The 286,847-nt window shown below is 54.0% G+C and overlaps 2 long non-coding RNA genes across 4 annotated transcripts; one reads left to right on the plus strand and one right to left on the minus strand.

Moving 5' to 3' along the window:
• Nucleotides 1–2,853: 2,853 nt before the first annotated feature.
• LOC125326874 lies at nt 2,854–234,484 on the minus strand. The gene is made up of 3 exons (XR_007204050.1): nt 234,451–234,484; nt 132,444–132,446; nt 2,854–2,916 (listed from the first exon to the last, which is right to left on the minus strand). It is a non-coding gene; the product is annotated as an uncharacterized LOC125326874 (long non-coding RNA).
• A 26,780-nt stretch (nt 234,485–261,264) lies between these two features.
• LOC125327754 lies at nt 261,265–265,777 on the plus strand. Of its 3 annotated transcripts, none has more exons than XR_007204357.1 (4): nt 261,265–261,684; nt 262,406–264,074; nt 265,233–265,463; nt 265,583–265,777. It is a non-coding gene; the product is annotated as an uncharacterized LOC125327754 (long non-coding RNA). The 3 variants fall into 3 exon arrangements; XR_007204359.1 differs by having other exon boundaries at nt 263,967–264,074; XR_007204358.1 differs by lacking the exon at nt 262,406–264,074.
• Nucleotides 265,778–286,847: the final 21,070 nt, after the last annotated feature.

Consider the following 286,847-nt stretch of genomic DNA (forward strand, 5'->3'; position numbering starts at 1 on the left):
GAATTAAATTCTAAGAAGCCTGTGTTTTGTAGCTATTTTTAGAGCTATTTTCAGAAGGATGAGTAAAAAGCGGCAGCCTCATTAACTAAACCAGGAGGGTATTTTTTTTCTCTTTAATGGAAGAGAATTTCCTGTGCTTAGCTGGTGCCTAAATAAACTAAAAAATGAGCCACATCAGTATTGTTCACCTCATAATTCCCATAAACTCAGCCATAACAGCTTTGCAGTTGGATTTTATATCTGGACAGGCCTCTCGCTGGAGAGCAGCGCCAGGACACCACAGCTCCCTCTCATCCCAAATATTTCAAAGGTTTGCCCCAACTTTACATTCCCATTTTCCTAGTTTACAACAGGCCACTTTAAAGAAACTGGCTCATGTGAAATAATCTCAAGCCTATTTTTCTTCAATTTTTTCCCCAATTTCTTGACATCCTGTGATCCATGTGTGGAACAGGCTGTGGAAAACTCTCCAGCTTTCATTTGCAACCACGTTAAGCTTAAAAGGAAGAAAAATGAGCCATAAATGCTGGAATAAATTCCATCAAGAAACAGTTGAGGAAAGTGCACAGTAGCTGAGAAGTGTGGTGTGAATTATTAATCCAGCTCTTTGAAGTGTTTCTACAGGAGAGCAACCTCGGAGCGACCCCCCACACCTGGGGTCACCCACGGAGCCACCAGCAGTGACTCAGAACGGGTTTGTTCTCATTTCGATTTCCTGAGGTGGATTCCTCTTCCAAGAGGAGCTGAGCTGAGGCTGCAGGAGCAGTGCAGGGCTTGGGATGCAGGGAAAAGCAGAGCTCTGCTCACTCCTTGGGGATCAGGGCTCAGCCTGGAGCAAAGGAGGCTCAGGGGGGACCTTGTGGCTCTGCACAAGTCCCTGACAGGAGGGGGCAGCCGGGGGGGTCGGGCTCTGCTGGCAGGGAACAGGGACAGGAGGAGAGGGAACGGCCTCAGGCTGGGCCAGGGCAGGCTCAGGGTGGGCAGCAGCAGGAATTTCCCCATGGAAAGGGTGCTCAGGCCTTGGCAGGGGCTGCCCAGGGAGCTTTGGAGTGCCCATCCCTGGAGGTGCCCAAGGAATTCCTGGAGGTGGCACTCAGGGCTCTGGGCTGGGGACAAGGTGGGGATCAGTGGTCTGGGAGGGCTTTTCCAACCCAAACGATTCTGTGATCCTGGCACTGCCCTGCTGCACACGTGCCACCCCTTCTTCTGCCCGTGCCTGACTCCTGACTTCCCCATAAGCCAAACAAGGCCCTGGATGCCGTGGATGCCGTGATCCCCTCGGGGTGTGGATGCCGTGGATGCCATGGATGCCGTGATCCCCTCGGGGTGCGGGTGCCGTGGATGCCATGGATGCCGTGATCCCCTCGGGGTGTGGATGCCGTGGATGCCGTGGATGCCGTGGATGCCGTGATCCCCTCGGGGTGCGGGTGTCGTGGATGCCATGGATGCCGTGATCCCCTCGGGGTGTGGATGCCGTGGATGCCGTGGATGCCGTGATCCCCTCGGGGTGCGGGTGCCGTGACCATCCCCGCTTCCCGCCCGCGTTCCGCCGCCTCCCGGGGCCGGCAGAGCCGCTGGGAGCTGCGCCCGCCGCCAGCGCTGAGCTCTAATTGAACTTGACCCTGGCAGTGGAAGATGCTGCCGGGAGCAGAGACACCAGCTCGTACCCACCGAGAGCTCAGGCGTGTCGGTGAAGCCTCACTTGACCAGATTGAGCTGTTTTCCAGCTCATTTGAGCCACATTCCTTGGAGCTGAAAGACAGGCAGCTTGGCTCACTGTGGGTGAAGGGGCAGGCAGCAAGCGAAAGGAGAAGGATTTCTCCCCCTCCACCTGTTTTTTACTCCCAAGATCACTTATCTCCAAAGAAAATTACCATGGTAAGTGTGTTCTGAAAGTAAATTAATGGGTATAAATCATGAGAGTGACACCAGCAGTTCTGCTCTATGGCTTCAGGGGGTTCAGCCTGGTTCATGTGGATGATTTTTATTTTAAATATGTCACTAAAAACAATCCACATAAAATATATGCTGGGATTCAAATCAGAATAAACATCTACCTTCCTTGCAGAAAGGACAAGTTTTGGTTAGGAACTGGAAGTGCAAATCTGCATTTCAAACGAGCTGGTTAAAGATGTGCCCTGCTCACGATGCACAGCAGAGGCCCTGGTGAGAAGGACCAGAATTATATTTGGGAAATACGGATCTTTTCTGAGGGGGCTTCTCACGGCAGCACCCCAGGGCGAGAATTACTGGGGGAACTTGGGAACCGCCAGAGAAAAGGCGCTTGTTACCAGAGGGCTCGGGGCTTGCTATGACCCAGTGTTAAGGTTCCTAGAAATGCCTCTGGCCAGATTAAGGTGCAAACGAGACCATATGGCAGTGACAATAGTAGGGGTTATTTGATGGTAAATATGAGAGAGAGGGAGAGAAAGGAAAGGAAAGGAAAGGGGGAAGGGGGAAGGGGGAAGGGGGAAGGGGAAGGGGGAAGGGGGAAGGGGGAAGGAAAGGAAAGGAAAGGAAAGGAAAGGAAAGGAAAGGAAAGGAAAGGAAAGGAAAGGAAAGGAAAGGAAAGGAAAGGAAAGGAAAGGAAAGGAAAGGAAAGGAAAGGAAAGGAAAGGAAAGGAAAGGAAAGGAAAGGAAAGGAAAGGAAAGGAAAGGAAAGGAAAGGAAAGGAAAGGAAAGGAAAGGAAAGGAAAGGAAAGGAAAGGAAAGAAAGGAAAGGAAAGGAAAGGAAGAAAGGAAAGGAATAGGTGGGAGAGACAGAAAGAGTGACAGGGACAGAATAAGGAAAATATCAGCACTCCGTGGATCCTGAGATGTCCTGTTGATCCTCTCCAGCTGGTCTCTCGCTAGTGAAGATCCCCCCAGAAGGCACAGAGTCCCATGGGTGAATATGCTCAGGCTAGGTAGGCATGTCTGGCCATGTCCCCCTGGGGTGGGGTCAGTCTCTCACAGCAGACTCTGGGTCTGTTGCATCAGTGCAGCCCCTGTGGGGCCAAGCCTCTCATGGGAATGCCCCATGGATGTGCCCTGTGGGGCTGGGGATGCCACAGCTGGGCCGGTTTGTGTAACGGAGGGTGGGTGTTCATTGCCTCTCACCAGAGGTTACGCCATGCACCCAAAACCTCCTTCTCCCCCCTCCACTGAGGGGAGTCTGTGTAAACCTGGCTTCTGGGAGCTGTGCTCTCCCCCCCCACCCCAAACTCAGCTGGAGGCTTTGGCCTATTGTGGGTGCACACCTTTCCCTCAGCCCGAGGTGCCTGAACAATGGGCTTCCTTTTCTCTAATCAGCAGTTCGACTTACAGTCCAAAGTTCTTCAAGGAGGTTTCTGTGGCTGCAGCTTCTCTAAAACTTTATACCAGTGTTCGAGGCATGAACCATTTCAGTCTCTGACAGGGCTCAGCAGGCACTGCAGGGCAGTCCCAGCCTCTCCTGACCGGAGCCACTGGCGGGGTCGGGGAGAGGGGCACCGAGCCCAGGGTGTCCCCAGGGTGTCCGTCCTCATCCCGGGGAGGGTCACTGTGCCCAGCAGAGATGCAGCCACTGGGGTGGGCACCCAGAGCCAGGGGATGCGCGGCTGCTGTCCCATCTCCCACCCTTCACTTCCCACAGGAATGCAGACAGGGAAGTGGGAGCATCTGGATGAATCATTTCACAGCCAGAAAGCATTTAAAGGGATTCCAGGAGAGCTGGAGAGGGACTGGGGACAAGGCATGGAGGGACAGCACACAGGGAATGGCTTCCCAGTGCCAGAGGGCAGGGCTGGATGGGAGATTGGGAATTGGGAATTGCTGGCTGGGAGGGTGGGGAGGGGCTGGGCTGGAATTGCCAGAGCAGCTGGGGCTGCCCCTGGATCCCTGGCAGTGCCCAAGGCCAGGCTGGACATTGGGGCTGGGAGCAGCCTGGGACAGTGGGAGGTGTCCCTGCCATGGCAGGGGTGGGGCTGGGTGGGATTTAAGGTCCCTTCCCACCCAAACCATTCTGGGATTCCTGCTCCTGTACAGAGAAGGATGTTACTGTAGGGTTTTCTTTGTTCTTATGTTTTCCTTGGGGAATATTCTTCTTAAAATATTTCCAGTTGCAGGGTAATTTTCCATTGGAAATGGGAAATTATTGGGAGCTTTACACACACAATGAGGTTTCCATTTCAGCTTATCAAAAAGAGCAAAAGCAATCACACTGCAAAAAAAATAAATCCCAAAGTAAAGAGTAAGAAGTGGTTGTGACTAAGATGGAGTGCATTATGCTGAGGTAGGGTGTGGGAGAGGATTTTAGAAAAATCAGTCATTCCTTTTCCTGGCTTTTGTTTGTGACTGCTGAAGAAAGAGGGGCTGTTAGGGCAGCCTTTAGAATGGTTTATGAGGCAGAACGGCACGAGCAGAAGTGCTGGAGAGGCCGAGCTGGATCAACCTGTACCCTGCAGCCTGGCAGGGCTCCTGCCTTCCCTCACAGCTCCTCCTTGGGTCACACCAGCTCTCACACCCCCACGGAATCTCAGCTGCCCAGCGCATTCCCTTTATTGGGCAGGACTACGGGCACCTACAAGTGATGAGGGTGACTGAGACCTCCTCAGTGCAGACACGGAGCCTGCCGGAGCCCGGAGCTGGCTGAGCACATCCTCGCGTTCCCTGCGCTCGGAGCTGCAGCAGCTGCGGGACACGATCCTGCCCTGGGCATCCTCCTGCCGGACACGGCCAGGACAGCGGGCACGGCTCGGGCAGGGGACGGGACGGGAGCTGCGACTGCCGAGGGGAGGGACAGGGGCTGCGCAGGGGGGTGACAGCTCCGGAGGTGTGGGACCAGCGCCCAGGGGCTGCACAGGGGGGTGACAGCTCCAGAGGTGTGGGACCAGCTCAGCCCCAGCTCCAGAGGTGTGGGACCAGCGCCCAGGGGCTGCACAGGGGGGTGACAGCTCCAAAAGGGTGGGACCAGCGCCCAGGGTCTGCACTGGGGGGTGACAGCTCCAGAGGTGTGGGACCAGCTCAGCCCCAGCTCCGGAGGTGTGGGACCAGCTCAGTCCCAGCTCCGGAGGTGTGGGACCAGCCCCCCACAGACGGCACAGGGGAGTCCCAGCTGTGCAGCTTCCCGAGCCAGCCAGCCTTTTCCCATCGTTTTTCCCCCTCTCCCTTCCCTCGTGCTCCTGCCCTACCTTATGTTTGTTTGTTTGCACACAACGCCCAGCACAGGGCTGCAAAGGCCTCGTTAGCTGCTGCTGCAGCAGGAGCTGCCCGCGCTGGGCTGTCCAGGAAGGATGGTGTCACAGAGGGAAGGAACATCAGACAGCCTGCAGTGGGAGATCCACCCCCACACGCAGCTCTGGCAGGACTGGGAAGGTTGGAACTAGAACTGAACTGGAGCTGGAGCTGAGTGCTGAGTGCTGTGAGGAGCCCTGGCCTTGGCTCTGGCCGGGAGAGCCCAGGGCGTGGGGCTGGGCACTGCCCACGCTCCTGCAGCCCCGGCTGGTTCCTGCACCACAGGGTGCCCAGAGCAGCTGGGGCTGCCCCTGGATCCCTGGCAGTGCCCAAGGCCAGGCTGGACACTGGGGCTGGGAGCAGCCTGGGACAGTGGGAGGTGTCCCTGCCATGGCAGGGGTGGAATTGGGATGGGATTTAAGGACCCTTCCCCCAAAGCATGTGGTGACTGTGATGGGCACTGGGAATATTCCTGTGGCATTCCCAGTATCTGATGCTTTGAGGTCTCACCCTGGCACAGGAGCCTGTCAGGAGGATGAGGCTGGGGTGATGTGTGACATTTCCTCTCCCTTCAGCAGCCCTGAACTGGGAGAACAGCTGTGATTTTCAGGGCCAGCTCTCAGAACTGCTCCCTTTAGCACTGACCTGACCACGGCTGCAGCACCAGGAGTGGGACTGGGGCTGAAGAGAGGCTGTGGGAGACAGGGACACAGGAGAGAAGAGCAGGGCACTGTGAGCGAGCCTCCCAGAGTGCCCAGTGGAACAAAGCCCAGCTCACACACCTGTCACACGGAACTACCAGAGCACTCAGGGACTGTGGCATCCTGTGGGGGAAATTGAGATAATCCCCGTTTTTCAAATGCAGAACAAGAAGCACTTGCAGAGATCTGAAACCTCACAGAAGCCCCAGGAAGAGACCTGGGGCAAAAGCCAGGCTGTGACATGGCACTGCAGGAATCCCTTTCTAACCCCATCTGCCCTAATGTGAGCAGACAGACGTGAGGACCTCGCAGAGGAGGGAGCTGGCAGCCTTGCAGGAGAGGCTCCGTACAGCCCAGAGGCTGGAGCTGGTGGGGCACAAAGCCATCTTGGAAATAAGATGCAGTTTCCTTGGGATCAGAGTGATAAAAAGCAGAACTCTGTTCCCCGGAGTAATGGATCTGCCACAGCTTGGCAGCTGGAAAATGGGCTGGGACATCCCTAACCCAGCACGGGCAGGAGCTCCATGGGGGGCCACATCAGTTATTCCAAATTATCAGGAAAGGCTCTTCCCCCAGAGGGTGCTGGGCACTGCCCAGGCTCCCCAGGGAATGGGCACGGCCCCGAGGCTGCCAGAGCTCCAGGAGCGTTTGGACAGCGCTGCCAGGGGTGCCCAGGGTGGGGTTGTTGGGGGGTCTGGGCAGAGACAGGGGCTGGGCTCCATGACCTGTTGAGCCCCAGTGTATCCACAGAACCACAGAACATTCAAATCAGGAGATTGTGATTCTCTGAGATCTCACAGAGAGGAGCCAGCCTGCCCTGCCCCCTGTGCATCCACACGTGGACAGAGCCCCTGCCCAGCCCCATTCCCTCACTGCCCGGCCCTACAGCCCTTCACAACCCCTGTCCCCTGGGCCATCAGCAGCTGGGACACCAGGCACCCCCAGCAGCACAGGGCTGTGCCCTGCTCCACCTGCACGGGCTCGGTTTTCCAGCCAAACCCCCCACGGCATCTGGGCAAAAGGAGTTTGGGTTATTTTTACCAGTAAACCCCACATGGCACTGAAGCACCTCTGAGAGACTCCTGGGCAGTGCACGAGGGCTCTGTGGGGCCTGTGTGTTCCTGTGGCCTGGAAATGACCCAAAGGTTTTGAAGTTTCTTCCTGGTGAAGAAAACCCCACGTCTGACCGAAATAGTGCTGCTGCTAAAGGACTTTTCTGTGGGTGTAGAGCCACCCCCTCAAACTGCCCCGGGGCAGGATGTCCCAGTCTCAGCTCCTGCTCAGAGCAGGATCCACACTGGATTTACCTGGGCTGCTCAAGGTGTAACTTGCCCAGTTGGGTTTCAGAGCAAACTCTGCCCAGATGGTTCCCAAACCCCTCCAAGAATGGGATTTTTTGGCTGCTGGCACAAGCCCTTTCTAGGAAGAGCCTCCTCGTGTGCCAACAGCTCTGCAGCCCCTGTGTCCGAGAGCGAATTCCAGAAGAGGTGAATTCCAGAGCAAAGCCCTGGTAATAATCCGTGTGCTCTGGAACTGCAGCCAGACTGGGCAAAAATGGGGCAGGTTCAGCACGGAAGCAGTAAGTGTGTCCCCAACATTTTCAGAATGCTCGAGATTTTAACGCCCCAAGCCAAATTCATTTCTTGAATGAAAAAGATACAATTCATTTTCCTTGACCTTATTCAGGGGATTTTAGATAGCTTTTTTCCCCGCCTGATTGAACAGCCTCATTTTTGTTTTACTTTGCATTCCTTTGCCTCTTTTTTTTCTTTATTTCTCTTTCAGTACCATGAAAGTCTAAAGGAAGAACCGAGACAGGGAGGAAAAATATTAAATATTAGGTAGCAGTGAAATTAGATCTCTCTATTAAATTAAACAAAACTAATCACTTCTATATCTAACCTAAACTACCCATGCAAAGTTCTCATTTTCTCTGGAAATCTTTTTCCATGAATAATAACACTGCACAGCCTCCGTGGCTCTTGATGCTTGAAGAAACAGAAAAATCAGGCATTATTGATTCTCAGGACAAATAAATCCTCTCTTGGGGTTGCAATCGAGTTTGCACAGATGATTTGTTGTTTTTAGGGATGTGTCCCCCAGCCCTCCTTGTTGCAGGGTTGGCTGTGAGTCAGTGCTGGGGTGGGGGAAGCCCAGGGCTCTGGGGAGCTCCCCCGGGCTGGGCTGGGCTGGGCTGGGCTGGGCTGCCAGGGCAAGGCTGGGCAGAATTTTAATGGAAGGCTCCGTGCTCTCATCTGCCAGGGACAGCACAGCCACTGGGGAGGGATTGGCACCAGCCTGTGTCCTCTGTGGGATGTGGAATCAAAGAGTCATTAGGGCTGGAAAAGGCCTCCAAGAGCAGACTCAGAGTCCCAGGATGGGTCAGGCTGGAAGGCACCTCAGAGGGTCACTGGTGCCACTCTCTGCTCCAGCAGGGCCATCCCAGAGCCCAGGGCACAGGAGCGTGACCAGAGGGCTCTGGAATATCCCAGGGAGGAGGCTCCAGCCCCTCTCTGGGCTCTGTTCCAGCCCGGGCCCTGCCCAGGGCAGCAGTTCTGCCTCCTGTGCAGGGCAATTGCCGGCCTCAGGCCCTGCCCGTGGCTCTGGTGCCGCTGCCAGGCCCCGGAGCAGAGCCCGGGCCCTGCCCTGAGCCCTCCCTGCAGCCAGGGACACCCAGGGCTGAGGGCCCCTCTCAGCTGGGGCTCCTCTCGAGGCTGAGCAGCCCCGGCTCCCTCAGCCTGTGCTGGGCACGGGGATGCTCCAGCCCTTCCTCATCATCAGAGCCTCCACTGGCCCCACTCCAGGAGCTCCCTATCCCCCCTGTGCTGAGGAGCCAACGCTGGACACGGCACTGCTGATCCCAGAGCTGGACATGGCAGTGCTGATCCCAGAGCTGGACACGGCACTGCTGATCCCAGAGCTGGACATGGCAGTGCTGATCCCAGAGCTGGACACGGCTCTGCTGATCCCAGAGCTGGACACGGCACTGCTGATCCCAGAGCTGGACACGGCAGTGCTGATCCCAGAGCTGGACACGGCACTGCTGATCCCAGAGCTGGACACGGCAGTGCTGATCCCAGAGCTGGACATGGCAGTGCTGATCCCAGAGCTGGACACGGCACTGCTGATCCCAGAGCTGGACACGGCTCTGCTGATCCCAGAGCTGAACACGGCACTGCTGATCCCAGAGCTGGACCCGGCTCTGCTGATCCCAGAGCTGGACACGGCACTGCTGATCCCAGAGCTGGACCCGGCTCTGCTGATCCCAGAGCTGGACCCAGCACTTCTGATCCCAGAGCTGGACACGGCAGTGCTGATCCCAGAGCTGGACACGGCACTGCTGATCCCAGAGCTGGACCCAGCACTTCTGATCCCAGAGCTGGACCCAGCACTTCTGATCCCAGAGCTGGACATGGCAGTGCTGATCCCAGAGCTGGACACGGCACTGCTGATCCCAGAGCTGGACATGGCAGTGCTGATCCCAGAGCTGGACACGGCACTGCTGATCCCAGAGCTGGACATGGCAGTGCTGATCCCAGAGCTGGACACGGCACTTCTGATCCCAGAGCTGGACCCAGCACTTCTGATCCCAGAGCTGGACATGGCAGTGCTGATCCCAGAGCTGGACACGGCACTGCTGATCCCAGAGCTGGACACGGCTCTGCTGATCCCAGAGCTGAACACGGCACTGCTGATCCCAGAGCTGGACCCGGCTCTGCTGATCCCAGAGCTGGACACGGCACTGCTGATCCCAGAGCTGGACCCGGCTCTGCTGATCCCAGAGCTGGACCCAGCACTTCTGATCCCAGAGCTGGACACGGCAGTGCTGATCCCAGAGCTGGACACGGCACTGCTGATCCCAGAGCTGGACCCAGCACTTCTGATCCCAGAGCTGGACCCAGCACTTCTGATCCCAGAGCTGGACATGGCAGTGCTGATCCCAGAGCTGGACACGGCACTGCTGATCCCAGAGCTGGACATGGCAGTGCTGATCCCAGAGCTGGACACGGCACTGCTGATCCCAGAGCTGGACATGGCAGTGCTGATCCCAGAGCTGGACACGGCACTGCTGATCCCAGAGCTGGACCCGGCACTTCTGATCCCAGAGCTGGACACGGCAGTGCTGATCCCAGAGCTGGACACGGCACTGCTGATCCCAGAGCTGGACATGGCAGTGCTGATCCCAGAGCTGGACACGGCTCTGCTGATCCCAGAGCTGGACACGGCACTGCTGATCCCAGAGCTGGACCCAGCACTGCTGATCCCAGAGCTGGACATGGCAGTGCTGATCCCAGAGCTGGACCCAGCACTGCTGATCCCAGAGCTGGACACGGCACTGCTGATCCCAGAGCTGGACACGGCACTGCTGATCCCAGAGCTGGACACGGCTCTGCTGATCCCAGAGCTGGACACGGCACTGCTGATCCCAGAGCTGGACACGGCAGTGCTGATCCCAGAGCTGGACACGGCTCTGCTGATCCCAGAGCTGGACACGGCAGTGCTGATCCCAGAGCTGGACACGGCACTGCTGATCCCAGAGCTGGACCCAGCACTGCTGATCCCAGAGCTGGACACAGCACTGCTGATCCCAGAGCTGGACACGGCTCTGCTGATCCCAGAGCTGGACATGGCAGTGCTGATCCCAGAGCTGGACACGGCTCTGCTGATCCCAGAGCTGGACCCAGCACTGCTGATCCCAGAGCTGGACACGGCTCTGCTGATCCCAGAGCTGGACACGGCAGTGCTGATCCCAGAGCTGGACACGGCTCTGCTGATCCCAGAGCTGGACATGGCAGTGCTGATCCCAGAGCTGGACCCAGCACTGCTGATCCCAGAGCTGGACACGGCTCTGCTGATCCCAGAGCTGGACACGGCTCTGCTGATCCCAGAGCTGGACACGGCAGTGCTGATCCCAGAGCTGGACACGGCTCTGCTGATCCCAGAGCTGGACATGGCACTGCTGATCCCAGAGCTGGACACGGCAGTGCTGATCCCAGAGCTGGACACAGCACTGCTGATCCCAGAGCTGGACACGGCTCTGCTGATCCCAGAGCTGGACATGGCACTGCTGATCCCAGAGCTGGACATGGCAGTGCTGATCCCAGAGCTGGACACAGCTCTCCAGGTGAAACAGGCCTGATGCCAGAGCCCCGGGATCGCACAGTCCCACCCTGGATGGGGTGGGAAGGGACCTGCAGCTGTCCCCTTGTCCTTCCCCTGCCCCGGTGAGGCTGCAGCCACACGAGGCCCTGTCGGTGCCTGGCCCCTGGCTGGCTCTGCCTGGGAGGATGGAGCAGCATTTCCCAGCCGTGGGAGCCATGGAAACCTGGGCTCAGCTCCAGGGGATGCTCCTGAGGGGCCCACAGCGTTCCCAGCTCCTGGCCTTGGGCACTCTTTCCAGCTGCCTTGCCCTGTTTGGGATATCCGTGCTCCATGCAGCAGGAAAATGCATTTATTCTTAGAAGGCAGTTCCTACAAATGAAACAACTAATGGAAACTAATGGCAATGGAGCCTAATAGAATTTTCTTAATTTTATTATAAACTGCTTATTGAAGATTGCTTGATTTCCATTCCAAACCCATTTGCGCTGTAACTCGACCCTCCTCGCACTGTTACTCATCTGCAGAGGAGGCTTTATCTACATGTGAGATGGAGAACTCTCCCTGCAGACTGAGGTTAAACGTGCTCACTAAGTTTATAAAATAAATTAGCTCTGCCTTGTCTGTGTTCTACAGATATTGAGCTGATATTTTTAATTGCTGTCACGCAAACAAGTTTTCTTTACAAATTAAAATTATGAGTAGGTTGTTATTTCCAGGGCGGTTTTCAATACTCAGATAACATTAAAATAAATCAGTTTGATATGATCTTTTTTCCAGATTACACTTGAATATGTCTTCCTTATCAACACAATATAAGTCTCTAGTGGCCATTTGGACCTTTGCATTGAACACAGAAAGTTTGTTCATAGTCTGGACTTTCTGGTGAAGAAAAATAATACATGGATTAAAATTACCTAAAGAACATCTTAACCTAATTACACTCCAGTCTGCAAGAGAGAAACTTGAGGCTTCAGGAGGTTTCAGAGGAAGGGTGCAACCAGAAGTAAAGAAAGTGTGTCAAAACATGCAAAGGAAACCATGAAAAAATCCAGGCATTAACAAATCCAATAGCCCTGCCTTGCCAGCTCCAGGCTGACACACAGCAGGGTCAGATCACCCCCTAAGTTATACAGGACAGGAGAAAAGATGTGGACAGTAGGAGATAAAGTAAAGAAATCCAGAAGGAAGTACAGAAACTTTACTGGCCTTTAAGATGTGGTGTGTTATTTTTAACGTGTTTTTAGAATCTGATTTTGATAAGCTGTTAGAGTGTTCTGAGAACTTATAGGTGAGCTTTAAAACATTTGGCACTGTTCGCTTTCACCGCTCCCACCAGGGGATTTTGAGAAGTGACAGAGGAACATTTGAGGCTCAGTCGTGGAATCACAGAAACACCAAGTTGTGAAATCCCCTCCAAGGCCATTGAGCCCAAACGCTTCCCACACCGGGACAGAGACAGCAAAGCTGCTTTGGGCTGCACAGAGTCACAGAGTCCTTGGGCTGGGAAGGGACCTCTGGAGACCATCCCAAGGCAGGGTCACCTGGAGCAGGCGACGCAGGAACACGCCCGGATGGGTTGGATTGTCCCCAGAGAGGGAACTCCACCCCTCCCTGGGCAGCTGTCCCAAGGCTCTGCTGCCCTCAGGGCAGAGAAGTTCTTCCTCGTGCTGAGGTGGAACTCGTTGTGTTTTAGCTTATGGCCACAAAGTCCTTTGAGTGTCTGGACTTGTCTGTTTTAACTCCAGAATAACTGGAATTGTTGCATTTCCTGCCGTGCTGGAGTGGAGCCCCAGTGCCCACAGCTGTTCCGTGTGTCTCTAAAGGGGACTCCTGTTTTCTGTCCCTGCAGCACAGCTCATCTTCCTGAAGCCCAGGTAACGTGGGAAAAAAGGGTGACTTGTGTTTCATGAAAATGGTTTGAATTGGGTAACACTGTCGCTGATGTGAAGGCCATAAAAACCATCGGGTCAAACAGCAGCTCCGGGTGTTCTCCACATTCTGAGAATGCCATTTATTTGTGAAAGGTCTGAGGATTCCAAACCTTTCCTTCACCCAAAGGCGAAACAAAGAGCGAGAGACTCATGAAACTGGCTGGAAGTGCTGTTTCCATGAACCCTTTCTCAGCAGAACACAGTTGTTCATCCAGCAGAGGTGTTTATCCCGATCCCAGCGCTTCCTTCTCTGTGCAACAGACACAGTGTGGGAGTGAGGACGATGGGAACCACAAGTGTAACCAGAATAAATTTGCATAACAGGAACCATTTACAGCAAATGCAGCACCAGGCTTGGAAGCAGCAAAGCGAGGTGCACATTAAATGTGGCCCCCTGTGTCTGTCGGACATTCCCAGGCTGGTTTATCCCACTTTGGTCGGACACACGTCAGCCCAGCAGTGCTAACAGGGCTGGCAAGTCCAGTACCTTATTGGTCCCACTGACATTTTATCTTCCTCCAGCAACAGCAGGGGCTGATGTTTGTGTGTGCAGCAATATTTGTGTGTGCAGAGATCCAAACAGATCCGACTTTAAAGCCTGGGGCTCCTGAATCTTTTGTTTGCAACCATTTTCCCAAAAAGCCTCAGGGATATTTATAAATATTCCATAGTCTTTGGGCAGCTCTAGTGCAGGGACCTGGCCATGAGCAGAGGCTTTGTGCAAAGTTATCACACATTTCTTTATTCTTACTGGAAACCAAGGGATGGTTTTTAGTCTCTAACTGCAATTACACCATAAGATGTCTTTGTTCCATGTCCTGCCCTCCCAGTTTGCCAAAGGTATTCCTGTGTGAGCGCTCTGCCCTGGGCACTGTGACTGACTGCTCCCAGCAGTTATGGGTGACTGGGTGAACTGGGCAGCCAGGAGAGGGGAGAGCCTCACACCTGCTGCAGAGTGAGCCTGAAGGAACACAGTGAGGGCTGCCCAAAGCAAGGTTTCCCTGGGGGAGGTTAGAGAGGAGGATGGAGCACCCAGCCCCTTCCTAGAAAACCCAGAGCAGGGGAATGGGAGCCCAAGCCCCCCTGAGCCCTGGGACATCACTTGGGCACGAGCTCAGCTGGGGCTGGAGTGGTCCAGGAAGTATCTTCTCCTGGCCGTCATTTCAGTCTTACACTCTGGGCTTCTTCAAAATAAGCAATCAAAACCCCACTGTTCTCGTCAGGTTAGAACTGAGTATTCTACAAGACCAGAAGATTTTTCATTCTCCCCTCCAACCCCAAGTGGAATCTCAGGGAAATAAAAATTCATTAAACTCTGCATTCTTTACACCGTGCTTCCTGAGAGCAAATCACTCTGGCAGAGCCTCTGAGCTGCCCCACAGGGAATGGCTGGGCAGAAAGGACAAACACAGAACCCCAGAACCCCAGAATCCAGGAATCCCAGAATCCCAGAGGTTGGAAAAGTCCTCTGAGATCACAGAGTCCCAGCTGTGCCCGATGCCCACCTTGTCCCCAGCCCAGAGCTCTGAGTGCCACGTCCAGGCCTTCCTTGGACACCTCCAGGGACAGGCACTCCAAACCTCCCTGAGGCTGGATTTTTCCTGCAGTAATGAGCTGGAAGTGTTTCCAGTGCTGCACTTTGCAAAGGCCAGGTGGGAGGGGCAGAGAGGGCAGGAGCAGGCTCCAGGTGCCCGGGTGAGAGGTGGGGGCAGCAGGTCAGTCCCCAGGCCGGAGCTGGGGCTGCTGCACTGGTCCCACTCTAAATCCTGAGAGGAAAGCTGGCAGTGACAGCTCTGCCGTGCAGCAACACGGACAGCCCTGGTGATGGGGATTCCTCCTGAGCAGCCTGTCGGAGCTCTGTAAAACCAGATGAGATAACAGCTCCTGGCTGGTTCTGTCTGCCAGAAACCTGTGACCCAGTTAGAAATTACCCAAACCACATCTACCCACGGGCAGAGGAACAGGGACTGCGCTCACCCTCCCCCTGCAGGGTGACACTGGGCAGCAGAGGGGGGGCTCAGTGTTCTCCGAGGTCTTTTCCAACCTTAACAATTCCATGGTTCTGTGGTTATGTGCAGAAGTGCTGTGCAGCCACCTGGATTCCAGCCTGGCAAAAGGGATCGTGCAGCACAGTGTAAGGAATTCCACCTGCCCTGGGAAGGAGCACGGCTCCAGGTGAGACAGCAGCTCCCAGGTGGTGATCCCTGTGCCAGGGTGGCTGCAGCTGGCAGGGAGGCTCTGGGGTGTCCAGAGCAGGGCTTGTTTGTCACCGATTTCTGTGTTTCCCTGCAAAGCGTGCTTGCAGGCACAGCCCTTTACCCCAGCCCGTCATTTCTGGGTTCGATGGAAGAAGAGCTCCCACAGGCCGGCGTGAAACAAACCAGGGCATCTCACTGCTCAGGGCTGAGCTGCTTCACCTGTGCAGCACTGTAGATACAAAAATGCTGCTAGCGAGGACTTTCTTGCTATTTTCTAAGTCAGTGAGAGACTTTTCTCTCTCACAGAAGAGGTAGCAGGGAATGTAAACAACCAAGCCACCTGCAACCTTGGAAAGTCTTGTTTATGGTATAGTAGAAAATATTTTGACAATGGATCTTTTAGGATTTTAGCCAATCACCCCAAGGGGTGGCTGATCCTTTGTCCAATTAGACTATAAAGAAAAAAGTCTATAAAAGAGTTTGTAAAATAATTAAATCAATCAATCTTGCTGCACAATTCCTGCCTGCTGGAGCTTCTCTCCTCCTCCTCCCTGTGGCTGTGGGACACGGTGATATACCGTAGGAACCAGGCCTGCGGTAATGCGGCACCTCCGTCCTGCAGGCAGGGCAAGGCACGACACAGATGGATGTGAGCAGTGCCACAGGGCAGAGCCAGCAGTGAAGCCGCATGACTGATACCTCTTCGGGGAAAACCGGCATCAATTCTCGTCTGCCAGGGAGCAGGCGGAGAGCCGGACAATTCATTTGGTTGATGTATTTGCTGTGGTGTTGTGCTCTGTCGTCTGTGCCGCAGAGCCCCGAGGTGTCACAGAGACCTGGGGTGCCCTGAGCTGCTCACGGTGCTGGGGACAGAACTCTGACACCCCGGGCTGGTGGGAGGGGTCCCTGCCCGGGAAAGGGGATGGAATGAGATAGGCTGGAGAGCCCCTTCCAACCCAAACCGCTCTGGGGTTCTGAGCAGCCGCTCCCGGGACATGCTTACACCTTTGATTTATCCCTTGTCCATCAACTCCGGGCAGCTCCTGCCCCTCTCAGGCAGTAAGGGAGACCTTCCAGGGTGATTTCACCCTCTGGGCTGAGCCTCATGCTCGCAGTGGCTCCCTGGCTTAGGGAGCTCCCCAGTCTGGAAGGGCCGAGTCCCTGCAGGAAAGAGGAGCCTCCCAGGAAATCCGAGGAGCAGCAAGTGTCCCCAGGCATGAATCCTGCTGCATTCCCACAGCCGGATCCTTCCGGAGATATCCATTCCGGATGTGGCCACCCCACGCTCCTGCCACCTCTCCAAGGCCAGCTGATCCTTCCCGATAAGCTGGAGGGCAAATATCGCCCCCAGCTCATCACCGGATCCGGTTCCAGCAGTGCCAGGCAAAGGGAACTGCAGGAGTGACGGAATGATGGCACGGGACCCCGGAGCAGCACGGGGATGTCACTCTCCGTGTCACTGCTCGGGACCTGCTGGCTCATAAATAAAGCTCAGCACGCAGGTCCTGAGGGTCAGTAAAGCAAATCCAACTGCGCTTCCAGGTGGGAAGGAGGAAGAGCTGTGGCTGGGAAAATAAAGGAAAAGAAAGGAAGACAAAAGAGCCCTAAGAACCAGAAGTGGGAATGAAAACCTGCTGGTGTCAACTGCTGCCTCTCCAGCCTTGCTCTTCTGGAGCTGCTTCCAGTCGGGAGATTCCCCGCAGGAAGCTCTGCAGGGCCAGCGCTGAGTGCGGCTGGGCAAACAGGATTTACATGGGCTGAAACTGGAGGGGGAAAGGTCCAGCAGTGCTGGGAGAGCAGCGCAGCTCCTCCAACTCCTGCTCAGTACCAGCTGTCTGCGTCCCACTTTGCTGGGCAGGAAATGATGCTTGTCCGGGTGGGAGGGGTCAGCGTGGGACAGCTGGGCTGACAGCTACTCCCAGCCACAGCAGCTCCGCGCTGAAATTAAGAAATTATGTGGAGAATTAAGAAATTAATGCTGATTTTTCAGGATGCACATCAGTGCTTTCATTAGAAGCCCTTTGTGCCTCGAGTCACACGGCTCCAAGCCCAGAGCTGGTGCAGGAGGGGGTCTCACACTCCATGGGAATGGCTCCTTGAGAGCCAACACCTGCCCGTGCACAGCCCCTGCTTTTTTACTCCGCTGGGCATTATCCAAATAATTTCTTGGATGTTGAATAAATGAATGCACAATGCAATCAGGGCAACTTTCCTCTTGGTGGGAAGTGGAGGGGCAGCTCCGATCTCTGCTCCCTGGGACAGGGACAGCACCCAGGGAGCAACTGGAGCTGGGCCAGGGCAGGCTCAGGCTGGATCTCAGGGAAAGGTTCTTCCCCCAGAGGGTGCTGGGCACTGCCCAGGCTCCCCAGGGAATGGGCACGGCCCCGAGGCTGCCAGAGCTCCAGGAGCGTTTGGACAGCGCTGCCAGGGATGCCCAGGCTGGGGTTGTTGGGGGGTCTGGGCAGGGCCAGGGGCTGGGCTGGGTGATCCCGGTGGGTCCCTTCCCACCCAGGACATTCCAGGATTCCATGACCCCTGTTTGAGGGAATCCCAGCCATGAGCAGCTGCTGTGCTCCGGACAGAAGCTCTGAGGGCAGCAGGTTTTTGCTGCAGTGCTGGGGCAGCCCCTCCTGGGCTGCTCTCCCAGCACACCAAGGCAAGGAGGCTGCAGTGAAACCTCGCTCCTGCCGGGGCCAACAGCCCTCAGTGCCAGCCCAGAGCCCAGAGCTGCCTTCGGGTGGTGGCCAGGCTGCTCCTGCGAGAGGGAGCTGCTCTGAATAAGGAAACACCACGCCAGCCTTCCCAACAAGATTTATTCTCTTGATGATAAGCCAAATTAGTTTTGCTATTCTCTTCTTAATCTGATTGACAGGGCCAATCTGTCATCTTTTATCCTGACACCTCAACTGCACACAAATTAAACCAACAGGCAGGGAGTGTATAACACTTTGTCTCGCCCAGCTCTGCAGGGCCGGGGGCTCCAGGGGCTGGGATGCTCCTGGTGGACGCTGCCGTGCCTGGATCCTGTCAGGCTGCAGATGACAGAACCCCCTGGAACGGCTCCTGAGCCTCCCGGGCGGAATTCCTCGCCTTAGGCTTTTGTGTGGCTGCATCCTGACAAGCTGCCTTCAAATAATTTGATAATTGAAGGTTGTAATTCATGAATCTTAATGTTTACTTGATTTAATTGAGCATTAGTGTTAATTAAAACAAGTCAGTGGCTTCAATCCCAGTTCAAGAGCTTGGCATGAAGGAGAAAGTGATTCCTCCTGTGCTCAGATAAATCTCTGTTATGATAAACCATGGGAATGAGATGAATGAATAATGTTTTATTTTCCTCACCCTCACTTTTCTGTGAGCATGAAACAGGAATGTTATCAAACAGATCAGGAATATGCTGGGCTTTCCTTCGCTGAAAAATACTGCAATAAAATAGGAAACATGTTCTCCATCCTTCCTGCTGCCTCTGGAGAAAAGAGAAAGTTATTCCTCTTCCAAAAAACATTCTGTTTTTAAAGCATTGAGGATAAATTCTGTAACCTCTGGACTGATCCAACTCTAAGTGAATCCGTATTTCCATTTCTACTGATATGAAAGAAAGAAAAGCAGCCAGAGGGTCGTCATCCAAGCAGAAATTCCCTCTGAAATTACAGATTTGCCCAAGAAAGGCAGGACTGTCTTCCAAAGGTCCAAAACTCTGATGTTCCTTAATCATTTTTAGGTTTTGCAGCAGACTTCCCTCAGCAAGGGGCTCATGCTCAGGAAAAGGAACTGCATTTCTAACTGAGAAAAGTGACTTTTCACTGAGGGATGGAGGGATCCATGGGCAGCCCCAGCTGCTCTGGCAATTCCAGCCCAGCCCCTCCCCCCCCTCCCAGCCAGCAATTCCCAATTCCCAATCTCCCATCCAGCCCTGCCCTCTGGCACTGAGAAGCCATTCCCTGGCTCCTGTCCCTCCAGGCCTTGTCCCCAGTCCCTCTGCAGCTCTCCTGGGGCCCTGGCACAGCTTCCCTGGTACTCCTGTCTAATGAAACATCTTCATCAGCCACACTCGGGGCTGGGTGAGGAGCAGGAATCCCATCTGTTCCCATTAAACACAGGGAAGTGAAGAGTGTTTTAAAGGAGAGCATGAAACTTGCACAAAGGAATTCATTTTAAGGTGAGCTATCCATAAAAATTACCCCGAGCTGCTGCCAGTGGGATGCACTCACAGAACTGCTGACACAACTGCAGTTAATTAAACTCCACCTAGATTTATATTTTTTGCTTATTAACTAAACCTATTGATTTAAGCTCGCCACAAATGCACCTTCTGTAAATAATTCTGTTCCTAATTAAATAATTCCTGTATTATGTCAGGGTATAAAGAATAAATTACTTGTAACTACTTCTGTTTCAGCCCTTAATCAATATCTGAGCCGAGCTGTTTTATATCTCATGTAGATTTTTCACGGAAGTGCTCAGCTCTCAGAGAGGCTCTGTCCTGTGCTGCCATTGTCTAGGCTGTAAAATGACACTTCTTTTCTGTTGCTGTGACTTTAGAGCTCCGAAGTGCTTTGCCTGGCACATGCAGGAACCAGAGTCACTGGGGGGACCCTCTTCACCAAGGTCTGGTGCCAATGAGCCACAACCAAGCCAAGCCAGCTGCCAGACCCCAGACAGAGACTGTAAGGTCAGTAAATGAAGCTCAGAATTAACTCCAGACCAGGCAGGTCCCGCTGTCGTCCTGGTCAGGAGATGAGGCGTTTCTGGAGCCTTGGCAAAGGAAGCTCCTGCTCCTCACAGCAGCGTTTTGGGCTGGTCAGACCCCTCCTCATCCTGACCTGCCAGGGACTGCACCCCCCTGGCCACACCCAGCATGGGATTTGGATGTGGAGCAACCAGGAATCACAGAATTATCTGGGTTGGAAAGCCCCTCCGAGCCCACCGAGTCCAACCCTTCCCCAGCCCTGCCCAGGCCACACTGCCCCTGTCCCCAGGTGCCACATCCACAGGGCTTTAAATCCCCCCAGGGATGGGCACTCCAGCCTCCCTGGGCAGCCCATTCCAGTGCTTTGCAACCCCTTCCATGAAGAAATTTTCCCAACATCCAACCCGAACCTCCCCTGGCACAGCTTGAGGCCGTTTCCTCTTGTCCTGTCCCTGTTCCCTGAGCCCCTTTCCCAGCTCCCTCAGCCGCTCCTGGGGCTCCAGCCCCTTCCCAGCTCTGTTCCCTTCCCCAGCCCTGCCCCAGCCCCTCCATGTGCTGTTCCCAGGGACCCCAGCCCTGTCCCCAGCACTGGCAGTGCCCCAACAGGGCCAGCACGGGGGACGGGCACTGCCACTGCCCTGGCCCTGCTGCCACCCCAGCGCCGGGACAGGCCATGGTCCCCGCCGAAGTTTAAAATTAAATATTCTTCAAATAAATCTGAATGAGGGATAAATCTGAACAATAAATGTATCCAAAGAAAAAGGAATAAGCACAAGGATGTTTCGCCAGGAGAAGAAAAAACAAGCAGACAAGATTAATCAAGGAATAGTGGACTATTTGCTTTAATTATTTGCCCAAAGCTCTGTGGGGGCTGTGCACAAAATCCCCATCATTATCTGCTCCAGTGGAGATGCAATCACAGCAGAGCTCAGTAAATCACCTCCTTCTCCCAACCTGGGCTGGGCCTCTCCCACACCTGGGGGTCAGGAGAATTCGGATTCATTTCTGGGTCCCGCTCCCTTGGAAAAGTGTCTCTGGTGATCCCTGAATCTGCAGCCACCCCTTGGTGTGTCCAGGAGGAGCCCTAAGCAGCCAAGGGTTTCCTCAGTGCCACCCTGGGCACCTTGCAGCCATTGAAGTGGAGTTTGGGAAGTGTGGCCACTGCAGTTAATGTGAGAATGATCTCATTTTAATTCCCTGTTTTTAAACCTTCAGAACAATGCTGTTAAACCAGACTGTACCTCATTAGTCAAGGTTTCAAACTGGGAGTCATTATTTTAAAAGTCTGTTTGCTATTTTACTGTCACAGGAAAGCAAAATGAAAGGGGGGGAAAGGTACCTTTTCCACTGGTATTGTGTGCAAATGAGTTGAGAAGGTTCTGGATCAAAAAATGAGCTCTGCTTATAAAAAACCCCAAATGAGCTTATTTTTTAATCTGTTAGTGCCATCTTCCCATTGCCATCACAATCTCCACATTTAAAAAGACAGTGTGAGAATAATATCAGTGATGCAGAGCAGGCAATAATCACCCAAGACAGGTGGAACGGCTTAATTACACCAAAACCTTCAGTTTGGCATTGATCACAATCTTTTGCAAATTAGATTCAATTTGGTGAACAGTTTCAGCCAAAACCCTTCCGATTTTTTGATCTGAATTTCCATTATGCCTTTACTGTATCTCAACATGTCATCTCATTTTGGAAATAGCAGTACACATCTTCAAAGATAAAACAGCCTAAAAGGGCCCTAGCAAAAGCAAACAAAAGCATTTAGAAGCATTTTAGAAGCAAATGACACTTTTCCTTTGAGTGCAGCTGTACCCACTTTTTGCAAGGTGAAGATGAAATATTGAGTGTGGGATAAATCATGGAACAAATAGAGGAGCCAAAACTGAAAAATATATTTATTCAGACTGGGAGGGTTTTGCGTTCAAAACCAGAAAAACAAGAAGTGATCTGTTGCTCGTGTTTGCCCAGGACTGTCTGCCACTGGGTTGGTGCTTGGATGGATCACGCTTCTCTTTCCGTTCATTCCAGGTTATTCCCAGGGCCACTAGCTTATTCCCAGGGCCACCACCATCCCTGTCCCCTCAGCCCCTCCTGAGCAGCGAGTTCTGGTGCTGCCAGGGCGAGGGAAGCGATTCCCAGGCTGCCTGAGCTGCCTGGAGCAGGAGCCTTCAGCAGCTCCCGCTCCTCTGCCAGCGGTGCCCTTCCTGCTGTGAGAAGTGACAAAGCCTTTATCCCATTCTCCCACCAAGCTGGGATTAACTGCTGAGCACATCTTTGGGAAATGGCCTTCGAAATCCTCCTAGAGCCCCGGCAGCTCGCACAATGCTGAGGGTTTAGGGCCACGCTCTCAGACCAGAGCGGTTATTCGGGTCCTTCCCCACACATGTGGCCGAGCTCTCTCGCATCCAAGGCAGAAGAGCAAATCCTGGGTGCAGGGAGCTGTGGGAGAGCTCCTTCCCAGCCTGTGGCAGTGCCCTGTTGGAGCCAGGGAATGCAGAGTGGTGGGCACAGTCCTCTCCTTCTGCACGGCCCCTCTGGAGCAGCTGGGACTGTCCCCGAGCTGTCCTGAGGGCGTGCCCAGGGCACCCTGGGCAGAGGACACAGCAGGACCTGGAGCTGCTGGAGAGATCCAGAGGAATCCATGGAGCTGCTCCAGGGCTGGAGCCCCTCTGGAGCCAGGCTGGGAGAGCTGGGAATGTTCACCTGGAGAAGGGAAGGATCCAGGGAGAGCTCAGAGCCCCTTGCAGAGCCTAAAGGGGCTCCAGGAGAGCTGGAGAGGGACTGGGGACAAGGATGGAGGGACAGGAGCCAGGGAATGGCTTCCCAGTGCCAGAGGGCAGGGCTGGATGGGAGATTGGGAATTGGGAATTGCTGTCTGGGAGGGCGGGGAGGGGCTGGGCTGGAATTGCCAGAGCAGCTGGGGCTGCCCCTGGATCCCTGGCAGTGCCCAAGGCCAGGCTGGACATTGGGGCTGGGAGCAGCCTGGGACAGTGGGAGGTGTCCCTGCTCTGGGGAAAAAGTGAAGAGTGTTCAGATGAGAACCAGAAAACACTGAGAACACAACAAAAGCAAGAATTAAATGAGTTTTGGAAAAAACAGCCTGAAAAAAAGAACAATATGGGATGCAGAATCCCCCACCCCCGTTCAGCTGGAATATTTTAACCCAGAGGAAGTCAAGAGCTGACTCTCTCATGGTGTGCGTGGATTGATCCATGTTTCTCTTTAAAAAAAAGGGGGTTTAATGTATCAGACAAGGAAATTGTGAGCTCTGCTTGGTGGAATTTCAAACAAGAAATTCTGCACACTAGAAAGCAATCTCACAAGGAATCAACTTGGTAAGGGAAATGTAATTACATGTACAGGCACTGCTGTGCTTGAACTCCTGAAATTATGAGTAGCTGCTTCTCTAAAAATTATCCTCTCAGGAACTGATGAAAAGGGACAAAATCTGCATCTTGTCTTTCACAGTGACCCCGCTGAGAGACTGAGAGTATTGTGGCAATGGTCTGAACTCTTCATATCAAAATCAAACCAAATTTTCCCCTGGCACCCTCCAGAACAGAATTATTACCATGGAGACTTAACATAAAAATAGTAATACTGATCCTAATTAATAGGCATTAAGTCTTTCCATCACAAGACATTCAGAATCTGCCACAGTCACTGTTAAACCCAGCTGAAAATGATTAGGAATTGTTATTTTTGAAGGTGAAGCCTCTGTTCAGATGCAGTGACTGAGTCCCAGAGCAGTGACAGGCCTGAGCCAGCCACAGACAGAGACAGCAGCGAGTCTCAGCAGAGCTGCTGGCTTTGGGGACCTGTGCAGTGAAACCTGGCAGGTTTCTCTGCACACACCCATGCTCAGCCCATTCACCAGCCCCGGGGCACCCAGTGCTCTGCCAGGCAGCAGCTCTGCACACAGTCCTGGCTGCTCCGGGGTCCAACTGCAGCTGCAGGGTGGGGACCGGGGGGACAGAGCCTGGGGGCCTGGGGGGCTCCTTTCCCCTCCTGGGGTTTATCTGGGACATGGTTTCAACTTAGTCTGTCAGAGAATCATGGAATCCTGGAATGGTTTGGGTGGGAAGGGACCTCAAAGCCCACCCAGTGCCACCCCTGCCATGGCAGGGACACCTCCCACTGTCCCAGGCTGCTCCCAGCCCCAATGTCCAGCCTGGCCTTGGGCACTGCCAGGGATCCAGGGGCAGCCCCAGCTGCTCTGGCAATTCCAGCCCAGCCCCTTCCCACCCTCCCAGCCAAGAATTCCTTCCCAATATCCCATCCATCCTTGCCCTGGGCCGTCAAGAGGTCACAAAGGAAGACTGACCCCTCCAACACGCTTTAATCCCACGAGAAAGCAGGTGCCCAGAAAAAGAAGGAGAAATTGTCCTTGGACTGAGCTCACATTGTTTTAGTTGACTGCAGATGGAATCTGTTGGATGGGTATTTTTGCCCAGCACCATCGGTGTTGTTGGTGGTTAGAGGCCCATTTCATTATTTATTCTCTCCAAGTCCCTGTCAGCACCTCACAGCAGCTGGGCTGGGGGCACTGGGGGGCTGCACTGGGGGGTGCAGGGGTCCCGTGTCTGGGTGAAATTCAGATTCCACGGATTTAAAACCTGCTAAAGCAGAAGGAGATTCCTCCCGCTCTCTGACATCTCAGAAAAGCTGTTAAATCACCTGGCACCCCAATAAATCCCTGGTGCATGTGAGGGAAAGCAGGTCACTAATGATGGTCATCGGGATTCAATATCCAGTGGAATTTTCTGGATTCACAGGTGTGTTTCTGTGGGGAACACTAATGCCTGGGTGTTTTCACACTGAAGATGGCCATAAGTTTTCCATACTCACCTTTGCTACATTTTTGCTTATGTAGGAATTTTTAAAACGTATTCAAGACTCCTGAGCAAGAAGCTTCTGGAAGAGGACATCAGCATGGGATAGGACTGATAAGATGGAGCCCTGGGGTACAAAGGTTAATTCCTTTTGCATAAAACATAGCAGATCAAAAATCCTGTGGGATTATTCCTTAGTTTGCATTTTTCCCAAGCAGCACCGAGGGCTCACAGGGCCTGACCTCTTGGAGAGCTGTTCTGCCTTGGGCCCTACAGGAACATCCCAGGGGTGACTGGAACCAGATGGGCTTTAGGGTCCCTTGCAGACCAGGCCGTTCTGTGCTGCCCATGGACCCATGGAGGAGAGCCAGGATGGCAGCTCTTCCACTTGTGTTAGACCAGCCAGGGAGAGGTCTGTGGGTCAGCAGTTGGGTGACTGGATACCTCAGGGTGACATCTCGGGGTGACATCTCGGGGTGACATCTCAGGGCCATGATGCTGACAGTGACAGCCCTGTCCATGGAGTGTGTGTGTGTCACCTGTCCTGTCCTCTCGCACAGGTCCCACTTTCCTGCCATTACAGATGTGAATGACGGGGCAGTGCCTGACCCTGTGCTGGCACTGCTGAGGCCACACCTCCAGTCCTGGGGACAGTTCTGGAACATGGAGGGGCTGGAGTATGTTCAGGGAAGGGAACAGAGCTGGGAAGGGGCTGGAGCCCCAGGAGAGGCTGAGGGAGCTGGGAAAGGGGCTCAGGCTGGAGCAAAGGAAGCTCAGGGGGGACCTTGTGGCTCTGCACAAGTCCCTGACAGGAGGGGGCAGCCGGGGGGGTCGGGCTCTGCTGGCAGGGAACAGGGACAGGAGGAGAGGGAATGGCCTCAGGCTGGGCCAGGGGAGGCTCAGGGTGGATATTGGGGAAAAAACCATGGAAAAGTTTGTAAATCATTTAAACAGACTGGCCAGGGCAGGGTGGAGCCCCCATCCCTGGAAGTGAACAGAAAACTGTGGATGTGGAACTTGAGGCCATGGTGACCGTGGAGCTGCTGCTGGGCTGATGGTTGGGCTTGATGGTCTCCGAACTTTTTTCCAGCCTTAGGGATTCTGTGAGTCTGTGGAAACACGTTTGGCCTGGCAGCATTCCTCGTGTTCAGAGAGCTCTGCCTCCCTCCCAGTTCCTCCCAGGAATGTGCAGTGATGGCGGTGGCTCCCTGGTGCTGTTCCATGTTTGGAGTCACAGTGTCGGGAACGCCAGTGGGTAGTGGCTGCGTGGTCGTAGGAAGCTTGGGAAAACACATTTTCTTGGGAATGACTGTGCTTTTTGTGAGTAGCCATGTTTTGGGGTTATTAAACGGAACATCCTGGCAAGTTGTGTCACTTCCATCAAGATTTTCCTGTAACCATTCCATATGTTCTCACAGCAGATTATCCCGGGGAACGTGGGAAAGGGCTCAGCTCATTGTCACGGGGGGAGAGATGAGGGACTTGTCTGTCCTGGAGATTGCAGGAATATGGACAGGAGCTCTGGAGAAGCGATTGGAGCGGAGCAGCTCAGCTCTCTGGGGTCCAGCAGAAGCTCTGGACAGCCCATCCCACAGAGCCCTGGTGCTCCCATACACCCGGGACTGGAGCTGGCCCTGCTCCAAGGGTGCTGCTTTTCCCTAAAGGATGCTGAAATTGGCTGTGCAGAGGACTCAGGAGGAGTTTGTGGTGCCTTTTTCCTTGGTTTGGAATGGCAGATGGGCTGCCAGAGCTGGGGACCAGAGCAGAGGGTGGCAAGAGAGCTGCCATGGGAAGGGAGCAGCTGCTTAAACAAGGCTTGGATGGAACTGATCTCATCCTGGCAGCTTTTCCCAAGGAGCCAGCCTGCCTTTCATCAATCCCTGAATTGGAGAGAGCCTTGGGATGGCTGTGAACTTCTCCCAGCTGGTGGTCAGATGAAATGTGGGCTGATTAAACCAAACCTGGATGGGGTCACATCAGCTGCTCTCGTGCTTAGCCTGAGTGCGCCTCCCCTCTGCTGGAGATCCCCTGGAAAGCTGGGAAATTGCAAAATTTCTGCTTAGAATTAATTCTTTCTCAGAATCTCCTTCGTCACCTTTTGTACAGGCTGGAAAAGGCAGAAAGCTGAGAGTTCAGGGGGTGAACCGCCTGCCCCAGGGCTGGGAGGCAGCTGGTGACACACAGGGACCACCAGTCCCGTGAGTTATTGCCGGGGTGTGCCCAGCCTGCTCCGTGAGCAGACCCACCCTGGGCTGGGACAGCAGCAGCAGCAGCAGCACAGTGCTTTTGCAAACAGCTTCAGTGTCACCCTGCAGAGGGGAAGGCTTGGGCTCTGAAGGGCGATGGCTGCGCTGAAACATCCTGGCTTTGGAATGTGACAGAGTCACTACAGAGTCACAGACTCACGGGATGGTCAGGCTGGAAGGGATCCAGAGGGTCACTGGTGCCACTCCCTGCTCCAGCAGGGCCATCCCAGAGCCCAGGGCACAGGAGCGTGTCCAGAGGGCTCTGGAATATCCCAGGGAGGAGGCTCCAGCCCCTCTCCGGGCTCTGTTCCAGCCCGGGCCCTGCCCAGGGCAGCAGTTCTGCCTCCTGTGCAGGGCAATTGCCGGCCTCAGGCCCTGCCCGTTCCATTTCAGCCGCTCCTCCCAGCTTTGTGCCACCGTCCCTTGCCCTGTCTCCTGTGCTGTGCCGAGCTCCATCACAAGGCCACACACGGCCACCGCCTCTCCTCGGATGAGGCTGCAGGGTCTCGTAGAACACACTTGCAGAAGGATGAAGGCACAGCAAGAAAAATGCTCCTTTGGGATGGGAGATGCTGTTTCTGCTGGGCTCCAGACTCTCCTGTCCCCTCTGTATTTTCTGAATGACCCCATAACAGCAGTGCCCGCTATTAACACAGAGCAGCAAAGAGCGCGTTTATTTAAGCATTAAAGCTCCAAGAGTTGCATATTTTAAAACTTGTTTCCTTTTATTTGCTCTTCCCAGAGTAAACTTTAGAAGCAGAACCATCAGAAGCCATTCATTCAGAAACCATTTTCACCCATCTGCTTTCTGGAATGGTCCCTAGGCTCTGAGCACCTCCTGAGCAGAGCAGCTGGGTCAGCACCCAGCGCTATCCTGGCTCGGAGAAGCCACTGGACTTTGGCTTTGAGTTTGACAGGGTCACATCTGGCTCTTGGAAGGTTCTGCCTGGATGAGACAGGAGGAAATGATTGTCAGCACTTGGATTTCCTGGAAGAGGGAAGAGCCTCTGTCCCACAGCATGTTCCCTGCCAGGAGCGCTCCCAGCTCTGTCCCTGGATGCTGTCCCAGGACACCTGTCCTGTTTCTGTCCTGTTTCTGTCCTGTTCCTGTCCTGTTTCTGTCCTCAGTGGGGATGCTGCCAGGAGAACCCAGCAGGTAAAGAACCTCCTTCAGCAATCTCCACACGAACACACGGCTGGAATGGATCCCTCTTCACGCAGGGCTCCCAATCCTCTGGGGCAACCAGCCCTGTCCCCTCCCCACGGGGCACAAGCCCCACCAGGAGCCAGGGGAGCTGCACCTCATTAAAACGGACTTGGGAAAGCCAAGAGCTCTTGCCAATTATGTTTCTGCCTAACACATCAATGTTTGACTTTTGTCTGTAAAATACCTCCACAGAGCTTAATGCTCATGACATCCCATGTGATACCAGACCAAGCACGTTCTCTCCATCAATACTTTTTAGTTGCTTTTTTTGTCTCCCAGCTTCTCAGTGTTTTTTTAAAGAGTTTGCACAATACAAACTTTTAGGAGTTAAATTAAGCTTTTTTGCTGGCTCACATTGAGCCCTTGCCAATATGAAGTAGGTCAGTCTCAATTTGGTTGAATTTTCTTAATTCTCCTAATTGTGTTTGTTCAGACCAGCAGAGGGGCTCAATTAAAACCACCCTCACCATGTTGGGAAATACAAAACTGATTGAGCATTTGAAGTCCAAGGAGGAACAGAACCCTCCTCAAATCCTCTTCTGCCATCTGCAGAAACAAAACAACCCCAAAGTTACTCCTCACTGCAGGGCAATAAAAATGTTCAGTGCAAATGGTGAGTGAGGATTTCCCTCCCTTGCTCAAAGTGAGGCAGAGATAATCAGTTTGCAGTTGGAGTAACAATTCCAACAGGAATGTGACTGGGAGATCAGCAATGCAGCAAACAGTGATGGCAGGATTTCCTCTCTTGTTTACTCTTTCCCCCAAAGAATTGGTACTGGACACTCACCCTAAAGGAACTGTTGATGGCCATAAGTTGTGTGCATGGACCTTCCTGGGAACAGTCCTCGTGAACAACTTATGTCATTATTTGAAGCCTTCAGAGTCCTGCATAAAAGTGATTTCTATTTATTCCTTCAGCTTTTGTGTCAGCAGGATGGAGACTGAACTGGGACACTCTGAATGAAGGGAGGAAATTCTAAACCCGAGGCAAAGTTTGTCTTTTTTTGTTGCTGTTGTGAAGTGCTGGGATAAGAGGGATGTTTACCTCCATCAGGCTTAAACTTGTAACAGTCATGATCATCATTAAATCATGAACTCACAGGATGGTTTGGGTTAAAGGGACCTGAAATCCCACCCAATCCCAGCCCTGCCAGGGCAGGGACACCTCCCACTGTCCCAGGCTGCTCCCAGCCCCAATGTCCAGCCTGGCCTTGGGCACTGCCAGGGATCCAGGGGCAGCCACAGCTGCTCTGGGCACCCCGTGCCAGGGCCTGCCCACCCTCCCAGCCAGGATTTCTCCCTGATATCTGACAGGATATCCTTGGCCACCTCAAAGCTTGGCTACAGCCAATTCACCAGCCACGGCAAACACTCCTGTAATTGCTGCTATAAATCCAGACTGAGTACTCAGCTGGCTGGCACCTGATCTACTTCTTAACAATAAATTGGCAAAAAAAGCCCACTGTGAAAAATGATTCTATTTCGTGTTTATGAACACTGAAACCAGTTCATTAAATAACAGGTTTAGGTAATTGGAATTTGGAATCATTTGGGTTTGCAGAGCCCTGCGTCCAACCCTTCCCCAGCACTGCCAAGGCCACACTGCCCCCTGTCCCCAGGTGCCACATCCACAGGGCTTTAAATCCCCCCAGGGATGGGAACTCTGCCATTCATTCTGAGAAACTGAAGTCTGAGGGGATTAAAGGTGGGGTTTGCCTTCCCTGACTGCAGAATCCCCTCCCCAAATTAAGTTAAGCCTATGCAGGTGACTGATCTAAATTCCCGAGGGATCTGGGGCAAAGCTGGAAGTGACTGATCCCAGATCTGTGAGGGCAGGCTCTGGGAGTACCCGTGGCTGTGTGGGGCTGATCATGGGCAGTGACAGAAACCTCACAGAATGAGAGCTTCGAGCTCGGTGTGATTTATAGAGAGCTCAGAGAAGTTAATTACAGGCTGAGGGTAATGACGTGAACTCGGAGCACTGGGGGTTTAGGAGTGGCAGCTGTAACTGAAATAAATGTAAAATGCTGCTAATGGACATTTCCAGCCAAGATTTTCTTCAGCTGTTTGGCCACAGCCCTTGGTGCGAATAGGAGAGCTGGAAGAGATTTCCAGGAGAGCTGGAAATCCTCCACAGGGCTGTTTTCCTTCCTGCGGAGGGCGCTGTCCGGCTCTGGCGAGGGTGCTGAGCTGGGAATGCCCCGCGGGAATGCCCAGGAGTGAGGGACAGGGCTCCCTGTAGCGGTCCCGGCGCTTTCCTTTATCCCGCACCACATTCCCGGGTGTGGGGCAGTGCTACTGCCCCTGCACTGATATCCCAGAGCACATTCCCGGGTATGGGGCAGTACTGATATCCCAAAGCACATTCCCGGGTGGTGCTACTGCCCCTGGCACTCACCAATTCCGGCACATCCACTGTGACCCCCCCAGGGCTCTCCAGGAGAACTCCCCGTGTTTCAGTCTCCTGCCCAGGCTCCCATCGCACATTCACACCTGGAACATCGAGCTCCATCCCTGCTGCCACCTCCCACCATCCCAGGCTGCTCCCAGCCCCAATGTCCAGCCTGGCCTTGGGCACTGCCAGGGATCCAGGGGCAGCCCCAGCTGCTCTGGCAATTCCAGCCCAGCCCCTCCCCACCCTCCCAGCCAGCAATTCCCAATTCCCAATCTCCCATCCAGCCCTGCCCTCTGGCACTGGGAAGCCATTCCCTGTGTGCTGTCCCTCCACGCCTTGTCCCCAGTCCCTCTCCAGCTCTCCTGGAGCCCCTTTAGGCCCTGCAAGGGGCTCTGAGCTCTCCCTGGATCCTTCTCCTCCCTGGAAGGTCTCAGAAGCCCCGTGGATCACTTGGAGGCTCTGTGGCTCCTGCAGTTCCTGTCTGTGCTGGGGAAATGCAGCTTGGGCTGGAAGCCCACAGGAGAAATTTCTGTCAGAAAGAATCCACCTTTGAATTGGTGTTCTGGGGAGCAGGGGGAGAAAAGGGGTGGGAAGGGAGGAGGAATCCAGGGGAAGACCCTGTCTGAGGCAAGCACTGGCCTCAGGGTGTGCAGCAGTGCAAAGTTTATTCAGCTCTGGCTTGGTCTTGGTTCTGCTCCAGGACCTCTCCTATGGATGGAGAACTGAACTAATTTGTCTTTAATTAAATAATTGATTGAACTATGAAGTTTCATAGGAGTGGAAGATCTGCTAAGGGAGGTTGAAATCAGCAAAGAGCTTAGTAATGGAAAATGAAAAAATTCGTATAATTCCCAAACATTGGATTTGAACGTTATCAGAATGAAATGTTCCAGACTTTGATATCTGAAAGTGCTTCATCTCCATCTTCAATAAATCCCTTTTTATGTAGAAGTGACACTTTTCATATTAAAATTAACACACATTTACAAACAGAGAGGGCTTTAATGGTTAAATAGACCCAATCTGAATGAAAATGAAGAGCAACTGCAATTCCAGAATCCTTCCTTCATTGTGTCCCTTTGGAAAACTCTGGTTTAATTTAATGTACATTTCCACCCTCTTATTTTTATCTACTTTGGATGCATCTGGAAAGCCTGTTTTCCCTTTTAATGGAAATTTTGGAGGTATCTGGAAAGCCCATCGTTGCTTGTTACGGAAACTGAGCCCCTACAAGCTCGGAGCAGGTGCTTACAAGGGAAGGGCTCCCAGGCAGAGCAGCAGAGGCTCCTGCAGAGGCACAGGGAAATGCTGCTTCTGCCTTGCTGTACCCAGTGTCCGTCCCTAAAGCCACTGGCTGTGGCAGGAGAGCCTCAGAAGTTTTCCTCCATGTGCTTTTATTTCCACTGCAATTTTTATTTGTCCTGCTCATCCCACGTTTGCCTGGAGGCAGAGCATGGGGTGAGGAAAAATGACCCAGGTTTAAAAATCACCGAACAGCCTGCTGAGGTCTGAGCTCTGCTCTCACCACGGGAAGGGATAAGAAAGGCAGGAAAAAGCGATTCCGGCTGGATGATGTGTGTCCTGGAATGACCTTGCAGGAAAGCAGACAAATGGTTCCTGCCCTGGGTGACTTCAGCTCTCAAAGGATTCCTTCCCCATTTCTAATAGAAGTCAAGATATGAGAGATGTCTGAGATTACTTCTTTTTTTTTTTTTTTCCCCCCTCACATTACTCTCCCTTTTCATTTATTTCTGGCTTCTGGAAGGTGGGATTTGTTCCTCGAGCCTTCCCCAATTCCAGTGGAAGTTGCAGTGAATCCTTTGTTCTCGCATGCTCCCTCCAAGTTCTCTGGCCAACAGTGGGATTTTGGTTTGTTCGGCTCCGTTCATGCGGGGCCGCTTATCTGTGCCAGCCTTTGTCTTTGCATCGCGCACCTTCAGTGCCTGCGCCCCGTCCCCTCGCCCTCCTCATCGCCATGGAAACCGCGAACTGCCGGAGAAAGTTTCCTAATCCGCAGCCTGTGGATGCAAATGACCAGAAGGAGAACAGCAAGGGCGGATTCCCACAAATCGGGCGGCTTTTCACACGTCGGCACCTCCGTAACGCTGGAAATCCTCTGGTGCCTTCCAGGATCCCTGGCAGTGCCCAAGGCCAGGCTGGACACTGGGGCTTGGAGCAGCCTGGGACAGCGGGAGGTGTCCCTGCCATGGCAGGGCTGGCACTGGGTGGGATTTCAGCTCCCTTCCCACCCAAAGGTGCTGCTGCTGCTGCTGCCTCAGCCTGTTCTGGGAAACTCCCAGCCTGTACCCCAGGAGCTCTGGGATCCCGGGAGGAGCATCCCCGTGCCCGCCTGGCACCTCAGGCACCTGCGGGAGGATCAGGAGGGAAAAGGGTTTGGTTTTGTAAGGAGGGACTTCCCTCAGAGGGAGCAGCACCGACGTCCCCGTGCAGCAGGGCTTGGGAGAGGCACCTGGAGAGGAGTAAGGACCACCAGGTTAATGCCATCGGGATAGTCCCATCGGGATAATCCCACCTGCCCTGGGGCAATCCCACCCTCCCACCTGGGGCAGACAGACCCCAGCCATGGGAAGCCAAGGGTGGAATCAAAGCCCCTCCACAGCCAAAGGGAAAATATCCTGAGGTGCAGGACAGGATTTCTGCTGCCTAAGGCAGGAAATAGTCTGGGGAAGGGCATTTGCCTGGGCCAGTCTGGATCCATAAACTCCATAAACCTCCAGTTGTGTCCAGTCTCCCCTTTGAGGTCCTGATCTCTGAGCTCTCACTGAGTCTTCTCCAAGCCAGCCTCCTGCGAGGTCGATCCCTCTGAACTCCTTGTTCCAGCTGAGCCTGTTTGGCCGCAGGAGCTGCTCCCAGCTGCCCAGGCACCTCCTGGACTGCAGGTGAGCTCCTGGGAGGTGAATCACGGGGCCCTGGTTTGTGAGGAGCTGCTGATGTTGTAAAGCCCAGAAGGTTCGTGCATGACTCAAACACAGCGCTCTTCCCACTGTTCTGCAGTATTTTCTGTTTATGGATTTATGGAAATTTGGGTTTTTTAATCAGTGCCAAACCCCAAGAACTTTCGGATTCTGTGCCACAGTTATAAATAATTAAAAACCGGGGAAGGAGGGAGCGTTAATGTGCTGGGGAAATGTTGCAGCAGCTCTGCTGCGTTTCCTCGCCTGGGCCTGCGATGCTGGAAGAGCTCCTCGTGAGGAGCAGATGGGCTCGGCCAGGAAAGCACTCCCAGGGCGGAGCACGCTGAATTCCAGGGGCTTGGTCCGTGCCAGGCTCCCACTTCCAGCCCTGAGAGGTGCTCAGAGCCCTCAGCCCTGCTGGAAAGAGGGACATGAGGGGAATAATGAGGGACATGAGGGAAATAATGAGGGACATCATGAGGGACATGAGGGACATGAGGGAAATAATGAGGGACATCATGAGGGACATGAGGGCTGCTGGCGCTTGGCTCTGGCTGGATCCGGGCTCCTCCAGGCCCGCAGCTTCCGTCGGCACAGGGGCAGCTCCCACACGAGTTTTTCAGCTGCACAATAAAACCAGGGGTGCAGGCAGGGGTGGCTGGGGCTGAACGGAGCCTCCTGCACCCAGAAACAGAAATAATTCCAGCAGAACATTTGTTCCCCCCAACACAGAGATAACCACACAACCAGCAGCAGTGCTCAGGGGCTTGGGAGCACAGCTGAGTGTGGGGACACTGAACAGTGGGCAAATCACAGAAACCTGGAATCCCAGAATGGTTTGGGATGGGAAGGGACCTCAAATCCCACCCAGTGCCAGCCCTGCCATGGCAGGGACACCTCCCACTGTCCCAGGCTGCTCCCAGCCCCAGTGTCCAGCCTGGCCTTGGGCACTGCCAGGGATGGGATGTCATTATTTTTTTACATATATATATATATATATATATATATATGTAATTATACAAATATAAAAATATACCCCACTGCAATCCAGGCCTTACAAGACCCATTTCCTATTCACTAACCCTGGAGAAAAACCCAAGACCAGCTTGTTGGCAGTTTTGAATTGTGTTTCTCTGGAGCAGGTCCTGTCCTGGCAGGCCGGGTGAGCCCTCCCCTCACCAGCCACTCTGGTTTTTGGGAAAGGAGCTGCAATCCCCCTCACCGGGGGCTGCAGAAGGTCCCAGCCACTCCTGGCGTCTCTTGGCTGCTCCTCAGCAAACTGGGGAGGGAATCAGGGGCTGCCTTGTTCGAAGAGCAATAAAAAAATGAAGATGAAAAAACAAAAAATTAATGGGAAAAATGAAATGAAGATGAAGAAATAGGCAAAGCCTTTGTGTGCAATTTCCTTTGGGGGGACGTCACCAGTCACCTCTGAGAGCCCTGACAAGAGCTCCTTTCATCACCTGGGAGGTTGCCCATTTGCGTTCAGAAGCCTCTCATTTGCTGTTCCTGCATGCAGATGCAGGTTTCTGTTTCTTGGGGGTTTTTTATTGTTTGGAGTTGTTTTTCCTACGTTTGCCCTACAGGAAAAAAATCAAATGAACAACCTCCATCCAGGGGTTGAGTTCACTGGAGGTGTCCTTGAGGAGGGAGGCTTTGAGAGGCAAAGAATTCCAGAGATTACCTTTTTCCCTTCATCAGTGTGATACATTCCAAATTCAGTATTTTGGGTGTTCTTATAAAAAAAAGCCAAACCCACAGCTGCCCTTAGAGGAGCCTCTCATCGTTACATACTCGCTGTTTCTGTCTGTCACACATCACAGACGTGATCCCTGGGATGAATGCAGCATCACCCCGGCTCCTCGAGTGAAACAGCTCTGACTTGGTTGACTCTGAAGAGCAGAACTGGAGCTGATACTGGGGAAGACGCTTCATAAGAGCCTGGAACCCCTGCTCTGCTCCACTGCCTGCCCAAATGAGGGACAGGGAGAGCAAGGACTTTGTTCCATTTTCACTCTGCTTCCTCTCCCTCTGCCCTTATTTCCTTTTCCAAGATGTCCGGGGCTGTTGTATTTCAAGAACAAATTCATTCCCTGCTTTATTTCTTGTCTACTTTCAGATATAACTGAATCCTCACCTTTCCTCCCTGGAACTGGTCAGAAGCTGTGTGGCTGTGGCACCTGGGGACATGAGTTAGGGTGACCTTGGCAGTGCTGGGACTGCTTGGACTCAATGGTCTCAGAAGGTTTTCTCAACCCAAATGATTCTGGGAACTGTCATTTGATTAATAAATCTATTTTTAGTGTGGTTTGGACTCCCCATCCTGGGTAAATTGTGGTTTTTTCCTTCCAGCCCCTGGAGGTAAACAAATCCAGATGCCTGAGGGAACTCTTCCTCACACCTTTCCCTCCCGGCCCCAGGTGTGGGGCTGTGGAGAAGCGATGTGAAAGCAAACCCTCTCCGTGTGTGTGACAGCTCCGGGGCCACAAATCCCGAGCGCCGGGCTGGGAGGGACCTTCAGGGCCTGCTCACTGCCCTGCCTGCCCAGGGCATCGCTCCTGGTGTGCAACAACTGCGCGGGGGGACCCTCCGGAGAGAAGAGCAGGAGCACGGGAAACAGGGGCAGAGCTGGACAAAGCGGGACAAAGCTGGACAAAGCGGGACAAAGCTGGACAAGGTGGGGCAAAGCTGGACAAGGTGGGGCAAAGCTGGACAAAGTGGGACAAAGCTGGACAAAGCGGGACAAAGCTGGACAAGGTGGGGCAAAGCTGGACAAAGTGGGACAAAGCTGGACAAGGTGGGGCAAAGCTGGACAAGGTGGGGCAAAGCTGGACAAAGTGGGACAAAGCTGGACAAAGCGGGACAAAGCTGGACAAGGTGGGGCAAAGCTGGACAAGGTGGGGCAAAGCTGCCCCTGGCATGTCCTGAGCCACAGCCCCTCCTTCAGACTCAACTAAAAGCTGCTTCCCTTCGGCTAAAGCCGCCTGGCTGCCGGTAACGCTCGCTCCAGGCAGAGCTCCTGCCCTGCTCCCATGGGATGTGCCTGTGAGCTGCCCTGATCCCATGGGATGTGCCTGTGAGCTGTCCCCATCCCATGGGATGTGCCTGTGAGCTGCCCTGATCCCATGGGATGTGCCTGTGAGCTGTCCCCATCCCATGGGATGTGCCTGTGAGCTGCCCTGATCCCATGGGATGTGCCTGTGAGCTGTCCCCATCCCATGGGATGTGCCTGTGAGCTGTCCTGATCCCATGGGATGTGCCTGTGAGCTGCCCTGATCCCATGGGATGCTGCTCCGTTCCTCGGCCCCTCTGTCCCTGCCCGAGGCTCAGCTGCTGGCGCTGTCTGGAGGACCCGATCTGGCTCCTGGAGGACCTGGTCTGGCTCGGGAGCTCCTAGGTGAGCAGACAGATGTGCCAGGGGATATTCCTGTTGATTGGCATCCCGTGCCTCATCTTCCCTCCTTCCCAGGGTCACTGAGAAGTGCAGGAAGCTCCAAACTCACCCCCAGCATGCGCAGCTGGGCTGGGAGCTTTGGGGTTTCTGTACCCCAGGGATTATTCTGTTTGAATGAAGCGAGATCCGCCCGCTCGTGCCTTGTGCTGCGCTCGGACACTCGGGGGTTAAACACTGCAGAATTGTCCTTCATTGCTACAAACAAAAGCAGCTTCGATTTCTTCTGGATATTTTTATTTTGCTGCTGTTTAAGCCAATATTCCGAGGGCGGTTGGTCAGTGCCACTTTGGTCTGACACAAACCTGCTTTTTCTTCCTTGGGCTGACTCTGGTTTGTGTTTGGGACAGGTTTAATGACATCCCCGTCCCTACTGTATTATCCTGTATAAGCAGAGAATTTTTTAAATGGGGTCTTTTATCCTCAGCCTATTGCTCATCCCCGATTATTCACACCCAAACTTTGGTTTCTTTTGTTACTTTAATCAGTTTTTAACACTGGGAGGAAGGAGAAGGGCGAGAAAGAGAAAGGAAACAATGCCTGGCCTGGGCTCTAATGTGGCACCTTTACATTTGCTAAAATCCAGATAAAGGCTTCCTTCTGTCACCCGGGTGTGAGGGGCTCTGTAAGCACTGGGATATTTGGGGTGTGCAGAGGGCTCTGTAAGCACTGGGGATATTTGGGATGTGAGGGGCTCTGTAAGCACTGGGATATTTGGGATGTGCAGAGGGCTCTGTAAGCACTGGGATATTTGGGTTGGGCAGAGGGCTCTGTAAACACTGGGATATTTGGGGTGTGCAGAGGGCTCTGTAAGCACTGGGGATATTTGGGATGTGAGGGGCTCTGTAAGCACTGGGATATTTGGGATGTGCAGAGGGCTCTGTAAGCACTGGGATATTTGGGTTGGGCAGAGGGCTCTGTAAACACTGGGATATTTGGGGTGGGCAGAGGGCTCTGTAAGCACTGGGGTATTTGGGATGTGCAGAGGGCTCTGTAAGCACTGGGATATTTGGGATGTGAGGGGCTCTGTAAGCACTGGGGATATTTGGGGTGTGCAGAGGCCTCTGTAAGCACTGGGGATATTTGGGATGTGCAGAGGCCTCTGTAAGCACTGGGGTATCTCTGATCCTTCATCCCTTCCAGCAATCCCTGATGCTGCTGCAAAGTCATTGGAGAGAAAAGTCGTGTTTTGCGTGTAGAAGGCAAAAAAAAAATACCTATCTCTAAACCCAGCCATTTCTGCCAGGTATTTGTGAAGTGTCCCCCATGGCAAGGTAAAATTTTGCCAAAGGTTTTTCCTTTCTTACTGCGACATGTTTGAAGTTAAAGACACAACTTCAGCTTCCTTTTGCTCTCCCTGCTGCCTTGTTTTAATTTCAATGAGCTAAACTAATTTATTCAACCTGCTAAATGATGGGCTGCCGGTTCTCGCTGTCATAATGGCAATGCACGCAGCAAGAGATTTGATAAATCGTGTGTCACAGGATCCAGATCAACAAATATATATAAGGATGTGAAAATTAAACTCAAGGAGGAGGTTCAGATGCGTTAGGTTTATATCAAAGGCCACAGCAATACCTGCAGGCATCGAGGGAGCGACTTCAGGAACACATTAACTGAAACATTCTCTCTGCACAAAGCAGCCTCACCAAAATAAAAGGATTTCCTGGTAATGTGCTGATTGTGTTAATTTTTAAACAGAATTCTGTTTCACTGAAATAAAGATGTCTTGTTACCTTTACTTCAAGTGTATAATTTCTCAGAGATCTGTCATATTAATTTGATGCTATTTAGTCTTAGATTTGATTATAATGTTTTGACAGATGCCAAATGTCACATGTCAAAGTACTGTAACATTGATCCCACAGGAAACAGGAGCTTTTCATATCTGCATAGCTGTGGATTAAATATAAAACACCTCAGAATGAGGATGGAAATCTGTCTCTGAGTGCTGGAGCAGTCTGTCAGGAGGAAATGCCAGATTCCAGTCCCCAGTCCCTCGGAGCAGAGCCTGACTGGAATTACTGGTGGAAATCCTGATTACCGGGAGATGTGGAGCTCATCGGGGTGTTGTGAGCAGCGAGTTGGCATCACACTTCCCCAAACAGCCAACGGAGCTCCTTCCATGTGCTCTGGGAAGGGAGAGAGTTGGTTTGAGATGCAGAGTGGCACAGTTTGTCTCAGAGCAAATGGCAGGTGAATGCAGGAGATTCCATCCCTAAAGGTCCCTTTTCTCTCAGTTCAGTGTTCCTGGAACTGGAGATAAAGGGGGGACACAGCTCTGACTGGGGGCTCCCTGCACGGAGCAGGAGGTGCCAGGAGGGGTGGCCCAGGTGGCACCGCATGCTTGTCCCAGGGCTGAGCTGCAGCCAAACGTTCCCTGGGATTCCACAGGCCTTGAGCCACGTCCTTTGGTTATTTGGGGTTTTTTGACCCTGAGCGAACCTGTGTTAATTCTGCCCACTATCCTGGACACTGAATCACAGATGAGCTGGAGAGGATCCATGGCAATCATCAAATCCAACTCCTGGCCCTGCACAGGACCAGGCCAAGGATCCCACCCTGCGCCTTCCAGAGAAAACCCCACTCTTGGGAGATCTCCAGGAGGTTTAGTGGTGTATAAACCTCAGATCGACCCCAACCCTTGATCTGTCTCTCCTGTCCCCTCCGAGGAGCAGGCCTGTGCTCAGGTGTGGGCTGGGCAGCACTGTGGGCACTTGCCATGTACACCCTGTGCAGAAAAATTTAAAATACAGAAATACCAGCAAGGCTGAGGCATGAACCAATTGGAACTTGAGGGAGTCCCCCAGTCCCTGTGTCCCACACTGCGCTGTCCCCCTTTCCATAAAGCTGCTTCCCTTTCAGTGAGTTTCTTACTCAGTTGATGACTCCTGTTGCTGCACTTTAATAGATTATTTTCTGTGTGGTGCTTTATTAAATGCTTTATAAAACTTCAGACAGATTAATCCTCTGAATTTTCCTTGCCTGAGAAGCCAGCTGTGTTATCAGCTGATAATGCTGTGTTCATCTGTGCCTTGGTGTCCCCGGGAAGCCCCGGCTGTTTCATCCAGGTCTCCTTTCTCCACGTGGGAACCACCTTCTCCTCCCCAGGCCAAACACCCCCAAAACCAACCCAACCCTTTTGTTGCACACCCTGAGCTGAAGAAGTTGGATTTTTCATTTGCCATTTCTGTTTCTTCCTAAATAAGCCCTTGGGAAAGCACTTGGGCAGTGTCCTTTTAAAGCCACCTCCCTTTTGACAATCTGATCTTTACCAAAGGTCTCTCAGGGGCTTCAGGAAACGGAGAAGATCATGCTGGCAAAACTCAGGTGCTGAGTGGATGCAGTTGTGGATGTTGGCACAGGGGATGGAAATGGGATGCTTGGAGGGTGGTGTGGAGTTAATTTATCACAAAATCTGCCCTCTGCAGACAGGACACAGCCTCCAGTCTGCATTTATTTTCTGCACTTCTAAAATACCCAGAATCTCTTGGATTTATGGCTCTAAAATCAGTGGCACAGCCGTTCCTGTGCGATTTTCCTGATGGCTGTGGGCTCCCATCACTGTCAGGAAGGGGAACCAGCCCTCTGCCGGGCTGCTTTCACATCCCACATGCATATGGATGAGCCACAGCTACACTGATTAGAACTCCTCAGCTTCAGACAGGGGAAAATCAGACCCTGAGAATGTGGCAGCAGCAAAAGGGCCACAGAATCAGAGGCTGGGGGTGGGCAGCCATCGCTGCCATGGGGAAGGATGAAGGAGCTTCGATCGGGGAACACAACCAAAACAAACAGAGCAGTTTTGCATAAGAACGTGGGCAAACATCTGGCAGGGATGCGTCGAGGAGCTGTTGTTGCCTCGGGGCAGGAGCTGGCTCGGGTTTCAGCTGTGCCTCAGCTCCCTGTCAGCCCTGTCCCTGAGATGCCACAACGAGCAGCAGAGCCCTGCCAGGAGCTGGAGCGGGTGCCAAAGTCAGAAACACGGGGAAAAAAGCCATCCCTGCACGGGAAGAACCCCCGGAGCTGCTGCTCCCAGGGGCCTGGAGCAGCCCCTGGAGGGGGGGGTCTCAGTCCCCCGGGTTTCGGGCAGGGATTGCTCTGCCCTGCCCCTGCTGCTGCCTCTGCCCCCAGAGCCCCTCCCGTGACTGAGGGGGATTTGCTGGGTGCTGGGACTGGGGACAAGGCGTGGAGGGACAGCACACAGGGAATGGCTTCCCAGTGCCAGAGGGCAGGGCTGGATGGGAGATTGGGAATTGGGAATTGCTGGCTGGGAGGGTGGGGAGGGGCTGGGCTGGAATTGCCAGAGCAGCTGGGGCTGCCCCTGGATCCCTGGCGGTGCCCAAGGCCAGGCTGGACATTGGGGCTGGGAGCAGCCTGGGACAGTGGGAGGTGTCCCTGCCATGGCAGGGGTGGCACTGGGTGGGATTTAAGGTCCCTCAAACCATTCCAGGATTCCCTTAGTCCCTCTCGTCCCTGCAGCCCTGCCCCTGCGCCACTCTGCAGAGCAGAGCACCATGGAACGATGGCCAAACACTCAATTTACAGATTTTTGCCAGCAGTTACTCAAGTTCTTGCTAACAATTGTCACTAATCTTGGAAAACAGCTTGGTACCAACCAAAAGTGGCCATGGTGCTGTTCAGTCAAAGCTCGGCCTCGAGCCTTGAGGTGTTTTCCAACCTTAATGGTTCTGTGCCTTGACGATTCCATGGACTGCAAAATGCCTGTGAGGAGAGAGGAGCAGCATCCTGTGCAATAAACTCAGAGGGCTCAGAAATGAGCCTTGAAACAGAGCGCTTGGAGAGAACATTTTGGAACTCCTTCCTCTCGTAAGTGTGCAGAGAACACTGATGTGCAGCCCTGCCCTGCGGTGGGCTGGGGATGCACACTTTGAATGTTTTCTGGCTTCCATTGCAAAAGGAAACCTTTCCCCACCAGTCAGAGGCAGAGAATGGACCCAATATTTCAGCTCTGAAGCAGGAGAAATGAGTCTCAGTTTCACAGAGAGAACAATGCACACAGAAATGCACAATCTTGCTAGAATTTCCCGTGTCGAGGGAGAACATTATTCCATATTCCAAGTACCTTGAGATGCCATGAACTCGCCCAAACCCAGCACTTGAGCTCAGTTGCTGCACTTTATCAAACACTTCAGGGAATGTCATTATTTCCAGTGGGACTTGAGCATCAGGAGCAACCCAAAGTGCTCCAACCACCCTGAGCGCTGGCACTGCTGCTCTCACGTGTCCAAACAACCGTGTGGATTCTGGTGTTCCCTTCACTTCCTCAGGTTCTTCATCTCCCTCCCAAGATATCACTGTGGGTTCAAGCCAAGTGCAAGGATAACCACATGATAAATGAATATATTAATGTAAACCCAGAAATAATCTCAGTTCTTACAGAGCCAATATTTTCATGGCAAGGAAGGAAATAAAATATATGTTTGCTATCCAAACCCAGTATCACAAATCCTAACATGCCCAAAACAATTCTAATTTAATTATGCAAAAAAGGCTCCTAACCTTAATAACAAATCATTATCTGAAGCAAATCTGAATTGGCTTTTGCAGTGTCAAAATATGAATTTCTTTACATAGCAAGCAAAATGCAACAAGGGGAAATGCAAAATGTGTCTGGTAAATTAAAAATCTGTTATTAGAACTTGCAGCCAGGAGCTGGAAGAAGCCATGTAGTTAAAAAATGTGTTTTCCTAGATTAATAAATACCAGTTTACCCTCTCCCTCTGTCTTTCATGGTGCCCTTCATCCCTCCTCCTCCCTCTCAGCTCCTTTCCCACTCAGCTTCTCACTACATAATTAACTTTTGGAGTTTAATTTTTCTCCTGGTTCTGGAAGAATGAGCTGTTCAGGACACAATTCACATTTTCTGTGCTGTACAGGGACTATTTGGGAGAAAATCAGGCAGGATCTGTGTGTGAATCAGAGGCTCTACAGATGAAATTGCTGCTGCCTTGTGTCCCAAATCCCTCTTGGCCGTGGCCTCAGCACTTCAGAGTCAGAGCACTCTGTAACCTGTAATGGATTTATAACCTGCCTGGGAAGCCAGGGCTGTTCTCATTTCCCAGACAGGAACTGCCAGAGTGACCTGCCCAGAGCCACCACCCAGGGAGCTGGGCTGGGACAGGGGAGAGGGCACTGAGGGGACAGTCCTGACAAAGGGTCCTGGAAGGGACCTGAAAAACCACCCAGCCCCAGCCCTGCCATGGCAGGGACACCTCCCACTGTCCCAGGCTGCTCCCAGCCCCAATGTCCAGCCTGGCCTTGGGCACTGCCAGGGATCCAGGGGCAGCCACAGCTGCTCTGGCAATTCCAGCCCAGCCCCTGCCCACCCTCCCAGCCAGCAATTCCCAATTCCCAATCTCCCATCCAGCCCTGACCTCTGGCACTGGGAAGCCATTCCCTGTGTGCTGTCCCTCCATGCCTTGTCCCCAGTCCCTCTCCAGCTCTCCTGGAGCCCCTTTAGGCCCTGCTCTCCCTGGATCCTTCTCTTCTCCAGGGGAACATTCCCAGCTCTCCCAGCCTGGCTCCAGAGGGGCTCCAGCCCTGGAGCAGCTCTGTGGATTCCTCTGGATTCCCATATTCTGGGGAAGAGCCACGTTGGGAGCAGCTTTGCCACACCAGAGGGACTGGAAAGGTTGGAATTGCAGCGCTGGGCAGGGGGAACTGACATTTACACACAGCCCAGCCAAGGGCCCGGGTTTAACCAGGACAGACTGACCCAGCAATGGGAGAAAGGGTCTCTGCAGGGCCACAGCACCTGGGGGGTGCCTGAGGCCAATCCCCCTCTCTGGGGAGGCCAATCCCCCTCTCTGGGCAGCGCTGGGAAGGTTCAGTTTTGGTGCTGCTCAAAGGAAGAGGTGATCAAGCACAGCCTGTGAGAGGACACAAAAAACACCTCAAAAAGGAAAAAAGAGAAGTCTGGAAAATCTCACCTTTAAGGAGAGCTTTGGAACGATGAGCGTCAGGAAGTTCCAAAGGACATGGCTAATGATCGTCAGCAGTGTAAAAGGCTGACAAGGAGCAGGAAATAATCAGTTTTCTGTGCTCATCGAGGACAGGCAGCTCTAAAAAGGCAAAGCCAGGCTGGAGGCATTCGGGGAAGGTTCTGGTGCGGGCATGCAGCAGCACAGGCTGCCCAGGGAGCTCTGCTGAGCTGTCTGTGCTGCGGCCAGGAGCAGCTGTGCCAGGAACGGTGCAAGGGGAGCTGCCCCTGGCCCCACTCACCTCCCCTGTCCTCAGCACTGCGGGTCAGAGAGCTGGGCAGACGGAGGCTCAGCCCGGGCTCACAGCCAGCAGGGCTTTGCTCTCTGATTGCAGCCCCCGTGGGAGGCTCTGCTTCCCAAAACCAACATTCCAAACCCACCATTCCCAGTTTGCCATCAGTGACCCACACGCTGCTGTCTGCTTGTGTGAGGCAGGCACAGCTGTAGAACCTGATCCCTGCTCAGCTCCTGAGATCTCTGCCTGCCCAGACCCAGCTTAAATGGAGCTCCCAGCCCAGGGCAGAGGTGTCGGGGCCAGGTGAGGTTTTTGGGGGCCAAGTGAGGCTCACGGGACCCTCACAGTCCCTGAGGAGCACTGAAAGCCCTGGCACAAAGGAGCAGCTCTGAGGCCCGAGCTGGAGGGTGCAGGGGTTGGTGAGGTGCAGACACCGTGGCACTGGTAGTGGCTGCACTCCTGGCTCATTCCTCAGAGAATCAATCCCTGCTTGGGGCAAGTTTTGAGCTCAAATTGCTTGGAGCAGCCTGGTCCTGTGGAAGGTGTCCCTGCCCTTGGCAGGGGCTGAAACAAGATGGGCTTTAAGGTCGCTTCTGTCCCAAACCGTTCCATGAGTCCATGACCCTGTGGGTTGATGAACTCCAGCTGCTGCAGCTGCGATAACAACAGGCAAAGCAAGCCCAGATTTCCGTGGTCATCCCAAGGATTTCTAATCCTCAGCTCACAGTGGTGCATTCCCAACTGTCCCCTGGCACCATGATTTCTGTGATCCTGTCAATGCACACGAGGTTATTAAAATCCTTGATCTTCAGAGCACGTTTTGGTGTGGGATTGACAAGATCTCCAATGTCCATGGGAAAACAACCCCACAGCATCCCCTTAACCCTCTGAGCCCTTTGCTGAGCACTCCCGGGCTGGCTCTGGAGAGGCTGAAGAAGACTCTTCCTCTGGGGAGGAAGATCAGACCTGTCCAAGCCCCTGACTCCTGCAGAACCAGCTGAGGTGGAGCATGAAGGAGTTTTCATGATTAGACCCATCTTGCAGCAATTCCCTGAGCCCTGTTTGGCATTTCCAGGACTCCGTGAATGGCTCTTGAGTCTCCCCTGCCCAGCAGACGGGGTTTGGATGGCTGTGGGTGCACAAAGGGCAATGGAAAATGCTCTTTCTGATGGGCAAATAATCCCACAGATACAGGAAAGGACTGATTTATTTCCCTCTGGTATCTCTAGCTGTATAGAGAATAAATTTATTTGTTTCTGCTGGCACTGGGAGCTCCCAGACTGGGGCAGGGCTTTGTGATGGGAAACTGTCCGTGCCCAGACTGGGATCACAGACTCTGTCTGGAAGCAGAACATTGTTTTCTGCCTGGCTCTCTGCCAACACCTTTGTGTTTCTGGGGTGAAATTATGGATTCTGCCTTGATTTGGTGCTGGTGCAGCCTGTGGTGTCAGGGTTCCTACTGGCAGCTCCTGGGATATATTCAGTAACGGGGCCACGACACAGCAAGGAGGTGAAAACACCAATCCAGTTTATTGTCCAGCATGAGCTGTGTCTCTGAAGAATGTTAGCTCCTGTTGCAGTGGGGATCCTGCAACACGCATATATCAAACCAGGAGTCCCGTGGAAAGGAAATATATATGGACAGACAGATTCTTGCTAGCTGTTTCAGAGATGTTTATTTCTCCAGCTGCATGGCCGGAGCTCTGCCCAGGAACTGTTCCAGTCCCGGGACCAAGGGTCCTTCTGCCCGCACAGGGAACACAAACCAACCAATGGGAACGAGGCTGAGCAGGGACAGGGAAGCCCCGTGTCTGTGCCCTCAGGGCCCCTCTCCCAGGGCTACACGGCAGGGGAGGGACCCCAACACCTCACCCGTTTTATTTTAATAAAAGGAGAATGAAAACAACTGGATAAACATAACAAGAACCGTTTCAAAACAAAACAAGCCACCCTCCTGAGTCTTTAAATGTCCAATCAGATTCTGTGGAACATCTTAGGGCTGACAGAAGGGAGACAGAACTCTGAGCATGCTTTGTGGGGAAACTAAGGCAGGAGAGGGTTTAACTTCTTCCCTCCCCCTTTTCATCCCCCACTCGGCATTGGAAAGGGATTTTTGGGGAAACAATTGGCAAAAGCATGGTTTTGTGAGGGAAACCATGGGTGAAAAAACGGATTAGGAATACACTGGGGGTAATAGGACATAGGGTAAAAGGGAAAGGTGGGATTAGGAAAGGGAGACTGTAGGGGGGCTTATAATGGAGATATTGTCTAACATGACTGCGATTTTTTGCATATATACTGCCTTTTACAGGAACACCATCAGGCCCAGTGACCTGCGATGCTTGTAACCCTTTTCTACCTCGTATAATTTTGAATTCCACGACTTCTCCATCTCCCAAGCTTGGGATGCATTTTTCAGGGTTATTCTTTTTAATAGCAGTTCTATGCACGAATATGTCTTGCTGGTTGTCACACCTTGTTATAAAACCATAGTTTTGCTTAACATTATACCATTTTACTATCCCTAAGGTCTTAGTTGCTATGATCTTTTCCTTTTTCCGAGTGGCTGCTGTTTTCTGTCTCGCTGCGTCTTTGCTGTCTCTTTCGGTCGCTCCCGTGTTGGAATTGTCGGGGCTGCTCGTGCCTGCGCGCTCTTCCCGGGGTCGCGTTCGGGGCTGCGCGGGCCGGGCCGGGCCACGCCGCTCAGTTCTCCGTGCGTCGCCTCCTCTGGTCGCAGCTTCGCTGCTGATGCCTGGCGCTGCACCCACGTCTCGGCCGGGCCCCCGAGCGATGACTCCCCCGCGCCCCGCTCCAGCGCGCGTCTCGGCTGGGCGCGGCTCCGTTCCACCGCCATCGCCGCCAGCCGCCGCCCGCGTGCCGCCCCTCTCGGTCGGGCGTTCACGGGGCTCGCTCCACCACGCGCTGCACGGGGCCATTCGGGCACCGCCGGGTCCCGCCGCTCCCGCCGCGCCTCGCTCCGCCACCGACACTGCGGCTCGCGTGGCTCCGCCCGCGCGCGGGAACTGCCTCGCTGCTGCTCGCAGAGCGCTCGGTGCACGTGGCCTGGGCCGCACGGTCCCTGCGCCACGCTTCCCTTCGCCAGGACACAGCTGACATTGCTCAACAGTCTCGGTAACTAAATAATATTCACGAAAATATTCTTCCATCGGCATATATTTTGACTCCAATATTAACTGTGTCCAAACGGTTTTCCAAAAGCCCTTCGTAAGAATTAAATCCCAAGAAACATAGAAAAAGTTCTTAAACAACCATGCCAGGAAGTGTTTCAGTTCTTTTTGAGCTTGAATCAAGCTAAAATTTACAAATCGTTGTTCAAGAATCATTTTAAGATAAATGTCCATATGCGGCTCTGAGAGCCAAGAGTCTTCCCACGGTTCCTCCATAGTTTAGATATGGAATAGCAAAGCAAAACCAAGAAGAGGAATCCAAAGTTTCCAGGGTTTACTCACACAAATCAGTCGCTTAGGGATCGGGGATCGTTCTGCTCTCAAATCTCCACCATTATGTTGCAGTGGGGATCCTGCAACACGCATATATCAAACCAGGAGTCCCGTGGAAAGGAAATATATATGGACAGACAGATCCTTGCTAGCTGTTTCAGAGATGTTTATTTCTCCAGCCGCATGGCCGGAGCTCTGCTGAGGAACTGTTCCAGTCACAGGACCAAGGGTCCTTCTGCCCGCACAGGGAACACAAACCAACCAATGGGAACGAGGCTGAGCAGGGACAGGGAAGCCCCGTGTCTGTGCCCTCAGGGCCCCTCTCCCAGGGCTACACGGCAGGGGAGGGACCCCAACAAGCTCCCAGTTTGGGAAGCTGGACTCCAGCAAATCTTGGAGAGAGTGGGACTTGCAGCCCCCAGCACAGCCTGGGGTCAGGGTGGGAAGAGTTTGAATTGTTTTGGGGAGGGATCGCTGGGATCTGCTGACGTGGGTTGTTCTCTTCTGTCCTGGGGAGCTGCAGTTATTGGCTAGGCCTGAAGGAAAATGACACAGCACATGGCACTCAGGCATATTTTCAGTCTTCATGGAATAAACTGGGATGTTGTGGGAGACAAGCAAAATCCAGAGTCCGCTGACTGTGCTGGGCTGGCCGCCTCAGGGGCACGCCTGGGAAGGAGCACACCTGGCAGGAGTGGTCCCTGGATATTTTAGAAATAAATAAATTAAATGGAAGTGAAACTCACTCAATGGCATTTCCTGTCACCACTCCCCAAATCTTTTAAACTCAGCACCTCAGAGCCTTTGTAAATGAAGGGTGTTGAGTTCAAAGGTGTTTAACGAGAATTTCCTCCCTTTGGAGTCATGGAGAGGCACCTCCATGGCCAGGCCTCTGTGGGGGACAGCAGCCAGAGCTGTGTCTGAATGCAGAAGGAAAGGGACCCTTCCCCGTTTCCAGGGGGAGCCCACAGCTGTTCCCACATGGGAGGTCTCTGCTCCATGCCTTTCTGCTCAGCTGAACTGAACAGAACCCTTCCAAGCAGCTGGAACACGTAATCTGTAATTGGAGAGTGCCCTGTGTAAAGATGATTTTCAGAAAAAAAGAAGTGAGGAATGCAATTAAATAAATTCAAATAAAAGTTCTGTGCCAGGCCCTGGGGTCCTTTGATTTATTAATGGAACACTGCTCAGCCACTGCCTGTGACTGAGCAGGGCTTTGTGGGAACAATTCCTTTCTAATGCTGGGCCACTTGTGGCCGTGCCCAGCTCCCACAGCTTTGGGAACCACAGACGCGCTCCGGGCTGGGCTGAGCTGGGTGCTTGGGACACGAACAAACCCCAAATGGGCCTCCCCTAAGTGTGAGGAAGGATCCCAGAGGAAACCAAAGTCCTCCTCATTTGCTGAATTGCTTTAGTGAAGGGTTTCTTACTAGCAAGATGAATTCCCCTTTTTTCCTCTTCTTTTAAAACAAACAATTGCAAGTATTGCCAAACCCCTCTGCTACACATTGCTTCATTTATTTACTTGTTTTCTGAAATGGCAGCGTGTGGCTGGAACAAATCAGGAGACTTGTAAAGCTTCAGCTTTGGCTGAGCCCTGCCAAAATGCCATTGTTGGAATAGGGAAAGCTTTCCAGGAGGACACAATGGGAATGGATGTTCCTGTCTGAGCAGACAGCACGGGCCAGAGGCAGAGTTCCCTCTTCCAGCATCGAGGCAAACGTTTCCTCATCAGTGAGCAGGAGGCTCCGAGCGCCTCTGCTGCCACAGCGACGATCCTCAGAGGGAGGCTCTGTGCGAAGCCCATTACCCAGCTCCTGCCACACTAAGGCTGATGGCACTTCCTGAGCTTGCCACAAGCAGCTCCTCAGTCCTGGATGCATCTCCTGTGCACAGCTGCTGTTTGGGTTGTTCCTGACACCAAGGTGGGAAAGCAAATGCATGGAATTCTGGCTGGCATTAATTGGTGAAGAGTCTCAAATCAGTAATGCCTTTGCTTTTTCAGGCACTGCAGGTGGCTGGACAGGAGGTTGTTGCTATTTTTTTATTAAATCAGGGCATTTGGAAGCACTGCTTGTCGTTGGAATATTTGTGTGGAATTAGCAGGAAGTGCTACTGAAAAATGCGTTGGTGCTGCACCAGCTCTGTTTCCATGGTCAGAATTCACAGCCACGAACAAAACTCCTTGGGTGCCTCCATCACACACATCCCAAACATTCCATACACCCCATACACCCCACACATCCCACACACCCCACACATCCCATATATCCCCCACACCCCACACACCCTACACGTCCCACACACCCCATATATCCCACACACCCCACACATCCCAGACACCCCACACACCCCATATATCCCACACACTCCACACACCCCACACATCCCACATGTCCCACACCCCCCACACACCACACATCCCATATATCCCACACACCCCACACATCCCACGTTCCACATGTCCCATATATCCCACACCCCACACACCCCACACATCCCATATATCCCACACACCCCACACGTCCCACACATCCCATATATCCCACATACCCTACACACCCCACATGTCCCACACATCCCATATATCCCACCCATCCCACACACCCCATATATCCCACACATCCCACACACCCCACCCATCCTAGACACCCCATATATCCCACACACCCCACGTGTTACAAACGTAATAATTCATGGACCAGTTATGGTTATCCCGCTAATGAAGTAATAACTGCTGTAACATTAGGAGATGGTTGGATTATCTCGGGACTGAGTTAGTTAGTTAGTTAGTTAGTTAGTCAGTTAATTAGTTGGCAGAAGTTAATTGGGGCCCGCCGAGTGCCATGTACGGCTGGCACGTCTCTCGATGGTGGCACCTCACGGGCACTTCCAGGGAACGTTCCAGAAGGGCTCCCAGGTGCAGTGATGTCATCCCGAGCGTGGACTGGTTCACAGAGAGAGCCAATGGGGTGAGCTCTGGGGATAATGGTCAGGAGCGCACCCTGGAGCAAGCCAATCCGGAGCCCCCTAGGCGAGCCAATGGCAGAGCGGGTTGAGGAGCGGGCCAATGGTGGCCCAGCAGGGCCTATAAGAGTCCCCAATGGCAGAGCGGGTTGAGGAGCGGGCCAATGGTGGCCCAGCAGGGCCTATAAGAGTCCCTGCAGTGTGCTGCAGCCGCTCCTGTCCCGCGACATGCGGCTCGGGGCGCCCGGCGGCTCACGGGCACTGTGTGTCCTCGGCTGTGGCCCTGGAGCCTTGGCCTTAGCGCGAGTCCCTGTCTCCAGCTGTGTGTTCTGCGTTGTTAATAAACCAGTTAACCTGCTCAGGTGACTGACGGTGTTTTTATCTCCACACACCCCACACATCCTGTATACCCTATGCATCCCTCACATCACGCACGTCACACCCATTTCCTCTGGAATCTGGGACCGCCACAGAGACAGGTATCAGTGTTTCCTTCCCGTGTTTCCACATCCAACAGCCTCCCCTGCCTGCTCTGGGACTGGAGCTGACCCCTTGTGCAGGGGCCCGGGACACTTCTCCTCCTTCCTGGCTGTTCCTTGCTCCAGCCCCGGCTGTGCTGTAGATCCCAGGAGAGCTCCGTGTGCCGCAGGGCTGCTCATGGGCTGAGGGTGCTCTGTGTGTGCCCGGCCCCAGGACCTTCATGATTTCGACAACAGCAACCCTGGAACGAGTCGAATTCTGTGAACTGGCCCCTGTGACCTGTTCCAACAACTGCTGGAAAGGCTGCATCCCACTGAGGAGCTGCTGCCGCTGCCTCTGGCCATTACTGGCGCAAGGAAAAGCGACACTTCATGCTCCTCAGCTGAGGCTGTGCTCAGGGAATGTTCTCCCTGCTCTCCTCCCTGAAAGCTCAGACAGGATCTGCCAGCCTGGCAGTCCTTCTTGCCCACACCATCCGGGGGCTCTCCCAGGAGCACAGACCCTGTGGAGCTCAGGGCCCTGCTGCCCACTGCCTGTGCTGTACTCCGTGGCCACGGCACCGATCCAGCAGCAGAGGGATCCATGGACACCGTTCCTTCCGCTGCCTCCCACCCCTGGAGGCTGCCGAGGTCCTGGGGCCATCCTGAGGGGGCTGGGACCAGGCTGGTTCCTGAGGCGATTCCCAAGCACTGCAGCCCAGAGCAGATGTGATGGGGAGGGTTCTGTGTGTTGCCATGTGCATCAGATGTGTGGCAGCAGGTCCTGGTGACAAGGAGCAGCCTCACCTGGTGCTGCCATGGCACCAAAGCCTCGGTCACTCTGTGACCACTGAAGGGTCACTCTGTGACCACCACATGGTCCTTAAAGCCTTCCAACCCAGCCCATGCTGGGGTTCGGTGACTTCCCGTGCCCGCAGAGGCAGGGGCTGGAGGAAGGGCTGGCTCAGCCGCAGGGAAGCTGGGAAGAAGCTGCTCCCATGGGAGGCTGGAAAAACGAAAAAACAAAATGTGGTTTGTGCTTGAAGGAACCAACCAGAAATCCTGCACGGCTGAGGTGTTGGCAGGGTTCAAACTCAAACACTCAAACACTTGAGGCTTAAAGCCACAGGGAGCAGATTCCTAAGGGAAAGGCACACAGAGCTTGGAGGGGAATCCGGAACTCATCATGGGGAAAGAAAGGAAAAAGCAGTGAAGTGTCAGGACTCAAGAAAAGCAAACAGGAGAAGAGAAGAACACTAAGGAATAAATCAGCTCAGTGCTAAGCGTCAGCTCTTCCTTTTGAATTTCTTGAGACCAAATATTTTACAAAGACCTTCAAAATTCCCATAATCGTTACAGTGCCAACCTCCTCTGCCATAATTTACCTCGAGAGACCCGGACAAGGTGTTGTACTGATTTCCTTCTGCCTTGCTATCGATAGCTCAAGTTTTGGCAATTAACTAATTATAGAGAAAATTAACCTGCTCACCTGCAAAGAACAGAGCACTTCAGACTTGACTCATTACGATCTTTGTGTTTTCTGAAGGGAATTGTGCCGTGAAGATTAAATGGAGTTCACAGGGGAAGAGCCAGTTCCAGTGAATAATTGACTTAATAGGTCTCCAGCTCCTTTCCCTGGCATTCCCAGTGCCAGCTGCTCATTCCCAGCCGTGTGTGTGCCGGGCAGTGAGCAGCAGGCACTGCAGCAGATGTTGGAGAGCAGGGTCAGGCCCTGAGCATGGCACTGCATTGAGAACAGTTTCAAAGTCCTTGAAACTGTGAAAACCAAGGTTTGTGTGGCTCTGAGAATGCCCCTGCTCATCCCCTGGGTGCTGGAATCAGAAGCCAGAGACAAGTGGAGATCCAGCAAAAAAAAGTGCTGGCAAAGGCCTTTTCTTTTTTGTTTCAGGAATGAATTCACAGTTCTGCTTTAGCTTGGAGTAAGCAGCAGCTCTTGAGAGGCTGCTCTGTCCTGAAACCACAAATTCCAGGGAAAGGGGTCCTGGGTGATGGAACACCCCAACAATCCCACCCTGAAACCATAATTCCAGAGAAAGGGGTCCTGGGTGACAGGACACCCCAACAATCCCACCCTGAAACAACAATTCCAGGGAAGGGCGTTTTGGGTGATGGGACACCCCAAAAATCTCACCGTGTAACCACAATTCCAGGGAAGGGGGTCCTGGGTGACGGGACACCCCAACAATCCCACCCTGAAACAACAATTCCAGGGAAGGGCATTTTGGGTGATGGGACACCCCAACAATCCCACCCTGAAACCACAATTCCAGGGAAGGGGGTCCTGGGTGATGGGCCACCCCAACAATCCCACCGTAGCCAAACTGGCTGCCTTGGGGCCAGCACAGGGATAAACCCCTGTGTCCTCTGGAATGAGCTGTGGCAGGAAAACTGACTTGGATCTCTGGGGGAAATGCACTTTCCCAAAAGCCCCCAGCACCCCCAGATTTTCCAGTGCTGGAGTGCTGCTGCAGCAGCTGTTTTCCCTCTGGAGATCACGGCCCAATTCACTGAAATACTCAGCTTTGGATTTCCAAGCCAAAAGCACCAATGTCCATCTTTGCAAGATGTAAATAAATGCTCATTTTACAGAATGGGACAGAGTCCAAGGTGAACTTCTGGGGTGGTTTTTTTCCTGGATTGTTTGTGGTTTTTGAGATTTTTGAGAAAAACCCCAACAAACCAAAGCAAACCCGAAGCAGCTCCTTGGCGCAGCTGTCCCAGGCAGGACCAGGGGCTGGCACAGCGCTGGGATTGCATTCCAGGCACAGCTGAGGAGCACAACACTCCCTCTGGGCTGGAGCCAGTCACTCTGTGCAGGTTCTTGGGCATCCACAGCCACCTTTCATTTTCTTTCCTTCTGTATCAAGCTCATGCAACACGACATTAGGATTTAGGAATTCATTTCAAAGAAGAGGCTGACACTCCAAACCTGACAGGTCTCTAAGAAAGATTGAAATAGAAGGAGTCTGCTTCAAGACTGAGCTGCAGTCTGGGGCATGATTAGTGAGCAAATTCCTTGTTAATTCCTGGAAGGATCGGGGGCATGGCAGGCCTGGCATGAGGGGCCTGGCTGAGGGGATGTCACCAGTCCCTGAGGGGTTTTCCCTGCACTTGGCTGCAGAGCAGAGCCAACCATTAATTTCCTGTATTCCCACTGCCCTCTGCAGCTCTGCCCTTTCCCAGCCCCTGAGCGCCATTTCCAGTTCCCATTTCTTGGATCTGCACTGGTGGGAACGGGCTCCCTGCAGCGCAGTGTCCGATTCACTGCTGCCCGCACCGCGTGCCCTTCTCCGGTGGGTAAAACGAGACCTGTGGAGAGGAATGGGGAGAGTATTCTTCCCTGGCATGTCTCTGGGCAAGAGCGCAGTCTGAGAAGCTCCTTCAGGACGCACAGAGAGGTTTTCCTTCCCTTCCCGCAGACTTAGAGAGCTCTGCTGTGCCTCACCACGGCCGAGCGCGTGTGAAACCCTCCCCACTCCCTGACACTGCTGTGTCACGCACCCCGCCTCTCCCGCCACCCTCCCCTCCCTTCAATCCACTGGGGAAAAAGAGCTTTTTCCTAATGGGTCAGACCAAAGCAGCTCAGTGTTTTCAAGGTCCTTTCAAGTGTTGCTTGTTTTATAAATGTCTCTGAATGTAATGGTTTTCTTTCTTGCTTGGAGAAATCCTATGGAGGAAATTTTTTAGTCAGTGATGAGCTTGACACTCTCTGCCGGGAATTTTCGAGGCACTTTGGAGGAGCTATTCCAGCACGGAACAGGAAGATGTATTAATTCCAACCTCCAAGAACAAATGCTTTCCAAAAAGGTCACATTGCTGCAAGCCAGGACATCATGAGCCTGATCTCACGGAGCTGCTCTGAACCAGCCTGTAGTCACATTTGTCCTTGCCTTAAATCACAGCCAGATTTCCTTTGCAGCTCTGGGGAGGGTTCCTGTGCTCTGTGTCCAAAGGGACACACGAGAGCCACCAGGGAAACAGTCCCGGAGTCACTGTGTGACAGGCACCCGCTTCTTTCTCTCCTGGTCTGTCCCCTCGTGGCTCCTTTGTCCCCTGTCCCAGCTTTCCCAGTATCTCCTCCCTGGGAGCCTTTACCTCTCCTGAGGAGCTGCCCCGGTGACTTCCACCAGCTCAGGGACCATTTTGAGAGCAGCTCCCCGTGCCAATCCCCCTCCCCAGGGACTGGGTTCAGACCCCCCTCGTGCGTTGTCCATCTCAGGGGATGGGGCCGAGCCCCTCCCTCGACGCTGCAGCAGGAGCAGGGCTGGGACAGGCCCCGAGGGGCTGATCCCGTGGGGATGGACAGCAGGGCAAACAGCACATTCCCAGACAGCCAGGTGGGCTCTGGGAGTAATCCCTCCCCATCAGTAACGCCTGGCAGGTGCTCAGTGGGGGGAATGAGCTGGTGCTGCTCCCGATCCTGACAGGAGACATCTCCTGGGGCTGGGTGGCAGCCGGTGGTTCCTGTTCAGTGCTGATGGCAGCACCCCCGAAGGGAAGGACAAACTGCTGACAGACACAGGGACAGCTGCCCCCGGCTCAGGGCACCCCCCTGCCCCGCTGTCCTGCAGGATTTATCCCAAAGGATGTGGATGGTCTGAGGGATCTGGGGGTCACAGGGCCCCTCTGGACCCTGCTGTCTGTCCATGTGGCACCAGGTCAGGGTCACAGCCCCAGAGGGGATCAGAGCCCTGCTCAGGGCCAGCTTTGGGGTCCCATAGCCCCTGGGCTGGGGTTCATCAGCCACTGCCCCTCCGGGGGGCTCTGATCCCCCCCGGCCCCACACCTGCTGTAAGCACTGCTGGAAGTCTCAGTGGGACGCGACCCCAATGTCCCCCACAGGAAGCACCCGCTGCTTGCAGTGCCTCTTTTTGAACTTTAAATTTTTTTTTACGTTATCTGTGCTTTTCCTGTAGTGAGAAGACAGCTGAGGTAAATAATTCCAAGCTCTTTGCTTTCTTTCAGGGTGCCTCTCACCCCGGGGAGTTCCCAGGGCCGTGTGTGGTGCCGGACCCGCAGTGACTCTGGGGTGTGACCATTTCTCAGTCCTGAATCCAACCTCTGCCTTCCTCTCTGCTGGTCCCCCCTTGGAAAGGGCTCACCTCCAGGGGGTATTTGGCAGGCTCCTTCCTGGACCCCAGCCCCAGTCTGAACTCTGAATTCCTGGGACATCCCCCCAGAATCTCTGGATTTATGTCTCAGTCTCTGTGCTCAGGCTCTACCTGCAGGTACTTGCACAACTCCCTGAGCCAGGATTTCTCTCAGAAGCGCTTTTATTTTTAGAAATAAAATATCTCTGTGCATCCCAGGAATTGTCTTACATCTCATATCAAATGAGGAGTTAATTCTGGGCTGGGTGATGATTTCCCACTCCAACCTTTCCCTCGTCACTGCCATCTCCTCCCTGTCCTGCTCTCCTGCAGGTTGGTTAGACACCCATCTGCATTAACATATCCTTTGTTTGCCATCCGGCTCCTGACAGTCCCCACAAGCCCTGTCCCACTCCTGTCAGTGATTGTCACCTTCCTGCCTTTCGGATCACACCCACATATTCACCTCGGAGCAGAGAAGGGGCTCCGGATTTGTAATTCTTCCTGACTAATCCTATTAAACCCCTCGCTTTGGTGATCTCCTCTCTGTGGAACCCAGAGATAAAGTCAGACAGCTCCCGGGAGTCAGTCCCGGTGTTACCTGGGCTGTCAGAGCTGTAATCTGCGTGGAGAGGGAGCGGGGATCAGCTCCCTGGGACTCCTGCTTTCCATAATCCCCAGCAGGGCAGGACGGGCCCTGTCCCTCTGCTGTCCCTCTGCTGTCCCTCTTCTGCTGTCCCTCTTCTGCTGTCCCTCTGCTGTCCCTCTGCTGTCCCTCTGCTGTCTCCCCAGCCCTTACCCGCCTGTCTTTGATTCACCAGGGCTGACACCACCTCCCCTGTTGAGGGGTTCATCCTCTCTGTCTGATGGAATGTCCCTGGAGATGGAGGGATCCATGTCCCTCTCTGCCTGACGGGATATCCCTGGAGATGGAGGTTCCCTGGCACTCCTGGATCCCATGAAGGTCAGCACTGAGGGGCTCTCTCCCGACCCAGCTGCTTCAGGAAAGCCTCGTGCAGGAAATTTTATTTACTCTCCTCCCTGAGGAGAAAGGATTGGAGAACAGATCTCTGTCGTGGTTAGCCCAGAGATTCCTTCCTTTGTCAGGTGCAGGAACTGAACATTTACAGTTCCTGCTGGTCTGAGCGGGATTGAGGGAGTCGGATCTCAGAGCAGTGGTTTGTCCTGAGGGCTTCTGGAAATTTATCACCAGTGTGATGCCTAAAATCCCATCAACTTAAAGATTTCCTTCTCTTGGTCTGTAGCTCTGCCAGACCTGCATCATTTGTTAGCTCTTCATCTGCCTTCCCTAAATTCCTGCATGAGGCTGGAGCTGCTCTGGAGCCAGGCTGGGAGAGCTGGGAATGTTCCCCTGGAGAGGAGAAGGATCCAGGGAGAGCTCCGAGCCCCTTGCAGGGCCTGAAGGGGCTCCAGGAGAGCTGGAGAGGGACTGGGGACAAGGCATGGAGGGCCAGGAGCCAGGGAATGGCTTCCCAGTGCCAGAGGGCAGGGCTGGATGGGAGATTGGGAATTGGGAATTGCTGGCTGGGAGGGTGGGCAGGGGCTGGGCTGGAATTGCCAGAGCAGCTGGGGCTGCCCCTGGATCCCTGGCAGTGCCCAAGGCCAGGCTGGACATTGGGGCTGGGAGCAGCCTGGGACAGTGGGAGGTGTCCCTGCCATGGCAGGGCTGGGGCTGGGTGGGCTCTGAGGTCCCTCCCAGCCCAAAAAAATCTGGGACACCTCCAGTCAGCTCGTGCTGGCACTGGACTCTTTAGGAGGTGTCACCCAGACTTGGTTTGACCAATCTGTGCAGATTCTTCCTTTTTTTTTGGCAGTGAACATTCCTGACCTTCCTCCAAGTACAATTCCCAGGCAGGATTGCACCTGCCATCCCCCACCCCTGTCCTGTGAAGCTTCCAGTGCTTCCCTCTGGAACTGGAGTGATTTATTGGAGCCCACGCTGCTCTCTCTCACCTGGCAGAGCTCTGGGGGAGCTGTTTTTGTTTTTGAAGCCACATCAGCTGGGTCTTCATTAGAAATCATGAGATCATTACTGTCTTTGGGAGAAGGAAGGAGCCGGGTTTGATGTGGTTCATTAAAACCAAGCTGTTCTGGTTCACCCTGCTGACTTCCTTCCCTGCTGTCCTGTGAAGTGGAACTCATTTCCCTGGTTTTTACCTCCTGGTTGTGCCTCTTGCTGAAGTTCTGGGTAACACTGACCCTTTCCCTGTTTTCTAGGACTTTGCACCCCCACTGGTGCAAAGCAGAGATTTATGATTATCAGCTATAACCACTGGCAATTTTGAGATTTTCCCACAAATTTTCATTCTTGTCCATTATTCCCTCTATTTTTAAAAGCGGCAGAGAAACGGCCACTTCTTCATCCTGTTAATTAAATTATCCCCCAATCGGTGATTTTTGGTGCTGTTACCTCATCATTTCCCAGTCCCCTTCTGCTGGGAGGGTTCCTTTCTCCTCTGGATCCCAAACTGCAAAGGTTGCCTTGCTGATCTCGCATTCCCCATTGCCTTCCTTACCCGTGGTTACCGTGCCCTGATTTGTGGGATTCTGGTTATTCACATCCATGGTATTTTTTCCCATGAATTATCTGATTCTCTGATTTTCATGTGGCTTCCTTGGAGTGTGAAGTGTGTGAAGAATGTCCCTGCCTTGTCTTCTGCTGAAGATTCTCTGCTCTGGGGTGGGATTGCTCCTTCCCAGCGTTGGGATCTGATTTGGTTTTGTCAGTGGATCTGGGAAAGCTCCTTTTAACAAATTTTAGTTTATTTGTAATCAAGTCCTGAGAGTGTAAGGTGATCAGGACTGTCAGAAGTGGAGCTTCCAGCCCAAAACTCCCTCCCATCCCAACCCAGCGAACAGTCAGCAGCTGTGTGACACTGCCAGAGCAATTCTCAGAAGGAAAAGCTTCCAGGAGGGTCGGAAAAGAGACAAGAGCCAACGTGGGTCAAACTGAACAGCGGATTCCCAGTGTTGCCTCAGTTCTGGAATCCAGGAAAATGTGCTGGGCTGGGCGATGAACTCCATGAACCTTCGGGTCCCTCCCAGCCAGGGATTCCTGTGATTCCCTGATCTGTGCTGAGTGGATTTCCCCTCACACTGGGGTGGTACCCAAACCCCTGGGGCTGGGGCACGGGGAGCTCCTGCAGGGGATGCTCTGCCTTGTGCTGCTGAGCTGAACCCACATTCTGCTGCAGAAATGCTTTGGTCCAGGCCAGGGCGCTGTCTTCTGCCGTCGAACCAGAAACATTTCCTAACGGAGCAGAGGGTTGTTGACTTTTACAGCAGGGAAAGCTAAATCTGTGTTCGCTTTGGAATTCAACAATGAAGCCACCAGCCTGTGGTACCTAATGAGGTTACACTGGGTATTTATGGTTTGAGCCTCTGCTAAACCAAGCACAGAAAACCTTAGGCAAAAAGTGTCATGCTCTGATTTGGCACAAAGCAGTCGAAATAACTGTGCAAAAAATCAGAATTTAAACGGCTAAAAAATCTCTGCTAAAGAAGAAATCATTACAAAGCAGCCTAATTCTCCCTTATCCCGCTCTGGCACTTGGGTTTGCTCCTGGAGTGCACAGGTTGCTGTTCTGGAACTGGCTGCAACAAGTTAATCTCATTTTGCACTGCTCACAGGGGCTGTGGAGGATTTGCCCTCGCTCACATCCCTGCAGCAACAGCCAGAGAGGAGGAGAGGCTCAGGTGCTGTACCTGTGTGCCAGCTGTCACCTGCACATCGTTGTGCACAGCTGTGGTGCCCACAGAGCGGAATCCCGAAGGTGAAACAGCCACTTCCATTCTCAGTAACGATCCCGTGAACCTGCAGCCAGGAGGGATGGGATGTCTGGGTGGGTGTCTCTGGGGTCCACTGAAACAGAACCTGGAGGTGACACCGAGCTGCCCCTGTCCAGAGCCAGCAGCAGCAGCTCCTCTGCTCCTGGGGAGTGCCAGGGATGGTGTTTTCCATCCAGGAGGAGGAAGGCTCGTGCCCAGCTGTTGCCAGGGCTGAGGTGAAGGCTCCCACCTGGAATTCTGTGTCCTCAGGAGCTCACAAGGGACACAGATCTGTTACAGTTCCACAAAGCTGCTCCAGGGCTGGAGCTGCTCTGGAGCCAGGCTGGGAGAGCTGGGAATGTTCACCTGGAGAAGGGAAGACTCCAGGGAGAGCTCAGAGCCCCTTGCAGGGCCTAAAGGGGCTCCAGGAGAGCTGGAGAGGGACTGGGGACAAGGCCTGGAGGGACAGGAGCCAGGGAATGGCTTCCCAGTGCCAGAGGGCAGGGCTGGATGGGAGATTGGGAATTGGGAATTGCTGGCTGGGAGGGTGGGGAGGGGCTGGGCTGGAATTGCCAGAGCAGCTGGGGCTGCCCCTGGATCCCTGGCAGTGCCCAAGGCCAGGCTGGACATTGGGGCTGGGAGCAGCCTGGCACAGTGGGAGGTGTCCCTGCCATGGCAGGGGTGGGGCTGGGTGGGCTCTGAGGTCCCAGCCCACCCAAACCTGGCTGGAATTCTGGGATGATCCGAAGGTGCCATGAGCAGAGCAGCCACTCGTGTACCCAGTGCTGGAGTTCATTTTTCTATTGAGGGATGCAATGAGAGACAGAAAAGCAAATTTGGGCTTCCCCAAAGTCAAACCCCTCTGGTTTCAGCAGGGTGGGGGAGCAGAAGGCTGAAAAACCTTGGGAAGAAACGTGAGGAGGGAGAGGAGGGCGGTGTAGGGGCCTGGCAGCTCCTCAGAGAAACCACACGGAGCTGCGACAGCAAAGCTGCTTTTGGTGGGAGAGAGATGAAAGAAGAACGAGATATATTGAAAAAGGCCAGTAGAGAATGAAGTAATAAAATGTAGCCTGAAAATCACCTTTACCTCCCGTTCTGAAGAACTCGGAGGTGATGAGTAGATCTGTCAAAATATTTGTAATGGAAAAGTCGTGATTTATGAGGTTTGGGGTTTCATTGTTTTTCTCAATTTTTTATAAAAACAAAAGTGAAATTTGGTGGGGGAAGATTTGGGTTTTCCCATTTCTATTATTTCTTAATTAAAAAGGATGGGGAAAAGTGGACATTATGGTTTTTAAATATGACAAGAAAAAGCCTGTATTTATTAATTACTGTTAAAAGTGGGAAAAAGCTCCAGTAAGGAGGTGAGAGAGAAAGCAGGAGTGGATGCTTCCCTGCTTGTACAATGTGGGCTGCCTTTTTGTCAGGGAGAAAATAACACATCTTTCCTGCAGGAGAGGACTTGGCTATTGGGAGAAAACCTCCTCTTCCAACTGGTTCTATTCAAACAGAATTTGGCCACCGCAGATTAATTGCATTAATTGCAAGCTTTCAGCCCCTTGCTGTTCCCTGGGGCAGCTTTCAGAGCTCAGAACCTGGAATTGCAAAGGCCACATGGGGCTGATGAGCTCACCTCGCTCCCTAAGGACATTTTTACCCCTAGTAAATTAGAAATATTGATATAAAATCTCTCAGAATATCGTGGAGATTCCTGTTTTTTCCTCATGGAGTTCATTTGTTGTCACTCTGTACCCCGTGGGGCTGGCACTGTCAGAGCTGGAAGGACATGGGAGGGTCATGTGTTCAGGCCCTTCGTGCTTGCCAAGAGCTGCTCTGCAGAGCCCTGAGCCCGCGTGGCACTTGGCAGTGTCACAGAAATCACGGAATCAGGGAATGTCCTGAGCTGGAAGGGACCCACAGGGATCACCCAGTCCATCCCCTGGCCCTGCCCAGACCCCCCAACAGCCCCACCCTGGGCATCCCTGGCAGCGCTGTCCAAGCGCTCCTGGAGCTCTGGCAGCCTCGGGGCCGTGCCCATTCCCTGGGGAGCCTGGGCAGTGCCCAGCACCCTCTGGGGGAAGAGCCTTTCCCTGATCTCCAGCCTGACCCTGCCTGGCACAGCTCCAGCTGCTCCCTGGGTCCTGTCCCTGTCCCAGGAGCAGAGATTGGAGCTGCCCTCGGGAGGAAGTTCCAGACCCCTTTGTCCATGTGGACATTGCCTGTGTGTGAAAAATAGGGAATAGAATTCAGGATGCTGTTTGCAGCAAGCCCCCTGGCCAAGCAGCACCACCTGGATCCCACCTGGGTGTCCCCAGGGGTGGAGGTTGATGACTCTGGGATGGAGGCTAAGACATGCCCAGCATCCCAGGCCAGAGAGCCCTGGAAGAGGCTGGAGGGGTTCAGAACATTAAATGCTCCCAGAGACAGGGGCCAGCAGGAGCTGCTCAGTTGTTGGAGGCTCCTTTGTGGAAGACAAGGGGATGTGAGTGAGGTGGGCGCTGGGAAAGCCCCGGAGGCTGCAGGGCGGTGGGGGGGGCTCTGCTCCGGGATGTTTTGGGTGGGCTGAGGAGCAGCATGCCTGGCTGGGAGTGGAATCTGTGAGCACATTTGTCACCTGCAGCTCGATGGAGGACTCGTGAGCAGCCGGGGCTCCCCTGCTCGGCTCCCATGCGGGTATTTAAAGGCTGCATCCTGCACGGAGCTGCTGCTGCGGGGAGGATTCAGCACCGAGAGCGTTTCCATGGGATGGAATCGCAGCTGCACGCGGACCTGGGCTTCAGTGCTGCTCCATCCACTGCTGTCCCGGCTGTCGCTGACCCCAGGCCGTGTGACGGGGCTGCATTCCGGGACAGAGACAGCAGCGGAGTCCCGCTCCCTCCTCTCACACGCGGAGGCTTTGGGACCGCGCCTGCAGCCGCTCGGGTTTCGATGCCGCGAATGAACTGCCCTGCCCCGGAGCACTCATTTGATGGATGCACGCGGGGCTGGGATTTGACCACGCTGTGCTCGTGACCTTTTCAGTATTCTGGATGTTGTCTGAGCAGCCACTTTGTCCGGTCCCAAAGGCTGGTGGGGTGTGGGGTGTAAACACAGGACAGAGGGAAAGCCAAGCAATCAGAGCGTGCTCTGCCAGCAAAGGTCAGAGCCCATTACACAGCGCGTGACTGCACCAGCATCGATTCCCAGGGCTCACGGGCAGCCCCTGGCACTGGGAAATCATCCCTGTGCCAGCACAGAGGTGCTCTCCCTGAGGAAGTATGGTACAGAGGGATCACCTGTGGGATACCGGGATGCCGGGCACGGCTGAGCTGGGAGAGGCTGCGGGAGCTCTTTGGGTGTGGGACCAAACTGCTGAAAGCCCCTGAAGGCAGAGAGGCCACCAGCCTCGGGGACAGCTCAGGGGGAGCAGTGCCAGGCAGGGAGGGGATCCCGCCCCTCTGCTCCGCACTGGGAACACGCTGCTGGAATTCTGGGCCCAGTGCTGGGCCAGGCCAGCCTGGAAAGGGCTTGGAGCAGCCTGGGACAGTGGGAGGTGTCCCTGTCCATGGCAGGGGTGGGGCTGGATGGGCTTTGAGGTCCCTCCCCACCTACACCAGTCTGGGATTCTGTCCCAAGTGCCTTTCCTCGGCCAAATGTGGACCCAGGCTGGGGTCCAGCTAAGCCAGCAGTCCAGGCCAGCCGAAGGCTGGAAGGGAGCCGATGGGGTCAGGGATTTGTCTCCGTGTGCTGCAGAAGGGCATTGCTGGGACGTGGGTGACACCACTGACTCCCCTGTCACTGGCACTGCACCGTGGAGTTACTGGAGCTTATTTTTGTCAGCATTTGCAATCCAGAACGATCCATCACGCTCAGCTCCATCAGTGACAGTGCTGCAGGAACATATTTTTATGCACTTTCTCCACTCACACACATTTTCCTGCAAAGGAAGTGCTTTCCATGCAAATTGTATTTTTCCCTCCTGTGCACATGTGCTGAGCTATATCAAGAGCAGGACTGAGACGCAGATAAAAAGCTGCCCATATGTTTTCTTTATGGTCCCGCAGTGCCTGGAGCCCCGGCAATCTGGCATGGCATTCTGAGCAAACGGAAGCCACCTGAAGGCTTTTCCAGCCTTTGCTGGCTCGAGAAAGAGCTCCTCAGCTTCCAGTGTGACCAGTGCCTGGGACCAGGGTCCTATTGAGTGCTACTGGGCTGGAAAGGACCTTAAAACTCCTCTCATTCCAACCCCTTTTCCATGGGCAGGGACACCTCCCACTGTCCCAGGCTGCTCCCAGCCCCAATGTCCAGCCTGGCCTTGGGCACTGCCAGGGATCCAGGGGCAGCCCCAGCTGCTCTGGCAATTCCAGCCCAGCCCCTCCCCACCCTCCCAGCCAGCAATTCCCAATTCCCAGTCTCCCATCCAGCCCTGCCCTCTGGCACTGGGAAGCCATTCCCTGGCTCCTGGCCCTCCATGCCTTGTCCCCAGTCCCTCTCCAGCTCTCCTGGAGCCCCTTTGGGCCCTGCAAGGGGCTCGGAGCTCTCCCTGGATCCTTCTCTTCTCCAGGTGAACATTCCCAGCTCTCCCAGCCTGGCTCCAGAGCAGAGGGACTCCAGCCCTGGAGCAGCTCCGGGGCCTCCTCTGGCCTCTCTCCAGCAGCTCCAGGCCCTCCCTGTGCTGGGCCCCAGGGCTGGGGCAGCTCTGCAGGTGGGGTCTCACCTGAGCACAGGGGCACAATCCCAATCCCTTTCCTGCTGCCCACGCTGGGGCTCAGCCCAGGGCTCAGGGGTTCATTTTTTCACGTGCAGCTCTCACCCAGCAGCACCCCCAGGTCCTTCTCAGGAGCTGCTCCTCTTCGATGGCTCCTCCAGGGTGAGATGTCACCTCCCCGGGCAGGGGTGGCTCTAGCTGTTCTGTGCCTGCTCTGGCCCCAGTTTCCCTCAGCACAGGGTGCAGTCAGGAAAGGAGGGAACATTCCTTTTATGCCCTGGGAATGCCATCAATCCTCTCCCTCCCTGGCACTGCAGTGCTGCTCTCACTGAGGGAATGGCGCCTTTTAACGAGCCAGTTAACGGTAACTTATTAGTTTAGATCCATCCTAATGGAAAACTCTTCACATTCCACTGGAGCCTTCTGCTCATTTACTTTGATTCTTAATGAAGGACGTTTTAGACGGGAGTCTTGTTTTCTTGTTTTATTAAAAAGCATTAAAAATATTGCTCATAAAATATATATGGGGGGTTGAACTTTCGCTGCTGCTGCAGGGATGGATAAATACTTGGCATTAATAAAAGCCAAGGGAAATTAAACGGCAGCTCCAGCATCCCGACAGCTCGGTGGGAGCCAGAGAGGCTCTAAGCGCTGTCAGCTGTTCGGGATCCCTCCCCAGGCTGGGGCTGGCCAGGGTGCCCCCGGCACAATCAGCGCTGGGCGTTAATGAGGGAGGACTGACCTGATTCATCCCCTCATCCCCGAGCTGGGCACGGAGCAGATCAGAAGATCAGACACTCCCCAAATTCCGGGAGAGCAATGACGGCGTCACTTTAATGCTGTGCCTTCAGGGGAAACAGCCTTGGAATGAAGACGCAGCTTCTCCTGTGAGCCACAGAATCCCGGCCGGGATTGGGATGGGAGGGACCTCACCGCTCATCCCATTGCAGCCCTTAATGCCCATCCCATTGAACCCCTCACCACTCATCCCATTGAACCCCTTAATGCTCATCCCATTGCAGCCCTCACCGCTCATCCCATTGCACCCTCACCACTCATCCCATTGCAGCCCTTAGTGCTCATCCCATTGCAGCCCTTAATGCCCATCCCATTGCACCACTTAATGCTCCTCCCATTGCACCCCTTAATGCTCATCCCATTGCACCCTCACTGCTCATCCCATTGCACCCTCACTGCTCATCCCATTGCAGCCCTCAATGCTCCTCCCATTGCACCCCTTAATGCTCCTCCCATTGCACCCCTTAATGCTCCTCCCATTGCGCCCTCACTGCTCATCCCATTGCACCCTCACTGCTCATCCCATTGCACCCTCACTGCTCCTCCCATCGCACCCCTCGGTGCTCATCCCATTGCACCCCTGCCACGGGAAGGACACCTTCCCCTGGATTCTTCTCCCACGGGATCCCCCTTCTCCTGGATCCACTTCCCACCATTTCTTCCAAGAGACTTTGTCCATTTGTCTGTCGTTGTGCTCAGGTCATTCCGGGCTCTCTGCTCCTCCTCTCTTGCTGCCCTGGGACCTTGGGTTTGTTTCATCTGCTGCTTTTACCCCTGGGGTGTGGACTATATAGTTACTATTTTAAAACACATATGCAGATCTATTATTTTAAAATGGATGTGCAGATTTTGCGTAGTAGAACAGAATCAAATCGAATCGAATCATGTGTATTATTCTGTGAACATGCACCCACAGAACAAGCTCTGCTGCTCCAAATGAGCTGCACAAGTGCCTGGCACTGGGGACGAGCAGAATTTAGTGACCAGCTGAGCTCTGGGTTTGGGTCAACACCTCACACACCAAACACAACACTGAATTAAGGAGGGGGAAAGCACAGCCAGCAGCTCCCTTATCCCGCTGACTCTCAGCTCTGCAGAATGCCCAGACTGCTGCTTCCTTCAGCACTAAAACTGATATCAGTCAATTATTTCAAGGCTGTCAGGAGCCATCAACACCCCTTAGAGCCATTCCAGCATTGCAGTTTATAAACTGTGGAGTAAATAAATCAAACAATATGAGAAACTTCCAAATGTGCTATTTCTGAGGGGTTTTTCACACTTTGTGAGCCATTTGTCTGCTCTGCTCGGTGTTTTTTCACAGCCGATTTCCATCTGTTTCCCGTGGAATTGATACCGTTCCTCAGCATTTCCTGGCCCTGTGCATGGCGCTGCAATTAAATGCCAGCCCCGGCCACACCTGATGCAGCCTGAAACAAAGAAGATAAACCCTCTGCTCTGCCTCTCGCTATCCTGCCTGCCTCTGCGAGGTTCCTTTATTTCCCGTTTGATGTTTGACTCTGTGTGAGACATTCCCGTCTTCAGCAGTGAAAACTCATCCCGGGTTTTGTGTTGTGATGGAGCAATAGCGGAGTGGGAAGAAAAAATATCCATGAGCATCAGCCCCAAGAGCCAGGGAACGGCTTTGTACTCAAAATCTTCTGCAAAAGTGAGTGGATTTTTCTGGCTAGTGCTGTGATTCCCTGAGGGGTAACAAATTCCTGAGAATTCCTCTCCTCTGGTAGTCCCTGGTCAAAGCCTCCAAAGTTTTCTGCTGGCCTGACATTTTCTGGGTGTGCTTAGCCGGGAGTTCCCCAGCGAGATGCCATAAGCAGAACTCTTGCCCTTAGAGCAAACATTTTAAAACCATTTGCTTTGGAGGAGAACTTTTATTTTGCCAGAAAAAACCCACAATGGTTTGGGCTGGAAGGACCTCAGAGCCCACCCAGCCCCACCCCTGCCATGGCAGGGACACCTCCCACTGTCCCAGGCTGCTCCCAGCCCCAATGTCCGGCCTGGCCTTGGGCACTGCCAGGGATCCAGGGGCATATTCCCCAAATTCCAGGCATGGAGCGCAGCATTCCAGAGCCACCAGCACCCCCCCAGCTGTGGGATCAAGTCCTGAGCAATCTCTGACCCCATTTCAGGTGATCCCATGTCCTTACTGCTCTGAGGATTGAAGTCCTCTTCCTGTTTTAATTCCTGGCCAGTTTGCATTCTAGGAAAGCTGATTTGCCTGTGCAGTTCTGGGCACCATCCAGGTGAATCCCTGGAGTTTGGGCAGGCTCCTGGGTCGAGCTGTTCACTTCATTCTGTGCTCAGGGGCCAGAACAGCCCTTGAGGGTTGTGTTTAGATCCTGTAAGGTCCAGTGCCCAGGGTAGAGCACACGAGCACACAGATGAGTGTTCAGACTCATGGAAATGCACATCCCCGTGACTAACTCACCCTCTCTCCAGAACCACAGCGCCACTGAGGTTGGAAAAGACTTAGAAGATCCTTGAGTCCAAGATTTGGGTGACCATCACCTTGCCAACCCTGAGTGCCACCGAGTGCCATGTCCAGCTGTTCCAGCTCCTTCCCTTGGACCTCCCCAGTCCTGCCCTGGGCACCACTCCCCTCCTGTGCAGGTTTATCCCCAGTGTCAGCCCCACTGATGACCCCGGCTGTGGCTGCACACAGCAGGGGATTTCTGCCTTCCCATTGTCCCTGTCACAAGCTCATTCCCCAGGAAGCCGAGGAGCAGCTCCCCAAATCTGGCACACGCCTGTCACTCACAGGGATCGCGGTGACAGCAGAGCCACCCCCGGCTGTTGCCAGCCCCCCCCAGCCTGCCCAGTGCCCCAGAGCTGTCTGTCCAGCTTCTTTGGGAGGCAGATGTGGCTCCTTGCTCTCCTGGAAGGGAGCTCTCCAGTCCAAGAGAGCAGTTACTGACTGAAGGCCGGTGCTGTTGGCACTCGAGGTTTGCTGAGCGGGGCTGGCTCTGCTCCAGGGGAGCAGAGAGCTCCGGGTCAGCACTGGCAGTGCCACACCCTGGGCTCTGTCTTATTTTGGGATTTAACCTGGGCACGGGGGCTTCGTGCCCCAGCTCTCTGCAGGGTGTTCACTCTGCAAAATCCAGCCCATCGCATTCCCAAATCATTCCAAGAGAAGCCTCTGTGTCCAGTCCTGGCTTGGAGCTGTCCTTGGCTCCTCAGCACCAGGACTGGCAGAGCTGCCCCGAGTGCCAGGGGCAGAAATGATGGGAAATAAGGGAAGCTGCAGCTCCCAGAAAAGTGCTGAGAGCACGGCAGGCTCGGGCACGGCAGCGGGAGGGGGTTCCTGAGAGGACAGGCTGGGAAAAGCAAACGAGTTTCCTTAGGAGTGGAAAAAGGTTAGAGGGAATAGAAAAGCAGTGCTCCAGTGACCAGATATTGCAGATATTAACTTTAATAACAGGGACAAAAGGGGCCTTGGCAAGGGCTGCCCAGGGAGGTTTGGAGTGCCCATCCCTGGAGGTGCCCAAGGAATTCCTGGAGGTGGCACTCAGAGCTCTGGGCTGGGACAAGGTGGGCATCGGGCACAGCTGGGACTCCATGGAGGGCTTTTCCAGCTCTAATAACTCTGGGGCTTTATTCTATTTTGAGCCAACCTCCGGTGGTTTTTACTGAGTTTTCAAACAATGCTGGACTTTCTGGGGGTACTTGGGTGCTGCACCAATGGCAAGGATCTGCAGAACCACCTCCCCAAGCCCAGTATGAGGGATAAAGGTGGAGATGAGCTCTGGCAGAGATCCTTGTGAGGAAACATCTCCAGAAAAACGTTTGAAATTCTGTATTTCTATTCGAAAGGTATAAAATAATTTCCAGTACATTCTCTTTCCACAATGAAAGGAATTTTTCGCCTGGTCACCTCTCCTGTGGCTCTCCTCTGGCCCCTGGATGTCCATTCCTGGATTGTCCATCCCAGAAGGATCGAACATCCCATTGGATTTAGGCTGCCAGCCCAGTCCCTCCTGCTCCAGCCCCTCCTGGTCCAGCTCCGTGCACTGCTGGGGTGAGGAGTTCCTTTAAAGCCCATCCCATCCTGCTCCGTGCTGTGCACAGGTTCTGTGAATATTTGGGGTGAGGAATTCCTTTAAAGCCCATCCCATCCTGCTCCATGCTGTGCACAGGTTCTGTGAATATTTGGGGTGAGGAATTCCTTTAAAGCCCATCCCATCCTGCTCCGTGCTGTGCACAGCCTCCGCTGCTGGCAGCCTCTTCAAAAGCTGTTTAATCCAGTGCAGTACGGGGGGGTTGGGGGTTGTTCTTTCCCAAGGGCTGGCATTTTCCATGGATTTCATTCATGCCATTCCAGGTGGATCTGTGGATCCCAGGGAGCCTGGATTTGCCTCTCCCCAGGCGGGGCTGTCCCAGAGGGTGGCTGGGTTGTGGCCACACACAGGTGCTCCAGGGAAAGGCTGTTGTTTATTATGCTCAGCCTGGAATGGGTGAATAAAGAGATTTCCTTGCAAAAAGTACTTTTTTGGGAAGGAGGAACATTGTAAGCCCCCCCTACAGTTTCCCTTTCCTAATCCCACCTTTCCCTTTTACCCTATGTCCTATTACCCCCAGTGTATTCCCAATCCGTTTTTTCATCCATGGTTTCCCTCACAAAACCATGCTTTTGCCAATTGTTTCCCCAAAAATCCCTTTCCAATGCCGAGTGGGGGATGAAAAGGGGGAGGGAAGAAGTTAAACCCTCTCCTGCCTCAGTTTCCCCACAAAGCATGCTCAGAGTTCTGTCTCCCTTCTGTCAGCCCTAAGATGTTCCACAGAATCTGTTTGGACATTTAAAGACTCAGGAGGGTGGCTTGTTTTGTCTTGAAACGGTTCTTGTTATGTTTATCCAGTTGTTTTCATTCTCCTTTTATTAAAATAAAACGGGTGAGGTGTTGGGGTCCCTCCCCTGCCGTGTAGCCCTGGGAGAGGGGCCCTGAGGGCACAGACACGGGGCTTCCCTGTCCCTGCTCAGCCTCGTTCCCATTGGTTGGTTTGTGTTCCCTGCGCGGGCAGAAGGACCCTTGGTCCCGTGACTGGAACAGTTCCTGGGCAGAGCTCCGGCCATGCGGCTGGAGAAATAAACATCTCTGAAACAGCTAGCAAGAATCTGTCTGTCCATATATATTTCCTTTCCACGGGACTCCTGGTTTGATATATGCGTGTTGCAGGATCCCCACTGCAACAGAGGAACTTCAGAGCAACCCCATAAACGATGGAAAAGCAGTCACAGTTACTGTTCCACGTGTCAGTTCTGTTCTGATTTATGGTGTCATTTGCAGAGTCAAAGTCACCACTGCTTCTGACTGACTGATCCTGGTGGAAGTTAATAGCATTTGCTTGTGTTTCTTCAGGAGAACTTTATTAAACAAGATTTTCAGCCTAATTAAACCATTTCAGGATTTTGGCTTCCTGTCACCCAAAGATAAGTCTGAAGTGGAAAATGAGGTAATAGCCATAAAAACATAGAATATATTTATAGAGTTTTTATAACTTCTGTATTGTTTTAATTTCAATCCTATTTTCTTTTATGTTACTTTAAAGGAGGAAAAACGCAAGCAGCAGTTACTGGGAATGGTGACCCTGATATATTTAATAAAATACTGAGCTGCAAGTGGTAAATGTGTTACACGTGGCAAAGAGAGGAGTCAGGCCGTGGTCATTGCAATGCCGTAAAATCCAAATGCGCCCAGAGAACAACACACTTCAAACATTCCTTCCTTTATTGCAGGTATAAAGTTAATACCCAGCAAACAGAGCTCGGGGAAAACAGGCTTCACCTGAGCACAGGGGTGCAGGGCAGGCAAAGAGGGACTTCCGTCCTAGGAAAGGCAGGAATGAGGATGAAGTGTGGGATTTACTCCTTATTTTTCATAAAGAAATCCTTCAGTGTGCGCCTGCAAGGAGTGAATGCCTCCGTTAAAGAGCAGCATCTTTAATTTTGTACGCAAATCTGGAATGAGTTGGTGGGACAGGCAGGTTCCCCCTTTCAGCACCTGTTTTACAAATACTCCTCCCGTGGCAGAGCTCATTTTCCGTGCTCTCCTCCTCCCCACTCCAGCTCCCCGCGCTCTCCCCGTCCCTGCCTCCGCTGCTGTGTCGCCAGCGCTGCTGGGCAGAGATTTGTGGGCCCATAAAAAGCCCTGAATTGAAACCCACAGAAGTTATTACTGTTTTATGTTGGGTTTTCTCAGTGATCCACTTCCACTGTGCCCTCCCAAGCACTGGGAGCGGTGCCGGAGCCTGAACTCTGTCCTGGAGCCAGGATGTGGGAAATGGAGGGGATCCTTAAATGTGCTGTAAACAAGCACAGCTTGAGTCTCTCATCTCAGTCATGCTCCAGCTCTTACTGCTCATGGTAAACTCTGAGAGTTCCCTGGGAGCTCAAAGCAGCCCAGACTGCTCGGAGATTTACACCTGCCAGCATTCCACATTTTTTTTTGGATGGGATATTGCGAAGGAATTCCTGGCTGGGAGGGTGGGCAGGCCCTGGCACAGGGTGCCCAGAGCAGCTGTGGCTGCCCCTGGATCCCTGGCAGTGCCCAAGGCCAGGCTGGACATTGGGGCTGGGAGCAGCCTGGGACAGTGGGAGGTGTCCCTGCCCTGGCAGGGGTGGGGCTGGGTGGGCTCTGAGCTCCCTTTCATCCCAGACATTCGGGTGATGGTTTGTCTTCGGCTGGGATCAATTCCTTGGAGACATTTCCCATCATTCTCACCTTATATAATCTTCCCTGCCTTCCCTGCATCTGCATTTCTGAGCCACTCAAGGTACCCCAGCAGGCACTGAGGCAAACCAGAGATCCCAGGAACACGGAGGGACGGGAGCTGCGTGGCTGGAAAGAAGAGGTGGCAGGAGGGCAGCCAGCAGTGCCCGGGGCTGGGGGCACAGAGAGGCGGCTCCTGAGGGACATTCCCTGGGGGAGAAGGCCAGGGAGATGAGAATCCATCAGGGACAGGTGGGATCAGGCTGGTCCAGCCCAGCACGGCGTGCCTCCAGCCCTGCTGCTCCTCCCTGCTCCTCTCCGGGCTGCTTCTGCACGGAGCTCTGGGGTCGGTCCCAGCCCTCACAGGAGCTGAGGGAGGCCGAGCCCTCCCCAGGAGCAGCCCTGTGTCTGTAACTGGCAGTAAAACACCCAAACAGGAGACAAGATAAGAAAATAAATAGAGGAAATCATAAATTGATTTATATCTACTCTAAATAAGTAAAAGAGTTGAAACAGACCATTGCAATTTGTAAAATTCTTCAGGGATGTCCCCTAAGGCAAATAAAAGGCACAAGTGAACCACCCCTCCCTGCAGCTGCTGGAGATACATTTGTTACCTCTGGTTATTTCCCACTCCGTTAATTCAGTATCCCCTTTCTTCCCTCTGCTCCCATGAGAATTAATTCTGTGACTTCCAGGGATGGCTGTGCAGATGATCCTGAGCAGAATCCCAATCTGTTCACTTTGCCTGGACACATCTCCCGAGTCTGAGAGCTTCCTGCCTCCAGCCTTCCATCCGGATCCTGCTTGTATCCCTTGTTTGAAGGCAGCACCACTTTTCTATCCCATTTATTCATGGAATGCCGTCTCCTCCTGCCCTGCAGTGCCACACTCGCTTTCCATCGCTCAGGATGCACCTCTACAAAGCTCTGAACTCTGAGAGCTGGTCACAGAACGATCCCATTCCCTTCTGCTGGCGGATCCCAGGGTTTGGGCAGGGTGAGCAGCTTTTACTGGGCCAGCCGAGGGTGGGAGCTGGAAGGGGCTGGGTGAACCCTCGCACAGGGAACACCCCAACCCCAGCCCCCTCAGCATCCTCCCCCCAGCCCCCTCAGCATCCTCACCAGCCCCCTCAGCATCCCACACCCCGCAGCCCCTTCAGCATCCTCCCCCAGCCCCCTCAGCATCCTCCCCCAGCTCCCTCAGCATCCTCCCCCCAGCCCCCTCAGCATCCTCACCAGCCCCCTCAGCATCCCACACCCCGCAGCCCCCTCAGCATCCTCCCCCCAGCCCCCTCAGCATCCTCACCAGCCCCCTCAGCATCCCACACCCCGCAGCCCCCTCAGCATCCTCCCCCAGCTCCCTCAGCATCCTCCCCCAGCCCCCTCAGCATCCCACACCCTCCCCCAGCCCCTCAGCATCCTCCCCCCGCCCTGTCCCAGCCATTCCAGCACATCCCGGCGCTCCCGGACAGCCTCCTCCAGCTGGACACGGGACCAGCGGAGCCAGGCTGTGACAGCAGATAAGGGAATGCTGATCCAGGGCTCCTCTAGCAGCAGCAGAACACATTTGCAGGAGCCAGGATGTTTCACAGGGCACATTCAGCTCCTCACCAGATAAAAATGCAAAGCTCTGTGGGTTGTGCAGCCACAGCAGGAACTGAGCTCCCCGGAAAGACGGTTCCAGTAGAAATGTGGCTGATGGAGGCTTTTTTGAGGCGCTGATAACTCACCTGGACATGCCAGCAGTTCCTGACACATTCATGGGTTCCAGCTGCAGGCTCTGAGCACTCAGCTTGGCCTGGGGCTGCACAAGTTCCCTGTTATTCTTTATTAACCACGGTGTGGTTTGGATCCTTTGCCCACCCCGGATTTATTCCTGTTGTTGTGCAAGCCCACAAAAGCAATACCCGTGAGGCACAACCGAAGCCAGGGGTGTTCCAGCACAGCTCTGCTCTGCAGGCCCAGCCTTCCCAGCTGCTGAGGGAATGCTGGAGCCAGCGGATGGAGGCTCCATCAGAAACCCATCCCTGCTGCAGCCAGGGCCCTCTGTGAGCACTGGGCACTTTGTTTGCCACCAGTGGATGTCCTGTGGTCTAGAAAATCCTGTATTTATGTCGTCCTAGGACACATTCCCAGGAGTATCCTATCAGCAGGGCAGAAGGACAAGCACAGGGGTGTCACAGCCAGCCTGGGGCAGTTGGGGGGTGCAGAGGGACAGCGCTGAGCCCCCAGCACAGGTAACTGCAGGGACCAGTGCCCCCATGTCCCCCCAGGTGCCACCAGCCACAGGAGCAAGCTCACTTCCCTGGAATATCTAAAAAGCACATCTCAAAGCAAACACCAGGCTTGGGCTGTGCCACAGGGGCTGCGGGGCCCTCCAAATCCACATGAAGACAGGGCCCAAAGGACCCACAGGGATCAATTCAATAAATACAAGATTGCTGAATCGCTTTGTCCTGTAGCAGAGGACACTCCACAGTTACTGCAAATCTACACTGAAATCTGAGGGTTCTTTTCCATAAGGATCTTCTGTTTTAATAAACCCTTGGGAATGAATGCAATGAGGAGTTTTATTAATGCAGTTCAGCTACTCAGATTATATTTTACTCTATGAGTGATCGTAGTGACAATCAGGAGCTGCAGGTCCCTATTTCCACTTGGAAGCTCAGAACCAGATGAGCAGGAAATATTTTGGAGCAGTTCATGCATTGAAGATTCCTTGGAGCCGGAGGGACCAAATATTGGAAATGATGGAAAACCTGGAGGGGAGACTTGAAAAGCTTCTTCATTGCTTCGACTTTACTCTTGGTTGTCCTGAACAGGTGGAAATTACCCAGAATCAATAATGAGAGTTGCAAGGTCAGGAACAGAGCAGCTCCGAGTTGACTCCTCATTTCAGGGCCGATTTGCCTGCTGTCCCAGCCATCCGTTGCTGGGGTTTGAGCAGCTCTGACAGCTCATTAATTATAGAAGGAGATTGGAGAGTGGACAGCAGCAGTGGCACCGGAGGATTCATCTTTGCTGTCAGCTGCCTAATGCGCATCCATTCTCTTGCTGCGGAAAAGAACACTTCCAGTAAATCTTTGTCCATCTCCCATCTCCGGGAAGGAAATCAGACATGACATTAACAATTGCCTCTGAATTCTCTGGGAAATGCACTCCTAAACGCCAGACATGGGAATATATTAACACTTCAGCGTCACATATTTCTCGGCAGCTCCGCGGTTCACGCTCTGTGGAAACGCAGAAACCACTGCCCAGGAACTGCGCAGCCGGACGTGGTGAATGGGAGGATCCCGGCACCGCCAGGGTGAGGAGGGAGCAGAGGTGCTCCTGGGGCTGCTGAGGGCAGCCAGGCCCAGGCTGGAGCAGGATGAATCCCTGGGTTCCCATCAATTCCGCACGAGTGCTGTGCCCTGGTTGGGCGCAGCAGCAGCCCGGGATCGATGGAGCTATCAAAGCTCAGTATTGACGGGTGCTGGGCATTTAATGGCCTTTAGCTCTCCAGGAAAATCCAGGAGGGAGTTGCAGCCTCTGGAAAGCCGAGCCTGTGGAATGTTTCGCAGGCACTGACGTGCCCACGGCAGCCTTTACCTTCTCATCTGTTTGGGTTCCCTCCTGATGGAGGCGGGAGGTGCTGAGCCCTTCCTGGGCAGGAAGGGAGAGCAGAACTCCAGGGACCAGCTCTGGCTTTCCAAGAAGGGAGGGCCTGGTCCTTGTCTGACTTCAGGAATTTATGGTAAAATCCTGAGAAGTTTCTCACACTCTTCTGAAGCTTTAGCAAAAATAAATGAGAATACTGAGAATCGAGCTCATCTGCCCGAGGGCTGTGTGCAGTGCTGAGCTGTGAGCAGGCACTGCTAAAGCTCCACCGAGTGAGAGTTAAAAATAAAGGCACCAGGTACTTCCAAAGGTGTGTGTTCCCAATCCCAAAGGTGTGTGTTCCTTATCCCAAAGGTGTGTGTTCCCAGTCCCAAAGGTGTGAGTTCCATATCCCAAAGCTGTGTGTTCCCAATCCCAAAGCTGTGTGTTCCCAGTCCCAAAGGTGTGTGTTCCCAATCCCAAAAGTGTGTGTTCCTTATCCCAAAGCTGTGTGTCCCAGCTGGCATCCTTTAACAGTGGCAAAGAGAAGTATTTTCAGGACTTCCCAGACTCTCAGCCTGTTCATTCATATACTGGGGAATGGCTTTCAGTTGACAGGGTCAGGGACAGATGGGAGATTGGGAATTGGGAATCCCTGGCTGGGAGGGTGGGCAGGCCCTGGCACAGGGTGCCCAGAGCAGCTGGGGCTGCCCCTGGATCCCTGGCAGTGCCCAAGGCCAGGCTGGACACTGGGGCTGGGAGCAGCCTGGGACAGTGGGAGGTGTCCCTGCCATGGCAGGGGTGGCACTGGGTGGGATTTAAGGTCCCCCCAACCCAAACCAGTCTGGGATTCTGGGATTCCTCCACGGAAAGGAGGAAGGGAAAGCATCCTCAGCAGTGGAAGTTTGGGACAAAGGCTTATCTTGCCTGGAACAAGGATGAGAAGGATGCGACATCCTCGGTGCCCACAAAACACCCCTGAGCCATTGCACACTCCCTGTGATGCTTTTTTCCCTTCATTTCCCATAGATATTTTCTTTCTAGCCTTTTAATATCCCTGCCCAGTCACAGAGCCTGGGAAGCCTGGAGCGGTCTTGGTTGGGAATTCAGCTGCTCTGGGTGTGGCAGGAGGGGCAGCAGCTCCTCTCCCTCTGCGTGGCCAGAGCAGCCCCTGCCCATTCCCCAGCAGCCAGGCGGCCTCACTGGCCACGTCCCAGCCTGCGGAGCCCAGGGATCAGCCCTGTCAGGGGGCCTGGCCCAGTGGCACAGGGAGGCTCATCTCCAGCTCCGGCTGCTGGGTCTGCGGCCTCCCTCTGACAGCAGCCAGAGGTTGCTGATTTGGGGGCAGGAGGAGCTCCCAAAGCAACGAGGGAAGGGAGCAGCAGCTCCAAAGGCACCTCAGGGACACATCCCCTGCGAGATGAGGGCACAGGGAACTCTGCAGCCACCCTGCCCGGGGCTGAGGCCAGGCTGGCCAGCAGGAACTGCATCATTTCAAACACACACTGCGGGCCTCTGGCATTTCTCACTCCCTGTTTTGTGTTAATCCACTAAAATTGTGCTGCCCAGGGCTGAACTGAGCGTTCAAAAACACGATGGCAGAAGGTTCTGAGAGTCGTGAGAAGAGCAACAACAGAAAAAGAAAGAAAAATACTCCTGAGATGAAAAACTGCCTCAGTATTGTCATAGAGCCTCCTGAGCTGGAAGGGACCCACAGGGGTCATCCCAGCTCCCGTCCCTGCACAGACCCCCCAACAATCCCACCCTGGGCATCCCTGGCAGCGCTGTCCAAACGCTCCTGGAGCTCTGGCAGCCTCGGGGCCGTGCCCATTCCCTGGGGAGCCTGGGCAGTGCCCAGCACCCTCTGGGGGAAGAGCCTTTCCTGATCTCAGCCTGAGCCTGCCTGGCCCAGCTCCACACCAAAGAAGAGGCAAAGGTCTCTCTTGACATAATTTCCAACTTTTAACAACAAAAGCAAGGTGACTTTGACAGAGGATCCTCCAGCCAACTTAATGAAAGGCAAAAAATATCCATGTGGGAAACAAAGCTAAATAACCCCATATTAAAGATGGTTTGGGGGTTGCAGGATAAAAGTTGTGTTCTTGCTTGTATCTTCAAACAATGAGGAGTGATGTACAAAGAAGTGTGGTAGGATACCCAGTATTGGATTTTTTTTAATCAAATGTGATTTTTTTTAAAGAAGTGCTCAGTGTGAAGCAGAACCTCCTTCAGAGAACCCCTCCAGCCAGAACTACATGGAAAATAACAGTTCAGGATAAAAATGGTCAAAAAGCCCCTTTAATACCTGAGTTTGGTGTCCCAGCTGCCCAGTGGCCACTCTGGGATGGGCTAAACCAGCTGAAAACATCAGATCCTCACGTGGTACCACCAGAACGTTGATATCCTACAGTCACAAATGGAATTTGGGGAACCCAAGCAATGCTTGGTCAGCTGCCAAAATCCCTGATTTGAGACCCTGGAGAAGGCAGCAGGTCCTGAGCTGGGCTGTCCTGAGACCTCATCGTTCCTCTCCTGCTGGGTTCCCTTCTCATTTCAGTCCCAGAAAATGCCCTCGAGGCACCCAGAACTGCACAGAACTGGGTTTCATGCAGGTGCTGGAGGAGGCTGTGTGGGGCAGGCAAGGGAATTGTCCCGTGGGACACAGCCTGTCCCCATGGCAATCTGGGGAGTTTTGCTGGGTTATTGTAAAATCCCTCTCCCAGCCACTCCAAATTCTAATAATATCCCATAAACACCAGCTCGGTTTCATTTACATTTATCACCAGTGTTTTTAAGGGTTCTGATAACAACTTGGCAACACAAAATAAACCAATATTTGATCTGCCTGACAATGTATTGGAAATCTTAAGTTGATCTTGATTCATCCCTGCTATAAAATCCAGTATTTGTTACTGCTCCGAATTGCTCTATGGAAATATCAGGTTCAGTTTCTATGACAACAAGAGTCATAAATGCCAAAATTCTTCCTGTTCCTTTTCTGTTTTCAGCTTGACAATGAGCCATTTTTTTTTTCATTCCTTTGAATTAACCTTTCCCTTTCCCCTGGAAATGAATAATCCAGACAGAACCTGCTTTCCCTGCTGTATTCACAATGTCCAGTTGTTTCAGCACCAGCCAGCTGTGTCTGGAGAATTGGAAAAAACTCCTCTCCTTTTTCCCCAGGGAACAGTCAGATCCTGGGAATGGATGGAAGGTGTCAAAAGAAAGCCCAAGGATGACCTCAGAGAAGCAGGGCTCTTCCAGAGGCCACATTCCAGGAAGGAATGTGTGGGTGGCACTGAGGGCATCCTGTCTGTCCTGGTGCCAGAGGCAACACCCGAGGCTTGCACAGATGGGGCTCCTGCTCCCGTGTGCTCCCAGCTCATCTCCATCCATGGACAGGATGGACAGGAGGACAGGGCAGGATGGACAGGACAACAACAGAATTTGCAGAAAACCACCGAATTATCACCTTTATCAGAAAAACTAACCAACAGAAAGGCCAGGACGTATTTTTCAGCTCCCTGTCAGAGGTTTGGGTCACTTTGAAGATCACAGCCCCCCAGCCGCAGCTCTGTGCTGGCATGCCTCGGTTGGCTGGCAAGGAGCAGGGGTCTGGGGGGAGAAATACATGGAGAAATCCTTTATGAGCAGCTTTTCCTGCAGAATTGCAGAAATTAAACTCCGGGACAATGCGAGAAGAGCTGTATCCCAGATTCAGGGAGCCCCTGTCCCGTTTGGAGTGCAGACAGCCTGCTGTCTCCCGGAGCTTGTGGCATGTAGGAAAGCTGGGACAGCAGCATTCCCAGGACACAGTATTCAGCCTCTTGGCTTTGGAGACACGGAGTGAGCACCACGAACTTCTGTGGTCCTGCTGCCTTCTGTGGTCCCTTTTGACCACAAACATCCACAACTCCTGGGTGCTCCCTCCCCTCAGGGCTGGAACACAACATTTTCTTGGCCCTCATCCACTGCTCCCAGCACATCCATTGCCACCCTCCTCCCCTCCCACCCTCTCCTGCACTCCCAGGAGAGCTCCCTGCTGCTGGAACAGCCAAACCCAATTCCATCTTAACTCCAGGAGCCTTTGCAAAGCACTGCAGCCACGTGGCCTGTGGGAATCCCAGGACAGACCTTACACAAGCGGTGGCAGAAGTGGGACCCTCATTGCTTCTGAGCGTTGGAAACTGGAAATTTCTCACAGTTCCTTGTGTGGCATTTATTCTCTCTTCTCTCCAGCCCTGCCTCATCTCAGCTCTTCCCTGTGTGTCACAGAGATGCCCTAACCACAGGATGTCCCTGACTTTGAGTTCATTGGGATGGGAGCTCATGGAAATGCCCCTTTGCAGGAGAGCTCTGCAGTGCAGCTGGACTTTGACATGGGGCCACTCCTCTCTGCTGCAGGAAGGATCTCCTCAATCCTGGAGCCATTCCCACCATCCTGGAGCCATTCCCACCATCCTGGAGCCAGCCCCTCAATCCTGGAGCCAAACCCACAGTCCTGGAGCCCACCCCACCATCCTGGAGCCAGCCCCATGTTCCTGGAGCCAGCCCCACCATCCTGGAGCCAGCCCCACCATCCTGGAGCCAGCCCCACAGTCCTGGAGCCAGCCCCTCAATCCTGGAGCCAGCCCTTCAATCCTGGAGCCAATCCCACAGTCCTGGAGCCAACCCCACCATCCTGGAGCCAGCCCCATGCTCCTGGAGCCAGCCCCACAGTCCTGGAGCCAGCCCCTCAATCCTGGAGCCAGCCCCTCCATCCTGGAGCCAACCCCACCATCCTGGAGCCAGCCCCTCCATCCTGGAGCCAGCCCCACCATCCAGGGGCTGGGAGGGCTGGGAGCAGCATCACATTCAGTGCTCTTTACTGAAGTAGGACGTGGCTGGGCTGCAAACACAACATTTCCATTGCACGGGGCTCGTCTGCTCCTTCTGCAGCTCTTTGAGCCCCAACAACTTGGCCCAAGAGGAATTTCTGCCCTGACTGAGCTTCCAGCACAACAAAGGGCCAGGAGAGGAGGAAAAGGCCTCTAATTGCAGCAGGAGAGGTTTAGGTTTGATATTGGGGAACATGGATCCTGGTACTTCAATTCTTCTGTGGAAATTTTTCCTGCAACAAATTTCTCATTCATTTTCAGCTCGTAGCTGGCTGTTCATTCCCAGCACTCGCTGTGGAAATAGTCCTTCCTTTGTGCTCCCTTTACCTGCATCGGTATCCCCTGGGCCACAGCAGCAGGAACACAATGGGCAGGAACATTTTCCCTCTTCTGTTTCTTAGGTGAAAGTAGAAGATGCTTCACTTCTGCCAGAGGTTCAACTGCTGGTTGTGGAAACTCAGAAAAAAATGTGGATTTTCTTCCTACTGTGGTTCATGTCTTTACCCTTTCCTTGCACTGTCCTGGTCCACTGAAGTCACTCAACTTGAAGCCTCACAATTCTAGGGTTAAAAACTCCTGATTTCCCCCCTGCATGGACTATCCCCTGAGAATGTGTTCAGGAATCTCTGCCTGAAGCTGAGAGCAGCCAAAACGTGGCAGGTCCTTGAATCCAAATCGTGGTGTCCTAAAAACGACAGGTCTGGTAATCCTTCACTGCAGCACAGCTCCACCCTGATGTGCTCCATGGATCCACGAGGAAATCGGGGCTGAAGCAGCTTTCCCAGGCAGTGGCAGGGATTCCTGTCACCTTTCAGGGGAAATCTCATTTTTGAGAGGGGCTGAGCAGCTGCAGGCAACAATTACACAGCGTGGAGGCCTCCAGCACCAGGCCCTGCATTTAATGCTCCTCATTCCGAGGCAGGTTTGTCTGTCTAGAAAAGCCTGGCACACAGGAATTATTTTTACATTTTAGGGTTTTAGTCTAATTTAGGCTGAAACCTGAATTGGTCTTTTTTTTCCCCCCCACAAATTAAATCAGCTTCTGTTTACATTTACATTTTGACTGAAACTTCTGCTGCTTCCCAAGTCAGGGACATAATGTCTTCTCATAAAAACCTCATCAAGCATCAACTAAAATTCTTCTTCACTCTCTTTATGCTCACAAAACATTCCTTTTTTGAATACCTCCAGTAAGTGATGCTAAACTTCACCATCTGCTGAGATTTTTATCCCATTGTATTTCTTTTTCGCTCCTGAAGATGATAATTTGCTTATATTGCTGTGCAATTCCACCTTTCAGTATTTTTGCCAGGCATTATCATATCTTTGCTTCTTAATTTTAATAGTTTGCCATTAATTTACATTTTCAACAATCTATGCAGCCTAAATCAGCAATCAGCTTCATTCGGTGCTGGCCCAGGAGTTAAAGAATTCACACTAATAAACAGAATTTTTGCCATTATCTACAAAATGCCTTTGGTTTTGTACTGGCCCAGGGGCTGAGCTTTGTTGGGCTTGTCTTCTCCTGAGCTGCTCTGGGCTGGTTTCAGCTGACTGTGGAACATCCAGGTGGTTGTTCCCAATTACTTAGGCTCAGCCATGGAAATCCTGCCCAAGGATCGAACCCTTGGCCCCTGGTAGAGGATGTTCTGTGCTTCAGCTGAGGGGGAAGGGTGGGGAAAGTCAGGTTTTATCTGGGTCCCCCTGAGGAAAAAGCACTTGAACACGTTCTCCTGTAAAATGCATTAAAATCAGCCCAAAGTGGTATGAAATGGAGCAGGAGGAACCCCCTGGCACCAGGCATGTGCCACCAGGGAAACAAGCTGATGGCTGAATATCCCCATGGGAAAGACACTTGAAGTGCTCTATTTTCATTAAAATAACCTTTTCAATTAAGCAAAAGAAATTATTACTATTCTGATCTATTATCAAGACCCTATTTCGCATCCATCAAGCCAAAAGCGTGAGTCATAACTGAAAAAATCTGTTCCTGGGCCTCTCTGGGTCCACAGGTGCAGCTGGAGAGGAGAGGCCCAGGAAAAGTAGCAGGAGGCTTTAAATAATTCTGATTTATGAATTGGGTTATGGCAGCAACTGAATGTGCCAGGCCAGGTTTGGGGCTGTGGTCCCATGGAATTTCTGAGTGCACACATAAACTGCAGAGATGTCTTTCCTGCAAACGTTTCACCGTCTAAGTGAAACCAGTGATGAGGCAAATAGAGGGAATGTGATGACATTTGGCCAAACGTTAAGCTGTGCCTTCAGCCCTTCAAGCAAACTGATTTCTCGAGGTCACAGCTCCCAAACAGGGGCTTTCAAACATTCAGACTTTCCAATGTTACCAATAATCCTGCCTGGATTTGTCTCATTGTTCACCCGAGGGAAATGCTCTCCTGCCCACAGAAAGGGGGATCAGGGAGAGATCTGTGTGTGGGCAAGGAGGAGATGGAGATAAAGGGTGGAAGTGCAATGAGAGGGCAACTGGTGCAGGGCAGCTCCAAGCCATGGAGGGACCCAAGAGGAGCCAGTGACAAACGTGGGTTGCAGTAACACCCCGGAGGAACCCTCTGGATGGCAGTGGCAGCAGAAGGAAAGGTTGGGTGCACATTGCTGAGGAAGCCTGAGCAAAGTCTCACCACAGCAGCTCCACTCCAGCGTCCCCGTGCTGAGCTCAGGTACCCAAATGCAGCAGGGCTGGGAGCTCCAGTGCAGCAGTGCAGCAGTGATGCAGTGCAGCAGGGATGCAGGGATGCAGGGGTGCAGGGATGCTGTGGTGCAGGAGCAGTGGTGCAGTGGTGCAGTGGTGCAGGGATGCAGTGATGCAGTGATGCAGCGATGCAGTGGTGCAGTGGTGCAGTGGTGCAGGAGCAGTGATGCAGTGATGCAGTGAGTGATGTAGGGATGCAGGGGTGCAGGGGTGCAGGGATGCAGGGATGCAGGGGTGCAGGGATGCAGGGGTGCAGGGATGCAGTGGTGCAGTGAGTGATGCAGGGGTGCAGGGGTGCAGGGGTGCAGTGATGCAGTGATGCAGGGATGCAGGGATGCAGGGATGCAGTGATGCAGTGAGTGATGTAGGGACACAGGGGTGCAGGGATGCAGGGGTGCAGTGAGTGATGCAGTGATGCAGTGGTGCAGTGATGCAGTGATGCAGGAGCAGTGATGCAGTGATGCAGTGATGCAGGGGTGCAGTGATGCAGGGATGCAGGGGTGCAGGGATGCAGGGGTGCAGGGATGCAGTGGTGCAGTGAGTGATGCAGGGGTGCAGTGATGCAGTGATGCAGTGATGCAGGGATGCAGGGGTGCAGGGGTGCAGTGAGTGATGCAGTGATGCAGTGGTGCAGTGGTGCAGTGATGCGGGGATGCAGTGGTGCAGTGGTGCAGGGATGCAGTGATGCAGGGATGCGGTGATGCAGTGATGCAGTGATGCAGTGATGCAGTGCTGCAGCGATGTCCTACAGCCCCAGGGCGTTTGGCTCGGCTCAGGGGGAGTTTCAGTGCAGGGGTGACCAGGGGGATCCCGCCAAGGCAGGGGCTGTTGATCCACGGCAGCAGAGCCTGACAGCCCAGAGCTGCTGAGCACTGGGGCAGAGGCAGGGCTGAGCCTCCTAAAACACCTCATTAACTCAGGGACAGGCAGCGGGAAATGGAAAATCCTTCACCCAGAAAGCGAAACCACATTTGGCTTTTTACAGGGCACGTGGCCTTGTTCTCTTTCCTTTAATTTATTTATTCTGCTGAAGAAAAGAGGCTGAGAGGATGACACAGGACTCCGAAATCCTGGATTACCTCACGTGCCCTCCCAGGCGTGTGCTGCTGCAGATGGCACGGGATAAATTTAACTGATCCTGTCACTGGGTGCTTCCAAACAGCTGAATTCCACATCTTGCTGTGCCCAGAGCCTTAATTGCTGCAGCTGAGCAGGGTTTGTGGGGATGTGCTGCAGCAGCCGGTGCGGGGGCATTGTTACTGACGGGAACCACAGGAATTTATATTTGGTTTCACAGAATCACAAACTCATGGAACGGTTTCAGCTGGAAGGAACCTCAAAGCCCACCCAGCCCCACCCCTGCCATGGCAGGGACACCTCCCACTGTCCCAGGCTGCTCCCAGGCCCAGTGTCCAGCCTGGCCTTGGAGGACAGATCCTTCATTCCCAGTGCCCGCAGCCCCTCCTTATCACCTTCAACACGTGCCTGCTCCCGGGAATCAACATGCCAGGAGGAACTCTGAATTAACACTTGCAGATTGCATTACGCTTTCCCTGCACACAAAGCTGGGGTTTTCTCCCCCTCAGCTGCAAAGAAATTTGAACAAATAATTTAGGGGGAAAAAAAAAGAAAAATCCCCATTTTTTGCTCGTTCTTTTGGAAAGCGAAGAGGCTCATGGAAGCAGCAGGGGGAGAGGCAGGAATTGAGTGCAGGAGCAAATGATCTCCCGAGGGGCTCCCGAGGGAGCACAACCAAGGCCTCCCCTGCTCTGCAGCTCCTCTTTGTGCAGTCCTTGCACTCAGGCCCTTCCAGGGAAGGTATTTGGTGGATCAGAGCCTCCAGCCCTTTGCCCGGGAGCGATTTTTTCACTGCTCTACAAAGCTTTTTGAAAAGGAAAATTTCCCTTCCCGTTCTTCCCGGTGCACGGTCCCGGGGGAGCGGGGCTGCTCCGGGGAGGATATTTCTGTGCGCTCCAAACCCCACAGTGTGCTGCTCGGTTTCGCCTTATTTGCATGTTCTAAAGGTGCTGTTGAGTGGGAATTTAGTGGTTTCTAAACCTCGTGGTTTTCCAGCTCCTGTGCATATGCAATAATTTGTACTCGGAGATGCGCAGTGACCTCTTTTTTTCAGTGCAAGAAATGTTTTCATTAAAAATAAAATAGCAGATACATCAAGACATTTCCTCTTGTAAAGCCTCATGTCCTGAATATCAAGTAGGAATAGCCAGGCTGTGCAAAGCTTTCTGATGGTGCCACACAGATAAAAACAGGAGAGCCTGAGAGGGAGACTGGGCTGTTGTGTAACATATAAACCAAACTTTATGGGCTCTGGAACTTCCATCAACAGATCACAGAACCAGGGAATGGCTGGGGTTGGGAGGGACCTTAAATCCCACCCAGTGCCACCCCTGCCATGGCAGGGACACCTCCCACTGTCCCAGGCTGCTCCCAGCCCCAATGTCCAGCCTGGCCTTGGGCACTGCCAGGGATCCAGGGGCAGCCCCAGCTGCTCTGGGCACCCTGTGCCAGGGCCTGCCCATCCTCACAGGGAAGGAATTTCATCCTAATATCCCATCTAAACCTACTCTGGCACTGGGAAGCCATTCCCTGTGTCCTGTCCCTCCATGCCTTGCCCTTAGAAATTGTTTCTCTCCATCTTTCCTGTAGGTTCCCTTCAGGTCCTGGCAGGCCACAATGAGCTTCTCCGAAGCTTCTCCTCTCCAGGCTGGACAATCCCAGCTCTCCCAGCCTTTCCTCCCAGCAGAGCTGCTCCATCCCTCTGATCCCCCTGGTGCCTCCTCTGGCCTCTCTCCAGCAGCTCCAGGTCCTCCCTGTGCTGGGCCCCAGGGCTGGGGCAGCTCTGCAGGTGGGGTCTCACCTGAGCACAGGGGCACAATCCCAATCCCTCCCCTGCTGCCCACACTGCAGCTCAGCCCAGGGCAGGGGGGTTCTGGTTTGGAGCAGGTCCAGCTCTCACCAGCTCTCAGGTCCTTCTCCCAGGGCTGCTCCAGCTGCTCATCCCAGCCTGGATTGACCCTGGGCGTTGTCCCAACCCAGGGGCAGCACCAGCTCCTGGCCTTGTTAAACTTCACAGGATTCCCATGGGCCGCTCCTGGAGCTTGTCCAGGTCCCTCTGGATGCGTCCCTGCATCCCCAGCTCGGTGTCACCTCGATGTGCTGAGGGTGCCTGAGCCCTGTGTCCCTGGAGAAGGTGCTGAATGAATGACACCAGTGCCAGCAGGGACCCCCGAGGGACACCGCTGGTCACTGGTGTCCAGGGGGACTGACCATGGCCCTCCGGCTGAGGCCCCACAGCGACATCCCCGTGGCTGAAGTGAAACACCTTTAACTATACAAACCAGAGCGGGGCCTGCCAAGATTTTAGGACCAAAAAGCTCCGTTTTTGAGCCATTCACTCACACCCCCTTTTATCTGAAGCTGCGCTGCTGGAACTCGCTGGCACTGAGAATATTTATAACTCTGGATTCAAACGATTCCCCCATCCAGGAGGGAAGGAGCAGGCTCAGGCTGCTGAAATCTTTTGCTGGGAAATATTCACCATGTGAACACAAACCAGGAGCAGAAACAAATTCGTGGAGACATCTAAAAGAGTGCTCACAGCATTTAGATCAGCTCATCTGAGCAGCTCTTCTCTCGCTGGTACCCGGCGGAAACGGAGCTCGGAAAACGTGGAATTAGTGATTTCCACCATCTTGAGGAGACAGCATTAATATGCTGCCACCAAATCATGGCTCCTGCAACAAATGTGGCTCACTGGTTACAAATTGTGTTTGAAATTTCTGAACTGTTGGAGTTGGCTGAGCCCTCAAAGCCCAGAATTGGGAATATTTTAACAAATAGAAGCTGTCAGGTCTGTTCAAGGAGATTCGCAAATTCCTGCTGCTCCTTATCTGACAGAATTCAGATCATTGCCAAAGAATGGGCATAATCGCTCACAAGTCCCCGATTTCTCCATTAATTCAGGGTAAAAAATGATTCAGCTGAAAAGTCACACTGCTAATTACTCTGATTTAAAGAGCGTTTCAATTACCTAATTGAGGCCCAGAAATAGTGCACTCAATTTAGGTGGTCAGTCACAGTTCAGAAATAATGAATAGTAAATGATTAATACACAGCCCAGAAACACTCATAATCAGAAAATTATTCCTTTGAATCAGCCCGTGGATGGCTGGCAACGAGGGACACTCGCAATCAATTACAGGCCCTGGCTCAGCCTCTCCTGGGAATGCTGCTCGGGGGAAATGCAGCTTTTCCCCAGGTTTTGTCCCTCCAAAAGGGCACAGAGAGGATTTTTTCGCAGACACCCAGAGCCCTGTGTCTGGTTGTTTGGGGTGTTTTTAATGGATAGAGGCAATTTATCCTGGATGAGCCAAACTTTTCATGGCATTTACACAACAAATCAATCCTGGAGCTGCTGTGGCAGTGAAGGCGGGGCTGGGCTGAGGGGACACATCCAGGGCCATCCAAACACCTCCAGGGCAGCCAGGGAGAGAAGGAGAGGGAACGGCCTCAGGCTGGGCCAGGGCAGGCTCAGGGTGGACAGCAGCAGGAATTTCCCCATGGAAAGGGTGCTCAGGCCTTGGCAGGGGCTGCCCAGGGAGCTTTGGAGTGCCCATCCCTGGAGATGTCCGAGGATGCCATCAATTAGTCATTAATAATTAGCTGGTAATAAGCAAGCTAATATCTGGTTAACACTAGCAATAAACATTCATAACTAAAGCACAAAATTAAGGCACAGAAAGGAGATAAAATTCTTCTGCAAAGAGCTTAATCCAGTGAAAAGTCACCTTCAGATCAGGCAAAATATATTCAAGATTTTTTCTACAACTCCTGACCCTTCCCAGAGGGAAAAGAGAAGGCAGGAACATCTTAAAGCAGAGATGTTCCATTTCAACTACTCCAAAAAAATAACAAAATAAAAAAATCCCAGAATCCCAGAATGGTTTAGCTTGAAAGGGACCTTAAAGCTCATCTTGTTCTGCCATGGGCAGAGACACCTCCCACCGTCCCAGGCTGCTCCAAGCCCCAATGTCCAGCCTGGCCTTGGGCACTGCCAGGGATCCAGAGGCAGCCCCAGCTGCTCTGGTCAATTATTCTGAAGTGAAAAAAAAAATTCTGAAAAATTATATATTATATAAAATATTAAAAATAAATTTATATTTAAATATTGTGAACAGCAAAGGTATTTTTACACAACTCTGAAAAGAATGCTAAAATTATTCCAAAACTGCATTTGAAATTAGAGCAAACCAAATTCCCATTCAGAACAGGAATGTGAAGGAACATCCCCAGGAGCAGGGCACGTTTGGATGCAGGGAGAGCACCCCGGGAGCTGCAGCTGCTCCGAGCTCACGGCGGGAGCACCGACTGCTCCTTTCAGGAGCTCAGATAACCAGGTATTGTTGTTATCTGCATCTGTTTGCCCTTCCTTCCCAATTCGTATAAATTATTTGCCATAGCAACCCCCAGTGCTAATAAGTTGTACTATTTAATTACATGTTGCATGAAATTATTCCCATTTGTCAGTTTTCATGTTCCCACATCAGAAATTCTGATCCAACAAGTCCTCCCTTCCAGAAACGGCATTTCTTTTACATGTTTATCTTAATTACCCGCCTCATTATTGGTTACAAATTGCTGCAGCCCTGCTGACACGTGCAGGGAGCGGTGCCAGGGCTGGGGGAGGCCACGGGGTGCCCTGGGGCTCCTGGGTTTGCTGGGATCAGATAACCAGGTCTTGTTTTTATTTCGGGAAAACCACAAACAGTTCCTCCATCCAGCGCTGATCCCTGCAGCTCGCAGTTTGGAAAGGAACCTCGTGGTGAATAATGAATAATTCCCCAGCAACCACGGGCTCTGTGGTTCTTGGGATGGGCTGCGCTGCATGGCCCAGGTCACTGAACTTGTGCTCAACACGGGAATGGTGGAGAACATCCAACCACAGAAATCAGGGGAAGCCACCAGAGACACCAGCACAACGTGCAGGCAAAGCCATCAGATCCCACCCACAGCTCTGCGCTTCTGCTCTGGAGCAGAACACGGGCCCAGAGGGACAGGACACAGGGAATGGCTTCCCAGTGCCAGAGGGCAGGGCTGGATGGGAGATTGGGAATTGGGAATTGCTGGCTGGGAGGGTGGGGAGGGGCTGGGCTGGAATTGCCAGAGCAGCTGGGGCTGCCCCTGGATCCCTGGCAGTGCCCAAGGCCAGGCTGGACATTGGGGCTGGGAGCAGCCTGGGACAGTGGGAGGTGTCCCTGCCATGGCAGGGGTGGCACTGGGTGGGATTTAAGGTCCCTCCCAACCCAAACCACTCTGGGATTCCATGGAATGGCAGAAGCCCCTTGCCTTGAGCAGTGCCAAGTGCAACAGGGATTTATATAAACCAGGGTGGAGAGACCACTGCAGCCTGGGAGGTGCTGGGGGGAGCCTCAGGTTGTCCTCCCCACTTGGCTCAGTTCAGGGAATATCCTGGGTGGGAAGGGACCCACAGGGATCACCCAGCCCAGCTCCTGGCCCTGCCCAGACCCCCCAACAACCCCACCCTGGGCATCCCTGGCAGCGCTGTCCAAACGCTCCTGGAGCTCTGGCAGCCTCGGGGCCGTGCCCATTCCCTGGGGAGCCTGGGCAGTGCCCAGCACCCTCTGGGGGAAGAGCCTTTCCTGATCTCCAGCCTGAGCCTGCCTGGCCCGGCTCCAGCCGCTCCCTGGGTGCTGTCCCTGTCCCAGGGAGCAGAGATTGGAGCTGCCCTTGGGAGGAGCTGCAGCCCCACAGAGCTCTGCCCTCAGGCTCTTCTCCAGCTGAACGATCCCAGTGCCCTCAGCTGCTCCTCCTGTGGTCCCTTTAAACCCTTCACCGTCTGTGTTCCCCATGGAACACGCTCCAGTAGCTTTAGGTATTCCTTATGTCCCCAGGATCAAGGTGAGGCTGCCCCACCAGCAGTGCTGGCCCATCTGGGGGTGCCAGAGGGGAGACCCCTCCCCAGAGGCATCAGCCCCGGGTTGGAGGAGCAGAGGGAGCTGTGGATGAGGAGCAGGAGCCAGGTGATTGCATCCAGAGTTGATCCTGCAGCTGATCCTGCTCCCGTTCCACCCGGGAGCCTCCTGGTTCCCGATGCAGCACCACACTCGGGCTCTAATGACACCGGTTGCTTTGAGACTTCAAGGGAGGAAATTTTAATAAAAATTTGCCTTGCTGCTGTTCCACCACCAGCTCTGCCCTGAATTAAACATCAGGCAGAGGAGCTCTGTTGCTAGAACATCCCGCGGAGCCCCGCTGGCCGCCGCTGGCGTGGGGAAGAGTTCGGTGCCGTTTTGTTCAAGGCTCATTTGCAGCTTTCAGTCAGCCCCACACAGGACACGGCTGAAGTGCTGGGAGAGGCCTCTCTCTTCTCATGGCCACTGGCCCAAGGGGGCCAGGGCTGGTTCTGAGCACTGAGTCACTCGTGTGTCCTACTGCCACCGGTACAGCATCACCCGAGCCAGCCCCTGAGCCAGCCCACGGAACACGGCTGGAGAAGGGAATGGCTGAGGGAGCTGTGCCCTCTGCTCTGACGTGCAGCTGAGCTGGAGCCTCACTGCTCATCTCCAACAGCACAACTTCATTTCGGATCAAACAGCATCTTCCAGGCGAAGCAAATGCCCTGGGCTGGGTGTACTTAAAGTGTGATACAGATATCCAGCATGGAAACACCGGGGTTTGCCTGGGAAGGGACTTCAAATCCCATCCAATCCCACCCCTGCCCTGGGCAGGGGCTCCTTCCTCTGTCCCAGGCTGCTCCAAGCCCTGTCCAGCCTGGGCTGGGAGGTCCCTGTGAAGGCTCTGCTGATCAGCAAGCAGAGCAGAGGCTGCAGGCAGCGCAGCACATTAACATGTTACGGTGAGAGCGGGGAAAGGTGCTGACAGCTATTACTGAATTAGGGGAAAAATCCTCTCCACAATGTGAAGGTTTATTAACATTTTTCATTAGACTTAAAAGGTTCTCTGCTCTCAAGGACTGGAATGAAATTGATGAGAGGGGACAGCTTCATTAAATCAAAAGTTAGCTTTTGAAAACTTTATGCAGTGGTGTTCGCTGGAGAGAGTTATCAGCCTGGCACCTGCCTGGGCCTGCAATTCCCCCAGAACGGATTGTCCTGGCAAGGGCTGATCCCGCTGGGCAGCATTCCCAAAAGAGTTTGCATCAGCCAGTGGAAGGCCTCTGGCAGGGTCCTTCCTGTGGGGTGGTGCTGCACAGCATCCCCCATTCCCTGATCCCGGGGATCCCTGCAGCCAGAGGCTCCTCCCGCCGCCCCCAGGGACACCCAGAGGCTCCGCACCCGCCTGGCTCTGGGGTTGCCCCCGCGCAGCCCCACGCCCCTCGGAGCTGGCAGTGCAGCGCAGAGCCCCTGCATCTCCTGGGTGTTGGCATCCCCCGCAGCCCTGCCCAAGCAGGACCCCAAATGCTCGTCCTGCCTCTGCCCAGGAGGCTCCATCAGCCCGGGCTCTGTGGGGACTTGGGAGCCACGGCCTCAGGGGCTCGGGGCTCAGAAGAATTTGGGAAGAGTAAAGCCTGGAGAAAAGACGGGGGGAGAGGGTGTCTGCTCCTGGATAGTGAGAGGACAACTCACGGAAATGGTGGCAGCGACTCCAAGCTCGCTCACACTCTGGGAAGTTCTTATCAAAATAATCTGAATTCCAGGTTTATCAAAAATTGGGAGAGGTTTTTTACCTTTGAAGGCAGTGAGAGGTGTGTGACACCACGGCACAGTTAATGCCACACAAATCAGTGTTTGTCTTTAGCCTGTGACCTGGCATTTCACTGGCTGCCCTTAGCACTCTGATTTATCTGTTCTCAGCAGTGATAAATTGCAGAATATTAAGATAATGCTGCAGCATTCATTACTATTCAGCTGTTTATTACCAAAATTTAAACGTAATTTAATTTCAAGTGGAAAATAATGATCATTACTGGGGCAAGCGAAGACGACTTATTACTCATCTCCATCAGCATTTTATTTAACAGAACTGAGACAATAAAAAAGAAAGATTTAGTAAATGCATTTTGAATAAACACCATGTTAATGGTTGATGATAAAATAAAATACAATAAGGCCCTGGCACGGGGTGCCCAGAGCAGCTGTGGCTGCCCCTGGATCCCTGGCAGTGCCCAAGGCCAGGCTGGACATTGGGGCTGGGAGCAGCCTGGGACAGTGGGAGGTGTCCCTGCCATGGCAAGGGTGGGGCTGGGTGGAATTTAAGGTTCCTTCCAACCCAAACCACTCTGGGTTTCTATAATATATTGAAGCTTTTAGAAAAATAAAATTGCCTGAATTTATCTTCACTGCTCAGAGTTTCTGTCAAAGTGATTGCTTTATCTTAAAGCAGATTTCTTGTAAAAATTATTGTTGAAATGTATCACAACTTTTGGAATCAGTTTAGCCAATCTAGAAATTCTCTGCTTGAATTATTGCCAGAGAGCAGCCTCAGTTGTTGCCCCCAGAGCCTCCCCTGCTGCCCGTGCCATGGGGAACTCCCCCAGGATGTCTCCTGGGAATCCCAGAATCCCAGAGTGGTTTGGGTTAAAGGGACCTAAAATCCCACCCATCCCACCCCTGCCATGGCATGGACACCTCCCACTGTCCCAGGCTGCTCCAAGCCCCAGTGTCCAGCCTGGCCTTGGGCACTGCCAGGGATCCAGGGGCAGCCACAGCTGCTCTGGGCACCCTGTTCCAGCCTCTGCCCACCCTCCCAGCCAGCAATTCCCAATTCCCAACCTCCCATCCATCCCTGCCCTCTGGCAGTGGATGGGCAGAAGTGCCCCAAGGGACTCTGCGGCGCCTCCGGAGAGCTGCACCCTGAGCAGCCAGCAGAGAGACAGAAGAAAGCAAAGCCCCGAAATCCATCTGTGCCCGAGAGCTCGGTTTGCTGCCATTTTTAACCTCTGTGTTCCCTGCCAGTCCATGCTCACCCACAGATGGGGCTGATGCTGGTGGCACCCCCAGGAGACGGGCAGCAGCTCTGGGTGTTTGGCCATGCTGTCAGCACTGACCGGCCCTGCAGAGTGCTCTGGCCCGTCCCTGGGCAGAGGTTGCCATGGGAGGGCTGCCGGAGCCCAGAGGCTCCACTCTGGCACCTGACCCTAATTTAGGTACTGAACTGAGCAGCGCAGAGGCACAGAAATGTTTCAGGTTCCATTTCTGTTGTGGGACAGCCCCACCCGGCCCAGCCCTGCCCCTCCAGCCCAGAGCAGCATCACCCACACTCGGGAGCAGGGGTCTCACCCCACCTGGTAACCCCTCAGAGCCACCCGGGGTTCCATCTCCACAGGGATCAGACTGACCCCAGGGGCAGACTTCTTCTAAAGTGAAAAATAAAATATAGATGTAAAATATGTATAAAATATATGGAATACAAAAGCCAACGTAGCATAACCATAAATGATCTTCAAAGTCCTTTCCAATCCAAGCTTTTCTATTATTAAATTATGTAATATATAAAATTATCTATTTAGCACCAAGCTTTGTGATGCAGGTATGTTTGGCATCCATTTGCTTGTACATGAGTCCATTATTCCTGAGGAGACTGAATCCGTGGCCTCTCCCAGGGCCAGCCCGGATCCATGCTCACCCCTCCGTGGAGCTGGAGCTGTTACACCCCCAAAGGCACAGCCAGACCCTGCAGCACAGAGGAGGAGCAGTAAATACATCACTGAGCTGCACAAGTGACTGTATTTCCCAGCAGCAGAAATATGTAAAACCTGAACAGAGAAAAACGGCGAGAAAAAATCAGTCAGTGCCTTTTCCTGGTTTCTCATTAGGTGCAATTCCCTGGTTCCTTGCATCCCTGGCATCCTGGGATGCTGAGGCAGTTTCCCACCCCTGTGTCCTGTGTGACGCATCTCCTGTGCTTTCCACATCCCCAGCCTGTCCCACACCCCCAGCCTGTCCCACACCCCCAGCCTGTCCCACATCCCCAGCCTGTCCCACACCCCCAACCTGTCCCACACCCCCAGCCCAGCCTGTCCCACACCCCCAGCCCAGCCTGTCCCACATCCCCAGCCTGTCCCACATCCCCAGCCTGTCCCACACCCCCTGTCCCACATCCCCAACCTGTCCCACACCCCCAGCCTGTCCCACACCCACATCCCCAGCCTGTCCCACATCCCCAGCCCAGCCTGTCCCACACCCCCAGCCTGTCCCACACCCCCAGCCTGTCCCACACCCACACCCCCAGCCTGTCCCACACCCCCAGCCCAGCCTGTCCCACACCCCCAGCCTGTCCCACATCCCCAGCCTGTCCCACACCCCCAGCCTGTCCCACACCCACACCCCCAGCCTGTCCCACAACCCCAGCCCAGCCTGTCCCACACCCCCAGCCTGTCCCACACCCCCAGCCTGTCCCACATCCCCAGCCCAGCCTGTCCCACATCCCCAGCCTGTCCCACATCCCCAGCCCAGCCTGTCCCACACCCCCAGCCCAGCCTGTCCCACACCCCCAGCCTGTCCCACATCCCCAGCCTGTCCCACATCCCCAGCCTGTCCCACACCCCCAGCCTGTCCCACATCCCCAGCCTGTCCCACATCCCCAGCCTGTCCCACACCCCCAGCCTGTCCCACATCCCCAGCCCAGCCTGTCCCACATCCCCAGCCTGTCCCACACCCCCAGCCTGTCCCACATCCCCAGCCCAGCCTGTCCCACATCCCCAGCCTGTCCCACATCCCCAGCCTGTCCCACACCCCCAGCCTGTCCCACATCTCCAGCCCAGCCTATCCCACATCCCCAGCCTGTCCCACACCCCCAGCCTGTCCCACATCTCCAGCCCAGCCTGTCCCACATCCCCAGCCTGTCCCACATCTCCAGCCCAGCCTGTCCCACACCCCCAGCCTGTCCCACATCTCCAGCCCAGCCTGTCCCACATCCCCAGCCTGTCCCACATCCCCAGCCCAGCCTGTCCCACACCCCCAGCCTGTCCCACACCCCCAGCCTGTCCCACATCCCCAGCCCAGCCTGTCCCACACCCCCAGCCTGTCCCACACCCCCAGCCTGTCCCACATCTCCAGCCCAGCCTGTCCCACATCCCCAGCCTGTCCCACACCCCCAGCCTGTCCCACACCCACACCCCCAGCCTGTCCCACACCCCCAGCCTGTCCCACACCCACACCCCCAGCCTGTCCCACACCCCCAGCCTGTCCCACATCCCCAGCCCAGCCTGTCCCACACCCCCAGCCTGTCCCAGCCCAGCTGCCCCAAAGCCACACCTGGGGGCCCCCCAGGCCCCGCACTCCCAGCACAGCCCACTGGAGTGGAGATGTGGAGAGGGCTGAGTGGGATGGGAGCACATGGAAACCACTCCTCAGGCTCTGAACACTTCCATGGCCTGATTTTCCTCCTTAACAGCCACTAAAGGCTTGAAAGTGAAGAATAAAATGGCCAAGAAGTGGAGTGGCAAGACAATGACACAGCCGGAGCAGTGATATCCTCAATCTCTATTATCTGAAGAGCTCAGGACTGGATTTCCTGCAGGCCCCGGGGGCTGGAGCTGCCTGCAAAGCCCCAGTTCCAGCAGGGCCCTGAGCTGAGCACAGCTCACACCTATGACAGCCAGGACAAAGTGACCCGGGCTGGGGACACCCTGCCGGTCACTGCCTGCCCTTCTCACTGCAGTCGCTGAGGGGCTCTCACTGACCTGACAGCACAACGTGCATCAAATTAGAATTAAACTCACTGAATGCTTTGGGTTGGGAGGACCTCAAAGCCCACCCAGTCCCACCCCTGCCATGACAGGGACACCTCCCACTGTCCCAGGCTGCTCCCAGCCCCAATGTCCAGCCTGGCCTTGGGCACTGCCAGGGATCCAGGGGCAGCCCCAGCTGCTCTGGGCACCCTGTGCCAGGGCCTGCCCACCCTCCCAGACAGCAATTCCCAATTCCCAATCTCCCATCCAGCCCTGCCCTCTGGCACTGGGAAGCCATTCCCTGGCTCCTGTCCCTCCAGGCCTTGTCCCCAGTCCCTCTGCAGGGCCCTGTCCCCGCTGTCCCCAGCAGTGCAGGAGCTGGGGGAGCACAGAATGTTTTATCTCCTCATCACCACCTCCAGAAGGCTGCAGTGCTGTGACCAAGGGCCTCCTCAGCCAGCAGTTCATTTTTCTTCATTAGTTTGTCCTTCCAGAATCCCCCGTGCCCGGCCTGAGGGGCCCTGTGGCACCCCCAGCCCTCGATGCCCCGAGCCAGAGTCGGGGCCGTTCCAGTGCTGAGGAGGATGAAGATGAAGAACTGCTCCTCTTTGACCTTGGCAGCCCTTCCCTGCTGTCCTGACCTACATTCCAGCCCCCTTTATTCTCCTCTCCCTGCTGCAGGAGCAGTTTATTTGGGGAATATATAAAAAGCCCTGAAAATACAGTCCATGACAATATTTCAAGCTGATGGTTTGCACTTTACAGGAGCCTTTAATCTTCCTTGGCATAAAGCAAAACCTAAATTACCAGCTGGGAAGTGCTGGGCTCGGTGTGGGTCAGCTCTGGGCACACAGCCAGGGCTTTATTTCCAGGACAGAATAAAGTCCCCCAGAAAGTTCACCCTTTATTTTTCCACCCAAATCTCCCTGACCATTGTCTTACAGGCTCAACTTGTAAACATTTAAAATTCAGATTAATATTGGCAAGAAAAAACGACATGATTTCTTGCTCTTGGTACAAGTGAGGAATATTGCTTAAACTCACACTGTTATAAATGATCCTATTATTGCTCCAGTCCTGGAGAATCTTCCCAGGATAAAGCTCATTTCAAAGGAGAGGCTCCCAATTTTAGGACTGTAAATATTGAACAGCACAGTTTGCACTGTGCATCCTCAGGTTCTGTGTGCAACTGCTGCTTGTGGTGCCCTGTTCCCAGTCCCACCTGCATTATTATAAAGGAATTTTACAGAAACAGCCCTTTTAATTGGCCAAGGTTTCCTCTAAAGGCGTGGGGGGTCCTCTGGCAGAATTTCAGCCATATTCACCCTCTGAGTTTTATAATGCACCTCTGTTCTTGCTGAGAAATCCACAGAACTTCCTGTTTGAAGCTGAAGGAGGGGAGATTTCATGGGATATTGGGAATTCCTGGCTGGGAGGGTGGGCAGGCCCTGGCACAGGGTGCCCAGAGCAGCTGGGGCTGCCCCTGGATCCCTGGCAGTGCCCAAGGCCAGGCTGGACATTGGGGCTGGAGCAGCCTGGGACAGTGGGAGGTGTCCCTGCCATGGCAGGGCTGGCACTGGGTGGGATCTGAGGTCCCTTCCAACCCAAACCATTCTGGGATTTAGGATATACACTCACTGCTGTGAGAAAACGCCCATATTTGAGCAGCTGAGCATAGACCCAACCTAGCAGGACGTTGCTGTGGAGAGACTGGGTCTCTGGACCATCGGCCGTGGGCTCTGCCCTGCCCACAGCCCCGCCTGCCACCGCTCCAGTGTTGGGGTCCCTCCCCCGCCGTGTAGCCCTGGGAGAGGGGCCCTGAGGGCACAGACACGGGGCTTCCCTGCCCCTGCTCAGCCTCGTTCCCATTGGTTGGTTTGTGTTCCCTGCGCGGGCAGAAGGACCCTTGGTCCCGTGACTGGAACAGTTCCTCGGCAGAGCTCCGGCCATGCGGCTGGAGAAATAAACATCTCTGAAACAGCTAGCAAGAATCTGTCTGTCCATATATATTTCCTTTCCACGGGACTCCTGGTTTGATATATGCGTGTTGCAGTATCCCCACTGCAACAAATGGTGGAGAATTGAGAGCAGAACGATCCCCGATCCCTAAGCGACTGATTTGTGTGAGTAAACCTTGGAAACTTTGGATTCCTCTTCTTGGTTTTGCTTTGCTATTCCATATCTAAACTATGGAGGAACCGTGGGAAGACTCTTGGCTCTCAGAGCCGCATATGGACATTTATCTTAAACTTAAAATGATTCTTGAACAACGATTTGTAAATTTTAGCTTGATTCAAGCTCAAAAAGAACTGAAACACTTCCTGGCATGGTTGTTTAAGAACTTTTTCTATGTTTCTTGGGATTTAATTCTTACCAAGGGCTTTTGGAAAACCGTTTGGACACAGTTAATACTGGAGTCAAAATATATGCCGATGGAAGAATATTTTCGTGAATATTATTTAGTTACTGAGACTGTTGAGCAATGTCAGCTGTGTCCTGGCGAAGGGAAGCCTGGCGCAGGGACCGTGCGGCCCAGGCCTCGTGCACCGAGCGCTCTGCGAGCAGCAGCGAGGCAGTTCCCGCGCGCGGGCAGAGCCACGCGAGCCGCAGTGTCGGTGGCGGAGCGGGGAGCGGCGGGACCCGGCGGTGCCCGCATGGCCCCGCGCAGCGCGTGGTGGAGCGAGCCCCGGGAACGCCCGGCCGAGAGGGGCGGCGCGCGGGCGGCGGCTGGCGGCGATGGCGGTGGAACGGAGCCGCGCCCAGCCGAGACGCGCGCTGGAGCGGAGCGCGGGGGAGTCGTCGCTCGGGGGCCCGGCCGAGACGTGGGTGCAGCGCCCGGCATCGGCAGCGAAGCTGCGACCAGAGGAGGCGACGCACGGAGAACTGAGCGGCGCGGCCCGACCCGGCCCGCGCAGCCCCGAACGCGACCCCGGGAAGAGCGCGCAGGCACCAGCAGCCCCGAGAATTCCAACACGGGAGCGACCGAAAGAGACAGCAAAGACGCAGCGAGACAGAAAACAGCAGCCACTCGGAAAAAGGAAAAGATCATAGCAACTAAGACCTTAGGGATAGTAAAATGGTATAATGTTAAGCAAAATTATGGTTTTATAACAAGGTGTGACAACCAGCAAGACATATTCGTGCATAGAACTGCTATTAAAAAGAATAACCCTGAAAAATGCATCCCAAGCTTGGGAGATGGAGAGGTGGTGGAATTTAATATTGTACTAGGGAGAAAAGGGTTACAAGCATCGCAGGTCACTGGGCCTGATGGTGTTCCTGTAAAAGGCAGTATATATGCAAAAAATCGTAGTCATGTTAGACAGTATCTCCATTGTAAGTCCCCCCTACAGTCTCCCTTTCCTAATCCCACCTTTCCCTTTTACCCTATGTCCTATTACCCCCAGTGTATTCCTAATCCATTTTTTCATCCATGGTTTCCCTCACAAAACCATGCTTTTGCCAATTGTTTCCCCAAAAATCCCTTTCCAATGCCGAGTGGGGGATGAAAAGGGGGAGGGAAGAAGTTAAACCCTCTCCTGCCTCAGTTTCCCCACAAAGCATGCTCAGAGTTCTGTCTCCCTTCTGTCAGCCCTAAGATGTTCCACAGAATCTGTTTGGACATTTAAAGACTCAGGAGGGTGGCTTGTTTTGTCTTGAAACTGTTCTTGTTATGTTTATCCAGTTGTTTTCTTTCTCCTTTTATTAAAATAAAACGGGTGAGGTGTTGGGGTCCCTCCCCTGCCGTGTAGCCCTGGGAGAGGGGCCCTGAGGGCACAGACACGGGGCTTCCCTGTCCCTGCTCAGCCTCGTTCCCATTGGTTGGTTTGTGTTCCCTGCGCGGGCAGAAGGACCCTTGGTCCCGTGACTGGAACAGTTCCTGGGCAGAGCTCCGGCCATGCGGCTGGAGAAATAAACATCTCTGAAACAGCTAGCAAGAATCTGTCTGTCCATATATATTTCCTTTCCACAGGACGCCTGGTTTGATATATGCGTGTTGCAGGATCCCCACTGCAACACTCCAGGACACGGGGAGATGGGGTGAGGTGTCTCTCTCACCTGTGCCACGCTGCAGCCCTGCTCTGCCACGGCTGCGTCTGCTGCTGAGTAAGGGAACAATCACACAACCACTTAGGTTGGAAAAGACCTCCAAGATCATCAAGCCCAACCATTTAATAGGTATTTTATAGATTTCATTAATGGGTAATCGACCAACCTGAGTACCCAGCTCTGGGGTTCTCAGCACAGGGAGGACGTGGAGCTGCTGGAGAGATCCAGAGGAATCCACGGAGCTGCTCCCAGGGCCGGAGCCCCTCTGCTCTGGAGCCAGGCTGGGAGAGCTGGGGGTGCTCACCTGGAGAGGAGAAGGCTCCAGGGAGAGCTGAGAGCCCCTTGCAGGGCCTGAAGGGGCTCCAGGAGAGCTGCAGAGGGACTGGGGAGTGCTGTGCTGGGAGTGCTGAGTAAATCCTCGATGTTACTATTTTATCCTGTGTGACCCTGCCACACTGAGCAGCCCCCGAGACGTTCTGTACCTCCTGTGCACGAGTGCAAATCGCACCCAGGTAACCAAAACATTTGGTGGGCTCCAGTTCCGGTTTACCCAGCCAGAGAAAGCAGCACAGACACCCAACACCTTCTCTTCTCTCTCCGGAGCCTTGTTTAAGGATTGCCGCTTAGAATTTACTAAAAAGCATCACCGCTGCCAAGGCTGCAAACCCTACCATGTAATTAGGAGTTAAACTCAACTCCCCACAGCAGCAAAGCACCGAGAAAAGCCAGCCCTGTGGATATGTTAGGTATTTTAATTCCCTTTTTTATCCCAGCCTAAATGACTGTGTTCTATTACCAAAGGAATATTGAGACAGAAAGTAAATGCAGAGGGACACTCCTGAGTAGGCAGCTGTTCAGGAAAACAGTTTAATAAAAATAGCTACTGTGCTGCCTGGAAATCCTCCAGAGTCGGGCTGGAAAGCTTCTCCTGCACTTGATTTAAGGAAAAAGGCACAGCTCCCACCCACCTGCTCTTCCAGGACCACATTTCTCTTTGCTCTCCCACTCTTCCATGACCTCAATATTCCAGTTGTCTTCCACTCTCAAGGAGATTAAATAGCAAAAAGACCTTCAAAGAAGTTTAATACAAATCAAACGCATTTTCAGCTGATGCATAATAAAATCTGTGCAGCTCGCTGCTGTCAGATGGTGCAGATAGAGGGATTCGAAAGCAATTTGGGGATATTTGTGCAAGACCACCATTAAATCCAGCAGCAGAGAAATCCCCCTACAGGAACTGCTGAAAGCTGGGAATAGCAGCCAGAGGAGGCACCACCCTATTCAAACACCATTTCTCATGTTTTAGTCACCTGCTGTCAGCCTGCCACTGGCCTCCATTAAGTCTTTGATTGTAAACAATGGAAAATTAATTTTATTTCAATATGGAATCGTGGTTTTATTTGAGAAAACCCCCGGACAGCCCTACAGTGTCCAGGTCACCAAGAGAATCCACGTCCTGAGGGCTTAGGGCAAAGCCCTTGGGTGATGTTTGGAAGTTCCTGACCAGAGGGAGGGCGAGGCGAGGGCAGAGGGAGGGCACTGGGGCACCCACACCTGGCACCACATCCCTGCCCCCAGTGCCGCTGCTGTGCTGGGATCTGTGTCCAGAGCAGCCGGGCACCTCCCCAGAACAAGCCTGGAGCGGGGCTGCTCCTTGGCATTCCAGAGCCAAGGGGCAGCTCCTGTGAGCTCCCGCCGTGCCAGCTGCACAGGGAACGAGCCTCTGAGCTCGGCACTAATTAATCATCAGCGTGTGCCCAACACTCACCACGAGCGGCCCGGGAGCTGCTCTGCTCCCCTCGGTCACCTCCCAAAAGCGTCAGAGTCTGCAAGGGCACAGCTCCAGCACGGAGCGGAGCTGCTGCGGAGTGCTGGGACCCACACACTGCTGCTCCGGGTGGGAGGATGCTGCCCTGGTGGCAGGATGGGCTCTGGGTGTGACGATCCTGCTCTGGGGGTCAGGGTGCTGCTCAGTGTGTCAGGGTGCTGCTGTGGGAGTCAGGGTGCTGCTCTGGGTGTGAGGATCCTGCTCTGGGGGTCAGGGTGCTGCTGTGGGTGTGAGGATCCTGCTCTGGGGGTCAGGGTGCTGCTCTGGGGGTCAGGGTGCTGCTGTGGGTGTGAGGATCCTGCTCTGGGGGTCAGGGTGCTGCTCTGGGGGTCAGGGTGCTGCTGTGGGTGTGAGGATCCTGCTCTGGGGGTCAGGGTGCTGCTCTGGGGGTCAGGGTGCTGCTGTGGGTGTGAGGATCCTGCTCTGGGGGTCAGGGTGCTGCTGTGGGTGTGAGGATGGCTCAGTGTGTCAGGGTGCTGCTGTGGGGGTCAGGGTGGGCTCTGCCCACTGAGACCCCACAGCCAGAGCCCGAAGCAGCAGCGGCCCCAGTGCCCCCTGAGGCTGAGCAGCCCCTCTCCGGCTCACTCAGCACAGCAATTCAGCTCGAGGATTTCCCTAACAAAACGTTTTTCTCACACAGATCTTTATCTTCGGTCCATTTTGTCATCTTGAGGAACTCCTCACATCCCCGTTTGTGGGTGTTGGGAAGCAGCTGCTCCTGGCACCAACAGGCTGGTTTATCTTAGAGCCCAGAGCCCTCCAAGCCCCTCCCTGGGGCTGTTGCACAGCGAACCGGAGCTTTTTGAAAGGTTTCATCACCTTTCAGGTCATTGAAGCTCCAAACACAGGCAGGGCCCGGCGCTGGGTTTTGCCCAGCCCTTGGGAGTGATCCAGAGAGGGATACAGGCTGTGGGAGATGCTGCTCCGTGGGGAGATACTCTGCCTGGGGGAGCCCTGGCAGAGGTGCCACACATGGGAAATGCTGTGGAAACATCCAAAGGGCCCATGGTTCTCCCTGCATATGGGCCCAGGGCTTGTGCCACCACGGATACCATGGGCAGGTGCCCCAGTCCCGCTGCCACCTGCCCTGGCTCTCAGGACAGTGGCGCCCGAGCGGTGCCAGCTGCACAGAAACACTGGAATAGCAAAGGGGCACTGAAACATTCCCTGATCACCATCCCATACGTGCTGTGCCTGCAGCCTCCCCTCCGGGCCGCAGATCCATGGCCCTGTGAGTGCGTGGCCCAGATTTCCTGTATTTTCTCTTCAAATCACAAAATCATGGAATCTCCTGAGCTGGAAGGGACCCACAGGGATCATCCAGCCCAACTCCTGGCCCTGCATGGACCCCCCAACAACCCCACCCTGGGCATCCCTGGCAGCGCTGCCCAAACGCTCCTGGAGCTCTGGCAGCCTCGGGGCCGTGCCCATTCCCTGGGGAGCCTGGGCAGTGCCCAGCACCCTCTGGGGGAAGAACCTTTCCCTGCTCTCCAGCCTGAGCCTGCCTGGCCCAGCTCCAGGCACTCCCTGGGTGCTGTTCCTGTCCCAGGCAGCAGCAATGGGAGCTGCAGCCCCCAGTGAGCTCTGCCCTCAGTCTGCTCCTCTCCAGCTGAGCAGTGCCAGTGCCCTCAGCTGCTCCTCCCGCGGTTTCCCCTGCAGACGCCTTTTCCCAGAGCAGGGAGCCAGGCTGGCACACGCTCCTGGCCCATTCCCGTGGGCAGGAGCCCTGGGAGCCATCTGTGCCCAGCAGTTTGTGTGCAGAGCACGGCCACCTTCTGTTTGCCTCCTCCAGCTCCGAGCAGCAACAATCACAGGCAAACAGCTCTGTCATCCTCACCCATCCCCGGCGCCGTGGCCTCCTGAATGTGAATTAGTGTCTTAAGCAGTTTATTCATTCATGGCAATCTGTTCATTTATTTCCAGGAGATTGTAGCACTCCGGGAAGCCTTGCATGGGGTGCTTTTTCTCTCTAAGTTCTGACTACATGAGATTTTTTATTTTTCTGAGATCGTTTCATCAGCTCAGCTTCCACAGTGCTGAGATGATGTGTGAGACAGCCCTGCTCTCCGAAAGCACAGAATGCTGGAATGCCCTCAGCTGGGAGGGACCCACAGGGGTCATCCAGCCCCTGTCCCTGCCCAGACACCCCAACAACTCCCCCATGCACCCCTGGCAGCGCTGCCCAAATGCTCCTGGAGCTCTGGCAGCCTCTGGGCCAGAGAAAGGATAAACCCTGTGCCCTCTAAAATAAACTGCAACACAAAAAGAGAATTGGGTCTCTTGGGAACACCAGCTTCCAGAGAAGCTCCCAACACCCCCATGTTTTATCCAGCTCCAAAGCAGGGCAGGAGCAGCCACGTCCCTGCCACAGCTGACACCTGGAGCAGGGCACAGCCCAGTGCAGCAAAATATTCACCTCTTAAAGCAAAGAGCACAAAACTATAGAAATCTTCCCAAAGCCTAAATAAACATTAGTTTGACTGAATGGATATCATCCAACTTGAGCTTTTCATAGAATCACAGAAACATGGAATGGTTTGGGTTGGAGGGACCTTAAATCCCACCCAGTGCCAGCCCTGCCATGGCAGGGACACCTCCCACTGTCCCAGGCTGCTCCAAGCCCCAATGTCCAGCCTGGCCTTGGGCACTGCCAGGGATCCAGGGGCAGCCCCAGCTGCTCTGGGCACCCTGTGCCAGGGCCTGCCCACCCTCCCAGCCAGCAATTCCCAATTCCCAATTCCCAATCTCCCATCCAGCCCTGCCCTCTGGCACTGGGAAGCCATTCCCTGGGTCCTGTCCCTCCATGCCTTGTTCCCAGTCCCTCCTGGGATGGTTTTCTTCTGGAATGCTTTTGTATTTCGAGGTTTTTGCAAACCAAAGCCTGACCAAAGCAAACAGCAGCAGCTCCCCGGTACAGCTGTGGCAGGGCAGGGCCAGGGGCTGCGCTCCAGGCACAGCTCCGGGAGCACAACTGGCAGCCCTGGGGTGGCAGCTGCCCCTTGGTTTGCAGGACCAGGTGAGGCTGCAGCCCAGCACTCCCTGGTGCTGAACAGCCCCGTCCTCCTCCAGCATCCGGATCTGGTGCCACAGCCTTCGGAAAGGGAAAACTCTCCCTAAATCTGGCCGTGATCTCTGCTTTGGGGTTTGGGGTTTGTCTCCTGCCTTGCTGGAGCCCGGCTCTTTGTACACCATCAGCACCGCCACTCTCCTGCCTGGATTGTCCGGACTAAATACTGGAGTTAACCAGCGGGGGTTTGGCTCCTCCCTGCTGCCGGCAGCATCCTCAGTGCTGCTGCTGAGGCCGCAGCGCTCCTCCAGAGCAAACCCTTCCCTTTCCAAAGCACGGCTGCTCTCGGCTCACAGAAACAACTTCCTGGTGTTTTTCTTGCCTGGGACTGCTACCAGACAGACAGGCTGAAAAGGGGCAGCTGCGTTTAACAGCTCCGAGCTCCAGACACATTCTAGGTCTGGCTTATGCTATTTGAACTATTGATCATCTTTTTTCCCCAAGTCCGGAAGTGGTGTTTTAAAAGTCTTTGTAGCTTTGGCTTATTGGGGTAAATTGGCTTTCCCAATGGCTTCATTCATTCCTTGATTTTCTGAGAATAATCTGGCCCACCTTCATTTTCCACTCTTCCTCTACTAATTCCAGCAAACTCATTTGGATATTCCCCATGATCCCAAAGTGTTCTTGCTGCCTCCTTAGGAGTTATTTTGATTTCACTTATACTGAAAAAAATGAGCATGTGATAAAAATACCCAAAGTTCACTTCCAGTTTCAGGAACATCCAAACTGTTGCTGTTGCTGATTTGTTTTCTGGGGGAAAAAGGTCTGTCAGCCCATGAGGTGTCAGATTAGAGCACTGCTCTGCACCTTCCTGCCATGAGGAACTAGTAATGAACAGCCAAATTTATCAGCTCTTCACATATTCAGTAGCTAAGGCATCCGTTTATATTGAAAATCTTCAGCTCTTTCAATGGCTTCTATCAGAGAATATTCAGTCATTAAAAGAAAAAGCTGATATTAAAACCAGGAGCACCAGAAATGTAATATGAGATATTCAAAATGAGTCTTGTAGAAATTAGATTATTCTTGACTAGACACACATTCCACAAGTTCTTTGACATCTCTCTAATGTCAGACAGCAAAATGCATTTGAAGAAACCAGGGACAGGTCAGGAATAGCCCAGGAGCAAATGCTGGATACAGATTTAACGAGTTCTGGGTGACTGGGATGTGTGACAGGGACAGGAGCAGAGTGAAGTCAGCAGAAGGAAAACCAGGAAACCCCAAAAATTCACTTGCATTTGCTGTGGCAATAAAAGAGAATCACAGAATGGTTTTGGTCAGAAGAGACCTCAGAGCCCACCCAGCCCCAGCCCTGCCATGGCAGGGACACCTCCCACTGTCCCAGGCTGCTCCCAGCCCCAATGTCCAGCCTGGCCTTGGGCACTGCCAGGGATCCAGGGGCAGCCCCAGCTGCTCTGAACAGCCTCAAAGGACACAGGGCGTGGGCAAACTCTGACGCTCAGAACTTCTGGGTAATTTCTAAGGCTCTGGGAAGATCCTTCTCTTCCTGCTCTCCATGAAGCCCCTTTGGAAGCTGATAGAAATTCTGGGCAAACGCTGGCAGCGTGAGGGGGAGGCTCAGCTCTCCTGGGCACTCTCAGCCACGGCACAAAAACCACTTTAGTGCTTAAATTATCCATCCCTGCTTGTCTCCAGGTAGGCTGGGAAGTGCTTTTGCTACAAGAACTCTGCCTCAGAGTGGATTCTCTCTCATTTTACTGCTGAGCTGAGATGAAGCAAAAGGAGAAATGCATATTTAGCTTCAAAAATCCCAGTGCCATGCTTCCAGAGATGGATGGGAGGGTTCGTTCCAGCAGCTGCCCTGGAACTGGGCAAATCCCAGAGCACAGGGAGCGTGGCTGAGGCTGGTGGGAGCAGGGGGCTCCTGCTCCCCTCACACAGGGCCCTGGCAGAGCTTTGCCTGTGCTGCTCTTCCCAACCCTGGCATCCTGCAGAGGCTTCTCCCATTCCCAGTGACCTGAAACGAGCAGGACACGAGGCTGATGAGAAGAGGATCCGCTTAAAAACCTCGCTGATGGTTTTTTCAGTCACGCAAGGCCTTCGCAAGCCCCTGAGTCACTGCATCCATTCTGGGCTCCATCTCACAGCACGGGAGCAGAGCCGAAACGAGTGGGCTGGAAACAAAGTTATGGAATTGGTTACGTTGGAAAAGGTCCTTAGGGTCAGAGTCCAACTGTTCACCCAGCCCTGCCAAGGCCACACTGACCCCTGTCCCCAAGTGCCACATCCACAGGGCTTTAAATCCCTCCAGGGATGAGGACTCCACCTCTGCCCTGGGCAGCTGTGCCAGGCTGGGCAGGACAATACTGCAGAACATTCATGAACATCATTGTTCACATTTAAACTGTCAAAGGGCAGGGTTGGATGGGATATTGGGAAGGAATTCCTGGCTGGGAAGGTGGGCAGGCCCTGGCACAGGGTGCCCAGAGCAGCTGTGGCTGCCCCTGGATCCCTGGCAGTGCCCAAGGCCAGGCTGGACATTGGGGCTGGGAGCAGCCTGGGACAGTGGGAGGTGTCTGGATGGGCTTTGGGGTCCCTCCCAACCCAAACCACTCTGGATTCTGTGTTTCTCTGTTACCCCATGGGGACAAGCACAGCACTGGGGGCAGGCACAGCTCCATCCTGTGCTCCAGAGCTCATTCTGCCTCAGTGTTTGGCCTCCTGGCCCAAGGTCAGTAGCTGCTGGGGGAAGGGGGCTGAGCAAAGCAAATGCTGTAAATCTTCCCAGTGTTAAGGCCTAAAAGATTCAAAGGATGGTTTAGAGTGCCAGAAGAAAGCGGCGCTTCAGTCCAAGCCCATGAGACTGCAGCAGGAGGAGCAAGGCAGGGGAGCCCCGGGAGCTCCTGTGCTGCAGCCCCGTGACATCAATTCCAGCAGAGCAGGAGGAGCCCTCTGGACACGGGGCCAGGGTCACAGCGCAGACCTGAGCCCCGCTGCTCCGCGTGTCAGGACGAGGCAGCAGCCACAGAGGAGCTGAGCACTCGCTTTGTCACACGGATCAGCCTCGCTTTGTGTTCTTGTGCCCCCGCGTGCAGCGGCCCCGGCGTTTCCAGCGAGACACGGACGGGGTCTGGCAGGGCTGGGGGCACGGCCGGGCTGCAGAGGGGTCATCCCAGGGGCTCCTGCCTCAGGGACAGCGGAGCCCTGTCCTGCCCAGCCTGCAGGGCCCTGCTGCAGCTCAGGGACCACCTCTGGCAGGTGCCCCCGGTCCAGGCTCACACCTGCTCTGGGGCTGTCTCTGTTCTGATCAAAGCACCACCATTGATCACGGAGTCCCAGGATGGCTTGGGAGTGGAAGGGACCTGAAAAATCACCCAGTGCCAGCCCTGCCATGGCAGGGACACCTCCCACTGTCCCAGGCTGCTCCCAGCCCCAATGTCCAGCCTGGCCTTGGGCACTGCCAGGGATCCAGGGCCAGCCCCAGCTGCTCTGGGCACCCTGTGCCAGGGCCTGCCCACCCTCCCAGCCAGCAATTCCCAATTCCCAGTATCCCATCCATCCCTGCCCTTTCTCCCAGTGGGAAGCCATTCCCCGTGTCCTGTCCCTCCATCCCTTATCCCCAGTCCCTCTCCAACCTTGATAACCATCCTGAAACACCAGAAAATGAGGCCCTATTTTGCCAAGTTGTGGGCAAATCCACAGCAGGTCTAAGGATTATCCTGAGCAGAGGTTCCAGAAGCAAACGTGAGCCTGGGGGTGTCGGGGATCCAGCACTGGGTGACTCCCCTGGGATCACCCATGGGGCAGCACAAGCCCTCCAGAGGGCGATTCCACTGGTCTGACCCCAGCCCCGGTATCCAACACACCACTGCCCGTGCCAGAGGCAGGCAGCCCCTCACTGCTGGGCAGCCACTGCTGGCCCTCCCAGCTCCCCCTGCCCTGCACAGTGCTGCTGGCACGGGGACACGGCCGGCACGTCCCAGCTGTGGGGTCATCCCAGCTGTGGGGTCATCCCAGCTGTGGGGTCATCCCCGGCAGCAGCTGCAGCCCCAGCACAGAGACACCGACACCAGCAAACCCCCTCGGGGCTCTTGGTGCTGGGCAGCCTCACAGGATCAGGAATTCCTGGCCGGATATTTTGATCCCCAGCCCTTTCCCATCCCTCTGGCGATTCCCTGCTGGCTCAGGCCCTCTTTCTTCCCAGCCCTTTTCAGCACATCCCTCGGTAGCTCCATGTGGACGCAGAGCTGCATCCTGCTCCCACTGCCCTGCAGAGCTGCCAGCGCCCCAAACCTGGCTGTGCGTGTCCCCGAGGGCCGGGACCCCCGGGACCCCCCATCGCTGCCACACCGAGCACATCCCGCAGTCTCCTTTCTGTTGCCGCTATTTTCAGCTCCCCTTTCTCCCGAGCCCCCAACTGCACCTTCCCTACTCTGGGTTCCCGCCTCCATCCCTGGCAAGGAATGCTGGCACTCGCTGTGCCAGAACGTTTGGGGTAAATCCCCCTCCTCTCCTGCCTGCTCCGAAGCGATGGGAAGCTTTAAAAACAACACCGCTCTGCTCCGCAGCATTCCCAGGAGCAGCCCGGCAGGGAAGGGCGAGTTTCATTTCCCCGCATCATCCAAAGCGTTCCCGGTTCGCAGCTGGCATCCCGAATCCCTGCGGGAATGATCCCCTTATTCCTGTCCACGGGTGGCCCCAAAGAACCCAGAGGGGCACAGACGAGGCCGGGAAGTTTCCGCTGTTCCAAATAAAACAGAAATCCCGTCAGGGCACAGCCAGGGCGGCAGCTCCGGGTCGGGAAATGCCGGGTCGGGATCCAGGCACAGCCTGGGAGCTTCGGAGGACCCCACGGATTCCATCGGCGATTAACGGGTCATTAACGAGGGCGGGAGCACTCGTGTCCTGCGGGGCCCAGCGAGACACGGCTCTGCCTTCGCTTGATTGCCCTCTGCCGTAGGCGTGGGGGCATGCACGGCCACTGCCACCGCTGCCACCGCTGCCATCACTGTCATCATTGTCATCATTGTCATCATTGTCATCATTGTCATCGTTGTCACCACTGTCACCACTGTCATTGTCACCATTGTCATCATTGTCACTACTGTCATCGCTGTCATCGCTGTCATCTCTGTCACCACTGTCACCACTGCCACTATTGTTACTGTGACCATTGCCACTGCCACCATTGCCAGTGTCACCACTGCCACCACCTCCATCACCACCAGTGGACCACCTCCACTGCCACCATCTCCAACGTCACTGTCACCACCTCCATCACCACCAGTGCCACCACCTCCACTGCCAGTGCCACCACCATGGCCACCCACTGCCACCCCCTCCGCTGGCACCAGCACAGCCATTGCCACCAGTGCCACCAGAACCACCAGTGCCATCACTGCCACCATGTCTGGGCCACCTGTCCCTCCTCCGGGTACCTGCCCAAGTCCCCCCTGGGCTGGCAGCAGGCGCTGCTGGTGCCACAGCAGGCAGGGGCATTTCCTGGGGCTCTTGTGCCCCAAGTTCATAAATTAATGGGTGTTTGCAAAGGCCACTGAATTAAACCCGTGCTGTTGTTAAATGCAGCCCAATGTTAGCACAAACACCGTTAACAGCTGTAAGGAAACAAAAAATTCCTTAAAATTACAAATAAAAGCAGGTTCAAACATTCCAGAGAGATTTTTACGGCCAGACAGAGCCTTGGGGGGAAAGCACTGCCTTCTCCTGTTTATTTTTCCCCATGAATTGTTCCTCGTGCCTTTGATCAGCACTGGCTCCCCGGTTCCGGGAGCCTGTCGGGTTCTGGTCATCTCTGGGGGAAACGCAGCCCAGTGATCCAGGACAGCAAATCCTTCCTGGCGGGAGCTGCCTGACGTCGAGAGTGATTAGAGCCGACACGGAAATGTGGAGCAGAGATGAAAAGTAAATGTTGTTCCCTGTAATTATGGGAAGGACTTTTTCAAGTATTCCCATGTTTTGTTCAGATAATTTATCTCTGCTTTCCCACAGAACACCCAGGAGCTGCGGGGAAGGGAGAGGGAAAGGGAGCAAATAAATAAGCAGCAAACAGATAAATAAACCTGGGATGATGAAAGGTTTGCTTTCAGATTTCACCAAGAGCAAAAACAAAAGGCGAGCGGAAATGCTGTAACGCACAAACAATTCTGGTAAAGAATATAGTTTTAAATCCATGTTTATTGGAGGAGGTCTGAGGCTCCAGCACTGCCCCAGAGCTTTGGGAAGGGGGTTGGCAGCATTCCCATGGCTGACACTACCCTGGGGGGACCCCATGGAACCCCAGAATGGTTCAGGATGGGAGGGACCTTAAATCCCACCCAGCCCCACCCCACCATGGCAGGGACACCTCCCACTGTCCCAGGCTGCTCCAAGCCCCAATGTCCAGCCTGGCCTTGGGCACTGCCAGGGATCCAGGGGCAGCCCCAGCTGCTCTGGGCAACCTGTGCCAGGGCCTGCCCACCCTCCCAGCCAGCAATTCCCAATTCCCAATCTCCCATCCATCCCTGCCCCCCTTTGGCTTCAGGAGAGTCAGAGGAAGGAGCTGAGTCTGTCCAGGGCCTGGGACTCTCCCCTCGCTGCAGGCTGACAGGGAATTGCATCCTGCCCTTGATTTCCAGTGAGAGGAACTGTCCCTTGGATATTCTGGTTTGATTTGCTCAGCGTTAAAATGGTTGTTTTTTCTCCATTTCAAGTGTGTTTGGCTGCTGCTCCCGGGCCCTGATCTTGTTGTCCCTTTGCCTGATAAATCAGAGACCTTTGTCTCAGGGACCTTCTCCCCTGGAAGGGCTCAGGTAGAGATGAAATCAGAGGTTTTTCTCATTGGGTAAAGTAAATAAATGCAGTTTGTTCACTGTTCCAATGTCAGATGGGTTTTGTGGACCCCAAATCTTTCTGTCCCAATCATCATGGGGATGTGGACAAACCTTTTAGCAGCGCCTGTGGCAACAGAGCAAAGGGCGATAGTTTGAACTGAAAGAGGAGAGATTTACATTGATATAAAGGAGTTTTATACAGTCAGGGTGGGCAGGTCCTGGCACAGGGTGCCCAGAGCAGCTGGGGCTGCCCCTGGATCCCTGGCAGTGCCCAAGGCCAGGCTGGACATTGGGGCTGGGAGCAGCCTGGGACAGTGGAAAAACTCTCAAGTAGTTGTTCAGTGGGGGAGAGACATCCCACAAATCACTGAGGAGCTGGAATGATTTCCTGGTTCCGAGCTGAGGCTCTGTCACACAGAGTGACCCACAGAGCCCTGGAACCTGCCCCTGGCACGTGCAGAGACCATCCCAGTCACAGAGCAGTGCAGGCACTGGGCAGGGCTGTGCAATGGATACCAGTGCATCCAGGGAAAGTGCAGCAGCAGGAACGCTCGAGGTGGAAGTGATGGGGAGTTGCATGTGAACAATTACAGGCACATTTGTTTACCTGCCTCTGGCTGGGCAGGAATCAAACAGCCCAGGCTGCAGAGCCGGTGGTTTGTGGTGTTTGGGGTTACCATTTTCCAGGGATATGAGCAGATTAAAATCAGCTCTCCCCAGGAGGAGTTCCCTGCTCCTGCCCCTGGGTGTCTGCAGGTGCATCCTCACCGTTCCATGGAGCAGAGCTGGCGGGAGGAGTGTGGCTGGCAGAGGTAAGGGGTGTGTGGGCTGCTCTGCCTCTGCCACCTGCAGCCGTGCCCCTGCTCTGCCCCCTCGAGCAGGGCACTCCCGTGGGCTTCCAGGAGTGATCCCATCTGCCTGGGATGTGCCAGCTCCTGCTGGAGAACCGGAGCCCCAGAGCACCAGCCTCTGGCCAGAGGAGCTCCCGGCTCCTTGGCTGCAGGAACAGCCAGGCCAGGGCTCACCTGAGCCATCCGAAAAATGCAACAGCTCTCAACATTCTAACACCTCACCCCCTGTACTGGACACTGCTGAGGCCACACCTCCAGTCCTGGGGTCAGTTCTCGACCCCTCAGTTCAGGAAGGACAGGGAGGGGCTGGAGCGTGTCCAGGGCAGGGAACGGAGCTGGGAAGGGGCTGGAGAATTCCTGAGGGAGCTGGAAAGGGGCTCAGGCTGGAGCAAAGGAGGCTCAGGGGGGACCTTGTGGCTCTGCACAAGTCCCTGACAGGAGGGGGCAGCCGGGGGGGTCGGGCTCTGCTGCCAGGGAACAGGGACAGGAGGAGAGGGAACGGCCTCAGGCTGGGCCAGGGCAGGCTCAGGGTGGACAGCAGCAGGAATTTCCCCATGGAAAGGGTGCTTCAGGCCTTGGCAGGGGCTGCCCAGGGAGCTTTGGAGTGCCCATCCCCAGAGGGATTTCAGAGCCCTGTGGATGTGGCACTTGGGACAGGGGTCAGTGTGGCCTGGGCAGTGCTGGGGAAGGGTTGGAGCCGATGGTCTGGGAGGGCTTTTCCAAACTCACCAGACCTGTGATTCCAAGATGAAGAAATCACTGCAGCACCTTCCTGGAGAGGCTCAAACCCCTGAAGATACAACCCCCTCCCCTTGCTCTAACAAACATTATATAAGAAGATTCTTTCCTTGCCTCTACATCTGTTCTAAAGAACTCTGAAGGGCCTGTGAGCTCCAGCCGAGGGAGAGCGGTGATGGAGGGGTGTCAGAGCAGCGCTGCCGGCAGCTGGTAGCAAATTAAGATACAGCTCTGCAAACCTTCCAGCATGAAGTGGCCCCACAGGGGACATGAGCAGCAGCATTGGAAGAGAGCGTGCCAGGGGAAAGTGCTCTCATCAATCCTGTGCTGAGCTGGGCTGGGCCCAGCCTGGGAGGATCGGTCTGACAAGAGCAGCCCTGACGGGGCCAGAGCTGTCTGGCAGCAGCTGCAGAGCTGCAGATGTTGGTTTGTAGCCAAGAATTCGAGCATCCATCAGCAGTGCCAGTGCTGCCTCCCAGCTCCAGGTGGAGGTTTGGGGGTTATTTCTGAAGGTTTCGGTTTTCTATCTCCAAGGTAGGAGCAGCAGCCCTGTAAATGGGTACACACCACAATGAGGGACTGGCCGGGTGAGTCCATCCCTGTCCCAGAGCTCTCAGGGACCTTCAGCTCAGGAAGAACTTCCTCACAAAAAGGGTTTTCAAGCACTGGAGGGGGCTGCCCAGGGAGGTTTGGAGTGCCCATCCCTGGAGGTGTCCAAGGAATTCCTGGAGGTGGCACTCAGAGCTCTAGGCTGGGGACAAGGTGGGCATCGGGCACAGCTGGGACTCGATGGGCTGGGAGGGCTTTTCCAACCTCAGGGATTCTGGGATTCTGGGTTTGGTGTTTGGCAGAGCCAAACCTCAGCTCGAGGTCACTGTGCTGAACACGAGCCCACCCACAGCTGCTGCCCCAGCACCTCACCCTCACTGTGGGGATGATCCCACACCTCTGGAAGCAATCCTGGGGCAGGGCATCACAGCTCTGGGGAAGGCTGACCTGTGGCTTGGCTTTTCCAGCAGACATCCAGGATGTACCTGGTCATTTTTCCAGGCTCCCCTCCTTTTCAGGGAAGCAGCTGTCTGCCCCCTTCCCACCCTGTAAAACACAACTCAAAAGCTGTGTCCAAGGCCAGGCTGGATGGGAATTGAACAACCTGGGATAGCGGGAGGTGCCCCTGCCCATGGCAGGGGTGGAACGGGATCAGCTTTAAGGTCCTTCCAACCCAACCCAACCCAACCCAGTCTGGGATCTGATAGGAGTCACATCTCCAGCTCCCTGCCTGGGCTCAGCTCTCCCCCGGGAGCTCTGGGTGTGAGCAGGGCTGGGGATGACAGGAGGCACCCCAGGGAGCAGCACACAGCAAATAAAAGGGCAGCAGGCTGCTTCCGTATGCAGGGACTGGGCGGATACATGGATCGGGTGGATCCAGGCAGAGATCAGCACATCTACCCGCCAAGCACCAGCACAGGAACAGCTTCACAATCCCAAACTGCCCAAAAATAATGAAATCTGGGTTTGTAAAGCCCAGCAACAGAGACTTGGAAAGGAGCAGGGAATACAGATGGAGATACCCTGGGCTCATAATGGGATTATGTTATCCTCTCTCCTGAGACAGCCAAACTCAGCCTTCTTCTGTCACACTGACCACGACTCCAGGCCTGCTCCCAGGCACGAGGCCTTGGCCAGGTCCTGAGGAAAGGCCCTGGAGAACGGGAAGCTCGGGCTTTAAGGCAGACCATGGAAGGATGCTTAGAGCCACTGCTGCCTGGAAGGGCTCCAAAAACTTGTGTCTGTGGCATGTGGGGACACGGGTGAGGGGTGGCCTTGGCAGAGCTGGGAAAGGGTTGGGACTGGATGGGTTTAGGCGTCTTTTCCAGCTCTAATGATTCCGTGAATGGAAAGGATGCCGTGTGCCACCTAAATCCAGGATACTTCCCATGCCCTGGGAGGAACAAAATGTGGAGCTTGACTGAAGGGTGTCAGTAAGGTCAGGCATTTCCCTGTACCCCACATCCCACCCAGAGAGAGCATTTACCTCAGTGGGGTCCTGAGCCCCTGAGGAGAAGAGGAACCTCAGGCTCGGAGGGGCCCATGGGACACAATGGGGACAAACAACAGGGACAAACAACGGGGACAAAATGGATAAACACTGAGACAGGTGCCCAGGGCAGGGGGGAGGCACCATCCTGAAAAAAATAAGTGGGATCAGAGAATCATGGAATGTCCTGAGCTGGAAAGACCCACAGGGATCACCCAGCCCAGCCCAGCCCCTGGCCCTGCCCAGACCCCCCAACAACCCCACCCTGGGCATCCCTGGCAGCGCTGTCCAAACGCTCCTGGAGCTCTGGCAGCCTCGGGGCCGTGCCCATTCCCTGGGGAGCCTGGGCAGTGCCCAGCACCCTCTGGGGGAAGAGCCTTTTCCTGATCTCCAGCCTGAGCCTGCCTGGCCCAGCTCCAGCCACTCCCTGTGTCACACTTCATGCCATGGTTTAGTGGGAATGGTGGGATTGTTCAAAGGTTGGAATGATGATCTTTGAGGTCTCCAACTCTAACAATTCTGGAATTTTCTGCCCTGACCACCACCCAAACTTCAGAGGTGCCTGTGCCTCCAGGCTTGTTTTTGTAACGAGCATTTCCATCTGCGGGCAGAGAAAGGAGCCTGCTCCCTGTCCCAGGATGTGCTCCGTGTGCTAATCATCCACTGCCATAATTGCTCCCAAAGATTTTTCCTGTTGCATTTATACACTCCACCTGATTAGCAGTCATGGAACAGCAGCAATTTGCCATAATATTCTGAGAGCGCTTAATTTTCTCTTTGATGAAAGAGCTGTAAATGGAGGCACCTGTATTCAACAGCTCCTCTGATTACTTACTTCATTATTGTCACACTTCCCATTATTATTTGATATTTGCAAACAGCACTATTAGAGCTCATCCACTGCCTGGTGCCCACTGAAGGAAGAACAGGTGCTTTTTTCCTAATTACACAGGAATATATTTTCCATAGATCCTCCTCATGCCAATTATTTCTTTGAGATGAGCTGCACTGATGAGGAAGTTTCCATGGGAATGGGCTCCTGAGGGGGAAAGGAGAATGCAAAAGGTGGCAGGAATGCAGGCAGGTAACCTTGATGGGACATGCAAGAGGAAAGATAAACAGGACTCTGCCCAGAGCAGCTGGGGCTGCCCCTGGATCCCTGGCAGTGCCCAAGGCCAGGCTGGACATTGGGGCTGGGAGCAGCCTGGGACAGTGGGAGGTGTCCCTGCCATGGCAGGGGTGGGATGGGTGGGATTTGAGGTCTCTTAGAACCCAAACCATCCTGGGATTCTATGAAATCCTCTGAAGAATGACCACTGTTCATTCTATGATGACCTCTAATCCACGGGTCATCTTCTCTTCCCAGTTCTGTTGCACCCAATGGTGTTTTTCACAGGGAATTCCAGTGGACAGCAGGAGGAGCAGGAGTGAGCTGTGACGCCACATCCACACACCAGGTACAGCCCGGAGCCAGGATATTGAAAGTTCCAGCCTTCCCCAGTTCCCCACCGGGCCTGATGAGGGGAAAAGCAGGAGAACAAAGCTCCATTTCCCAAACCAGCCTGAAGAATCCTCTAAGAAGCCCAACCAAATGATCAGTGGCAGCATTTGCTGCTTATGAAGCACAAGGAGGTGCTTGATTTTGATTTACAAAGCGGAGTCCCAGCTCCTTGGGAGACCCAGGGAACTTCTGTTCCCATCCGACCAGCTGGCTTGGGAATCTGGGAAAGGAGAACATTCCCAGGCTGCTCAGTCTGTTATAATTTGCTCAAACACTGACCAATTTACTGCATCACACGACTTAATCCCACGAGAGATTTCATCCCTCCCAGCCCCGAGGGCTTCAGAGCCTCTCAGGGATGAAAGTCCCCACAGCTGACACGAGCAAACCACAACACTCACACAGGATACTCCAGGTAGCAGGGCTGTACTGCAGCCCTGACAAACGGGTTAGGCTGAATAATATTCATCAGCTGGGATGAGCCTGACCATGGCATGAGGGACCCGACCCATGGCACGATGGATCTGACCCATGGCATGATGGACCTGACCCATGGCATGAGGGACCTGACCCATGGCATGAAGGAACCAACCCATGGCATGAAGGACCTGACCCATGGCATGATGGATCTGACCCATGGCATGATGGATCCGACCCATGGCATGAAGGACCCGACCCATGGCATGAAGGATCTGACCCATGGCACGATGGATCTGACCCATGGCATGATGGACCCGACCCATGGCATGAAGGATCCAACCCATGGCATGAAGGATCTGACTCATGGCACGATGGATCCGACCCGTGGCATGAAGGACCCGACCCATGGCACAATGGATCCGACCCATGGCACGAAGGACCCGACCCACGGCATGGCAGATGTGACCCACGGCATGGCAGTCCTTTCCAGGACCAGAAGAGCGGCACACATCAAAGCTGTTTTTGTCACCCCCATGAATGACACAGCTGAACTGTGGCACCAGGTGATCCATGTGAGAACCCCCCACTATTTCCGTGCTTCTCCTCCCCCATCCTCACCTTCCTGTGCTGCTGATGCGTTTTCAGCATCACCCAAATGCTCCAATCCTTCAGGAGCGCCCAGCGTTTCCAAAGCTCCCCCTGAGGTTTTGCTCTGCTGGTGCAGAAGCACCAGGGCTGATTTAACTTCTCCTGCAGTTCCAATGACAGCACCAAGGATGGTGCTCACAGATTCCCCACCAGGAATTGCCTCCCAGCTCTGGGTACAAACCCTCCGCCACTCCAGCCTGGGCAACTCCAAATGAGCAGATCCAGCTGATTCAGGGGTGGCCACGGCCCAGGAGTGACCATGGCCCAGTGGTCACCATGGCTGTAGTGACCATGGCTCAGTGCTGAGCATGGCCCACTGGTGACCATGACTCAGTGGTGTGACCATGGCCCACTGGTGACCATGGCTCGGTCGCTGTAGTGACCATGGCTCTGTAGTGACCATGGCTCTGTGGTGAGCATGGCTGTAGTGACCATGGCCCAGTGGTGACCATGGCCCAGTGGTGACCATGGCTCAGTGGTCACCATGGCTCAGTGCTGACCATAGCCCAGTGGTGACCATGGCTCGGTGGCTGTCGTGAACATGGCCCAATGGTGACCATAGCCCAGTAGTGACCATGGCCCAGTAGTGACCATGGCCCAGTAGTGACCATAGCCCAGTGGTGACCATGGCTCAGTGGTGACCACGGCTCTGTGGTGACCATGGCTCTGTGGTGACCATGGCTGGGCTGATGGTCACACCTGATCTTAAAGGGCTTTTCCAGCCTGGAGGATTCCCTGACCCTGTGATTCTCCCTCGCTCCTATCAATGATATTTGCAAAATGCTCCAATTATGTAACTTTTTCAAATTTTGAAAATCAAATCAGGCTGGGTTTTGATGAGGTTTAGCCACTTTTTTTTTCAAAGGAATGCAAGAAAGGGGTTTCTTTAGCATCAGCCTGCCATAAATTCCTATCTAATGCCTCCATTCCCATTAGCAGTGGCCTCTCCCCGTGGAGGCTGCTCTGCACTGGCTGCAGCTCTGCCTGCACTCTCTATTTTCATCTCTTTAGCCTTTTGCCATCTCATATTGAGAGAAGAGCACACAGATGTTTTAAATGTCTCCATTCATATTGACTAAAACCTCAAGCTGAGTTATTTCAAAGGCTGGAGCAGTTCAGGGAACATATAAAATTCATTCAGATGTCTCTGTCTTCTATTAAAGACATGCTGCAAAAGGGGAAAAATGACTTTATAAGAATATTCTTCCCCAATATCATTGTTGGTTACGGGCATTCAAGACACAGCTCAAGGTTTTGCTGTTGGGGTTCTGTGGGAGAGCACCCAAACAAAGCACGGGAATATTCCTCTGCTTCCAGCAGACTTTGATTCGGAGCTTAGACAGCTCTGGGAGGAGCTGCCCCAAATAAATGCAGCAGCACAAAAGGGTGGCTCGGCTCTGGTGTCACAAAGCCTTTGTGTGAAAGGATGTTTGCACAAGGAATCCCATAAGCCAGAACAGACCCAAGCTGGGATGTTCCCATTAACTGAACCCAGGGTTTCCCAAACTGACTGAATGAACTTGAAATGTAATATTTAAACTGAGAATGTTTGTAGCATTCTGTTGTTCAATTGAAATGATTTCTTTCAGGTGTGCCATGAACAGAGGAGCAGCTTCAGCGGTACAGGACATGCACACAGAGGCACCAGCAGGTGCAGGGATTATCTACAGCTCTACAAATATTTGGAGGCTGAGATCAGAAGAAAATCCCGCAATTTGTGGGATTACAGCTTTGTCACAGGGTCCTGGACAAGTCGTAGATCCTCTGCCTCCAGAAGTCCTCACTGTGCAAATCGAAGCATCACAGCCTGGGTTGGGCTGGGATGGTTTTAAGCTGGGAGAGTTGATTTAAATTAGACATTGGGGAGAAGCCCTTCCCTGGGAGGGTGGGCAGGCCCTGGCACAGGGTGCCCAGAGCAGCTGGGGCTGCCCCTGGATCCCTGGCAGTGCCCAAGGCCAGGCTGGACATTGGGGCTGGGAGCAGCCTGGGACAGTGGGAGGTGTCCCTGCCATGGCAGGGCTGGCACTGGGTGGGACCTCTCCTCTCTGTTCAGCTTTGCCTTTCCTTCGCTTTCTCTGAAATCTGTCAGCGCCTCCCAAGGGGCTCCACTGTTGGCTGGTGGCACTTGGAGCATTTCTTACCAACCAGCTGAAAAAACAGGGAGTAAAAAAACCACTCCTGAGTGTGGCACAGAGCCACGGCTGCCCTGAGGAGGGGTCTGGGAAGGTGACTGTCACCTCAGGTTCATCCAAAGTGCCCCAGTCCCTTCCTCACCTCTGAGCCCCTCACCTGTCAGAGCAAACCACTGCCGTGCCGTGATTTGTCCCTGAAAATCCCCACGGGCTCTTTGTTATCACCTCAGTCTCCTCTCCCTACCCACAAACTGATTATTCCATCGTGTTCCCTGGTACCTCCTCAGCTCCTTCACTCTGCCTTCAGCTCTGGAATTTTCCATGTGAGGTTTGCACCTCCAGCACTTCCCCATGTCCCTCACGCCCCCTCCCTGATAAGCAGCACTGATCTGGAGGCTCTATCACAACTCGGAGCACATCCTGGGGTGGGGTTTATCAGGTATCTGATTCATCTGAGCACGCTGTAATCTCCTTTTTCCCTGTTAACCCCGTGTTTAGGTAATTGCAGTGAGTGTCTGCTCACAATTAACCTTTTCCTGAAGATTGAAATCACGAGGCCTCAGCCTTCATTTGCTTCCCTCCCCTGCCTTTGTCTTCCTCTCATTTCAGATGCGTTTATGCCTGCCTGTTGTTTATGCTCTTTGCCCATTTTATGCCTTCTGTTCTCTGCCTCCACTTCCATAGGCAGGAGTCCATTCCTGTATGTTCACCCCCAGTAATCTGTCCCTGTTCCTGGGTGTCTGGAGGATCCTTTTCATTCCCCCATGTCCTCAGCAGCGCCCATCTTCCCTCTGCAGCAGGAGCCCGTGGTTTGGAGCAGCTTCCTGCAGGATCAGACAGTGCTGCTGCAGCTCCCCTGCCTCTGCCTCTCCTCCCGGGAGGATCCTGCCGCTGCTGCTCCCCTGGCTGAGCTGCAATCGGCTTTTCTGAACTCTGCCATCACCAGCCTATCGCTGTCCTTCCTTCCTTTCCTCAGAATAACAAATTGCAGCCTTTTATGTTGTTTTCTGGCCATTATCCCCCGAATTACTCCCTGCCTCCAGCCCCTCCAGCAGCTTTCCCTCGGTAAATACCAGCTCCAAAAGAGCCACTGGTGCCCTTTCCCAGTGCTTTTCCAACAGATTTTCAGGCAATTTTTCTTATCAGAGACCACCTGAAAGACACTGACAGAGCTGGATCCAACCCCAGGGAATTCCCTGGGTGATGGAGAGTCACTGCAGGTGACACCATCACACCTGGACACAGCACAGACCCCGTGGCCAGCTGGTCAGCAGTGACGGAAGCTGGAAGCACTTGTGGGTGGGAATGGAGTAAATCCCACCTTCCTCAATCCATCCATTGACCTCCAGTGCCAGAGAGACACAACCAGAGAATCCCGGAATGGTTTGGGTTGGGAGGGACCTTAAATCCCACCCAGCCCCACCTCCCACTGTCCCAGGCTGCTCCCAGCCCCAATGTCCAGCCTGGCCTTGGGCACTGCCAGGGATCCAGGGGCAGCCCCAGCTGCTCTGGCAATTCCAGCCCAGCCCCTCCCCACCCTCCCAGCCAGCAATTCCCAATTCCCAATCTCCCATCCAGCCCTGCCCTCTGGCACTGGGAAGCCATTCCCTGTGTCCTGTCCCTCCAGGCCTTGTCCCCAGTCCCTCTGCAGCTCTCCTGGAGCCCCTTTAGGCCCTGCAAGGGGCTCTGAGCTCTCCCTGGATCCTTCTCTTCTCCAGGTGAACATTCCCAGCTCTCCCAGCCTTTCCCCACAGGAGGAGTGCTCCATCCCTCTGATCACCCTCCCACCCAGGGAATCCTGTGCAGGATGCTCAGGAAGGAGCAAACTCCACCAGCCTGAAGCAGAACATCACCTAAGGTCCTGGGAATGGTCCCTGTGTCCAGGGGCACTGGCCAAGATCCCTTTTCCCTTTGCTCCATGGGACTCCATGGAGTTTCCTGTCTGAGAACGAGCTAAGGGAGCCCCTGCTCTCATCCACCAGAGGTGCTCCAAGCCATTTCCCTCTGGAATGAAGTGGAATGAGAATAAAACCCAGTAAAACCCATCTCACTCTGCATAAACGCTGCCTGACACAAAATCTTCAGAGCACGAGCTGGGGACGTCAGAGCCATCACAGGATGCTCAACCCAAGTGATAAACTTCTCCCTCTCCAAGCCCATCCTCAGCAGCCTTTCCTAATCATAAATCATCTTGATTCTCTGGGAATCAAGGCCCTGCCAGAAATAGCACTTTCTCCCCGGGCTCTGCCAGGTGATGCTGATGGCTCAGATCTGCCTGACATGGGACTGTCTGCCCTGATTGCTCATCTTCCCTGCTCCATCAGCTCCCTGCCGAGAGAAAGCGCTTCCCTGCTGCCAGCAACGAGCCTGGAACCTGAGAAACACCCACATCAGATCAGAGCCACAGCAACATCCTCTCCAGAACCCTCCTTGGGGGTCGGAGCTTCACAAAGGGGTGAGGTCTCCTGTAGGACACTTCCTAAGGAGTCCCAAGGGTTTTCTGGGAGCACAAGGGTCAAACAGGATTGAATTTTCCAGGGACTCAGACCTTAAGCCTGGCACTCCCCCTGGGAAAGGGCTTGGAGGGACAGAACCCAGGGAATGGCTTCCCAGTGCCAGAGGGCAGGGCTGGATGGGAGATTGGGAATTGGGAATTGCTGGCTGGGAGGGTGGGGAGGGGCTGGGCTGGAATTGCCAGAGCAGCTGGGGCTGCCCCTGGATCCCTGGCAGTGCCCAAGGCCGGGCTGGACATTGGGGCTGGGAGCAGCCTGGGACAGTGGGAGGTGTCCCTGCCATGGAAAGGGGTGGGATGTGTGGGATTTAAGGTCCCTTCCAACCCAAACCATTCTGGGATCTCTGGTTTTGGGATCCAGGTGCCTGACCCCACAACACTTCCATGTGCCAGGGGTGGGAGCTGCACATTCCTCTGGGAGAGATCAGCTCACAGGGATGGTTTGGAGTGAATCATCCCGGCACATCCATGATCCCTTTGGAACCTTCCTGCAGGAGAAACGGCCTCGAAACCCCAAAGCACCTGGTTTAATGGGGAACCATCAAAGCAAACTGGACCTCCCACCCCAGGAGTGACACGAACAGGAAGAAGCCGCGCTCAGAGTTGCAGAATGTTTTAGACCCAGTCAGGTCTGCGCCTCAGTCTCTGGGGGTCTGCACAATACCCAGAACAGCTGCTGCATTCCCAGAGAGCAAAGTGAATTTTTCACCCCCTCCCCTCCACACAATCCTGTGGAGAGCTGGCTGACCTCTCACAGGGGGCTGAGAGAAATTAAGAATCACCACAACCTTCAGTAGATTTTGTAGCTGTATTTGTAATAATGGTCCTTAGTAATTAATTACCCTGTGATCTATTCCAGCTGAATCCACCCCTGGAAGGAAAACAGGCTCTGTTCTGGGTTTTATTACTTTTTGTGGCTGTTATTTAAAAATCTATTTTTATTCACCAGTGAAACCAAAACATGTTGATAGAATGAGGCAAACCCCTTAATTTTTCACAGAGCAATTGCCCAGCCAGAGCACTTCCCTGATACACCCTGACAGGAGAGGATGTATTACACCCTGCACAGTTACTATTTATATAAAAGAGAACTAATGAGAACAAAACAGGAATATAACACTGTATTTCTCCCTTTGCCCAAAATGCTCCATTTGTATCCCGTTATCCAGTCTGAAAACCCGGCTGGGTGCTGGCACCATCCATTACCTCGAGTTAATGCAAAACCCACGGACACCTGGGGGTCCTGAACTTGGGGTATTTGTGCAGCAGCTTTTTGCTGCCGTGGCTGCAGGGCCAGCAGGGACTCCCAGACCCCTCTGCTGTGATTCCTGCTCTGAACTCACTGCTTCTGGAGCCTCTTCCCATTCCAGCTTCTCACAAACAGCTCCCCCAGCCTCCAGAAATCTCAGATTTTACCCCCTTTTTTTTTCCTCACTAAGTAATGGTCATGGAGGTCTAAAAATTAATTTCTATTTTCAATAACAATGAGAAGTGAAACATTTTGATACAGCAAGCTGTCTCTGATCACAAAGCAACGAACTACAGACCCCCGGAGAGACAAGTCACGGAAGGAAAACCTGAAATACTCTTGGGAAGCCAGGTTACTTTGATAATAATTCTTTTTTGTTTTAACCAGGGAAGGCAAATGAGACCTGCAGCTGACTCCTGGGGCTGGTACTGTTGCCTGTTCCACAGAACCACAGAATCCCAGAATGGTTTGGGTTGGGAGAACCTTAAATCCCATCCAGTGCCACCCCTGCCATGGCAGGGACACCTCCCACTGTCCCAGGCTGCTCCCAGCCCCAATGTCCAGCCTGGCCTTGGGCACTGCCAGGGATCCAAGGGCAGCCACAGCTTCCATGGATAACCTGTTTGTTAGGATGCACTTAAATAAAAGCTGCCTTTCAGTGCAGGAGCCCCCAGCCCCCTCCCAGGCACCCCCTTTGCATTTGGGGCAGATGGATTCCACCAGAGCTCTGTCCAACCTCCTTCTGCCGTGTTTGGTCACCCCAGCACAGAGGGGACCTCAGGAGGGCGATCCGGCCTCCAACAGGGGGTTGCATTCAACCACTGGAAACTGAAGGAAAAGCTGGGCATGGGCAAAACAAGACACAAATCGAATTGTCCGAGCTGCACAACGAGCCCTTGGTAGAGACGGGAACTTCACCTAAACTCATCAGTCATGGTTCAGCCCCTCGGTTTCCAAACCCCTCCTCCTTTACCGTGATAAACGGGCCTTTCTTCTCCCCATTTAGGTGCCATCTGATTTCTTACAGCTTAAAAAAATGCCACCCTTGCCTGCAGTTTCGTTAATGAAGAAAATAAACATTTCAGCACTTTCCAAATTTAATGTCAGAGGATGCCTCGCAGTTGGAAAACAAACCCATTTCCTGTAGTAATTTTGTTTGTCTTTTGTTGAAGAGAATCGTGGATCATTATCACCATGAACAAAGGGGGAAGGAGGAAAGCCCAAGGTGGCCTTTGAAGGGGAGGTGCCACACTGGCAGTGTCACCTAAACTGCTGGAACTGCCTGTGCCCTGAACGCTCCTGTCCAGTGCCTGATCCCCAGTTTCCCACGGCAACAGGAACAAGGATCGAGTGAGGAGCGGTCTCCCTGGGCTGGGAAGCGGCGCCCGGAGGAGAGAGCACAGCGGAGCAGAGCTGTCAGTGCAGGACAGAGTCACCAACACAGAACCATCCCGTTTGCACAGCTCCAGTGCCGGGCAGGGCTCTGCTGGGTCATTAATGTCCCATCAACGCCGCTCGCTGCGGGAAAAGCGGGACAGCACCGAGGGGACAGGGTCAGGCAGCGACCTGGGACGGGGGAACAGCAACGGGAGAGGCTGGCAGGGCACGGCTGCACCTGGGGACAGCCCCAGCCCTGGGAACGGGGCAGGGAGCAACTCCCACCCCCTCCCAACCCAAATCACTGTTGGGAGGAATCTTTAATCCCATCCGGTGCCACCCCTGCCATAGCAGGGACACCTCCCACTGTCCCAGGCTGCTCCCAGCCCCAATGTCCAGCCTGGCCTTGGGCACTGCCAGGGATCCAGGGGCAGCCACAGCTGCTCTGGCAATTCCAGCCCAGCCCCTGCCCACCCTCCCAGCCAGCAATTCCCAATTCCCAATCTCCCATCCAGCCCTGCCCTCTGGCACTGGGAAGCCATTCCCCCTTGTCCTTCCAGAAACCTGCCTTTATTTTCCTGCAGTGTCCAAGCTTGTCCACGCTTGGAACTTCCCCTCATTCCCAACAGAAAGCCCTAGCTGTTCACACATCAAACCTCGCTGTGTTCACATAATCAAATCCTGCCTTCACCACTTCTCTCCACCTTTGAAAATGACACAAACAAACCCCAAGATGCCCGGGATTTGATTGAGGTGGAGCAGTATTTCTGCAGTGTCTCCTCTCCCCCTGCCTGAGCTGCACCTGTGTTCCAGGGAATGCCAACTTCCCTCAGGACCGAGTGGAAGCTTCACTGGAAGTCGCTGCCATCCCAGCACAGGCAGCACAGGAGCTCTGCTGGCATTCCTGGTGCACAAAGCACAGAGAAAGGAGGAGAGGATAAAACCTGGGCATCAAACCAGTGCTTGAGGGGCAGTGTGCTGGAGAGACCACAGAATCCCAGGATCCCTGAGGTGGGAAAAGCCCTCCCAGCCCATCGAGTCCCAGCTGTGCCCGATGCCCACCTTGTCCCCAGCCCAGAGCTCTGAGTGCCACCTCCAGGAATTCCCTGGACACCTCCGGGGGTGGGAACTCCAGCCCATCCCAATGCCTGACAACCCTTTCCAGGAAGAAACTCCTCCTGAGGTCCTTTGGAGTGCTGTCTCAGGGGAGGCTGGGCATGAGGAGCCATGTGGCAGCAAAGCCACACGGGTTATGGACACATCAGAAACCACGGATGCACTTGGGAATAGGCACAATGAAATTAGGGGTGCTCCCCAAAACCAGGTGTGGGATCGGTGCCCCAGTGAGGGGTGTCTGCAGCAGTGCCCAGAGCGGGCAGCAAACAGGAGGGGCTGGAAACCACAGGGCAGCAGGAAAGCCATGGCACAGCTGCCAGCAGGGAGCCATGGGGGTCACTGAACAACTGGGGGCTGCAGGGGATGGGGACAAACTCCTCAGAGGGGACTGGCAGGGAAGGGGAGGTGGGGGGGAGCCTGGTGTGTTAGGAAGGGGTTGGGTGGCCAAAGCACGATGGGGATGAAGGGGTGGAGTGTTTAGGGGTAAGGATCAGGGGAAGGCCAACAGGGCAGAGATCCCGGTGAGAGCCTCCTCCAAAGCACCCAGCCACGAGGAAGAGGCAGATGAAATATTCCATCAGCAGCTGGGAGAAGTCTCCTGATCCCCAGCCCTTGTTCCCACTTCAGCTCACCAGATGTCTGCTGGAAATACGACACAGCTGAGAGGAAAAAGTTTTTAAAAGTCTTTAACAAATTAGAGAGAGGGCAGAAAAGAGCTGCAGAAATAATTTGGCTATTAGAAAAAGTTCTTTACCCGGGGAGATTCAAAGAGTTTAATCTGTTTAGTTCATCAGAAAGACGATTAGGAGAAGTCTTGATTACAGTGAAGTGCCTTCCCAGGGAGCAAACAACAGGTACCAAAGGTCTCTAATCTGGGCCAGACAGGCAGAACAAGCAGCTGTGGGCAGGAGCTGAAGCCAGGCAAACTCCAGGAGAGCCAGCACAGCTGGAGGAGCTGGGGTGGTTTAACCCCTGCAGAGAAATGCAGAGGAAAACAGCAAATTTACCTCTCTGCTTCGGGGAAATGGCCAGGTGAACACACAGAACGTCCAGCAGCCACCTCCTGTAGCCAGCCAATTCCACCTGCAGAGCTGCAGAGCTCTGCTGCTGCTCACATGGAGCTTCCCAGGACCACGGAGTCCCACCTGTGACCAGTCACACCTCGTCAGGAACAGCAAGGCACTACTAAATTATCCTGTATTGGTTTGAATAACAATTAACATTATCCTGTACTCTTTTTCAGCCATGGGTGGGGGATGACTTTGGGTATGATCTTCCACAAGGACCTGGTGAAATTCTTGGAACATTCCTAATAACAAAGCACCCGTGCTGGCTCTCCCTGTTCTGACTGTTCCATAATTGTGGCTGGAGTTTGTTTGCTTCCAACCAGAAAATTCTTTGTGAGAGGCAGGAACAGCTTCTGGGAAGATGAGTACAAGATGAGTGTCACAGAAATTCTCTTGGCTCCAAGGCTCCTCCAGCGGCTGCTGTAGGGAAGGAGCACGGTGCCCATTGTTTGTACAGCTCCTCAGGGGGAGGGAGCAGCTTGGAGGGATCATTTGGGACCTTGTGGCTCTGCACAAGTCCCTGACAGGAGGGGGCAGCCGGGGGGGTCGGGCTCTGCTGGCAGAGAACAGGGACAGGAGGAGAGGGAACGGCCTCAGGCTGGGCCAGGGCAGGCTCAGGGTGGGCAGCAGCAGGAATTTCCGCATGGAAAGGGTGCTCAGGCCTTGGCAGGGGCTGCCCAGGGAGCTTTGGAGTGCCCAGCCCTGGAGGTGTCCCAGGAATTCCTGGAGGTGGCACTCAGAGCTCTGGGCTGGGGACAAGGTGGGCATCGGGCACAGCTGGGACTCTGTGATCCTGGAGGGCTTTTCCAGCCTCAGGGATTCCAGGATTCACCAGCAGAAGGTGGTGACACCAACAGCACGAGGCCATTTCAGTCAAACCTGCACATTTTTTCAACTTTTGCTAAAAAAACCCCCACAACCAAACACAATTAACTGGGTGGGTGGGAAAAGGTGGTTGTTTTCACCAAGAAATGACATTATATTCCGATTTTCTGCTATCAATGCCTAGCAAAATTAAGCTCTGAGGTATAAAACTCTATAAAGCTTAATCGGTGTTTGGGATGCTAAGACGAATGTAAAGGTATTTCTCAATGAAAATGCACTATCAATTTGTTTGGGTTTTAATGATCCCGGCTAATAAAGAGAAAATTACAGGAGAGGGATGCTGCAGTTACAGCTGGGTTTGATTGAGCAGTTCATCAGGAGAGGCTGGGGCTCGGGGGAGGTTGTCAGATGCTTTCAGGGGGCAGGAGAAGATGGAGCAGAGTGGGACGATGGAAAACCCCCAGGAAATGGCACCAGCCAGGGCTGTGCTGTGCAATCCGTGTCACGTGAGGTCATACGGAAAACTGGAACAAACTCACAGGTGGAGGTGTGTGGAGATCACACATCTCACGGCCATGGCCAACTAACTACAGTGGGAGCCTTGGGAATGTCGTGAATGAGGTGAAAATCATGGAATGTCCTGAGCTGGAAGGGACCCACAGGGATCACCCAGCCCAGCCCTGTCCCTGCCCAGACCCCCCAACAATCCCACCCTGGGCACCCCTGGCAGCGCTGTCCAAACGCTCCTGGAGCTCTGGCAGCCTCGGGGCCGTGCCCATTCCCTGGGGAGCCTGGGCAGTGCCCAGCACCCTCTGGGGGAAGAACCTTTCCCTGATCTCCAGTCTGAGCCTGCCTGGCCCAGCTCCAGGCGCTCCCTGTGTCACACTTCATGCCATGGTTTAGTGGGAATGGTGGGATCTGCGCGAGGCTGGAATGATGATCTTAGAGGTCTCTCCCAGCCCTAACAATTCTGGCATTCTCTGCTCTGCACCATCACCCAAACTTCAGAAGTGCTGAAGACCAACTGAGATATCTGAATTCTCCTCCACTTGTGCCCAGCTAAACGCCCCTCAGCGAGGACACCACTCCTGACTCCTAACCTGGACCACTCTATATTTCACAATATCCTTTTCACACTCCTACCCTCACCCTGGTGAAACCTCTTCATTTTCCTACCTGGACTTGTTGTGTCCTGGAGTCACTGCTGTGCTCCCAACCCAGCCTCCCCAGCCAGTGCTTCCAGCCGAGGAGGAACCCTCTGTTGTTCCGGACTGCAGCGTCTTTGCTACTCCCACCCGGCGTGCACGTCCCCCAGGTGCCAGCAGCTCCCTCAGGCCACAGAGCCCAGTGCCCTCCAAAGGCCCCAGAGGGGATCTGGGGAGGCCCCTGGGCTGCCAGGCTGTGCCAGGGGCCCGCAGGGTGGGATCCACACCTGCGGTGAAGGGAGGCTCCCTGCAGCCCTGACTGGCATCAGCCCGTCCTCCTCCCCAGCCACGCCTGGTGTTGGCAAACATAGCAGTTTAAACATTTTTTATATGTGACTTTAGCCAGCTTTGTTCACCTTTGCCCCAGAGAAGGGAACTGAAGCTTCTTTCCAGGGCACTGTTTCTGTAGGTGAGGCCTGATGGGCTCAGCACTTCCACAGACTGGGAGCAGGCCCAGCGAGATGAGGCCAGGACAGAACATCAACAGAACATCAGTGGCCATCTGTGCACATCTACCCCAGACTCTGCCTCTGCCAGAGTCGGGAACATCTCCTCCGGAAAAGACTGATAAGAAAACCAAGGAATGAAGATCTAATTAACAAATTAGAAGCAAAGAAATCCAGATCCAATAGGAGACCAAATACTGAGAACTACACAACTTGAGACCAATGAACACTGACCCAATTCGTTTCTATGAGTTTTGACTGTATAAAAGATCTGAAAAATCTAGTAAAGGTCATGTGTCATGGAATGGGAATGATTCTCTCTGCACACCCGGGCTATGTGCGGATGAGATAACTTCTGTGGTACATCCTGGCCAGAATAAAGTAATGCCTTGACTCTCTAACATTAAAAATATTGTTGAAGGGTTTTGTTTTTCCCACAGTTTTGGTGACACTGGCAGTACCACTGACCAAAACCCTCCTGGGTGACCAGAGTGCCCCTGGTGAGCTGCAGGGCACAGACACAAGCACTTCCCGTAAGCAAGGAGGCGGAATTGCTTCCCATGGCAGTTCCCAGAGAATTGATTAGCGCTTGGCTCGTTAGCCCAATAGCAACTGATGGCTCTAAAGAGCTCCGCCGCCGTTCCTGCACAGCGCAGTGCACAGCAGCGGTGCCGGGGATGGATTTACTCAGCACGCAGCACAGCGTGCCACAGGAGGGGCAGGGATTAAAGGCTGGCGGGGTTGGAGGGAGCAGGGCAGCCCAGCACCGCCCATGTGCAAACCCCTCCCTGGCTGCTCCAGCCCTATCAGCCCTGCAGGTCTCTGCCACATGGGCAGCAGAGCTTGGTCCTGTCCCGGAGGAGAACACCCAGAACCTGTGCCTTTGGCTCAGCTTTCTCCTTGTGTGGGGCCAAGAAAGGGACCCACAGACTCAGAGTTTGGGCCACCGCTAGAATGACCGACAAGCCCCAGGGCCCAGGAGGGGCTTTGGATCCATGGAGGGCTGGCTCGGAGGTGTGACACCTGCTCCGGAGTTATGGCGAGTTCCCGTGGCACCCTGTCCTGCTATGTAGATTGTTCAGGTCTGACTGGCCCCTTGGCCCTCCTCCCTGTTTTATGTATTATTCCTTGAGTATGTATTATCCCTCATCAATATTAACATCTTCTGGAAAGCTCCCTGTTACTCAACGCCCCATTGGTCCCCCTCTCCCTCATCCCTCCCTTCTTCTCCCCTATTGGATTGTTGGCTGTCAATTCATATCCTCCCCTCAGCCCTCTTCTGACTTGCTGCCCACTCTCCTATAAAGCCCTGGAACCCTTGTCACTCGGCATCTCTTGTCCCTGGAATAAAGCATCTTGTGTCCCCCCTCGAATAAACCGTGCTGGAACCTATACAAGAGACCCCTCTCGTGCTCTTTATCTGAGATCAGCGCTGGATTACTTGCCTGCTTGTGCCCATCACTGCAGTGGCTGCCAAGGGTGTGTGTGTGGAGGCCCAACAGCCCCTCCTGAGTACTCTGTGCGGGGATCAGCACCCCCGAGGTAGCTTGGTCCCTGCGGGCGCTCGGGGAGAGCAGCGCTGCTTCCTGCAGCAAGCACAGTGGGCTGCGTCATCAGACAAGTCCTTTCTAAACAGGTTCATGTACTTAAAGTGGTTTAAAGCTTGAGTGCTTCATACAGGATCACAGAATCCTTGAATTATTTAGTTTGGAAAAGCCCTCCCAGCCCATCCAGTCCCAGCTGTGCCCGATGCCCACCTTGTCCCCAGCCCAGAGCTCTGAGTGCCACCTCCAGGAATTCCTTGGACACCTCCAGGGATGGGCACTCCAAAGCTCCCTGGGCAGTCCCTGCCACGGCCTGACCTCCCTTTCCATGGGGAAATTCCTGCTGCTGTCCAACTTACACACCGCAGTTCCTGTTATACCCTCACCGTGCACAGAAAACAAAACACTTTGCGAGTGTTTCCATCTGAAAACCTTAAATCAAGCCACAACCATTTGGAACAACTCTACGTTTTCATCTCCCCCATGGAAAATTCTCTCTAATAAGGAAAGCAAGAGGAGAGCGAAAATCAAGAACTGCCCAACCTCAGAGCTCACTCCCACGGAGGGGAGGCTCGAGTGCCTCACAACCAGGCCCAACAGGGAAGGAGTGAACGCTCCGGAGAAAAGGCTCTGAGGCAGAAACACATCAAAACTGTGAAAAACGAGGTTCACTCTCCTGTGAGAATTTAAAGGGTTTAATATAAAGACAAGAAGAGACGCATAAAATAAAGCAAAGGGATAACGACCGGGTGCCTTGGCACTCTGCCAAGAGCACACCTGATGCCCGAGGTGAGTCCTTTTTATACCATTTTTACTGTCTGTTCTCTATTCATATTCAAACTTTTCCCGGAGCTGTTCTGCATGGCCACTCCTTGGTTCCGCCTTTATAGAGCATGCGTAGTCTTCTGCCTCGCGGTTTTATTTATTTTGATTCTTGGGCCTGGGCTCGCTAGGTAGGAGTTGACAGTAGAGTGGGCCTCTTAATTCTCCAGACAGTCAGGGCTGATTGCAGCTTTGGGCCTCTTTGCCCCCCGGGCAGAGCGGTGATAGCGGCTCTTGGGCCTCATCCTCTGTTCCCTTGGAAGTTATCTTACCCGCTCACACTTGCTAAATTCTTGCTAAAAAGAAAGAAAACTACATCCACACAGCAAAAGCATTTCCAACATTATATAATATCTACCTTAATACTCGCGAGAAGCCAATATTACAATATATGTTTATAACAACACCTTATCCACAGAGCTGGCGGGGCACAAATCCCCACGGCACAGCTGGCAGATGAGCATTGTGGGACCCTTCCACCTTCAGATTTTCTGTTCTGTTCTATCCTGCTCCGGTTTGCTCTTGCGGGGGAGCTCCCAGCAGGGACAGGCGCTTGTCCAGAGAGGGCTCGACGGGAGCACCGCAAGGCCCCGGGCTGGGAGGGGAGCGATGGGGCAGCACACACAGCAGCTCCTGAGCCGGGGGCAGAAACGCCTCCAGAGCGGGAGAGGAGCCCAAGGGTGCGACCGGGAGAGAAGGAAAAGCACGAAGGACACGCCAGGCCCCCACGGGGAGCGGTGCCCGCAGCAGGGCTCAGGGGCACGGCCCGGCAGCGCCGGTCATACCCCTCAAAGGCATGAAAAGGCCGGGCTGGGGCTGTGCCTTTGTGCTAAAAGCTTAACGAGAACAACTTCGGGGCTGGCCCTGATGAGCCGGGCCCCAGGAGCCGGGCTGCTAATGAAGCCGGGAGCTGGAAGTGCTAATTGGGTGAGGGACCAGCGGGATGAGGTGTTGCTGGGAGCGATTCAACAGCAAACACGGCATCAAAGGAGCGAGGAAAACTCCTCCGGCAGAGCCCAGACCTTGGGTTAAATGTTTCTCTAAACGACACCTCCCGCGGGCTCGGAAATCCCGACCTTTCGCGGCCCTTCAGCCCTGCTCTAGGAAAACTTTAATTACACGAGGAGCGAGCACAGGGACAAAGACCTTGGTGAAGGAGAGACGAGTGTCGGGTGCATCCTTCATCGCCGTTTACATGAAAAGGGGAACCAGCAGGAACAAAGGGGCTGAGGGTTTGTCTGCTGGAGCTGAATTAATGCAGCGGTGGCAGCAGCTCCCTCCGGGCCCGGAGAGCTCCCGGCCCTTGGTGAGCCCTTGCTAAAGCGCCTGATAAGGGACGGGATTTGACTGCTGCTGGCTGATTAACGGGCGAGAGATAACGAGCTTCAGAGCTTGAGACACCCCGCAAGACGCGACCCAGGAAAGCAGGACAGGCACCCTTTTCCCTACCAAAATCCATCAGAACACCAGGGTATCCTAAGGCTCACTGCTGCAGTTATGACCATTAAAATATTGACTTTAAAAAATAGACTGAAATTCACATTCGATTTAATTCCATTTTTCTCATTCCTCTCGAAGAATCAGAGTTTATTTATTTGGAAAATTAGCCTTCTGCATATCAGCCTTATTTATTCTGAAGAATATCCCTGATTCCTTTGCAAATAAGTTTATTGAAAAATATCCCTTATTCCTCTGTAAATGTGTTTAATATCGAAAATGCATTTTCAATCATTAAATCAGGAGACTGTTAAAATATCAGTGGAATTCCAAGACAGATTGTATCAGGGAAAAATTAGGTTTCCGTAATTGTTAATATCCTTAGCTGTAAATAACATCTCATTTCGGAGCAATTGCTTTATGAGTCTCTAAGTCTTATTTAATTAATGAGTACACTTTGCATCAGTGACAAACTACACATTCAGCAGAATTAAAGATGCACATTCTGTTAGGGGAGCATTAAGTGCAGCTTTATCAGGGATTTAATGAATTACAGCAATATTCTAATATGAAAAACTCCAAGGGGGCATCGGCTGTGACACGAGGGCATTTTTAAATCAGGGCATGCAGCTTTCTTAGGGCCTTACAGGACAAGTGGTGCCTACTTTTGCTTTTTAAAGCCAAAAAATGCTTTGTGTTCCCAAGCCAAGGTGGAGCAGGGTGAGCCCCAGGAGGCCTCTCCCGAGGAGGGCACAAGAAGTGGAACTGATGTCATGTTCTGAGCCTGCTCTGGTGTCCCTCCCCTCCACCTGTGTCCCAAAGGCAATGAAAGAGAAAAAGGGCTGAAAAATGCAGATGGAGAGGGCTGGGAGCAGGGAGGGGCAGCAGCAAGGAGGAAAGTGAGGGAGGGTATCAAAGGAGGGGTGAGGGATTTGCACAAATCAAAGCGGGCCCCCAGTCAAGAGGGGATCACTTACAGGGAGCTCGGAGTCAGGATCAATGATCCAGCTTTAATTAAGGGCCTTTGAACAGCTCGGGGGCTCAGCCTCGAACAGAGAGCCACGGATGTGTGTCCATCTCCCTCAGGGAATGTGTGTCCATCTCCCTCAGGGAATGTGTGTCCATCATCTCCCCCAAGGAATGTGAGTCCATCATCTCCCTCAGGGAATGTGTGTCCATCATCTCCCCCAAGGAATGTGAGTCCATCATCTCCCTCAGGGAATGTGTGTCCATCATCTCCCCCAAGGACTGTGTGTCCATCATCCCCCCCAAGGAACCCAAGGAATGTGTGTCCATCATCTCCCCCAGGGAACGTGTGTCCATCTCCCTCAACGCTGCCACTCACCTTGGAACCAGGGATGGATGGAGCCAGTGACTGAGCAGGGAATGGAATAAGAGTTCCAGACTGGTGTGGGTTGGAAGGGACCTTAAATCCCACCCAGTGCCACCCCACCCACACCTCCCACTGTCCCAGGCTGCTCCCAGCCCCAATGTCCAGCCTGGCCTCGGGCACTGCCAGGGATCCAGGTGCAGCCACAGCTGCTCTGGACGCTCCTCACAGGGAGGTGCCCCCCTCACGCTGTTGATCTCTGGCTCTGACAGACAAGACATCACACGGGGTGTCCCCAGGACACCAAACCCCACAACCAGACAGGATTTTAGGATCTCCCTTCCCTGAGCATCTCAGGATTACAAACACCAGCCCTGGCCAACAAAGGCAGCGTGGTTTCCCAGGAGGGAACTGAGCTCCTTTGGGCTTTCTGGCCATTGGTGCTGGCTGTGGCCACCAGCAGCCACCAGCAAGTGTGCGATGAGCCGTGTGTGGGACAGGCACTGCCTTCACTTCTGGACAATGGCCCAGGGCACGGTGTGGAATTAATTGTACACAGCATTCACTCCAACTGCTCCTTGCCTGCCCGTGGCTTCCTGAGGCCGCCCACTGCAGAGGGAACTGTGAACAACCAAACCAAACCCCCACCCCTTCCATCCCTGCTCCATAAGGCAGAGACAGCTGGATTCAAAAAGCAGATTATGTATTTTAATCGGTGCTGATCAGTCATAGCTGCTGATTTTTATAAATGACATTAAAATAAGAGAATGTTTCAGCAATAATGTCATATTATGACAAGCCATTGGTTTGACTGCTGCCTCGTAAAATAATGCATGAATAACAAAAAGCATATGAAATGAAACCTCAAAATGATAAGAAATAATGTTTTCAGTTCTCAAAATGTTTAGAGGAGAATTTCAGAAGTTGGAAATGCCTCACCTGGTTTTAGCTTAGTTGGACAAGGCTTTCAGGCACAGGGTGGGATTCTTGGGGTTGTCCTGTGCAGGGCCAGGAGCCGGACCCAGGATCACACAGAATCCCAGGATATTCTGCATTGGAAGGGACCCACAGGGAGCATCCAGTCCAACCCCTGGGTGCATGGCCCACACAGAGGTCAAACCCACAGCCTCGCTTATCAGCACCAGCTCTCACCAGCTGAGCTGACGTCCCTCGATGGTCCCTGTGGGTCACCTCAGCTCAGGATATTCTGTGACTCCACAATCCCAGACTCCTGCACCCCTGGAGGTCTCCTGTGAAGGGGGAAATAGAGATTTCCTTCAACCCACCAATGAGGGGCACCAAACCCCACTACAGACCAGAGCCTGGCACTGCCCTGCCAGGACCTGAGCTCACCCCCCTGGAGGAGGGAGCAACAACCCAGAATAAACACCAAAAACCCCTGTGGAAACTGCCCTGGGCTCCAGCCGTGCCTACACCCCCGTGGGTGCTGAGTGACCGCTCGGGCACCGGCCAGGGCAGTGCCCAGTGCCCAGTGCCACCCTCCAGGCAGGGAGGGAGGAATTCAGTGTCACCTCCGCACACCCCAGCATTTGCAGGATGTGCACAGATCCAGACCCTCCTGACAGGTCTGGGTACAAACCTGTGGACTCCGTCTGTGCCTCCACGGCAGCACCAAACCCTCAGCACAGCCCGGCCCCTCCTCCTCTCCCAGCTGAGCACGGGAGGGTTTTCCAGGGCCATTCCATGATGCCTGCTGAGACCTCCTTGGGATGCAGGGGAGCACGGCCAGCTTTCCAGAGCCCTGTCTCTGGGTTTGGGATGCAGGTGCCAGGCTCCCTCTCGCTGCTCTGCTCTGATAGCAGGAGAGATAACCGGGATAACTGGGATAACCGGGATAACCGGGATAACCAGAGCCAAGGGCAGCACCCCCCCCAAACCAGCACTCCTGGAGCCACACGGGGCCGTTGCTGGCCAAGGGTTTTATTGCTGCAGGGTTTGGGTTTAAATACTGCCATTCCCAACCTGGAAGTGCAGTTTGCTGTTAGAAACATCCACGCGTGCGATGGACACAGCACATGGGACTGACAAAAGTCAGGTTCTTCCTGCTCCCTGCAAGAGGTGAGAAACTCCAACAGCTCATCCGAACTCCAAAGGGCTGGATGGCTCCCAGCTGCTTTTCCAAGGGTCCAGATCCCAATCCCGGAGTTTAGCTCCTTCAGTGCTGGTGCTGTCACAACAAACCGCCTTTCCCTGGATGGCAGAGAGAGGCAGAACTTGGGCTCCTCCTACCAGGCCAAAGGGAAAGAAAAATCAGATTAGCAGCATTCCATCCCCACTGGCATTCCCTGTGCCCTTTGGCTGGATGGGAGCGGACACAGCAGTTTAGAGTTCATGGAAACAGCCTGGGAGAGCTGGGGGTGCTCACCTGGAGAAGGGAAGGATCCAGGGAGAGCTCCGAGCCCCTTCCAGGGCCTAAAGGGGCTCCAGGAGAGCTGCAGAGGGACTGGGGACAAGGCATGGAGGGCCAGGAGCCAGGGAATGGCTTCCCAGTGCCAGAGGGCAGGGATGGATGGGAGATTGGGAATTGGGAATTGCTGGCTGGGAGGGTGGGGAGGCCCTGGCACAGGGTGCCCAGAGCAGCTGGGGCTGCCCCTGGATCCCTGGCAGTGCCCAAGGCCAGGCTGGATCTCTGCAGGTGTAAAGATCACCCAAAATGGAGCCAAAAGCAGCAGCGGCGCCTTGGCCTGTTGGATCTCCAGGACTACAAAAACAAGGAACAAAATGACAGCCAGAGCCCCCACACTAATGAGAAGTGAGAGGAGGAGGTGGGGAAAGGAGCTGGGTAAGGCCATCAGGAGCAGCAGCCACGGCAGATGTGTCGCTAAGGCAATTACAGCCCCAGCACGTGGCACAGGGAGAAGCACCTCTGCTGCTCAGGGAGCTCAGCTGGGAGAGAAACCCGAGCACAGACCCACAGCTCGGTGCCAGGGAGGAGGATGAGGCTGTGCTGGCAGAGCCCAGAGTGCCCCACTGAGCACAGACCCACAGCTCGGTGGTGCCAGGGAGGAGGATGAGGCTGTGCTGGCAGAGCCCAGAGTGCCCCACTGAGCACAGACCCACAGCTCGGTGCCAGGGAGGAGGATGAGGCTGTGCTGGCAGAGCCCAGAGTGCCCCACTGAGCACAGACCCACAGCTCGGTGCCAGGGAGGAGGATGAGGCTGTGCTGGCAGAGCCCAGAGTGCCCCACTGAGCACAGACCCACAGCTCGGTGGTGCCAGGGAGGAGGATGAGGCTGTGCTGGCAGAGCCCAGAGTGCCCCACTGAGCACAGACCCACAGCTCGGTGCCAGGGAGGAGGATGAGGCTGTGCTGGCAGAGCCCAGAGTGCCCCACTGAGCACAGACCCACAGCTCGGTGCCAGGGAGGAGGATGAGGCTGTGCTGGCAGAGCCCAGAGTGCCCCACTGAGCACAGACCCACAGCTCGGTGGTGCCAGGGAGGAGGATGAGGCTGTGCTGGCAGAGCCCAGAGTGCCCCACCTGAGCCGAGCTGCCAGGGGCACCAGAGGGGACTATGGCTCATCCCAGAGCTGCCAGGGGCTCCTGATGTGTCTAAGCATGTGACTGTGAATACGTTAATTAGTGTTAATTAGTTCCAATTAGCGACTCGAGTGCCAAGGTCCCCTCACCAGCTGCCCCCTCCTGTCAGAGACTTGTGCAGAGCCACAAGGTCCCCCCTGAGCCTCCTTTGCTCCAGCCTGAGCCCCTTTCCCAGCTCCAGCCCCTTCCCAGCTCCGTTCCCTCCTGGAACTGTATTTCCAGTCCAGCCCCTCCACGTCCTCCCTGCCATGAGGGGCCAGGTGAGGTGGATGTTCCCCCATCCAGCAGATTCCTGCTCAGCATCAGCTCAGCGGGAGCTGCTCCACTGTTTTGCTAGATTTTCTTTACATTTTAATCAACAGTAAAATCCTTCCAAAGGATTGATTCCAGCACTGGCGAGGCCCTGCAGAGTCTCAGTGCAAACACTTCCACACGGCAGTGATTTCCAACATGCAGCTATTCCTTTTCAGTGCTCTTAATCCATTTAACTTCTGCTTTCATAGTGCCTTACTCAATACACTGGAGGGTTTTATGTTGGAGTTAAAGCTTTTGAAAAGCCCCTGTGCATTACACAGGTCACTGGTGTTCTCCAGTTTTACAAACTCCCGTAATATCTGCAGCTTTTATATTATTTCCTTGCACAAGGAGAGGTTAAAAACTGTGTAAACACTTGAGGACCTGAAGCTGAGTCGAGTGCTGGTTTGCTTTACAGCCTCCGCACATGCAGGGTAGAGGAGAGCAGTAGTTTAGAATTCCAGAGTTTGTCATTCAGGCGTCACCACATCTTCCCTTCCTTCTTGCTGTTTTTGTTTCTTTGGGCCTTGTCTGCCATTTTAGATCTCTGGCTGTTTTACAGCAATGGCCTCATTGAAGGATTTCTGGCCCTGGGAGCTGTGGAAGGGAATTAGCAGAGGGGCTGGGAGGGTCCCCAGGCACAGCAGGTAACCCAAAGCCAGCACTAAAGGTTCAGAATCCTGCAATCTTTAGGGTCGAAGGGACTCTAATACCAAGTCCAAATACCAACCCACCACTGCCCCCCGTCCCCAAGTGCCACTTCCACACAGCTTTTAAATCCTTCCAGGGATGGGGACTCCACCCCTGCTCTGGGCAGCTGTGCCAGGGCTGGACAGCCCTGTCCAAAGAGAAATTTTCCCTGATACCCAACCCAAACCTTCCCTGGCACAACACTTGGCACTGGCCAAGAGATCCAGGGGCAGCCACAGCTGCTCTGGGCAGCCTGTGCCAAGCCCTTCCCACCCTCCCAGCCAGGAATTCCTTCCCAATATCCAAATGAAGTGCTCCCTCCTCCAGGTTAAAGCCATTCCCTGTCCTATGTGAGCTGGCAGGGCTCGCCCAGCCCTACCCTGAGCAGGCAGATGGGGGAACAGCTTGGAGTGTGCCACCATCCACGGGAGCAGGGGACATCCCAGCTGGCATCTGGAAGAAGCAGTAGGCAAGTGATTTCCAGGAAGAGCAGTGATTTCGGAGTCAATGAGCCATTTAATCTGCAAATCCCTCTGCTATGGAATTGTCTCCGTGGGGAAGGGGAGCTGGGTGAGCTGAGTGCCTGCTGGAAGGTCAGGCATGAAGTCACTGGAAAATCAGGACTAAGCTCTGTGCCTGTCTCTGGCTGGTGTTTCATCCCTGGAACGTGACCTCGGAAGGGAGCCTTCGGTGGGGCCGCGCATGGTTGTGTCCCTGCTCCCCTCACAGCCCCCCAGGATCTGCTGCCAGAGGGAGGAAAGCCCTGTCTGCACTGTGGATGGATGCCCCAGGGGAAAAGTCCCTCTGTGGGTTTTACTGCTTCCAACGTCCTGGAATAAGGCTTGGAGAAGGCCAGAGGGGCTTCCCTGGGCACCATCTCCAGGCACACTTGGTACCAGCAGCAGACTCTGAATCCAGAGCCAGGCAAAGCAAAAAGCACCTCCCGTCCCCTCACATGAAGGATCCCAGACTGTTTTAGGGTGGGAAAGGACCTTAAATCCCACCCAATCCCAGCCCTGCAGGGACACCTCCCACTGTCCCAGGCTGCTCCCAGCCCCAATGTCCAGCCTGGCCTTGGGCACTGCCAGGGATCCAGGGGCAGCCCCAGCTGCTCTGGCAATTCCAGCCCAGCCCCTCCCCACCCTCCCAGCCAGCAATTCCCAATCTCCCATCCATCCCTGCCCTCTGACAGTGTCCCATAAGGGGTGAGTGAGGGGAAGGGACAGCCCGGTGAGGGGTGAGGGATGGGAAGGGGCGGCTCCATGGGGTGTCTGCTCTCAAACAGGAGCACCTTCCTCCTGCAGACGTGGAAAACCCCCATGCAAGCCTTTAAATCACCTCACTGTGCCTTGCCCTGTCAGTGCCCATGCATGGGATCCTGGTGATGGGGCCATGTGAGCGTTTCATGTTATTTTAATTTAATTTCTGCCAAGCCTTTCATACTCGGAGGTGCATCATAAGGACACCCTGTGTGCTGAGACATGAGCTGGAGGGGAGGGAAAGGAATGCATGTCATCAAACAGCAAAAACAATCAGTATCAAAGCTGTTCTGCCAGGGATCGAGACTGGGATTTTTAAAAATCATTTTTAAAAATGGACTTTTCAGCTGAACCACTCTGGAGCCTGAAATGCTGCATTCAAGGGAAAGGAGAAGGGAATTATTTTAAATGAGGAAATTAATCTACAAATCCCTGTGCTTCCCAGAAATCTTCTGCCTGCAGAGTCCCAGACTGTTCTGGTTTGTGTAACTTGTGGTGGCCCCAGTTTCCACGGAGAGGGCAGGGATCCTCCTGCAGACACCACAGTGTTCTCTGAGCGGGGATTGGAACAGTGTGGAGAGAGAGCCCGTTCTAAGGTCCAGCTTTTGTCAGCAGCAAAAAGGAGAAATAAATATTTGTGAGTTCCACACCGGCTAATTACGGCTCCTCACAGTTTCTTTTTAATTCAAGAGGAATTAAACCAGGGCGGTGGGAGCAGCATTAGCCCAGATCTCAGAAGGGCCCCAAGGGAGGGAGCGGAGCTGGGCAGAGGGGACAGCGGGGCAGCTCCATCCCTCCCTCCCTCCCTTGTCCCCTCCTCACCCTGAGGATGAGGTGCCACCTCCCCGCAGCTCACCCAAAGGACCCGGGACTGGGAGCACTGCAAGCCCCAGCCCCTTCCCCCGTGCAGCTCCCATCACATCCCAGCACGCTGTAAACCAGGAGCTAAACAGAGCCACGAAATGCCCAGACTGGAGCTCTTGGGCGGCCCAGAGGCAATTTAACAGGGCCGGTTAATACCTCCCGATCTTTAAGTTCCTGCCGTAATTGCTGCCAGCCCTAATTGGCGCCCAGTAATTATCTCGGCGGCACTCAGCTCCCCGCAGGTCACCGGGGGGAGCAGCAGCCAGAGGCGTTGCGGAGCCGCTCTCCCGGGCTCAGGACGGAGCCTCCTGCACCGCCGCCCCTGCGCTGGGCGCTGCCCGCTGCTGCTCTGGGCTGCCGCAGCAGGCAGAGGAACCTGCGTTACGCTCACCCCCTCGCCCGCTCCTCCTGTCTGTCTCTAACACCCTGCTGGTGTGCTTTAATTCACGAGGGGCCAGGCTCATCGAAGCCTGGGGTCTGTTCAAGGGGGGACGCTGCCCCCCTGCCCTGCTCAGGTGAGACCCCACCTGCAGAGCTGCCTCAGGCAGCCCAACACCAGCAGGACCTGGAGCTGCTGGAGCCAGTCCAGAGGATGCTCTGAGGCCTGGTGCCAGATGTGCCCTTTTAATTCAACACTCTTGTGGTAAAGAAATTCAGCCAAATTAAATTTAATAAAGAAATAGATTTTATTCCAGGACCAAAAGATCGGTCACACAGAAAGCCACGATGGAGAAAAGCAGCCCCAGCCCGGGGTCGGAGCTGGGTGAACACGCATACATCTGACCTCTGTCGCCTCAGAGCTCCCAAGTTCATGGGTGCTGGTTCCTTCTTATACAGTTTTTGGGCAGAGTCCGAATTAATTCTATTCTTCTCATATTCATGAAGTTTTCTTGTCCCGAAGTTGGGCTGCACAAAGCCTTTCCTGGGTCTGATGAATTGTCCATCCTGGGTGATGAGTGGTTCATCCTGGGTGATGGATGGGCTATCTCTGGTTCCTGGAACAGTTATTTTTAGTTCCCGGAATGTCTGATTCCTTATCAGATGAGATGTAGATATCAGAAGGTGGTGATCAAGTCTTCATAGTGCAAACCCCACCTGGGTGAAATCCTCACTTATTGTGAGAGAACTGCTTTTGGTGTTGTGAAATTTTTCTCTCAGACAGGATTTTGAAACTTGGTCTCTACATGGTCTGATTACATTCCAGTTTTATACATAATAGCACGAACTACATACTTTATTTATAACACTCTGAACCTAATAATTCCCAAAATCTGATGATCTTCATGGACAGAAGATGATTCCTTAAGTATTTCTATCTCTGGAAGCAAAAGTAGTTGTAAAAACTGAAATAGGAAAGTAGAACTGCGGAGTTCTCGGTATAATTTGGAATGGAACCTCGCAAGCAAGACTTTAAAACTTCATTAATGCAATAAAGAATAATAATAAGGAAGCCTGAAGTCTACTGCATTGAAGATGAGGTTGTTTCAGTCAGCTCTGACGGGCTCAGAGCAGCACCAGCCTCTGCTGGGGTCCTGCTCAGGGGTGAGGGGTGAGGGGGTGGCTCCATCCATCACCGCCAGCTCATCGAGCCCTCCACAGCCATCATCACTCTGCAGGGCTTTGAGAAGCAGGGTCCTGGCTCAGCCTCCCAAATCCCTGGTGTGGCAGGGGAGGGGGGGAACCTGGCTGCAGTAACTCCAGGTCACACAGGGACTGGGCGTTTCTGCTGTGCTGGGTGTCGGAGGCAGCGGATGCAGTGCTGCCTTCCCTATGGATCAAACCCTTCTTTAAAATAAAGATCTTTATTGAAATCTCACTCTCTGTTTTTTAGGGAGTCAAATGATTGTGTCTGCACTCTCCACTTCAAAAACAAACGTCCTCTCATCTCTCGTTCCTGCAGGTTTCAACCACAGCCCTCCAGCCTGAGCGTAAATGGAGCTGCTGCCGTTTGAACCCACCAATTAACACATAAAATCACCAATCCCAGACTGGCTGGGGCTGGAAGCACCTTGGAGCTCATCTCATGCCACCCCTGCCAAGGGCAGGGACACCTCCCAGGGGATCAGGTGGCTCCAAGCCCTGTCCAGCCTGGCCTTGATGTAAAATGTTCAGGGGGGACTCGTGTTCAGCCACCAACACCACTGAAACAACCACCACGAGGCTTCAAAGCCAGAGTCCCCCCACCTGAGGGCCCAGGAGCTCAGAACTGCCCTGCTCCTGCTGCAGGGCTTGTCCTATTCCCAGACGGGACCTGGAGCACCTCCAGCATCCCCTGCCGGGCGCTGCTCCCCCAGGGACATCCCAGATAATACTGTTGACAAGCTGTGTCCCCTGCCACCGTCCCACACACACTGGTGGCCCTTCCCCTGCTCCCAGGGGACCGAGGAGGCTCTGGGAGGAGGAGGAGGAGGGACGCAGCAGTCACACACACTGCGGGCATTCCCTGAGCTTCAGCCACGTTACCGAAACAAGTGACTTCCTGGAAAGCTCAGGTTTTTGTCAGGATGATGTTTTTGGGGTAGAAGCTGACCTTTCAGTCCATTTCCCAGCAATCAAGTGGATCCTGATGTGTATCATTATTGTTCCAAAGCGGGCGTTACAAGGATTTAAATCCTCTCCTGCTCTTGTTTGGTTTTCCTAAACTCCCTCCTGGTTTTGCCCAGTTTGACCCCGACAGGCAGCAGGCAGGTGCAGCAGCACCGAGGAGGGGTCGCAGCTTGGATGGAGAATGCAGCCCCAGGAGTTCACTCCCTCACAGGAGCCCCCACGGTGAGCTCAGCCCAGAGGATCCTTCCTTGCTCCATGAGCAGGTGATGCCGTTCCTGCCTGTCCTCCCAGTTTACACCCTGCACACCGTGGGAAGCTCCAGGAGCGGTTTAAGCCCCCCTGGAACAGCCTGGGTTGGGATCTCAGCAGCAAAGCTCAGCTTTATCCCCCCTTCCCAAGCACTGTGTGCTGATCCTGGCCCCAGGCTCAGTGCCAGCCTGGCCCTGGCCCTGCCCCGTGCCCCGGGAGCCCAGGGCAGCAGGAGAACCTGCCCAGGTCAGTGCCAGCCCTGCCTCTGCCCTTGGCCAAGCCTGGCACAGGAAGGCACAGAGGAACTGCGGGGTGAAGATCCAACAGCTGCAGCAGTGGGTTCCCTGCTGCTCCTCCCTGGGAGCTCCAGAGGAAAACAGAGGTAGAACAGGTTAGGACAGAGATAGAACCCCACAGGGGCGGTGACAGCTGACACCACAGAACATTCCCTTACCTGCATTTTTTAGCCTCTAAACCAACTAACTCTGCCAGGGTGTTTTGATTTTCAGCCTGCGATAGCAGAAGGGCAAACCTGGTCCTTGGGCGTTCCTATTCTGCAACTCCATTATTTTATTATGTGAGTTTTGACATGAATAACTGTCTGGTTTGGCTGCCTGGATCGAGCTTTAAATTTTCATTGGAGGTGAAATCTCCCACCTTCCCCCCTCCCCATGGCATTCTCCTTCCTTCTGCAATCCAAGTGTCCTTTCAAGTTCTTCCTAATGGATTTAGTAAATGGATCAATTAGGCAGAGAAAGAACACCGAGGTGCTTCTGTGCAGAAGAGTATTTTCTGTTTGATATACTGAGTCAGAGCTAAGTAATTATTGCCATTTAATATTTATTTAATGTATATGATGAGCTGCTGCAGCCAGGAACTCATGGAATAAAACAGCCTCTCCTCATTTTCCCGGCAGCTCCTTAATGAGGGAGCTCTGAACAGGCGGATGATGGGAGCGAGCAGGAGAAGAGATTGCTTTAAATGCAGTGGTGTTGGACTGCATCTCCCGAGGGCTGGGTGCTGCTGGAGCACACGCAGCTTCGCCTGCCTTCCCTGGGGAACAGCTCCGGAGCCCCGCACTGCCTTCCCTGGGAACAGCTCCGGAGCCCTGCACTGCCTTCCCTAGGGAACAGCTCCGGAGCCCCGCACTGCCTTCCCTGGGGAACAGCTCCGGAGCCCCGCACTGCCTTCCCTGGGAACAGCTCCGGAGCCCTGCACTGCCTTCCCTAGGGAACAGCTCCGGAGCCCCGCACTGCCTTCCCTGGGAACAGCTCCGGAGCCCCGCACTGCCTTCCCTGGGAACAGCTCCGGAACCCCGCACTGCCTTCCCTGGGAACAGCTCCGGAGCCCCGCACTGCCTTCCCTAGGGAACAGCTCCGGAGCCCCGCACTGCCTTCCCTGGGAACAGCTCCGGAGCCCCGCACTGCCTTCCCTAGGGAACAGCTCCGGAGCCCCGCACTGCCTTCCCTAGGGAACAGCTCCGGAGCCCCGCACTGCCTTCCCTGGGAACAGCTCCGGAGCCCTGCACTGCCTTCCCTAGGGAACAGCTCCAGAGCCCCGCACTGCCTTCCCTGGGAACAGCTCCGGAGCCCCGCACTGCCTTCCCTGGGGAACAGCTCCGGAGCCCCGCACTGCCTTCCCTAGGGAACAGCTCCGGAGCCCTGCACTGCCTTCCCTAGGGAACAGCTCCAGAGCCCCGCACTGCCTTCCCTGGGAACAGCTCCGGAGCCCCGCACTGCCTTCCCTGGGGAACAGCTCCAGAGCCCCGCACTGCCTTCCCTAGGGAACAGCTCCGGAGCCCCGCACTGCCTTCCCTGGGAACAGCTCCGGAGCCCCGCACTGCCTTCCCTAGGGAACAGCTCCAGAGCCCCGCACTGCCTTCCCTGGGAACAGCTCCGGAGCCCCGCACTGCCTTCCCTGGGAACAGCTCCGGAGCCCTGCACTGCCTTCCCTAGGGAACAGCTCCGGAGCCCCGCACTGCCTTCCCTGGGAACAGCTCCGGAGCCCTGCGGCTGCTGGGCTCTCTGCAGGGGAAGGAGCTGCTCCTTGGCTTTGGGGACTGGGAGTCACTGCAAACACAGAGGGAATGGGATGTGCGTCCTGGGATGGCCAATGGCACCTCCTGCAGCCCCAGCAGCCATAGCTGGCGCCTCTGAGTGCCAGGAAGGGCTCTGGCCTGCTGAGGACAGATCACAACCACAGACCTGTGAGGCTGCAGCAGCAGCTCTGGAGTGTCAGCAGGGCTTGAGGGAACCAGGGAATCACAGAATAGCTCAGGCTGGAAAAGCCCTCAAGAATTCAGCTGCTCCCCAGCACTGCCCAGGCCAGCACTGCCCCATGTCCCCAAGTGCCACATCCACAGGGGACAAATCCCTCCAGGGATGGGCACTCCACCCCTGCCCTGAGCTGTCCATTCCAATGCTTTTCAACCCTTTCCAAGAAGGAATTTTCCCCAATATCCACCCTGAGCCTCCCCTGGCCCAGCCTGAGGCTGTTCCCTCTCCTCCTGTCCTTGTTCCCTGCCAGCAGAGCCCGACCCCCCCGGCTGCCCCCTCCTGTCAGGGAGTTGTGCAGAGCCACAAGGTCCCCCCTGAGCCTCCTTTGCTCCAGCCTGAGCCCCTTTCCCAGCTCCCTCAGCCGCTCCTGGGGCTCCAGACCCTTCCCTGGACCCACTCCGCACCCAAGGAGCCGAGGGTTGGTTCATACAAAACACAAAGATACCAGAAGAGGTGAGGAGACACGAACCCCCCCGACCTCCATCCATTCCACACCTCTGTGCCGCTGCTCTTGGTGCTGTTCCCATCACAGCTTCCCTGCCCCTGAACACCAGAGCTCACCCCCGACCTCAGGGCAGGACACCCAACACAGCCCGGCCAAAGGGACCTCCCAGGTGGCTGAATCCCCCCCCACCCCGCTCCACAGGCAGCCAGGCTGAAGCTCTCCCCGGCAAAACTTCCCCTAAATCACCCATTTTCTGCCGTGCAACAGAAGCACCTCCTTATCCCTCTTTCCCAATAACAATCTCGGTGTTCAGGGTGTTGAATTCTAAGGGTCATCCTTTCAGGTGGAAAATAGCACAGAAATCCATTTACTGCTCTGCAGGTCCATTATCATCAGCACTAACACAGATTTCTCCTGTACACGACAACATTCAAAAATTACCTGGGGAGAGGCTCCAGCACATCCTCAATTACAAACATTTCATTCAGTTGGCTTTAGAGGCAGCTTCAAAAAGAATACGGCATTGGCTCATTTACTTAATTTCTGGTTAATTTTAAAAGCATATTTTTTGTGCCAGTCCATGATCCTGTGCCAGAAAGTCCAGGCTCTCAGGAGCATGGGTGATCACAAACCTCGCAACTATTTAACCTCACACCACAGAGTCACGGAATTGTTTAGCTTGGAAACGATCTCCAAGAGCAGAGCCCACCCTTTCTTTCCAGGCTCTCGGGTTTGGAATTGCATTCCAAACTTTTAAGCTGTAGTTTAAGGCACAAACTAAAAATGTTGGTGCTTGGAAAACATTTAACCAGTCAAAACCCCGTATAATATATAGAGATTGTTGTCTGGTCGAGAAGCACTTGGAATTCATGGAATTGGAAGGTTATTTCTCACCTGTGGCTGAGCTACACCACGAGTGCCATTATCGGGCTTTGCTGCAGCCTCTCCTCCATCTTTTCAGGAAATCTTGGCTCGGATACGGCAAATGGCCACTGAAAAGCCAAGTTTTGGAAAAAACCTTTAGAGAGAGGTGAAGTCACCTGTTCTACCCCCCCACCCCCAATCGATGGCAGCGCTGGCTGGGCACAGACAGGTCCTGCTTCCACCCCTTCCCGGGCATGGCCAGGGCTGGGCTCTCCCCCACACCCCAATTCCATGCCCCGTGTCTCTCCAGAGGTGCCACGGGCAGCTCCCAGCCTGGCACTATTGGATGTATGACTAGAAGGAAAAATAAAATTGAATATTTGTGAAAACTACCTGGCCTGGGAAACCTGGAACTTCAAGCCTGGATCTGAAACGACTTTAATTGCCCATCTCAGTCAGCAGAAAGCCAGATGATCTCTCTTGTTCTTAATTGGTTTGTGGTGCTCATCTGCTCATCAAATGCCACTGAGGAGTGCTGGAGTGGAAGAAAGGGAATATCGACGTCTTGTGCTGCCTAATTCCTGCAGCAGCCCGGGGCAGAGGGCACCTCCCGCTGGCATCTCCCACTCCAAGCCCGCAGGAGAGAGCCGGGATGGGCGATTAGAGCGCGCTAAACGCTCGCAGTGTGGGATTCCCGTGCAAAGGAGTTACAACAGCTCTACAGGCACCGCTAATCCCTGCGTTTGGCCCCGGGAGCTCCGGCCCCCCTCCTGTTTGTGCGTTCCCAGCAGGAATCCGAAGGAGCAGGGAAATCAATACCGGGTGCCTCTGCTCCAGCAGCTCCGCGGCAGAATGCTAACGTGGGAGGAGGAGAGGGGCTGAGGATGGGATTGGATAAATAACGGGGGAAAATGAGAGACTCCCGAACCTCCTCTCTCCCTCCCGGCAGGGGTAGCTGGGGATTAAAAGCACAGAGAACCACAGGGGTTCAAAGGGACCTCAAAGCCCACCCAGTGCCCCCCCTGCCATGGCAGGGACACCTCCCACTGTCCCAGGCTGCTCCCAGCCCCAATGTCCAGCCTGGCCTTGGGCACTGCCAGGGATCCAGGGGCAGCCACAGCTGCTCTGGGCAATGTATTTCACTTTCTGTAGGAGCAGTATGGATCAGAAGAGTGGAACAGAAATCCCAGAGTGCTGGGATGGTTTGGGTCAGAAGGGACTTCAGGGACCATCCCATTCCAGCCCCCCACCACGGGCAGGGACACCTTCCACTAGAAATTCCAGATGAAGAATTGGCTGGGAGTCTCTGGGGAGTCTCTGGGGAGCCACCACTCAGGGTAACACAGCTGACCTGGGGCTGGAGGACACTGCAGGAGCACGGCAGCAGCACTGGGGACACAAAGTCCCGGGTGACACAAGCCCGGCTTTGAGCTGGACCCGGCACCGCTGGGCACCAGGAGCTCGGCTGCGGCTCCCTGGGCTCCTGTGCTTCAGGAGGAGCCTGTGCTGTCACTAAGGATCCCCATCAACCCAGCGTGGAAGCCACCAGCCTTTCCTCAGAACTGTCACTTCCCTGTCCCTGCTCCCCGGCTGGGAGAGCTCCGGGAGACCGACGTCAGGAAAATGTGACAGCAAAGCAAGAACGTTATTGCTCCTTCAGAAAATGCAGATGGCTCGGGAAGATAAAGTGAAACTCAGCAAAAAAACCCCAAACACTTGAAAAGGTAGTTCAGAAACGAGCCTCGTCCCCTTCCCCTGATCCTTTGATTGAGCCCATGAGCGGAGCTGTCCAGGGTCCCCCCGTTCCCCAGCAGCTTCCCAGTTTGTCGCTCATGCAGCCAGGAATGGGCACAAACGTTTGCTGCTGGAGCCCCGTGAGATGTCCAGCAGTGCCAGCCAGAGCTCCCTACCCAGACACTCCAGGGATCTCTAAGGGTGACGCTGTCACGCTGACACACCTCAGTTTAGGGTGGGAATGCCATTCCCGGGATCTGAAGTGGCTGATGCCTGAAGGTACAGTGTTGGGATCTACCAGAGCAGCTGTCACGAGAGGGAGAGGAGCAGCAGAACAACCTCAGGGAAGGGCGAAGGAGAGGAGTCAGCCAAGGTGCGGGAACTCCCCATGAATTCAGGGATGTGGCACTGGCCAGACCCCCAACACCACACACAGGCAGAGCAGGGGCTGGAGGAGACAGGCACAGAAGTGCAACCAGGCTCCCCAGCTGGAATTCAGCAGCAAATCTCTCTCCTTGGATACGTTCAGACACCCAAGAGTCGGGATCCTGGCACTGGAAGAGGCCTGGCAGTGATGGGCAGGGACACAAGCAGGGTTTGGCACGTGGGGATGGGGAAAACCTCCAGCCCAGGGGAATTCTGCTGAGAGCAGGGGCAGAGAGCAGCCAAGGGAAGATCTGAAATGGGAGCTGGGGGTGGGAAGAGCTGGTTTGGCTTAGGAGGGGTCGTTTGAGAGGTTCTGATCAGGCACAAAAAAATTATTGAGTCACACAAAATCCCAAAATGGTTTGGGTTGGGAAGGACCTTAAATCCCACCCAGTGCCACCCCTGCCATGGCAGGGACACCTCCCACTGTTCCAGGCTGCTCCAAGCCCCAGTGTCCAGCCTGGCCTGGGACACTGCCAGGGATGAAGCCTGGAACAATAATTAAGAAGCTGCTTAAAAAGAGCTTTTGTGCCCCAAAGAGTCTCTCAGCCAAGAAACCAGCCCTGCACTCTGCACAAACAGCAAAGGAAAATACAAAAACATTTATAAATCCAGGAATTCCGAGGAACTCTGACAGACCTAAAAAACCTCTGCCAGCAGAGACAGCCCCTTGTGCTTGTTGATAAAAATTCATTAGGGATGCTGAAAACGCCATTCATTAATATGCAGCCAGAAAGAGTGCAATTATCAGCCAGGCCAAAAATAGGATTAGTCTGGATTTCTCCTTAGTGTTTGAAGGGAGAGAAGTGTTCTCATGGCAGGCACAGCATTAACTGCTGCTCCACTTATCTCCCCTCCCGTTCCTGAGAAGGTGCCCAGCAGCACCCTTGGAAATAAAGGGCTCTGGAGCTGTTAGGAAATAACTGGGAAAATGGAATGGCAGGGAAATCAGAAAGATGGGAAGAAGAGTGACTCCATCAGTATTTTAAAAAGGACGGAGAGGATTGTGTAGAAAATATAGCTCGTTGCTGATCTGAGAAAAATTGATTCAAGTAATGGAAAGGGTAAAAATAGAGCTAAATAATGATCCTGAATAAAGCAACAGCTGCCATTTCCCGCGAGCTGGGGGAGCTCCTTAAGCACACAGAGTGCACCCACCTCACTGATGGAAGGGGCTCGCACCTTCTGGTGACAGGGGAAACGGCACTGACAAAATCTGCTCAAGACGTCAGTCAATACCACGCAGTTTCTTAACTAAGAAAGTAGAAAAAGACCCAATCAATAGCCCGGTCTTTAAACAATTAACGCTGTCTCGATGATTGGGCTCCGGCTGGGAGCCCACGGAGCAATCCGGGCCCTGCAGGAATTGATGGGCAGCTCCAGGCTGCTGAGAGATTTAATCAGGGCCTTGGAGGAAAACAGAAAATCAGTGCTGATCAGATTTGCAGGAGACAACAGAATGGCAGGAATGGAAAATAAGGAAAACTTATTTCACTAACACAATTCAGTGTGAATCTCATAAAAACCATCCCTGCCCATGGCAAGGGGGTTGGACTGGATGGCCTTTAAAGGTCCTTTCCAACCCCACATATTCCATGATTCTAAGAGAATTAAATAATATTCCTTCTACCACTTTTTAACTTGTGGCCAGAATTCCTAGGAATAAAATACATACATCGGACCTGCAGCAAAAAACTTTATTTAAATAAATAAATAAATATTTTTAAGATTGTCTTCAATAAAAATGAGGAATTGCTCCCAGAAATCCGATTGTTTGCAGCAGTAAAGACGTGGTGGTGGTGTTGGCACTGAGGTTGAGGGGTGTGGGAACAGCAGAGTTTGGGAAGGTGCAGCCATTACTGAGAGCAGCTTTGCTACGGAAAACGATCACTGGAAGGGGCACGAGCAGGAGTTCATGGGAAGGGCATCCACTGGGAAACGAGGCACTCCCTGAGCTGCAGAGCTGAGGAGGGTCGGGGTAGGACCCTGCAGGTCACAGCCACCCCCCCGGCCTCCCCCTGCAGCTGGAGCTGTGTCCCAAGGGATTTCAGCTGCCACAGAGCCCGGTCTGTCCCTCTGTCCGTGCGTCCTTCCAGCCCTGCACACCCAGCCAGCCCCAGGGGCCATTCCCAGTCCAGGCACTGCAGGGCTGGAGCTGCTCCAGGCTGGGCATGCTGGGCTGGGCTGGGCAGCAGAGCCAGCCTGGCCTTGGCTGCCCCTCATCATCCCTCAGACCTGGCCAGGGAATCCTGAAAGGGTTGGGTTGGGAGGGACCCTAAGGATCATCCCGTCCCATCCCATCCCATCCCATCCCACCCCACCCCTGCCCTGGCAGGGACACCTCCCACTGTCCCAGGCTGCTCCCAGCCCCAATGTCCAGCCTGGCCTTGGGCACTGCCAGGGATCCAGGGGCAGCCCCAGCTGCTCTGGCAATTCCAGCCCAGCCCCTGCCCACCCTCCCAGCCAGCAATTCCCAATTCCCAATCTCCCATCCAGCCCTGCCTTCTTTCAGCTTGATCCCATTCCCACTTGTCCTATCACTCCATAGGAAAAAGCCCCTCTCCCCTTTCCTGTGTGTCCCCTTCAGGCACTGGAATACCGAGTTAAAGCTTGAATATTTCCTGCTGTTCACTGAGGAGATGGGAATCTCTGCAGGGCCTTTCCAGCCACATCCAAGGTACATCCAAGGCTCTGGGAGAGCTTTCCCTCGGGATGGGCAGTGGCTGAGCTCCCAGCTGCTTTCCCTGCTGGTCTTTTGTACCTCTGGGCACCTTTGGTTTTATTTCCAGGTGTCTGTGGGTGCTGAACAAAAGGTGAAATGATGGGGACACATCCACAGTGGGGACAGGGCACGGAGACCTTCAGACAGAAGAGTTCTGTTTGAACTGTCAGATTGAGGGGACACTACACAAAATCAAAGGTGATGGGTTGGAACTGGATGATCTTCAAGGTCCCTTCCAACCCAAACCATTTTAGGACTCCCCAGATTCTGTGATATTTATATTTTTTTAACTAACAGCCCACGTTACAACAGAAGCTTTGTTTACAAACTTCCCTTACTTTACAGGAGCTTCCAGCTGTAAATCCCTGCTGTAAATCCCAGCAAACCCAAAGTTTACAGGAATAAATCACTGGCAGTGCCCGAGGTGGCCAGGGCAGCACGGCTCCTCCTGCACCCGGGAGAGTTGCTGCTTGCAGACGTGGATTGGGGGTTTGTTATCCTGGTGGGTAACCGGAATTCCGTGTCAGCTTCTTTGCTGGGCTGTACAAAAGCCTGTTATCAGCAGCCTGAGCCTTCCTCTGCTTCCAAACAATCCCACTCAGAATCTGGAAATTAACTTCCAAAATGAGCTTCTGCAAAATAACCCTGTTCCCAGGGTGTGCCCTGCAGTGTCATTAACTCCACTCACAGCCACAGCTCCATGGAATCAAATCCAAGGGGGTTTTCCGCAGTCTCAGGGGTAAGGAGAAGCTTTGCCCAACAGGCAATTGCTCGGCATCAATTCCCATTTCCATATTATCCTCACAGCGACCCCTCATCGCACATCATCCCTGAGGGAATCCCTGGAATCGACCCAGAGCCCATGGATTTCCCCTTCTCTCCCTTTTACTGAGTTAATTATTGTCCCCAGCTTAATTGTGCATCCATTAGAGGGTGCTAAACTGTGCAGCATTTTAACCAGGGCTGAGGCTCCAGTCACATCCCAGCTCGGGGGGAGTTTCTGGTGAAACTCATGGGAACCTTTCCAGCTCCTGAGGTTCACCAAAAAATCCCAGAGGATTCCCCATCCTACAGGGGTCCTGCTCTGGAGCCAGGCTGGGAGAGCTGGGAATGTTCACCTGGAGAAGGGAAGGATCCAGGGAGAGCTCCGAGCCCCTTGCAGGGCCTAAAGGGGCTCCAGGAGAGCTGCAGAGGGACCGGGGACAAGGGAGGGAGGGACAGGAGCCAGGGAATGGCTTCCCAGTGCCAGAGGGCAGGGCTGGATGGGAGATTGGGAATTGGGAATTGCTGGCTGGGAGGGTGGGGAGGGGCTGGGCTGGAATTGCCAGAGCAGCTGGGGCTGCCCCTGGATCCCTGGCAGTGCCCAAGGCCAGGCTGGACATTGGGGCTGGGAGCAGCCTGGGACAGTGGGAGGTGTCCCTGCCAGGGCAGGGGTGGGACGGGATGATCCCTAAGGTTCCTTCCAGCCCAAACCAGTCTGGGGTTCTGTTCCTGCCCTGTTGTGTCTGGAAGGGCTGAAACTGAAGACAAAAGGAGAATTTCATTTCCTGCCTGTCCAAGTGTTTCTCTCTGCGTTGGTAAAACCCAAACAAATGTGGGAGCAGCTCCTGGCTGGAGCACCCTGTGCTTAGGAAGCTCAGGAAAAAATCCCACAGCCGGTGTTTTAATGGGCAATGAAGTCCCACATCATAAACCAGCCAAGAACAGAAGAACCGGGGTAATTAGTAATTAAATTCTCCATAAGGCCGAAAAAAAAAAAAAAAAAAAAAAGAGCTATTTCTCTATTGATACTTCTGGGTAAGGAACAATTTAGAGCCAAATCTGTCACAAATTAGCAGGGGCTGGAAGAGAGACCTGTGGGGAGCACCTGGTGCTTCTCCTCACCCCTTTATGAGCTACAAAACATCCTTGGTAAAAACAAACCAACAAAAACTTCAAAACAAGAAATCAGATTCACATGTTCAGTACCACAATTCCACTGCTCAGGAAGTATTTGCCAGGCAGAAACACAAATGGAGTAAGAGTATAAAGTGATTCATAGCAGCCTGACAGGCTGGTGGAAACAAAGAGCTCTCCCTGACAGGACACCACTGCTTTAACACGGAAAATCCTTCCCAGCACCATCCCAATTCCGAGGGAATGCCGAGGGAAAAGCAGGGGAAAGAACAACATTAAAAAAAAAAGGGGGGGTGAGGAAAAAATCTCATGGAGTGTGACACTTTTGGGCAAAGCTGCTTTGCCTGGAACCATTAAAGCCCTGAAAATGAAAATGTGGAAATTCAACCCTGAAAAAAAAAAAAAAAAAAAAAAAGAGAGAGTAAAATCCATGTGCTGAACCTGAGTAACTGGGAAGTGAGGAGACCCAGCTGGGGCCAGCCCTGGCACTGTCCCTCCCCAGGGCTCTGGCACAGCTCAGGAGCTCTCCCTGCTCCCCTCATGCCTGGAAATAACTCCCACTTTCTGCTGCAGCTACTGTTCAGTGCTCCAGGCTAAATTACCCGAACTCCAGCTCCTCTCCAGTGCTCAGGAAGGGCCAGGGAAGGCAAAAAGTTTCAAATCAAAGGCTGAGGAGCTGCAGATTGCGAAGAGGAATTAACAGCACCTCACTCCGAGCACCCTCCCCCGTCAGAGACTCCGGAGCCACAGGTTAGCGTCGCTCAAAAGCTCCGAGGAGGAAACACAAATTACCTGCTGCTTGTTTGGCTTTTCTGCCTGTACTTTGTTGCTTAGGAACCACTGTAAATGAGGGGTTTCGTTTATTTAAAATGAAATAAGAAGAAAACCACACCACAAACGTTCTCCCACGTCCAGTGAGGACGTGAGGGTGAGAACAGGAGTTTTACATGCCTGAATCCCATGGGAGTGAGGCTAATCCAAAGAATTAAAGAATTTCCATTAGCAGCAGTAGGTGATGGAACAACATCCAGGTGTCAAGAGCTTTATTACCATCGCTGCATTCTGAGCACAGATTTTTTTATTCCTTACAACATTAAAATCTTCAGGATGTTTTGATCTTTAGCCACTAGAGAACAAGAGTGAAACACAGAATGTGCCTTTAGTAACAGCATCATCATTTCATGGAACCCCAGAATATCCTGGGTGGGAAGGGACCCACCAGGATCCCCCAGCCCAGCCCCTGGCCCTGCACAGGCACCCCAACCATGCCAGCCTGGGCATCCCTGGCAGCGCTGCCCAAGCGCTCCTGGAGCTCTTCAACGCTGGCCTCATTTCCTGCTGTGATCACTGCCATTCCTGGTCCAAGTCTCCCCAGGAGAACTGGGAAGTCCCAGAGCTGGCATCGCTGTTGCTCACCCATTCTGGGTTCACCCCTGTTCTTCATCCATTGGTAAGAATCCTGGTGTCAGGGAAAAAGAGATCCTGGCCTTTGGATGGAGGGCAGGTAGCTCAGGAGCACAAGGATGTTGTGAGGTCAGACACAGAGGAAATTAGAATCACACAAAGGTTTGGGCAGGAAGGGACCTCAAACCCCACCCAGTGCCAGCCCTGCCCTGGCAGGGACACCTCCCACTGTCCCAGGCTGCTCCAAGCCCCAATGTCCAGCCTGGCCTTGGGCACTGCCAGGGATGGGGCACTGTCTGAAGATGGTACAAGAACCAAACAGGAGAGAGCCACAAGTATTTCCCAGTCTAGGAAAACACAGTGTTTGCCTTTGGTGCTCCTTTACAACCTGCAGGAGTTGCAACAAAATCTGAGAAGTGAGAATTCTCCACACGGAATTCTGTGCTGAAAACACTCCCTGTCACCTTTGCTGGAATCCCATCAACACCTGGAGCAAATGGCACCGGTGGCACTGAGCTCCCACTGGATCCACCACAGAAACCAGAGGATCTGAAATGTGAATGAGAAGCCAGGAACAACGGAAGATCCTCTAAATCAGGATGGAGTTTGTGAAACAGAAAGAACCCCGGGAGCACAGTTACGGCTCCCCTGAGCGTGCAGCATCTCCAACGCTGCCTGGACGGGGAAGTTCCATTCTCTCTGGTCCCAGTCTCCTTGTGTCAGTGCCAGCTGCCTGCTCTGGTTCTGCCACTTTGGTGTCACCCACGGTGACATTCCATGTACAGCCCATCACTGATGCACAGAACTGCAGCTCTCTTTCTAAGCCTAGTCTTTAAATTAGCAGATGTTGAGCAGGTGGTGTAATCCTAGAAAACGGAGAAATGCAATCTCAAATGAGAAACAGTCAAGTCTGTGGCATCCCTGTCCTGCTCCTAATCCTTACTTTATATTCCCCCACACCTCAAAGCCAAGCAATCCAAATTTTCCTTGGCGCTCTCCATTCCATTGGTTTCTTCTCTCTTACTGGGACTCCAGGTCTGTATTGCCATCAGTCGCACCTGTTGAGAGAGGCTGCTCTCCTTTTCCAAACTTCCAAATGGATCCTCTCCAAGCTTTAGAGAAGGGATCAGCGAGGCAGCCTTGCAGCTTGGAGAACTTCCAGAGCAGGATGTGGCAGGAGCTGCAGGGAAAAGGAGCTGAGAGCTCCTCGTGTGTGCTCACAGTGCCTCCAACGCCCCGGGCAGCAGGGACTGACCGACAGAACTCCCCGGGCCGGGCACAAGCCTGGGCTGCCTCCATCCGCCCGTGTGGGGAAATGAGTGCAGTTATTGATCCCAGCCCTGCTGCAGCTGCCTGCATTGAAAAGCTTCCCGGGCTCCTCGTGGCTGCCAAGGGCAGCCCTGATGGATGGGATGGCCCAGCTCTGCTCTGCAGCTCCGCTAACGAGGCTGCTGAGATCCCAGCTAACGAGAACCGGGGACACAGGACTTACCCAGTTATCCCAGGGACACGGATCCTTCTCCCCTCTACCCCGGGGACATGGGCCTTATCCCTTTCTCCTGGGGACACAGATCCTTCTCCCCTCTACCCCAGGGACGTGGGCCTTATCCCTCTATCCTGGGGACACAGATCCTTCTCCCCTCTACCCCAGGGACGTGGGCCTTATCCCTCTATCCTGGGGACACGGATCCTTCTCCCCTCTACCCCAGGGACGTGGGCCTTATCCCTCTATCCTGGGGACACAGATCCTTCTCCCCTCTACCCCGGGGACATGGGCCTTATCCCTTTCTCCTGGGGACACAGATCCTTCTCCCTTCTACCCCAGGGATGTGGGCCTTATCCCTCTATCTTGGGGACACGGGCCTTTGGCCTTTTCCCCTCTTTCCCGTAGACAGGAGCACTGCCCGGTGCTTTGGCACTGCCTCAGCTGAGGAAAGGAGGGTTATGCCCAGCTCTGTCTGTTCACCCCGTCCCTCCTGGCCCTGCCACTACTGGAAGAGGCATTTCCATGCCCCATTCCAGTCTCTCCCTCCAAACCCCACTGGGAAGGAAAGCCCACCCTAAAGCTCCTGCTGGGACCCCACCACCACAGGGGCTGTGGGAGCCCTCGGTCTGTTCAGCTGGAGCTGCTCCCTGTGGGTCTTAAATCCCTACATGGAAGAAAAGTATTTTGTTGTGGGTTTTTAACCCACAAAAAAAGCCTCCAAAACTCCCACCACCTCTAAATCAAATAGAAAACTCTCTTAACAAAGGTTTGCAGAACTTCCCTGGTCCATTTAAACCACCAGGTTTGATTTCCCACTGCCCAAATCACAGCTCTGCCACTCACTGCACAGTTCCCTCTGCTCTGCCTTCAGCTTTGTCGTGGAGAAATATGGGATGGGAGGAAAATAGGGCACTATTAACATCAAACAGCTCTTTGAGGGAGCAGAGGGATTCTGGTTTGTCAGCAAAAACCTTGACAGCAAATCCAAATGTCTGAATCACGTGCTGCTCCGTGACTATTCCAGATTAATTCACCTACTGAATTTATTACGGCAAGATAATTAAAGGAAATTATCATGACAAGATAATTAAGGGGAAAAGCATTGCGTGTACTACCAGAGAAGCCTCAGGACACACTTTTGCTAATTTATATCTTGATCTGTGTTCCAGCCTACATTATCTGTCAGATATTACAGTCCACACAGGAGTACTTTGGGAATTATGGAGTTAAGGAGAACTCCCTGCTCCGACACAAAGCACACCTCCAGTAAATAAAGGAACAGAGCAGACAGCTCTGCAGCACTGATGGATTATTTATAGCTGCTTTAACAAGCCACTGGATAAATATCTCTAAGTGGCTCTTTCTAAGCGAGAGATACCACATCAAATGTGCATTGAAGGGTTTGGGGGTTTCTGTGGCGGATTTCAAAGGACAAAATATTCCAAAGCTCAGAAATTCGCTGCCAAACCTCAAATTTTAATTTTACTCCTGCTCTGAGATGCTCAGTGCAGCGGCAGGAGTTTCAGGGGGGGCTGCTGAGATCCTGCTCCAGAGGGACACAGCAAATTCCATCAGAGCCAGCTCTGCTCCCGAGTCACTTCAGCACCCGGCAATTCTCCTTCCCCCTGCTTCGCACAGAGATCCACTGAAGCCATTCCTCTGGAGCTGATGCTCTACTCAGATTTAAACCCTAAATTCTCCAAGATACTGAGGTGCTATTTCAGATGTGCCAGCAAGCATAAAGTAACATTTATTTATTCATGAAACAACAGTTTGACTCCCTCCCCCAAAGCCAGGAGCAGCCACGGATCCTCCTGCCCAGCACATTCCAGGGTCCCCAGCACAGGGACTGAGCCAGAGCCCCCCCAGGCTCTGCTCCAGCCTGCTCAGGCTCAGCTCCCACAGCCCAGGGGCTCCTCAGGGGACAGGGAGAGATGGAGGGGGCCCAGGACTTGTCTCCTCTCCCAGCCTTGGGACACACTCCAGAATCACAGAATCCACTGGGTTGGGAAAGACCTTTGAGATCATCAAGTCCAGTGGGAATCACAGAATGCTTGGGGTGGAAAGGTGCCTTGCAGACCTGATGCAGCACAAAGGCATCGAGGTGGTGGCTGCAAACAGGAGTCTGCCATGAAAAGCCGAGGATGATGGAGGAGATGCAGCTGAGCTTCACCCACTGCAGGTACCTGTACCCACACCGAGCTCCTGGAGGGCTCATGGCTGAATTCCACGTGTCAAACTGAATTCCTCCTCTTCCCATCCCTGGCCATGGAGAACGTCCCTAGAACTGCAGACTGACAGAGGCTGAGCACCCCAATAGTCCCTCAATTAATGACATGAAATATTTAGTGTGTATTTTTAGCATTGCTATTAACTGAATCCCAGAATGGTTTGGGATGAAAGGGACCTTAAAACCCACCTCACTCCACCCCCTGCCGTGGGCAAGGACACCCTCCCGTATCCCAGGCTGCTCCCAGCCCCATCCAGCCTGTCCTGGAACACTGCCAGGGATGGGGGAATCCTTCAGTCGTTGCTTTCATTGTTATTTTAATGGAGCTCTCCTGAAGCTGCCGCCCCACGGCTGGTGCTGGCCGTGGCACAGAGGGAGCTGCATCCCTGAGGGCAGCTGTACCAGTTTTCGTGTCAGTCCTCAGCCAGCAGCACGAGCACAGGGCCCGGTTTTCTCCTGACAAATGGTGCTGCTGTACCTGCAGAGGAGTGGGAGCAGCCGCTGCCAGAGGGCAGGACAGGGTGAGCACCTCCTAAATAAAACCCAAACCGCATTACCCAAGCACGCCTGACAGGTTTTGTTCCCGAAACCGATTTAGCTTGAATATTTGCCCTTCTAAATAGCAGCATTCATCAGGCTGGGTTATCTGCCAGTGCACAGCAATTCCCTGGCCAGGCTCTCAGGGAGGCTGCGGAGAACAGATCAGCACAGACACCGAGCCCAGCATGGAGCACCCCGGGCTCATCTCCCCAGTTTCAGCCTCAGGAGCCAGCAGAGGGGAGAACGGGAAGGGCAGCGGAGGCTGCTGGGTCTGTGGGCTCTTTGCTGCCATAAATATGGGAATGAACAGCCCAGAGCAGCTCAGCCTGGGGCTGGCACAGACAGAACCAGCCTGAGCTGAGGAGCAGCTGGAACAGGGAACCATCCTCTGTTCTCCCAGCTCCAAAGCTGGGGAGCTGAACCTCAGCCCAGGACTGGCACAGACAGAACCAGCCCGGGCTGAGGAGCAGCTGGAACAGGGAACCATCCTCTGTTCTCCCAGCTCCAAAGCTGGGGAGCTGAACCCCAGCACCGACAGTGCCTCCAGCCAGGAAAGGCGCTCCAGGGAGAGGGAAGAGGAGGTGGAAAGGGTTTGAGGGGACTCTGCTCCCCCAGCCGGGATCCCAACCCAGGGGTGTCCCTGGGGGATTTCTGGCTTTTCATTTCCAGTCTCTGCAGGATGAATCACACCTGGGCTCTCCTCTCCAGGTAACAAGTGACCCAACAAGAGGAAACAGCCTCAAGGTGTGCCAGGGGAAGTTTACATTGGATATTGGGAAAATTCCTTCATGGAAAGGGTTGTCCAGGCTGCCCGGAGAGGTTTGGAGTCCCCGTCCCTGGAGGGATTTAAAAGCCATGTGGATGTGGCACTCGGGGACAGAGGTCAGTGCTGGCCTTGGCAGTGCTGGGGGATGGTTGGACTCAATCTTACAGATTTTTTCCAGCATAAATAATTCCATGATTATACCCACAAACAAATCCTGTGTCCAGCAGGCTCCTGGGGAGCAGGAAAGGCTCCTGGGCGTGGCCCAGCACAGGGAACCACAGCTCAGAGTGGCCAAAAGAGCTTGGGACTCACACAGAAAAGAAAATCAGCTTTAATAGCCGTGAAAAAAAATCTGATTTCTTCCCTCTCATTTCTACTGAGGGGGTTTTGTTTGGTATTTTTCACCTCTCCACACAGACCACCAGAGGTGTTGCATTGGCCTTAGTAAGAGGTTCTTAGAATCATGGAATGGTTTGGGTTGGAAAGGACCTTAAATCTCTTGTCATTCCCACTAGACCGGATTTTCTTCTCTCACTGTTAACCATTAGGGCCAGTTCTGGGCAGAGGAAGAGATGCTTCGCACATTATTGTGCCTGGGTGAGGCTGTGGGAACAATAAACGGCAGAAACCTGTAAAATCCAGGTGCATTTGATTCTAGCCATGAATGTGGAAATGCCGGAAGGTGCAGACTGAGCTTTGCTGCGAGCACGAACCACAGCCCCCAGAGCTGTGGGCTGGGGATGTTTTTGTGTTTGGGTTTTTTTAAACTTAAATTGCTCTGCCTACAGAACCACAGCTGCCCCTAAGATTCACTGCTCTGCCCCTCTCACCACAGCACAGGTGAAACACAACGAGGCAGATAAGCCCAAGAAGCAGAAGGATTAAAAGAGATCAAGTTTAAGAATGATAGAATGACTCTGTCTTAATGTCCACGGGAGAGGGAAAACAACGACTCCAGAGGAGCTAAACGTGGGCAAGTTTCCATCCAGAATGGACCCACAGTGCTGAGGCAGAGCCAGGAAAAGGGGATTTTCCAGTGGCAGCACCGAGATGCTCAGCAAAGCCAGCGGGAGCTGCCACGAGGCCCGGGCTGGAGGGTAAGGAGTGCAGGCTGCACAGGCTGGAGGGGTTCTGCACTCTGCTGCTGAAAAGGAAACCTGGCAAGGGAAAATTACCCAGGGACAGGAACAATAATGCCACAGCCACACCTTGGCAGGGAAGTGAAAGAGAGCAGAAGTGATAATTGTTATTAACAGGTACTTGATCGTTTTATCCTCATCATCTTCACGTTCCTCCTTTGCTTTTTTCTCTGCTTAAAGCTAGAGACTCCCATGCTGCAGCTTGACCCAACGCAGGGTGAGTTAGAACAAGGATTACAAAGTTCTGAGTGAGACCATCAAGCCCCAGAGCACCCAGCAGTGAGGGGCTGGGAGAGGCCTCCCCTCCCTTCCCAAGCACTGGGGAGCTGGAAGTATTAAAAATCCCCACAAAACCCGGGGGAAGCATCACACCAACTCTGGGACTGCCCAGCAGAGCGCAGGTGCAAACAGCATCCCAGCAGCTCCTGCTCGCATTTCCATGGCCATGCCAAGTTCCTGAGCTTACCTGGTCTTTCCAGTGAGCCCCTGCAGGCTCAGCTCCAATCTCCTGCAGCTCCCTGTGAGACATTTCCTTGTTGCAAACCCCCCTCAAAACAGCCCCAGTCCTCAACAGCAGCTGCACACCACAGACAGGTTCGGGGATTTCACTCTTTGCTGCCTCGTTGCAGGAGGAGCTCTCCTGAAAATGGGGAAGGACACCCCAGGGTGAGTCTGACACGGAGTCCCCACCCTGGGCTGGGACAATCCCTGTTACTGTGCTGGGCCACCTGGGCTACACAAAACCCACCCCCTACATCTGGGATTAGAGTCAGGGAATCCCAGAATGGTTTGGGTGGGAAGGGGCCTTAAATCCCACCCCTGCCAGGGTAGGGACACCTCCCACTGTGCCAGGCTGCTCCCAGCCCCAATGTCCAGCCTGGCCTTGGGCACTGCCAGGGATCCAGGGGCAGCCCCAGCTGCTCTGGGCACCCTGTGCCAGGGCCTCCCCACCCTCCCAGCCAGGAATTCCTTCCCATATCCCATCCAGCCCTGCCCTCCATTTAAGGCCATATCCCCTTGTCCCATCACTCCACACCCTTGCAATATGGGTTCACAGAGAAGGAAATTCCAACAACATTCCTTTCTGGCTGGTTTGGGATTTCTTTGGAAGCCCCCAGCTGTTCCTGTGGAGCAGCAAGGCTGGGTGCTGAGGATGTTTATTTCTGGGGGTGTCAGCAGCACTGAGCCCTGAACCGCCCTGCTCTCTGTGCACTCCGGCTCCGAGTGTCAGGAGTGAGGAACCAGCGGGTCTGGGAAATCCAATAAGGAAAACGAGAGGGTTGGGTTGTTCTGTGGCATCACAGGGCAGCTGGGAGAGCCCCGGGCACTGAGCCAGCCATGTACAAACACCTCTGCTCTCCCAGGCCCCTCTGCAGCCTCGGTACAGAGCTGTGAGCCGCACACCGGGAAGGGAAACCCAGAGTACAGAGAGGTTTGGGATGGAAGGGACCCTAAAGCTCTGCTCATTCCCATCCCCTCCATGGGCAGGGACACCAGGAACTCCTCCTCACCCAGGCTGTCCTGGCAGAGCTGGGAGAAGCCCTCAGCCCCACATTTAGCAGCATTTGGAGCTTCCCCAGTTCAGTACAGCTCTGCAGCCTGAAAGGTGTTTCCAGGAGAGGAGATCACCACTAACAGACAGTGCTTGACTCTTGCAGCAAGTCCTGGGGCAGCATTTGCACCTGGTGACAGAGCCAGGCTTGGTGGCAGCGTGAGCCTGGCTCTGTGTCACGGCCAGCAGAGCTCCTGACGTGCCACACACAGAGTCTGGATGGCCCTGGCTCATATCACAGCAACATCAACCTCACCTATGGGAAGCAGCCCACACATAATTTTTATAAAGCAATTAAACCAGGAGTCCCATTTATTAAACTGGATTAAAAAGCATTTTTACAAGCTCTGCTAATGGGCTTTAAGCACCTTTAATTACAGCCTGGGCAGCACTGATTTCCCTGCTCCAGACTCTCCGAGTCACCTGAGCTCCTGTGAGCAGCACCAGGGCCTTTCCTACTGCTGCCTGGTGCTCACCAGAACTCCTGATCTGTTCCAGCACCACTGGCAGCTCCAGCCCCTGGACTGCTCCCATCTCACCTGGACCTAAACCCCACTGCCTCCAGCAGCAACCTGACAGAGCCTGAGCCCCTCACTCAGCACCTTTCCATGGGCCATGGCAGAGATGTCCCATGACCTGGCTCAGGGCAGGCAGCCCAGCACCTCCAGCCAAAGCTGAAAATCCAGCGTTTCCTGTCCTCTGCAAGGCTCAGCCCCCAGCCCATCACACCCCACACGGGCACTGCCTGAGTTCCTCACACTGTGCCAGTACAGCCACTCACTCCCAGCAGCATTTACTCAGTCCCCAGCACACTGCTGGGCTTGCACTTCACCCTCCTGCCCCAGAGCTGCTCCAATGCCTGGATAAACAGCCCAGCCCTTCCAGGGAGTCGCTGGTGCCCGAGGGGGGCTGTGTCAGGTGGTGCTGCCAGCAGAGCAGAGGAATTGGCACCTCGGGGAGGCTGGTGTGAGGCGGCTTATGGAGGTCTCCTCCTCCAGAGGCTGAGCAAGCTCATGCACGGAGCGTGCATGTATTTCCCTCAGAAAATTTCTGTGGCTTGAGAACCTACTGAGAGACGAGGAAATTCCTGCTGCTCTTACGCCAGCTCCGACAAAGCTGTGTCCCCCTGGCAGGGCCCGGAGCCTGCCCAGGCTGAGCAGTGCTGAACCAGCAGCAGCTCAGCATCCAATTTCTCATGCCATGAGCACTGTTTCCACAGGAGCCCTGCAGTAAAGCCAGCACCTCCTCCATCACGTGCAATCAGCAGCGGGCACTGGGTAATTTTGCTGTTTCCCACTCAGAGCAAGGAGGTGCAGGAAGCTGTGGCACCACCCAGGGAGGGGTCATTATCTCCAGCCCAACGACGATACCCAATGCCTGCCCTGTGCCCACCTCCACGGGGATTTGGAAGTGCTGGTTTCACTAAGTCACACCTGGATAACCCAGAATCAAAAAAGCAGGAGGTGCCAGAAGCATCTCTCTAAAGGGGAACAGTTCCCAGGGCAGGAATGGGAAGGCTCCTGCTGGGATGCCTCGAGGAAAACCTGACTGGTGCCAGGCCAGGCTAGACAGGCCTCGGAGCAGCCTGGTCCAGGGGAAAATGTCCCTGCCCAAGGCATGGAACTGGGGGGGCTTTAAGGTCCCTCCCAAGACAGAGCAGTCTGTGGTGAACCAGGGCCGATGGAATTCGGCGTTGCCAGGTACGAGATGTCCTGAAACATCTGATATTTCACACAGCTCAGCAGCCCAGGACAGGCTCCGCTACTCCCCAGGCTACAGAAAACTCTGCTCTTCCACCAGTCAGACACTTGCTAAGAGAAGCAATTTTCAGTTGTACTTTTCACCCAGTGTACCCTAATTGCCACAGAAAACAGGCTCTTACAGCTTGTTTTACTCCTGCCATCTATTAATTTGTTCTTAAAAGCCAAGCTCCCGCTGAGCCACCTCTCCTGCGCATCACAGCTATTATTTTAATATGGAGATGAGATCAGCTCTGGTTCTGTGTGAGCTTCCCAGGGCACTCCAGGGCTGTTTCCACACACGTTTGCACACCTGCACAACTGCTCAGGGCTCAGAAGAGCAGTGCTGGGGTGGATTCAGCCCAGCCCTCCCAACATGGGGAGAGAAGTGGGAGGGAAGAAGTGACAAGAGTGCTGGGTTGAGATAAAGTCAGGTTAACAGGTGAGGCAAAAGCCACACACGAGCAAAGAAGGAATTCATTCCCTGCTTCCCATGGCAGGCAGGTGCTCAGCTGTCCCCAGGCTCCGGCACATGTGACAGGGACTTGGGAATGCAAACCCCAAATGTGCCCCGTCCCTGTCCCCCAGCTCCACGTGCTGGGCACAATGTCCTGGGGGCTGGGACATCCCTTGGGAAAGTCGGGATCAGCTGTCCCAGCTGTGTCCCCCCAGCCCCTCGCTGTGGGGTGGGTGAGGAGCAGAGCAGGGCCTGACACATCCCTGGGGGTGCAGATCCCAAACACAGCCCCAGCTATTGGGAAGGAACAACCCCACAGCCCCAGCCCAGGCACCCAGCAGTGTCTGCAGGGAGCTTTGCTGGGGGGTCCTGGCACCAGCCCCTGTCACACTCACACCTTCCCTGGTATTCTCCAAGTGAAACCCGGAGAATTTGGATACTGGAAGATGCCCAAAAGGAAACATTTAATTCCCTAAAGTATCCCTGGCAGTGTCCAAGGCCAGGCTGGACACTGGGGCTTGGAGCACTCTGGGATAGGGGAAGGTGTCCCTGCCATGGCAGGGGTGGTGCTGGATGATCTTTAAGGTCCCTTCCAACCCAAACCACTCCATGATTCCAGGACTTGGATATTTCCTTTCCCAGCACCAGCAGATCTCTCGGTGACCGGCCAGAGCTGTCAGATCATGGATCTAATGGTGCTTTATGGTCCTTGCAGGAACACACTGATCGAGACAGTTTTAGATAAGAGCAGATAAAAAGCTGTTGACAGGAACAGGGAAATTCATTCCTGGTCAGAGCACCGCAGGCCCAGAACTGCCCCCCTTGCATGCAGCCAGAGCAGTCTCTCCTCATTAGGGTCAGGTAACAGGAGATCAGAGCAGACAGGGAGAAAATGGACTGCAGAAGTGTCAGGCTGCACAGCGCAGGGAGATGCAGCTCTGTCAAAACGGGAGGATTAGGGATGGAACCAGAAATGAAAAGTTAACTGCTGCTCCCAGCCCCTCGTGGTTTGGGAAAGGGAGGGGGAAAGGAACGGCAGGCTGTGGAACCAGGTGAGCCAGAGCTGTCCACTGCTGCTTCCCTCAGCCTGGGAGCTCCCAGAGTGCTGGGACAGGCCAGCAGGCAGGGCTGGGGCTGCCTGAGGGGCTGCTGCTCCCCAGAGCTCAGGGATGCAGGAGGAGCAGGGATGGGAACGCCCGAGCGCTGCTCAGCCTGAGCCTCTGATCCCATCCTTCCCAGGACAAAGGGCTGCTCCCAGCTGGGATCCAAACTCTGCAGCCCAGGAGTGGGACAGGGTGACAGGGACCACCTGAGGGCCACCAGCCCCTGGCAGAGCTGCTGCACAGCCAGTCTGGCCCTCCAGCCTGGAGAAACATCCCTCCAAAAACTGACACAGAGCAGGGAGCCTCTCAGCCTCCCGTGTGGGAGCAGGGCAGGGACACGGCCAGGGACAGAGCCATTTGTTATTCATTTCCTCACAGACCCTCCAAAAGGCTGCCCAATGAGCCACTGAAGGGCTGGAGAGCCAGTCCTGGGAGAAAGGGCTGAGGCTGCTGCTTCCCAGTACCACAAACACTGCTGGAACCAGAGGCCCTTCCCTTCCAGGTCCATGCCCAGCCTCCCACTAAAGCCCCTGGGGCTTGCTGCACATCTCAGCCCCCTCCCCGGGACACCAACCCTGCACCTTCCATCACCCTGGCACCGCACCTGCAGCACTCCCATCATTCTCACCCCTTCCCAGGGTGTTTTTGTGTTTTACACCTCAGTGACTCTCACCTACAGCACTCACCCCTGTTCATCCACACACCTTAAAGACAGCTTAAACTGCTGCTTTTATTTCGTTCCTCTTAAAAATACTGAGAAAACCCGTTAGTGCTGCACTGAAAGACAAAACAGCCTTGTATCATCGGGAACAGGAGGTGTAAATTTTTAAAGGTTTTTTTTGCACTGCCTGCTGACTTGCCATGGATTGCCTGGGAAGAGACAAACAAGCCAAAAGCAGGAATAACACAGGGAACTGAAGGCATCAGGTTAAAAAAAAAGTACAACGAAAGAACAATTACAAAAATATCCTCATGAAGTGCAGGTTTAAATTAATCTGTGAGGCCCAGAGATCCCAGACCCCTGTACTTCCTCTGAGCTCATTCACAGGCTGGAAGGACAATTTTCCCAAGCTCATTGCCACTGCAGGAGCTCAGCTGAGCACACACCACACCCAGGCACTGTGCAATTCAGGTCTCTTCTGAGCAATTTAAGTACAAATTCATGTGAATCTGAGGCCAGCTCCACAACAAAGCCCTGAGCATCCCTGGAGCATCCCTGCCCATCTTCAGCATTCCCCCTTCCCACACAGCAGAGCACCAGGAATTCACTGCTGGGAGCACAAAAGGAGGATTAAACTCTCTCAGGTGGAATTGCTGTGGGTTATGAGCTCACAGAGGACCCTAAGGGGCTTTTCCCCTCCCTCCAGTCCAGTCCGGCCCAAGGACCAGTTTGGGCACTGGGCAGGGGCTGCAGGAGCAGCTCAGCCCCTCCATGAACACTTTGTTTCCAGACAGGGAGGATAACCCAGAGCATCTCAGGAGATCTGGGGACCCCTCACCTGTGCTTTGCTGCCTTGAGCATGGAGAAGACACAACCACTAAAAAACCGCAGCAGCCAATTCTAAATTCCCTTCAGCACAGAACCCACAGGGGCCACACTGTCACAACCCAAACTCCTGGAGGCTTTAACCCCTTTTCAGCAGCTTCTTTGAAAACTCACGTTAAACCAGACAAAACCAGTTATGCTTCTCCCACATTCCAGCATCACAAGACCAGAAAACCAGAAATAAGAGCTCAAACTTGGCTGCTACACCCCCCCCGTCACTCACCTCCCAGCAGGAGCCACCAGCACCACCCACCACAAGCCTGCCCTGGAGAAACCAGAGCCCTCTGCCAGTGCCTCCTTCAAAGGGCCACAGCCCTCCCACAGCTGAGCAGGGTCACCTTAGATTAGGCAGGGCTTAATAAGGACCAGCTGATCCCGCTAGACTGAGTCTGATCAATCACGCTGGAATTATTGCAACCACAGATTGTTTTAAAACTGAAATGTAGGGGTTGAAACTGTATTTTAAATCACTTGGGGGACTCCCTTCCCAAAATCACCGATGTACACCGACCATCCACAGCATTTCCACTCACGCTTGCAGAGTCAGAATCCCCAGTTTTATCCCAAGGGATGCTTTGGTGGCCTTGCCTGCCCCGCTTGTCCCTGGCATTACCACGAGAGGACAACATCCACCCTAACCTAACACAAACCAAAACCGCCGGTTGGGAGTGGTGGGAGAGGAAAAGGGATTATTTGTTTGCTTTGGTGATGAACATTGCTGGAACCAAGGGGCAAATCCTGAGTTTAAAAAGTGGAGAGGTTTAGAGCAGAGATTGGGAAGAAATTCTTTCCCTGCTGCTGCCCCTGGATCCCTGGCGGTGCCCAAGGCCAGGCTGGACATTGGGGCTGGGAGCAGCCTGGGACAGTGGGAGGTGTCCCTGCCATGGCAGGGCTGGGGCTGGGTGGGCTTTGAGGTCCCTCCAACCCAAACCATTCCATGATTTTCCGAAATCCGCCAAGCCCAGACCTCAGTCCCCAGAGCCCCTCAGGAGGGGTTTGCAGCCTGTGCACAAACTCTGCTCTCCGTGTGGGGCTCTTCAGCCAATTGCTTTGGAAGGAGAATTACCCAGATTAATTTGGGCACAAAGGGCCACGTTTTAATTGGCATCAGGCCCTCCAAGGCGTGTTCCACGGGACTGTGAGTAAAATGCCCCCAGGGAATGAAGACACCAACCCATCACACTGGAGACAAGAATTAATGACCCCATAAAGCACTCCCTGGTGCACCCTAAAGCAAAACTGGCAATATTTATAAATTAAAACTTAGCGTTTCCAAGCCTCCTACTGGCAGCAGCTGTACTGAGGCAGGAATTACTGACAGCCCTGAAACACAACAAACCAACCTGAAAAAAAACAAGAAAACAACAGCCCTGGCAAAGAGATTTTCTTCCTTATCAATTCCAGCTGCTGATAAATGACTGATGTAAGTTGGTATTACCAGGCTGGCAGCAAACTTGTTATTTCTGAACTTGTTCTCAAGACACAGGATAATATATTGTGGATATTGATGTTCTGTTGACAATCCTCTGACCTTGCAGAATTTCATGGAAGACAAATGTACAGGCCATGGACTGAGCTGCAATATTTTTTTAATGACAGGCCAGAGAAGATTGAAGGAGAAGTTCCCAACCCTGTATCCATCATTATTTCTCACTGCCTTCACAACTGAGAAGAACGGGTTGATAAATGACAGTATTTTTAAATTTACCCAATCAAAATTTAGCCTGAAAGTCCTAATGTCAAAATCCCACACTTGTACAAATTGTTTTGACAAGGAAAATCACAGGGTTTGCAGAATCTGCTGCACCAGAATGAGATTTTTTGGAGTTGGGAGAGAGAAAATTGAGAGCCAAGGCCTGTCTGTGGGAACGGCTCCCAGGGAGCCTCTCCCAGCCAGGAAAGTGCTGGAGCTGCAGAAAACGGGAAATGCTGAGCTGCAAAACACTGTTGGGAACTGCTCCCTGCTTTGGAATCCCAGGACACTCCTGGAAGGGACCTTAAATCCCATCCAACCCCCTGCCGCTGGCAGGGGCACATTCCATATCCCAGGTTCTCATCCTGAGCTTCCCCGTGGGGTAATCCCTGTCCTAAAGTGACAGATACACGAGGGAGGGGGTTCCACACAACTGGGAGCTCTAAAAACCCAACCCAACTTCTCTCAGAAACGCAGCAGAAAGCTCCGGTCTGGTTAATGCAGAATAACTGAAGGGACATGAAGCAAACAGTGCCAGCACACAGGGAACGACTTCCCAGTGCCAGAGGGCAGGGCTGGATGGGAGATCGGGAATTGGGAATTGCTGGCTGGGAGGGTGGGCAGGGGCTGGGCTGGAATTGCCAGAGCAGCTGGGGCTGCCCCTGGATCCCTGGCAGTGCCCAAGGCCAGGCTGGACATTGGGGCTGGGAGCAGCCTGGGACAGTGGGAGGTGTCCCTGCCATGGCAGGGGTGGGATTGGGATGGGATTTAAGGTCCCTTCCCACCCAAACCATTCGGGATTCCATGATTTATTTTGCAAGTTTTGCACTTCTCATTTCTTTCTTGGCACTGCGTTAAAACCTTGGATTTTCCTGCCTTTTCAGGGATTTCTGTGCTCTGACACTTTCTCCTCCTGCTGTTGTTTCAGGAGTCACCTGCGCAGCTCCAGCCAGGTGCTGACACAGGGCTGAGGGGTGTTGGGTTGTGGGGGAGCTCCCAGCACCCCCCAGCTCCTGTGCCCCCCGAAACAACACCTCTGCTGTGCTTCCTGCAGCAGCAGCAGTGGGAGAAGCCCCTCCAAATCCCCTCCCAGCTGCTGGATACAAACCACTGTGTTTGTGCTGCAGCACCCTCTGCCTGTTCCCTTTCGGGTAGGAATTAAACACCGAGCCTGCATCCCAGACACCCAAACCCCCGGAGATCCCTGCACGTGCCAGCACCATGGGGCCTCCCACAGCACCTCCGGGATGGGCAGCAGGGCAGGACCAGCAGCGCAGGGACCTGCTGCCTAAAGAGGAGTTTTTACTGTTCAGTATTTCCTGTGTCTGGGAGAGCTGCTGGAATTCTGGCAGTTCCCCAGGCAGAGAGGGGGCCTGGAGAGGAGGGAGAAAGGGGAACCCTGGAACCCAGGTGATCATTGGAGCCCTGGATTCATCCCTCCATCCGGGAGAGTCCCTCAGCAGTCACTTGACATCCCCAGCACCTCCAGGCACACGTTGGATTTCCTTCTGTAACAAAAGCAAGGGACAAAGGTCCGGAAAAAATAGAGAAATTGTTCTGCAGTCACAGCTCTGCACGCTTTAAAAATCGTGGTGGCAATCAAAAGAATCTGTGTAAAGCTTGAGAATGGTAATTTCCTTTGAACATCTTAAAAGGGTTTTGCCCTTCGTGTTGGGAAATAAGGGAAAGGGCAGGGCAGGGATCTGGAATTACCGACAGCATCAGCAGAGCCCAGCGTGGAGATCGATAAACGCGGGGATTTGTGTGATATCAGCAATAACACACAGGATACAGACAGGGCACAGAGTTAACTCTGAACTTCCCTCCTAAGAACAGGAATCTTTGGCCGTGCTGCGTTCCCACAGAAAAGCTGGCATTGGATTTTTAAAACCAAAGCTCTCAAGTTGCCCAGCAAATGCTCGGTGCCCATTGGAAAATCAGCCCATCCTTGTTCTGCAATTCTCCTCCCTCCCTCAGCAGCTCCTCACCCTGCCAGGTGCTGGGGAGGCCTTGGGGATGGTCAGGTTTGGGCACAGTCGAGTGTGGGGACAGTCAGGTTTGGGGCTATCAGGTTTGGGCACAGTTCAGGTTCTCATGGAATCCCAGAATGGTTTGGGAGCGGAAGGGACCTGAAATCTTGAAAAGCAGCTTTCCCTGGAATAGCTCCAACCTCCCGTGCCTGTTCAGATTCCCACCTGCTGAACCTCTGCATCTCTCAGAATATCCCAGATTCTGATCTGGCACTGTGGTACACCTTGTCAGGGCTGGAGATCCCCAGCTGAGAGCCCAGAGCAGAGCACTTGGGCTGGGACTGAGAGGGGGAAAATGCAGGTCAGAGACATGGAGGAGATTCTGCCCTGTGAGGGTCAGAGGCCCTGGCACAGGGTGCCCAGAGCAGCTGTGGCTGCCCCTGGATCCCTGGCAGTGCCCAAGGCCAGGCTGGACATTGGGGCTTGGAGCAGCCTGGGACAGTGGGAGGTGTCCCTGCCATGGCAGGGCTGGCACTGGCTGGGATTTAAGCTCCCTTCCCACCCAAACCATTCCATAACTCTAAATTTCTGTCATTAATTGAAGCTTTGTATTACAGCAGCACTCCCCGCCCCGCTGCTGCCCAGCACCGGCTGAATCCCAGCTGTGACGTACCACAGAATTCCCAGATTCCGTCTCCTCTCCGTTCTGCCCTGTCACGGTGCTCCAGTGGGAATTGTTGCTCGGAGGACTCTCCCGCTCGCCAGGCCCTGGTTTGTGTCACCTCCTCCTGCTGAGTTATTTACAGCCCTTGCAGCAGCCACGGAGCCATATGGCACTGGGAGGAAACAAACACGGCAAGAGGCAGCTCGGAAAGGCATTTTATGAAAGGAAAAACGAGCCCTGAAGGAGGAAATGAGGCTTTGTCTTGGATCACCCCCTTATGGAAGGGGCTTTTTCCCTGCAGCTCATCGTGCACTGCCCCATGGAGAAAAGGCAAAGCAAAATAAAAACAGATCAGGGAGAAGAACTGAAGACTGTGAGCTGGCTGAGGTGGTTCTGTGCCAGGGTTCAGGTAATAGGGAGATGAAAATAGGAATAAAAACCCCTGAAGGATGCACAGCACACTGCTGGTGTCACAGAGATGTGGCAGTGTCCCACGGCGTGGGGAACCCGGAGCGCTGAGCCCAGGCTGTGCCAGAGGCACTGCAGGCACCACTCAGCACTTGCAGAGGTTTCACTTCTTCCAAGGCAGCTTTGACTGACCCTCCTGCCCCTCCCTATCCCATGGGAATGTGCTGCCAGCCCTCCACAACCCCAGCACTGCCCTGCCAACCCCTTGGCCACAGCCCGGTGCCAGAGGCACAGAATTGAGAATGGTTTGGGTGGGAAGAGACCTAAAATCCCACCCAGTGCCCCCCCTGCTGTGGGCAGGGACACCTCCCACTGTGCCAGGCTGCTCCCAGCCCCAATGTCCAGCCTGGCCTTGGGCACTGCCAGGGATCCAGGGGCAGCCCCAGCTGCTCTGGCAATTCCAGCCCAGCCCCTGCCCACCCTCCCAGCCAGCAATTCCCAATTCCCAATCTCCCATCCAGCCCTGCCCTCTGGCACTGGGAAGCCATTCCCTGGCTCCTGTCCCTCCAGGCCTTGTCCCCAGTCCCTCTGCAGCTCTCCTGGAGCCCCTTTAGGCCCTGGAAATGTGTCCCCAGCCGTGGGCTGAGCCCTGGTGCCAGCGCAGTGTCCCCTGTGTCCTCCCAGCCCAGTGGAAGAACAATTTACCAAGTGAAATAATCTTCTCTGGGAGGGTGGGCAGGCCCTGGCACAGGGTGCCCAGAGCAGCTGGGGCTGCCCCTGGATCCCTGGCAGTGCCCAAGGCCAGGCTGGACATTGGGGCTGGGAGCAGCCTGAGGCAGTGGGAGGTGTCCCTGCCATGGCAGGGGTGGCACTGGGTGGGATTTAAGGTCCCTCCCAACCCAAAGCATTCCGGAATTCCGTGATAAATACTCGAAATAACCCAGTCCCCTGTGAAGTGTCCCCAGGAAACGTCTGTTGATGCTCTTCCATGGCCTCAATCCCTGAAGGTCACAAACAGGAGAGGAAATTCCCCATTCGCTGCACTGAACGATTCCACAGCGGGTCTGAGCCCACACTTCGCTATTCCCGACCCTGAGGGGGCAATTCCTGAAGCGTTAATGAGCCGCAACCTCCCCATTTCCCCGGGGGATGACAGAGAGCCATTCCCTTCCCCTCGGGAAGCTTTTAGCACAGAGCAGCCCGCCAAGGACGCTGCATTTCACACCTTTCTCAGGGCTGGCACCTCCGTACCCGGCAGCAAACTCCTGCCAGTCCTCACCGGAGGGAGGCAAAGCTGCTTCTCAGTGAAAAACAGGGGAAACACAAAATCACTGCACTTTATTATTTATTAATGCTAAAAATTCGGTTTATATGTTCAATAAAAAGCTGGTGGTGCCTTAAAGGAGGCAGAAAACTGCGTATTGATATCCGTGCATTTGGGACATTGGCAGTACTTGGGCACACAGTAACCACGCAGGATTTTGATTTTTTTTTTTTTAAATCCCGCTTAAAATCCCATTTTTAAGATAAATGATGGATTTAACCTTTCCACAAGGATGAAGTGTCCCCTCTGGCAGCAGTGCCACGACACGAGCTGCATGCAGCGAGTGTAGGATACTCCTGTCCACATGGGTGTGAGCCTTTGGTGTCTGTCCCAGCTCCTCACCCAACTGCCCAGGAAGATATTTGCCTTATCAAATGTTCTGGAAATTCACAGCAAACCACAGAACCCAGTTTACAAATGGCTTACACAGGGCAGGACTGAAACGGAGCCTTTGTCCCTTCGATGTGCAGGTGTGAGTGCAGGTTTTATTCTTCTTTTGAAATTTGAATCGCGATAAAAACCCTTGCCATGGCAGCCCGGCAGGGAGTGCTTGTTGTAGCAGCTCCTCCCTTTGCTTAACTGGTTTTCCTTTCTCCTGCTGAAATGGGATGCTCCAAAGGACTCACCCAAGGCAAAGCAGATGTGGCACTTGGGGACGTGGGTGAGTGGTGGCAGTGCTGGGGGAACGGTTCGACTCGATGCTCTAAGAGGCCTTTCCCAGCCCAAAGGGCTCTGTGATTCCATGATAAATCTGGATTTCATGCCCAGGGCGGATTCTCCCACAGCCTCAACTGCTGCCTCAGCCACCCTTGTGCTGTGCCCCCCTCAGCCCGTGGGGTGAGGGGACAGACCGGGGACACAGTTCTGGCACTGCCTGGAGGCTTCAAAGGGGAGCAAATTCTCTCCATGGCCAGTGCCCCCTGTCAAAGGATGGGGCCCTTGGCAGGGTCTGGCACAGCCCCCAGGCCTGGCACTGCCCCGGCACCACCCCAGAGCCTGGGACACCCAGGAACAAACCAGGGACAAACCCCTTGGCAGTGGGGTGGCTCAGCAAAGGGGATTTTTCACTGAGAGCAGTAAAACCCTGGCCCAGAGAGGTGCTGCAGCTCCATCCTTGGAAGTGTTCAGCGTGTTGGACGTGCCTTGGAACAGCCTGGCACAGGGCAAGGCTGATGTCCTGGCCGCCAACGCTGGGGCAGCTGCAGCGCTGCCACCCTCGCTGATGGCCCAGGGACCCGTCAGGAGCTCCTCACGCACTGCAGGGCTCCCGGGACGCCGCTGGGCCCTGGCTGCCCCCAACAGCCTCTCGCCAGCAATGAGAACAAGCCGCTGTTTGAACAGTGCCCCGCGTGCCTTCCAGCACACAAACAACCCCTGATACGTCCGTGTTTGCTCGAATCCTCTTCCCCCAGCCCTGCTCCAGCCCAGCTGTCATCATCTCCCCAGAAGAAGGAAGGGACGTGGGCATCTGTTCCTCCATCAGCTGCTTCCTGCTGTGCCACGGGACTTCCCTGAGCTCCCAGACAAACCCCTCGCAGCTCTGCCCTGCCCTGTGCCAGCCCCCCTCCCGGTGGGCTCCTGGTGGTGCCCCAGACCCCTCTCCTGGCCGTGCCCCAGACCCCTCTCCTGGCCATCACATTGCGGCAGAGCGGGGGGGGGGGGGGGGAGGCAGTCAGGGAGGGACCATCACCATGGTTTTGCCACTTCTCTCCAAATTTCACGCCTCTTCCCATTATGGAGCTTGATGATCCGTGAATGCTGCAAAGCATCCACCAGCAGCAGTGGTGGGCTTTTAGAGCCTGAGCTGCTGCCAAGGCTCCCAGCTCCCAGCAAATGCCTTCCCTTTCAGCTGCTCAGCTTCCAGCTGCCAGGAGCCACCGTTTGCATCTGTCAGGGCCATCTTGTTTCCCTAAATTCAAGCCCATCACCGTTTGGAAGCAGCACAGTCAACAGTAAACAGTCTGGGGGAGGCTGCAGTCCAAAAAACCACTCCAGTGCAGCTTCACTGCGAATTGTGGGGAGCAGGTTTCAAACTGCCTGCCCAGGAAAGGCTGTGCTTGGAGTGGAAGGCAGCTCTGCCATAGACTTCGTGCAGACCCATTTGTCCATTTGATGCCTGAAGTGGCCACCTAAAAACAGAGACTGGACAGGAGTAAGGGAATAAGGCAGGGATTTATTTGAAAGGCCTTCAAAGGTACCCCTGGGCAGCCAGAGGCCACTGCCCAGATGGGCCCCAAGGTGGACGGCAGGGCACGAGTTCTTCACACTTTTATAGGTTGGGTTCATTTGCACAGCAGGGTTCATTCTCCAATTCAAGCTTCAGTTAATGATGTAATTTCCCCAAGCTTGCCCCCCTGTAGAGGCTTTTGGTTTATACTTTTGGGCCTAGGACGGTCTGGGTGTCCTTGGAGAGCAGGCCTGGAGAGGCTTTGTTCTGTGTGCCTGGCACAGAGAGCAGCAGTGAACAGGGTACAAGGAACTGCAGAGTCACACACCAGGCACTGCGGGGTCTGAGAAACGGGAAAGTTAAAATCTCTAAGGCATCACATTACCCTAAAATTCAGGAGCCAGACTGTCAGGGTTCTGTAACAAACCAGGTCCTGAGGCTGGCAGAGACATTAACACCCATCTCAAAGACACTGATGCCCGTTTCTCCTAAAGATCCTCTCCCATCCAGCTGTTTGTAAAGACAACAGCACCCATCTTTCCTCTCACCAGGTTTCCCAAAGTTTCTGTAGGAACCTGTGGCATCGGCTGCGGGCAGAAACTCCGGCAGCAGGAACAGCAGTGCCAGTGATTTTAGGAGCTGCTTTAGCGGGAGCAGAGGCCTCAGACCCCCACGTTCAGCGTGGGGTGAGGTGGCAGCTGAGCTCCTGTGCCAGCAGCCGCAGCTCAGTGCTGCTGCCCCTGATCTCCAAGAGTCCACTCAGGCTGCGTTAAGCTCCCCACTCGGAGATTCCTGAGGAAGGAGCAGCGTTTCCCTTTGTAAGGACAGGGGTTCCCGCAGGCTTTCCCATCTGCGCTGCTCAGTCCCAAACTCCCGCCTCGGGCAGGGAGGGTGGCACCTGGAGTGGCCCTCCCTGCCAGCTGCCTGGGCAAACAGCAGATACCTGCTTGGCTCACACTGGGCAAATTCTCTCAGAAAGTCCTGCTTTCTATCTCCTCCCCCGTTTTTTAGCAAATCTGTTTGTCCCAGGCTCAGCTATCAGAGCTGCACAGACACACTGAGCATCATTCCCTTTCCTTGGGAACCTCGCCTGCGGGATGGGAACACGCGCTGTGCCAGGTGCCTCTGCAGCTGCGTGGGATCATTCGATGGCAAAAGCCAAGTCCAGCTATGTAACGTCACCCCCCGCACCGGCCCCGAGTTCTCTCGGAATAATCATGCCCAGATCCAGCCTCTGGCATGAGCAAATCTCCTCCCTTGCTGTGGGAGGGATTCGATTTTTCTGAGATTGTGTTCAAAAGTAATAAGGTGAAAAAGACTAAGATGAATCCAGGCTGTGTAGGGACTCCCTGACATCTCCGTTTGTCCTACGACACTGCAGGACATAATTCATGGAATAGAACAGAATTCCAAGATCCCTGAGGTTGGAAAAGCCCTCCAAGATCACAGAGTCCCAGCTGTGCCCGATGCCCACCTTGTCCCCAGCTCAGAGCACTGAGCGCCACCTCCAGGAATTCCTTGGACACCTCCAGGGATGGGCACTCCAAAGCTCCCTGGGCAGCCCCTGCCAAGGCCTGAGCACCCTTTCCATGGGGAAATTCCTGCTGCTGTCCACCCTGAGCCTCCCCTGGCCCAGCCTGAGGCTGTTCCCTCTTGTCCTGCTGAAATCTGGGAGGTGATGGATGAGCATCCACTCCCGAGTCTGGGCTCTTGAGTCTGGGATGCAGCCATGGACACCCGACCCTGGACAGAAGTGCCCAGCTCTCCTGCAGGATCCAGTCCTCCTCACTGTCAGGGAAGGATGAACACCTCGTTCACTCTCCTTCAGTCCTGACCAAGTTATGTCACAGAATCCCAGAATGGTTTGGGTTGGGAGGGACCTCAAAGTCCATCTTGTTGCACCCCTGCCCTGGGCAGGGACACCTCCCACTGTCCCAGGCTGCTCAGATCAGGGCTGTTAATTATCCTCGTAAAACATCATCACATCTCGAAGTGGTTTTTGAAGAGAAATGATATCACACTTCTGTATTTGATGTATTTGACATATTTAGAACAAACAAAAGGTCAGGTCTGAGAGCCCAGAGAGAGATTTCATTTCTCGTTATCCCCGATGCTTTAATGACCGTGACGATTTCACAGGTTTAACAACAGGCAGGAAAGGTGTCCTTCGGGCAAGCTCCCCATCTCAAAGCCGTTAGCTGGGAATTGAGGTGTTGTGAGGAGAAAACACACAGCAAAAATGGATTTGTGGGGCACCGCACCAGGCGACTTGTTAGCAAGTCGCGCTCTCCTTCAGCACTGAGGAGCTGTCAGCAGCCTGACAAAAACCCTCCGGAACAGCAAAATAACAGCCGGGATAAATGGAAATGAAAACACCTCGGGGCACGGAGAAATTCAAACTGTGAAAGAGGAATGTGCAAACGTGGAACTGCGCCGTGAGGCACTCGGGCTGTGCCAGCCACCGCGGGTGACGTGGGAGGGGAGCAGGAGAGGCACGGCTGGGCAGAGGGAGAGGGGACGGCCGGGCTGGGGCTGGGGCACAGCCCAGGGCACAGCCTGGCACTGCTGAGCCCACAAGTGCAGTTGGGGAATGTGAGGCAGCCGTGCAGGAGAGAGCGAGAGCTCCTCCACCCTGCAGTGGCCATCCCTTGATAAGCGATCCTACACACAGCCCCCAAAACCCCCAGTGAGCCCCTGCCCCAAACCTTCACCCCCGGCTCTGTAGGGTGAGCACACAAAGCCTCACCTGAGGAGTTCAGACCTTCAGAGCAGGACACAGGATTGAGCTGAGCTGCAATCACACATTGTGACAGCGTAGATTTTTCATATAATTGTTACAAGTCATGTGGAAAAATTTGATAAAGAGCTTTTCAACACCGAATTGAGCGGAGGAAACAGCTTGTGAGGGTGGGCAGGCCCTGGCACAGGGTGCCCAGAGCAGCTGGGGCTGCCCCTGGATCCCTGGCAGTGCCCAAGGCCAGGCTGGACATTGGGGCTGGGAGCAGCCTGGGACGGTGGGAGGTGTCCCTGCCATGGCAGGGGTGGGGCTGGGTGGGATTTAAGGCTCCTTCCAACCCAAACCATTCTGAGATTCCATGACTGCAAGTAAAAACCTGGGGGAGGGAGTTTCAGTACTCTCAGGGCTGCAGCAGGTCATGGTCCTGCACACAAATTTAGGAGACCTTTGGAAACTCTTCCTACCCCAGTGGAGCATTTGGTTTCTTTTTGGGGCTGTAGAGAGCACAACCACCTCACATGAACCCTTACACCAATTACATGAACTTTTCTTGCCATCCTTATTTAAATGATTCAATTATCTCCCAATTTGCTGCCTACTTAGCTGGTTGTGTTCTTTTCAGTTATTATTCTCATCATATCTCTTTCCCTCTTTTTCTTTTCTCTTATTTTTCCAGCTTGCAATTGCTTCCACTGTATTCTCTGATTACTGCTGTATTTAATCTTTTTCTGTAACAAGCCAAAACCCCCACGAGCTGCACTGCAGCTCCAGCAGGAGAACAAGCCCTGCTCCTCATTATCCTGGGCACTCTTTGTTCCTCCTGCCAGCACTGACCGGGTGCTTCCCGCCTGACCTCCTGCTTTCCACGGCTCTGCTGACCTTTCCCACTCCTGCTCCAGCCAGCCAAGCCCCTCTGCTCTTGCTGACTCCTGGAGAGGTTTGTTTTCCACGCTGTGTTCCAGGCCCTGCCCTGGATTACATTCCTTGGTGGTGTTTGGGTGTGAAGAGCCCCTTTTGCTGTTCCTGCTGCAGGTGAGAGAGTTCTCCTGTTCCGTGATTTTACCACCGCAGGCACAGAGGAAAACAAATCAGCATGGTCGGAGTTGGGGGGTGGAGAGCAGGAGAGGAAGGAATTCCATTTGCCAGGGCTGGAGGAGCTCACGATGCCAGGGCTGTGTCTGTGTGTCCCTGTGCGCACACACACAACACAGGTAACATTTGGAAATCAGGGAATTATTTAGGTTGGAAAAGCCCTGGAAGTCCATTGACTCCAACCACTTCCCCAGCACTGCCATGCCCCCAAGTGCCACATCCGCAGGGCTTTGAAATCCCTCCAGGGATGGGCACTCCACCCCTGCCCTGGGCAGCTGTGCCAGGCTGGACAGCCCTTTCCAGGAAGGAATTTCCCCAATATCCACCCTGAGCCTCCCCTGGCCCAGCCTGAGGCCGTTCCCTCTCCTCCTGTCCCTGTTCCCTGCCAGCAGAGCCCGACCCCCCCGGCTGCCCCCTCCTGTCAGGGACTTGTGGGGGTGCAAACTGGGAATGCCAGGAGCTCCTGGCTGTAACTTTGGGGTGTTTTGCTGTGCTCAGGGTGGTGTTGATGAGGATGGGTGCCAGGGAGGGGTGCCCAAGGAGGGATGCAGCACAGGACCCACAGCTGAGGGTCTGACCACTGAGTAAGGATTCAAAATTGTCCCCAAATCCTGGGCTTGGTGCTGAGGCCCTGCACTTCCCCTAAAGGCAATGGTTTCCTCCTACTCCTTCTATGTGCCAGAGGCAGCCCGATGTCATCCTGGAGCCCTGGGATGCCCCAGGCCCTTGGCTGCCCATGAGCCCTGCACTCCCCTTTCCGTGGGATCCGCTCCCAGGCCGTTCCCCTGCCCTCAGTGGGATGAGCCCTGCTACAGCAAATCCCTCAGGATCACACCGGGTGTCACAGCTCTGCCTCTTTGCTCTTTGTGCCTGTGCCAGTATTTGCTACACTGACATATTTTTGGGGGTCCAACACCTCACCCCTCTCTCACACCTCAGTGTTGGGGCCTTCCATGGAATCCCAGGATGGTTTGGGTTGGAAGGGATCTAAAAGCCCATCCCATTCCAACCCCTGCCGTGGGCAGGGACAGCTCCCACTCGCTGCCAGAAATAAACATCCTCAGAGCAGCAAGGGCAGAAGCAGCAGGACAAACTCCCAGGTCAGTGACAGAGGTTTGGGAGATCCCCTGTCCCAGGAATCAGTGAGACCCCCAGCAGGAAAAGCGATCCCCGAGCCTGATCCCAGAGCAGGGCAGTGCCACCCGGGAGGTGACACTGCCCAAGGGCTCTGCCCCTGCCCAAGGGCTCTGCTGCTGCTGCTCTGGGAACACCCCAGTGCCCCGGACCGGGTATCCCCAGCCGCAGGCCACGAGCACTGGCCACAGCCGCACACAGCCCTGCAGTAATTCACAGCCCCGCTGCTCCAGCAATCCTCCTGCACTTGCTCCAGAGCCATTAATGGCATTAATAAATGGCATTAATGGCGATTTAACCAAGGCCTGTTCATGAACGAGCTCCAGAGTGGGAGCTCTGCTGGGGGGGCTGTGCCTGTTCCTGTGCAGGGAGGTGAAGCAACTCCTTGTGCTGTGACTCGCAGGGAAAGCAGCATCGATGTGCCACGTCCAAACCCAGGGTGCTGCAGGGCACACGATGTGCCCCCGAAGGCTCCAAACTGCAGCACAGGGGCAGCTGAGGGGGGCTCACAGGAGATTTAACCCGTTCACCTGAGGGGGCTCACAGGAGATTTAACCCATTCACCTGAGGGGGCTCACAGGGGATTTATCCCGTTCAGCTGAGGGGGGCTCACAGGGAATTCATCCCATTCACCTGAGGAAGGATTCACAGGGAATTTATCCCGTTCACCTGAGGGGGACTCACAGGGAATTCATCCTGTTCACCTGAGGAAGGATTCACAGGGGATTTATCTCGTTCACCTTCGCTTCAAATTAACCACCTTCCCTCCTGTTTCCGACATGGAATTCAGTGGAAAGGTGATTTCATGGGGCTGTGCTTGCTCACCCGCCATGACTTTACACTTGAAGACTTCACCAGGAGCAGACTGGGGCCAGAGGAGCAGGCAGAGCCCCAGAGAGCCTCCCTGTGCCCTGTCACTGCCCATGGCCCGGGATGCCCTTCCCCCAGCACGGGCACAGGGCACTCAGTGCTCCAGAGGCACCCCTCTGGTGGCCCTGGCACTGCTGGGTCATGGCTGGACTCAGGGATCCATGGCTCTCCTCCATCCTGCAGGATTTAGGATTCTGGGATTCCTGCTCAGCACCTTCTGGAGCTCCCGATGGTCACCCTGGCACAGCAACAGCGGCTCCCGTGGGCCAGGCTGGGCCAGAGGGCTCTGCCAAGGGCACGGAGCAGGGAGGGAGCAGCCCTGCAGCCCTTTCCCTTCCCTGTGTCCGGGATTTTACACAACATTTGTAGCAGGAGAGCACAGAGTAGTTTTGCTTCCACACAGCCTGGGTGAGTCCTGCTGCCCAGTGGTTTGTGCCCCTCCAGCACCGAGGGCTCACAGAGCATTTCAGTCACGGCACCACAAAACCAGCTGGATTCAAAGGGACATTAAATCCATCCCATTCCACCCCTGCCCGGGCCTCCCCACCCTCCCAGCCAGGAATTCCTTCCCAATATCCCATCGAAACCTACTCTCCATTGCTAACTTACTCCCTGAGACTCTAATTCAAGATGAAATCTCTATAGAACATACATCAAGCAACATTCCTGCCCTTTCCCAAATGTTCCTTTCTTCTCCACACCACCAGCACGGTGCTTTGAAGTCTTCTCCTCTGGGTTTTCCTGTCTGCAGAGACAGGCTCTCTGCAGAGCCCAGGGCAGGGAAAAGCTCTCGTATTTTGCAGCGGGGGTGCAGGACTGGGGGAGGGAGAGAGGGAGGAAGGTTAAAAGCCTCTGACAGTAGGCAAGGATTCCCAAATACCATCCCTTCACGCTTGGTTAGAGCGAGACTCCAGCCGTGGCTATTGCACATAATGATGTCACTGTAATTGCTTCTCTCTACAAAGGTATTAAATTAAATTCACAAAATGTCAAGGTCCTTTGCGTTTAAGTACAACCCAGCAGGGGTTTAGTGGCTGTTCCTTGCAGCCCTTTAAACGCTTTAAACGGGCTGATGTCAGTTGTTTGTCCAGCTGGGGCTCTGAATCGCCCAGACAACAGAACACTTCAGAGCGTGCCTGGGGCTTCATTTCCCGGCGTTGGAAGCGGGAGGGGAGACCCCCCTGGCAGAGCTGCCCCCGGCGCTCCCGGCTGCGTGCCCTCGGTAAAGGCACCGGTGTGGCCATAAATGCCAGCTCAGTGCCTCTGGATAATGTGTTCCTCTGCATTCCCGGGATGACGGGATGCAGTCAGGGCTGCAATGTCCGGATGCCGCTCCTGACCTTGGAATGAGGGGGACTCTCCTCGAGTGGGGAAGGATGGGGCGATGGTGGCTCAAACAGAGCCTGGCAGGGGGTGCAGGTGATGCCATGAAGATTTTTTGCCTTTTCTTTTATACCCCTGTTATACCTTTTTACAATCTCTGTATTCTCAGTGCTCTTTGCCTCCACTCTTGGACTTGTTTGTTCAGCCAGGAGACTCAACATCTCAGAAGCTTCGTAGCCAGGGATCAGTGTGCCCCAGAGCCCAAGGTCCTCTCCAGAACACATTCTGTAACCTGAGATAGAACCATCCAGGGGAAGGCTCCTTGGGGAAGGGGGCTCACTCGAGCCTCTCATTGGGGAATCTTTGATAGATCTGCTAATTAGTAACACCTCTAATGTGATACCAGATCTTTGGGGGTGCATTGTGGTGTGCATTGGGGTGCATTCCACCTGGGCGTGTGCACCTAAGGATCCTTAAAATAAATACCAAGGTAAAATCCCTTTTCCCCTTCTAACCGTGTCTGACTCTTGATTTTAAGACCAAAAGGCATCACAGGGGGGTCCATGGTCAGATCCATGGTCCATGGTTGGGAGGGGGCACCCCGAGACAGCCCAGGGGAGGCACAGCTCACGGGTTTGCTGAGACTTCACTGAGTTCTATCAAAGCTGAGCTGCTGCTTTTCAGCCATTTCAGGTCACTGTGGGCAGTGCAGCAGTCGAGGCAGGTGAAATTTGGAATACACCAGGTTTTTAAGCCCAGCATTATCAGATATGGAAATAAATTGGGGAAAAAAACCTTCTTTTTCGTGTGCAAACACTCCTGCAAAAATGACAGATGGCTCCAGTGGCCCCGTGCACATCTGGATGCTGATGGCAAAGTCTTCATCGTGTCTTTTATTAGAGCTGAGCTTTTCCCAGGTCATGGAGGGACAGGAGCCAGGGAATGGCTTCCCAGTGCCAGAGGGCAGGGCTGGATGGGAGATTGGGAATTGGGAATTGCTGGCTGGGAGGGTGGAAAGGCCCTGGCACTGTCCAGAGCAGCTGTGGCTGCCCCTGGATCCCTGGCAGTGCCCAAGGCCAGGCTGGACATTGGGGCTGGGAGCAGCCTGGGACAGTGGGAGGTGTCCCTGCCATGGCAGGGCTGGGACTGGGTGGGATTTAAGGTCCTTTTGGGATTTTACGTTTCTGTGATAGCACAGCTGGCGTGGTGCCTGCCCTGTGCTCACGTCACAGGCATGGAATGGGGGCAGAGGGTCCCTAAAGTCACCTCCCACAGCCCCAGCCCCCGGAGTGCAAATCCCAGCTGCACCTCCAGGGGTTCCCGGAGCTCGTTCCCTTCACCTCCACTTCCATTCCCAAGGTTTCAGTGCCAGAAGTCGATGAGTTTCCCAGGAAAAGCTTCCTGCTGCAGCGGGGGGAGCTGTGGGAAAAAGGGGTCAGGGAAGAGCCTCCTTCCTGCTGCTTTGATCTCATTAAATGAAGATTTATAGAAAACAGTGAGCTAATTAAGAAGATCAGGTATCGGATTATTAAAAACCTGTGGTGTTCAAGGGCTCCACCTTTAGGAGATTCCCCCCTCCTCCTTCTGCCAGAGTTCCCTGCACGGGCGACTGCAGAGGGAGGCTTGGGACTTTAGAACTGTTCTTATACAAGAGAAAATGGTGCAGATTTTTAGATAATATATAATTACATTTACAATTACATTTCTAGATGTTTGCTCATATATTTATATGTTTATGTTTTATATTTACAATCTAACACACAGGTGTAAATAAGCATCTATGTAAGTATATAAATACATACATCGATACAGAAAAATACATAAATAAATATATAAAGATATAAGTATTTATTTCTTTCTTTAATAATGTAAAGATATAAATCGATCTGTACTTTCTCCTGGCTCAGTTGATGGGTGACTGGTGAGTGCCATGTGCCACAGCCCCCAGCTGGGTTTTTTTCATGCTGCTTTGCTCAGCTCTGCCTGTCCCCCCCGTTCACTTGGCCCTGGGACACCAGTGGCTGGAGTAAGGCAATGTGGCTTTGGTGATGCCCCAGCCAGGGAATCCTGGAATGCTTTGGGGTTGGAGGGACCTTAAATCCCACCTGGTGCCACCCCTGCCATGGCAGGGACACCTCCCACTGTCCCAGGCTGCTCCAAGCCCCAGCCAGGGGCTCCCAGGGGACACAAAGGGACAGGGCTGGCTGTCATGGCAAAGCCAAGGAAGGGGATGGAAGCAGCATTTCCAGGCTGCAGCTCCTGGAATTTGTCTCCTCTCTGTGCTGTCTCACTGCTGAGCTGGAAAGAGATTTTTTTTTTTCCCTATTCACATTTAATTAAAAACCCATGGATCCAGATCCGACACCTCACAGCACCAGCACTTTTCATTCACAGCCACCGCATCTCCTGCCCAACACTCAGTGGTTGCCCTTGATGGTCTTGGAGGTCTTGTCCGACCCAAACGATCCTGATTCCTCTCAGCGCTCCCACAGATGGGCCCCAGGGCCCCTGCCTGGCTCTGTTTCCAGGGAATTCTCTGCTCCTGCTGCCTGGCCAGGTCCGGAATGTGGCAGAGCAGGGCCAGGAGAGCCCAGGCACTGGGAACAGAGTGGGGAGCGCTGGAAAGGGGACACAGGAGCTGCTGCAAAGGATCCTGGAATGGTTTGGGTCAGAGGGGACCTTAAGGACCTTGAAGGGACATTAAAGATTATTTAGTCCCACACCCTTTGCATTTAAACATTCAAGCAGCCCCATTTCACTTAAGTGTTTTTTAATACATTATTTGATGGGTTTATTTCTATTCAATCTTTTCACCAGCTTAAAAATTCCCCACTCCTCTGCCAAGACCTTGAGAGATCATTACCTTTGACTCAGAAAACCTTTCCAAAATCCTTTTCTTGGCACAGGATACAAAAGATCTGACGGAGTTCTACAACAAGGCAGGGGCTGCCCTTTGAAGCACCTGGATATTTCTGGTCAAGACAAAGTTCAACTCCAGCAACCCTAGGAAGCCTTTTTAAGAGGTTTACAAAGAAATGTGAATTTCCTGAAGTGTGGTAGGAAATGTGAGTCTCTGCCCAGCCTGAGAGGGAAGAGCTGGTTTCCTGCTGGCCTAGAGTCGAGGGTCAGAGCTGTTCCCCCTTTTGGTGCCTTCACACTGTGCCTGTGCAGGGCTTGAAGTGTTTTCTAAACAGGAAAAATCCTAAAGCACAGGTGACCTGTGCCAGGGCCTCCCCACCCTCCCAGCCAGCAATTCCCAATTCCCAATCTCCCATCCAGCCCTGCCCTCTGGCACTGGGAAGCCATTCCCTGGGTCCTGTCCCTCCAGGCCTTGTCCCCAGTCCCTCTGCAGCTCTCCTGGAGCCCCTTTAGGCCCTGCAAGGGGCTCGGAGCTCTCCCTGGAGCCTTCCCTTCTCCAGCTGAACATTCCCAGCTCTCCCAGCCTGCCTCCAGAGCAGCTCCAGCCCTGGAGCATCTCCATGGATCTCTCTGGCCTCTCTCCAGCAGCTCCAGGTCCTCCTGTGTCCCCAGGGCTAGGGCAGCTCTGCAGGTGGGGTCTCACCTGAGCACAGGGGCAGAATCCCAATCCCCTCCCTGCTGCCCACACTGGGATCAGCCCAGGACACTCAGCTAATCCTGTGTCAGCTCTCCCTAACCCATTTCCATCCCTCACTCCAGAGCCTGGCACTGCGGGACATCCCACTGCCTTTTTAAAGACTGCCATGCCATCAGTCATCTGTTCCCACAGCCTCTTCCCAGTGATCCATGATTTGTTGAGGACAGCAGACAAACAAACCCACAAGGTCTGCGGCCCCCGGAGCTCCCCAGCCCTTTGTAATGATCCCAGACACAAACTGTGCGGTCCTGCTGCTTCAGAGACCGGCACCAGTAGCTCTTTAACACCCTCCGAGTTCCAGAGGGAATAGAAAGCGTTTCATTATCGCAGTCAGACGGGAATAAATCACCGTGCCCGTTCCACACCGAGGGGAGCACACCCCGCCAGCCTCTGCACATCGCAGGCTCTGGGCTCTGCCCGAGGGCAGCCCAGCGGCGCTGCTGGGCTTTGTTTATTCCAGCTCATCCCTGCTCCTCCTGCTCCACCCCACTGCCCATCCCTCTCTGCTGGTACTCAGAGCTTCCCTTACCCCTTGGGATGAATTCCCAGCTGTGCAGTTGCACATTTCCCTACATTCTACTTTTTCCCTCGCTATTTTTTTTTTTTCTTCTGGTGTTTGTCCTTCTCTCCTGGAGCCAGGTGGAGGTTTGGGTTTGCTTTCGAATCAAAGGCCCCTTCTTTCTGTCTCTGTAGTGTTTGCGACAGAGATTTCCAAAGGTAAGAGAGAGATGCACAGTCCTGGCTCAGGTTTTAAGGCAGCTTTGGCTTAACTGGGATGAGGGGATCTGCTGGGATGACCAAGTGCTGTGGGACAGGAGCCCCTGGGATCTGCCTCAGCCCCACAGGGCAGCTGTGATTCCAGCCTGGAGCCTTCCCCAGCCACCCCATTCCTGCTCCTGCCCCACTCCCTGTCCTTGGCTTGGCTTTCAGCATCTCAGAATATCCCAAGGCTTGAGTAAGTTCTTGGAGCTGCAAGTCTTGGGATCACAGAGAAGCAGGAATTATTATTATTAAGTAGATAATTAATGAAGGGTTATTATTCATTTTCTCCAGGACTTTGTGCATTTCCTCCTCTCACACTGAAGGAATTCAGTGCATAAATGCATTTATCTTCCCAAATAATGAACTTTCTGTATTTGATCACCATAGCAAAGAACAAATGGGGCAGAAAAAACTTAAGAACCGGAGCCTGATGAGATTTTTGTCAAACCTAAGAAAATAGGAAGTTCTAAGAAGAGAGCATTCAATGGGAGATGAATATTTTGGCGTTGTTAGGGAGAAGGGAAACCCTCGGGATTATTGCTGTGGAAGCACCTCTCATCCCTGCGGGCAAAGGGAAGGCAAAGCAGCTGGAGAGGAGCAGGAACCAAAGCAGCGATTCCACCTCCCTTAGTGCCTGGCTGAGCTGCAGCCAAGGACCTGCAGCCACCAGAATTCTGTCTGGGAAACCCCGAGGAGCCCACGCAGCTCTGCTCTTCCCAGACTCCCAGCACCCAAAGATCCCTTAAAAAACCTCCCAGGTCTGCTCCCACTGTGGGAGGTGCTGATGGGAAGCCCCAGTGAGGACAGAGCCCAGACTGGGGGAAGATTTTCTCACTCCAAGCATAAAATAGAGGAAAATCTGAAACACCTTTGAGTTAATGTATGTGTGAGCTTCTCTGGTCCTGTAGAGCTGAGAAAAATTCCCTCCAGTGAAAATCCGTGAAATCTGTGTGGGGTTTTTTTGGTCATTTTAAATTCCCAAATGATAAAAGGACAAAAACCTGCCATGCCTCACTATTCCCCTTCTCCTGTATCCTACAGCCAAGGCCTAAATCTCAAATCCCATCGTTACCCCCAGGCTGGTGTTTTGCACATGCAAACATCCTGCAGAACAGCAAATCAACATCGATGCTTTGCAAGAAATGAGATCTAAAAATCAGACACAAGGAAAAAACAAAGATAAAAGACACCCTGGGTTGGCTGGCAGTGAGATTCCCATCATGAAATAATCCCGTAAGAAACATCCTAAATTTCCTTCAGTTAAAAACAGAAAATTTCCTTCACCAGTTAGCAAAAAACCCCACCACAAACAAGATAAGATTTTATATTCTTGATTTTGTTGCCAGCCTAAAAACAAAAACCAAAGGTGGATTAAATGTACCCACCCCAAGGGCCAGGGATTTTATTTTAAGCCTCTCTACATCATCAAGCAGGGAAAAAAAAGTCTCCTTCCTTTCGAGATAATTCCTAATTAATAAAGTTATATTTATTACATGCAATTAAAAATATAACCTCAGGGCAGGAGCAACAATAGAGATATTGAGCCTGAGAGTTACTTATCAAAATTATTTTCATTCCTTTTTTTCCCAAGCACTCTGCAGATGAAAATTCATTTCTGGAAGCTACAGTATCCTGTTTCATTAAAATAGTGCTTTCTAATTAAATTAATTTAACAAAGGCAAAAAAGGATGTTGGGATGCTCCACATCTGAGAATAAAGCTAATTGAACCCAACCAGCTCCCTGCAATGGCAGCAGCTCTGATCTAATCTCATTAAAAAAAGGAACAGGCCCTGTTTAATTATTTTATTTATTCCTACCCACGACAACTGCCTGCTTGGCACTTCCCAAGGATTGGGGCCAGGCTCCTGATATAAATGAAGGTAGCCAAGTAAAATTAAAGATACTGGAATTTATTAACAAAAGGAATGACCGAAAACAACCGGAGGCGCAGAATGGCGATCTGCCGTGCCGCACGGCCCAGGGGGCAGCGCCGGGTGCCCCCCAGGGCGGGGCACGGCCAGGGGCAGCCCAGGCCCTGCGCTGGCACCTTTAACCCCGAGGGTCAGCGCCCGGACACACCGAACCCATCGCGGGCCGGCCGCTCCCGGCCCACCCCTGCCTCCCCCCTCCGGGGCACGCCCGGCCCGGGTCCGCCCGCTCGGAACACCCCGGTTGGAGGATCCAGAGGGAGCTGGCTTTGACTGGCGCCCTGATGGACATCCACGTAGAACGTTCTAGAAACTCCCGTCGGCCATCTTGTCCCAGTATTAACAGTTAAACATTATTAGCTAATTATGAGAACAGAAAGCTTTCCTGCTGTAACAGGAGTGTTACAATAAACCAAGGGAGGTTACAGAGAAAGGGGACATTACAACAGCCAGAACACTAGAACATGAACAGTTAACATGTCATACTTAATTTCTTAACCTCATTAACTGGTTAACGACTCCTGATAATACAGTCCTAATTAACGTACAAAAGCCAACTCCATCCCTGTTTTTAACAACTCCCGATGTGGGGTGTTGGTTATGGGTGTGGGTTCGGCAATCACGGTGGGCGCCAGACTGTAGGTTGCGGGTGTGGGTTCGGCAATCACGGTGGGCGCCAGACTGTAGGTTTCGGGGGTTCTGGGGGTCCAGTCGGGACGGCCGGACGTAGACGGTGACGGATGGAGACGAGAGATCTCTATAGGCAGGTCTTGGGACACAGCCGGTTTATTGTAAAGGGCGTGGGTATTGGGGCACTGCTCAGAGCTGGTAGACTCAGCTCTGAGCAGGCCCAAGAGAGCAAGAGAGTGAACGGGTGAGAGAGAGAGAGAGAGAGAGAGTAGGAGCATGAGTGGAAGTGGAAGAGAGAGAATGAGAATGAGAATGTGAATGAGAAAAAGAGAGAGAGTGAGAATGTCTGAAGTCCTGGTTACAATACAATAAATCATCTTCTGTACTGAATATTCTAATTGTCACTAACCAATCTAATACAAGATACAAATCCTATAGCATTTACATACAGCCTATAAGAGTTCTTATATTACCATAGAGTGTTACATCTTAACTTCTAAAAACTACTCTTTGGACCCCTTCTGCTGAGCTAGTAGGGTCTGCTCTGACCCTTGGACCTGTTTGCAAGCAGAGGGTATTGTTCCATCAAGAGGGGATTACTTCAGTGGCCATACCATTGTTTTCTAGTTGTTCAGTAACTAAGACCTGGTATTTCAAAAGTGGCTTTCATTTCAATGTTGCCTGTAGTTTTCATATTCCCAAAATCTTTTGTCAGGCAATCATATTTCCAAGGCTTTCCTGTTTCATCTTCCCCAACAGTGGGGAATTAAATAAACCTGGCCCCGTGATCCCAGCTCTGAGAGAAATGAGACATTTCAGCCCCACCACCACCTCCTGCCCTGGGCTAGGGATTGGCCCAAGGCTGGACCCAGTCTTAGAGGCCTTTCCAGCCTCAAGGATTCCATGATTTCCTCCTCTTTTCTTCCAGCCCCTCACTGCCACTCCTTACATTAAATCCAAAGGGACACACCTGAATCCTGAGAGTCCTCACGCCTATCACAGCATCTCCTGCAGGAAACATTAACCCCATCAATCACACTGAGCTGTGAGAAGGCAAATTCTGATTCCTGCAGGACAAACTCAGGGGGTTTATGTGGATTTAGAGCTGGGAGAGGAGTCTGGGGCACTGAGGGGGAATTTGGGGCCTTGTCAAGGATAGTTAAGTCTCATTCCCGAGGCTCCTGAACATATCAGGAGGAGAGACGGCCCAACTGACACTTCCTGGAGCTGTTGGGGTGGCAGACCGAAACCCTGGAAGACAAGAGGGAACTCCTGCAACACAAATGCTAATTAAAACATCCCCAGGGCAAGAGTGGGGGGCTGAGGGCACTCCTGGAGGTGGGGGATGTTCAGGGAGCACCCGGCTCTGAGTGTGACCCCATGTCCATGGCAGGGGAACATCAACACCGGGTTCCAACCCAGTGGTGCAAATCTTGGGGTGAGGAGAGAGACGAGAGGAGATTTGGGAGGGAACCCCAGGATCCCAGACTGGTTTGGGTTGGGAAGGACCTCAAATCCCACCCAGCCCCACCCCTGCCATGGCAGGGACACTTCCCACTGTCCCAGGCTGCTCCCAGCCCCAATGTCCAGCCTGGCCTTGGGCACTGCCAGGGATCCAGGGGCAGCCCCAGCTGCTCTGGGCAAGAAGCCCAGGAAGCTCCTGCACCTGCCAGTGCTGCAGGACTTTGGGGCTCTGTGGGGCTTGGGAGTCACGAGGGACACCTGTGTGGTGGGAAGAGTCCCCAGGGCCATGGGGTCACGGAGGGAACTCAGCACACTGGAGCCTGATGGGGTTTTTCTCACATCTAAAAAAACCAGGAAGTTTTAGAAAGAGAGCATTCAGCGGGAGGTGAATATTGTGGCATCGTTAGGAAGAAAGAAACTCAGCCTGAGGAGGGGAACGGGGCTTGCTGTGAGAGGAAAGGAAGAAAACTCCTTTCTTCCCTTTTATTTTTAATACATTTGTCACCTCAAACCCCACGATAGTCATTGTCGATGGCAATCCAAAATCAAAACTGGACTTTTTGTCTTAAAAGCCATTCTCTCACTAAAACAGGAATTAATTCTGGGAAGTTTATGGCTGGGCTCAAGCTGAAGCTCCTTCTGGCTCTATAATTGACTGATCTGCTGCATGTGGAGCCTCAGGACTGAGGGGCTGGACTCTGTGCAATAAATATTGAAGGCTATTTAAATGGAAAAGGGAATCACAATTTCACTGCTTTGTGTTATATAAGCAAGGTCTGAAATGAAATTACTGCTCCTGGAGATGAAAGAAGTTAAGATCTGCTCGTGTTTTTTACCCTTAGGTTTAAAAGGCAAATAAATATGTAAACAAATAAATCAAGAATATTAAATCTCATCTAATCGGCTTTAACCACAAAATCTACAAAGATGCTTCTTATTCTGCAGCTGAGTCGAGAATGCGAATCTTTCCCATGGAAAGCTTTTCTTCTCAGATAAGTGCTCAGAACCTGAATTAAATTAGTGCTAACAAAAGCCAACTTTCTTTCTTAAATTTGGATTATGAATGATAATATCCTAAATGTTCCTCACTTGTTCCATGTGATACCAAACCTTAATTTCCTCATTTTCCTCAGAAGTTCTCTCTGGAAAATAACTAAAATGTGAGCATGGCTGTGGCATGTGGTTCTGGGCACAGGAAAGAATTCCAGCCCTTTCTGTCCTTCCTCAGCCCGTCCAGGCAGGGCTGGAAGCCGAACACGGAGCCCTCGTGTGTGTGCTCGGAACTGGGAATGCTTTGATGGAGCAGGAGCTCCAGCCTTCTCCTGGCTCTCCCCTGATCCTGCTGCCCCTCAGGCTCATCCCCTGGGCTCCTCCTGTTCCCAGCCATGCCAGAAACCCTGAGAGCCCTGAGGAACTGCTCCAGTGGGAGGTGTCCCTGCCCATGGCAGGGGCTGGAATGAGATGGGATTTAAGGTCCCTTCCAGTCTGTGATTCCATGAAAAACTCCACCCACTCTCTCCTGACTGCATCCACTGGAGATGGATCTCACTTTTGTCTCCTTTCTCCGCAGGAATCAAACATTCCAGCGGTTTCAGACTATTCCTCCTTTACAAGCTCTGGTTTGTACCTTCAGATTTTCCTCTCTGCAATCCCACAAAAGCAGTGCTGTAAATGGCTGCTCCCTTTAAACCAGCAGGAATCCATGAATTCATGATGTGCTCACCCAGCCCAAAAGGTCTGTCTGAAAACCACAGACACCCTGTCCCCTCTGGAACAGCATTCCCGGGGCACTGGGGAATCTCCACCCCTGGAAGGAGCAGCCCAGGCTCTCAGGGCTGTGTCTCAGCGGACAGGGTGCTGCGAGGCCCAGAGCTGGACTCCGATCTTGGAGGTCTTTTCCAACCTCAGTGACTCTGTTATTCCTCCCCTGGACCCCAACCTGCTCCTGGGAACTTTTCTAAGTCTGATGTTCCCAAGCTGCAGCCCTTGGGAAAGCCCCCTGCCCCTCTGGAAGGCCCCACACTCCCCAGGTACCCTTGGAACCCTCTATTCCTTCAATTTCTCCACCCCCAGCAGGAGAGCTTTGGCTCAAGCAGGGATGGACAAACATTGCCGGAGTATTTGGGAACAGAGGGATTATTTCCCAACACAGTTTCCCTGTGCTTTTCCTCAAGCTCTGCTGCATTTGCTGTTCCAGTCCTGTTGGTTTCTGTGGAGAGAATCCTCCTCTTAATTAACCCTCTACTCAGGCTGGGCCACTCCACACCCAGGCAATTCCTGCTCCTGCTTTTTCCTTCCCGAGCCAGCAGAAGGGCAAAATTCCCAGGGAAAGTGTCTAAAAATGTCCCAGACATTGCTGTTCCCTTCCCAGCAGCATCTCCTGCTCCAGGTTCCCACAAACCCATCCTCACCTGGGCGTGGTGCCGCTAATTCCCTCAGCTCTGCTCTGGAATTCTCCTGGTGCTTTCCCCCACTCTGATTCTGCACTTGATGACTTGTTTCATCCCCGGCTTTTCAATCTTCCCTGGGTGGACATCAGAGCTGAACTGCCTGGAGGGGCAGGGGAGGGGAAGCTCTTCCCAGATTATAAATTCCAGATATTGGTACTAAACCCTTCCCTCTCTGGGCATTAAAGCTCTCCAGCTTCCCAGTGAATTCCAAATCAGAAAGTTATGAATACAGAAATGAGGTTTCAATGAGTGTCAAATATGATTCCCATAAACCCTGATCACCGGGCCACTGTATTTTGGAAAAAAAAAAAAATAAAATCACCTTTCTGAAGCTTCTTTGACCTTCAGCCACACACAGTGAGATATAAAACCAGTGTTTCACTTCTGCCTTGAAAGAAACACATAAAATTATTAAGCTCTACGAAAATCTTGTCTTCTTTGGCAATCAGCGGGATAAAATAGAAATTCAAATAGAAAAATAGACAATTATATACTACAGGCAATTTTCACACAGTATTTACGTGGCACAAAGTTCATAAAATCGTGTAGCAAGTGTTTTGTTGTCATGCTGAGCTCCAGGTGATGGAGATAAAACAATTCAAGCAGCAGCTCTGCACTCTGGCATAAATTAGTTAAAATAATTTGCCTCCATGCACTACAAAACATGAGCATTGAATAGAAAACGCTATTAAAAATTTATACAGTATTTCCTGGCTGAGCTTTACATGAATTATAATCCTATCAGGAGATCCTTCCCGATAACGCCGTGATAGGAACTCGGGGCTGACTCAGAGGGAAGAGCTGAGCGCTCTGCGTGATTATTGCAGTGTTTAGGAGTTGTTGCTTCCCATCACAACCAGGAGCAGCGTTTGCAGGATAAATGCAGGCTCTGGAATGTGGATGTAATTTCCAGGGCCGGGGCTGTAGGTGGACTTCCACTGAAATATTCATGATTTACGTGTTAGCAGCTCCAATTAATTGGCATCCATAATTAATCTGCCCTGCAGAAAGCAGCTGTTTGATAAACATGGGATGTATTGGACATGCCCCCTTCATTTGCAGTGTAGGCTTTGTTCATCTGACAGTCAGGAACACAGAAACTGCACTTGTCACACACCAAAATCCCCGCTCAGCCTGCGGCTCTGCTCTGTGATCAGCTCCAGAGCCAGCACACAGCTCCTACACCCAACACCCGCCCCACGGGCTCCCCGATTCCAGCCCTGGCACTCCGCCTTTGCTCCCACGGCTCAGCCATTGATCCCAGTAGAGCCAGGGAGCTGTGGAGATGGGGATGGGCAGCTGGGGTCCCCAGCTGGTGCAGCCAGATCCCACATCCAGATCCCACAGCCAGATCCCACAGCTGGATCCCACAGCCAGATCCCACAGCCAGATCCCACAGCCGGATCCCAGAGCCAGATCCCACAGCCGGATCCCACAGCCGGATCCCACAGCCAGATCCCACAGCTGGATCCCACAGCCAGATCCCACAGCTGGATCCCAGAGCCAGATCCCACAGCCAGATCCCACAGCTGGATCCCAGAGCCAGATCCCACAGCCAGATCCCACAGCCAGATCCCACATCCGGATCCCAGAGCCAGATCCCACAGCTGGATCCCACAGCCGGATCCCACAGCTGGATCCCAGAGCCAGATCCCACAGCCGGATCCCACAGCCGGATCCCACAGCCAGATCCCACAGCTGGATCCCACAGCCAGATCCCACAGCTGGATCCCAGAGCCAGATCCCACAGCCAGATCCCACAGCCAGATCCCACATCCGGATCCCAGAGCCAGATCCCACAGCCGGATCCCACAGCCAGATCCCACAGCCAGATCCCACAGCCATGGCAGCCAGATCCCACAGCTGGATCCCACAGCTGGATCCCACAGCCAGATCCCACATCCAGATCCCACATCCAGATCCCACAGCCGGATCTCAGAGCCAGATCCCACAGCCGGATCCCACAGCCGGATCCCACAGCCAGATCCCACAGCTGGATCCCACAGCCAGATCCCACAGCTGGATCCCAGAGCCAGATCCCACAGCCAGATCCCACAGCCAGATCCCACATCCGGATCCCAGAGCCAGATCCCACAGCTGGATCCCACAGCCAGATCCCACAGCCGGATCCCAGAGCCAGATCCCACAGCCAGATCCCACAGCCAGATCCCACAGCCATGGCAGCCAGATCCCACAGCTGGATCCCACAGCTGGATCCCACAGCCAGATCCCACATCCAGATCCCACATCCAGATCCCACAGCCGGATCCCAGAGCCAGATCCCAGAGCCAGATCCCACAGCCGGATCCCACAGCCATGGCAGCCAGATCCCACAGCTGGATCCCACAGCGATGGCAGCCAGATCCCACAGCCGGATCCCACAGCCTGGCACACGCTGTGGGGTGGGGCTGCCTGGCACCTCCATCCCTGGGGCTGGCAGTGCCACCTCCCAGCCAGATGTTGGCTGGGACCAGTTGGTCTAAGGTCCCTTCCATGCCAAACCATTCCATGCCTCTGAACATTCCATGAGTGCACTCCGAGCTCCTGAGGGGACAAGGACAAGGACAAGGACAAGGACAAGGACAAGCTGCGGTGGGCAGGACGAGGGGCTGGGGCTACTGGTTTGCCACAGGAATTGCTCATTCCTGAAGCTAAAATGAGGAATTGGCTTGGGACAACACGGATCCAGTGTTTGGGTACCTCCTCTTGCCCTGACCCCACAGACACTGAGAGCACAGAGCTGACATAACTCCAGGCAGGCGTTTCAGAAACACTCATTAATTTAAAAACCCTCTTTGGGTCAAAAATCTCCAAATGAGAAGTTTCTACAAGATGTTACACTGCAGTTTGATTTTACGCTAGTTTTTATATTTGACCAGCGTTGGAAAGCTGCTTTGCTGCCCACAGGGAAGAGGATACAGGTCAGTGCTGGGTTAGTGGTTGGATTTGATGCTCTTAAAGGTCTTTCCCAACCTCAGTGATCCCGTGACTCTGTGGTTCATCAGCTGCCCGGGTGGCCAGGGGACAAGCACAGGTCACCCATGTGTGCAAGGACAGCCCAGCACCACTTGAGGGGTGGCTGCAAAGCCAGACCCTCCTTGGCAGGGTTGGGAACGGGAGCCACAATTTGGGAAGCTTTAGCCAAGATTTTGGGGTAGGCACCTGAGGAAGAGGCACCCAGAGGTGGGGCCACCTCCATCACTGGGGATTTCCAAACTCAGCCAGACAAAGTCCCGGGTGACCTGCTGTGGCGAAGGTGGCACTTTGGTGAGGTGACCCCCAGCGGTCCCTTCCAATCCCTATTTCTGTCATTCCTGTCCCTGCTGCTCATCCCAGACATGGAGTTTCCCAAGTGATCCTGTCCTGCAGAAGTTTTATCTCACCACGTTGAGCTTTATTTGCCTTTAGGGTGAGAGCTGCGGCTTTGCCTGCTGTAAATAACCCTCAGCATCTGCAAACGCCCCACTTCATTAACCACCCCCCTTCCCGCTAATTAGCGAGACAGGCAGCCACAGTCCCGGGGTGGGAATCTCCAGACATCCCTGAGATAACCTCTGCCTTTAAAGGGATATTTTTTCCCTCTCTGTGTCCCGGGAGCGCCGGAGACAGTCTGGGAGCGCCAGTGAGAGGTGGCACAGGGAGCTCTCTGTGCCTGCCCGCCGCAGGGAGAACGGGCTGGGATTCCACGTGGGAAACGACTCCACACAGCAGCACTGGCTCTGCCACAGCTCCCGGGGGAGGCTGTGAAAATCCCCGCTGCTGATGGCTCTGCTGGGCTCATCCCCCGCATTTCAGGAGCTTTTGGGATGTTTTCTTTACTCCTCCTATCGCTCTCCTTGTTCTGTGTTCCACTGACTGGGAAAGGAGTTAAAAATAAAGCTGTGCTATTAAGCAGGAGGAAAACACTCATTTAAGTGCTATTTATACGCCTGTGGAGACTGTTCCTGGAAATGCTTCACCAGCTCCAGCCGGTCACCCAGGGAGGGAGGAACTCAGAAACTCCTAAACATTATTTACACATGGCCACAGCCCTGGGGCCAGTCGGGATCCCCTTTTCTGCTCTGAGGGGAAGAAACGGAGGAAATACGATCCAGGATCCCCCATGGGCTCCTTGCCAGACCCAGGGCAATCGTGGAGGCCAAGATCCTCAGAATCCCAGGATCCCTGAGGTTGGAAAAGCCCTCCCAGCCCATCGAGTCCCAGCTGTGCCCGATACCCGCCTTGTCCCCAGCCCAGAGCTCTGAGTGCCACCTCCAGGAATTCCTTGGGCACCTCCAGGGATGGGCACTCCAAAGCTCCCTGGGCAGCCCCTGCCAAGGCCTGAGCACCCTTTCCATGGGGAAATTCCTGCTGCTGTCCACCCTGAGCCAGGGCTTGACAACCCTTTCAGTGAAGAAAATTTTCGTCCTATCTAATCTAAACCTCAAAGGTCATCAGCCTTACCATGAGGACGTTGTCCATCTGCCAGATAAGGAGAAAATCTTCCCGCAGGAAGGCTGAGAAAACCCAACAAGCACGGCCACATGCACTGACACTGCAGCAGTGGGACCCAGTGGAGCACTCTGGGTTATTAGAATTCCTGAATTCCAGACTAGTTTTAGTTGGGAGAGACCTCAGAGCCCATCCCATCCCACCCCTGCCATGGCAGGGACACCTCCCACTGTGCCAGGCTTCTCCCAGCCCCAATGTCCAGCCTGGCCTTGGGCACTGCCGGGGATCCAGTGAGGGTTTAGGACATTTAGGAAGGTCTCCCCGGTTATGGAGGATCAGCACCACGCAGAGCAGCACCTTCACCAAAGCCCGGCTCAGCCACCCTTCCCAAAGCTGAGGAGCACCTCAGGCTATCCCTGCCCTTTCCTGGCACAGTGCAGGTGGAATGCCAGCCCCTGCCTCCCACCAGCACAGGAGAAGTGGCACCAGAGCTGGCACAGGGCAGGAATGGCAGCGGGGCCAGGAGCACCGGCAGGGGCTGGGCAGTGACCACAGCCCCAGGGTGAGCTGGAAGGGGGTCAAGGCCACGGCCACCACTCAGCAGCCAGGAGCAGAGTGCCGAATAAATCACTGGCAATTAATCCTGGGAGCAGCTTCCATCCCAAAGCTTGTTTGCATCCATCATGGTCTCGTTATCCGAGGGAAAAGCAAACTCACACAAACATATCCCAATTAAAGTGCTTGGAGCTCAATGAGGCTTTGGCTCCCATTTCAGTTCTGCTGCACTCACAGAGTGCCAGGGAAACCTTTTGAAGTAGTCAATGATTATTTTAACAATTTGACTTATTTTCAAATGATTTACCCAGGAAAATAGCAATTTCTAACTTCCTTGGATTCATTGAACCAAAGTGCTCTAATCTGTCATTTAATTAAACTACTCATTAAGACTTTTCCTGGCTGGAAGAATCAAATCTCGGAGGCACCTGACCTTTGGGCATTTCAGCCTTTCACACTCCACTTACCCAGTTGTCTTAAAATTGCCTATTAGTGACTGCCTGGCTTTATGGGCTTTCCAAAGAGTGTTTGGAGGGGCAGATGTAATACTAAATAAATCTATTCCTAATAGCTCCACTTCTTTTCAATTCCAGAGTCCTGACAGGGAATGCAGCCCTCATTCCCTGTAGGTGTGCTTTGCCATCTTAATTAATTCCTCCCTGGGAAAGCCTGACAGAGGCACCACTTGCTTTTGGTTTTCAGTAAATGCCTGAGATCAAGGGAGCTCGTGGGAAGATCAGGAGATTCTTCCAAACCATTGCCACCAAAATCTGCTGAGCAGACAGGAATGTGCACCTCCAAAATACCATAAATTGAGTTGCAGATAGCTGAGTGTGACCTTTGTTTCTGCTTTGTCCAGTGGAAGGGTCTGTCCCACATGGTTACACCAAAAATAAGGAAAACCTTCCTGGCCTCTGCCAAACGCTGCAAAGTCTTTGTGGACAAGAGCAGTGTGAAAATTGATGGGACAGGCAAGGACGGGATGAGCCAAACTGCAGGAATTAGAGCAAATTAAAGGAAGGTCATTCCAAAGACTGGCTGGACACAGCAAGGCACAGAATGAGCACACCGACATCCAGCCAGAAGCTGCTTTTCCCGTGGGGTTTGTATCAGCTGCATGAGTTTATATTCAAAAATAGTGCAGGCTTTGGCTTTTTTCTTCATCAGGGGACAGGACCCAGGGAATGGCTTCCCACTGCCAGAGGGCAGGGATGGATGGGAGATTGGGAATTGGGAATTGCTGGCTGGGAGGGTGGGGAGGGGCTGGGCTGGAATTGCCAGAGCAGCTGGGGCTGCCCCTGGATCCCTGGCAGTGCCCAAGGCCAGGCTGGACATTGGGGCTGGGAGCAGCCTGGGACAGTGGGAGGTGTCCCTGCCATGGCAGGGGTGGGGCTGGGTGGGATTTAAGGTCCCAACCCAAACCATTCTGGAATTCTGGGATTGCCCACACCAGACCCTCCACTTGAGGAGGTGGGGCAGGAGCAGAGAAATCAGTGGATGTTGGACATGGAGCTGAGTTCCATCCCTGTGCTCACACAGGATCACAGTGAGGAGAGCACAGGCTCTGTCCCGTCCAGCGGGGCCTGGAACCTGTGGTTGGAATTATCCGAGTGCCTGGCTCATTGATTTTTGCTTTCCTGCTCTGTGGCAGTGACTGATCTCAATCTCCCCTTTATTAACCTGTCTCAGCAGCTCCTGCCTGCCACAGCCAGGGAACAGAGCTCTCCGGGATTCCCAACGGAGCAGCTCCGGGAAAGGTCAGCACAGCTCAGGCCGCACTTCCTGCCCAATTAACAGAGCACAACGAGCTCTGCTGCTCCCGTGCCCTCCCCGCCTGGCCAGCCCTCGGGATCCTGCTGCCCTGCACCTGACAGAGGGGATTGAGACACCACAATTAAATGCTACTTAAATTGGCCTGCGCTCACAACCACTGCTTGCTTGGGTGGCTGGAAGATCCATGTTCCTGCTGGCTGCTCCTGACATAATCATTTGTGGGAACTAATCAGAGGAAAACACTGGAATAAAGTGTCTGAGTTCCAACAAAAGGAATTTGAGGGCATCACTGCCATCCCCAGGACATTATTTACACCCATATCTCACTTTAGTGCATCATTAGGTACCTTGAAGTAATCAAAAGGAAAAGATCATTAAGGAAAATAATCTGCAGAGCCATTAGTTTGAGTTTTGAAGGAGTGAAAGGATGTTCTGGCATGGCAATGATGAACTGCCCGAATAAACAATGAGGAGAGATGAGAGTCTACTTGAAAGGCCACAGTCAGAAGTGCTGGATCAAGTAACAAAGATTTCTTCTGAATGCCTGAAATTTTTTAGTCTGATACGCGCGAACAAGAAAAATGGGAACTAATCAAGCACAGGATGAGTGTGGGACAAAGGGGGTGGAACAAAATGAGCTGTAAGGTCCCTTCCAACCCAAACCATTCTATATTTTCCACTGGTGAGGAGAAAAATGCAACACAGGGAAGGCAGAGGTGGCTGGGCTGCAGGGAAAGGTGGAATTCAGTAACGAGGAGCTGGAAGTGGAGCAGGGTGAGGTGAACTCCAGGATCCTGCAGCCCCAGCTGAAGCAGCAGCACTGAAATGCCCTGGCAGGGGACTGAGGCTGCTCTGGAGGCACCAGCAGCCTCCCCAAGCCCTGGAGCTCCTCGTGGCTCCCACAGGAGGCTGGGAATGGTTTCCATCGGCTGCCAGGACAGGGCTGCAGCAGCCTGGCCATGGATCTCCCAGCCCAAAGGGATTCTCAGCCGACTGGGATACAGGGACGTGACTGGCAGGGGGATTAAAACCTAAGAAGGTCAACTGAAAAATCTGACCTACACGAAATTTCAGGGTCTAATTACCAAACCTGAACGAGGACTGCAGGAGAAGATTAAGAGGCAGGTTTTTTGCTTTTTGACTTATTCCAGCTCTATTTTGCCAAGGGCTGGTGCTTAGTGGAACATCAGAGGGGAGCACAGCAATATGAAAATTAACAGCAGAGACAAAGATGAAAGACAGAAATTCAGTTGTTTGCCTTTATCTTTAATGGTACCCAGAGCCAGACCCCACATTTTTAACAGGCACGTTTGGTTGAGATACGAAAGTCAAGACACTTCAAAGAAATAAAGAGGATCTGCTCAGTGCAGGGCCCTCCCCTGCCACAGCCCCTTCCACACCCGTCCCAGCCCAGGGGGTCCAGGGACTGTCCTGGCAGGGTGGAATCATCAAATACAGAATCATGGTGTTGTTAATGTTGGAAAAGCCCTCTAAGCCCATCGAGTCCCACCACCCCCCAGCACTGCCAGGGCCACACTGCCCCATGTCCCCAAGCGCCACATCCACAGGGCTCTGAAATCCCCCCAGGGATGGGGGCTCCAATTCCCAGCCCGTTCCAATGGAAGGTGCAGGCAGAGGGTGCAGAGTCACTGCTGGGAGGCAGGATGGCACCTGGAATTCTGTATCAGCCTCAGAATGAATCCCCAAATTCCAGCATTAACACCCCTCTTCCTCCAGGTTTATCTGCCCATCTGGATGGCGGTTCAATCCCTCTATTTCCATGTGTTCCTCATCAGTCTCAGCTGTGTTTTAGCAGGTAATGAAGGCTCCTTAAACACAGCCAGAAGTGTGCATTCCAATGTCACCTCTCCTTGCAACTCCACATTTCCCTCCCCTGTTCCCTTGCTGGGCACTCGGGAGCAAAGAGGAAAACACTGCTGAGATTCCATTGCTGGGGACACCCTGAAGTTATGGGGTCACCGTGGGAGAGGGGCTCTGGACAAGGGCCATGACAGGACAGGGGGATGGCTTTAAGATGTAGAAGGGTAAATTTAAATTGGGAATTGGGAAGGCATTCCTGGCTGGGAGGGTGGGCAGGCCCTGGCACAGGGTGCCCAGAGCAGCTGGGGCTGCCCCTGGATCCCTGGCAGTGCCCAGGGCCAGGCTGGACATTGGGGCTGGGAGCAGCCTGGGACAGTGGGAGGTGTCCCTGCCATGGCAGGGGTGGGATGGGTGGGATTTGATGTCCCTTCCAACCCAAACCATTCTGGGATTCCATGTTTATTCTGGTTGCTAGAACAGCCAAGTGCAGTTGCTCACTCTGATCATAAAATACAATCTGCAAGTTAAAACCAGGATGTAATAAATGCCACATCAGCCATTCCTCCACAGAACATTTCCAGGGGGCTGCCAGACTTGCCTGTGCTATCCCCACCTCCCTTCCCAACACTTCCTTTTCCTCAGGAGCTGATTTCACTGAGACGTTTGCAACATCACACTTTGAGATGTTTAATTTTGTCAGGCCACTCCAGATCTGCTGGGAGCCAGCCCTTCCTCTCCTGATGTAGCAAAGGCATGGGGAGATTTTCTCCTCACAATCTTCAGTGCCAAGGTTGAGCCATCCCGGTGTGATTCCCGTGTGCTCCAGCTCGGGATTGCCTGGCTGGAAAAAAAGCAGCTTTGTAATGCTCAGTTCAGGCCTCAGGAGAAAGAGCTGCCGTGGATGGAGCACACAAAGAAGGTGTCCTGGAGGGAGGGCAGGTTCAATTATTGTCCTGGAACAGACAGAAAGTTGGAGGAATTGGGTCTGGGCTGTCACAGGCAGCGCCAGGGACTGTGGGGCAGGAGGGAGCCGGGTCCATCCCGCTGAGCTGCAGCAGGGGCCCAGGAACCACAGTGGAGGGACAGCCAAGGGCAGAGTCAGGGATTTCTGTCTGACCTCTGTGTCCAGACTCCATGGGCAGGATGGGATAGAAGAGCTCCAGGGCAGTCCTTGGGCTGGGGAAGGTTTGTGTGAGCTGGAAGCACCCCAGGTGTCACACTGTGAATTTGGAATCGAGTCAAACCTGGGTTTGCAACTGACTGGGGGGGCCTGAACTGGGCCAGAGCAGCAGAAGTGACAGCCAGGGTGGGACTGAGCCATTCCAGCCTCTCACCCCTGCCTGACCTGTTCGGTGTCCCTGGTTTTGCCCAAGCACCTCCTTTGTTAACACAGCCCTGGCTGAGCACAGCTCCTGTGGCTTCCATCAAAACATCTCCACCACTAAATCCCTGCTTCATTTTCTGACAGCTTTTACCAAATCGGGGCCCAGCTGTATTAGCTTTCATCTCATAAACTCCTGCCCTTTCAGCTGTTTATTTCCTCATAAAAATAAATAGGCTCTCATCAGCTCATTTTGGTATTTACCCTCTAATAAAGGAAAATCAGGAGGCGTCGCACCTTCCCCTGCCCCTGCTGTGATGCAGGAGCCAGCGCTGACAATCCATTACCTACCAAAAAAACCCACTTTAAAGAGATTTTCCTGCGAGTCTGTGCTACTTGACAGAGTTTGTCTGCCAAGCCCAGCCCGTGCAGGGCGGTGAGAAATGCCCAATTTCCCGCGTGTTAAAATGTGCCCCTGTGAGATAACGGGGCTGTTCCTCGGGAGACCATCAGCGAGCACCACGGCACATTCTTCTCCCTGCTGCAATTCGCCTGTGTCACGCAGCTGAAGCAAAACCCTGATCAAACAGCTCTTTGAAGGCAGCAGAAATGAGCGTTGTTAGAGAGCAGGCGGCAGCAGCAGGGGGGCCACGCAGGCAGCTGGAATTACAGAGAGCTGCGTTCGTGCCCGGCAGAGCGGTGCCGGTGATGAGCGGCCCCGAGCCACCGCGCACACGCTGAGAGCGGCTGCTCCCAGTGCTGCCCACGCTCCGGGGGCTGCGGGCACTGCGGCAGCCAGGACACAACCGGTGGCTCTTTTGGTTTGCAGGAACAGCCGAGAGCCGCGGGGTGAATGCCTCTTGGCCCCAGTTCCCCTGGGAGGGAGGGGTGGCAGCAGCAGGGCAGGGATGGGCACAGCTGTGCCAGCACTGGGGGCCACGGCGGGGAGGTGCTCGGCGGGACTGGGACAGGCACTGGGGACCGTGGGAGCACTGGGGTCCCAAAGGCAGGATCCCTTCCCTGCTGAGGAGCTGCACCAGCTGGAAAGGGCTCCCCACCCACCCCATCGCCCCAACAGCGCTTCTGCACCCTGAGCCTGGCACCACGGTGCCTCCCCAAGGGTGATGTGGCTGCAGCAGCTCCTGTGCCAGGGTATTTCCCTTTAGGAGCTCTCAGAGCACGAGCTTCACCTTCCAGAGGTGGAATGAAATTGGGAAGGCAAAGGTCTGAACACACAAAAACAGGTGACTAATAAAGGGCTCTCAGCGAGGACAGGTCCCCCTGAAGGACTCGCAGGCTACAGGAACAAACTCAGGATTTCTAGGATCTCTGAGGAGGATGGCAGGAAGGTTTTCCTTCTCTTCTGCTCACTTTTCCCCTCTTGCAATTAGAATGAGGGAAAGCTTTCTCTGCACACAGAATTCCAGACTGGTTTGGGTGGGAAGGGGCCTCAAAGCCCACCCAGCCCCACCCCTGCCATGGCAGGGACACCTCCCACTGTGCCAGGCTGCTGCAAGCCCCAATGTCCAGCCTAGCCTTGGACACTTCCAGGGATGTGGAAGTGCAACATCGTACCACTCACCTTTCGTCCATCTCATCACCCATTTTTCTAAGTTTTGGAGGAAATAAATCTGCTTCAGATTTATCAGACTTTTAATCATCCCTTTCCCCAGAAATCCAAGGCCCAGGGGCTGGGCCAGCAGGGCCCGGGTGGGCTTAGCCTGGCACAGCTGTGACACCGAGGGACACTTGGGAATGCAAGAGGATTGAGCACAGGGCTGGAAACCCCTGGGGCCTCAGCCCATCATCCTACAGGACAGAGAGACACATTCCCTTCCCCTCCCTCTGACAGAGACGTTCCAGCCATGCTGCTCCTTTGGGAGACACACACACATTCCATACAAATACTTTACATTTGTATTGTATATGTTGTACGGATTTTCTCCCAGCAAACGCTGTCCCAGCAGCCCCCATGCTCAGGGCAGGGAATAAAGCACCTTCCATCCCTGAATTAATCGGGCTCACGGCCATTTGGGATCTGCAATTTCTGCTGGCAGTGGGAATTTTCCTGTGTTGTTAAAAGCCACTTAATTTCAGGCACAGAACTGCTGATAAGGGCTGGACAGGCCGGCCTGGGCTGCAATGAGCAGCTCTTATCACTCTGGGGCTTCGCCTCTGCTTTCTTCCACAGCCCCCAGCTCCACCCAGCCAAGTGCACACAGGCTCATGCCCCAAAATCCTGGAATCCTGGAACTGGGCAGGGTGGGAAAGACCTTCAAGATGATCATGGCAGGGGCTAGAGCTGGGTGAGCTTTAAGGTCCTCCCACCCCAAACCTTTATGGGCTCTTGTGATAATATTTGTAGAAAAATGAGGAAGACAAAAAGCCCTACAAAACCCATAAGCCCCCAGGGCTGTTTTCCAGGTGCCCCTTCCCTGGAGGGATTCCCCGGAGCACTGGGAACACCCAGGAACACAGAGGGACCAGGGCAGTGCCTGTGCCAGCTGCTGGCAGCATTTTCACTCCCTGGGAGACACAAAGGCGCCGTGAGAGCTGCGAGCCTGGGTGGTTCTGAGAAGGGACCTCTGCAGTTTGCACTGTCTAATTTTTCCTTTAAAATGCCTCAAAAAGGTCACGCTAATGATGTTTACCATCAAGTAATAAATGTGAACGCTTCTCCTCTCAGCAGCCGGAGCTGGAGATGGGAGAGGTGCCGGTGTTTGTTTTCCAGTTCATCAGGACCAACCAAACCCAGCGAGGCACAACACGGGCCGTTCCCAAACGGTGACATTTGCAAATACTCCTTTCCTAATGATTGTTTTCTGAAACCCGCCACAGGAAATGGCATTTCACGCCTTTTTTTGATGCCGGCTTTGTGCCTTTTACAAATCCCCCAGCACCCAGCCCCTCCCTCAGCGCGCCCTGCAGCGATGCGGCTCTGGAAGGGTTAATGGGAACAGAGCCCCATGGAAAAGGCAAAGCTATTAGCCAAGTAATTAAAGTTCTTTCTTAATCCAGATAAGATTGCAAGCAGGAATAATTAAACCGAGCCTCATAACCCCTCGGATTCGGGCGCCTGGGTTGGCAACGCGGAGCGCTGATGGGAGCGTGGGGCTGGAGCGGGAGGGGGCAGCTCCGGGCCGGGGGCAGCTCTGCAGACGGGCATCGGCAGCATTTGGGGACAGCTGCTGTGGGGCAGGTGCGTCCTTCCCCACTTCGCTGCCAAACTACACTGAGAGCCGGACCGCGGTCCTGCAGAACGCTCCAAGCCGGAAATGTGGACGGGCATGGTCTGGCACACGAAATGAAGCCAGCCCTGAGGTGGCCCTGGGTTTGTCCCCGGGGTTCCATCACCCCTGAGGTGGCCCTGGCTTTGTCCTTGGGGATCCATCATCCCTGAGGAGGCCCTGGCTTTGTCCCTGGGGATCCATCACCCCTGAGGTGGCCCTGGCTTTGTCCCTGGGGTTCCATCATCCCTGAGGTGGCCCTGGGTTTGTCCCTGGGGTTCCATCACCCCTGAGGTGGCCCTGGCTTTGTCCTTGGGGATCCATCACCCCTGATGTGGCCCTGGGTTTGTCCCTGGGGGTTCCAGGCAGGGCAGCGCTGCCCCCAGAACTGGGAAAGCAGGGACCAGCCTGGGATGGATGAGGTGAGCAAACCCTGGATCTTGTTCGTTTTGCTAACTGCAGTGAACTCCTCAACAAGGAGAATTCCCCTGGTTGAGCACATTTCCAAGGGAAAACACAAGGTTTGTGTCTTCCAGACTAAAACTTCCAGACCAAACCACAAGTTTTGGCTTCTACAAAAGCAGCACCTGTGGGGCTGTAGGGATGGGGAGGGTGGGGAGGCCCTTTCAGATGCTGGAAGGTGCTGTGAGGTCTCCACATGACCCTCTGTTCTCTGAACAACCTCCTCAGCCTGTTCATTCCCTTGGATTTTAGAGCTCCTTGGGTTCAAGAGCAATAATGCAACTCCAGGAGCAGAGCGTGGGAGCCAGGCAGGGAAGACGAGCACAAAACCAAATGAACCAATAACCAATCCCAAATCTGCCATTTCCCATTGCATTCCTGGCTAATTCTCTCCAGGAGAGAGAATGCTGTCATATACCCACAAAAGAAGAAGAAATCCATTTACAGGCTGGAGATGAGGTTGCCGGCGGGAGGAGGAACGGGAAGGCACATACGTTCCTAAACATCCAGCGAGCTCTCCAAACAGTGAAAGAGCACTGAAAACACCCACAGGGAACTGTTCCAGAGATCCCAGATTTGGCAGCGTCAGGTGCTTCACATTTCCAGCAATTTGCTCGAGAGCAAAGCACAGCAGCTCCTTCCAGGAGCAGTACCTGTTCCATCCGAGCCTCCAGCCGAGCTGCCGCGGTGCCGTTGCCGCATTTCCCAGGCACTGCCGGCTTTGGACTCAGCTCTGGGGGCTCCTGGGGCTCCTCACAGAGGTGACGCTCAGCCCCTCCCACAGACAATCAACCCCCCGGGACTGAAATCAGTGCAGGGGGGATCCTTAGCGCTGGGGGAGGCAGGAGGGAGGATTCGCTCTCAGCTGCTGCTGCCTCGGCAGCTGCTTCACACCCGGGTTCACTGGGTGCAAAATCCCAACAGCTCCAGCCATCGATCAAGCACCAGCGATGAGGCTGGATATTGGGAAGGAATTCCTGGCTGGGAGGGTGGGCAGGCCCTGGCACAGGGTGCCCAGAGCAGCTGGGGCTGCCCCTGGATCCCTGGCAGTGCCCAAGGCCAGGCTGGACATTGGGGCTTGGAGCAGCCTGGGACAGTGGGAGGTGTCCCTGCCATGGCAGGGGTGGGGCACTGGGTGGGATTTAAGGTCCCTTCCCACCCAAACCTGACTGGAATTCTATAATTATAATGCTATTAAATGGACGGGATGGGATGGGATGGGATGGGATGGGATGGGATGGGATGGGATGGGATGGGATGGGATGGGATGGGAGCCACAGCCCTCCCTGCTGCACCAGCACTGCAGGAAGCCCCCAGTGATGAGAATGTCTCAAGACACATCCCAGGGGTGACACCACCAGGGCAGCCCAGGGGCTAAGCCCAAACACTGGGATATTTGGGAGCTCTTCCAGAACTTTCCAGCCCACTGAAGCCTCATTTTGAAACGCTGCTCTTGGCCTGAGCCAGGGTTTCTCTCCCAGCCCAAATCTCCTGTGGAGCGGCCCTGGCCGGATGCAGTCAGCTCCAGGTGAAAGCTCTGTTATCTCCTCATGCACAGCCAGGGCAGGCAGCGAGGATCAGCCTTTCCCAGCAGGAATTGCAGCTGACAGGACAGAACTGAGCTGTAAATTACCAGCTCCTAACCAGGGCAGCTGCCTGCTACCGCGCCTTAGACTGAGAGAGTTTCAGCCCTTTCAGGACCACTGAATCCTTCCTACCTGCCCTGCCTGTCACGGAGTTTGGGATTGCAGTGGTTCCCCCAGGCTGAGCCAGAACTGGGCCAACCCCAATCCCTGTGCTTGGCTTTGGGAGTGAGGGATACCTGGAGCTGCCGCCATCAGCTGATGAATGCGTTTGTGGCTTCCCTTCCCCAGCCCTCATGAGCCACAGCTCATCAGTCAGAGAATCCTGGAATATCCTGAGCTGGAAGGGACCCACCGGGATCATCCCAGCCCAGCTCCTGTCCCTGCCCAGACCCCCCAACAACCCCAGCCTGGGCATCCCTGGCAGCGCTGTCCAAACGCTCCTGGAGCTCTGGCAGCCTCGGGGCCGTGCCCATTCCCTGGGGAGCCTGGGCAGTGCCCAGCACCCTCTGGGGGAAGAACCTTTCCCTAAAATCCAACCTAAACCTGCCCTGGCCCGGCTCCAGCCACTCCCTGGGTGCTGTCCCTGTCCCAGGGAGCAGAGATTGGAGCTGCAGCACACACACATCTATGACAGAAACACATACGGACAGTGCTCAGATCAGAGGTGACCAGACCCCCTGGGGAGGGACAGGCTGGCAGGAGGCTGGGAATGCTGCAGGAGCAGCAGCGTCCCAGGGATGGAGCAGCACATCCCATCCCATCCCATCCCATCCCATCCCATCCCATCCCATCCCATCCCATCCCATCCCATCCCATCCTATCCCCCAGTGCTCCATGGGCAGGGAGCAGCTGGAGCTCAGGAATAAAGGGGGGGTCTCTATCCTTGTGTTTGGCACCAAGGAGGAGCTGTTTGGCACGTCCGACCCTGCCCCTCTGGCCATCAGCAAAGCAGAACCAGCCCAGCATCCCTCAGCCTCCTCTTCCTCCGGGCAGCACCCGGGCTGCGGCTCCCAGCTCCCTCCCACCCGTTTGGGACTGGGGCTGCAGCAGGTGCCCCGAGGGTGTCTGTCTGTCCCCGTGGGACTGACTTGGTGCCCAGGGGCCCGTTCTGGGATCGAGGGTGTCTGTCCGTTCCTGTGGGACTGACTGGGTGCCCAGGGGCCCGTTCTGGGATCAAGGGTGTCTGTCCGTTCCCATGGGACTGACTGGGTGCCCAGGGGCCCGTTCTGGGATCAAGGGTGTCTGTCCGTTCCCATGGGACTGACTGGGTGCCCAGGGGCCCGTTCTGGGATCAAGGGTGTCTGTCCATTCCCATGGGACTGACTGGGTGCCCAGGGGCCCGTTCTGGGATCACAGCACAGGGGCCAGGTGACCTCAGGCCAAGGCTGAGTCTTCCAACCACTCCTTGCAGAGATCTGGCTCCAACCTCCTCCCCTTTTCCTTGCTCTCATTTCCCACTCTCAGGGAGCCGGGGCTGCCGAGCAGGGAATGAGACCCCTGAGCTCCTTCCCACGGCCGCAGTGATGAAACAGGGACAGCTCCAGGGCCCAGGGCGGCAGAAATGAACCCTCCCTGGGCTCCCAGCCCACCCCAGCTGATGGGCCCTACACATGTACCCTATACATGTACCCTACACATGTACCCTTTACATCACGCAGGAGATCACACATGGACAGAGTCGTTTCACAGCCGTAGTTCCATCACGGGCACCTTGTAAGGCAATAAATGGGATGAAGGATGGCCCTGTTCCTAATACATTCCATTATTCCTGCCTGCCTACAGCCTCGGAACACTGTTAATGGGTTTATGGACGGCAATTACAGAGGCAGAGGAGACGAGGGCGGAGCTGTGTGAGACGGCCCCGGGCGCTGGGCGCAGCCCTCGATGTCGCAGCCTCACAGGATTATATGGCTGGCAAGGTCCTCCAAGACATCAAATCCAACCTGTGACCGATCCCCACCTTCCACCCGGAGCAGAGCACTGAGAGCCATGTCCAGCTGCACCAGCAGCTTTTCCACACCTTTATTTTTTCCCTCTTCTGGGCCCTCCATATTTTCTCAATAGCATCTTATTCATATTTTCTTTCCTATTCCCTTCCCTCCTTCCAGCTTCCCTCATCCTGCAGATTATGGAATTATTCCAGAGCTGCTGATACAGGTGAGTGCAGCATAAAACCATAAATCTCCCTCTCTAAAGAGATTTTCCTTCTCTCCTCCTCACTTTTTCCTTCTTGCAATTTAATTTTCTTTCCTTCTTTCTCTGCTCCAAGGGTCATGGAATGGTTTGGGCTGGAAGGGCCCTTAAAGGTCAGCTGGTCCAACCCCACTGCCATGGGCAGGGACAATTCCAGCCTCTGCACGACAGAGGTGAGAGATTCCTGTCAACTTTGTCAGAAGGCTTGAAAAAATGGTGTTGAATTCTTTCACCTGGTGCCTTCTGAGGAGTCTTGTGTCTGGAAGGAAGCTGATGCCCAGATTCGCTGCCACTCATGGGCTGGACCTGAGAGAAGAGGTCAGGATCTTTTAAAAAACATATTTTCCATCTGAAAATGAGAATTCATTGACTCAGAAGTGGCAGAGAGCATAAATTATTTCAGCCAAGTTGGTTTTTTAATGGAAAAAGATGCTCCAGAGTCTGAAATTACCATTCCGACCCTGTAACCCCCTGGATTTCATTCTGGTGATGTCTGGAAGGCAAGAGGAGGGCAGAGCCCCAGGGAGCTCATCCTGGAGGAAGGGTGGGAGCTGCTCCTCACCTGCCAGGCTCTCCAGGGGAGCCCCCAGGCCGTGCCCTCCCCAGGTGTGCCCGTGGCCTCAGAGCAGCTCCTGCCCACAGCTCGGTGCTGCAGCAGCCGGAGCCACAGCAAACCAGGAAGCGGGCAGCAGGAATTCCTCCTGCTTTGGATTCGCTCCCAGCCCAACCAAAAGGGCAAGGTGTAAGGGAAGAGGATTTCTGCAGAGTTCAAGGGAAGGTCGGGATGTGTGGGAATGGTGACAGCTGGAAGCACGGGAGCAGTGCCCACACTGCCCAAACCCAGGGGAGCTGCTGGCACAGGGCTCTGTGTGCCACCAGCAGAAATGGGAGCGGGAAAGTTTTCCTGAGAAACTGGTGCACTGTCATCAGTGAGGGTCATTGCCAGCACTAGGCAGGACTTGGGATCAGAAATTTGTGCTCTTAAACTGATGGTGTGGAAATGGAAATCACAGAAATCACAGAAATCCTGGAATGGTTTGGGTTGGAAAGACCTTAAATCCCACCCAGTGCCTCCCCTGCCATGGCAGGGACACCTCCCACTGTCCCAGGCTGCTCCCAGCCCCAATGTCCAGCCTGGCCTTGGGCACTGCCAGGGATCCAGGGGCAGCCCCAGCTGCTCTGGCAATTCCAGCCCAGCCCCTCCCCACCCTCCCAGCCAGCAATTCCCAATCTCCCATCCAGCCCTGCCCTCTGGCACTGGGAAGCCATTCCCTGTGTCCTGTCCCTCCATCCTTGTCCTCAGTCCCTCTCCAGCTCTCCTGGAGCCCCTTTAGGCCCTGGAAACTGTTCCTGCTCCTCTCAGCAGCCACTCATCCAGGGACACTTGCCCAGGGCTGCTCCTGAGCTCAGGGGGTCAAGCAGAACCCCAGAGACCTTAATCAGGCACTCCAGGAGATCCCGGTGCCCGGCATTCCAGGCATTCCAGGACTGATCCCACATCCCTGCCCAAGGCACACTGTCACCTTCCAGCCCCGAAGCTGCAGCACAGCTGACTTCCCCTCGCTGTTATTTCCCCCCACCATCAGCTGGGCAGGGCTGGGAAATGCAATCCCATTTCCAAGCGGCTCCGTTTGGATGGGAGCCTTCCCTGTTCGCCCTCTCCCGCTCAGCGCCATCCCCTCCCAGGACAAGCGTTCTCCATTCTCACCCCGGCACTCGGCATCCTTTGCACTCCCTGGAATCAAAGAGCTGCCTTCAGCTCCACGTTTTCAGTCCGCTCCCAGCAGAGTGGGGACGCAGCCAGCAGCGAGGCAGGAACTGACTGTAGAGAAAGGGGTTTTACTCTGCAGAGGCTGGGCACAAAGCAGGGGAAGGATGCCCTGGAATCCTCTCACAGGGACCACAGCCTTCGCTCTGTTCTCCCAAGGCCCCAGTGGAGGTAAAGCTGGGAAGCAGCGCAGGGACAGGGATGGATGGTGGTTATTTCACACAAATGGATAACCAGGGAGGAAATCGCTCAGGCCCTGGCAGCTAAATTTAATTTAAGGATACAAATCTGCGCTTAATGATGCGCTGGCAGATCTACTGCATGGTTAAATAAGAGATCCGGTGTCAAGGAGGGAATCAATCCCAACTCCAGCAGTGGGTGGAAAAGGAGATTTATCCATGGGTGGTTATTCCACAGTGCCTGGCACAGGGCACAGAGCCCTGGGTGAGGGACTCCTGGGCAGGGGACACAGTGAGAAAAACCATGGATCCAGACATGGATAAATATCCCGGCTCGGGCCTGCCGCAGAAACCTGGGGAAAGCTGTGAGATCCAGCTGGCACACGGATGAGCCAGCCCTCTGCCCTCCCAGCTGGGCTGTGCCTGAACTGGGGCAGTGCTGGGGGTGGCACAGGAGACCCTGAGCCCCCCTGGCACAGGAACAGGGACAGGCGCTGCCAGTGCTGCCCCTCCCAGCCCTCCCAGCCCTGGCGAAGGAGCTCCACGGAGCCATTTGGATCCTTGCAGGAATGCCAGAGTTTCCCACGGAAACGAGTCCCTGATCCCTCGATCAGCCTGGCACAGAATTCCCAGAGCAGATGGGGCTGCCCCTGGATCCCTGGCAGTGCCCAAGGCCAGGCTGGACATTGGGGCTGGGAGCAGCCTGGGACAGTGGGAGGTGTCCCTGCCATGGCAGGGGTTGAGCTGGGTGGGATTTAAGGTTTTTTCCAGCCCACCCAAACCATTCGGGGTTGTTGATACGTTCATGCACCAGGAGCTGGGCTCTGCAGCTGCTCTGGGGCAGCTCCTGGGCACAGCCCCCAGCGAGCTGCAGCACCAGGAGCCTGCCCTGGGCCCAGCACCAGCAGAGGCTGTGTCTGCCCTGGCAGTGCCCCCTCCAGCACTCCGGCCTCTGCGGAGCTGGGGATGCTGGCCCGGGCATCAACACCCATTGCCCAGGCCAGGGCACTGCTGGCCAGCACAGCCCGACCCAGGCCACCAGCACGGAGTCTCCAGGGTATGGAGCAGCCAAAGTGGGTGCTGTTCCCCCTTCCTTTGCTTTCCCTTCCCGCTCTTCCCTGACAGGAGCTCTGCTCCAGGCACAGCTCCCCGCAGCACCCAGCTCCCGCAGCACCCTGAGCACATTCCAGGCGTTGTCCTGGAGAGCCCCGTGGCGCTGCTGTCCCTGGTGTGTCCCAGGGCTGCAATCACAGCACCCATGGGCTGCAGTTCAAAGGCAGAGCAGGAGCTGTGTCTGTTCTGTACCTCTGAAGCCAAAAGACAAAGTGCAGTATCAAGGGAGCAGTTAAATGAGCGAGCTTTGATCTTGGATATGAAAAGAACAGAAAAAGCTTTTTTTTCCCCCTTTGATAAAGGTTAAATTTTAGCTATCAGGAAACCTAATCTGTAAATATTCCCATTCCAATCACTCCACAAAGGCCAGGTTGGACAGGGCTTGGAGGAACCTGGGACAGTGGAAGGTGTCCCTGCCTGTGGCAGAGGGCTGGAATGAGAGGATCTTAAGGGTATTTCCCACCCAAATCAGTCTGGAATTCTGATTCTGCACCAGCCAGACTCTGGGCAAAGGCAGCTGTAGCCCCTCATGTCAGAAAGGCAGAGGGTGTGGGGCTCAGGAGAGCACAGAGCAGGAAACACCACAGGCACCAGGGAGAGGAGCAGGGGGTGCAGCTCAAGGGTTTCATCACAAATGTTCCAAAGCTGGAATTCCAAACCTCTGCCCAAGGAGCTCCGTGTTCTCCCCTGGCAGAGTCTGGGGCTGCCCAGGGCTGTCTGTGCCCCTCCTGCTACTGGGCTGGGTTCTGTGGTGTTTGTGGGGCAGACATCCATGGGAAGGAAAGCACTCTCACTGATCCTGGAAACACCCCCTGCTCTTCATGCCAAATAGTCGCTTTTCCCCTCAAGTTCATCACCACAGTTAAGGGAATGTCTGCTCCTCTCCTCTCCACCAGCTTCACATGGCCACCAAAGCAAGACCAGCTCTTCAGACTCATCCCACCCCAGGAATTTTCCCTGACAGCCAATATAAACTGTTGGGGTCTCCCCCCTGCCGTGCAGCCCTGGGAGAGGGGCCCTGAGGGGACAGACACGGGGTTTCCCTGCGCCAGGCTTCCCTTCGCCAGGACACAGCTGACATTGCTCAACAGTCTCAGTAATTAAATAATATTCACGAAAATATTCTTCCATCGGCATATATTTTGACTCCAGTATTAACTGTGTCCAAACGGTTTTCCAAAAGCCCTTGGTAAGAATTAAATCCCAAGAAACATAGAAAAAGTTCTTAAACAACCATGCCAGGAAGTGTTTCAGTTCTTTTTGAGCTTGAATCAAGCTAAAATTTACAAATCGTTGTTCAAGAATCATTTTAAGTTTAAGATAAATGTCCATATGCGGCTCTGAGAGCCAAGAGTCTTCCCACCGTTCCGCCATAGTTTAGATATGGAACAGCAAAACAAAACCAAGAAGAGGAATCCAAAGTTTCCAGGGTTTACTCACACAAATCAGTCGCTTAGGGATCGGGGATCGTTCTGCTCTCAAATCTCCACCATTTGTTGCAGTGGGGATCCTGCAACACGCATATATCAAACCAGGAGTCCCGTGGAAAGGAAATATATATGGACAGGCAGATTCTTGCTAGCTGTTTCAGAGAGATGTTTATTTCTCCAGCCGCATGGCCGGAGCTCTGCCCAGGAACTGTTCCAGTCACGGGACCAAGGGTCCTTCTGCCCGCGCAGGGAACACAAACCAACCAATGGGAACGAGGCTGAGCAGGGACAGGGAAGCCCCGTGTCTGTGCCCTCAGGGCCCCTCTCCCAGGGCTCCATGGCAGGGGAGGGACCCCAACAATGAACCCCCTGGCACTGCTTGAAGCCCCTCACCTCTCACTTGTCACTGGGAGGAGAGACCAGCGCCCACCTGGTTCCACCCTCCTCGCAGGCAGCCGAGAGCAGCTGGTGGGGTATGAACGGGAAAACGGAATTCCTTTATAAAAGGGAGAACAGAATTCCATTAGAAATGGGGATAAAGAATTCCGTTATAAATGGGAAAACGGAATTCCATTAGAAATGGGGGAAAAGGAACAATTCCTCCCCGAGCTGGAAATCCATCCCTTATGCCATCCCAGGGTGGAGGATGTCACACCCCCCTCGGGCTGGGGCGGAGCAGCTCCGGGCTCTGCACCTGGATCCCAGGGCACCCTCACACAGCTGCCATGGACTGGGATATTCCCTACGGCAAGTGCAGCTGCAGGAGCAATCCTTGGTGTCTGAAGGCTCTGCCCCAGCCCCAGCACGGCTTTGAGAAGCACAAAGTGCCATCAGACGGTGCCACTTCAGTGTCTCACCACGCCCGGGGCTAATTCCCCCCTCGCTGCTGCTGGTGCTTCCCTGGTGGCATCGCCTGGGATGACTGCAGCTTTTTTGGGATCAGGATCATGCTGTGGGACCTGATTTCTGCTGCAGTCTCCTCTCCTGCCAGCTGGGCTCCGTGTGCAGGTGTGCAAGGACTGAGGGGTTTTCCCTCCTTCCCATGGTTTCCTTGCACACGGATCCCAGGGTCCCCTCGGGGACACGGGGACCGCGACCCCAGGGAGTGCTCGGCTGGGAGGAGCAGCAGGACCCCAGAACTCGAACAGCAAGGAGGAGCAGCAAAGTGTAAATTATCCCTTCACAAAGGAGCTGCACATCAAAAGCTACAGAAAAGCCGGGATGTGTTTTTCCAACCAGGACCACGAGGTCACCGTCAATGATCCAAATTTATCCTGCAGCAGTAATTGAACCAAATAATGATCTGAATGTGCTGTGAGAACCCAGGAACATGGGGAAAAGCTGCTCCAAGGGATTTTCTGGCACAGGACACACGGGAGCCTCTGGAGGAGCGGGCCCCTGAGCGGCTGTGCTTCCATGAAATATTAACAATTCAGCAGCACAGGCGAGGGAACAGCGAGCGACACCAGAGTGGGGATGATTACAAGTGCTCTGGCAGCCAGGATTAGAATTCAAAGTGATTCCGATAAATTGGAAAATGGTCGGAAATCAAAGAGACAAAATTCGATAGAGACAAGTGCACATACAAATGAGAGAAAACAAATATTCAGATCCAGGAGCAGGGCTGGGGAAAGCAGCCGTGTGACAGCTGCAAACAAACTGAACAGAGTTAATAATGTCATCCTGTCACCCTGAGCCGCTGCGATGTGCCAGGTATGCAAAGGAGAGCTCCTGCTCCCGGGAGTGGGGGAGCCGTGGGAATCCCAGAGGGGCAGGAATGGGGTCCCGGGAAGGGCTGGGACAGCAGAACCTGGTGGGTGGGGGGGGCACAGAGCCGTGGGTTAACCCCGAGGTCAGAGCTCACATGGGAAAAGCTGTAACTGAAGCCTTGGGTTTTAACTTTCCCGTTTCTCAGACCCCGCAGTGCCTGGTGTGTGACTCTGCAGTTCCTTGTACCCTGTTCACTGCTGCTCTCTGTGCCAGGCACACAGAACAAAGCCTCTCCGGGCCTGCTCTCCAAGGACACCCAGACCGTCCTAGGCCCAAAAGTATAAACCAAAAGCCTCTACAGGGGGGCAAGCTTGGGGAAATTACATCATTAACTGAAGCTTGAATTGGAGAATGAACCCTGCTGTGCAAATGAACCCAACCTATAAAAGTGTGAAGAACTCGTGCCCTGCCGTCCACCTTGGGGCCCATCTGGGCAGTGGCCTCTGGCTGCCCAGGGGTACCTTTGAAGGCCTTTCAAATAAATCCCTGCCTTATTCCCTTACTCCTGTCCAGTCTCTGTGTCTAGGAGGCCTCTTCAGGCATCATAACTCTCCAGAGAGCTGTGGGAGAAGCTCATGAGGGGTGAATGGAGACGCTCTCCTGTGGGAATTCTGAGATGAATGTGACGTGGTTTGGTGCCTGTGGCCAGGGTCCCGCTGGAGCCAGCCCTGCCTCAGCCTGCCCCGGGACAGCAGCATTCCCACAGCGCTCTGGAGCCTGCTCCACTCCCTGCTAGCCCTCGTGTGGCCAGGCCAGCAAAGGAAACCCGGAACAGCCCTAAAACTGGCAAGGATCCTAAAATTATCCCTCACCAATTTGTTTCTTGTGGAAATTTTCTTTTTTGTGGCCCCCAAAACTCTCTCCCAGCCCCCTGGATGTCAAATCCATGTTCCTAAAGGGCTGGGGAAGGTTTACCCCACCAGCACAATCCAACTAAAAGCAAAAGGGATCTCCATCTTATGTGGACACATCTGCAGTTTTCTTACCTTAGTGGGGTTCTAGTTTTAGTTTTAATTTTAGTTTTAGTTTTAGTTTTGATCACAGAACCACAGAATGGTTTGGGTTGGAAGGACCTCGAAGCCCATCCATTGCCAGCTCCCAGCTCCACAGGTTATGGGATTGAGGACAGCGGGGTTTAGGGCCCTGAGCTGCTCGTGGCACCCCAAAGCCCCAGGGAGCAGCCACAGGTGAGATCAATCCTGAACTGCAGCACGAACCAATGGGGCCAGGGGAGGCTCCTGAGCAGGACACAAAAGATGTGAGTTTGGAGGGTGCCCAGTGAAGGGATCTAAGAACCAGGGATTAGCTAATCCAATGGAATTCCCACACATCCCTGTGCCTATTCATGGGAGACACCAGGGCAGGGTGCCCAGAGCAGCTGGGGCTGCCCCTGGATCCCTGGCAGTGCCCAAGGCCAGGCTGGACATTGGGGCTGGGAGCAGCCTGGGACAGTGGGAGGTGTCCCTGCCATGGCAGGGCTGGCACTGGGTGGGATTTAAGATTCCTTCCCACCCAATCCAGTCTGTAATTCCATGATCAATCCTTTCATCACAGCCTGGAAATCCAATCTTTTATCCCAAAGTTCAGGATAACACAAACTCCACCTGCCCTGGGTAACCTGTGGGGGAACATTTTGAGTTTATCATTCACATGATCACCCACAGCTCATCTGCCTTAAACTCAGGTTTAAGTGCAGCAGGGCTGGGCCTGAGGCGGGACGAACATGAGCACGATTTCCTGCGTTCACTCCAGCACACCCACAAGAGATCTCTTCCCTCACCCCTGCAGCAGGGGACGATGGCAGTGTGTGATGAGCACTGGAACCCCAGCAGCGCTGTTCTCTGCCGTCGGGGTTGGATGGGGAAGCTCCCTGTTCCCAAGGGGAAGATCAAAGTGCGGCTCTAATGGCCCGATTTGTTCTTCAGCAGAGCGCTCTGCTGCGGCTTGGAACAAAATACTCCCAGCAGAAAACGTCCAGGAGAGGGGTGGGAACAGCTCCTCTGCTGCTCCCCTGCCGCGTTTAGTGTTCGTGGATGAGTTTTCTGGGACGGGGGGTGGGTGACCTGTGACAGGGACTGCTGGGAGGGGCTGCAGACAGGTGAGCTGACAGGGAAGGCTGAGGTGGCGTTTTTGGGGACCTGCCCTCCTCAGGAGCATCACTTGCTTTGCCAACCAGCTGGGACAGCAGCAAGGGTGGGGACTGAGGCTGGGAGAGCTCAGAATTAATAATAGTAATAACTCAGGATTAATAATAATAATAATAATAACATTAAGAAAAGCCAGCTAGGCTCGGGCAGCAGCTGGGACCCACAGCAGCCCTGCAGCTCCTGGCAAGTGCTGGGGGAGATCCTCTGGAGCCTCCCGGCTCTGCCTGCCGGGAGAAGCAGAGGGCTGTGTGGGAAGGTGTCACTGAATCCAGGAACTGGGAAAGGAACAGCAACGGATCCTGCTGGATGTGCTCAGAGCACAGTCCCACACACAGTCACAGCTCTGAGTTCACTGCAGCCTTCACTCCATAACCCACCCTGGAAATTCAGGATGAGCTGGAATGGATAAAGTGGGACAGACACTGATCCATCTCACCAATCTTTCCTGGTACCCCTGATTGCCCCAAGGAGTTCAAGTCCTTCACCTAAAGGGGCTCCAGGAGAGCTGGAGAGGGACTGGGGACAAGGCCTGGAGGGACAGGACACAGGGAATGGCTTCCCAGTGCCAGAGGGCAGGGCTGGATGGGAGATTGGGAATTGGGAATTGCTGGCTGGGAGGGTGGGCAGGGGCTGGGCTGGAATTGCCAGAGCAGCTGTGGCTGCCCCTGGATCCCTGGCAGTGCCCAAGGCCAGGCTGGACATTGGGGCTGGGAGCAGCCTGGCACAGTGGGAGGTGTCCCTGTCATGGCAGGGGTGGCACTGGGTGGGATTTTAGGTTCCTTCCAGCCCAAACTACTGCATGGTTCCATGATCTCTTTCTTACTCTCCTCTCTGGATCCCATTCCAATCAGATTCCCTCTAATCCCTTGAGAAATCCCCCCATTCCTCCCTGCCACCGCTGCTGACCCCTTCACTCCCAGTGTCCGTGGGTTTTGCCCAGGAGCAGCATTCCCAGCCCTGGGCAGCCCTGACCCCAAAAGGGACACCCGGAGCTGTCCCAGTGCCGCTCCCACCCCTCCCCTCTCCCCAGCCACATCCCGGCTGGAATGACAGCTGGGATCAGGTCCAACAGAGGGATGGATCTATGCAGGCTGGATGTCACATTCAGCCTCGGGGAACGCTCGGTGAGCAGCTGGACCTGCAGCCAGGAGCCTCCCCCGGAGGGCTGAACTCCCTCCCGTCCGCGTTCCCGTTGTCCCGCGGGATCCAGCACTCCCTGGCTGTTCCCGGGACACGAATCACACCCAGCCCTTGGCCACCTCAGCTGCTGCACTCCGCACCGACCCAAACCCAACAGCTCAGCTTGCCGTGAAAACCCCCGGAGGCTGCAGGAAGGACACACGAAATTCCTCCCAGGCTGCACCCACGGACTCAGACTGTGCCGACAGCTCCCATTTCCCAGAGGAATCACAGCTGTCCCACCAGAAAGCACGAGGGGCTCTTGGGAACGCCCTGCCTTGCTTCTGATTCTTTAACAAAATGGGGTTTGTTGCATTCTTCCCCAATTCCTTCTGAATTTCATTAAGAGCTGCTGTCCCTGGGAAGGACCCCTTCCACTTTTCATCTTAATTAGCAGAGAACCCAAACTCCTACCAACCCTTGTGCTGCTCCATCAGAAGAAGAGCTGAGAGTGGGTTGGGAATTTTGTGCCACACCAGAGCCACTGGTTTTGTTTTGTTTGTTTGTATTTTCCTATTGCTACAAAAATGATGGAAAGTCCCAGAAAATGAGGATTCCAGGAGCAGAAAATGAGGATTCCAGGAGCAGAAAATGAGGGCTGCAGACCCCTGGCAGCAGCAAGCCCCAGAGCAGGCTGGAGGCCACGGTGGAGCTGCCACGGCTGGTGCAGAGCTCAGCCCCTCTGCAGACACCGAACATTTCCCGGCTCTTTTCGGGAGCTGTCCCCATAAAAGCCGGCCATGAAGGGATGGCAGGCAGAGCTTCCAGCAGGACTCAAAGGCAGCAGCCCAGCACACGGAGAGTGATTAAAGGGCCAATTAACACACAAGCAATGTATCTCCTGAGCAGCAAAGAGGAGCCGTGCCCAAAGTGAGCTTTATTGACTCAGCTTTTCCCCAGCTGATTTATTCGGCAGAGAAAATGAGGCACAGCTTTTTTTCCGAGCAGATCTAGCCTTTTTTATCGTGTCTGTCTTCCTGAGCATCGCTCTCTTTCTTCCCTTAAAGCACAAGGTTTCAATATCCAGGAACACGCATTTTTCTGGGTAAAATTCCTTCATGTGCCCGGGGAGGAATTGCAGAGGCACCAAAGGCAGCCTGGGCTTTGCTGGGCTCCTCCTGGGCTGGCCTGGGGAGCAGAGCTGCGTGTGGAAAATGCTGTGGAGGAAGAGCAGGTGCCCTGGAAAGGCACCGAAGTGAGCAGACAGAGAGATGAGTGTTTCCTTATCATAAATGCCAGACTGGTTTGGGTTGGGAGGGACCTTAAATCCCACTCAGCGCCAGCCCTGCCATGGCAGGGACACCTCCCACTGTCCCAGGCTGCTCCCAGCCCCAGTGTCCAGCCTGGCCTTGGGCACTGCCAGGGATCCAGGGGCAGCCACAGCTGCTCTGGGCACCCTGTGCCAATGTATTCCTATGTCCATCTTTATTTTTTGTGTTTATCTCCACTGGCCTGAAAATCCAGAGGAAATCACCTCCCATTCTCCCTGCTCTTGCATATTTCTAAAGGAAAAAAAAAAATCATTATTATCTTTAAACTCCACATTGTTAAACATCTGGGTGCTCTCACCTCCAGACCTTGCCTGGGACACCCAGCTCCTAAAATGTCACATGCACTGGTCAGAAAAATAACAACCTGAAAATGACTCTAAAGAACAGGCAGAAAACAAACGAGGGAGTGCAAATATCTGAGAAAATCAGTTAATCAAAAAGATTATAAACCCAGGGCAATAAAACTATTATTTCCCTAAAACATATCATTAGCTCTAATACTCTGCTGCCCGATTTTATTGAAATCGAGGACGTGACAGGTTTAAAAAATCAGAGATTTCTGTTTTAAAGTTAGAAAAAATATGCGGGACTGCTGGGGGGAGGAGAAGGAGCTGGGCAGGAATTCAGATTTCAGAGAGGGCTCCTTCCCTCCCCCACCTCCTCAGGGCAGGGGGGTCCTGGCAGCCCCTCCCACAGGGAGAACCTTTGGTTAGGGAAGGGAAACCTCCTGAAGGGACATTGGACAAAGCAGGAACAGTCAGCACCTCTGTGCTTGCTCCAGATAAAAAAATTACTGGTTACCGATGGCAGAGAGCACTGCAGGGCCACCTCTGTGCCCTCGGTGCCCTCCAGCGCCACTGCTCCTCACCCAGTGACTGCCCAGGGGTTAACAGCAGGAAGTCCCATCCATGCAGGAAGATCCGTGTTTGTCATTGTGCCAGAGCCAGGTCTCCAGGGGGATGCTGGGACTGCTCTGCCAGAGCTGATCCCACCTGTGATCCCATGAAATCCTCCACAGAGGCAGGGGATGCCCAGCCCCATCCCCACGCCCCGGGGCAGCCTGGGCACCGTGGCGCTGATCCTTCCTGCTCCTCCTGCAGGATCCCCTCTGGAATCCGCTCATCCTGCCACAGAACCTCTCCTGCTCCCCCGAGGGTGACAACGGCCAGCACGACCCAACCCTGTCCTGTCAGGGTGACAACGGCCAGCACGACCCAACCCTGTCCCGTCAGGGTGACAACGGCCAGCATGACCCAACTGTGTCCTGTCAGGGTGACAATGGCCAGCACAACCCAACCGTGTCCCATCAGGGTGACAATGACCAGCACGACCCAACCCTGTCCCATCAGGGTGACAACGGCCAGCACGACCCAACCGTGTCCCATCAGGGTGACAACGGCAGCACAACCCGTGTCCCGTCAGGGCGACAACAGCCAGTATGACCCAACCATGTCCCATCAGGGTGACAACGGCAGCACAACCCGTGTCCCGTCAGGGCGACAACAGCCAGTATGACCCAGCCGTGTCCCGTCAGGGCGACAACAGCCAGTATGACCCAACCGTGTCCCGTCAGGGTGACAACGGCCAGCATGACCCAACCATGTCCCGTCAGGGTGACAACGGCCAGCATGACCCAACCGTGTCCCGTCAGGGTGACAATGACCAGCACGACCCAACCGTGTCCCATCAGGGTGACAACGGCCAGCATGACCCAACTGTGTCCCGTCAGGGCGACAACGGCCAGCATGACCCAGCCGTGTCCCGTCAGGGTGACAACGGCCAGTATGACCCAACCATGTCCCGTCAGGGCGACAACGGCCAGCATGACCCAACCGTGTCCCGTCAGGGTGACAACGGCCAGCATGACCCAACCGTGTCCCGTCAGGGTGACAATGGCCAGTATGACCCAACCATGTCCCGTCAGGGCGACAACGGCCAGCATGACCCAACCGTGTCCCGTCAGGGTGACAACGGCCAGCATGACCCAACTGTGTCCCATCAGGGTGACAATGGCCAGCACGACCCAACTGTGTCCTGTCAGGGTGACAATGGCCAGTATGACCCAACCGTGTCCCGTCAGGGTGACAACAACCAGCACGACCCAACTGTGTCCTGTCAGCCTCCAAAGCCTGGTAAGCAAAAGTCAGAGGGCACCCAGAAGGAAATCAACCCTTGAGAGGAAACAGAAGCACCTTCTACATGCTCTAAAACCCACAGGACGGAGATTAAAAAAGTCGGACTATGCCAAAGCCCAGCTGAGGCCACGCTGCTGCCCAGCAGCCCAGGTCCTGGTGTCCCTCAGGCCAGAGCTGCAGCCAGGCACAGGCAGCACCCTCCTCTCATGAGCTGCACCCCAGAGGGAGCTTGGGGACCCTCCAGCCCAGGAGGGGTTTGAGAGCAGGAGGATGTGGGGCAGCACCTGCAGTCAAAGCCGGAGCTGCTCCCGGAACGGGGCATTTCCGTGGAATTAAAATGGATCGACCTCCAACTACCTTGTCAAGATGGATCTCATCAAGGCTGGATTGCATAAATATTCTAATGAGCACTCTCCTCCTGCCCCTCTCCTTACAGACAGGGAGAAAGTTCTGCTTTGCTCGGGAAATTATGCATGATGTTTATTCATGATCATGCTTTTCCCAGGGAGTTGGGATCCTGGGAAGCATCGGGGCGAATTCCAAGCACAGGCATGTGCCAGACAGGAGGGGTGGAAAGAGCTGCAGGGAGGGGATGGGATGGAAGCAGGAGTGGAATGGCTTTGCCAGGACCATCCATCCTGTCCTGGGACACCAGGATTCAGCCTGGGATGTTCTCAGGCTCAGAGCAGTGATGGCATCGAATCCTGGAATGGTTTGGGTGGGAAGGACCATAAATGCCACCCGGTGCTACCCCCTTTCCATGGGCAGGGACACCTCCCACTGTCCCAGGCTGCTCCCAGCCCCAATGTCCAGCCTGGCCTTGGGCACTGCCAGGGATCCAGGGGCAGCCCCAGCTGCTCTGGCAATTCCAGCCCAGCCCCTGCCCACCCTCCCAGCCAGCAATTCCCAATTCCCAATCTCCCATCCAGCCCTGCCCTCTGGCACTGGGAAGCCATTCCCTGGCTCCTGTCCCTCCAGGCCTTGTCCCCAGTCCCTCTGCAGCTCTCCTGGAGCCCCTTTAGGCCCTGCAAGGGGCTCGGAGCTCACCCTGAGCTCTCCTTCTCCAGGTGAACATTCCCAGCTCTCCCAGCCTGGCTCCAGCCCTTGGAACACCTCTGTGGTCTCCTGTGGAGGCCTCTCCTTTGAAGCCAGTTTTATACAGAAATTAAGGGTTAAAGGCACTTGACCTTTTTAATTTATCCAAGGAAAAAGTAAGAGCAATTTCTCTGTGTTCTTTAGAGCCATCATGGGCAGGCGATTCCGATACTTTAATTCAGCAAAAAAAAGTCATAATGAGAAGCAAAGGCTGGAAGGTGAAACGAAACAAACCCAGAGTAGGAATAAAGTTAATTAAGCAGTGAAGGCACTGACCTGATATGGAGCAGATTCTGTATCATTTGAAGACTTAATTAAATGATTATCCTCGAGGAGATGTCCCACCTGGAGGGTGCAGGTTTCCGGGGAGGGAGCAGGGAGCAAGGAGAGCCCTCCCTGAGTGCTTCCCACACTTGGCAGGGCCCTGCACTGGGATTGGGAACGGGCTCAGCTCTCCCCACAGCAAAGCTCCCTGCGTCCTTTCCTGGGTAATGAGGGCAATCCAGGCTGAGGTTTTCCAGGTGTTCAGAGGCTGAGCTGCAACTCCAGCCTGGGGAAAAGGAGGCTCAGGGGGGACCTTGTGGCTCTGCACAAGTCCCTGACAGGAGGGGGCAGCCGGGGGGGTCGGGCTCTGCTGGCAGGGAACAGGGACAGGAGGAGAGGGAACGGCCTCAGGCTGGGCCAGGGCAGGCTCAGGGTGGACAGCAGCGGGAATTTCCCCATGGAAAGGGTGCTCAGGCCTTGGCAGGGGCTGCCCAGGGAGGTTTGGAGTGCCCATCCCTGGAGGTGTCCGAGGAATTCCTGGAGGTGGCACTCAGAGCTCTGGGCTGGGGACAAGGTGGGCATCGGGCACAGCTTGGGCTCGATGGGCTGGGAGGACTTTTCCAAGGTGAGGGATTCTGGGATTCCAGGTCCTTGTACCAAAGCCCCTTTTAAACCCAGGTCTTGGCCATCCAAACCCTTTTCCTGGCATTCCTGCATGGAGCTGCACCCGGATGACTTTGAGCAGCCTCTGGGCCTCGGGCTGCTCTGTGCCCTGGTGAAGGTCAGGACATCCACCTTCTCCAGGTTCCAGCTTTTCCTGGGTGCTGGGCAGCAGTGGGATGACAGGCGGGCAGCAGGATGTTCTCTGCAGGCATCCCCTCCATCCTCGGCACAGGCAGAGCTGCATCCCACACATTTTGCCGAGATCTACAAACTGCCAGGTACACAGGACTCTCCCACAGCCAGCGGCCGTCCTGGCTTCCCAAAATAGCCCAAATGTGGAACAGCAAGAGCTCCCAAAAGCAGAAACATTTCAGAAATGCACCTGAGAGCAGAATCACCTGACAGAGCTTCTTCCACACAGGAGCCACTCCAGACTCGTTGTGCATTATGTGGGAGAAAAGGGAGAACAAGGAGCAGAAAGTGAGCCAGGGAAAGCTCCCCTTGTCAGCAGTGTGGGGTCCCTTCTCCCAGCCCCTTTTAGCGCCCTCAGGTCTCCTGAGCACTCCCTCAGTCATCTAGGACGGGTTAGGGCCCCTCTACAGCATGAAAAACAATTCTGGCACAGGGTGCCCAGAGCAGCTGTGGCTGCCCCTGGATCCCTGGCAGTGCCCAAGGCCAGGCTGGACATTGGGGCTGGGAGCAGCCTGGGACAGTGGGAGGTGTCCCTGCCCACTGGATGGGCTTTGAGGTCTCTTCCAACCCAAACCAGTCTGGAATTCTGGGATTCATGATCCACATTCCACCAGGAGCTTTGCTTGCTCCCTGCTCAAAAACCATCCTCCCTCCCTGCTTTCCCTCCTCTGTTATCCCAAGGCTGTTTTTCCCTCAGTCCTGCCCATGCTGCATCGCCAGGACAGCTCAGCTCTCACTCACAGCCTCTCCCTGCATTGCTCTGATTGCTCTTGCTCCATCCCTCGCCCCACCAGCTTCCCCAGCTTCCCTCCCAGCTCCCAGATGATTGTGCTGGCTTTTTGGGATGTTTCCCGCAGCCCTCTCAGGCTGGGATTCCTCCAAGTGCCTCTGCACAGCTGAACTCCCTCCTTGTTACTGCAGCTCAGATCATGAAGGAGCTTCATTGGGGCTGGGAGTAATCAAAAAATGCCACCGAGGAAAGTCCCAGGAGGATGCTGAGAAAACTTCAGCCCAAGCAGGGCCCTGATCAAAGCAGGAAAATTTGAAAGCGTTTGACATCCAGGAACGCCCCTTTCATGCTGCTGGCAGGTGAGAGCTGCCTGCTCAGGCTGAACAATGCCTTTACAAAACACATTTCCCAGAATTCACAGACACTCGCTCCAAAAAGAGTTCTGTGAAAAAGCACCTCCTCGGCCAACAGAACCAGCAGAAGTAGGGCACAGAGAGGAGGAGTGGCTGCAGGTGCCCCCAGGGGTCACAGCCCATATTCCTGTGTTTATATATAGATGCCCTAAATAGCAGACAGGACTGGGCTCCATTTGTTCTTCCCCACAGCCCGGCTGCAGGGGTGCCCCGGACAGGGCAGGAGAGGGAAATTTGGCTCTCCTGGGGGCCGGGATCACACGTGGCACTAATTAATCTCATGTTTGACTGTGCAAGTAACTTCCCTCTTGGCTTGTAGGGTTCCTCCCAGGAGCTGTTCCTGCCCCTGTTCCCTGTCCCAGTCCCAGCTCCACGATCCAGTGGTGATCAGTGTCACCAACCACCAGCACAACCCTCGGATCCAGTTCACTTTGGGGCCCGACTCAAGCCAAAATTATCCCTACTCCATATCTGGTTTTATGGCTGCGCTGTGCAATGGCTCAAGCTGAGGCTTTGTTGGGAAAAATTTCCTCTAAAATAAAAGTTTGTCAATAAAAAGCTCTTTCTAAGCGGCCTCCCACAGCGGCTGCCTCCGAGAGATCCATCACGAAACGCTGCCTTTGTGGGCTTTCCAAAGGACTTCCCTCTAATAAAAAGTGAACTTATTGACAAGCTTTCCTGGCTGCTCCTTCCCAAGCTTTTGTAAAGATATAATTGTCAAGATGATATGGATTTATTTGGCATCCTGGCTAGGCCTGAGAAATTACAGCTGTACCTTCCTGTCAAACTCATGCCGGCAGCCAAATTGGGCTGAAATTGTGCACCAGTGCTCCCATGGAAAACTGCAGGAGACAGCATTTCCAGGGCCTTGGCACTAAGGGGGAAAGGGAACAAAAGAGGAAGAAAATATAATGTGTTGGAAGTCAGAAAGGAGAAAAGAAAAACACCCTCTTTTCCTTGGACGGCCAGGCCTCATTAATCAGCCTCTGGTGGGAAAACACTGGGAGCAGATTGCCCAAAAAACCTGTGGATATCCCATCCCTGGCAGTGCCCAAGGCCAGGCTGGACACTGGGGCTTGGAGCAGCCTGGGACAGTGGGAGGTGCCCCTGCCATGGCTTTAAGGTCCCTCCCATCCCAAACCATTCTGGGATTTATGCTCTCTGTAAGGTTTGGATTTTTTTGATTCTTTTTCTTCGTCCATGTCCGAGGAATGGGGTGGCTTGGGTTATAAACGTGCACTTTGTAATGGACATGAATATTCAAGAAGAAGTTCTAAACATCCCTCTCTGCCTAAAGCCAGACCTTGGCCCCACCAGGATGGGGCTGGAAAATCCCCCTGGGTCCGAAGTCCCACAGTGAGCAGGCTGTCAAACGGGACCCAAAACATCTCCTTCATTTCCACATCCATTGTTGTCCTTACTAGTGAAATATGCCTGGAATCTTCACCTCCACCCAGAAATATCCGCATTTTGAATTCTTTTTGGTGCCAACTCATTCCAGCTGCCCCTGCAGCCCTGGGACCACTGTGAGCCCTCCAGACCTGGTGGGTCCTGTGAATATTTAATCCTGGAGAAAAGAGTGACTGAGCCAACCCCTGCTGGATTTTAGACCATGGAATTCTGCCATGGAGTTACAGCCTTGGCACCTGGTCCAGCAAAATCCCAAGGATTTTGGGATTTGGGTGCTGGATGGAATCAGAACCTTCCACCTGAGGAATCCTCCCCCACTCCCAAATCCAACGAAAGTGGTGAAGTTGGGGTGAAATCCGCCCAGGTGCCAGCCTCCATCCTGCAGCAGTCCCTGTCACCTCAGGATTTGCACATAAAAGCCCAGTGGATTTGGGATCACCCTGGGAACCTTTCCAAGAGCAGCCCTTGCACACGGCAGAGAACTTCTGTCTGCTCTGCTTTGGTCTGAACTTAAACAGCCTGAAGTTCAGACACTTCCAGTGATTCCAGAGAAATTAAGTAGGGAAGAAGTAACTCTGTCCTTTACCTCCCTCGCTCTTCAGATGATTTTCCTTTCATTTTTTAAAGCACTACCCAAGGCTGCTCTCTGCAAACTTGATCATTCCCTGCAAAACCTACTTAAAATTCTCTGCTCTTCCTGAGAAATGGTGCAACACATGGGAGCTTGGGAATTTTAAGCATCCTTGGTGTTTGTTGTTACAAGAACAGGCAGCATTTTCAGTCACTGCGGCAGGGAAACACCCGGCTGCTCCTTTTGCCCAGACCTGCTCCATTCCCTGCTCCATTAGTGGAAGTTCCAGCACGTTAATTGTGACCTTGCTGGTTGTTCCAGAGAGGCCTGGGGGCACTGCTGGAATGCTCCACGCACTGTTACAAATCACTGTGCTTTTGATGAAGGTTTGTGGATCCAGATCCAGCTTGGCTGGGAAGGGAGGTCTGTGAACCACCTCCCTCAGGGTGGGGGAAGAAGGTGAAGTGGGAAAGATAACTCGGTATTGGAATGATACCTTATCAGTTCAGGTTATTGACATGATCATCTCCTCAAGAGATGTTTAGAGACACATGCTTTGCATTTTTTATATTACTGTTGTTTTATTTATTTTATAGAAGACCTGTCCCTTGTAGACAAACTGGAAAGCTCCAGGCAGGGTGGGGAAGGTGCTCCCTCACTCTGGCACTGCTGAGGCCCCATCTGGGCACTGCTCCTGTTTTTCATGTGATTCCATGGATCCTCCATCTCCACATCCTTGAGCCCCAAGATTCCCAAATGAGTCCTGCCCTTCCCAAGGGAGGCAGGTAAATCAGACACAGGCTGTAAAATGAACACCAGTTTCTTAGAGACTGATCCTGGTCTCCAGCAGTAAAACAGCAAAAGGTTTTTCCCTCTCTGCATAAAAGAACATTTAAAATATATTAAATAGAGATTTTTCAGAAAACAAGGATTAGATGGGAATTGGGAATTGCTGGCTGGGAAGGTGGGGAGGGGCTGGGCTGGAATTGCCAGAGCAGCTGGGGCTGCCCCTGGATCCCTGGCAGTGCCCAAGGCCAGGCTGGACATTGGGGCTGGGAGCAGCCTGGGACAGTCGGATGTGTCCATGCCAGGGCAGGGCTGGCACTGGGTGGGATTTAAGGTCCCTCCCAACCCAAACCATTCTGGGATTCTGGGATATTGCCCAGCATTCCCTAGAGCAGGGCACTGCTTTTCTGGAAAGCTCCGGAGAGCTTTACTGAGGATTAGTGGAGTGAAACTCTGAGCCAAGAAACTTCTCCAGCCTCTTAATTGAAGTGTTCCCATTAATCAGAGCCACATGGATGGGGAATCTCCCGCCCTGTGTCCCTCCCACGGGTGCAGCCAGGGCTGTCCCTGCCTGAGCGATGTCCCTGCAGCAGGGAACGGGCTGAGAGGGGACATTTATCAGCCGAAATTAATCCTTCCCAGGTGAAAATGCCTCTGCCTCCCAATTAGGCTGCTGTGAGGGATGGAAGCAAAGGAAGATTGCTCACCTTAATTAGTCCCTGTGCAGAGCCTTTGCAGAGTCATCTCTCAGCTGCTGCCGGGGCACATCCGTGGGGTATCCACAGGGAGAGCTCCCTGCTCCTGCTCCTCCCGAGGGCATCCATCTGAGGCTCTCCCAGGGCGGTGGGAGCACCCCACTGGGCAGAGGGAGTCACCGGCTCATCCCTTCATTGCTCAGTGTCCCACAGCAGAGCTGGGAATTGATCAATGTGAGGGAAGTTCTGTAGGAGCCATCCCACCTGTGGTGCTCCTCGGGCAACACGGGCCCCGAAGTTCCTGTTCAGTGAAGGCACAGAGCACAAGGAAAGCTTCAGTGGAAAAAACCTTTCCCATTCTGTTACCACCACATCTTACAGATGTTACAGAGTTTGAATCAGACTTTCAACTCCTCACATCACCTAAAACCACGGAGGAAATCCTGTTTAACAGCCCATCCTAAAGACTAAGTCCAGCTGACTGCTAAATTACACCTTTCCTTCACATGCAGACCCACATCCCTCCCTCTCCAGCATTCCCAAATGCTTTCAGTGCTGTCTCAGACTCTGTGGGGTTTAAAAAGGCAGTTACAAGTCCTGCAGGAGAGGGATAAATGCAGGTACTGCTTTGAAACTTGAGCTGAAGTAAGTGCATTATCAGGTCCATGCCCATGGATCTCTCAAAATCCAAGGAAAGACATTTCAGCCCCACTGTTCTGGAGCCCATTAAAATGCAGGTGCAGCACCCTTGTCTTTGTGGCTCCACAGGCTGACTCACACCCCAATCCCAATTAGCTTTAGCTCATTAAATGGGAAGCAAGTTTGTTGGAACCTCGCCTCAAACAGCTCGAACGTTCCTAATTGGGAAAAAAACCTGCAGTAGGTTCCATTCCATTTTTAGAGGAAAATGAAACCATTCCTCACTGCTGCCTCCCAGAAGCTGCTCCCTAATTCCCGTGTCAGCTGTGCAAGGGGAGCTCATTCCTCACACCCATCGTGGGTGGGAGCACCCTTAACGTGCAGATCAATCCATTCATCAATAAATGTGCAAAGAAGGCTCTCTGGAGCCCCTGTCCTGCCCATTTCCTCCGTGGGATAAATGCAAACACCCCGAAAATCAGACTCTGTGACAGAGCAGTGATCCAGGGGAGTTCTGGAGTGCCCTGGAGAGGGCTGGGAGCTGCAGCTGGGAATCTCTGCACTCCCGTGCCCAGGAATGATGCCCTGAAGTCAATGCTGTCCCTGATCTCCACTGAGGTGCAGCCCCCAAGGTTCTCCCAGTTTCTCCCAGTAAAGGTGTTGTGGGCAGAGCTCTGAGCTGGCTGGGCCTGAGAAGAATTCCCAATCTCAGGAGCTGCTGCAGCCTCACCAACACTTCATTAGCAGGAGGCTGATGGATCAACATCTGATCAATCCAATTATCAGCATAATTCGAGAAGCCCCTCAGGAGGTGTTTGCACACCCAGAGGGCCCCAGGGAGGAGGGAGGGTCAGGGAACCCATCCTTCCCTGGGATGGAGCTCTGGGACATGGCCTGAACCCTCAGACCCAGCTTTAAAATTTGGGAGACTTGAGGAATCAGCCCAAATACAGCTGGATAATGAGAGAGAAGAGAAAGGATACTTTGCTTCCCTTCAGCTGCTTTCCAAACCCGGCTTCTTTGGATTTCAGGTAGAAAAAGTTTCATCTTCAAATAAAAATATGACTTCTCTTCACGAGGAATTCCAGGAGGAAATCCCTGTGAGCAGCCAGAGCCAGAGGAGGGGATGAGCTCCAGTTGAGTTGTTTTTACCTGGAGTGAGTGGCTGCTGCACTGCTGCTGCTGTCATGTGTCAGATACCTCCAGAACTATAAAAATATCACTTAAATTCACTATAACTTAAATCCTTTCCACTCTTGGTTCCTCCATTTGAGGCAGGGGCTGCAGGCAGGAACAGAAATATCCCTGGAGCTGGCAGGGACACAGAGGACATGGAGAACTCTGTGTCCACTCAGGGGACATGGAGAGCAAACCACATCAGGAGCTGTCCCATCCTCACCCCCAAAGAGAGGCAATCACCCCATCTCCTCCCCCACAGTGTGTTTAAATTAATAAGGGCAGAATTCCAGTGTTGAATCCTGATCCTAAGGGCCCGAACCACAAGAGGAAAGCAATTACAGAGTTGTGCATTCCAAAATTCCCGTCCCCACTCAGCCCTGGTGACCCCTCTCCAATTAGCAGCACACACTGCAGGGAGGGGGGGCTGAGGCCCCAGCGAGTGCTGTGATCTCGGGGCTCCCTGACTCCACACACAGGAGCTGGTTCATTATCCACGTGTTATAAATAAAGTCTGTAATTCGTGCTATTATGTATAAAGCTGAAATGCAATAAAACCATGCAGAGACAGAGTTTCAAACCCCCCCACCAACCTGGCTGAGAGGAAAATTTTGCAACACTGGAGCTGTTGAACAAGACTGGGGATGCCACCCTCCCCTGGGGACAGTCAGGGCATTCCTGGGAGTTTGTGACCTCCTGACCCAGGGACTGGCACTCTCCGAGCTGAGAAGCCCCAGTGCTGACTGGGGAGCACTGGCCCGATGCTCTGGGGTCCCCTCAGCCCCTGGGGACACCGTGGGTGTCCCTGAGGCAGAGCCACAGCAAAGTCCTGGATGCTGCAGCTGCTCTGCTCTCCCTAAACCTCTCCTGGCTCCTGCCCCCATTTTGGGTACACCTGCCCCAAAATGTTCCTGGTGCCATCCCACAGCAAGGTCCTGTCCTCCCTGGCCCACTGCCCTCACTCGCAGGACCATGGAATATCCTGGTTTGGAAGGACCCACCAGGATCCCTGAACTCCAGCCCCTGGCCCTGCACAGGAACACCCCAAATTCAGCCTCCTAAACCCCTGTCCAGACACCTCCAGGTGTTTCAGACTTGACAAGAGTCCCCAGGCTGACCCAGGGGTGATTCCCAGAGCTGGGCCCCATTTGGGGAGCACTGCCAGGAGATGAGGGCACAGCCTGGCCCCGCTGCCCTGGGGGTCCTCTGGGCCACGAGGAGATGACACAGACCCAAGGGTGTTGGGGAAGATGAAACAGAAAAGCCTTGTAAATATGATTGCCTGACACAAGGGGAAGGGCAGGACTGTTCTCCCCATCATGGACAGACACATGGACAACTTCCCCAGCTTTCCCAGCTCTTGCTGGAGCTGCAGGACAGATGTTTCTCCTGCAGAAGGCCAATGTTTGGGCCTAGCACAGCTTCCCAGCTGCTCCCATTGATCAGGGTTTGAGGGCAGAGCAGCAGGAGCTGCAGCCCGCTAATTAAACTACTGTATCTGCACACTTTGATGGCTCTGCCTCCCCCCAGCTTGACAAAACCTGCACCAGCCAGAAGCCAGCCCTTGCCAGCTGCACCCCAAATCGGGATCCTGGGGGCTGTAACCTCTGAAATATTTAGAGCCCGGGTTGATAAAAGCCAGTGTTTGCTTTGTTCCTTGCCAGATTTCGGGGTGGATCATAAAGGGGAATATTTCAGACCAGCCTGGCTGCCTTTGCCTGCAGGGCGTGGGTGTTCCCTGTCAGTGGTGCGTGGACAGGAGTTGCCCACGAGTGGATTTGCTGTTTTCTCCTGCCCTGTGTGCTGCTTCCAGCTGAAGTCAGACCATGCATGTCCAACTCAGCACAGGAAATGTGCTTGGCAAAGATGCAAATCCTTCAGTTCTATGCACTCTGTGTTGTCCCAGCCGTGGCTTCACTCCCACAGCAGCGGAGATTCAGGGCAGCTCTGGCAGGAGTCTGCAGCAGGCCCAGGTGTTCCCCAGAGGTTAGGGAAGAGCTCAGGTGAGGTTTGTGCCCCTGTACTTTAAACATGCAGAGGATGTGAACAACAAGTCACCGTCAGCACCTTCTTGCCCTGAGAATTAAACAGCCCCAGCAGGAAACCTCCATCCCCTGAGCCACGGCCTCTCCAGCTCTTCCATGTTCTCCACAGGCACACAGACACGAGGAACCTGCTCCAAAACCACCACTGGCAGCTCCAGCAGAGGGAATGGGACCCCACACCTGCTCCTGCCCTGGAGCCTGATGCCACACAAGGCATCACCCGCTTGGAATCCTGTTCCCAAAACAGAATCCCAGAATGGTTGGGGTTGGAAAGGACCTTAAATCCCATCCCAATCCCACCCCTGCCATGGCAGGGACACCTCCCACTGTCCCAGGCTGCTCCCAGCCCCAATGTCCAGCCTGGCCTTGGGCACTGCCAGGGATCCAGGGGCAGCCCCAGCTGCTCTGGCAATTCCAGCCCAGCCCCTGCCCACCCTCCCAGCCAGCAATTCCCAATTCCCAATCTCCCATCCAGCCCTGCCCTCTGGCACTGGGAAGCCATTCCCTGGCTCCTGTCCCTCCAGCCCTTGTAAATGGTTTCCATATTTCCTGTGGGGTCTCTTCAGGTTCTGGAGGGCCCCAATTAAGTCAAACCTGGCCTTGCACCCACTTCCCTTAATTATTAATAAAGTTTCCTTCTCTAAAACTTCCACAAAAATTCTACCCATTCTCAGCCTTGCCTAAGGATTTCTTGCCACACACACAAAGTATAAAATATCCCAAGGACATGGAGACCACGCAGGATTCTGGCAGCAGATTTCAGCTTTCAGAGCCTGACGCAGATGCAGGCTGAGCTCGCTGTGGTGGCTCTGCTCTCTCACACGATCTCTTTAAAATCCAGAGGGAGTCCTGCTTTAATCGACAGAAATTTAATGACAATATTACTTTGGAAATGAGAATTAACTTTTGAATGGTGTGGATTCCTTCATCTGACAAGGGGAAGTGTGCCTGCAATGATAATAATTTCATAGACCCAGGTGGGTAAATATCAAAGATTTGTAACTCTTTATTGATGCCGTGCTCACAAAACACTTCAATGATCTTTTTTTTATATCTTATCTCAGTTTTCAGTGCACTTCACCTGCCTGGCTTGGTGCAATGGTGAACCAAGGCATTTGCAGTTTTCCCATTCCTTATTTAACTGAGGAGATTTATTCCTGTTCTGGTTCGATGAAAGTGGGGGAGAGCTCTCAGAGGGGCTGAGCCCAGCCCTGCCCTCAGGCCACAGCGAGGAGCAGCTTGGATAGCAATTCCCTGATGGAATCTCCAGGCAGAGCAGAGATTCCTCGACTGCCAATACAAAGATTTTCATCCATGTCTATCCCGAAGATCAGCATTTTTGGGATATTCTCACGTTCCCCCCACACACCTCACCTGTAACTCCAATCACACCTGTCCTTCTGTCCTCATCACACTCAGCTCTGCTGAGATCCTGCAGCCTCCCACACCTCCATCCCTCAAAATACTGGATTTTTGGCTGCTCCAGAGGCACTTCTCCATCAGGCTGTGTTAAAATATCCATATTTTCCACATAAATTTCTCTCCTGGTCTGATCCATGTCCATCTGACCCAGCCCCAGTTTTATTTCCATTTTTATCCAAGTAAATCCCAGCTCTTTTCCTCCAGCCCAGGAGCAGCCAGAACCAAGGCATCACCCAAAGCCAGGGGATTCACCTGCGGATGTTCTCCAGCCCTTCCAGAGAGCAGAAATTTAGGGAATTCCCATCTAACCATAAGCATGGAGAACTTTCCCTGAGCTTATAGAATCCGGGGGGGGTCACACCTGGATTGAGGAGCTGCCCACTGCAGAAGAGGCTCCTGTTGGGCCCATCCACAACTTCACTTCCAGACAGCAAAGCTGTGCAAGAGTCAATCAACTTTTCATGGAATTCCAGAGCAGTTTGGGTTGGAAGGGATCTTAAAATGCATCCATTTCCATCTGGGACACCTTCCACCATCCCAGGTTGTTCAACCTTTTTTCCTTAACTTCTCCATGCTGCTTTAACAAGTGCCCTCTGGCCAAACTCCCCGTGCCAGACTGGAACACCTTTGGTTCATCCAGCATCCCACTTGTAGTGGGTTGAACCTGAGTTGTTGGACAGTCTCTTAGACTAATGACACTTCTCGCAATTTAGATATTTAAACCGTGCGGAAAGGCAGGAATTTCCTTTAGTTCCAGCTCGCCTGCTGGAGGGTGGGGGGGCCTCGGAGCCTCTGGGGCCCCTGCCCCCTTCCCCTTTTCCCAGCACTGCGGCACGGATCCTGGGTCGCTGGGGGGAACTATCCCAGAGCCGCAGGCAGCTCAAACCAGCCATGGTCTGCTCACAGCTAAACCCATCCATGGACTGTCACACAGCTAAACCCAGCCATGGACTGTCACACAGCTAAACCCAGCCACGGACTGCTCACAGCTAAACCCATCCATGGACTGTCACACAGCTAAACCCATCCATGGACTGCTCACAGCTAAACCCAGCCACGGACTGCTCACAGCTAAACCCATCCATGGACTGTCACACAGCTAAACCCATCCATGGACTGTCACACAGCTAAACCCAGCCACGGACTGCTCACGGCTAAACCCAGCCATGGACTCTCACAGCTAAACCCATCCATGGACTGCTCACAGCTAAACCCAGCCATGGACTGTCACACAGCTAAACCCATCCATGGACTGCCACACAGCTAAACCCAGCCATGGACTGCCACACAGCTAAACCCAGCCACGGACTGTCACACGGCTAAACCCAGCCACGGACTGCTCACAGCTAAACCAGCCATGGACTGTCACACAGCTAAACCCAGCCATGGACAGCTCACAGCTAAACCCAGCCATGGACTGTCACACGGCTAAACCCAGCCATGGACTGTCACACAGCTAAACTCAGCCATGGACTGCTCACAGCTAAACCCATCCATGGACTGTCACAGCTAAACCCATCCATGGACTGTCACACAGCTAAACCAGCCATGGACTGTCACACAGCTAAACCCAGACATGGACTGTCACACGGCTAAACCCATCCATGGACTGCTCACAGCTAAACCCAGCCATGGACTGTCACACGGCTAAACCCATCCATGGACTGCTCACAGCTAAACCCAGCCATGGACTGTCACACAGCTAAACCCAGCCATGGACTGCTCACAGCTAAACCCATCCATGGACTGTCACACGGCTAAACCCAGCCATGGACTGTCACACAGCTAAACCCATCCATGGACTGTCACACAGCTAAACCCAGCCATGGACTGTCACACAGCTAAACCCAGCCATGGACTGTCACACGGCTAAACCCAGCCATGGACTGCTCACAGCTAAACCCAGCCATGGACTGCTCACAGCTAAACCCAGCCATGGACTGTCACAGAGCTAAACCCAGCCATGGACTGTCACACGGCTAAACCCAGCCATGGACTGCTCACAGCTAAACCCAGCCATGGACTGCCACACAGCTAAACCCAGCCATGGACTGTCACAGCTAAACCCAGCCATGGACTGCTCACGGCTAAACCCAGCCATGGACTGTCACACAGCTAAACCCAGCCATGGACTGCTCACGGCTAAACCCAGCCATGGACTGTCACAGCTAAACCCAGCCATGGACTGCTCACGGCTAAACCCAGCCATGGACTGTCACACAGCTAAACCCAGCCATGGACTGTCACACAGCTAAACCCAGCCATGGACTGCTCACAGCTAAACCCAGCCATGGACTGTCACACAGCTAAACCCAGCCATGGACTGCTCACAGCTAAACCCATCCATGGACTGCTCACAGCTAAACCCATCCATGGACTGCCACACAGCTAAACCCAGCCATGGACTGTCACACAGCTAAACCCATCCATGGACTGTCACACAGCTAAACCCAGCCATGGACTGCTCACAGCTAAACCCAGCCATGGACTGCTCACAGCTAAACCAGCCATGGACTGCTCACAGCTAAACCCAGCCATGGACTGTCACACAGCTAAACCCAGCCACGGACTGCTCACAGCTAAACCCAGCCATGGACTGTCACACGGCTAAACCCATCCATGGACTGTCACAGAGCTAAACCCAGCCACGGACTGCTCACAGCTAAACCCAGCCATGGACTGTCACACGGCTAAACCCATCCATGGACTGTCACAGAGCTAAACCCAGCCATGGACTGCTCACAGCTAAACCCAGCCATGGACTGCTCACAGCTAAACCCAGCCATGGACTGTCACACAGCTAAACCCAGCCATGGACTGTCACACAGCTAAACCCAGCCATGGACTGTCACACAGCTAAACCCAGCCATGGACTGCTCACAGCTAAACCCAGCCATGGACTGCTCACGGCTAAACCCAGCCATGGACTGTCACACAGCTAAACCCAGCCATGGACTGCTCACAGCTAAACCCAGCCATGGACTGTCACACAGCTAAACCCATCCATGGACTGTCACACAGCTAAACCCAGCCATGGACTGCTCACAGCTAAACCCATCCATGGACTGTCACAGCTAAACCCATCCATGGACTGTCACACAGCTAAACCCAGACATGGACTGCTCACAGCTAAACCCAGACATGGACTGTCACACGGCTAAACCCATCCATGGACTGTCACACGGCTAAACCCATCCATGGACTGTCACACGGCTAAACCCAGCCATGGACTGTCACACAGCTAAACCCATCCATGGACTGCTCACAGCTAAACCCAGCCATGGACTGTCACACAGCTAAACCCAGCCATGGACTGCTCACAGCTAAACCCAGCCATGGACTGTCACACAGCTAAACCCAGACATGGACTGTCACACGGCTAAACCCAGCCATGGACTGCTCACAGCTAAACCCAGCCATGGACTGCTCACAGCTAAACCCAGACATGGACTGTCACAGAGCTAAACCCAGCCATGGACTGTCACACAGCTAAACCCAGCCATGGACTGTCACACAGCTAAACCCATCCATGGACTGCTCACAGCTAAACCCAGCCATGGACTGCTCACAGCTAAACCCATCCATGGACTGTCACACGGCTAAACCCAGCCATGGACTGTCACACAGCTAAACCCAGCCATGGACTGCTCACAGCTAAACCCAGCCATGGACTGCCACACAGCTAAACCCAGCCATGGACTGCTCACAGCTAAACCCATCCATGGACTGCTCACAGCTAAACCCAGCCATGGACTGCTCACAGCTAAACCAGCCATGGACTGCTCACAGCTAAACCCAGCCATGGACTGTCACACAGCTAAACCCAGCCACGGACTGCTCACAGCTAAACCCAGCCATGGACTGTCACACGGCTAAACCCATCCATGGACTGTCACAGAGCTAAACCCAGCCACGGACTGCTCACAGCTAAACCCAGCCATGGACTCTCACAGCTAAACCCAGCCATGGACTGTCACACAGCTAAACCCAGCCATGGACTGCTCACAGCTAAACCCAGCCATGGACTGTCACACAGCTAAACCCATCCATGGACTGTCACACAGCTAAACCCAGCCATGGACTGTCACACGGCTAAACCCAGCCATGGACTGCCACACAGCTAAACCCAGCCATGGACTGCTCACAGCTAAACCCAGCCATGGACTGCTCACGGCTAAACCCAGCCATGGACTGTCACACAGCTAAACCCAGCCATGGACTGCTCACAGCTAAACCAGCCATGGACTGCTCACAGAGCTAAACCCAGCCATGGACTGTCACACAGCTAAACCCAGCCATGGACTGTCACAGCTAAACCCATCCATGGACTGTCACACAGCTAAACCAGCCATGGATTGTCACACAGCTAAACCCAGACATGGACTGCTCACAGCTAAACCCAGACATGGACTGTCACACGGCTAAACCCATCCATGGACTGTCACACGGCTAAACCCATCCATGGACTGTCACACGGCTAAACCCATCCATGGACTGCTCACAGCTAAACCCAGCCATGGACTGTCACAGAGCTAAACCCAGCCATGGACTGTCACACAGCTAAACCCAGCCATGGACTGCTCACAGCTAAACCCATCCATGGACTGTCACACGGCTAAACCCAGCCATGGACTGTCACACAGCTAAACCCAGCCATGGACTGTCACACAGCTAAACCCAGCCATGGACTGCTCACAGCTAAACCCAGCCATGGACTGCTCACGGCTAAACCCAGCCATGGACTGTCACACAGCTAAACCCAGCCATGGACTGCTCACAGCTAAACCCAGCCATGGACTGTCACACAGCTAAACCCATCCATGGACTGTCACACAGCTAAACCCAGCCATGGACTGCTCACAGCTAAACCCATCCATGGACTGTCACAGCTAAACCCAGCCATGGACTGTCACAGAGCTAAACCCAGCCATGGACTGTCACACAGCTAAACCAGCCATGGACTGTCACACAGCTAAACCCAGACATGGACTGCTCACAGCTAAACCCAGACATGGACTGTCACACAGCTAAACCCAGCCATGGACTGCTCACAGCTAAACCCATCCATGGACTGTCACACGGCTAAACCCATCCATGGACTGTCACACGGCTAAACCCATCCATGGACTGCTCACAGCTAAACCCAGCCATGGACTGTCACACAGCTAAACCCAGCCATGGACTGCTCACAGCTAAACCCATCCATGGACTGTCACACGGCTAAACCCAGCCATGGACTGTCACACAGCTAAACCCATCCATGGACTGTCACACAGCTAAACCCAGCCATGGACTGTCACACAGCTAAACCCAGACATGGACTGTCACACGGCTAAACCCAGCCATGGACTGCTCACAGCTAAACCCAGCCATGGACTGCTCACAGCTAAACCCAGACATGGACTGTCACAGAGCTAAACCCAGCCATGGACTGTCACACAGCTAAACCCAGCCATGGACTGTCACACGGCTAAACCCAGCCATGGACTGCTCACAGCTAAACCCAGCCATGGACTGCTCACAGCTAAACCCATCCATGGACTGTCACACGGCTAAACCCAGCCATGGACTGTCACACAGCTAAACCCAGCCATGGACTGTCACAGAGCTAAACCCAGCCATGGACTGTCACACAGCTAAACCCAGCCATGGACTGCTCACAGCTAAACCCAGCCATGGACTGTCACAGCTAAACCCAGCCATGGACTGTCACACAGCTAAACCAGCCATGGACTGTCACACAGCTAAACCCAGCCACGGACTGCTCACAGCTAAACCCATCCATGGACTGCCACACAGCTAAACCCAGCCATGGACTGTCACAGCTAAACCCATCCATGGACTGTCACACGGCTAAACCCAGCCATGGACTGTCACACGGCTAAACCCAGCCATGGACTGCTCACAGCTAAACCCATCCATGGACTGTCACAGAGCTAAACCCAGCCATGGACTGTCACACAGCTAAACCCAGCCATGGACTGCTCACAGCTAAACCCAGCCATGGACTGCTCACAGCTAAACCCAGCCATGGACTGTCACACGGCTAAACCCAGCCATGGACTGCTCACAGCTAAACCCATCCATGGACTGCTCACAGCTAAACCCAGCCATGGACTGCCACACAGCTAAACCCAGCCATGGACTGTCACACAGCTAAACCCAGCCATGGACTGTCACACAGCTAAACCCAGCCATGGACTGTCACACAGCTAAACCCAGCCATGGACTGTCACACGGCTAAACCCAGCCATGGACTGCTCACAGCTAAACCCAGCCATGGACTGCCACACAGCTAAACCCAGCCATGGACTGTCACAGCTAAACCCAGCCATGGACTGCTCACGGCTAAACCCAGCCATGGACTGTCACACAGCTAAACCCAGCCATGGACTGTCACACAGCTAAACCCATCCATGGACTGTCACACAGCTAAACCCAGCCATGGACTGCTCACAGCTAAACCCATCCATGGACTGCTCACAGCTAAACCCATCCATGGACTGCCACACAGCTAAACCCAGCCATGGACTGCTCACAGCTAAACCCAGCCATGGACTGTCACACAGCTAAACCCAGCCATGGACTGTCACACAGCTAAACCCATCCATGGACTGTCACACAGCTAAACCCAGCCATGGACTGCTCACAGCTAAACCCATCCATGGACTGCTCACAGCTAAACCCATCCATGGACTGCCACACAGCTAAACCCAGCCATGGACTGCTCACAGCTAAACCCAGCCATGGACTGCTCACAGCTAAACCAGCCATGGACTGTCACACAGCTAAACCCATCCATGGACTGCTCACAGCTAAACCCAGCCATGGACTGCTCACAGCTAAACCCAGCCATGGACTGTCACACGGCTAAACCCATCCATGGACTGTCACAGAGCTAAACCCAGCCACGGACTGCTCACAGCTAAACCCAGCCATGGACTGTCACACGGCTAAACCCATCCATGGACTGTCACAGAGCTAAACCCAGCCATGGACTGCTCACAGCTAAACCCAGCCATGGACTGCTCACAGCTAAACCCAGCCATGGACTGTCACACAGCTAAACCCAGCCACGGACTGCTCACAGCTAAACCCATCCATGGACTGCTCACAGCTAAACCCAGCCATGGACTGCTCACAGCTAAACCCAGCCATGGACTGCTCACAGCTAAACCCAGCCATGGACTGTCACACAGCTAAACCCAGCCATGGACTGCTCACGGCTAAACCCAGCCATGGACTGTCACACAGCTAAACCCAGCCATGGACTGCTCACAGCTAAACCCATCCATGGACTGCTCACAGCTAAACCCAGCCATGGACTGCTCACAGCTAAACCCAGCCATGGACTGTCACACGGCTAAACCCAGCCATGGACTGCTCACAGCTAAACCCAGCCATGGACTGTCACACAGCTAAACCCAGCCATGGACTGCTCACAGCTAAACCCAGCCATGGACTGTCACACGGCTAAACCCAGCCATGGACTGCTCACAGCTAAACCCAGCCATGGACTGTCACAGAGCTAAACCCAGCCATGGACTGTCACACAGCTAAACCCAGCCATGGACTGCTCACAGCTAAACCCAGCCATGGACTGCCACACAGCTAAACCCAGCCATGGACTGCTCACAGCTAAACCCATCCATGGACTGCTCACAGCTAAACCCAGCCATGGACTGCCACACAGCTAAACCCAGCCATGGACTGCTCACAGCTAAACCCATCCATGGACTGCTCACAGCTAAACCCAGCCATGGACTGTCACACAGCTAAACCCAGCCATGGACTGTCACACAGCTAAACCCAGCCATGGACTGCTCACAGCTAAACCCAGCCATGGACTGCCACACAGCTAAACCCAGCCATGGACTGTCACAGCTAAACCCAGCCATGGACTGCTCACGGCTAAACCCAGCCATGGACTGTCACACAGCTAAACCCAGCCATGGACTGTCACACAGCTAAACCCATCCATGGACTGTCACACAGCTAAACCCAGCCATGGACTGCTCACAGCTAAACCCATCCATGGACTGCTCACAGCTAAACCCATCCATGGACTGTCACACAGCTAAACCCATCCATGGACTGTCACACAGCTAAACCCAGCCATGGACTGCTCACAGCTAAACCCAGCCATGGACTGCTCACAGCTAAACCCAGCCATGGACTGTCACACAGCTAAACCCAGCCATGGACTGCTCACAGCTAAACCCAGCCATGGACTGCTCACAGCTAAACCCAGCCATGGACTGTCACACAGCTAAACCCAGCCATGGACTGCTCACAGCTAAACCCAGCCATGGACTGCTCACAGCTAAACCCAGCCATGGACTGCTCACAGCTAAACCCAGCCATGGACTGTCACACAGCTAAACCCAGCCATGGACTGCTCACAGCTAAACCCAGCCATGGACTGCTCACAGCTAAACCAGCCATGGACTGCTCACAGCTAAACCCAGCCATGGACTGTCACACGGCTAAACCCATCCATGGACTGTCACAGAGCTAAACCCAGCCATGGACTGCTCACAGCTAAACCCAGCCATGGACTGCTCACAGCTAAACCCAGCCATGGACTGTCACACAGCTAAACCCAGCCATGGACTGCTCACAGCTAAACCCAGCCACGGACTGCTCACAGCTAAACCCATCCATGGACTGCTCACAGCTAAACCCAGCCATGGACTGCTCACAGCTAAACCCAGCCATGGACTGCTCACAGCTAAACCCAGCCATGGACTGTCACACAGCTAAACCCAGCCATGGACTGCTCACGGCTAAACCCAGCCATGGACTGTCACACAGCTAAACCCAGCCATGGACTGCTCACAGCTAAACCCATCCATGGACTGCTCACAGCTAAACCCAGCCATGGACTGCTCACAGCTAAACCCAGCCATGGACTGTCACACGGCTAAACCCAGCCATGGACTGCTCACAGCTAAACCCAGCCATGGACTGTCACACAGCTAAACCCAGCCATGGACTGTCACAGCTAAACCCAGCCATGGACTGCTCACAGCTAAACCCAGCCATGGACTGTCACACGGCTAAACCCAGCCATGGACTGTCACACGGCTAAACCCAGCCATGGACTGCTCACAGCTAAACCCAGCCATGGACTGTCACACGGCTAAACCCAGCCATGGACTGCTCACAGCTAAACCCAGCCATGGACTGCTCACAGAGCTAAACCCAGCCATGGACTGTCACACAGCTAAACCCAGCCATGGACTGTCACACAGCTAAACCCATCCATGGACTGTCACACAGCTAAACCCAGCCATGGACTGCTCACAGCTAAACCCAGCCATGGACTGCTCACAGCTAAACCCAGCCATGGACTGTCACACAGCTAAACCCATCCATGGACTGCTCACAGCTAAACCCAGCCACGGACTGCTCACAGCTAAACCCATCCATGGACTGTCACAGCTAAACACAGCCATGGACTGTCACACGGCTAAACCCATCCATGGACTGCTCACAGCTAAACCCAGCCATGGACTGCTCACAGCTAAACCCAGCCATGGACTGCTCACGGCTAAACCCAGCCATGGACTGTCACACAGCTAAACCCAGCCATGGACTGCTCACAGCTAAACCCAGCCATGGACTGTCACACAGCTAAACCCAGCCATGGACTGCTCACAGCTAAACCCATCCATGGACTGTCACAGCTAAACCCATCCATGGACTGTCACACAGCTAAACCAGCCATGGACTGTCACACAGCTAAACCCAGACATGGACTGCTCACAGCTAAACCCAGACATGGACTGTCACACGGCTAAACCCATCCATGGACTGTCACACGGCTAAACCCATCCATGGACTGCTCACAGCTAAACCCAGCCATGGACTGTCACACAGCTAAACCCAGCCATGGACTGCTCACAGCTAAACCCATCCATGGACTGTCACACGGCTAAACCCAGCCATGGACTGTCACACAGCTAAACCCATCCATGGACTGTCACACAGCTAAACCCAGCCATGGACTGTCACACAGCTAAACCCAGACATGGACTGTCACACGGCTAAACCCAGCCATGGACTGCTCACAGCTAAACCCAGCCATGGACTGCTCACAGCTAAACCCAGACATGGACTGTCACAGAGCTAAACCCAGCCATGGACTGTCACACAGCTAAACCCAGCCATGGACTGTCACACGGCTAAACCCAGCCATGGACTGCTCACAGCTAAACCCAGCCATGGACTGTCACACAGCTAAACCCAGCCATGGACTGTCACACAGATAAACCCAGCCATGGACTGTCACACAGCTAAACCCAGCCATGGACTGCTCACAGCTAAACCCAGCCATGGACTGTCACACAGCTAAACCCATCCATGGACTGTCACACAGCTAAACCCAGCCATGGACTGTCACACAGCTAAACCCAGCCATGGACTGCTCACAGCTAAACCAGCCATGGACTGCTCACAGAGCTAAACCCAGCCATGGACTGTCACACAGCTAAACCCAGCCATGGACTGTCACACAGCTAAACCCAGCCATGGACTGTCACAGCTAAACCCATCCATGGACTGTCACACAGCTAAACCAGCCATGGACTGTCACACAGCTAAACCCAGACATGGACTGCTCACAGCTAAACCCAGACATGGACTGTCACACGGCTAAACCCATCCATGGACTGTCACACGGCTAAACCCATCCATGGACTGCTCACAGCTAAACCCAGCCATGGACTGCTCACGGCTAAACCCATCCATGGACTGTCACACAGCTAAACCCAGCCATGGACTGCTCACAGCTAAACCCAGCCATGGACTGTCACACGGCTAAACCCAGCCATGGACTGTCACACAGCTAAACCCAGCCATGGACTGTCACACAGCTAAACCCAGCCATGGACTGCTCACAGCTAAACCCAGCCATGGACTGCTCACGGCTAAACCCAGCCATGGACTGTCACACAGCTAAACCCAGCCATGGACTGCTCACAGCTAAACCCAGCCATGGACTGTCACACAGCTAAACCCATCCATGGACTGTCACACAGCTAAACCCAGCCATGGACTGCTCACAGCTAAACCCATCCATGGACTGTCACAGCTAAACCCAGCCATGGACTGTCACAGAGCTAAACCCAGCCATGGACTGTCACACAGCTAAACCAGCCATGGACTGTCACACAGCTAAACCCAGACATGGACTGCTCACAGCTAAACCCAGACATGGACTGTCACACAGCTAAACCCAGCCATGGACTGCTCACAGCTAAACCCATCCATGGACTGTCACACGGCTAAACCCATCCATGGACTGTCACACGGCTAAACCCATCCATGGACTGCTCACAGCTAAACCCAGCCATGGACTGTCACACAGCTAAACCCAGCCATGGACTGCTCACAGCTAAACCCATCCATGGACTGTCACACGGCTAAACCCAGCCATGGACTGTCACACAGCTAAACCCATCCATGGACTGTCACACAGCTAAACCCAGCCATGGACTGTCACACAGCTAAACCCAGACATGGACTGTCACACGGCTAAACCCAGCCATGGACTGCTCACAGCTAAACCCAGCCATGGACTGCTCACAGCTAAACCCAGACATGGACTGTCACAGAGCTAAACCCAGCCATGGACTGTCACACAGCTAAACCCAGCCATGGACTGTCACACGGCTAAACCCAGCCATGGACTGCTCACAGCTAAACCCAGCCATGGACTGCTCACAGCTAAACCCAGACATGGACTGTCACACGGCTAAACCCAGCCATGGACTGCTCACAGCTAAACCCAGCCATGGACTGCTCACAGCTAAACCCAGACATGGACTGTCACAGAGCTAAACCCAGCCATGGACTGTCACACAGCTAAACCCAGCCATGGACTGTCACACGGCTAAACCCAGCCATGGACTGCTCACAGCTAAACCCAGCCATGGACTGCTCACAGCTAAACCCATCCATGGACTGTCACACAGCTAAACCCAGCCATGGACTGTCACAGAGCTAAACCCAGCCATGGACTGTCACACAGCTAAACCCAGCCATGGACTGCTCACAGCTAAACCCAGCCATGGACTGTCACAGCTAAACCCAGCCATGGACTGTCACACAGCTAAACCAGCCATGGACTGTCACACAGCTAAACCCAGCCACGGACTGCTCACAGCTAAACCCATCCATGGACTGCCACACAGCTAAACCCAGCCATGGACTGTCACAGCTAAACCCATCCATGGACTGTCACACGGCTAAACCCAGCCATGGACTGTCACACGGCTAAACCCAGCCATGGACTGCTCACAGCTAAACCCATCCATGGACTGTCACAGAGCTAAACCCAGCCATGGACTGTCACACAGCTAAACCCAGCCATGGACTGCTCACAGCTAAACCCAGCCATGGACTGCTCACAGCTAAACCCAGCCATGGACTGCTCACAGCTAAACCCAGCCATGGACTGCCACACAGCTAAACCCAGCCATGGACTGTCACACAGCTAAACCCAGCCATGGACTGTCACACAGCTAAACCCATCCATGGACTGCTCACAGCTAAACCCAGCCATGGACTGCCACACAGCTAAACCCAGCCATGGACTGTCACACAGCTAAACCCAGCCATGGACTGTCACACAGCTAAACCCAGCCATGGACTGCTCACAGCTAAACCCAGCCATGGACTGTCACACGGCTAAACCCAGCCATGGACTGCTCACAGCTAAACCCAGCCATGGACTGCCACACAGCTAAACCCAGCCATGGACTGTCACAGCTAAACCCAGCCATGGACTGCTCACGGCTAAACCCAGCCATGGACTGTCACACAGCTAAACCCAGCCATGGACTGTCACACAGCTAAACCCATCCATGGACTGTCACACAGCTAAACCCAGCCATGGACTGCTCACAGCTAAACCCAGCCATGGACTGCTCACAGCTAAACCCATCCATGGACTGCCACACAGCTAAACCCAGCCATGGACTGCTCACAGCTAAACCCAGCCATGGACTGTCACACAGCTAAACCCAGCCATGGACTGCTCACAGCTAAACCCAGCCATGGACTGCTCACAGCTAAACCCAGCCATGGACTGTCACACAGCTAAACCCAGCCATGGACTGTCACACAGCTAAACCCAGCCACGGACTGCTCACAGCTAAACCCATCCATGGACTGCTCACAGCTAAACCCAGCCATGGACTGCTCACAGCTAAACCCAGCCATGGACTGTCACACGGCTAAACCCAGCCATGGACTGTCACACAGCTAAACCCAGCCATGGACTGCTCACAGCTAAACCCATCCATGGACTGCTCACAGCTAAACCCAGCCATGGACTGCTCACAGCTAAACCCAGCCATGGACTGCTCACAGCTAAACCCAGCCATGGACTGCTCACGGCTAAACCCAGCCATGGACTGTCACACAGCTAAACCCAGCCATGGACTGCTCACAGCTAAACCCAGCCATGGACTGTCACACAGCTAAACCCAGCCATGGACTGCTCACAGCTAAACCCATCCATGGACTGTCACAGCTAAACCCATCCATGGACTGTCACACAGCTAAACCCAGCCATGGACTGCTCACAGCTAAACCCAGACATGGACTGTCACACGGCTAAACCCATCCATGGACTGTCACACGGCTAAACCCATCCATGGACTGTCACACGGCTAAACCCATCCATGGACTGCTCACAGCTAAACCCAGCCATGGACTGTCACACAGCTAAACCCAGCCATGGACTGCTCACAGCTAAACCCATCCATGGACTGTCACACGGCTAAACCCAGCCATGGACTGTCACACAGCTAAACCCATCCATGGACTGTCACACAGCTAAACCCAGCCATGGACTGTCACACAGCTAAACCCAGACATGGACTGTCACACGGCTAAACCCAGCCATGGACTGCTCACAGCTAAACCCAGCCATGGACTGCTCACAGCTAAACCCAGACATGGACTGTCACAGAGCTAAACCCAGCCATGGACTGTCACACAGCTAAACCCAGCCATGGACTGTCACACGGCTAAACCCAGCCATGGACTGCTCACAGCTAAACCCAGCCATGGACTGCCACACGGCTAAACCCAGCCATGGACTGTCACAGAGCTAAACCCAGCCATGGACTGTCACAGAGCTAAACCCAGCCATGGACTGTCACACAGCTAAACCCAGCCATGGACTGCTCACAGCTAAACCCAGCCATGGACTGCCACACAGCTAAACCCAGCCATGGACTGCTCACAGCTAAACCCAGCCATGGACTGTCACACAGCTAAACCCAGCCACGGACTGCTCACAGCTAAACCCAGCCATGGACTGTCACACGGCTAAACCCATCCATGGACTGTCACAGAGCTAAACCCAGCCACGGACTGCTCACAGCTAAACCCAGCCATGGACTCTCACAGCTAAACCCAGCCATGGACTGTCACACAGCTAAACCCAGCCATGGACTGCTCACAGCTAAACCCAGCCATGGACTGTCACACAGCTAAACCCAGCCATGGACTGTCACACAGATAAACCCAGCCATGGACTGTCACACAGCTAAACCCAGCCATGGACTGCTCACAGCTAAACCCAGCCATGGACTGTCACACAGCTAAACCCATCCATGGACTGTCACACAGCTAAACCCAGCCATGGACTGTCACACAGCTAAACCCAGCCATGGACTGCTCACAGCTAAACCAGCCATGGACTGCTCACAGAGCTAAACCCAGCCATGGACTGTCACACAGCTAAACCCAGCCATGGACTGTCACACAGCTAAACCCAGCCATGGACTGTCACAGCTAAACCCATCCATGGACTGTCACACAGCTAAACCAGCCATGGACTGTCACACAGCTAAACCCAGACATGGACTGCTCACAGCTAAACCCAGACATGGACTGTCACACGGCTAAACCCAGCCATGGACTGTCACACGGCTAAACCCATCCATGGACTGTCACACGGCTAAACCCATCCATGGACTGCTCACAGCTAAACCCAGCCATGGACTGTCACACAGCTAAACCCAGCCATGGACTGCTCACAGCTAAACCCATCCATGGACTGTCACACGGCTAAACCCAGCCATGGACTGTCACACAGCTAAACCCAGCCATGGACTGTCACACAGCTAAACCCAGCCATGGACTGCTCACAGCTAAACCCAGCCATGGACTGCTCACGGCTAAACCCAGCCATGGACTGTCACACAGCTAAACCCAGCCATGGACTGCTCACAGCTAAACCCAGCCATGGACTGTCACACAGCTAAACCCATCCATGGACTGTCACACAGCTAAACCCAGCCATGGACTGCTCACAGCTAAACCCATCCATGGACTGTCACAGCTAAACCCAGCCATGGACTGTCACAGAGCTAAACCCAGCCATGGACTGTCACACAGCTAAACCAGCCATGGACTGTCACACAGCTAAACCCAGACATGGACTGCTCACAGCTAAACCCAGACATGGACTGTCACACAGCTAAACCCAGCCATGGACTGCTCACAGCTAAACCCATCCATGGACTGTCACACGGCTAAACCCATCCATGGACTGTCACACGGCTAAACCCATCCATGGACTGCTCACAGCTAAACCCAGCCATGGACTGTCACACAGCTAAACCCAGCCATGGACTGCTCACAGCTAAACCCATCCATGGACTGTCACACGGCTAAACCCAGCCATGGACTGTCACACAGCTAAACCCATCCATGGACTGTCACACAGCTAAACCCAGCCATGGACTGTCACACAGCTAAACCCAGACATGGACTGTCACACAGCTAAACCCAGCCATGGACTGTCACAGCTAAACCCAGCCATGGACTGCTCACAGCTAAACCCAGACATGGACTGTCACAGAGCTAAACCCAGCCATGGACTGTCACACAGCTAAACCCAGCCATGGACTGTCACACGGCTAAACCCAGCCATGGACTGCTCACAGCTAAACCCAGCCATGGACTGCTCACAGCTAAACCCATCCATGGACTGTCACACGGCTAAACCCAGCCATGGACTGTCACACAGCTAAACCCAGCCATGGACTGTCACAGAGCTAAACCCAGCCATGGACTGTCACACAGCTAAACCCAGCCATGGACTGCTCACAGCTAAACCCAGCCATGGACTGTCACAGCTAAACCCAGCCATGGACTGTCACACAGCTAAACCAGCCATGGACTGTCACACAGCTAAACCCAGCCACGGACTGCTCACAGCTAAACCCATCCATGGACTGCCACACAGCTAAACCCAGCCATGGACTGTCACAGCTAAACCCATCCATGGACTGTCACACGGCTAAACCCAGCCATGGACTGTCACACGGCTAAACCCAGCCATGGACTGCTCACAGCTAAACCCATCCATGGACTGTCACACAGCTAAACCCAGCCATGGACTGTCACACAGCTAAACCCAGCCATGGACTGCTCACAGCTAAACCCAGCCATGGACTGCTCACAGCTAAACCCAGCCATGGACTGCCACACAGCTAAACCCAGCCATGGACTGCTCACAGCTAAACCCATCCATGGACTGCCACACAGCTAAACCCAGCCATGGACTGTCACACAGCTAAACCCAGCCATGGACTGTCACACAGCTAAACCCAGCCATGGACTGCTCACAGCTAAACCCATCCATGGACTGCTCACAGCTAAACCCAGCCATGGACTGCCACACAGCTAAACCCAGCCATGGACTGTCACACAGCTAAACCCAGCCATGGACTGTCACACAGCTAAACCCAGCCATGGACTGCTCACAGCTAAACCCAGCCATGGACTGTCACACGGCTAAACCCAGCCATGGACTGCTCACAGCTAAACCCAGCCATGGACTGCCACACAGCTAAACCCAGCCATGGACTGTCACAGCTAAACCCAGCCATGGACTGCTCACGGCTAAACCCAGCCATGGACTGTCACACAGCTAAACCCAGCCATGGACTGTCACACAGCTAAACCCATCCATGGACTGTCACACAGCTAAACCCAGCCATGGACTGCTCACAGCTAAACCCATCCATGGACTGCTCACAGCTAAACCCATCCATGGACTGCCACACAGCTAAACCCAGCCATGGACTGCTCACAGCTAAACCCAGCCATGGACTGTCACACAGCTAAACCCAGCCATGGACTGCTCACAGCTAAACCCAGCCATGGACTGCTCACAGCTAAACCCAGCCATGGACTGCTCACAGCTAAACCCAGCCATGGACTGTCACACAGCTAAACCCAGCCACGGACTGCTCACAGCTAAACCCATCCATGGACTGCTCACAGCTAAACCCAGCCATGGACTGCTCACAGCTAAACCCAGCCATGGACTGCTCACAGCTAAACCCAGCCATGGACTGTCACACAGCTAAACCCAGCCATGGACTGCTCACGGCTAAACCCAGCCATGGACTGTCACACAGCTAAACCCAGCCATGGACTGCTCACAGCTAAACCCATCCATGGACTGCTCACAGCTAAACCCACCCATGGACTGCTCACAGCTAAACCCAGCCATGGACTGTCACACGGCTAAACCCAGCCATGGACTGCTCACAGCTAAACCCAGCCATGGACTGTCACACAGCTAAACCCAGCCATGGACTGTCACACGGCTAAACCCAGCCATGGACTGCTCACAGCTAAACCCAGCCATGGACTGTCACAGAGCTAAACCCAGCCATGGACTGTCACACAGCTAAACCCAGCCATGGACTGCTCACAGCTAAACCCAGCCATGGACTGCCACACAGCTAAACCCAGCCATGGACTGCTCACAGCTAAACCCATCCATGGACTGCTCACAGCTAAACCCAGCCATGGACTGCCACACAGCTAAACCCAGCCATGGACTGTCACACAGCTAAACCCAGCCATGGACTGCCACACAGCTAAACCCAGCCATGGACTGCTCACAGCTAAACCCAGCCATGGACTGTCACACAGCTAAACCCAGCCATGGACTGTCACACAGCTAAACCCAGCCATGGACTGCTCACAGCTAAACCCAGCCATGGACTGTCACACGGCTAAACCCAGCCATGGACTGTCACACAGCTAAACCCAGCCATGGACTGCTCACAGCTAAACCCAGCCACGGACTGCTCACAGCTAAACCCAGCCATGGACTGCTCACAGCTAAACCCATCCATGGACTGCTCACAGCTAAACCCAGCCATGGACTGCTCACAGCTAAACCCATCCATGGACTGTCACACAGCTAAACCCAGCCATGGACTGCTCACAGCTAAACCCATCCATGGACTGCTCACAGCTAAACCCAGCCATGGACTGCTCACAGCTAAACCCAGCCATGGACTGTCACACAGCTAAACCCAGCCATGGACTGCTCACGGCTAAACCCAGCCATGGACTGTCACACAGCTAAACCCAGCCATGGACTGCTCACAGCTAAACCCATCCATGGACTGCTCACAGCTAAACCCAGCCATGGACTGCTCACAGCTAAACCCAGCCATGGACTGTCACATGGCTAAACCCAGCCATGGACTGCTCACAGCTAAACCCAGCCATGGACTGTCACACAGCTAAACCCAGCCATGGACTGTCACACAGCTAAACCCAGCCATGGACTGCTCACAGCTAAACCCAGCCATGGACTGCTCACAGCTAAACCCAGCCATGGACTGTCACACGGCTAAACCCAGCCATGGACTGTCACACGGCTAAACCCAGCCATGGACTGCTCACAGCTAAACCCAGCCATGGACTGTCACACGGCTAAACCCAGCCATGGACTGCTCACAGCTAAACCCAGCCATGGACTGTCACACAGCTAAACCCAGCCATGGACTGCTCACAGAGCTAAACCCAGCCATGGACTGTCACACAGCTAAACCCAGCCATGGACTGTCACACAGCTAAACCCATCCATGGACTGTCACACAGCTAAACCCAGCCATGGACTGCTCACAGCTAAACCCAGCCATGGACTGCTCACAGCTAAACCCAGCCATGGACTGTCACACAGCTAAACCCATCCATGGACTGCTCACAGCTAAACCCAGCCACGGACTGCTCACAGCTAAACCCATCCATGGACTGTCACAGCTAAACACAGCCATGGACTGTCACACGGCTAAACCCATCCATGGACTGCTCACAGCTAAACCCAGCCATGGACTGTCACAGCTAAACCCAGCCATGGACTGCTCACAGCTAAACCCATCCATGGACTGCCACACAGCTAAACCCAGCCACGGACTGCTCACAGCTAAACCCAGCCATGGACTGTCACAGCTAAACACAGCCATGGACTGTCACACGGCTAAACCCAGCCATGGACTGCTCACAGCTAAACCCAGCCATGGACTGTCACACAGCTAAACCCATCCGGCGCGGCTTCTTGGGACCGGCGAGTCCCTCTCCTCTCCACACGGAGCCTCCTTTCTGCAGCCAGCACCCTTCGTACTTCGCGCTGAACTGAATGTTATAAATAAAGTCTGTAATTCATGCAATTATGTATAAAACTGGAATGTAATCAGACCATGCAGAGACAGAGTTTCAACCCCCCCCACCCCCACCAGCCTGGCTGAGAGGAAAATTTCACAACGCTAAAAGAAGTTCTCTCACAGATGTAATCAACAAGTGAGGATTCCACTCAGGTGGGGTTGGATCTTATCACTGGGACATTGACACCATGACTACTTGATCACCACCTTCTGATATCTACATCTCATCTGATTCCAGGAACTAAAAATAACTGTTCCAGAAACCAGAGATGGCCCATCCATCATCCAGGATGGCCCATTCATCACCCAGGATGGACAATTCATCAGACCCAGGAAAGGCTTTCTGCAGCCCAACTTCGGGACAAGAAAACTTCATGAATATGCTAAAATTACAAGAAGAATAGAATTAATTCGGACTCTGCCCAAAAACTGTATAAGAAGGGACCAGCCGAAGCAGCACCCATGAACTTGGGAGCTCTGGTGCGATAGAGATCAGATCTGTGCGTGTTCACCCAGCTCCGACCCCGGGCTGGGGCTGCTTTTCTCCATCGTGGCTTTTGAGACCGATATTTCGGTCACATAATAAATGTTATTTCTTTATAAATTTTGATTGGGCAATTCGGTTTATCTTATGAAGAAGACACCACGCAGCCAGCAGCACAAAGGGAGCGAGGCTTTCTCCACTGCAAAGCCTGAACAAGAACACTCTTCAACACAGCGGCTTCAGAGTCAGAGAGAAAGAGAAAGCGAGTCCTGTGGGACGGAGCTGGAAATGGCGACGGGAGAAAAGAGGGCGGTGCCGCGATTCTCGTGCGTAGCTTAAAAACCTTCTTGCCTGCCGTGGTAAGAAACTGTAATACCACAAACTGTTTGTCTCTTTAATCCATTTGAAGTACATGGCGGGATGGAGAATTCACGTGTGGCCCATGAAGATTGTGAAGAGTGCCTATGCCAGGCTATATAGAAGCAGTGAGAGGCTTTTAGAGACTTGTGGCAAAGAAAAGCCTTTGTGTGCAGGCCAAAATAACTCATCCTTAAAAAAGATTAATAACCCCATGTGATGGCCCATCTTTGGCAGTGTGAAGGAACTGTGAGATTTTTCAGGGCAGAGATGTTTTACATCACAGCAGATTGTTTCTTTCCGGGTGGGTCTGCTGTTGGTGGCAGTTTGGGAACCACGTGCAGCTGAAGAAAACCCTTTTTTCCTTAAGCATGAGAAAGAGACTTTTCAAGAACTGCAACACTGACTAACATCCCATGCTCTGTTATCCTTTGTGCGAGTTGGGTAAAAGAAGGGAAGTGCTGGCAGAGAGGGGAGGTTTGCTTTAATTTCTTGTTATTTCTTTTTACTTTTAATTCTGTTAGTAATAAAATTCTTTCTTTGTACCACAGCTTTTAAGTTTGAACCTGTTTTGCCTCACAGCTCTCTAGTTTTCCTCAATATTTTCTTATTTTCCCCCTATGAAAATAACAGATTTTGTGTGCTTGATGCTCAGCTGCGTCAAACCACGACACCACTGCTCGCTCCTAGTCCATGGGAAAGATGGGAAGTGCAGGAGCAGCCCCTACAGAGTTTCCACTTCCCCCAAATATTTGCTGGTTTAGGGAAAATCCCTGTGCCCAGAGACAAGTGAGGATAAAATATATTTAAATGAAATCCAAAGGTTTGGACAAGTTTATTTTTAGCAAAGCCAGCTGGGGTTCGAAATTTTGCTTCCAAGGGAAATCCTGCAAAAAGCAAGGCACGAACAGAGGCGGAGAAATCAGAAAGGAAAGTTTTACTTTAGAATATTCCTGCAAGACAAATAACTTGGGGGGAAAAACTGGAGGATATCAAAACACCAGGAACGGTTCCAGTTTCCATGTTGTTTCCACTCACACACCCAATGTATATTTAATAATAAAATGTTACAGTGTAATGAAATCAAGCAGCCCATTTGGAACAGAATAAACATCGGAATGGAAGCACAACATGGAAAAGTTTTTAAAAGATAATGTTAGAAATTCCCCGTGCACCTCCCCAGGAGTTCAGGTGCTGTTTTTCATGGATACCCCCCCGCTCCTGCTGTCAGCTCCTGAGGCTGCAGAGCTGCAACAGCAGCGAGCTCAAAGCATTCCCTGAACAAAAGCAAAGCACAGAAAGAAATATTTTCTTTCCAGAACCTTCTGATCTATAGAATTGCCCAGAGATTTCCAGGGTTTGTGCATTCCTACCCTGGCAAGGGGAAAGCCCAGCACAAACCAGGAGACATTAAATGTGTTTGCAACTGAAGGCTCTCTCAGCCAAGGAGATGATTTTTATTTTATTCTTGAGCTATCAAATCCAAGCAGCTTTGATCATTACCGCTTCTCCTTTGTTTCCTGGGCTTAATTTTCCTCTCTTTAGAAGAGAATTATTTCCAAGGTGTCCAAACTCCTGCTGTAAAGGCAGGTAGGCTCTGCCAGGAGAGGAGCTCCCAGGGGCCTTTTCTGTTCCTGTTCGCATCCCCCAGAGCACCAAGGAGTCTGTTCAGAGCCTCCCACTCCTTCAGGAGGGGACAGAAAACCCTTCAGGCTGGTAATACTCATTTGAAAGCCTTCTTCAAGAGCCAGTGACCTAAATAGAGCTGAATTTCCTGGATTTATCCCGATGCTGCTGCTCCCAGGAGATGTGAGCACAGAGACTCCGTCCTGCTGTCCTTGGGATAACAGGAGGAACCTCTGGCTGCGAGCTCAAAAGCGGGGGCTGAAGTGATGCACAGAGACAAAAATATCTTCTAGGAGTCTTTAAAAGATTCATTACTGCTCTTCCATTAGCCAGCACGTCTGAAAAGTATTTTGGGAGTGCTGAGGGGCCTTTTCCTGCTGCTATGCCAGACCCTGTGGGAAGGGGCAGCCCCAGTCCCGCAGCATTGCTCACTCTGCCCTGCCCTGTCCCCAGGAGCGGCACTGGGACCACTCTTGGACCCAAATGGAGCCCGGATCCATCTCTTTTCTTGGAAGGAAAGGGAGTCAGGGACAATCAAGGCTGCGGCTGTGGCAGCTCCAGGGGCGCAGCTGACGGGATGAGCTCCGACTCCCACCGGCTGAGCGGGGCTGATTCCTGCAATCTCTGCCATCAGCGCCTTTGTGGAATTAATTGAATTCATTACGGACACATCAGCTCCTTCCACAGCCACCCCGGCCGGGGTCTGCATGGGCTCCTGACAGGGGCAGCCTCCCCGGGCTGACACGGGCACAGCAATTCAAGGATCTGCAAAATCACTTGGATTTAATTGCTGGGAGTGCAGGAAACAGTAACTGCACCACGAGGCAACTCCAAGCACCAACCACCCACAAAGGGATACAAGCAACCAAATCTCTTCTCTTTTATCCCCCAGCTCCCATAGAGAAATGTGCAGCTTTGAGCTGCGGGATACCACAGGGGCAGTTTCCTCTGAGCCCCGTGTCCTGCATCCCAAGCTTTACTAGGACGAAACTTTCCATGCAAAAGGAGACAAGAGCCCCTTGCAGGGCCTAAAGGGACTCCAGGAAAGCTGGAGAGGGACTGGGGACAAGGCATGGAGGGACAGGACACAGGGAATGGCTTCCCAGTGCCAGAGGGCAGGGCTGGATGGGATACTGGGAATTGGGAATTGCTGGCTGGGAGGGTGGGCAGGGGCTGGGCTGGAATTGCCAGAGCAGCTGGGGCTGCCCCTGGATCCCTGGCAGTGCCCAAGGCCAGGCTGGACATTGGGGCTGGGAGCAGCCTGGCACAGTGGGAGGTGTCCCTGCCATGGCAGGGGTGGAATGGGTGGGATTTAAGGTCCCTCCCAACCCAAACCATTCCAGGATTCTGTGACAGATCTCACTGCAGAGCCAGGCTGTGCCCAGCCCTCCTGCCGGGCATTTCTCTGGAACGGTGCCGCCCTCCTTCACCAGACAAGTGCAAAAGAAGGCAAAGGTAAAAACCTCCACCGATTTCCCAGCTGTGAGCACAGAGCAGCCAGAGCTGGAAGGGAACAGCTCCAGGCCCAACATCCCCGATCCATCCCTGTTTCCTCACGAGGAAAGCCTGGACAGCTCGGCCGGGCAGGACCCTTGTCATGCTTTTCCTTCTCCCTGTGGTACCCAGTGCCAATAAAACATTTTATCTGCTCCCTCATGTAGTTTCCAGCAGGGAAGCTTTACTGTGGGAATCATCTCAGCCGAAAGAAAAGGAGCTGTTTAGAACATTCCTCCCCTAATTACCGAGCTAATTAACAGCAGTGCCATTTACCAGGCGGCCCAGCTGACTCACTGATCCCTAAAAACCCCTAAAACCTTTGAACAAAAGTCAGGTTTAAGTCCTAAGAGAGCTTTTCTTTTTCCTCCAGGGCGCTGAAGACCTGGGCATCTCTTCTCTGTCATGAAAGGGCTCAAGGAACAGCGTCAGAGTCAATCCATCTTTCCTGAAAATCAGGATGTGCAAGTCCTGGAAGAACCTCCGGCTGCTGGAGCCCTTCCCCATCCGGTGCTCCCTGACCACTGGCTCTGCATTTTCTCCTGGAGACTCCCATGCAAGCCAAGGGTTAATGGATAGTCACACCTATTTAAGCTCTGGTGGCAGGAAGGAAGGAAATTCGGGACACATTCCAGGAGTTGAGGCTGAGGGGGTGTGATCCCTGCGTTGTTCAATGCCCTGCTGTGTGCCAGGCAGCAGAGACACACCCAAAGCTCCCGAGGAGACAAAAAGAACCCTCCCTCGTCGCTGGCCATTCCAGAAATAATTGACACCTTCTCCCCGATCCTGGCTGCTCCTGATGCAGGTGAGTGATGCTGGAACCAGGCTGGGAAACGGGGATTTAGAGATGAGGCTTTTGCAACTTGTGCTTGCTTTTAACAGAGCGATAATCTGCTCTACCACATTCCCCACTAAAGCCTCGGCCTGGCTTGAAGTTTTCCATCTTGCACTGCCCCGTGTGAGGGTTTTTAGGGAAAGTTGGGTTTTCCTACCCACACATTTGTAAGTTTTTAATGAAGCCCCTTGAAAAACACGAACTTGCTGATAGAGGGTTAAATTTTAAATGGAATTGCGCAGAATCACTGAGGGTGGAAAAGAAGTCCAAGGTCAGCAAGCCCAGCCTGTGACTGATCCCCACCTTGACACCAGCCCAGAGCACTGAGTGCCACCCCCAGTCCTTCCTTGGACACCTGAAGGGGTGGGGACTTCACTGAAGGCCCTTGAAATTCCAAATGGAAACAGCTCCCATGACTTGCGCAGCATCTTGAGCATCCTTGGTCACTGGGAGCAACGATCCCCAAAAAGCCGGAGTCCCGGAGGCTCTGAGAAGGCTCCAGGTCTCCCTGCACTGGAACTGGGAGGTGGGAAAGGGCGGGGAGTGTCACAGCTGGAGCGGCTCCAGCACTGCACCAGGGTCAGCAGCAAAGCAGAAGGGAATAAATTAAATAAATTAAAGCTTTCCTGCCAGTGCAGCCGAAATAAATCGGAAGGAAAATGTTCCCACATCTGGTTCTGCCTCGCCCCAGGGACTCGTGTGACAGATGAGGACGGCAAAGAGGAGTGAGGAGCTTCTCCCTGCATCTGCCACAGCCAACATTCCGAGTGCCCTGGAAGCTTGTGCCTTCTGCTCGTCGCAAGGACAGGCAGCCCCAGTCCCTGCTGGCTCGTGTTCCAGGGACAGAGATCTGCCTTCCCCTGGCAACAGCCTTGGGATTCCACGCACATCCCTGCTCTGGGAGGAGCCAGCCCGGCGGTGCTGCCCCTCTCCCCATCGGGGCTGTGCCTCAAGGAACGAGCGCCAGCCCAGTTAAACTCTCACAACATCTGCAGGAGTTTGCAGCAGGGCTGGCGAGAGGATTTGAATTCTCTGCGACCTGAACTCCTCATTTAGGAGCTGACTGCTGCTTACAATGCTTAATTTGTTACTAAGGGCTCAGTTCTAGAAAATCCCCAAATATGGGAGCCCATGAAGATGCTGAAGGTCTGCAACACTTCCCAGTGAAACCCTGAATTTAACAATCATCCCCCAGCACTCACCCAGCAGCTGCAAAGCACAAACTAAATGGAAAACCAGCTGCAGTCTCGGCCAGACAAACCCCAGTGCATTTACTGGTTTGCCACAGTGATGTGTGGATGTGGCACCAGGGGACATGGGGCGCTGCTGGGGGATGGTTGCACTCGGTCTCGCAGGGCTTTTCCAGCCTAAAGGATTCCATGATTCTGGTATTTTCTGACACCTTGCTGATATTCTGTGCTCTGTTGAGGACTCCAGAGCCAGTGTCCCCACTGCCACCAGCCTTCCTGTGCCACCACACCTCCCACCTGCTCCAGTTCCATCCCGTACCCAGCACGGTGGGGTCGGGGCCCCTCTCCCACAGGACGCAGAGCCCCTGGGGCTGCCAAGCCCCACAGGGGACCCTCTCCATGTGACCAGCAGGATGGCACTGCCCAGGTGACACTTGGCCCCCAGTGCCACCCTCCAGCATCTGTTCCCTTCACGCAGAGCCCCAAACCCCCTCTCCCACCCCAGCTCCCTCTCCTTCCCTGCAGATCTCCCTGCCTGCCTACCCACTCCAGCTCCTGGAGCCTCAGAATGTTCTCAAAAGCAGATTTGAACATATTTGACCCAAGGCTGGACTCACTGATCTCAGAAGACTTGAGCCTCACCTGAACGAGTCCCCCAGAGCCACACACACACCCTGATCTGCCCCAGCACCATCCCCAGGGCTTTGAGTCTGAGGGGAACCTCAAACCACACCCCTGGAAATGTCCCCAGGTGCCATCCAGGGCACAGTGGGACCCTCAGTGCTCAAACCACTTCCTAAAGCTCAGCTTTGGGCAATTTGGGCAGCTCATCCCACTGCACCTCCAGCAGAGCTCCTGGGAGGACCAGAGCCAGGGTTAATTTGGTAGAGGTCATCAGGGCTTTGAGAATGAAGCTACAAATCCCTTTAAAAATAAAAATTAAACCAATTGAGGCTCACCTCGCTGATAAACTGTGAACCAAGCAAGAAGTGGAGTTAATTATTCTGTTAAAGGCAGATTTTCCTGCCCACACTTGGAATTATTTCTGCCATCCCCCCACAGATCTCCGATAACGTTAATGAACTCCAGGATCTGACTGTGGGATCACTCGGCTGCGTTGAAATACTCATGGTGGGGAGAGCTCCTTGGAAGTGATAAAGGAGGAACCTCGTAGGTATCAGAGTGCCACTATCAAAGGGGAAATCAGCTTCCAGGGAGAACAGGAAAGCTGATGCAGCCTAAAATGCAAATCAGTGTTCACGTAGCTGCTGAGCTACAAACTGCTGTCGGGGTTTAAGGTGAATTCCACAGAAATCTGGGCCTGGAAAATGGATGTTTCCCTAATCGGTGATTCCTAGAATTTTTAAGGTTGGAAAAGACCTCCAGGATCACCAAGTCCACCTGCCAACCCACCCCCACCACGGTCAGCACTGCCCCGTGTCCTCAGGTGCCACATCCACCGTGTTCTGAACATTTCCAGGGATTGGGGCTCCCTGTGCCAGGCCTGGAAAACCCTTCCATGATGAAACTTTTCCTGATCTCCAATAGCATTGAACCAGGGAATGGTTTGGGTCAGAAGGGTCCTCAAAGCCCACCCAGCCCCACCCCTGCCATGGCAGGGACACCTCCCACTGTCCCAGGCTGCTCCCAGCCCCAATGTCCAGCCTGGCCTTGGGCACTGCCAGGGATCCAGGGCCTGCCCACCCTCCCAAGGAGGAATTTCTCCCCTGGTGCAACTTGAGGCCATTTGAGGTCAGTTCTGAGTATTTCTTCTTTCATTGGCCAACCCTTTTACCAAATCTATCTCTGAAGAGTTCTGGCTTAAAGATGGAGTCCCAGAAAGACCTGAGGTGATAAAAAAGCTTTCCAGATATCCAGGAAGGAAATATTTATTCCTGAGTTACTTTTCAGCTTTCACTTTGGTTTTGGAGAGGTGAAACCTCAGTGAAATTTGAAGATTTCACCCTTTCCTCCTCTTTCCACTCCTGTTACTGAGCCCCACCTTTCCATCAAGCAAAATTCTGTGTTTTGTTCAGCTGCTGCCTGGTGCAAACCCCATTCCCAAAATTCAGCAGCCACCCCTGGCCAGAGGTCAGGAACAGCTCAGGACATCACCCTGCCAGCTGCACCTTCTGCGAACAATCCCACGCTCCAAAAACCTCTGCAGGAAACTCCTCAGGGCTGTGCCATGAGTGCCACCACTCCAGGAACTCACCAGGAAAAATGATCTCAACCTTTCCCGGCCTGCATTACCCCCTCAGCCTCCCCTTCTTCCTGCTGGGTTCTTAATTCAGCTCCAACCTTGTATTTTTTATTCTTTTTTTACAGTCTGGTTGCCCAAATTAGCTGCAGCATGCTAAGAGGAACTGCACCAGAGCCACCTAATGAGATGCAAACCCTGCCAGCGCTCTTCTATCAATATCTCCCAGAGTATTTCCTGTGGGGGCTGGGCTTTGCTGGGATCTGGAATTCCCAGTCATTCCCATCCCCCTGCTGGGATGAGTTCGAGCCAGACTGGAACACCTGGAGCAAGGTGGGAAACTTCTGCTCCTGCATGAGGTATGAAATTAGGGTGGGAAATGTTCTCCGGAGTAATTTAATCCAGCTGGAATCCCTGAAGCTGGAAAAGCCCTCCCAGACTGATTCCAAGCTGTGCCCAATCCCCACCTTGTCCCCAGCCCAGAGCCCCGAGTGCCACGTCCAGGAATTCCTTGGGCACCTCCAGGGATGGGGACCCACCCTTCCAGTGCCCGACTGCACAAAGTCTGCAAGGAACTCCCAACCTCTGGATTTTTCCTTATTTTCAGGAAAAAAGTTGCTTTTTCTCCACTCAAATCTTCTGAATTTGTACTCAATAAAAAAAAGCCTGATTAATTCCGAAATGATTCTACCGACTCACTTACATAATCCACTCATGTATCTATATCCTGTATTTCTGGTATTTTTAGGATAAACTTGTTATAAGAATTTGTTAAAACATGAAAATGTGTTGGAGCAAATATTTTTGTGTGACTCCTCCCAGAAAAATTGGGAAAATATCTCTATTTTTGCCTCATAAAACTGCATGGAATGTCTGTAGCTGCCCATGAACTGTTCCCGAGGAACATCCAGGGAGGGACAAACCAGCCCTTGGGGATACCTTTCCCTGTCCATGGGCTCCATCCTCCTTCAAAACCCGAGTTCATGGCCAGAGCTGGGTACAAGAAGGGAAATGAAATCCCACATTTCCCCCATGGAGTGAAGAACCCACCCCAAGCAGAGCCCCCTCCCCACGGTGTAAATCTGCCACTTTTTGGGACACGACCCCGGCAGTGCCTCCCCTGCAGGGCTGATGGCAGCCCCAGGAGCTGCCAGGTGTTCCCTGCCCCCGGGAATGCTGAGCCATCTGCTCCTCTGGGATGCAGGGAAGCATCCAGAGGAACTCATCGGGAAGGGATCAAAACCAGGGAAAGAGCATCCGAGAGCCAGGGCAGTGCTGGGAGCTGGGCAGGAGCCCCAGCAGAGCTCAAGGCACCCTCAGCAGCACAGAGCCAACAATTCCAGCTGGGGATGGACAGTTCCTCTGCTCTCCCTTTCCAGTTTCCATCAACAACTCCATGAGGAAAAAGGAGGGGGAAAATACTTTCTGAAATGAAACCTATTTCCAAAAATGCCTTCCTGTGTGGGATGGGACCTGGGAACATGGAAGTGTTCCCTCGCCCTCAGCATTAAAGGCACCCCTTGGTGTGCAGGTCAGCACAAAGCCCCACACACCTCTCCCTAACTCAGGAGCAGGTTGGGGTTTGTTGGGTTTTTTCCCCTCTAGGACCTGCCCATCTCAGAGGGTTGATCTCGCGCCTGGGGCCAGGAGGGAGCCCTGTCCCAGGTGGAATCAAACCCACGGGGGAGCGCTGGGACAGCGCAGGGCTGCACAAAGCGTGCCCTATTCCTGGAAGAAGTCTCGCTGCAAACAGGTCCTCGGTGGTTTTGTTGCAGAAAGGAGCTCACCACCACGCTCTGCTCCGCGGTGGGGCGGCGAGGGGTTCCTGCCCTGCCTCCTCTCTTACTCAGCTGCGCTGTCAGCTGCTCTGCCCAGGGGATCTGCAGCGGCATGGGTGGCACTGCACAGCTTTGTCCCTCTGACTCAGCCCTGTTTTGTCCTGGGATGCAAAGGGGAGGAGAGGCTGCTGAATCGTCCTTTGGCTGGGCAGCATCAGCTCAGGTCAGACATGACCCAGCCACCCCCGACGAGGGAAACCCAAGTGTTTGAAGCTGTGGGAAGGTCCTTGGCACTCCTGACATTTGAGAAGAGCGAAACAAATCCTGAACATCATCCAAGTGTAAGAGCTACCACACAGAGCTCCTTCCCACCGGAGCTCCAGCATTACCCACTACCGCCGCTTTCTTTACTGAAGGCTCTTCTTCATCCCCACGATTTCTGTTTTCACCCCTAAAGAGTGGTTTAAGAAAACAGAACTTAATTTAGACCATCGAGTAACTGTCCATAAACGTCTTCTGAACTTGGCAAGATAAACAGAACAGATTTGAACAGATAAAAATGTATTAGAGCAACTCAAAAGGTTGAGGTTTCTCTGAAATTTGTGCAGCCTCAGTCTCATCATTTTTATCCCCACTGCTGCAATAGTGCAGTGGCTGTCAGAACCAGGTGGTTTTCTACCCAGAACAGATCGATCACAGCTACATCAGAAAGTCACTGTGAATATTCAGTATGTGACAGAGATTTGTGGGAACTTGGAAAGCTTCTATCCAAGGAAGCACCAGTGCTGCGCTCAGTGCTTCTTTATAGACTGGTTTGGGTTGGGAGGGACCTAAAATCCCACCCAGTGCCTCCCCTGCCATGGGCAGGGACACCTCCCACTGTGCCAGGCTGCTCCCAGCCCCAATGTCCAGCCTGGCCTTGGGCACTGCCAGGGATCCAGGGGCAGCCCCAGCTGCTCTGGCAATTCCAGCCCAGCCCCTGCCCACCCTCCCAGCCAGCAATTCCCAATTCCCAGTATCCCATCCAGCCCTGCCCTCTGGCAGTTCTGGCTGATTCCTGGGCTTTGCAGTGTGGAACGAGCGGATCTGCCTCCAGCAGGGAGGGACAGCGAGGTGCCTTGTGCTGCCTCCAGCGGTCCCACAGCCCTGTCCCACCCGCCCAGACCCAGCCTGGAGCTGTCCTGCTCTCCCCCAGCCTTTCCCACTCCTCACCGCGGGCAGGAGCAGGGCAGGGTGGACATTGCTGAGCAGATAAATCAGAGCTGGCAGGGACAGCGTGAGGGACACCCTGAGATGGACATCCACGGGCTGGGGCCCAGTTCTCCATCCCCAGGGGGACCCCAGCACAGATCCTGATGTTCTCCATCCCCAGGGGGACCCCAGCACAGATCCTGATGTTCTGCACCCCCAGGGGGATCCCAGCACTGATCCTGATGTTCTGCCCCAGGGGGATCCCAGCACAGATCCTGATGTTCTGCATCCCAGGGGGATCCCAGCACAGATCCTGATGTTCTGCACCCCAGGGGGATCCCAGCACAGATCCTGATGTTCTGCCCCAGGGGGATCCCAGCACAGATCCTGATGTTCTGCATCCCAGGGGGATCCCAGCACAGATCCTGATGTTCTGCACCCCCAGGGGGATCCCAGCACGGATCCTGATGTTCTGCACCCCAGGGGGATCCCAGCACTGATCCTGATGTTCTGCACCCCCAGGGGGATCCCAGCACAGATCCTGATGTTCTGCACCCCAGGGGGATCCCAGCACAGATCCTGATGTTCTGCACCCCAGAGGGATCCCAGCACTGATCCTGATGTTCTGCACCCCCAGGAGGATCCCAGCACAGATCCTGATGTTCTGCACCCCAGGGGGATCCCAGCACAGATCCTGATGTTCTGCACCCCAGGGGGATCCCAGCACAGATCCTGATGTTCTGCACCCCCAGGGGGACCCCAGCACAGATCCTGATGTTCTGCACCCCAGGGGGATCCCAGCACGGATCCTGATGTTCTGCACCCCCAGGGGGATCCCAGCACGGATCCTGATGTTCTGCACCCCAGGGAGATCCCAGCACGGATCCTGATGTTCTGCACCCCCAGGGGGACCCCAGCACAGATCCTGATGTTCTGCACCCCAGGGGGATCCCAGCACTGATCCTGATGTTCTGCACCCCCAGGAGGATCCCAGCACAGATCCTGATGTTCTGCACCCCAGGGGGATCCCAGCACGGATCCTGATGTTCTGCACCCCAGGGGGATCCCAGCACTGATCCTGATGTTCTGCACCCCAGGGGGATCCCAGCACAGATCCTGATGTTCTGCACCCCAGGGGGATCCCAGCACAGATCCTGATGTTCTGCACCCCAGGGGGATCCCAGCACGGATCCTGATGTTCTGCACCCCCAGGGGGATCCCAGCACGGATCCTGATGTTCTGCACCCCAGGGAGATCCCAGCACGGATCCTGATGTTCTGCACCCCCAGGGGGACCCCAGCACAGATCCTGATGTTCTGCACCCCAGGGGGATCCCAGCACTGATCCTGATGTTCTGCACCCCCAGGAGGATCCCAGCACAGATCCTGATGTTCTGCACCCCAGGGGGATCCCAGCACGGATCCTGATGTTCTGCACCCCAGGGGGATCCCAGCACTGATCCTGATGTTCTGCACCCCCAGGGGGATCCCAGCACGGATCCTGATGTTCTGCAGGGGGACAGGAGCAGCCACACCTGGCCAGGGCCCAGCTCTGCCCCCCCAGTGCCTGCCCCAATGCCAGCTCTGCTCCCCAGGGCCACCCAGGGCACACCTGAGCCCAGGAACAGCGTGGGCTGAGGGCTGCCAGGAGGTGCAGCTCCGCGGCTCAGGAGCTCTCCGTGCTGCTCATCTGCAAAGCAAATGGGGACTGGAATCTCTCCAGTGTCAGCTGCTAAAAAAAGGCTCTGGGAAATCTCAGAGCGGGATAATCCTGGCTGACGGCACCCTTGGCAAACAGCTGACCTGTCCTCAGAGCAGGGCAGCCATCTGAACCGCTGATTCACCCAAAATCTTAAATGTTAAATACACAGAAGACATTTGATCCTCTTCAGAGGTACGTGGCTGTGGGGATTCGGTTGCAGAACCTGTACAAAAAACAGATTTCATCTTCCAGAAGTTTCTCTGGACATTGTCCATGTAAATTGGGGCTGGAAAAGACCTCCGAGATCACCGAGTCCAGCCTGTGACCAGACACCCCCAGGTCCTCCTCCTGCTGCATCTCCACAACAAACAGCTGAAATATTCTGCACCCAGACTGCAGGAAGGGTTAAACTGGAGCTGGACACGTCGGCCAGAGCCATAGGCAGCCTGCACACTGCGCTCACTCACAGCCAGCACCAGGAGCCATTCTGCTCTCTGCATGCACAAAGGAAAGACTGAGCACCCTTCGGCCCAGGTCTGAACCCGTTCTGGAGCTTCCTTTGAAAATGAAATCCATCTCTCCCTTGGCAGCGTGCTAACAAACCCTGGCAATAATGCTTCAATAACAGCGTTTAACAAAGATCCTCCTCGGCATATTCCAGGTTTCCATTCCTTTCCCAACCTCCTCTGCTCCAGATTTAAGCAGTTCCCTAATGAACCTGAGAATTAATGCAGTCCCTGCCCTGGCTGGAGCATTGCAGCAATTCCCCTCATTTAACAGCCACAATTCCATGCGATAAATGCCAGGGAAAGCTGCAAAGGGCAACGATTTTCAGGCAGCTCCTGCAGCCTCTGAGGTGCAGGAATGGCTCCCTCTGTCCAGGCAGAGTTTCCAACTGGCAGCACGAGGCCAGAGGGATGGAGGGAAGAGGAGCCAAGCCCAGCATTTCCTCTCTGAGTTCCTGGTGTGGAGGAACACAAGAAGCCTTTGACCCGTGAGATGAGGAAATGGCCCCAGAGATCCTCCGAGCTCTGAGGGACCCCAGTGAGATGTTCTGCAGTCACCGGGGTAACACTCCCACCCCAAACCTCCTGGGCATCGCTGAGTTAAAGCCTGGAATGGGGAGGTTCCACTTCCCTCAAAGGAACTGCACCCAACAGATGCTCCGGGGCTTTGCTGGTGGAAAACACCTCCAGTGGCAGATGTGCAGCCCAGGAAAAGCACGGATATTTGCCATTTTCCTCCCAGCTGGGCTGGTTCCAGACCCCCCAGGGCAAGTTAGAGATCCCAGAATGGTTTGTTTTGGAAAGGACCCTAAATCCCATCTCATCCCACCCGTGCCATGGCAGGGACACCTCCCACTGTCCCAGGCTGCTCCCAGCCCCAGTGTCCAGCCTGGCCTTGGGCACTGCCAGGGATCCAGGGGCAGCCACAGCTGCTCTGGGCACCCTGTGCCAGGGCCTGCCCACCCTCCCAGCCAGCAATTCCTAATTCCCAAGATCCCATCTAAATTGACTCTCTTTTAGTTTTAAACCACTCCCCTTAGGATGTTTCCGAATACGAAGCCCCAGCTTTCAGAAGCACCTGGAGAACCCCCCAGAGCACAAGTTGAGCTCACCTGCTTCAGCCACGACCTTCCAGGTGGGAGAGAGCCAGGGCTGGTGCCCAGGAACGGGATCCCCTCAGCACAGCCACAACTGTCCTTGGGGAACAGGGAAAGGGAGAAAGCTGCAGGGAAAGGGTCTCAACACACCCAGGGCTGCCCCTCCCTGACTGGGGCACCAGCAGGGAAACCCAGAGCCCTCAGATAATAAAAATATATTATATATATGTGTGTATATAGAATATATATAATATATAAAATATATATATTATATATATATTATATATATATAATATATTATATATAAATATATAATAGATATTCCCAGAGATTGGCCACAGCTGGGTCAGTGCATGGAGAGCTGCTCCCACCCCAGCCCTGGGCTGCCTGGGGCCAGCAGCTCTTGCAGCTCAGATCTGGGTCAAAGCAGGAGGATTTATGGTGTGTTAAACCACAGATGTAGGGGTCAGTGAGCGTCCATCCCTCCACCCATCCATCCATCCATCCATCCATCCATCCCTCCATCCCTCCATCCCTCCACCCATCCATCCATCCATCCATCCATCCCTCCATCCCTCCATCCATCCCTCCATCCCTCCATCCATCCATCCATCCATCCATCCATCCATCCATCCATCCATCCCTCCATCCCTCCATCCATCCCTCCATCCCTCCATCCCTCCATCCATCCCTCCATCCATCCATCCATCCCTCCATCCCTCCATCCATCCATCCATCCCTCCATCCATCCATCCATCCCTCCATCCATCCACCCATCCATCCATCCATCCCTCCATCCATCCCTCATCCATCCATCCATCCATCCATCCCTCCATCCATCCGTCCATCCATCCATCCATCCCTCCATCCATCCATCCATCCATCCATCCATCCATCCATCCCTCATCCATCCATCCATCCATCCATCCATCCATCCATCCCTCCATCCATCCACCCATCCATCCATCCATCCATCCATCCATCCCTCCATCTATCCATCCATCCATCCCTCCATCCCTCCATCCATCCATCCATCCATCCCTCCATCCATCCGTCCATCCATCCCTCCATCCATCCCTCCATCCCTCCATCCATCCATCCATCCATCCCTCCATCCATCCCTCCATCCATCCATCCATCCATCCCTCCATCCATCCGTCCATCCATCCCTCCATCCATCCCTCCATCCATCCCTCCATCCCTCCATCCATCCCTCCATCCCTCCCCTTTTTTCCCTCTGCAATATTTCCACCTCTCCCTCTCTGCCTTTCTCTCCTCTCCCAGTCTCCAGCCCATCAGCTACTCCAGAGTTCATGGAATTTTTCCTGCGGGTAACTGAACTGTTCATTTCCCTTGTCTTTTCTCTTCCTCCCTGCCCCGACACCGGAGGTTATTTCTCTTGGTATTCTTCCCGAATCAATAATTTTATTCAGCCCATCTGCTCTGACTTCAGCTCGCGCTCCTTTCATTTGCACCCATTTGTTAAAGTAGCAGCAGTGTAATTATTGCAGAAACACCACAGGTGTAGGAGATGCTCAACATCAGAAAATAAAAATTCATCAAGGCACCGTTTGAATAGTTTAAAATCAAAGTTTACCTTGCTCAGCTGGAAAAGGGCACAGAGAGGGGGCAGCCAAGGTGAAGTGAAGGTGTCACAGATGATGGTGGCACGGAGGGACCCAGGTGTGGCAGAGGGCAGGGGAGATCTTCAAGGCAGGTTTGGTCAAGAACAGCTTCCAATGAACTCCCCAAAAATGTAGGGCAATAGCTGTGTGTGGAGGGGACAATGTTTACAAACCCCCAGACCGCTGGTGGTGACCCCAAGGGAACCTCAGTGAGGGGCAGACAGAGCCCCTGACACCCCTGGGGTTTGAAGTGACTCTCTCTGGGAGGTGCTCAAACACCAGGAAACAAGAACGAAGTTCCCTCAAGGTTGAGGGTGATTTTTTTCTGGCCGCAGGGCTGGCACTTTATTGAAATCTCCCGTGATGGTTCTGCTCATCCCAGTGCATGAAGGAACATCCCAGTGATGGAGCAGAGCTCGTGAGCATCCACCAGTGACAGGGACTGGGGCTGCACAGGGACCCTGGGGCTGCACAGGGACCTTTGGGGCTGCACAGGGACCTTTGGGGCTGCACGGGGATCTCTGGGGGCCCCCTCCTCTCCTCCCCCTGCCCCAAACACCTTTCCCAAGCTCTGGCCCTTCCCAAAGCTGCTGCTCCATGTTTCCACGCTCACACCTGTGGCAGCAGCTGAAAACCCGCCTGTGAAGGGGAGTTAAACACAGCAACCGGGAAAATCCTTCCTGCCGAATCCCAGAGTTCTGCACTTTCCCGCTGGCAGCCCCGAGCAGGAGCAGCAGTTTGTGCCCGGCTCCTCCCCGCAGCCCCGAGCTCTGCCAGCTCCTGGGATCTGGATTCCCTGGATGCAGCTGCTGTTTTCACAGACACACTCCTGGCATCCCAGCAAACATCGTCTGGAGCGCAGGCTGAGCTCCGCCGTGACTCTCGTGTTTCACTCCGTTCGCTCTGCTCGTCCTCTGAGCTAAGCTGGGATCTCTCCTCCGGAATTAGACAGCTGGACTGGGATCACATCCCGTCCCTCTTGCAGCACACACATCCTTTGGAACAGGGGGCTCGTTCTGCTGGGGAGGAAATTTCACATTCCCTACGAAACGCACTTTTAAATTTGGTATTTGAGGATTCCTACCCGAATGTGGAGGAGGGAGGAAGGGACAAAAGGCACCAACATCATTTACCAAAAGCATAACAGGGATTAGGAAAGAGAGAGGAGTGACCCGGGAAAGTGCCAGAGGGCAGGGCTGGATGGGAGATTGGGAATTGGGAATTGCTGGCTGGGAGGGTGGGCAGGCCCTGGCACAGGGTGCCCAGAGCAGCTGGGGCTGCCCCTGGATCCCTGGCAGTGCCCAAGGCCAGGCTGGACATTGGGGCAGTGGGAGGTGTCCCTGCCATGGCAGGGCTGGGATGGGATTTAGGGTCCCTCCCACCCAAACCATTCCGGGATTCTGCGTTTACCAAAATTGGCCGGGTTTGAGCTCTCAGCAGCCGCCCTTCGCTGCCCTCCCCTTCTCTTCCCTGCGAGTGTCTGGAGCTGCTGCTCCTCTCCGGAGCCGTTTCCATGGTTTTCCAACAGTCTGCAGCTTTCACATTAGAAAGTTGCTGCTTTGCGATGCTGGGCGTGATGTTCTGGGGAGCCGGGGTGTGCAGGGGATCCAAACCCCTTTTGTTTCCTCTCTCGGCTCTTTCCTTTTGCCGCCCCTCGTTTTGTGCGGGCCGTTTTCCCCACAGAATTTAACCCCATCCCAAAGAAGTGCGCAGCGGGTTCCGGGAGAGGATAAAAAGGAATCTAAAAGGGGTTTTTTAGCAGTTCCATTCCCATTTGCAGAGCGCCTGGCACTTCTAAATTCCGCTCAGACTTCCTGCAGGAATTAACCCTTACCCACCGCTACAGCTCCCAGGTCTGCTCCCGTTGTGGATGGGGCAAGGGAAGGAGGAACTTCGGGAATGTCTCAGGATGGGGAGGGATTGGGAAGGTTCAGTGGAGCTGTCCGGGTGGGAGAAGTGGGGAATTCCCAAAGCCAGCGGGATCCGAGCATTCCCCAGGGAAAGCAGCCCCTGGCACCGCCTGATTCCAAATGACGACAAAAATCTGTCCACAAAAATAAGACACAGAAATGGCAATAAAATAACGCATATCGGAGACAAAGATAGCGTGTGAGTGCATAGAAAATGTGCAGAATACTCCGTGTACAAAAATAAACACAAACGGTGTCTATAAATGATCTATTCCATACTTTCTATCGCGTTTATTACATTAATATTACATCTATAATAAAGATCTATACATTTCTTTTTCTTTGCAATGCATATTCTAACACGGCTCTTTTATACACACACATATTTCTTTTTACCAAGAAGTAGAAACCTATTTCTGTTATTTCTCATAGAAATATATTTTTATTGCCTCATATGTGTATATAAATCCACATTACACATAAATATAAAAACATGTGATGCATAATCCAGACAATAATGCAAAGCCATTATTCACATATTGCTCTATATTTATGTACAACGTGTGGTTCATATGTGATATAAAACTGATAGACACAATATATATCATTATATTTATATAAAGATTAATGCAGACTCGGTTTGGGGTTATCTGTATTAAATACACACATTTCTGTTCTCCTAAAAATAAATTTCTCGTATTCATTCCACTCAGAAAAGTCCATTTAAAAAATGGAGGTACATAAAATGTCCTCCCTTTGAAACCTCGAACAGGATTTCTCTCCCAGGCGTCCGATGCCCCATTCCTGGGGCACGGGGATGAACACGGGACTGGCATTTTATGGGATCGGTTTGGGCTCAGAACACTTGGATAACTTCACTGGTAAAAAAAAATTAATAATAAAAAATTGTGGGCAAAGGGAAACAAGCTGAGATTGCCAATTTTTTAATTTTCTTTGTTTACAATTTTGGCTTTCCATGGGAATTTTAGAAATGGCAACTTTACTGTCAGTGCAACAGGAGGGGGAAATCGATTTTATCTATTCTTAATCTAGAGTTAGAGTCTCATTTATGGCTGATCTGTCCGTGCCCAGATCAATTTCCTTCTTTCACCTGCAGATCAATCAGACCTGGATAAGATTATTTAGACAGGGGTCATATCTACCCTAGAGCTACAAAATAATTTTTAATTCTTCCTGTTTTACTGGGAGTGGCCTCCTCACCCAGAGGGACTTCAGAGCATCCTAAATCCCGGAAAACTCTTGGATTTGGCTGTGCCTCATTGCAATAAACCCCAGGTGACAAAGGTGCAACCCATCCTTCCTTTCATCTCTTCTCCACACTCCATTGTGCCCCTGTGTCTGGTTTCACTGCAGACACTGCCTCCATCCCTGCTTCCCGAGCCAGGAAAACCCAGGGATCTTTTTGGACACGACCAGGATTAATAACACATGAAGGAACATGGTGAGAAACAAAAAAGTGGGATAAAGGAAATCCTATTTTAAGGCCTGCAGTGGAACAACGGTGCAGGTACAAGCCTTCCCAAGCCTTTAAGCCTGGCAAACACTCCTCCTGCCCCTGTGCTCCTTCCCTGCTTTCTCCAAATAAGCAGAGTTCTGCTTTGCTTATTTTCCCCTCCCTTCCTTTTCCAGAGGGAAACCCAGGCACCCTCACTCCGCTAGTCATGGATTTTGCAGGGAGACTCGAAGCTCCCGGGCAGCTCCTGGGCCTTCTGAAAGGGCAGAGACTGGAAAATGAGCACCCAAACCCCAGAGCAGGCGAGGATAACCAATAACGACAGGAATGAGCAGGAGGAATCCTGAGGGGGCAACTTGTTCCTGCAGGCAGTCAGGGGTGGGTCTGGATGGGAAAATCACAGAATCCTGGCATGGGTTGGGTTGGAAGGACCTTAAATCCCACCCAGTGCCACCCCTGCCATGGCAGGGACACCTCCCACTGTGCCAGGCTGCTCCAAGCCCTGTCCAGCCTGGGTAAGGATGTGCCCAAGGTGCCACCTCGGGGTGCTGCCCCATCCGTGGCTGTGCAGCCCCCAGGGGAGCCCCCAGGCTGGGGAGATGCTCTGGTTTGACTCAGCAATGCCACTGCCCAGAGCAGCTGTGGCTGCCCCTGGATCCCTGGCAGTGCCCAAGGCCAGGCTGGACATTGGGGCTGGGAGCAGCCTGGGACAGTGGGAGGTGTCCCTGCCATGGCAGGGGCGGGATGGGTGGGATTTAAGGTCCTTCCCACCCAAACCATTCTGTGCCTCTCTGATCTCCCCTCACTTTTGGGGTGGTTTGGGGTGGTTTGGGATGTTTTTAGAGCCATTTCTCCCCCAGCTGCCCAGGGCATGCTCAGGGATTGCAGTGTCACAGATGTGCCAAAGCCACTTTGGTGTCACCCAGCCCAGCCCTGGTCCCTCGGGGCTTCTTTAGGGGGGCTCTTGCTGCAGTTTTCATTTTAAACGTGACAGGGAGCGGAATCTCCGTCCCCTTTCACCCACCACCGAAGAACTCCCAGAGCTGCATCTCGAGCTATCACTGGAGCAGCTGCCATTATCTAACAGCTTTCCCAGCATAATTACTGTTCCTTTGGCAACTCCTTCCCCAGCACAGAGGCACGATCAGAAAACAGGATAACGCCTTCCCAGGAAAATAATTTCTGGGGGAGTTCAAAGAAGGTGTTTCTGGGGAGGATGAAAATATCCACCAACCCCCAAAAAGTCAGATTAAAGCAACATCTTATAAAAGCTCCTGGTAATTAGCTCGGATTTCTGCAGTCTCCTGTTGATAAAGCTCCTGTTTTAGGATGGGATTGGACAGGATAGGTTTGGGTTGGAAGGGACTTTAAAGATCATCCAGATCCAACCTGTCCATTGTGGCCACCAAGTCTGAACCTTCTCATTCCTTCTCCCAGACTTGGGCTGATCAGAAACGTTCCCGTTTTTTGACCTCTCCTGCCAGAGGTTTCTCCTGCACGTTTCTCTCCAGTCCCCCCATGCTTGGGACCACCTCATTCACAAGACTGGCAGTGGCTTCTCTTCCGTCTTTTCCTGCTGCACAGGAGTTCCTCACCTCTCCTCTCTGCAGCTGGGGAAGCTTCTCCTCCTCTTCTTCTTCTTCTTCTTCTTCTTCTTCTTCTTCTTCTTCCCTCCTCTTCCTCAGCCTTGCTGGCACGGCCAGGAGCCCAGTGGCTGTGCCGGGAGCTGAGGGCACCGGGATGTCCAGGTCACACTGGGATGTCCAGCCCATACTGGGGTGTCCAGCTCACACTGGGGTGTCCAGCTGACATTGGGATGTCCAGCTTACACTGGGATGTCCAGTCCATACTGGGATGTCCAGCCCACATTGGGTGTCCAGCTCACATTGGGGTGTCCAGCCCACACTGGGGTGTCCAGCTCACATTGGGGTGTCCAGCTCACATTGGGGTGTCCAGCCCACACTGGGGTGTCTAGCTCACATTGGGGTGTGCAGCTCACACTGGGGTGTCCAGCCCACACTGGGGTGTCCAGCTCACATTGGGGTGTGCAGCTCACACTGGGGTGTGCAGCTCACACTGGGGTGTCCAGCCCACACTGGGGTGTCCAGCCCACACTGGGGTGTCCAGCTCACATTGGGGTGTGCAGCTCACACTGGGGTGTGCAGCTCACACTGGGGTGTCCAGCCCACACTGGGGTGTCCAGCTCACATTGGGGTGTCCAGCTCACATTGGGGTGTGCAGCTCACACTGGGATGTCCAGCCCACACTGGGATGTTCAGCCCACACTGGGGTGTGCAGCCCATACTGGGATATCCAGCTCACACTGGGGTGTCCAGCTCACACTGGGGTGTCCAGCTCACATTGGGGTGTCCAGCCCACACTGGGGTGTCCAGCCCACACTGGGGTGTCCAGCTCACATTGGGATGTCCAGCCCACACTGGGGTGTCCAGCTCACATTGGGGTGTTCAGCATCCAGAACGTGCCTGGGGCTGTGGGGTTTGTGCAGGGGGAGCAGCTCGGTCTGAGCCCTACACTGGGCACTGGATCCCACACTGGGCACTGGTTCCCAGATCAGGCACCAGTTCCCACGCCTGGCACTGATCCTCACACTGAGCACCAATCCCCACTCCAGGCACCAATTCCCACTGCCAGCCAGAGCGGGATCCTGCAGGTCCAGGTCCAGCTGCCCCTGACAAGCAGCAGCTCCAGGCAGCTGGGATCGGCCGTTTCCATGATGAATTATTCGGGATGGCTGGAGAACAGGAGCATCCCTCATCCTTTGTGCTGCCTCCTGTCCCTCCGTACCCACAGGAAACCAGAGCATCCCTGGGGGAGCGGGACATTGCTGTGGAGCACCCTGAGAGGGTGTAGGGCCTCTTTTCCCTGCTCCTCCTGCCAAAAATATCTCCTAGAAAGGAAGGAAAGGAGAGCCTGGCTCAGCAGGGCACGGCAGCATCGCTGCGAGGGGAGCAAGGAGCAGCTGCACCCCCCAGAATCCGGGGCTGTGCTTGGGGGCTGTGGGGCGCACGCACAGAGGGTGCCACAGTCTGTGCCCCCAAGTGCTGGCAGCTCTGCAAGGTAAGTGTGTGATCCACAGACAAACCCTGCCTCTGTGCTCTACAGAAACCCTGCAGGTTTATTAATGTTCCGTCCACATTCCTGTGCCCACGTACACCTCCCGGCCATGAATATTTATAAAATCTCCAGCCTGATGGTCACTAATTTACTGATTATTTTTTTACTGCCAAGGAAAACTAACTGCCTTTTGTGGTGCTTGCACAGATCAGATGCAAAGTTATTCAGATTAATCAAAATTACAGCTGAATGTTAAGTGCTGCAGGAGGCTCTCCTGACACCGAACCTCCATGAAATGAAATGGCTGATGAAATTTCATTTAACAATAAACACTGGTGCCCAGGAGAGGAAAAATCCCCCTCATTGTACAGCAGCAATGATGGGCTCCAGAGGATGTTACACAGAACAGGATCTTCCCTGCATCACAAACAAAGCCTTTCCCTGGGAGCCAGCGGTGCTGGCACATCTGTGGCACCAGGAGTGATCCCACAGCTCCAGGAACGATCCCACAGCTCCAGGAGAGACCAAAGCCAGGCAGTGGGGGACAGCAGAGCCCACCCTGGCTGGGGGGCAGGGCAGAGGATGCAGAGCTGCTCCTGGTGGAGAGGAGGGAGAGGGAAGACGGTGCTGGTCCAAAATCCCTGCGGAGCAGCTCCATGGGGAGGGTCCGGAGGCAGCGCCAGGGCAGTGCCCAGTGCCCACGGGAAGGGAACAGCAGGGAACAGTTGTTGCCCTGTGGGGAATTCCTCAGGCAGGGCTGGGCTGTGGTGGAACCTCGGCTCCATGGGATACTGGGAATCACAGTGCTTGGGTACACTGGTGCCCATTGCACCTGGAAACCAGGCACAGCCCCTGGCTCCTGCATCTGCTGGGGCTCATCCCACTTTCCAGCCCCCTGCAAACCTCCCTGCTTACCCTGCTCATTGATCGTCTGCTACTGATCCCTGTCCTGCTGTTTCGTGAAAGGTTTGGGCTTGTGGGGATGTTCTGGAGCAGTTTCATTGAATCCCAGAATGGTTTGGGTTGGAAGGGACCCTAAAGCCCATCCAGTGCCACCCCTGCCATGGGCAGGACACCTTCCATAGACCAGGCTGCTCCAAGCCCCATTGCATGGACACATGAAAACCTGGATTTGAGTTGTTTGTCCCACGGGAATCTGCCAGCAGAGGTGGGAGGGAGGATTGAGGAGGAGCCAGGAGGCTGCTGTGCACCATCCTCCCAGTGCTGCTCTGCCCTGGATGGAGGGATGATCCCACAAATGCTCTTGGGGATGCTTGGAGAGCCCCCAGCAGGAGGGGACAGCCACAGGTGGCTCATGAGCTGATCCTGCTCGGACTCAGGATGGTGCCTGAGTGCTAAAGAGGCAGATCAGGACATTCCTCAGTCCCAAAGCGGGGGAGAAGCCTGACAAGGGCTGGCTGAGCTGAGCTGAGCTGAGCTGAGCTGAGCTGAGCCATGGGGGGCCCTCAGCTCCACGCTCTGCTCCCACGGGGACCTGAGCCCGGCTCCTCTGTCCCTGCGGCCTCGCAGAGGAAACAGCAGCTCTGAGCTGCTCATGCAGAGTTTGTTATCAGGACAACGTTTAGAGCTTTGTGCCTCTGAGAGAGCCCTGGCCACTGAGCAGGGCCAGAAGCAGCCCCAGCACGAGGGACAGGGACAAAGAGCCTCGTCACAGCCACGGGACTGTGCCTTCCCCAGCCAGCGCTCCTGCTGTGCCACACTGGGAGCTGATGGAGCTGATGGAGCCCAGCCGGCCACAAACACCAATCCCTTCAGGAACTTCCAGGGTGCTCAGTCCTCACGAGGTTTGAAATCCAGCCATCACCTGGAGGGCCAGGAGCACGGTCACTGTCACTGCCGTGGGCACGGCAAGGTGGCAAAGCCACCTCAGCTCACCCGGAGGTGTCCCTGCTCCTCTGCTCGGCACAGCACAGCCTCTCCCTGGATTCGGGACTCCTCTTCCCACAGGGAGGTGTTTCACCCATCCATTTACTCACACATAATGGGCTTTTATGGCCATTTATTCCTTAACTGTGGAAAACTCGCAGCAGGTTTTTATCACCTGAGAGTTTAATCCCGGGGGAAACGCTCCAGGTGGGAATTCAGGCTTTTTATGCCACTGTAAAACCTCTGGTGGCAGATGTGAGCAGCAAGGCCGGGCGTGGGTGAGGAATGTGCCTGTCCTCACTCCCAAACCATCCAGTGGTGCCAGGAAAGCTCTTTGGGGAAGTGAACGGATTGGGGGAGCAGAGGGATCCTCAGCAAGGAGTGGCTGGGAGCCAGAGGTCCAGGATTGCTCCAGCCAGGAGCATCCTCCCCCTGCCCTCCTGTCCCCATTCCTGATGCTCCCCGGGACCCAAAGCAGGGCAGAGTGACTCCCCTCAGCCTCTGCCCAGCCCAGGGAAGCAGAGAAACCTGGAATAAAGGATGCCCTGCACACAGAACATCCCAGGAAAATCTTGGGTTTCCTTCCTATTAGCGAGCACTGACCCCTTACCGGGACTTTTGCTGAGGAATTTGAGGGGCTGGAGCGTGTCCAGGGCAGGGAACAGAGCTGGGAAGGGTCTGGAGTCCCAGGAGAAGCTGAGGGAGCTGGGAAAGGGGCTGAGCCTGGAGCAAAGGAGGCTCAGGGGGGACCTTGTGGCTCTGCACAAGTCCCTGACAGGAGGGGGCAGCCGGGGGGGTCGGGCTCTGCTGGCAGGGAACAGGGACAGGAGGAGAGGGAACGGCCTCAGGCTGGGCCAGGGCAGGCTCAGGGTGGACAGCAGCAGGAATTTCCCCATGGAAAGGGTGCTCAGGCCTTGGCAGGGGCTGCCCAGGGAGCTTTGGAGTGCCCATCCCTGGAGGTGTCCAAGGAATTCCTGGAGGTGGCACTCAGAGCTCTGGGCTGGGGACAAGGTGGGCATCGGGCACAGCTGGGACTGGATGGGCTGGGAGGGCTTTTCCAACGTCAGGGATCCTGGGAACTGAGCAGAGGATGCAGAGGGTGTTGCAGCTTCCCAGGACACAGCATTCCCAGGATTTCAGATGCTCTGGACACTCCCCTGATATTTCTTATGCTCATTATGGCTCGTGCTCAGGGGGCAGTGTGGGATACCCCTGACCTCAGCCTTCCCAGCCATCCAAGGAATTCCCATTTCAGCCACTCCCAGCCCTGCAGCAGCTCCTCCCCACGGGGATTCCAAGCACGGACACAGGATGGGGGAATTACACAAATAAAAACCCAGCAGCAGAGCTAGGAAGAGACAGAACAGGTTAATAAATATATTCCAAATTAGCTTTCATTTTCTTGGCTTCCAGGCTCACGTAGCCCTTTATTCCTCCTTTCCCACACAATAACACAGGAGACTCGAACAACAAGATAAAATTTCAACTTCCATTTCCCACCTTTCCACTTTAGCCCTATCAGAGATGTGTGGGACAAAGAAGGGGAACAAAAGGCAGGGAAGTGATGGTCACAGTGATAAAAAAAGGAGCACAAAAAATCCCTGTTTTCATATTCAGAATTCCAATAGAAGGAAAGTATCTTTCTCTGGGTGAGGAAGAGCCTGAGAGTGCCATGGGATTAGTTTAAGGTTTATCCCAGTCTTTAAATTTGCCCAATAAAAAGCTTTTATCCTACTTGTCCTGGACATGGATCCTGGGTGCCTGGAGGGGAGGTACAGAGAGTCTCAAAGTAATATATAGTTATATAATATATAAATGATAATATTTCAAAGTAATATCGATTAATATAATATATAAATTATAATGTTCCAAAGCAATATATTAATCTAAGATATAAATTATAATAAATTAAACTAATATATTGATATAACACAAAATTACAACACATAACGTAATTATTATCATATAAACAATACCTATTAGTTCATTTTAGTAATTTTTAAAATGTGCTAAGTGCAGACACAAGCCCTGCTTAAGAAGCCAACTCCACCTTTTAAGTGACTTTAAGAAGTTCTGACAGTCTGCCCTTAAGCCCAGGTTTAAATGATAAATCAGAGCTAAACCAGGGCAGGGTTTCCAAAGCTGGCCCCAAGCAATGAGGCAGCCCCAGGGCAGGGACTGAAATATTTCCGTGCCCACCCGAATCCTTCCCTGCAGTCATTTGTGCAGCCGAAGCCAAATGGAAGCTGCAATCCCAGCACGGAGAATAAAGCTGGGCTCCCACTTATAATCACTTCTGAGGTAAAGAAATTCAGCCAAATTAAATTTAATGAAGAAATAGATTTTATTCTGCAGCCAAAAGATCGGTCACACAGAGAGCCACGATGGAGAAAAGCAGCCCCAGCCCGGGGTCGGAGCTGGGTGAACACGCACAGATCTGATCTCTATCGCACCAGAGCTCCCAGGTTCACAGGTGCTGCTTTGGCTGGTCCCTTCTTATGCAGTTTTTGGGCAGAGTCCGAATTAATTCTATTCTTCTCATAATTTTAGCATATTCATAAAGTTTTCTTGTCCCGGAGTTGGGCCGCACAAAGCCTTTCCTGGGTCTGATGAATTGTCCATCTTTGGTGATGGATTTGTCTGTCTCCCATTCCTGGAACCCTCAAAGGAGTTCCCGGAATGTCCAATTCCTTATCAGCTGAGATGTAGCTATCAGAAGATAGCGATCAAGCCATCATAGTGTCAGTGTCCCGGTGATAAGATCCAACCCCATCTGGGGTGGAATCCTCACCTATTGATTACATCTGTGCTGAAAAAACTTCTTATTCAACTGCTCCAGTGTTGTGAAATTTTCCTCTCAGCCAGGTTGGTGGGGGGGTTTGAAACTCTGTCTCTGCATGGTTTTATTACATTTCAGTTTTATACATAATAGCACGAATTACAGACTTTATTTATAACACTTCCCATTTTTGGAGGTTCCCCAGGATTTCTCCTTCCCTTTATGGATGGCAGTGGCTGCAGGCCCAAGGGGCCCTGGCACAGCCCCTCACTCAGAAGCGATGGATGCCTGCACCGCGTCTTTCCTCTGTTGGAACGCAAATGAACACACTGAACAACGATGTAACAAAGTGCTCGGCGGAATCGCTTCCCCCAGCAGAGTCCTCACTGCAGTGCAAATTCACAGGAGGCCGCCACAAGCAGCCCTGGAGAGCTTTGCTTTCACACCGTCAGCGGCTCCTCAGATCTCCCGCACGTTCTGTCATCTCAGCAGGGTTGGCATGAAATACAAAGAGCAAAGAGCAGTGTGGGGAGGAGTGGGGGGTCACTGGCATGGGTGACACCGTCCCGCCCCTCAGGCTGGGGATCAGGGACAATTTCTTCACTGAAAGTTTCATGGAATATCCTGAGCTGGGGGGGACCCACAGGGATCACCCAGTCCATCCCCTGGCCCTGCACAGACCCCCCAACAACCCCACCCTGGGCATCCCTGGCAGCGCTGTCCAAACGCTCCTGGAGCTCTGGCAGCCTCGGGGCCGTGCCCATTCCCTGGGGAGCCTGGGCAGTGCCCAGCACCCTCTGGGGAAGAGCCTTTCCCTGCTCTCCAGCCTGAGCCTGCCTGGCACAGCTTTGTACCGTTAAGGTTGTCCAGCCCTGGCACAGGGCAGTGGTGGGGTCACCATCCTGGAAGTGTCCACAAAATAAGTGGAGGTGGCACTTGGGGATGTGCTTTTCTGGGCTTGATGACCTTGGAGGTCTTTTCCAACCTCGATTCTGTGATTCAGGGCAGGGAGGGAAGCACGGGGCAGCATCCCAGCGGGATGTGCTCACTCCACGGGGAATCTCCTGCCCCTCCTGCCCTTCTGCATTTCCAGGACAGAATTCCCTGGCGGGGCTCCAGGAGATGCCCCACCCGAGCAGCACATCCCGTTCCTGGCAGCCCCGCTCCGTGCCAGCCCATCCCAGGATCTCGGTCTGGCAGGAGCCAAGAGAAGGAGGGTCCCTGCTGCTGCACCTTCGGGCAGGACGCCAGCGCTCCCTCCTCGCGGTGCCGCACATCCCTGCGCCGGGAAAAACAACATATGGCACCGGGTGCTAGATGTCAGCAGCCAGATGATCCATGGAGAGAGCAAACAAAGGGAACACAGCTCCCCCAAACACCTCGGCAGGGGCTGCAGGAGCCTCCAGGAGCTGCTGCCTCTGCTGAGCTGTCTCATTTCGGGGCCAAAAAGCGCAGGCTGAGGACATGGAGCACCCGGATGCCACCAAGGGTTTCCCAGGGAGCAGGGCAGGATCTGGCCATAGAAACACGGAATCATTTAACTTGGAAATGACCCTTAAGATCACTGAGTCCAACCCTTCCTCCAGCACTGCCCAGGCCACCACTGCCCCTGTCCCCAAGTGCCACATCCACAGGGCTTTAAATCCCCCCAGGGATGGGCACTCCAGCACCGCCCTGGGCAGCTGTGCCAGGGCTATTTTGGGGAAGAAATCATTCCCAAAATCCAGCCCGAATCTCCCCTGCCATGCCTTGGCAGAAAGCACCGAGCTCTTCTCCTTCCACCACGGCACAGGGAAGCACATCCCTCCTTTCCCACGCCAGAACCCTGCAGCTGCAAATGCACTTTGACGCTTTTATACCCCTCCCCATCCGTATTCCGGGATCACCCTGGTGTCCTTTTAGCTCTTTCCAGAGGCAGCTTTACCTGGAATTGCAGCAAGCTACGGCGGAGGCACAGCCTGCGTGGCACGAAAGCTGCCTCCGCCTCCCTCCAGGGAGGGCTTCTCACTTTCCTTGGAAAACGTGGCCAGATGAGCCATAGATCACAGTCCTTAAGCACATGGAGTTTTAGCTGCACCTGGGGATGCACTCGAGCATCTTTTTGTGCTGCTGGAATATTTTATTCCGGTTTGCTCCGCGCTCGCAGAGGCACCAGGGAACGGCCTTTTCCCGGCTTAGGCAGGAGAGTGTGGAAAATGCTTCCCTGGCCAAGGAGCTGCCAGCTTCCCTGGCAGACATTCCGTGTGTGAGAGGGCTCTGTGGAAGCACCAGCCCTGGGCTTAGCAGCAAGCACAGAAGCCAGAGCAGTGCTTAAGAAGCAGGAAAGGAGTGGCAGACAAAGGCAGAGAACTTCAGGTCACTGCACAAAGCTGGTACCCCTGGAGACTGAGGGGGCACTGCCCCGTGCACAGCAGAGCTGAAAGCCCCAGGATGCCCAGGGCAGCTTTTCCACCTGGGATTAAACAGCAAACCTGAGCTCTGGTCCCAGACTGAGTGCCCTGTGCCCACCCCAGCAGAGCAGGGGGGCTCTGGGCACCGCTCAGACCGTCAGTGTCCCCGCCCTGTCCCCAGCGCCCATCAGCAAGGGCACTCACAGAGCTCCAGCCGTGCCTGGATGCCCCTGGCTCAGTCACGTCACATGAGCTCCGATCCTGACTTCAGCATGACAAAAGGAAGGTTGGATTTGTCTCCTGGAGGCTGAACCGGAGCCTTTTCCCTAC

The sequence above is a fragment of the Corvus hawaiiensis genome, chromosome 6 (genome assembly GCF_020740725.1).
Source record: "Corvus hawaiiensis isolate bCorHaw1 chromosome 6, bCorHaw1.pri.cur, whole genome shotgun sequence".
Taxonomy (NCBI): Eukaryota; Metazoa; Chordata; class Aves; order Passeriformes; family Corvidae; genus Corvus; species Corvus hawaiiensis.